Here is a 288,358-nt window from a genome sequence, read left to right as displayed (position 1 = left end):
CTCAACAACTTCCACGAGGCTGACAGTCCCGGGGCCATCTCCCCCAACCAACCTCGCCTGGCCCAGCAGCCCCGAGTCCTGACCAACGGCAGCACCCACCCACCACCCCACTACGCCCAGATTGGGCCACAGCAACGCGTGGCCAGGTACAGCTAGTGTATTAATATAAATGAACTGCTTAATGATCGATAAAGACTTTGTTGTTGTTAGTTGCGAAATCGTGTCCGACCCATTGCGACTCACTGAGCAGTTGAATACATTTGTTCTGGGGTTGTTTTTTTTCCTCTCGGTAGGCCCAAGGAGGACCTTTCTGCCACAAAAGAGAAGAAGGACCGGGATCGAGATCGGCAGAGGGAAAGTCATGGACGAGGCAGAGGGAGGCCAGAAGTTATTCAGTCGCACTCCATCTTTGAGCAAGGCCCAGCGGAAATGATGAGAAAGAAAGGTTTGGGAATGATTAAGTTGGGGCAGTATGGAGGTTGACCATTTGACCTAGGGGTCAGCAACCTTAAATACTCAAAGAGCCATTTGGATCCGTTTTCACAGGAAAAAAAAACACCAGGAGCCACAAAATCTACTGGGGTCAAAAAGCTCAATAAATCGAGTGCCAGTGGGTGTCGCACATTGGCGGTTGTGACACATATTTTCAAAGTTTCAAAGTTTAATAGCATTTGTATGCCCCCCAATCCCGTGGGACTCCGGGCGGCTAACAATACAAATCAAAAAGAATAGAAGGAAAGAAAAGATAGATTTAAAAACACACCATGCACTCCATTCCAAGTGGGGCTGGACCATATTTTGAGGTCAACAGCCCCAGGCCTGCCAGAACAGCCAGGTTTTAATGGCTTTCCGGAAGGCCGAGAGAGTGGGAAGGGTCCGGATCTCTGCGGGGAGATCATTCCACAGGGCCGGAGTAGCTACAGAGAAAGACCTCCCCCGAGTAGTCGCCAACCGTCATTGCCCGGTCGACGGTACCCGGAGGAGGCCCAATCTGTGATCTTATAGGTCGTTGGGAGGTATTTTGAGCGACGGAGCCGCAGCAGAGGGATGAAAGAGCCACATGAAGCTCCAGAGCCACAGGTTGCCGACCCCTGGTTTGGGCTTTTTAATTTTCACTGTGAACTCATCAGACTTTCCTCAAGACTCTTAGCCCGCTGGTTTCCCCCCTACCAGCTTCAGCCATTACAGTATGCAGTGTGGATCCCAGTAGACTTGTGCAATAGGATGGGATAAATTGTGAAATATTTACCATATTTTTCAGAGTATAAGACGCACCAAGTTTTAAGAGGCAATTTTTAAAAAAAAAAAAAAAAATTCCATTCTGCAAACTTCCCAAAAACAGTTTGAAAAAAAATGGCCATGAATAGCCCTTAGGAGGCTTGTAGAGTGTTTGGGGGGGGGGGGACAAAAAGGAGCAAAAAACGGGCCCAGTTTTTGCTAAAAAATGGGCATTAGGAAGCTTATAGAGTGCTCCTGGGGGCTGGGGAGGAGAAATTTGAGCAAAGAACGGCCCGTTTTTTGCTCATTTCTGCCCTCCCCAGCCCCCAGGAGTTCTCTGAAAGCCGCCTACGAGCTATGCACGGCCATTTTGGTGATGGGGCGGGGTTTCAGGAGACAAAAATATGCTGTATTCAGTGTATAAGATGCACCCAGATTTTCAGCCTCTTTTGAGGGAAAAAGATGCGCCTTATACTCCAAAAAATATGGTAGTGCATCTTGAGGGTCGGTTTAGAAATCCTAAAGAGCTGGTTGGGCAAGTCCATCAGAAATGGCAGTATTCAGTGGGGGGTATTTGGGGTGAAGTGGACAAGATTCTCTGTGGCATTAATTTTGACACTTATAGATTGGATTCCTATTTTTCTGGTTGGTAAAAGCTGCCAGAATGTAACAGGATGCTGGGTTAAGCTCGGTACTTAGTTCGTCCTTGGGTGAATGGGTGATGCTCCCCTACCCAAAAACTCTTGGTCAAACCAAATATCATGGAAAATGGTCAATGTGTCTCCAGCTTGTTGCATTAACAGAGCTGTCCCATTGATTATAAATTAATCACAGTGTTCTCCAGAATCCTCTTTTTCCTTATTCCTTCTCTTTGACTTTTCTTCTCTTTCTTTGTTTGCATAAACGCAGATGTATCCACTTGTGATTCTAATAAAGCCTCTCTTTTTTTTTACTTACTTTTAATGAAACGTCTTGGCCATCCAGGATCTTCTCAGCCAGGCACCACAAAGCTGCACGGTGAGATGTGCCACTTGCAGTGATGCTATTTGTGTTTTCTGTGCAGGTACCTGGGATAAGTCTGTGGATATGTCTGACTTTGGCCCATCCCACATCATCAACATAAAGAAAGAGAAGAGGGAGACGGATGAAGAGACTAAGAAGATCCTGCGCATGTTGGAGAAAGATGATGTGAGTTTGGGGATGGCCACATTTGGAAGAACCATCCATAAACCCCCGAAATAATATGGACTTTATCCTCACCGCCTCTAAGGCAGTGGCCTCCAAACTTTTGGATGCTGTGGACCAGTTCTGTGGAGAGTGGTTTTTGCTTGGACTGGTGTGTGTGTGTCTGTGTGTGTGTGATTTCACATGCTGCCTGCATCCCACATGTGCAGGGATGGAGTTTTACTTGCTTGCACAGACCGATTCCTGGCAGGCTGTGGACTGGTGCCAATCCATGGACCAGAGGTTGGGGATCCTTGTTCTAAGTCATTGGTGGGCACTTTTGCTAGCTGAAGTTGAGGGTGTATATATTGAATATGTTCCTTGAAATAGAAAACGTTTCAGTTCATTGTAATCTAATATGATTTTAACACAGGATGCCATTTTTCTGTTAATTTTTTCCCCATCTATAGTTGTTTCTCTATTCCTTTCTGATCTCAGCTGTAAGAATGAAGGGCATGTTTAGGAAGTATGTACTTACGGAAACATTTCTCCACACATTGATACATTGCCAGTTGTTGATGAAATACAGGCTAAACTCTGCAATCAAGATAACCATATGCACTTCCTTTGTTTACATAACATGATATTCCCCGAACAAATGATCTGTTTGGACTTGAAGTAGAAACATGCAAAATGTTTAATCTCAAAACAGTTTGAGCAAAACATTTCATGAAGTGCTTCACTCTTAATCTATATAGATATATAAAAATGGCTGTTTGTGTGTACGTTCTAGCATAACTCTGGAATGCCTCCAGCAATTTCAACCAAACTTGGTACACAGATGACTTACTCTCTGGAAACAAATACTGTGGGGGGTAAGACTTACCCCCGTATTTGTTTCCAGAGAGTAACATCCCTTGGGGTGTGTGTTCTGTTAAGATACAGCCTGTGGTGCCTTAAAATGGCTTCTGCAGTACTTACGTAAAATGGCTTTACTGTACAGCGCAGTAGAGTTGCCATGGTAATGGCTTCACAGTACTCCACAAGGGGACTCCCTCTGGTAAAGGGGAAAATCCAACATTAGAAATTATGTGCCCAGTCTTTCCTTGCACAGCACCTCATTTGGAAAACATTTACATGGCACCTTTCCAAGATAGATAAGGTCTGTGGTCATAAATATTCCTTTGAAAGACTGCCAGGACTTTGCTGAAAGTGAATGGGAGGAATTCACATTCATTTAGTAAAAGGGATTTTTGTCAGGACAGGAATCTGCCTCCTGCTTTTTGGGGAAGCCTAGGTCAGAAGAGGCTTGTTCATTCAATTCAGAAGCTGAAACTGGCCAGCTTTCATTAAAAAAAGTAGGAATGATTAAGAAAAATCACCTATATCATCATTGTCCAGAAAACAGACTCAAGGGATAGCATGCAAAATAGTCTCCAGGAATGGTTCTCTTCTTTTAACCTGCCGTTTTCTCTCTCTCTCTCTCTCTCTCTCTCTCTCTCTCTTTCTTTGGTTCCAGTTCCTGGATGACCCAGGCTTGAAAAATGACATTCGAAACAAGCCAGTTCAGCTGCCGCTGGCGCATTCTGGTTGGCTCTTCAAAGAAGAAGGGGATGACCAGGAGGACAGCAAGCTCTCGAACGTCAGCCATAAAGAGGAGGAGCCGGAAACGGGTGTCTCTTCGGTGAAAGGTAGGTGGCTCAGGTTGACCTGGAACAGATGAGTCAAGCAGATTAAAGGGGGCATTTTACAGCCTTGAAATTGTATAAGAAGAACCTGTTCCCTCTTAATTTCCTTCAAGAAGAGAAGAGGTGGGGGTGGGGGGAGGGGGTTATGATGGCAAGGGACTACTAAGGGAACAGACCATGAGATACGGCTGTCGTCATTTGGTGTTCTCGTCTTCAGAAGCAGCCCTGAGGCTGCTACAAAAAACAGGATACTGAACCAGTTGGACTCATGCTCTTAATTGCTCAAGGCAAAAAGCAGGGGTCTTGCTGCTGCTATGCCAAAGCACAATCAGGGTCGATGACGGTGATGGTGAACTTTTTCGGCACTGAATGCCCAAACCAGAATGTGTGTGCGTGCACCGGAGTGCCAGAAACCTGAAGAGTAGCTGGCTGGCATGCACATTCTTCTTTTTTAGGTGTTTATGGCTGGTTTTGGGGCTGTTTTTCAGGGTGGTTTTGAGGCCATTTTCAGGCCATTTTTTGTTTTTTCCACCAGAGTGCCAAAAAATGCCCAGGAAATGGCCCCAAAAACGCCCTGTTTGGGGGCATTTTTGGCTGTTTTCAGTCCGTTTTCCGGCGGCCGGCACACATGTGCATGCTGCAAATCAGAAGAGCAACTGCTGATGCCACGCGTGCCCATAGAGAGGGACAAACGTGCCACATCTGGCAGCCATACCATAGATTCGCCATCACAGATCTATGACAATTCGCCGTGGCCAACTCACCGTAGCTTACTCTGTGGTGCTTTGCAGAATAAGTTGACCTCCTCCTCTTTGTGACAACCTCTCAAATACTGGAAGGCTGCTATCATGTCCCCACTAGTCCTTCTTTTCCCTAGACTGGCCATACCCAATTCCTGCAACATTCATCGTATGATTTTGTCTCCCCCTCTCATCCTGATTCTTTCTTGCTCGCTTACTCGCTCTCAGTGAAAGAAGAACCCCACGACGAAGAGGAGACGCCATGTGCCCAGGCTCCGGCACCCACCAAAACCCCTCCTCCCTTCCCGCACGATGTCTCCCTGGCGGAGCTGCTGCCGCGATTGAGTCTCTCCAAGGAAGAAGAGCTGCTCTTCCTGCAGCTGCCAGACACGCTCCCGGGACAGCCACCCACACAGGACACGAAGCCGCTGAAGACGGAGGTGCAGAACGAGGATGGGCAGATGATGGTGATAAAGCAGGAGAAAACCCAGGTACTCGTCCTGCTGAAACAAGTAGCAGGAATCTGCAGGTGCTACTGCAACCCATGTGGCGTTTTGTGGCTGCAAACGGAGGCCTGGAAGCCTGTTGGATGGAAGCCAGGAGGTTGGCATTTTGGTAGAGAAACCACGGTGGTCTAACCGTTGGTTACAAAGGCGTATTTTGAAATGGGATGGCAATGTTTGAACGTAGGCAGTTTTCCCACAGTTGGATTTTTTTATCAGCTGAATTATCTTACAATTAGTGGAAATTAAGGAAGCTTCCCCCTATTACAAAAAGAATTTCCCTGTTTTGCTTCTATAGCAGGGGTGTCAAACTGGATCAGCACTGTAGTTCTCCTCCTTGAGCTGGCCAGGTGGGGGTGGGGGAGACTGGACGGATGCCTCCTGCAGCACCCTGACCGCCAAAAGGGGGCACAGGGGAAGGGGGGGCTGTGCATGGCCCTTGCTCACCAGGTTTCAGTTACAAAGGCATATTTTGAGATGGGATGGCAATACTTGAACCTAGATGTTTTCCCCCGTTAGGTTTTTATCAGCTTAATTATCTTATAATTAATGGAAGCTAAGGAAGCTCCCCCCCCCCAATGAATTTTCCTTTTTTGCTTCTACAGCAGGGGGGGTCAAGCTGGATTTATTTGAGGGCCAGATCAACATTGTAGTTCTCCTCCGTGGACCGGCCAGGTTGGGAGGGGCGGGAGACAGGACAGATGCCTCCTGCAGCACTCTGATGGCCAAAGCGGGGCACAGGGTGTCCGTGTAAGGCCCCTGCATGTCAGGTTTTCAGCCAGGATGGCCTCCTGCAGCACTTTGCTAGCCAAAAAGGGGCACGCAAGGGTTTTTGGCTACCCCCATTTTGATTGCCAGAGGCACCGCAGGCAGTCCTTTGCTATTTCCAGGCCAACCCTGCAGGCCAGATTTAAGCACCCCGCAGGCCGGATCCGGCTCTCGGGTCTTGAGTTTGACACCCCTGTTCTATAGGCATCTTGGCATTCAACTTGTCCAGGCACAGAAAATAGGATTGTAATCCAGTATTTACTGTATATTCCGCCGTATAAGGCGACTGGGCGTATAAGACAACCCCCTAATTTCAGGCGCCCGTGAGCCAGCTGAAGGCCTCTGCGCTGCCGGGCTTTTGTAGTTTGAGCTCAGCGCCTTCCTCCTCCAGACCTCCAGCCAGACCTTACTAAGCCATCCCAGCACCCATCCATTCATGTGCCCAGGCGAGGAGCACCGAGGTTATCAATTGAAAGGTGGCATTACTTTTTCTTTTCTTTTGGTTTTTTGGTATGGCCTTTCTTATACCCGGCATACAAAACGACCCCCGATTTTTGAAATAATTTTTGGGGGTTAAAAAGTTGTCATATGCCGGAAAATACGGTAATTTTACACATAATTACAGTGGTGAGGATTGCCTTCGCTCAGAAATGGAAAAATAAATTGATACCAAGCGAAGATGAAATATTAAGAGAGGTTATAGACTATACCGAAATGGACAAATTAACAAAAGAAATCCAGGGAAAAGAAGAAACAGAATATTATCAGATATGGGAAAAATGATACAGGTGGATGGAGGAAAGAAACAAGAAGCAATGAAAGAAGCCAATAAAGGCCAAAAATAGAAGCTAAGGAGAATTAACAGAGTTTAAATTTATTAGAGGTAATCAATATAGCAGATAGATGAGTAAAATAAGAGGGTTAAAAATGGTGAAATGCAAATGAAATATATTAGAAGGGGAAGTAACAAGGAGAATTGTATCGATTTGAAATTGCTGTTAGAAGGAACAGGAAATTCCTGTTTGTACTGTGTTGTGTAAATGTAGTGTACGTCTAAGTTCTGTGTGTGTGTATTTTGTAAAGTTTTTTTAAAAAAGAAAAGAAAATAGGATTGTAATTATGTTTTTAAGGGAGAGCGCAGAAGGAGTTTCCAAATCCTCTAACCTTGGTCTCTTCCCAGCTCCTCAACTTGTCCACTTCTGCTTTTTCAGGAGACCAAGGAAGCAGAGAATACCTGCACCCTGGGGGATCTCTCCGAAGGGCAGGTGGGGAAGTTGCTGATCCGCAAATCAGGAAAGGTGCAACTTGTCCTCGGCCAGGTGACTCTTGATGTAACTACTGGAACACCCTGTTCCTTTCTTCAGGTATGCCTTGCTCTGGTGGGAAGTGGCCTCCCTTCAAACGCCATTTCAAATTAATTTAGTTTAGTTTAGTTTATTGTCATTGCATTGTACAATGAAATTAAATGCCATCTTCAGTGTACATTATAACTATAAAAATAAACATCCTTTGCATGCTGTTATTGAAATTGAAAACCTGATATTGCATTAATATTGCACTACACAGTAGAATTCAATGTATTTACTGTCTTGGAACAGAAGCTGTTTTTCAGCCTTTTTGTTTTTACTGTCCTGTACCGTCTGCCAGATGGTAATAGTTCAAAAAAAGGGTGCCCAGGATGAGATGGATCTTTAAGAATGTTTTGAATTTTCTTAAGGCAGCGGGAACTGTAAAGCTCTTCCAAAGAGGGGAAAGGGCAACCAATGATCCTCTGGGCAATGACGTTGACCCTCTGGAGCACTGTCCTATCTGCCACTGTGCAATTGACAAAGCAGACACAGGTGCAGAAAGTTAAAATACTCTCTATGGTGCAGCGGTAGAAGGTCACCAGCAGTTTTTTCATTCAGTTGTTCTTTTCTGAGAAGTCTCGGGTAGTATAGTCTCTGCTGGGCCCTTTTGACCAGGGCTGCAATGTGAAATCCAAATATAAAGTGTTCAGTGGCTGTGTATCTGGGAACAGCAATTGCAAGAAACAGGCAGCTAGAAAAAGACTGGGGTGACATCCTCATCCCAAGTGCTGTTGATATGATTTGGAAGTATTCATTTCCTAGGGTGTGGTCTAGACTTAGGGACTTAATAGCCATTAAGACTGATGGGAGATCCAAAGGTGTTTTTTCAGGAGGCAACTGGACTTTCTGGTTTTTCTTTGAAGACGTTTCACTTCTCATCCAAGAAGCTTCTTCATCTCTGACTGGGTGGTGGAGAATGGAAGGATTTATACTCCTTGCAGACAGCTGGTCATTTGCATCCTTTCAGAGGGTCATTGAAGCACTTGGAGGTTTATCGGTGTCCTCAGGGTCACCTGAGTTGTGCAAATGGTTCCTGTAGTCTGCAGTTTTTTGGAAATCCGTTTATATTCCCACACCAGTCAAAGGGTGTTCATCTCAAAGGGCATAGCTAAAGATCTATAGAGCTTCCCAGGTCATGGTTATCCCAAAGGATAATCTAACACCTTTGGGAGTACTATGAGCTGGATGACTGGGAATCTCTATAGACTTTTGATTGAGAGGATCTTAATGGATACACCCAATTTGGTCCCATGCTCTCACTTCCAAATGGCACCAGATAGCCCCGAGTTGCCTTCAGGTTTTCCAAAAAGCATCTCTTTAAGTCAGGGGTGTCCAAACTTGGCAACCCTTAAGACCTATGGACAGAGCATAACTGGCTGGGGAATTCTGGGAGTTGAAGTCCACAGGTCTTAAAGTTGCCAAGGTTGGACATCCCTGGTGTAAGTAGAAAGCTAAAAATTATAGAGGAACCGTATACATGCAAATATCCTTAAAAAAAAAAAAGCTATGCATTAGAGGGTGAATAGTGATGACAGCTCCTTGCTCAAAGTCAGAACAATGCCAAAACTGGGTTTGGATCAGCAGGAAAAATTCCAGGAACATCCAGGAATCAAAATAGAATAGAATTAAGATAGAGAAATGATGGTCTAGAACAGTGATGGCGAATCTCTTCAACACCAAGTGCCCAAACTGAAAAATGCATGCATGTGCCGGAACCCAAAGACCAGCTGGCCGATGCGCACATACCAGTTTTTTGGGGCGTTCTCTGGTGCTTCGGCGCCCACCAAGAGCATCTGGCAATGGCATGCGTGCCCACAGAGAGGGCTTTGCATGCCACCTCTGGCACACGTGTCATAGCTTCTCCATCATGGGTTTAGGTTGACAAATAATCAAGTCTTACTGGCACGAGAAAGGAGTGAGGAGTTAAACAAGTATCCTTGTTTATTGTTATTATTTTAAAAAAATACTCTGATATTATCAGTCCCGCGCTTTCAAGATAGAACAGGTTTTAATTTTTTTTCCCATTTTGCTCTGGTCTAATTTAAACAACTGGGAATTGTTTAGATTTCTAAAGGGTTTTTGCAGGTGGGAAATCAGCTGATAGAGCACCTGGCTGAGTCCTCCTACTGAATAGCTTATGCCAGTGTTTTTCAACCACTGTGCCGCGGCACACTAGTGTGCCGTGACATAGTGTAAGGTGTGCCGTGGGAAAAACACTTTATATATAGTCAATATAGGCACAGAGTTAAATTTTTTAAACATTTTCTAATGGTGGTGTGCCTCGTGATTTTTTTCATGAAAAAAGTGTGCCTTTGCACAAAAAAGGTTGAAAAACACTGGCTTATGCTGATGCTCAAAATCTGCTGCTTCCTCAGAACTGCAAAGGTTCCTGGATTACCATATTTTTCGGAGTATAAGACGCACCCCCAAAAAAGGGAGAAAATCTGGGTGCGTCTTATACACTGAATACAGCATTTTTGGCCTCCCAACCCCCCTCCCCTTCACCAAAATGGACATGCAGAGGAGCCTGGAAAGTATTCCCGGGGGCTGGGGAGGTCAAAAACGAGCATAAAATAGGCCATTTTTTTGCTCATTTTTGCCCCCAGCCCAGCCCCCAGGAGCACTCTACAAGCCTCCTAAAGACTTTGCATGCCCTGTTTTTTGCAAAAAAAATGAGGCGTGCAGAGGGTTTGGGAGGGCTGCAGAGTGCAAAAACTTTAAAAATTTTACTTCTTCAAAATCTTGGTGCGTCTTTGTATAATACACTAGGTCTTAACACTTACTTTACTTTTTTACTTTGGAGAAGCTTTGGAGTAATTGTTCTTTTTTTTTTTGGTCTGGCAAAGGAGCTGGTGTCGGTCAGCATCGGAGACAATCGGAGCGGCGAAATAATCGTCCTAGGCCACGTCAAGCACAAGCTGGTTTGCTCTCCAGATTTTGAATCCTTGCTGGCCTACAAGCATCGATAGGGCTGCTGCAAAACTCCTGGCCAGGGTTAGCTGCGTGTCCTGCCTAAAACAGCAATGATTTGGTCTCTCTCCCTGTCCCTGAGTTTGAGTGCCTGTCCCTGAGTTTGAGGAAGATAGGAGCGTCTTCCAGGAAGAACTCTGCCTGAAGAGATTGGCAACTGTCATGGGAACGAGACTATTGACGAACATCTGGTTGTCAGAGATGATCTGGAGCTCTGGAATCTTCCTCTGGAGGAAGGGGAAAGGATCCGATGCCAAGGAGTTGCTGCGTCCTTCCTCCCAGTTCCATACATGATATGGCTTGCCTTACCCTTGTAATGACTTTTTAATAACTTAATTGCACACACTACCTGGTGATACAATCCCAAAGGGGAGAATAGGAAAGACGTGAGCCTTGGAGCCAAGCTTACCTGTTTAGCAGCTGTTTTCCTGCAGATGCTAGAAAAGATGTCGCTGTTCCAAACATCCGTAGGAGATCATACAAGGACGCCTTTTCTCTTTCGCCTTCTGGAGCTTAACTACCACACAGGGCAGTAGGAGAAAAGGGTGCAGCGGGAGAGGTTTGGGAAGACACATTAGACTGTGTCTTCTGTAGTGAGATATCCTGTACATCTCTTGTGGTTCAGACCAGCTCATCAGGCACCTGGTGAGGTTTTTTTCTTAAGGCTACTTTCGTCCTCTCTCTCTCTCTCTCTCTCTCTCTATCTATCTATCTGTCTGTCTGTCTGTCTGTCTATCTAACTATCTATCTATCTATCTATCTATCTATCTATCTATCTATCTATCTATCTATCTATCTATCTCTACCTACCTACCTACCTACCTACCTACCTACCTACCTATCATCTATCTATCCATCCATCCATCCATCCATCCATCCATCCATCCATCCATCCATCCATCCATCCATCCATCCATCCATCCATCCATCCATCTATCTATCTATCTATCTATCTATCTATGGATTCCATTCCCTCTGCTTGAAGCAGCCAAGCATCCCTGTACCTGTGGGCCTCAGTGAAAGATTCCTGCAGGGATAGGAGGGATGGGAAGTGCTGGATGGTAGTTCCTCTGTCTCTGAACAAGAGATTGATTTGTCATCAGAAAAGCATATTTTGACCATTATAACCAAATCTCTTTCCCAACACTTCCATCTGTGTTCTCTCTTTCTCGCTCTCTCTCTCTCTCTCTCTCTCTCTCTCTCTCTCTCTCTCTCTCTCTGTCTATGTCTATGTCTATGTCTATGTCTGTCTCTCTCTCTCTCTCACACACACACATACACACACAAACACACCTATTGAGGAATTCAATGCTCTGATTTAAAATTATTCTATTTTCGCACTCTGCCTTGGACTTCAGATGTGATGGCAAGAAAGTTGTGATTTGCTTACCTTTGTTCTCCATCATGCTTTGCTGAAGAGGAGAATTGAACTGTTTAAAGGTTTTCAGAGAGCAGGAACTAAAGTGTTTATGCTGCTTGGGTTTTTGTTCTTCACAGCAATTGGAAAATCATAAATCCGAGAAAGCGGACAGTAGCATTGACCACAAAGAATTACTTCTCTGTTGGGGCTTTTTTTTTTCCAACTGGGTAGTTTATTTGATCATCTTGGTTAACCAAATTGGAGAGAGCCACAACTCTGTGGTCAAGTTGTTAGCATTTATTTATCATCTGTATATATCTGTAAATAAAAGCGGACTGGAGTGATTCCGTGTGTACGGTCCAAGGAATTTGAATAAGTTTGTACTTTGAAGCTACGAGGTTAGGAAACAGGAAATATATTTTCATCTCACCTGTCAATGGACACCCAGGCAGGACAGTAGTATTTGATATAAGCGCATGGGAAATCAGGAGATTCAAGCGGTTCAAAGGAGTACAAAGGTTTATTGCAAGCTTTAGCGCTCTACAAGATACCGACCAACTAATGGTCATTGGAAATGAGTGAGAGATAACAATAGAAAGAATTCAAGCTGGTCTGGATTTGGATCTCTTGTGAGCACTCAGGGACTCAAGACTTAGGATACATTTGACCCGCTCCCTCAGGCTCACCCAGATTATCTATATATATATATAAAGATGGCTCTGTGTGTGTGTGTGTGTTGCAGCATAACTGGAACACCTCAAGCAATTTCAACCAAACTTGGTACACAGATGACTTATTCTCTGGAAACAAATACTGTGGATGTAAGACACCCCTAACATCCCTCGGTGTGTGTGTATTCTGTTAAGATACAGCCTGTTGTGTCTTAAAATGGCTTATACCGTACTGTCATAAAATGGCTTCTACTGTACAGCGCAGTGCAATTGCCATGGTAACGGCTTCACCGTACTCCACAAGGGGACTCGCTCTGGTAAGGGGGAAAATCCAACATTAGAAATTACATTGCTCCGGGATTATTTTTGAGGACAAATGTATGGATTAGGATAAATACCTGGGCAATGCCGGGTTATCAGCTAGTATTCCTTATAAAGAGAATAACATAAAACAGTAAATTAATCATGTGCAAATATTGATTGAAAATTACAGAGAATGTGACGCTCATAGCAAAAGCAGCTTTTGGACAATGGAGCCACATATACTTTGTGATAATTGGGGGAGGAGGGGAGAGAGAACTAGTGGAGCCAGAAGAAAAAACTGCAGATAAGGAGTAGGAACTCTGAGACTCAAAAGGTGCCTGTCCCTTCTAGCTGCTTATTTAAAAGTACCGTATTTTCACGACCATAAGCCGCACTGAAAATCCTAAAATTTGATCAAAAACCGGCAGTGCGGCTTATAACACGGTGCGCTTTATATATGGAGCAGTTTCCCTCCCCAGCACCCAGGCTTTCTCCTCCGTTCGCGCCTCCCATCCCTTCCACTGTCTGAGCAGTTTCCCTCCCCAGCGCCCAGGCTTTCTTCTCCGTTCGCGCCTCCCGTCCCTTCCACCGTCTGAGCAGTTTCCCTCCCCAGCGCCCAGGCTTTCTTCTCCGTTCGCGCCTCCCGTCCCTTCCACCGTCTGAGCAGTTTCCCTCCCCAGCGCCCAGGCTTTCTTCTCCGTTCGCGCCTCCCATCCCTTCCACCGTCTGAGCAGTTTCCCTCCCCAGCGCCCAGGCTTTCTTCTCCGTTCGCGCCTCCCGTCCCTTCCACCGTCTGAGCAGTTTCCCTCCCCAGCGCCCAGGCTTTCTTCTCCGTTCGCGCCTCCCGTCCCTTCCACCGTCTGAGCAGTTTCCCTCCCCAGCGCCCAGGCTTTCTTCTCCGTTCGCGCCTCCCGTCCCTTCCACCGTCTGAGCAGTTTCCCTCCCCAGCGCCCAGGCTTTCTTCTCCGTTCGCGCCTCCCGTCCCTTCCACCGTCTGAGCAGTTTCCCTCCCCAGCGCCCAGGCTTTCTCCTCCGATTGGTTTTAATGGGGAGGTCCGATGGAATAGCGCTTAATGGGAGAAGGATTAATAGTTTCTCGGGTTCAAGCTGCGGATTCTAACTTTCACAATTCAGTTCGCGGGAGATATTTGGTGCGCTTCTTTGAAAATCTCCCTCCCAATTCTGCCCAACGCCTCCCCGATCTTACTGGATGAACGGTGGGGGGGGGTGTATCATGTAGTGCGGAGTGCGAGGAGTGGCAGGTTGCGATTTCGTTAGTAATTGCAAAAAAAACGTGCGGCTTATAACCCGGTGCGCTTTATATATGGAAAAAGTTTGAAAAATTAACGTTAACTGATACTGCGGCTTATAATCTGGTGCGGCTTATGGTCGTGAAAATACGGTAATAATCTTCTTACATGGATGTTTTTCTTCTCTGCCTTTCAAAATGAGAATTTTCTTTTATCAGCAGATGCTTCATTTAGTTTGATTACAGAAGGCAATATTAACACAATAGGTCACCATGGTTCCTGGAACAGAAAAGGCATTGGAATCTAACAAAGCTGGAGCAAACGAGACTGAGGAAGGCTGCTTCAATGGAAACCACACTTCGCAATTAATTCAGCAATTATCGCTAAGAGAGAAACCAATGTCCTTTATAGGGCTCCTCATCAGGGGTGGGTTTCAGCCGGTTCGCACCAGTTCAGGTAAACCGGATGCTAATTTTGTATCTGCAAGGACCAGCTGGCCCTGCCTCTCCCAGGAGTCTCCATGCGACCCGTTAATCATGCCAGGTAAGTACAGGGCCTGTGTGGAAGGTCTGGGAGGGCGAAAAACGGGCCTACCGGAAGTCTGGAAGTGGGCCTGTTTCCGGTTTCTGGAGGGTCTTTGGAGTCCAAGTGAGGCTGTTTTCACCATCCCGAATGGTCAACAAAACCCTGGGGAGGGCAAAAACGGGCCTACTGGAAGTCTGGAAATGGGCCCATTTCGGGCCTCTGGCGCCCAGGGAAGGCTGTTTTTGCTCCCCCAGAGGTTCATGGAGCACCTACGGAGCCTGGGGAAGATGAAAACAACCCCCCCCCTATCGTGAGGAGGCCGAGTACATCACACACATCCCCGACCATGCCCACTCTCCCCTGCCACGAATTAGGCAGAGAAGCGGTTGCTAAAAATTTTCAATCCCACCCCTGGTTCGTCTACACTTCTGCTGATATTTTCATTAATATTTGGCAGTGAGAACTTTGTCCAAGTTTTCTTGAGTGAAGAGCACTTAAGGGTCAGTGTCCAGCAATTGCTCTTCATTATAAGCCAAGGAGAAACGGTCCAATAAAGAGCCTTCTTGCCAGCAAAGTTGTAGAATTAAGCCGTTTCCCCTTAACAAAGTCCCATTTATTTATTGCATTTTAAATTGCCCATCAGCAATAAGCCTTAGCTGATATCCAGAGTAGAAGTAAACAAATTACAAAGCAAGGTAAAGGTTTCCCTTGCACATATGTGCTAGTCGTTCCCGACTCTAGAGGGCGGTGGTCATCTCCTTTTCAAAGCTTAAGAAAGAGCCAGCGCTGTCTGAAGACGTCTCCGTGGTCATGTGGCCGGCATGACTAAATGCTGAATGCACACGGAACACTGTTCCTTTCCCACCAAAGGTGGCTCCTATTTTTCTACTTGCATTTTTATGTGCTTTCAAACTGCTAGGTTGGCAGGAGCTGAGACAATGGGGGCTCACTCTGTTAGGGATTCAAACAAAGCAAGATAGAAATAAACAAATTGCAAAGTGAGATTATAGGCTGGAAAATAACTGTATTTGGGGGGAATCTCTTTATAAATGTTTTCAGAAAGCCTACATCTGAAATAGAAATGGAAGCAGTCAGGAATGGATGTGAAACGTGTTAGTGTACTGTATATGGGTAGGACTAGAAGATCTGTTGAGTAAATCCAGGGTGGCGTCTAGGAAACAGGATTGCTGAGGATGACAGATGAGCAGATTCAAGACATTTTTGGAAAGACTCAACCGTGAACCAGTCATTAGTAGGACCTATCAGGGATTTGCTACTGCCTCCAGGAGCTGTAGGTGGACGTTTCTTCTGCTCATTCGAAGGTGAAGTTTAAGGTCATCGGGTCTGAAACATCAGTCCCACTGGACTTGGAGGTTCCTAGAAGTTACCAGAATCGACCTCTCCTGCCCGCTCGTCAACGGGATGGAAAAAGAAACGTCATCCTTCGCAAGCTGGACTGGCAAAAGAGGAGCCTGTAGCTGACCATAATGGTAGAAGCTTGTTGTGTGTTTATTGGCGTAAGTGCTCTTCGATGTGCTTGGCTGTCTGGAAGGCTTTCAGATTGAGTGTCCCACCCTGAATCCCATGCATACCGATGAGGATTAGGCAAATTGGATTGACCAGGACCACAGCAATGGCATGGGTGCAGTTGTCCTTCTTGTCCTTGTTGTAGACCTTGGTTCGGAGGTCCATTGTATGCTGCTGGGCATCGGTATACAGATTGTCTCGTATGACCAGGCATTTGTGGCCGCCCAGAGTCAAACCCTGCGTGAGGAGTACGTTTCTGTTCCTACCAAGGAGAGCTTGGATTTCCGGTTTGGTTATTTTGGCCAAGATGCCACCTTGGTGGGCACGTAAGACCTGGTGTTGTGATACAGAGATAACTGCGGCATCACAGCATAGCCCATCTCTCATAAAACTGTTGATACATCCTTGCCAAGAAGTCATTTGGTGGTTTGGGGAGTGTTGCATTTAAAGGCACCTTTGAAAAAACTCAGGTCTCCCTATTAGAATAGGCCAATTTGGCTCTTCTGAAACCTTAAGGTTGGTTGGTTGATTGGTTTGTTGGTTGGTTGATTTGTTGGTTGGTTGAAAATCTTCTCTTTGTCACTCAGTATACCTGGCCTTAAGAAGATGATATATTTGAAGCTAAAACAAGATGATGGCTGCTTGCTGAGTCTACTTCCATTCACTGTTGATGGACCTATCTCAAAAATAACTTTTAGTCAAGTTTTAGGACACAAAACCCTTCAGAAGTTACTTGATCTTTTCCCAGTGTTGCCTTGGATACAACTCTTTAGCATTCTTTCACAGGCTCCAAGCTGTTCATTCTAGAACTCTTCGACAGCACTACATACGTTTCCTGTGATATCATAATGCATCTTTTCCCGGGGGAATCAAAACAGCTCAATTTGTTTTGTGTGGATGGGTGCATATCTCATCATACTTTTAACTAACAATTATGGTCTTTGTTTGCATCTGCATCTGATAGTATACGAGTTACAAAATTCTCCTTTTGAATCAGAAGTCTTAGGATCAAGACTGGGTCCCTCAAAGTACAATACATGGAATCGTGATTACTGCAGTTCCCCCATCAAGGCTATGAGGCATTTGCAGCCTTTTTAGAGTTGTTGAGGCCACCTGGAGGTTTATCTGTGTCCTCAGGGACACCTGAGTGGTGCTTCTGGTTCCTGTAGTAATTTTTCCCCTGGAACTCCATTCCTCCTACTACAACATTCAAATGGTATTCATCCCAAATTGTACAGCTAAAAGTCTAGAGATTTTTAGTTCTCCAGATCATGGTTGTCCCAAAGGTGCTTTTTCAGGAAGCTACTGGACTTACTTGTTTTTTCTTTGAAGATGTTTCACTTCTTATCCAAGAAGCTTCTTCAAAGAAAAAAACCAAGAAAATCCAGTTGCCTCCTGAAAAAGCACGTTTGAGATAACCATGACCTGGAGGACTGAGAATCTCTACAGACTTCCATGATGGTGCATTTAGCTCCTGCTTCCTGTTTCAGTGACTCAAGTAAGACTCTTGTAGGTTTAACAGGATTTGGGCTTAAGCTCCCAGAGGGACTGAGTCTTCTCATCTTGGAAGCCCTAATGTAAGAGTTGCAAGCACATTGGCACAACACTATATTCTGCAGAAATCTGGTATTTGGCAGACTGAATTGCAGGCAAATATAGGCAACAGGTGCTGTAAGGAATTATTTCCCCAATCGTTGAGACCACACTCCACTTACAACATCAGAAGGCCTCTCACCATAAGGTAAAGGTTCCCCTTGCACATATGTGCTAGTCGTTCCTGACTCTAGGGGGCGGTGCTCATCTCCGTTTCAAAGTTGAAGAGCCAGTGCTGTCCGAAGACATCTCCGTGGTCATGTGCCGGCATAACTAAACGCCAAAGGCGCACGGAAGGAACACTGTTACCTTCCTACCAAAGGTGGTTCCTATTTTTCTACTTGCATTTTTACATGGTTTCGAACTGCAAGGTTGATAGAAGCTGGGACAAGTAACGGGAGCTCACTCCGTTACACGGCGCTAGGGATTTAAACTGCCGAACTGCCAACCTTTCTGATTGACAAGCTCAGCGTCTTAGCCACTGAGCTCCCACCTCCCACATTGAGGCCAGACTCCACTTGCAATATCAGAAGCCCTCTGACCATGAGATGGCAGCAAACAACAACAACCAATGAAGCCGAAACCCAGTACTTGGGAAGAGAAAAAAACAGGCTTATGAAGAAGTCAAGTATCATTATCCTTGTATCCACAACTTCTCATTTTCTCCTACTTGAAAACAAGTATGTTTTCCTCAACTTAACCTATTTTCTGGGCTCTCCAAAGCCATCTCTGACCATTCTTTAAGAAAGTGTTTCATGTGGTTTCTTGCATTTTGAAGTGGAAAAATCTTTAAATTCCTTATTGTAAGATGTACTCTCCAAATTCTTTAAAAAACAACAACATTGGCTGTATTAAATTCTGGTTGCAAAAAAAGCAGAAACAGGTGATTGGAACTTTTAACTGAGGATTAGTGGACTGTAAAACTTAAAAGGTATTCTATAAGAAATAAAAACTCTTCATCAGATAATCGTTAAAACCGAAACAAATATATGTGGATGAAGAAGAATATTAATGGTGGAGATATCAATAAACCAGAAAAAAATACTTTTGACCGCAATATATGCTACAAATAATAAGCAGAAAGAATTTTACAAAAGATTACATGGAAAAATAATAGACATGGACTATGAAAATATATGCTTATTAGGAGACTTACAACGCAATTATGGATGTTAAAAAGATTACAGAAGCAGTAAAAGAATTTTTAAAAAATGAAGAACACTACCAAACACATTCTTTGAGATGGCACAGGAATTAGACCTACAGGATGTATGGAGAGAATTAAAATAGCAAGAGCAATATACATTCTATTCAAATACACATCAATTGTGGTCAAGAATAGACATGGTGTGGATGACATCTGGAATGAGAGTAGACATCCAAGAAGTAGACATAACAACAAACACATGGGAAGATCACAACCCCATAAAAGTTATATAGAGGGGACAAAAGAAGAAATGGAGATGGACAATGAGCCAAAATGTTACAAAAGACAAATGATGGAAAAAGAAATGAAATTATTCTTCAAAGAAAATAGAAAAGAAGAAATAAAAACTAAGACCAATTGAAATTATTAACCTTGTACACATACACGAGTACACACAAAGTCACAGGACAAACAAAACTTTAATAAGTAATCAGTTTAAATGTAAAACCTCTATTTTGATGTGAGTTGTAGCAGTCCTTTTTCAATGTTGCACCCAACTACCGATTAAGTTTAAAAAAATAGGTTAGTAATATTTCTATCCTAAATTGTAATGAACATTGAGAGAATATATATGTCTTTTTACCCTCAACATTCTAATCTATTTAATAATTTTACACATGTTATTCAAATATCAGTGTATGGAAACAATACAATGTGCTAAGATTTATACCAGCATAAAAGAGGAGAAAAAATTATGAACTTTCCGAGTGCTTATATATGAAAGAGGCTAAATCGGAAATCACCTCAGGGAAGTAGAATTTATCTGCCCTTATGTGTCTGTTATAGCTGAGCCTTTCAGTGTGGCTGTTTGCCAGTCCATTGCCCAGTTAATTCAGAGTCACCTTGTACGGGACAGATGATATAGTAATTTAATAAATAAAATCTATTTTATGTCTGAAAACGATAAATAAATGTGCTTTGAATGCATGGCCCAGAACTGCCTGAGGTTGGGGCCACCCACTTGAAGTATATTTATTTATTTTTAAAGTGCAGCTTCCGGAAATACAGAACTGAGTATAGAAGCTGCCAAATAAAATTTGGATAAGTAGTACCTTAATACCCATTGTTAATTGGTTGTGGGAAGCATGCTGATTACTATAAACAATGTATACCAAACAATTTTTTCCCTTAAGAAATAATGCAGTGAATCACAAGGCAACCGACACCAACAAGTTCTAGCTTGTGCGTCTAGTACTAAACAAACAATGAGTACCAGGACATAATGTTCAAGTCCAAATGTGCAACAGCGCGCACCCGTGCCTTCACACATAATGCAATGTGTGCGTGACACCATGCACACTCTGTCCCCGTGCATGCACACACTACCTCCCCGTGTGTGCCTCACCCCCTGCGCATGTGTATGCGCCCCCCATACATGCATGTGCAACCCCTAACCATAACACCCATTTGCCCATTATTTGCTTCCAGGTTGGTGCAGGAGGCTTTCTAGACCCAAATGGGGCGTGGGGGGTTCGCATGGTGCTCCCGGATCCCTTTTTTGGGCCTGGAAGGCTTCCTGCACCAACCTGGAAGCCAAGACTGGGCACGGGAGTGCTGCATGAGCCCCCAAAATAGAATGCAAGTGCTCTCTGCACATTTGCCCCACACATGTATGTGTAACCCACGTGCACCTTTCCCCCCACACATGCGTGGCAGAGACTGGAAGACCAGCTGGCTGGCAGGAGGCGCATACGCATGCACGTTGGAGCTGAGCTGGTGTGATGGCACACGTTCCATAGGTTTGCCATCACAAGTATATGGGTTCTCAGCTGTGGGATCTAGGGCAAGAATATTTTTTTCAGGAATGATTTAAAAGCCCTTCACATAACAGATTAAGAAAACATAAAATAACAAATTAAAAAAATGGGATATATTTTCAATTCTTAAATGTTTTACTTATATGTTGGTGCAAAACCTTGAATGGGTGGGTGGGACAGCTGTGAAACATTATTTGCTAGCGCTTTGTTGCATGGCCTTTTGATGGAGGAAAGGCAGAGAAAATGAGGAAGGGATTAGATTAGATTAAAAAACACAGCTAGTTTATTCCCACTTTAACACTACCTTTAGTTAGTAGCTGCACTGCTTCATAAAGAATGCTCATACTTTGTATGAGTGATACATGCTATGGTTTTCCCAGTTGCAATGGATGGCTGTGAAGGTTGGACCATAAGGGTTAGGGTTAGGTGCTGGTGCTGGAGAAGACGCCTGTGAGTCCCTTGGACTGCAAGGCGATCCAACTGGTCAGTCCTAGAGGAGATCAACCCTGACTGCTCTTTAGAAAGCCAGATCCTGAAGAGGAAACTCAAATACTTTGGCCACCTAATGAGAAAGAAGAAGGACTCACTGGAGAAGAGCCTAATGCTGGGAACGATTGAGGGCAAAAGAAGAAGGGGACAATAGAAAAATGAGGTGGCTGGATGGAGTCTGAAGCAGTGGGCGTGAGCTGAAATGGACTCCAGGGGATGTTAGAGTACAGGAAGGCCTGGAGGAACATTGTCCATGGGGTCGCGATGGGTCGGACACGACTTCGCAATGAACAACGAGTGATACTCTTGGCTCTCTTGATTTGTATGACTTTCTTGACAGGGATGTTGGTCAATTTTGCAGCACCCCAATAATTCCCATAATTCTCAGGCAGCATCACCAGATGTTGGAAGTTTCTCTCCCATGCACTTTTGGAGCGCCCTTCAGATGGTGAAAATCTACCCAGCATGCATAATGTTCATTTTTTTCCTTGGTGAATCATCCCACTACTTGCTTTCTTAAGAATGTCTTCATTGCTACCCATTCTGTTTAGCTTTAGTTACAGTAGAGCAGGAGTGTCTAACTTTGGCAACTCTTAAGGCCTGTGGACTTCAACTCCCAGAATTCATGGCTGGCTGGCTTGGAAATTCTGGGAGTTGAAGTCCACAAGTCTTAAAAGTGGCCAAAGCTGGACATCCCTGCAGTAGAGCAATTTCAATGAGGTTAATCTTTGTTCTCCAAGTGAGGAATCCCGTTCACTCAGTCCAAAGGTGGCTCCGTCAGCCTTGCCGAAGAGGCTCCTCTGGACTCCTTCATCTTTTCCAGGGCGAGCAGCAAGTCAAGCTGAGTAAGTGGCCTCAAGGGGTTTTCTTCCAAGTCCCTGGGCATGGAAAAAAAAGGAAAGGAAAGGTTTTCTTGTTAGTTCTTCCCCTCTAGAACACCTTGCTCTTAGCATCCACTGCAATGCCTGAACTCATAACTGCTGAAATGTTTTTACTGCTTACCAAGTTTGCCTGAGTTGGGATGATAAAAACACCAGGCAGTTGCATGAAATTAAGTTTATTTATTCTTCCCCCCAAGAATGACAAGAGTAAGTTGTTAGGTGGATAGATGCAAAGACTTATTCCATCCAGCAATACTACCCCAGTCACCCAATAGCACTAACATTAGCACTTAGACAAGAAAAGAGAGATGGCTTACGTCTCCTCCACACTCCCTCTGCAGTGCAGCAGGTGGGCGATCTGCCTCATTTGTTGTTTTCGGACATAATCACGCACGCGATACGTGGCTGCGTCCCGGCACAATTCCCAGAGGTCGCTGCCCGAGTAACCACATGTCTTCTCTGCCAGCTCCTTCAGGCTCACAGCATTGCTCATCTGAGAAAAAATCCCCAGTTAATGAAAACATGGGTTTTGTTCTGATCAAATCTTCACCAGACTCGTCCCGAAAAAAACCCTTTTTATTTGGCTAATATGAATTCCAAGCATTCACATCCAGCGAAGTCCCAGCAAACAGTCTTTCAAGGGCAAATTTACAACCACCGACCTCATCAGGCTTGGAGAGCTGCCAGACCGATATCTTCCAAATGCTGAACAAGAAAATACTTGGCAAGGACTCTCTGAGAGTCACGAACAAATCTTCACACTAAGTGAAGATATATAGGCAACCTACTTCTTCCCATTACCACCTTATCATCCAAACAGTAGGACATATAAAAGAACATCTAATGCAGTAGTTCCCAACTTGGGGACCAGGCCCCACAGGGGGGCAATTCGAAAATGAGCTATTAACTGAATTTTTGAAAGTCCGCTAATTGCTTTTATATATTTGTGATGAAACAGCTGTGTTTCATTTACCTATTGTTGTCTTTGTTAAAGTGCATTTCCTAGCGGGGGGGAGGGAGCAACTGCCAGTCAACCAGATGTGCTCCCACTAAGGATTGTGGGACTGGCAGAGTCTCTCTCTCTCTCTCTCTCTCTCTCTCTCTCTCTCTCTCTCTCTCTCTCTCTCTCTCTCTCTCCCTCCCTCCCTCTCCCTCTCCCTCTCCCTCTCCCTCTCCCTCTCCCTCTCCCTCTCCCTCTCCCTCTCTCTCTTCCCCCTCTCTTTTTCCTGTGGGTTTTGCTGTTGGGTGGTTGTAGGGAGAGCTGCTCTGTGGGGAGACAGTGTGGATGGCTCCTGGGGGAAGCCCAGCAGTGAGGATACAGAACCAGGGCCCAAGTTTAACTAAGAAATAGTTAGACTTACAGTTATTTTTAGTCTGTGTTTTCCCAGGCTGTGTTTTGCCAGACTTTTCCTCTCAGAGCAATCTGGGGCTGGACCACACATGCATAGGCCTTGCCAGGCCTTTGTGATTCACCTCCACCTACTGAACTTCCAAAGCATTTCCCCACTAAGGTTCGAACCGAGTGGACGAGTAGTGTGGGGGTGGGGGGAGTGTCATAGAATCTACTCTCTTTTGTTCTTTTATTTTTCTCTTTCATGGATGTTCTTTGGAACCTTGTTTAAACCAAGTTACTGGCCTTTTAAGCTTCCTCCATGGGAGTAGGAGTTCACTCTTTGAATAGTAAGAACGATGTGTCACCAGGGGCGGGGGAGCACCAAGGTTTTAGAGATGCTTAGGTGGGGAATGGTCCAAAAATGGTTGGGAACCACTGATTGAATGGGTCTCACCATAGATCCGAATCGAGAACTTTGAATGAGTTTTTAGAATTAAACCCAAGGCAGCCACATACAGCCTGGGGACTACTTGCAAGCATCCATTGTGTTTCGAAGGTTTCGGGTTTTAGTGCGAAAATATGAATAAACTTAACGTGCTGCTCTAGATTGAAACCTATCAGTAACATCAGGGACTTGTAGAAGGAGTTTTTTCACAGCTCTTTCCTTTTTTGTTACAATTTTTCAAGGCAATATCTTTAATCTTCCCACACTGAAGTTGTCAAGTGGAATGCTGACCAACCTTTTGTGGAATGTACCATATTTTTTGGAGTATTTTCGGAGTTTTTTCCCTCAAAAAAGAGGCTGAAAATCTGGGTGTGTCTTATATGCTGAGTACAACAAATTTTTTGCCTCCAGAAACCCCACCCCCTTCACCAAAATGGCCATGAATAGCCTTTAGGAGGCTTTCAGAGTGCTCCTGGGAGTTGGGGAGGGCAGAAATGAGCAAAAAACAGGTCGGTTTTTGCTCAATTTTGCCCCCATTCCCCCCCCCCCCAGGAGCACTCTATAAGCCTCCTAAGGGCTATGGGGGGCGAAAAATGAGCCATTTTTGGGAGGTCTGCAGAGTGCAAAACCCTTTTTTTTTAATTTGCCTCTTCAAAATCTTGGTGCATCTTATACTTTGGTGTGTCTTATACTCCAAAATATACGGTACTTGCCGTGTTTAAACTTCCTTACCCCCCCCCCCTTTCTAATAGTAATTCTTTTTTTCCTTCTTTCTTTCTTCTCTTTCTCTCTCATTAATAGAACAAATGGTATATATACTCAAATTTTAAGTAACTTTCCCCAGGAAAGATAACAATATGTCTGTAACAGAAGCTCATATTCCACGGCATAAAAGGTTTTTAGCAAGATATGTATCACCAACAGATACGATCACAGCTCTTTCCTTTAATAAGATCTAAGTTGAAAAAAATGGGAAGGAAGCAGGAAACTTACATTTTCTCCAGCAAGAATCAGATTCAGGATATCTTGTCTTTGCCTTTGGGTCTGTCGGAGCAGAGAATGGTATTGTAAACACGACACCAAAAATGAGAGGAGAGATAGAGAGAGAAATTTGGTGCCTTTGAATCAGTCTTGACTCTTGCTAACTGTCTGGATAGGTCCCCGCAGGTCTCTTAGCAATATTTCAGAAGTGGTTTGCCATTACCTCCTTCCTAGGGCTGAGACAGAGTGACTGGCTCAAGGTGAGGCTTTGTTGCTTAACCTCCACTATACTAACCTGGCTGACCTCCTGCTTTTTCCAATCTTCCTATCTGTGTTGGAGGCATTTAAATATGAAATATTCTATATATGTTGCTTTCTGTGTTTCTGCAATAATTTCTGAGGCCATCTTGGCCTCCCTGCCACAAACCTTCTGATTTCAGGTACATTCTCTCCGAAGAACCTGACTGGATCTTGCAAAGTCCATATTGGAGGTGAAGTCTTACTATCCAGCAATGTGGGTGGTTGGGGAAGAGGGTTTGTGGGAAGAGAAGTCATATCTACTCACAGGTAGTGCAATGTGAAAAGTCATTGGCATTCTCCTCAGGATGGCTGGGTCCACATCTTGTGGCCTATTGGTGGCTCCCAGCACCATTACCTGAAATAGATAGATAGATAGATAGATAGATAGATAGATAGATAGATAGATAGATAGATAGACAGACAGACAGACAGACATATATAGAGATAGATAGATAGATAGATGATAGATAGATAGATAGATAGATAGATAGATAGAAAGAAAGATAGATAGATAGATAGATAGATAGATAATAGATAGATAGACAGACAGACAGATAGATATAGGATGAGAGAGAGAGAGAGAGAGAGAGAGAGAGAGAGAGAGAGAGAGAGAGAGAGAGAGAGAGAGAGAGAGAGAGAGAGAGAGAGAGAGAGACACCATGTTTCCCCCAAAAGACAGGGTCTTATTTTCTTTTGACCCCCAAAATAAGTGCTTGGCCTTATTTTTGGGGAGATCTTATGATTTTTGAGGTGCAGAAAGTGGTGATCATGGTCACCTCATGGCTGCTGTTGTGTTGCGAGTCACTGGACCTGAGGTTTTCGCCGGTGTTAGTATGTAGGTCTCTAGTTGTTCGGGTTTTCTCCCGCGTAGAATTGGAGATGTCTTAGCGACGTTTCGACGAAGTCACATTCGTCATCTTCAGGCTGCTGCTGACTACTTCAGGTTTGGTGTTTCCAGGAGTAGTGTGGGATCTTGGCTGTTTGTTCCTTATAACTGCTTAATCCCCTACCAGCAGTTATAAGGAACAAACAGCCAAGATCCCACACTACTCCTGGAAACACCAAACCTGAAGTAGTCAGCAGCAGCCTGAAGATGACGAATGTGACTTCGTCGAAACGTCACCAAGACATCTCCAATTCTACGCGGGAGAAAACCCGAACAACTAGAGACCTACATATATATATATATATATATATATATATATATATATATATATATATATATATATATATATATATATATATATATATATATATATATATATATATATATATATATATTTCTGAGGTTTTCGCGGGTGTTAGTATGTAGGTCTCTAGTTGTTCGGGTTTTCTCCCGCGTAGAATTGGAGATGTCTTGGCGACGTTTCGACGAAGTCTCATTCGTCATCTTCAGGCGGCTTCAGACTACTTCAGAGTTTCCTCCTGGAAACACCAAACCTGAAGTAGTCTGAAGCCGCCTGAAGATGACGAATGAGACTTCGTCGAAACGTCGCCAAGACATCTCCAATTCTACGCGGGAGAAAACCCGAACAACTAGAGACCTATGTATATGTATATGTATATGTATATGTATATGTATATGTATATGTATATATATATATATATATATATATATATATATATATGTGTGTGTGTGTGTGTGTGTGTGTGTGTGTGTGTGTGTGTGTGTGTATATATGTATATGTATATGTATGTGTATGTATGTATGTATGTATGTATGTATATATATATATATATATATATATATATATATATATATATATATATATATATATATATATATATATATATATATATATATATATATATATATATATATATGTATGTATGTATGTATATAGCACTACAATCTAGGTCATCCAGTCCAATCCCCCATCCAAGCAGAAGACCCAACACCATTTCTGACAGATGACAGTCCAATCTCTTCTTGAAAGCTTCCAGGGATGAAGCTCCCACAACATCCGAAGGCAACTTCTGTTTCATGGGTTGATTGTTCCCACTGTTAGAAAATTTCTCCTTATTGCCTGGTTGAATCTCTCCTTGTTCAGTTTCCATCCATTATTCCTTGTCTATTTCTATTCTATTCTATTTATTAAATTTATAATAGCCTTCAGGTGCTTTGCCTCTCTGTGGCAGCCCCTCAAATATTGTAAGACTGTTATCATGTCTCCCGTGATCCTTCTTTTCTCTAGACTAGTCATGCACAGTTCCTGCAACCGTTCATCATGTTTTAGCCTCCATTCCCCTAATCATCTTGGTTGCTCTTCTCTGCACTCTTTCTAGAGTCTTCACATCTTTTTTTATAGTATGATGGCTGAAACTGGTCACCACATCACCATGTGTTAACCTTTAAGGGACCACATAGTTTTAATTTATTTGTGATTTTTGAATGTTTTCTTTTTTTTTCAGTATGTTGGTTGAGCAAAATGTGCAAACCAGGGAAATGCACAGAACTATGGCTCTGGTGGAAGAACGAATGGTCCATATTTTTAAAGCTGGGTTGGATTCAATTTGCATTAATGGATTTAAGGGCCAAGCCTCACCTGGCAGTCAGATGCTGTCTGCAGCCCATCCCAGAGACTCATGAATTCTGCTTTCATCATAGCTGTGGCTTCGTGATCAGTTCTGGACCGGTTCCTCAGGAAAGCATCTGCCGGAAATGGGTAGAACATTAAAATAATGGATTGACAAAATTAAATTACTACTTTTCTCCAGATATTGCTCTGTTTTGTTTAGCAGTGTGTCTCATCCTGCGAGGTCCTGTGGACTGCAAGGCGATCCAACCGGTCAGTCCTAGAGGAGAGAAGAACCTAATGCTGGGAACGATGGAGGACAAAAGAAGAAGGGGACGACAGAGAATGAGGTGGCTGGATGGAGTCACTGAAGCAATTGGCATGAGCTTCAATGGACTCCAGAGGATGGTAGAGGACAGAAAGGCCTAGAGGAATGTTGTCCATGGGGTCACAATGGATCAGACATGACTTCGCAACTAACAACAACCATGTGATACATAAGAACCACAGAGTGGGATCTTACCGATCTCATCAATGAAAATTATGCAGGGTTGGATTTTGATTGCCAGAGAAAAAACGGCAGCTGTGAGTTTCTGTGACTCTCCGTACCATTTGTCCATCAAGGTGGGCGCTTGAAGATTGATGAACCTGCAGTTGGAGGCCTGGGCCATTGCTTTGGCAAGGAGAGTCTTGCCACATCCTGGAGGTCCATACAGTAAGACACCTACAAAAAAGGGAAAGTCATAGATGGGCCCATAGTTTTCCTACCATCCACCTCCTAATGAATTCAAGGTAAGAGCCTTTATATTGATTCAGGAAAAGAATGTGACTCTGCCTTTAGATTTTCCTGGTCAGATGAACAATTGTTACCATATTTTTTGGAGTATAAGACGCACCTTTTTCCCACAAAAAAGAGGCTGAAAATCTGGGTGCGTCATATACACTGAATACAGTATTTTTTGCTTCCAAAAACTGCGCCCCCTTCACCAAAATGGCTGTGCATAGCCTTTAGGAAGCTTTTAGAGAGCTCCTGGGGGCTGGGGAGGGCAGAAATGAGCAAAAAAATGGCCCGGTTTTTGCTCAATTTTACCCCCTCCCCAGCCCCCAGGAGCACTCTATAAGCTTCCTAAAGGTTATCCGTGCCTTTTTTGTTAAACTAAAAATGGGCCAGGTTTTTTTTTTCGTTTTTCACACCCCTACCCCCCCCCCCCCCCGGAGCACTGTGCAAGCTCCCTAAGGGCTATTCATTCCTTTGGGGGGGGAGCGGACCCGTTTTTGCAAAAAAGGGCCATTTTGGGGAGGTTTGCGGAGTGCAAAAACTTTTTTTAAATTTTCCTCTTCAAAACCTTGCTGCACCTTATACTCGGGTGTGTCTTATACTCCAAAAATACGGTAACTAATTTAGCAAAGGTTCATCTCCGGTAACATTGTACTGCAAATTAGGGCATACAAAACCTTTGCTAGATCAATTCTCGAATACAGCTCGTCTGCATGAAATCCACACTGTACATCGGACATTAATACAATTGAGCGAGTCCAGAGATATTTCACGAGAAGAATCCTCCATTCCTCTGCTCACAACAGAATCCCTTATGGCTCCAGGTTTCGAAATGTTGGCCTTGGACAATCTAGCACTACGCTGATTAAGATGTGACCTAAGTGTAGTACACAAAATTGTCTGCTACACTTCCAGCTGAAGCGGTCATGGTTTGGCTGTAGGCACTGCCATCTTGTTTTTAAGTTCTGCGCATGTGCAGAATAATTTTAATTGCAATGCACATGCATGCGTAGCACCCATACACGCAAGCAAACCAGCAGTAGTGCCTCCTGAAACCCACCGCTGGGTCGCACGTATGCATGGGGAGATGGAGGGAGCATGGGGGGGTCATGCACACATGTGCAGGGGAGTGGAGTGCATGGCATTATGGGAGTGGCCATGCATGCGCACTCTTGTGCATACATGCGCAATTTCATCATGCGAGAAGAAAAAGGTTAGCCATCACTGCACTAGAAGATCTCCAAGGTCCCTTCCAACTATTATTCTGTTCTGTCACTCAGTATTTGAAATAATCAGATGGATTAACACTTTACATTTAATGTCTTGGGACCAATCGGTCCATATACAAAATGAAATATGGAAGTACTTCCCTACTGCTAGTTGTCAACTTACAGCCATTCGTTTAATCAAAGTTCAAAATTACAACAGCACCGCAAACAGTGACTTATGACCAATTCTCCTACTTATGACCACTGCAGCATTCCCCATAGTCCCATGATCAAACATCAGGTGCTGTCAATCAGCATGTATTTACGATGGTTACAGCCTCCTGAGGTTGGATCAAATTGTGATTTGCAACCTTTCTAGGAGCTTCTGATGAACAAAACCAATGCGGGAAGCCAGATTCGCTCAACGACCACACGATTCACAACTATGGCAAAAGGTCATAAAATGGGGCTAAATTAAGAACTGCCTTGCTTAGCAACTGAAATGTTGGGCTGAATTTGATCCTACATCAAGGACTATGTGTATGTGGGGCCTTCCTTTTTTAATATCGTTTTTATTCAGCATTTTTAAACATTAGAATCACAATTGTGCAATCACAATTACACTTTTACAGCTTCCCACTATCGGTATTCCTTTTTCTAATTCCTACTTTTCCATTCTACGGCCTATTGTCATACATATACCTCCTTGTTTCGTGATTATTATGTTTAAAATATATACAACCTATATCCATTTACATCTTTATTGATTTCTGAATATATATCATCTCCTTTTGTTACATTTTCTATACACTCATTATGCATTAATTTTACATCTCTTTTTGAGCCAATTATACCACCTATTCCATATCTTGTAATACTCTTTCCCCTCTGTCCCTTAGTTTCATCGTTAATTTATCCATTTCTGTGCATTCTAGCAACCTTTTTTGTTATGATCTCTGCATTTGAGAGGATTTTTTGTTTTTGTTTCCAGTTTTGGGCAAATGAGATTCTGGCTGCAGTAACTATATGAAGCATAATATATTGAATTTCTTTGCTTCCTTTTATTATTCCCCAAAGAAACAGCTCAGGCTTCATGTCAATTTTTCATTCTGTTACTTCCTCCAACTATTTTTGAATTTTGGGGGCCTTCCTAAAAGCTTCTGTATATTTGGCTGTCGACATCAATAGAGTACACAACAAAATAAAAATTACATTGGCGTGGGATAAACTGAGACAAGCTGGAGAGCAGGGCCTGAAATGACTTATTTGGATCCCTAAGGGACTCTACAATGAAGACATGCCAAGGGTACCTTTTGGGGGCTGGCAGAGTTTGGAGTGCTCGAACAAGCGTGTCTGTTGCAAAGGTAAGATTACGGTGTCCCGAAGTTCACTGACCAGCTCATCTAAGCCTGCAACATCATTCCAACTGACCTGAAAATAGGACAAGTTTATGGAGGACTGAAACAAGAAAGAGGTCCTGAACCATTTAGTAAGAACAGCTTCATCCCTGAAATGGTGTAGGGCAGTGATGGCTAGCCTTTTTGCCATTGCATGCCAAAAGTGGGGGGAATCGCTGGGGGAGCGCGGGGGGATTGTGTGCACACACCCATAATTCTATGCATCCTCCCCCCATTCATGCACATGCGACCCCACCTGTCTCCCTACGCCCTTGGCGTGTGATGGCACGGTGAACCTGTTTTCACCTTCCCCAGGCTCCAGAGGCTTTCTATGAGCCTGGGGAGGGCAAAAACGCCCCCCAGAAGTCCTCCGGAGGCAGGAAACGGCCCATTTTTTGACTTCTGGGTTGCCATTTTGGGACCATTTTTCGCTCTTTGGAGACTTCAGGAGGCTTCCTTGAAAAGGAAGGGAGAAAAATGGCCGAAAATCAAGGCCAAAATCAGCTGGCCAGTGCACGCCTGCGCGCTACAGCTGACAGGGCAATGCCTTGTGTGCCCTCAGAAATGGTTTCGCCTGCCACCTGTGGCACACGTGCCATAAGTTCGCTATCATGGGTGTAGGATCTCCTGCATAGGCGGGGTGTGGTGGACTAGATCAAGGGTATCAAACTGGATTTCTTCCAAGGCTGGATCAGCATTCTCTTCCGCAGGCTGGCCAGGGAGGGGAGAGACAGGATGGATGCCTCCTGCTGCACCCTACCAGCCAAAACACAGTGTGGGTGACTGTGTGTGACTCTGTTTTTGTCCAGCAGAGTGCTGCAGTTGAAGACTGAAAACAACGTGCAGAGAGGCTGTGTGAGCCCCCCTCCCACACCCCGTATTGCAGGGGTGGGTTTCTCGCCCCGTTCCAACCGGTATGCGCCTGTGCGATGCTCCAGCTGCTCCTGGAGGATCGCACAGATGCTGTATGCGTTCTGCGCATGCGTGGAAGCGCAGAACTCGTCAAAACCGGGTAAGAAATGCGGGCGGGCGGGTGGATCCTTCGGCATTCCCGGAAGTTACTTACTTCCGGGTTCGCCGACCAACCGGTTTGCGGGGACCGCCGCGAACCGCCTGAAACCCACCCCTGCCCTATTGGCTACCAGAGGCACTGTAGACCAGTCCTTTGCTATTTCCAGGTCAGCCCTGTGGGCCAGATATAAGCACCCTGCAGGCCTTGAGTTAGATACCCCTGGACTAGATGACCTACAACAGTGATGGCAAACCTTTTCGGGATCAAGTGCTCAAACCGGAATGTGTGTGCATGTGCATGCGCTAGAGCACCAGAAACCTGAAGACCAGTTGGCCGGCGTGCATATGTCTGCTTTTCCCCCAGTTTGTGGCCCATTTTTAGGGCCATTTTCAGGCCGTTTTCCGGACCGTTTTCAAACTCTTTTCTGGGCTGTTTTCAAGCTGATTTTTGGGGCGTTTTCAACCTGAAAACGACGCAAAAAAGGCCCAGGAACCCACCCACCCCAAACAACCTGGTTTTTGGATATTTTCAAGCTGTTTTCTGGTGCTCCAGCAACCATGAAGACCAGCTGGCTGAAAATCAGAAGACCAGCCGGCAATGGCACGCGTGACCACAGAGTGGGCTCTGCATGCCACCTCTGGCAGTCATGCCATAGGTTTGCCATCATGAATCTACAAAGTCACTTCCAACTCTGTTAATCTTTTAATCTCGTTTAAGCAGACTTTCCATGCTGTTGCCACCACCGTCTCTTTTGAGTTTGCTCAGCAGCCAATCAAGGGCCCAACTGCTCTTTCTAGTTGTCCAGCCAACCGCAGATAGAATCGCACATCACAGTTGATGCTGGGACCAGGGAAGCAGCAGTTCTCCCTCTTCTTACCTTGATGTCCCTGGGAACCACCAAATGAGCAACGATGTTCATCTCGTGCTCCGTCAGCTTCAGCTTTTCTATTCCAATCTGCTTCATCAGGTCTTCCGCCTGTCCGAGGAGATAAAAAAAGGGGGAACTAAATGCAGGCATAATTGCAAGGTTGAAACCTGCTGTTTGGCTTAACGAGGCACTTTCATTTTAATGAGCTTTAATTGCTGACTGGTCCTTATTATATTCAGCACATGTGCCCAGCATGGCCTCGGAAAATGATTGTCGGTCTTTCATAATAATAATAATAATTCTACACGGTCACTGAGAAGCAAGCGGCTTTTTTTCAGCAGCATCAAACAGGCAATGAGAATGGAGCATAATTATTTTGAGAAAGCCCCCACTTATAATGCTTGTAACAGCTGTTAAAAAGATCAGAAGCCTCTTTATAATTTTTCCTTTTCCTATTTTATTTCTTATTTATTCACTGTTACAGAATCTGGAATTTAACCTGCCATGTCTTCAAATATATATATTTATCACAAATATTTATTTTATTTCTTTTAAAAAACACAAATATTTCATCATTCATCAATCATTAAGACATTGAAGTACAATTTTTTGTGTGTGCCCCTCCCTCCCTCCAACCCCCCAACCCCCCTCCTCCTTCCCCCCCCCCGACTTCCCAGAACCCGTACACGGTATGGATTTTTAACTAACACAGTCTAAAATCTATTGAGAAAAAAGAAATAAAGAAATTAATGACATCTCTACATTGATCTTAGCTTCTTCTTGCTGAGCTAACTTTTAACAGTTTAAATCATTTCTGATCTTAAGCATAGGCTAACTGGAATTTCTTGGTCCCGTATTTATTTTGTATATAGTCAATCCATTTTTTCCAGTCTCGTTTATATCTCTCATTTGAGTGATCTTTAAGATATGCCGATATTTTAGCCATCTTGGCTAAGTTTGTGACTTTCAATGTCCATTCTTGGATTGTAGGCAAGTCTTCCTTCTTCCAGTATTGCGCCACCAACAGTCTTGCTGCCGTTATTAGGTGCAGAATCAAATTAGTCTCTACCACTGTAAAGTCAGTACATATACCTAGTAAAAATAACTGAGGAATAAACTTTATCCTTCTTTTAAAAATATTTTGCATGACCCACCATATTTTTATCCAGAATGCCTTAACCTTTTGGCAGGTCCACCATATATGATAATATGTAGCATCGAGAGAACCACACCTCCAACATTTAGGCTGTACATTCGGATACATAGAAGCCAACTTTTTAGGATTTCAAATATATATATTTAGTTGCTGTTAGTTGCAAAGTCATGTCCGACCCATCGTGACCCCATGGACAAAGTTCCTCCAGGCCTTCCTGCCCTCTACCATTCTCGGTAGTCCATTTAAGCTCACGCCTCTTGCTTTGGTGATTCTATTCAGCCACCTCATTCTCTGTCGTCCCCTACTTCCTTTGCCCTCAATCTAGCGAGAATGGTTTTACAGCCCTCTCTAAACGGTTTGCAGAGTCAGCTTCTTGTCCCCAACAGTTTGGGTCCTCATTTTACCCACCACAGAAGGATGGAAGGCTGAGTCAAACTTGAGCCTGGTGAGATTTGAACTGCCAAATTGCAGGCAGCCGGCAGTCAGCAGAAAGTGCCTGAAGTACTGCACTCTAACCACTGCGCCATTGTGGCTCATAAGTAGATTGTTTTATGATTCTAATACCCATCGCAGTGTTTTTGTTTCTGCTTTTTTTAAACGCCACTTAGGACACAGCAAACAAAAAAGAGTTTAAGAAGGACCAGTGATTCTGTTAAAAAGGTAAAGGTAAAGGTTTCCCCATACATGCGTGCTACTCATTCCTGAATCTAGGAGCTGGTGCTCATCTTTGTTTCAAAGCTGAAGAGCCAGCACTGTCCGAAGACATCTCTGTGGTCATGTGGCCGTCATGACTAAATGCCAAAGGTGCCCAGAACACTGTTACCTTCCCACCAAAGGTGATTCCTATTTTTCTACTTTCTATGTGCTTTCGAACTGGTAGGTTGGCAGAAGCTCGGACAAGTAATGGCAGCTCACTCTGTTACACGGCACTAGGAATTCGAATCGTCGAACTGCTGACCTTTCTGATCGACAAGCTCAGTGTCTTAGCCACTGAGCCACTGCATCCCTATGTAGTGATTTTGTTAGAACTTGTCAAAAATATTAGACAAATCAAGATTCAGTAGTGGCTCTAATTTAACCATGGGAACCCAGCTACAAAACATACTTGTCATACATACCCTTTTCTTCAACTGGATTCTTTGCTTCTGGGCTGGGTCTAGGGCATCTGAGACCCACTTTATACTGAAGTAGGTGGTGGCTCCAAAGACGGCCACACGGAGAAGAACAAGACAGGCTTCATTCCGGGTTAGGGGACGAGTCAGGAAGTCCTTCGACACATCCCCCAGCAATATCTCCAAAGTGTTTCTAGCTCCCAAACTGGAACCTAAATTATTATTTTAAAATGGTACGGAGATAGGAGAGGTTAGCATAGAAAGATAAACTCCTGAAGCCATTTCATCAGCATTTAGTACTGCTGTTAAATGATTAAAATTAGACAATAAAAATCTGCCCATTGTAAAATGAGCACAGGTCTCTATCAAGAGAAGGGGTGCCAAACCTGCATCGCCATGGCAGCATCATGTGACATATTGGGAGTTTTTTTTCCCCTTCACTAAACCGGGTATGGTCAGCGTGAGGCGCATCTGGCCTGCAGGCCGGGAGTTTGACAGCCCTCATCTCAGGGGTGGGATTCAGCTGGTTTGGATCAGTTTGGTTGATCCGGATGCTAATTTTGCATCTGATTTGCCAGACCAGTAGTTGGAAGGACTGGCTGGCCCCGCCCACCCTGTCCTTCCCTCCCAGGAGTCTCCACGCAGCCCATTCATCATGCAAGGTAAGGGCCCACACAGAGGCTCTGGGAGAGCAAAAAATGGGCCTTCTAGGTTGCTTTTGCCCTCCCAGAGGCTTGAAGAAAGCCTCTGGAGCCTAGGGAGTGTGAAAATGCCCCCACCGCCACCGCCATGGTGTAGGAGACCAAGTCGACCACATTCATCATAGCCACTCCCACCCAGCAACCAGGCAGAGAACCAGTTGCTAACATTTTTCAATCCCACCCCTGCCTGATCTAGAATATTTTGGATCATGCAATATCAATTTTTCAATTATATTTTTGCCCATTATTCATTTAGTCCCATGCTATAACATCATGGAAATGAATAATCGCTCACCCGTAGAGTGTTTGTGTGTTATCCCAGATTACGCCTCTTAGAACTTCCAAATACAATTTGAATTTCCTGTCTAAAAGCTTTTAGGGTTGTACTCAGTCACTAAAATTGATCTAGATATAGATTGCTCCATGTAAGGCAGTCCCGACTGCTTGGGTTCTCACAATACTCCAAAGTAACAATGTTGGTTTGATATGTAAGATACACTAAGCCACAAAATAGCCAACCATATTTCAGCCTAATATATTGAATCACCTTACATCTCTAATTGTGATTATGTAAAAATTATGCCATATCATCATCATCCAGACTCCTGAATCCTTAAAGACTCTCCGCAGTCTATAGTTGAAATAATATGAGTGAACAAATACAAATAGCAATAGTACTTAAACTTATATACTGCTTCACAGTGTTTTACAGTCCTCTCTAAGAGTCAGCATATTTCCCCCAACAATCTGGGTCTTCATTTTACCCACCTTAGAAAGATTGACGGCTGAGTCAATCTGGAGCTAGCCAGGATCAAACTCTGGGCTGTGGGCAGAGTCAGCCTGCAATACTGCACTTTAACCCTTGCGCCCCCATGGCAAGAATAGCATAGCATAGCAATAGCACTTGTATACTGCTTGACAGTGCTTTATAGCCCTATGTAAGTAGTTTACAGAATCAATATATTGCCCCCAACAATGGAAACATAATGTTAACATATCCAAACCAAATTATAATTGTTAGTTGTGGCATATCCAGTCTATGGGTCCCCATACATCCTGCTTTCCCAGCACGATGCTATGTGGAGATGTTGGTTTATATTACACTACAATAATATAAATATTGTATAAATTATAAATTAATATAAATACTGTATAAAATTGTAAGGATGGATGGATGGATGGATGGATGGATGGATGGATGGATGTAGATGTAGATATAATACATTATATAATTATATATAATTTTTATAATTGCACTTCAAACCTGAGTCAGCCAAGGCTGGACACTTGACAAAGCCCTGTCTTAGGTTGGGATAAGGATGTTACTGATTTTGTAACATTCAGAATAATAACTGAATGCTCCCAACTGTGCTTTTCATCTTGGAATTTATTTTATCAAAAGACCAGCTGGGTGACTCTCTCAGCCCAACCCGCTTCACAGGGTTGTAGTTTTAAGAGGGGGGGGGAGGCAGAGGAAGTAGGTGTGTTGGATATGTTCGCCAGCTTAAGTTATTTGTAAAAAATAATAAAGGCGGAATATAAATAAATAAAAAATATATAGTAAATAAATAAATAAATAAAATAAGTCAATAAATAAGTCAATGTCAATAAGTTAATAAATAAATAAAATACAGTAAGTCAGTCAGTCAATAAAGTCAATAAATAAATAAACAAGTCAATAAATAAGTCAATAAAATACAGTAAGTCAATAAATAGAATACAGTAAGTCAATAAATAAATCAATAAATAAAGTCAATAAATAAATAAGAATAAATAAGTCAATAAATAAATAAGTTCCCATGTCTGCACCACAAATTGGGCTATTCCCTAAGTAAGCCATGTTTTGGCTTGTTCGGTGTTGGTTTATATGTTTTTGCTGGAATGAAATACAGAAGCTTGCAAAATCAGGGCTTACTCTTTTATTTTTCAATAAATAGAGAAGTTGCTTGTGGGTTTATGTTAAAAAATAATTTAAAACACAGACACAGACACAGACACACACACAGACACACACACACAGAGGAGAGAAAGAGAGGGAGGGAGGGAGAGAGAGGGGGGGGAGGTCTAGCATAGAGGGAGAAATCACGTAAGCCATATTACTTGATGCTTCCCCTCAGGACATCCCAGGAGGAGGGTAGGATTGGAAGACGAGGCGCCCTGTTTTAAGTGAGATCTCGTGTCTGTCTGTGTGTGTGTGTGTGTGTGTGTGTGTGTGTGTGTGTGTGTGTGTGTGTGTCTGTGCGCAATCTTGTGGCGTATCGGGAGGGGCAGCTTTAAGGCCGATATCCACGGGGACTTGGTGTTTTGGTCCCCAGGATTATTGGCTTTAATTTGTGCCCCCCACGTCTCCCCGTTCGCAACAGTAGCGTTGCTGACCATGGTGCTGAAAAACGCCGGGACGAGGCCGCAGCGCGCAGCGGCCCAAAAAGGAAGAACGAGACTCACCCATCCGTCGTTCTCGCCGCCTTTCCAGTCGGCTACACAGTACACTCCTCGCGCGGAAACAAGAGCCGGGGGGGGGGGGAATCCTTCCTACTTCACTGCTCCCGACTTCTGGGTATGATGATGGGGCTTGAAATCAAACGCCGCTGGCTGCTGTCTATGAACGGAACAACATAGTTGAGGCTAGAGCTGAGTTTTGCTTTAGTGTTTTTTTTTTTTATAAGAAGCAACCCCGGTTTTAAAAAACAAAACGTCATCTCTTAAAATGGAAATTCAGCCCAGAGATTTAAGCCTCCCTCTCTGGACTGCTTATTTGACTGCCCTTGTTTAGAAAAAGCATGTGCTGGTTTGTATGGAGGATGTATGGGAAGCCCTTAATAAGGCATCTCTGTTATTTATTTATTTATTTATTTTATTGATGATTAAATTTATATTGCCCCGTTTGCCCATGGCTGCTTATTTCATGTTAATTCTGAAAGAAGAAGAACAGAATTCAGCAGGATTTACTCCCAAGTTTTTGGCTAAAGATATCTTAATTGAGGAACATTTCACACTCTGAAGTAACTTTATCAAGTTCAGTGGGACTTCTGTAGTCAGGTATCACAAGAGATATCCTATCTGTGTCGTAGGGATAAGCTGTGAAGGTTGAGATCTTATTTACCTGAGAATATGTATCACTGAACCAAATAGAATTTAAGTGAACACATTATTTCAGTATTTTGCAGATTAATTTGTGATCCCGTAGGGAAGAAACTTATATGCATGGAGAATGCTTTGAAATTAATTATATTTCATCAGAAAGGGACACAGTAGCTCAGTGGCTAAGACACTGAGCTTGTCGATCAGAAAGGTTGGCAGTTAGGTGGTTCAAATCCCCAGTGCCGCCTAACAGAGTGAGCTCCTGTTACTTGTCCCAGTTTCTGCCAACCTAGCTGTTTGAAAAATGCAAGTAGAAAAATAGGAGCCACCTTTGGTGGGAAGGTAACAGCATTCTTTGCACCTTCAGCATTTAATCCGCAGTCAGCCACATGACCAAGGAGACTTCTTCGGAGAGCACTGGCTCTTTGGCTTTGAAACGGAGATAAGCACTGCTCCCTACAGTTGGGAAGGACTAGCACATATGTGCGAGGGGAACCTTTACCTATATTTCTTCAGACACAACCGTTCCTTACCTTCCTTTTTTAGGGCTACCATACATGAGTTGCAAGAATCCAGATGACTAAATGGCAGACATGTGAGAGTATTTTTTTTTTAATGTCTTTGTTGCCACTTAATGATTGCTTGGGTTTTTGCAATCTGGCTTTGCACATTGGTTGCCAGTTTTTGTCTTGTTTTTTAGTTTGCTGTCAGAATTTCTGCTTACAGAGTCATATACATGGCAGTCGAGTAATTCAAATTGAATTACTCTAGGAAAATTGATTCTTGAACTTGGGTGACTTTTTATTTTAATTTTATTTATTTCGTTTGTCAAACATGTACAGGATAGCAGGATATAAGTTTAATATTTATTTGTCATTGTACTTAAATACAACAAAATTGGTTATATAATTATATAAGTATACTTATATAAACTTATATAAATATCAGTACATGGAAATGAACAAAGGAAATGAATACAAATAAATGGGAACAGTAGGACAGGGATGGAAGGCACAATGGTGTGTTTATGCATGCCCCCTTACAGACCTCTTAGGAAAGGGGTGAGGTCCATGCTAGACAGTTTAGGGTTAAAGTTACAGGGGTTTGAGAATGTAACAATGGAGTCAAGTAGAGCATTCCGGACATTGATCACTCTGTTGCTGAAGTTGTATTTTCTACAATTGAGTTTGGAGCGGTTTATCTTGAGTTTGTATCGATTGCCCATGTATTATTGACGTTGAAGCTGAAGTAGTTATTGACAGGTAGGACATTGTAGCAGACAATTATGTGTACTATGCTTAGGTCAGACCATCAGCAGTCTAGTTCCAGGTTGTCCCAACTCAAAATTTCAAGCTTGGTGGCATAAGGGATTCTATTGTTGAGCAGAGGAGTGGGTGACTCTTCTCATGAAATACCTCTGGACCCACTGAATTGTATTAATGTCCGATATACAGTGTGGATTCCAGGAAGATGAGCTGTATTTGAGAATTGGTCTTGCAAAGGTTTTGTATGAACTTTCATACAAAAAGGGCTTCAAAGGACTTTCAGTGAGATAAGTCATTTCCTTGCAATGGCATCCATAGCAAGTGAAAATGATGCCTTCCTGGTGTCACATATGGAATGGCATCATATATTTGCCCCTACATTTTTACTTTGCATCAGATATCTGTTGCCACCACCACTCCTCTACTGGAGGGCGGTCTTCAGTTTCTGGATGTGACTGCTTTGTCACTGGTTTTAAAATGTGTTGGAGTGAAGTCGGAGTTGCTGTCTGCATTTTTAAAAAGTAAAACACAGTCATGCAAACAAACTCCCCACCCCACATGCATTCAGGCATTCATTCATATACATATAAGCCACCATGCTGGTATTACAACTGCCTGTGATAATTGAGCCACATAATATAATACTACAATAGCAGAGTTGGAAGGGACCTTGGAGGACTTCTAGTCCAACCCCTTGCCTAGGCAGGAAACCCTATACCGTTTCAGACAAATGGCTACTCAACATCTTCTTTAAGACTTCCAGTGTTGGGGCATTCACAACTTCTGGAGGCAAGTTGTTCCACTGATTAATTGTTCTAACTATCAGGAAATTTCTCCTCAGTTCTAAGTTGCTTCTCTCCTTGATTAGTTTCCACCCATTGCTTCTTGTTCTACCCTCAGGTCCCTTGGAGAATAGTTTGACTCCCTCTTCTTTGTGGCAGCCCCTGAGATATTGGAACACTGCTATCATGTCTCCCCTAGACCTTCTTTTCATTAAACTAGACATACCCAATTCCCGCAACCATTCTTCATATGTTTTAGCCTCCAGTCCCATAATCATCCTTGTTGCTCTTCTCTGCACTCTTTCTAGAGTCTCCACATCTTTTCTACATTGTGGCAACGAAAACTGAATGCAGTATTCCAAGTGTGGCCTTACCAAGGCCTTATAAAGTGGTATTAACACTTCACGTTATCTTGATTCTATCCCTCTGTTTATGTAGCCTAGAACTGTGTTGGCTTTTTTGGCAGCTGCTACACACGGCTGGCTCCTATTTAATTGGTTGTCCATTAGGACTCCAAGATCCCTCTCACAGTTACTACTAGTTACTACTACTACTATATCCTTAATTCTACCAAGGCTCTTAATTTTCAAAAGCAAATGGTGCTGGTTATTACCTTTAAAGCCTTATATGGCTCAGGATTGGATTACCTGAGGAACTGTGATTTTTTTCAAGAGTCTCTACCTATCCAATTCGATATAGCAGATCCCGCATGCTGCAGACCCCATCAGCAAAGAGTGTTGGCTGGCAGGGACAAAAGAAACCAGCCCTTTTCTGCATCTGCTCTATTTTTAGAGAATTGTCTCACTATATATATAATTTACTATGTGGATACCCATGCTTCGCTATGAAACTATGTGATCAGGCTTGATAAATTGACACTTAAAACTTGAAAATTAATGTAGAATGTGTAACTCCTTAGCATCAGAGCATGTTAATACTGTTTTAGAAATACTAATGATCTGAGTTGTTTCAAAATATCCTTTTCTTAATGAGCACCTGGAAACCAAGAGCAACATATGTGTGAAATTTCACGTTTGTAGGCTTTACAGTTCTGGAGATTTCGTGATGAGTGAGTGGTATTTGGCGCACATACATACATACATACATACATATAATAGATTTCAAACATTCTATTGGATTGTAAATAATTTTTTTTAAAATGAAATGTAGATGTCAGGAAAGATAATAAATAATTGACAATTAGGTTTAACACACATTTATAGGAATGTGAAATGAAATGGAAGCACTGTCCCTTTAAGTATACACAAAGAAGGTTAAAGAAGGATGAGGCCTCCATTGCATGGTCATGGCCACCATATTCACTTTTTTGACAGAAAAAGAGAGAGGTCTGCCTTGATTTCCTGTAACTTTGAGAAATCATTAAATATTTTAACAAATTCCACACAATTGTTCATTTAGCCCATAATGCACTCACCCACAGAGATACTTGTAAGATTCTCTAGAAATATTAAACCTGGGTTCATTGATAGCAGTAAGTCATGGCTTATTTATCCACATTTTATTCCTGAGCGTTCCGCGCTGAGCCAAAAGCAAACAAGCCATGATTGCATGCAAGAGTTAGGGATCCCTGTATAAATTGGCATTGAAACCCTAAATGAACAGAAGCAGATACAAATTCTAGGTATGGCATAGTAAATTTGCAAATCTGAATGTCCACCTGCCATACTTACTTTTTTAAAAAAATTCCCTAAATATTTGCATATAAAAGATAAAATGTTCTGTTCACGTTGTACCATGTGGTGAGGTTGCTTCAGTTTCTGCTCCTGATTGAAGCAGAATTTGAGTGATGCTTACCCTAAATGCTGAAAGTGGATAATTAAAAGAGCAAAATGAATATGAACAAATCTGTGGGGTCTTGGTGCTCTCTTGAGCATGGCTGTTTCTTGCAGACGTTTCATTACCCAACTATGTAACCTCATCAGTGTACCTCTTACAATGTTACAATCTAATTATTTGCAGAAGCCAAAGACATGCATAGCAAAGCAGATCACAGAAACAGCAACAAGGCTGCAAATGATCATCTAATAAAACCCATCATAGCTTGATGAGCAACAGGTACTATCTAGTCAGTAATGCACCGTCTGCAAGCAAACAACCAGGCCCAGAGAGCACCAAGGACTCCATAGTTCAGAGGTCTTCAAACTTGGCAACTTTAAGACTTGTGGACTTCAACTCCCAGAATTCTCCAGCCAGCTGGCTGGAGTATTCTGGGAGTTGAAGTCCACAAGTCTTAAAGTTGCCAAGTTTAGGGACCCCTGCCATAGTTCAATCTCGAGCTACAAATATTATTTTGTATTTGCAACAAAGTCTTTGTTTGCAGAATAAAAAAGTGGTTTAAGTTATTGCTTCTTTAGAAGAATAACAGTGTCACAGTCTTGGTCACATCAAACAACCCAACTACCCCTCAACAAGACGAAGTCAAGCAATAGACTTCAATTCCCCACGCCCCTTCAAACCGAAACTCTGCGCTTGCTCAGAACAGCCACCACGAAAAAAAGCGCCTGTTTGAAAAAAAACGGCCGCACTCCCCGGGCACGCTTCTGCGCTTTCCCTTCCTCTCAGGAATGGACCGTACCATTAAAGAGAGGTTCGGGAGAAGACAGACTTAGTGGGTTAGGATTAGTCGAGCATCCTTACTAAAATAAATTCAAGGAAATAAAAAAAAAGAAATACGTCTTTCTCCCATGGGGGGCCGGCTCAGCCGCTTTGAGTAGGATTATTTCGGCTGCCCCCCCACGCTGTGATTAGACTTGGACGGCTCCAAAAAGGGAGGCAGGCACCGAACGCGAGGTCTCCCCCAATAGCAGGGCAAGGACAGTGGAGTGGCATGTGCCGCACCTAATGAGCTGCCGGAGGAGAGGCGTGAAGGTGCGGCTCGCGCTCGAGGCAGCGTGGCGTGAGCTGGTCGGGAAGGGGCTTCTTCTTCTTCTTCTTCCCTGCCTGAGGGTGAGTTGGGTCTCGTGCCGGGCCGAAGCAGCGGCCTCTGAGGGCTCCAGGCAGGGGCGCCGGTGGGGAGCTTGGCTGGCTTCGTCCGAGGGAGAAGAGAAGGCCTTGGCTCTACTCGGAAGGAAGCCCCTCTGAAGGAGGCAACGCCCGGGTAAGCGGTGGGCGCCTGGCTGGAGGCTTCATTCGGGATCTCGCGACATCCAGATTCAATCACAGTTTTGCTCCATAAGGCATCAACCTTGTGAACCCTCAAGTTTCCTCTTTCCGCCGAGTTATTCAAAATGGCCAGGGATGGATGGACGGATGGATTGATTATGTGTGTGTATATGTCTTTGTGTGTGAGGGTAGAACAAGAAGCAATGGGTGGAAACTAATCAAGGAGAGAAGCAACTTAGAACTGAGGAGAAACAACACACAATCCTCTATACATATATGTGCGTAACATTACATTAAAATATATTGCACCAATATGAACATGTTGCGCCGGCATGTATTATTATATTACATACTTACGATGTTATGTTGCATTCAGGAGTCTGACAGCCCACATATAAATGTTGTTCTTGAACCTGTTTGTACCGCTCACTATGCTTCTGTTTCTCCTCCTGATGGTAGGAGGGTAAAGAAGTGCTGACCAGGGTGTGAGTAGTCCCTGAGGATTTTCCTCACTTTTCTAAGGCAGCGAGTCCTAGCGATGTGTGTATGTATGTTTATATACTGTATGTGTATGTGTATATGTATGTGTATATATGTATGTATATGTTTGTGTGTGTGTATAGCATATGTATATACAGTATGTGATTGGATAGATAATACATTTTCTCTTGAGAGCAGGCAACAGTATTTCATTTTTAACATGGGCTGATGTGCTCACAGTAAAAAAAAAAAAGGACAAAAGTTAAAGGTTAAAGAGATTGGACAGCTATTTAACCGGAATGATAAAGGGCAGGTGTGTCCAACCTTGGCAACTTTTAACACTCGTGGACTTCCAACTCTTGGCTGGGGAATTCTGGGAGTTGAAGTTTACAGGTCCTAAAAGTTGTCAAGGTTGGATATCCCTGGTATAAGGTTGAGCATGGTGCTGGTCTAGATGACCCTCAAGATCACTTCCAATCTTATTAGTCTATGTCAGGTGTGTCAAACTGCAGGACAGATGCCTATGTCCGGTTAACAAAGGGGGGGAAAGTTGTGATGCATCACATTGTGACGGCGTGAGTTTGACATCCCTGGTCTATATTGTATTGGAAACTAATCAATGAGAGAAGCAACTTAGAACTAAGGAGAAATTTCCTGACAGAACAATCAATCAGTGGAACAATTTGCCTCCAAAAATTGTTAATGCTCCAACACTGGAGGTTTTTTAAGAAGAGAGTGGACACCCATTTATTTGAAATGATATATGGTTTCCTGTCTAAGCAGGGGGTTGGAGTAGAGGACCTCCAAGGACCTTTCCAACTCTGCTATTTATGTTCTAGAGTGGACAAGATAGTGTTGGCTAGGGGGTGTTTTCTATAGGATGCTCCTATGCGGCCTTGTTGTAACTTATGTAGTCTGGTTTGCTATATATGCCTTTTGCTTCTGCAAATGGGGCTAACAGATTAACAGAGTTGGAAAGTCCCTTGTAGGTCATCTAGTGGTCCACCCCCCCTCCCAAGAAGGAGAACCTACACCATTTCTGACAAATGGCAGTCTAGTCTCTTGAAAGCCTCCAGTGAGGAAGCTCCCACAACTTCTGCTTGTACTCTATCTTCCTGAAATGTATATTTTCTTCCAAGCAGGACCATGTACCCCTCAAGGCCAGTGTTTCGAGGTGGAGCCATGTTTCAGATGTCTTTGCCTGGGCAAAGGGCAGAATCTCAGCCACAGGCGGGTGAGGCTAGAGCGATTGCAGAAATTTGGGGCAAAACCTTTCCTTCAACAGTCAAGGCAGAAAGAGGATACCCATCACCAAGAGGTGCCCCAAAGGTGAATAGATGATTTACAAGATTTACAGTAGAAATTGATACCACATAAATTTGTGCTAAAAAGGAATTACCGTATTTTCACGACCATAAGCCGCACCGGGTTATAAGCCGCAGTATCAGTTAACGTTAATTTTTCAAACTTTTTTCATATATAAAGCGCACCGGGTTATAAGCCGCACGTTTTTTTTGCAACATTCATCCGCGCGCGCAAACAAACAAATTAACGAAATTGCAACATCTGCCACTCCTCGGTCTCCGCACTACATGATACACCCCCCCCCCCCGCACCGTTCGTCCAGTAAGGTCGGGGAGGGGTTGGGCAGAATTGGGAGGGAGATTTTCAAAGAAGCGCACCAAATATCTCCCGCAAACTGAATCGGCTTTAATAAAGCAATTACCTGCTCAGCTTTAGTTCCCTTTGTGAAAGTTAGAATCCGCAGCTTGAACCCGAGAAACTATTAATCCTTCTCCCATTAAGCGCTATTCCATCGGACCTCCCCATTAAAACCAATCGGAGAAGAAAGCCTGGGCGCTGGGGAGGGAAACTGCTCAGAGGGTGGAAGGAACGGGAGGTAGGAACAGGCAGGAACTGAGGGGAAAGCCTGGGCGCTGGGGAGGGAAACTGCTCAGACGGTGGAAGGAACGGGAGGCAGGAACAGGCAGGAACTGAGGGGAAAGCCTGGGCGCTGGGGAGGGAAACTGCTCAGACGGTGGAAGGAACAGGAGGCAGGAACAGGCAGGAACTGAGGAGAAAGCCTGGGCGCTGGGGAGGGAAACTGCTCAGACGGTGGAAGGAACGGGAGGCAGGAACAGGCAGGAACTGAGGGGAAAGCCTGGGCGCTGGGGAGGGAAACTGCTCAGACGGTGGAAGGAACGGGAGGCAGGAACAGGCAGGAACTGAGGGGAAAGCCTGGGCGCTGGGGAGGGAAACTGCTCAGACGGTGGAAGGAACGGGAGGCAGGAACAGGCAGGAACTGAGGGGAAAGCCTGGGCGCTGGGGAGGGAAACTGCTCAGACGGTGGAAGGAACGGGAGGCAGGAACAGGCAGGAACTGAGGAGAAAGCCTGGGCGCTGGGGAGGGAAACTGCTCAGACGGTGGAAGGAACGGGAGGCAGGAACAGGCAGGAACTGAGGGGAAAGCCTGGGCGCTGGGGAGGGAAACTGCTCAGGTGGTGGAAGGAACGGGAGGCAGGAACTGAGGGGAAAGCCTGGGCGCTGGAGAGGGAAACTGCTCAGATGGTGGAAGGAATGGGAGGCAGGAACAGGCAGGAACTGAGGAGAAAGCCTGGGCGCTGGGGAGGGAAACTGCTCCATATATAAAGCGCACCGGGTTATAAGCCGCACTGCCGGTTTTTGATCAAATTTTAGGATTTTCAGTGCGGCTTATAGTTGTGAAAATACGGTAGATTGAGCCTGAAGCCTATTGAATGATTGGTATTTTACTCATTTGGCTGGAATAGTATATAGGCAGTTGGTTTCGTAAAATGCATGATTTTGCTGAAACTGAAGATACCGTTGAAATTAAATATTTCAGCCGAAAGACATAGTATGCAAGTCTCCTCCTCACCCCCCATTTCCACCAATAAATCATATTCCCTATTTGGGAAGTGGATGGTTTCCCTTGCTCAAAAGATCAGGCTCCTGTAGGAGATAAAGGGGCAGACACTTTTAAAACCATAAATAATTTAAACCTGTTGTGGACTTGGTTGCTAAGAACTGCCTCTTGACTACAAAAACAATTACTGTATTTTTCAGAGTATAAGATGCACTTTTTTCCTTCAAAAAGAGGCTGAAAATCTGGGTGCGTCTTATACACTGAATACAGCATTTTCTTTCCTCCAGAAACCCCACCCCTTCACCAGAATGGCTGTGCATAGCCTTTAGGAGGCTTCCAGAGTGCTTCTTGGGGCTGGGAAGGGCAGAAATGAGTGAAAAATGGGCCGTTTTTTGCTCACTTTCCCTCCCCCCCCCCAATACCCCAGGAGCACTCTTTGCCTCCTAAAGGCTATTCATGCCCCCTTTTTTGAAAAAAACGGGGCAGTTTTGTGAAAAACAGGACATTTTTGGGAAGTCTGCAGAGTGGAAAAACTTTTAATTTGCCTCTTCAAAATCTTGATGTGTCTTATACTCTGGTGTGTCTTATACTCTGAAAAATATTGCAATTTTTGGTCAGTTACTAAATATCATTCAAAAAGTAGATGTACTTAAGGCTATAGTGGAAAAAATAACATGCAACTTCATTTGTCATGTTACCAACCCAGTTGCTCCAGCACATACATATTTATTTACTTATTTAGTTTGTCAAACATATACAAGATAACAGGTATAAGTATAAACATGGAGATCAACACAGGAAACGAGTATGAATAAATAGGGACAGTAGGACAAGGAGGGTAGGCATGCTGGTGTGCTTATGCTCCCTTTATGGATCTCTTAGGAATGGGGTGAGGTCCACGGTAGACAGTTTGAGGTTGAAGCTGTGGAGGTTTGAGGATATAATAAGAGAGTCAGGTAGAGCATTCCAGGCATAGACCACTCTGTTGCTGAAGTCATATTTTCTGCAGTTGAGTTTGGAGAGGTTTATCTTGAGTTTGTATCGATTGTTTGCCCGTATGTTATTGCGTTTGAAGCACAAGACTTCACTAGGTGCAAAATAGATGAGGAGTACAAGTCCCTCTCACAACAGCTTCACCACAGTATCTTCCACCAAATTTACTCAAATCTCTTGGCTTCCTAGATGGAAACATTTTGGGAGAATGTTGGCTTTTAGGCATCTTTAGTTAGAGTGCAGTACTACAGGCTACTTCAGCTGCCTGCTGGCTTCCTGCAATTTGGCAGTTCAAATCTCATCGGGCTCAAGGTTGACTCAACCTTTTATCTTTTCAAGGCTGGTAAAATGAGGACCCAGATTGTTGGGGGCCATATGCTGACTCTAAACTGCTTAGAGAGGGCTGTAAAAGCACTGTAAAGCAGCATATAAGTCTAAGTGCTATTGCTATCTTGCACTCTCTTCAATGATCCTTAAATGCAAACATTTCCAAGGGGATTTCAAAGTACATATAAATATTTTTCACAATAGCAGTGTACGGCCTCTGCTGAATCCTGGGAGCAGAGTCAAGGTCACAAGAGCAGATAGCATAAGCTCCAGAGATTATAACCAGTCAGCAACTATCTGTACAGCAGAATGCTCACGACCTTCCCAATGTCCTTGATCTAATTAAAGGGAAGATACAAGCATCGTCTGATCCCATGGAAGATGAATAAGGCCTAGCTCAGTTGTTCAGCATCCTGTCCATAGAAGACTGACAATCATGCAAACTTGAAGTTAAAGCAGTGTCTGTTGCAAATGACTCTTTCAAAACTTTGCTACCCTCCAGGTGTCTTCCTGTTAAAAATTTGACAGACTTATTTCATAAATGCCTAAAACAAACAAAAAAAAGGCACCCAAAATTCATCCAGGCAAAAGAAGGCAACACCAAAGTGATCAACGCAACCTCTTTATAACCTCCCAGATGCAATCTTTTCTTACAAGTCAAGAACAGACCAGTCAAACTATAGCCCCACTTCTCCAGCCTTCCCCTGCTTGGATCCTTAACGGCAGCAGGGGTCTGTTCTCCATCTTCTTCCTCAGTCTCTAAACTTCTTAGGGCAAGTGTTGTTTTTTGTGATCATTTAGCTAGAGACGGCAGCCTGAGAAAATCGGCCAAATGACAACCACATCCTGCTAATGTTTGTTTGTTTGTTTATTTATAAAATTTATATGCCGCCCAATCCCAAAGGACTCCGGGCGGCTTACAGAAAAGAGAAAAGAAAAAAAAACACATAACGAACACATAACGAAAGTAAACAGTTTAAAATAGCAACACCTCATACATTCATTCTAATCGGGGCTGGACCTCAACGGTGAGGTCAACCACCCCAGACCTGCCGGAACAGCCAAGTTTTAACAGCTTTCCTGAAGGCCATGAGAGTGGTATGGTCCGGATCTCTGGGGGTAGCTGATTCCAAAGAGTCGGAGCAGCCACAGAGAAGGCTCTCCTCCGGGGGCCCGCCAGCCGACACTGTCTGGCTGACGGCATCTGAAGGAGGCCCAATCTGTGGGATCTTAACTGGCCGCTGGGAGGTATGTGGCAGTATGCAGTCTCGAAGGTACTCTGGCCCTAAGTCATGTAGGGCTTTAAAGGTAATAACCAACACCTTGACATGTGGCTTTACGATCTTGTTATATTTCTTAAATCATTGTAGTTAAGTGAGTAACACAGTTGTTAAGCGAATGTGGCTTTCTTCCTGGACTTTGCTTGTCAGAAACAGGCTGGGAAGGTCACAAGAGGTGATCATATGACCCCCGGGACACTGCAACCATCTTAAATATAAGTCAGTTGCCAAGTGTCTGAATTTTGATCACATGACCATGGGGCTGCTGCAGTGGTTGTGAGTCACTTTTTTCAGGGCTGTTGTAATGTCAAATGGTCACTAAATAAACTGTTGTAAGTTGAGGACTATCTGTATTTCCTGTATTATTTGAAAGCTTGTAGGCACGGAAGTACTCACTGCTTTAGAGAGCCGGAGATCCTTTCCCTGCCATGTTTTGTTTCTCTTAATTTTCAAGCTTAATTAAGGCTTTGTGGTGCATAGTAAAAGTCTGTGTGTTCTCTTTTAATTCAGGAGCCTTTTGTGACTGTTCCAACATTGTCGTCCATGGTTCAGGGCCTTAGTCTTGAATCAGCTCCTAGGCCGCCTTCAGGTAAGCTCTCTTGCTATTTAGGATCTGTTCTGACCTAGGCTTCCCCAAAAAACATGAGGCAGAATCCTGGTCCCGACAAAACCCCTTTTATTAAATGAATGTGAATTCCTCTCAGTCACATTCAGCAAGGCCTGGCAAACAGTTTTTCAAGCAAGTAGTTATGACCTTGTCTATCTTGGAAAGCTGCCATGTAAATATTTTCCAAATAAGATGCTGTGCAAGGAAAGACTGGGCACAGAGTCTCACTTAGTCTCACAGAGTCTCAAACGAACGAATGAATTGTTTCCTGCAAAAGCCCACTCTCCTTTTGCTCCTCTTTTATTTCCTGTGGGACGGGCCAATCACCTTCCACCTTACTCCCAAGGCGACCCTGATTTCTTAGCTGTTCTTTTCTTCTGGCAGCTCTGTGCATGAACACAGGCTCCAGCTGTTCCTCTGCCTCACTGCTATCTAGCTTGAAAGGAGCTGAGAACTGTCAGACGGCCCTGGCCCCCCTCTCTGCCTCTGACGCAGAGTCCTTGTCTGAGCCTTTCCCAGCCTCCAGGATTGACCCATGCTCCTACCCAACCTCCTCACTGTCCAACTCTGTTGCCAGCTCTGCTGGCCGCTGGCTGGCCACAACAGGATCTTCCTTCCTTATACCACAGTGATTCTCTTTGGAAGTGTAAGAAGAACTTGTGATTTATCTTGACTTTGTTTTTCAAGCAGTTTGTTCAGGCCGAGGCATTGCAGGGAGAGGAATGGGTGACATGAGCATGAAGCCCAATATAGATGTCCTGGGACCGCAGATGTTTGCAGGCTTGAGAGCAGGACTAGCTGGAGACAGCAAGGTGGAACAGGTGTTTTCTGGCCGTGGCAAGTGAGTTAAGCCATCTTGGGGTCAAGGTGGTTGATAAAAATGGCGAGTTGCATTAAAAACCTTGTAATTTGGTTATTTTGGTTGGTATAGTTTTAAGTTTCAGTGGTAAAAATGGGTGCCTTTATTTTAAGCAGAAACATGTTGTGGCATAGGTAATGACACAGATAATGTGAAAGCAAATGTTCATATTTTGTGCCTTACTACATACCTTCTGAAAAATGGCTGCTTTGGAAAAGAAAACAACAAAATTGTCTTATTTTCTGAGTCGTGAAGATGTATTATTTTAAGTAGTAAAAGTCATGAAGTGATATTAGTGAGATTTATCTAACGTGAACATTGCACACGTATCTGCATTTTTTTGTAATATTTACTGTATTTTTTGTAGTATAAGACGCACCTCCCCCCCAAAAAAAAACATGGAAATGTTGGTGCGTCTGATACATGGAATACAGCCATTTTTGGCCTCCTGAAGCCCCACCCCTGCATCCCATTTTTGGTAAAAACACGCTGCTTTTTGCAAAAAACGGCCTATTTTCTGCCGGTTTTTGCAAAAAGGGGGGCATTTTGCCTTCCCCCAGCCCTGCTGAAGCCTGCATAGTGCTCCTGGGGGCCGGGGAGGACAAAAACCTTTTTTCTTACTTATCTCTTGAAAATCTTGGTGCGTCTTATACACCGGTGTGTCCTATAGTCCGAAAAATACGGTATATGTAATGCCCTTGAAATACTTGTCTCTTCTAGGCTAAGAAAATAAATGGGACAAATCAATTCTGATATGAACTGACTTTTGCTCACACCTTAGCAGTTTCCCTCTGCCCTCCAGATCTGCCTTGGGTGGTTTTCCACTTCCTTAGGAGTGTATAAGGAGTTGGACTGGAAACTGAAAGTCCTCCATTAGACACAGAAGGCAGTTAAGTAACTTCCAGCCAGCCCCTCTCAGTCCAACCCACACACCACAGTGGGGAAAATAGGAGGAGGAAGGAGTATTATGCATGCCACCTTGAAATGTATAAATAAAACTGAGATACAAATCAAAACGTTGCTTTAAAGCTGGTTCAGGAATTCTGGGAGTTGAAGTCCATGAGTCATAAAAGGGCTATTGCCCTCCACCTCTGCTTTAAAAGCATTAAAATGATGCAGAAATTTTTTCTTTGTGCTTTTTAGACATCTTTTTTGTTCCCCTTTTGAATTTTCTCCAGGTATGTGGAAAGTGAAAAGCCATTTTTGGGGCTTGACAAAAGAAACATCTTGGGGCGTGGCCGAGCCTACACAAGCCCCTTCACTTCGCCTGTGGAAGGTCTTCCAGCACCATCAATCAAATCTAGTCCTCCTGCTGTAATTTCGGATGAGCTTGTGGATAAAAAGTAAGTGAGAAATAGTATGAAGAAAGCAACAAAGCCAAACTCCTTTAAGTGTAATAAATGCTGAATGCTGAGATCAGCAAATGAGGTGGGACTGGTTTTTTGATATAGAGTATTTTTTTATTGGCTAAGTGTGTTTGGGTAAATGAGGAATTTGTTTCCAGTGCATAAGCTCTGTGTACATACAAACAACAAAGTGATGTCATGGATACCAATAGGAGTGTGTAATAAGAAAGATGAGAATAATAATGATAATAATCCACTGCTTGGATCTGCACGCATATTACGAAAATATGTTACGACGTCCTAGGCCCCTGGGTGGAGCCCGACTAGTAATCAATGCCAAATCCGGCAAAACAACTGGCTGCTGTGATACAATTCTGTTGTTGCGATTAATGATCCATTGGAATTTGTGCAAAAATTATAATATTAAAACAGCAACAAACTGGTGGGAACATCAGCCTGAAAAAGTCACCGAAAATCAGATGGTCATTTGGGATTTGGGATTTGTGGGATTTCCGTATACAGACGGACAAAATACTGGCGCATAATACACCAGACATCACACTGGTTGAGAAAAATAAGGTCACAATCATAGACATCGCAATACCAGGTGATAGCAGGGTCGCCGAGAAGGAACATGAAAAAATCGCAAAATACCAGGACTTAAAAATTGAAATTCAACTACTATGGCACAAACCAGCAGTGGTAATTCCAGTGGTAATTGGCACACTGGGTGCTATTCCAAAAGCACTGGAATTACATTTAAAACAGTTAAAAATTGACAAAATCACCATCAGTCAAATGCAAAAAGCTGCGCTGTTTGGATCTGCACGCATATTACAAAAATACGTTACAACGTCCTAGGCCCCTGGGTGGGGCCCGACTAGTAACCAATGCCAAATCCGGCGAAACAACTGGCCGCTGTGATACAATTGTATAATAATAATAATAATAATAATAATAATAATAATAATAATAATAATAATAATAATAATAATAATACTATATATTACTATATATGGATGATTTGAAACTCTATGGAAAGTCAGAAATAGAAATCCAATCATTGACAAACACAGTCCGAGTATTCAGCACCGATATTTCAATGCAGTTTGGCATGGAAAAATGCGCCACTGTATCCATAAAAAGGGGCAAAATCACTGCATCTGAGGGAATTGAAATGCCCAATGGCCAACTAAATAAATGCAAAGAAAATGAAGCCTACAAATACTTAGGCATTCTGCAGTTGGATAACATCAAGCATGGAGAAGTAAAAACTATTGTCAGGGGAGAGTACACCAACAGAGTTAGGAAAATTTTGAAATCTAAATTGAATGGTGGAAATACAATCAAGGCCATAAATACCTGGGCAATACCAGTTATAAGATAAACAGCTGGTATAGTTAACTGGACACAAGCTGATTTGGACCTTTTGGACCGAAAAACCAGGAAACTAATGACAATGCACTACAGTTTACATCCACGTGGTGATACTGATAGACTGTATCTGCCCCGAAAATCAGGTGGCAGAGGATTATTACAAGTGAAGCAAACAGTTGAAGAAGAAAAACATGCACTGGCTGATTATTTAAAAGAAAGTCAAGAACATCTATTAATCGAAGTAAAGAACAAAAATCTACTGAAGGCCCAACAGACGAAACAAGAATACAGAAAAGATGTGATAAAATCAAGAATGGAGAGTTGGCAGAACAAAGCACTGCATGGCCAATTTCTGGAAAAAATAAAAGATAAAGTGGACAGTGAACAAACTTGGTTATGGTTAAAAACAGGTACATTAAAGAAAGAAACAGAGTCACTAATCCTGGCTGCGCAAGAACAAGCTATCCGCACAAATGCCATTAAGGCCAAAATCGAAAAATCCTCTGATGATGCCAAATGCAGACTTTGCAAAGAAGCTGATGAAACTGTTGATCACATACTCAGCTGCTGTAAAAAAATCGCGCAGACTGATTATAAATTGCGGCACAATTCAGTAGCACAAATGATCCATTGGAATTTGTGCAAAAATTATAATATCAAAACAGCAAAAAACTGGTGGGAACATCAGCCTGAAAAAGTCACCGAAAATGAGATGGTCAAGATCTTGTGGGATTTCCGTATACAAACCGACAAAATACTGGCGCATAATACACCAGACATCACACTGGTTGAGAAAAATAAGGTCACAATCATAGACATCGCAATACCAGGTGATAGATCAAATGCAAAAAGCCGCACTGCTTGGATCTGCACGCATATTACGAAAATACGTTACGACGTCCTAGGCCCCTGGGTGGGGCCCGACTAGTAACCAATGCCAAATCCGGCGAAACAACTGGCCGCTGTGATACAATTGTACAACAACAACAACAATAATAATAATAACAATAATAATAATAATAATAGAGACCTACTATGTGGTTAAATATCCTTAGGCATAAGACAGTGCTGTGGGGATTAAGTGTTCAGCAGAGTAAGGGCACAAGGGAAAATCACATTTTTTGCAGTGCCATTGTAACTTTGAACGGTTGATGAATTGTTGTAAGTTGAGGACTACCTGTATTCTTTCTTATTATAGAATAAATAACAGAATTTTGAAAGCTCAACAGTTTTTGATGCTACACAAATTTCTTTTGAATGCTTCATCTTCTCAGGATTATGTACCGTATTTTTCAGAGTATAAGATGCTCCAAAGTATAAGACGCACCTAGATTTTGGGGAGGAAAACAAGAGAAAAATATCTGCCTCTGCCTCCCAGCAATTTGCCTCCTTCCAACAAACAGTACAGACAATATACACTGTTTGTTGTGTTATTTTTCAGACTATAATTGTACAGACGCTGTTAAAATGTGCTTTCTGGAAGTATAGTTATTCTCTGCTATTTAAAAGAATAGCACTTTTTAAAACAATAGCACTGGGCCTCTTCAGATAAAGCATTTATTTTAAAAAGCCTCTTTATTTTGTTAAGTTGTCTAGAACGATAATAAAGCAGTCTTTAAAAAATAAGTCTAACAATTTGAACATTTTATAGGCACTTATAGTTGTTGATTTACCTCCTTGCAGCAAACAGCCTGATTAGCACAAGAAAAAAAATCTGCCTCCCAGCAATTTTCCATGTGGAGCAAACAGCTAGTTTCACTTTCAATTTCTCCCGATCATCAGCTGTTAGGGATTGCTATAGCTTATTGAAGTCCCCCCCCCCTTTGCTTCAAAGAGGTAAATTGCTGGGAGGCAGAGGCCAAAGGGTGGGGGGCGGTGAGTGGGTGAGGCTACATTCGGTGTATAAGAGGCACACAAATTTTCACCTTTGGGGGAGGTGCATCTTATACTCTGAAAAATACGGTAATTACTTCTTCAAATCCAATTCCCTCCTGCCCATTGGCTCTTCCTCCCTTCTGGCAGCTCTATATATGTCTTATGTAGTGTGGCACATGAAAGAGATATCCTAGAGTGCTATAAAAGAGGCAGAGGATTGAGGCCTACGTAACCATAAACTCAGACCTGGCAAGCATTTTCAGGGCCAGGAGTAATCTTGTTATTTACAATTTTACTGTAGTTATATAATGTAGCTTTATTATTGGGGATTGTTACTATTACGTTGGCAGTGGTTCTTGCTTTTGCATGTTGCTTATAATAGCCTTGATTACATTAATTTACAAATGCATAAATAAAATAATATTCCTGTACTGGTAAGAAGAGAAGATTAGAGACTGGGGAGTGATTGTTCAGATTCAGAAACCTAATTCAAATTACTAGAAAACAGAAACAATTTTCCTTGACTGATTTCTTTCAAGGTAAGTATAAGTATAATCTTTATTGTCATTGTACTTAAATACAACGAAATTGATTAGGTACTGGAAATATCACCTTTTTAAGGATTTGTAATTCTTCAGCGCATTCTTTGCTGAAATCAGGGTGGATAAAAATCAGTGGTTTTTTTAAAAATGGATTTTTAAAATTTAAATTGGATTTTTTAAAAACTTTTATCACATTTATTTCAATAAAATGCTTTTGGAGTAAAAATCTATCCAAAGATAGTTTTCTATTCAAGATACATTAATAATTTAGTTTATTCAGCATGAAATGGAGCTTAGTGATGTAGCATGAGGCTGCATATTCTGCAACATTGGGACTGATGGTGAGTCAACAATGGGTCAGAGGAGCCGCTGCGGGACAGAGATGACAGTTGCTCTTTAAAAATTATGACTTAAATTGAGTTAATTTAAATCAAGCCTTTTTACTAGTGATTTAAATCATGATTTAAAACGTGATTTAAATCGACCTGATTTAAAACAAATTCACTCTGGCTGAAATGAACTTATTTTTAAGTAATGCTTTAAGTTATTGTGCTGCATTAATTACAAGTATCTCAGATAGCCATAACCCAAAAGCTCTTGGCTATACATGTGCTCTGTTTGGAGTAGATACAAACAGAAAATCAATAGCTTAAGCGAAAGAAATGTTTTTTTTCTTTGAGTTTTCTGAATGTAACAACATCTGATGAACTTCTGATTTGTGCAAATCTTTAGAGAAGATAAGCTATGTTTTTCCCCCCCAGCTTGTCTAGAAAAAAAGTAAGAAATTGGGCCTGGAGTAGGACTGTGGGGTAGAAGTATGTCCAAGGAGCCAAGCATATACAAATTGCTTCTAGAAATATACCCCTGTTTTGGACAAAGGGGTGAGGTGTCAAAATATATCTTATGTTCTGACCTAGGCTTCCTGATACAGTAAAAAGCACAGGCTTAGTCCCCAAAACTCTCTTTTTATTTCAAAGGCTATAAATTATGTTCATTCACAGCCCATAATGAGTCCCAAATAGTTGTAACCTACAGTAGGCTGCCAAAGTCCTTCGGGATAAGGCTGATAGGCACCCACCTTTATCTTCCTGGAAACACTGCCAAAGACTTAATTGGCAATTAGCTTGGCAAGGCCACACTCAAAGGCTCATGTACCTTTGTTCCTCCTTTATGTCCTATGGGAGGGGGCCAATCATCTCCAAGCCTTACTCTCGAGTCACCCCTTCTGTCTTAACTGTTCTTGCCTTCTGGAAGCTCTGTGCATGCGTGTACTGGGAACAGGGGGAGCCGGTTCCTCTGCCTTGCTGCTGTCCGACTCTGGAGGCTCCGGAGGCAGCACATACAGTAACTCCCAGATGGCCCTGGTCCCCTTTCTGCCTCAGAGCCTTCCCCAGACTCCCGGACTGGCCCATGTTCCTCCTCAATCTCCTCGTTGGCCAACTCTGCTGCCAGCTCCGCAGGACACTGGCAGACCACAACAATCTTAAGAATAGATGTTCTTGACAGATGCATCTTTTTTATTGTATACACTGAATTGTATTTGTTTATGTAAAAATATAAATTGCTAATGCCAAATTTTAGCACACCTTTCATCCAAAAATGGTTATTCCCAGTTATTGCTATTCTAATTATTTGAACATTGGAAAGTATGCACTATTGAACCAGATACAGTATTCATGAGGTTCAACTTCATCACTGTCTTTCTCTTAAATGAAGCAGAGAAATTAATATAAGTTACACTTTCATCCTTCCAGAGAACCGCTTAAGAAGCAAGGGTCAAAAGGAGTAGCAATTCCTTTGGCATTGAATCTGATTCAAATACACTGTAAAAATGAAGCTGTGTATCAGTACCATGTGACATTCAGGTAATAGTTCTTAAATCTTAACTCTTTCCTCCACAGTTGAAGGCAGTTGCTTTGGGGTCTGCCATGGCTTCAATAACAATGTGGACAGAAGATCCAATATCTTTTATTCAAATTGTTCTCTTAAGTTGCAGTCCAATTGATGCTTCTTCCCACATCTTATATGCTAAAATTTAAAGGAATATAAATCGTGTTTTCTAGCCTTTGAAGCTATGTGGAAAATCTTTCATACTTTCTAAACCCTGTGACTGTCTTGATATGGTGCTTTCGAAAGTACCAGTTGTCAGCTTTATGAGCTAAGAAGGCACCTGTCCAGATGGTTAGTCTGAACCCAAATATTTATTGCATCCAAGGGCAGCCATTTTATCTAAGTAATTTGACTATGGGTGTTAAAAGTTTTTGGAGGGACCCCCAAATTGTCTGTCCATTGATATATTTCACTAATAATGTAAAGCTGTAGGGAATCTGAACATTTTCTTGTAGAAATGCAGCCGAAAGGCCATGCATCTTCTTTGAAGCCAAGACTGAAAAAGAAAATAGTTACAGCTCTTCCTTGATGCTGTCTTTCAGTGAAATAGCATAGCCAACCAGCATCTAGAGGTTGCCTTTCTACTGACAAAGGAATGAATTGTGACAGTTTTTTTCTGTGTGGATATTTCTGTCTGGAAATACACATTCTTTATTTTTTTCCTGATAAAAATGTACCACCCATTGTTGTTTTTTCTTGATTTTCCTCTTGTCTTCCAGCCCAAACATGGAATGTAAAAGTGTGCGTCTTAGGATGCTGAAGGAGCATCAGTCGGTGATAGGAGACATTTCCGCATTTGATGGCTTTCTTCTCTATTTGCCCATCAAGTTGCCTCAAGTAAGATTGAGGGGGAAAACAGAAGAGTTTGCTGCAATATTATCTGACACTGGCATTTAATTCCAACTCCTTATTTTGTTAGTTGTCCAACCCCCAGTCTATTTGGATGGAGTACCACCTGAATTTTTTTCTGTCTTCTAGGAATAACCAAGCTGATACTGAGCTTGAAATATTTTTAGTTCATGAAGATAAATACTTTTAAAAAAATATGAATTGAAATGGTGATAGTGTGTCCTACGTCCGAATGTTTTCCTAGTCTTCTGTGAGTTTGGAATTGAATTGTGCCCTGTTCATTTATTCTTTTGAATTATACTGCAACTGAAGTGTACCTGATAAGATTGAAATGCTCCTTGTGAAATGAGCCAAAGGACTCAGTTCCTTTCTCCTTTTTCCAGGTTATTTTGTGATTTCTCCAATAGCAGCAGATGACAGTATATCTGAATATCTCAAAGGATTTCACTCTACATTTTAGCTGTGGCTATGACTATTATATTAGTGGATAACTTTGTGCTCAAGATGTTTCTTAATACAATTATGATCTACCTGTCCTGTGATGCCTTGGGTGATGTCCCCTCCTATACCATCCTTCACAAATTATCCAGTGGTTGTGTGGGCATGGTGTGGCTTGGGCATGGCAGGGGAAGGATACTGTAAAATACCCATTCCCTCCCCATCCCACTAACCTGCTTTCCAGCTCATTCTCCTGTGCAAAGCAACAGAAGACCCAACCAATCAGCTGGCACTCTTGGGAGGTGGAGCCAGTCAGAGGTGGTATTTGCTGGTTCTCCGAACTACTCAAAACTTCCACTACTGGTTTGCCAGAACCGGTCAGAACTGGTTGAATGCCATCTCTGAAATTATCCCATAAGATAGTCTATGGAGATTCTCACTCATCCAGATTATGGTTGTTCCAAAGATGCTTTATGAAGAGGCAACTAAAGTTTTTGGTTTTTCTTTGAAGATGTTTTGTTTCTCGTCCAAGGAGCTTCTTCAGAGCTGAAGAGTCTTCTTGGATGAGAAGCGAAACATCTTCAAAGAAAAACCAGAAAAGTCCAGTTGCCTCTTGAAAAATCACTTTTGGGACTCCCGTAAGATAGGTTGAGCTGAGAGAGACTAGTTCAAAGTCATTTAGCTTTCTGTATTTTAAACAGGACTTAAACAAAGGTCTCAACATCTTCATCAATGTAACCTTGAAAATATTAAAGATTTAAAATTGATTTGTTTTCTAACATTTTCTTAAAAGAGAACATGAAAAGAAGGACTAGGGTATGACATGATAGCAGTTGTCCAATATCTAATGGGCTGCCACAAAGAAGGGGGGGGGGTCAACCTATTTCCCAAAGCACCTGAGTGCAGGACAAGAAGCAATGGATGAAAACTAATCAAGGAGAGAAGCAACCTAAAACTAGGGAGAAATTTCCTGTCAATGAGAACAATTAATCAGTGGAGAAACTTGCCTCCAGAGGTTGTAGGTGCTTCATCGCTGAACGTTTTTAAGAAGGGATTGGATAACCATTTGTCTGAAATGGATTTAGGGTCTCCTGCTTGAGGAGGGGGTTGGACTAGACTTCCAAGGTCTCCTACAACTCTGTTATTCTGTTAATATTATATTAAGCATGAGCTTGCTTTCAAGGGTATCTCTTCAAGGCATCTGTACCCATTAAGAAAAAAAGTTGTCCAATCTTCATGCTTCAAGGGGTTTTCATAACAGAAAAGTTGAGAATCAGCAATATGGCAAAAGAATAAGTATATTAATACAATATGCAATTTCAACAGCAACAAAATAAGGCATAGTTATAAACTGGTTTGTTTCACTTTTCATTTATGTTTCATTTTGTCTTTATTTTGTGTGGATAGACTTCCGAAAACAAAGCACTCTGAAATGTTACTCTTAGCTTGAGATGGCTAAGTTATACATAACATCTTTTTACTGCAACATTTACTTACTGGCAGGAATTGGAACTGATTATTTTGTAATTTATTTTGTAAACATAATTGTTTTGGAATTCTTAGGCTGTCTTTTACTGACCTCTATTTGAGTTCTGATAGAATATATTTCTTCTACTTTAGAATATTAACCTGAAGTGTGTAAGAAAGACAGATGGAATGGAAGTCAATTTAAAGATACAGATGACCAAAATTCTGGAACCAAGTTCAGAGTTGTGTATCCCGTTTTACAACGTTATTTTCAGAAAGTGCGTAATTTCTGCTGTTTCACATCTGGACTTGAAGCATCCCATAAGTACAGCCGTTCTTAAAATAAATGAATGTTATACAAAATACCAATGTTAAAATGCTTAGACCTGTTTTCTTTTAATTGAATTTATCAACATTGGCTGAATGTTGACCACTATGGATAACATTTCCAATCTCTGTAATTGAATGAGTGTGAGCATTTTTATTTGATGTGTCAGAACAAAAACTCGATAGACCTAACCTAGAAAAGCTTTGCACAATTAATCGTTCAAATATAACATTCGTGTTTATTTTAAAGCCAGTTCATTTTAATATATAGCAGTGCAACTTTAAACCATCAATTTGTATCTGTTTACTCAGAAGGAAATGTGGACCTTCTGTAATGAATGGGGGCCAAGTGTCCTATATAAGATATTGGGAAAATTTTACAACTGGAGTTTTATACAAATAGACATACTATGCAGAGAAAGGATGGGATTTAGATTTTTGCATTGTGCAACAAGTATGTGATGATTACATGAAATATAAATGGTTGCAAGGCTCTGTTTATTTTTAAATAGATATATGTTGTAGTGACCAGTTGACATGCTTATCATTTCAGTACAGATAAAAGAAGTGATTGTAAATTATTTTGATTGGTTCTTTTTCTTGGTGCTTGAAATTACCTTAATCTCAATTAATCTACATACTTCATGAAAGAGGGTACAGCAGTTTTCTCTGTCAGCAGTACAGATAGTTTCTGTTGCTAAGCGAGACATTTGCTAAGTGAAATTTACCCGATTTTATAACCTTATGTGAATCACTGCAATTGTAAAGTTATTGACATGGTTGTTAAGTGAATCGGGCTTCCCTATTGACTTTGCTCATCAGAAGGTTACAAAAGGTGATTTACATGACCCCTGGACACTGCAACCGTCATAAATATGAGTGAGTTGCCAAGGGTCTGAATTTTGATCAGGTGATCATCCCCATGATGATCATGGGGATGCTGCAACAGTTATAAGTGTGAAATATGGTCATAACTCACTTTTTTCCTGTGCTTTTGTAACTTTAAGTGTTCACTAAATGAACTGTCCATAAGTCAAGGACTACCTATACACTTTACTGCAACCTGATCTAGTCGAGGTGCATTCAGGATCGGAATCAATTTGGGATAACAACTGTGGCCACATAGAAAGTATAGGTAGGATTATATATTGTAATGTAGACTGCAGAGAAAAAACCCCATTGGCCTTTGGATCAATCCCTATTTTAACCAAAGATCCCAGGTAAGGGAAGACTTTTGATTCTTGGCTCTTGCTCATCAGGCTCGAGAAGTAAATGGGAAAGGTCAGCAGTTTGGTGGTTTGAATCCCTAGCTCCGTGTAACGGAGTGAGCTCCCCTTACTTGTCCCAGCTTCTGCCAACCTAGCAGTTCAAAAGCATGCAAAAATGCAAGTAGAAAAATAGGAATCACCTTTGATGGGAAGGTAACAGCGTTTCGTGCGCCTTTGGCGTTTAGTCATGCTGGCCACATGATCACTGAGACGTCTTCAGACAGCCCTGGCTCTTCGACTTTGAAATGGAGATGAGCACCGCCCCCTAGAGTGGGGAACGTCTAGCACATATATATGAGGGGAACCTTTACCATTACTATTATTTAAAACGAGTGTCAAACTCTATTTCATTGAGGGCCATATCAGGGTTGGGCATGCCCATCTCGACATCACTCATGTCGGGGGCGTCTGTGGTGGCCTGAGCACTCTTGCCAGTGAAAACAGAGCTCTTGGCAGCCACATGTGCTCCTCCCCCCTTCAAGCTCTGTTTTTGGCTGTGAAGGCCTCCTGCAACCCTCTGTCGGTGAAAGTGGAGTTGGGGAGGGGGGCGTGTGCTGAGGGTTTGGGAACGTTACTAGCAGAGGGTTGCAGGAGGTCTTCGCAGCCTACAACGGAGCTTGGGTGTGGGGCATGCGTGGCCGTCCCAAGCTCCATTTCCACTGGCAGAGGCACCATGGGCCAGTCCTCTGCTGTTTCCTGGGTGGGCCCGTGAGCCAGATCTGGCCCACGGGCCTTGAGTTTGACACACACACACACACACCGATTTAAAGGAATGGAGCCTGCATTTAGATCCACTCGAGATGAAAAGTAGAATGAGATCGTTTGACATCTGCTGCACTGCTGGATGCTGGAATGCAAGTGGACTTTGGGTTGTGCTTAGTTATTCGTCTTGAAATCCTGAAATGAAAGAAAATCTAGGTTCTTCTGGCCTCCTTTGGTAATGGGACTGGAACAATAGAGATTTTCTGTGCCAAGAGTTCATGCTTTAAACAGCAATCTCATTTCTCGCATGGTGCCATGTGCTTTCATCGGCCATCGTATATGGCAAGTATTAAAGGATGCCATTCACGGAAAGACTCTGTCCTTGCGGCTCAGGAGAGGGGGAGACTGTGGGTCACATGATCCTTACAGGTTCCTTTTATACAGAGATTAGGAAAAAACATATTCTGCCAATAACCGCTAAGTATCATAGCTGTTCCAACACTACCTATCTCCAGTGGCTGCTTAAGGATGAACAGTCTATAACTACAGTGCAGGTGGCCAGTTTCTATGCAGCAGCCCTGGAGATTCGTCGCAAACACATGTCTTCTCCACCATAGCGATGTTATGTAACAATTGTGGCAAACCCTTTGGGCTGCTTAGTCACTTCCCTTTTAGCATTGAACCTACAGTTTAGGGATTGCAACTATCTTATAGTCAGACCATGTATAATTGACACTGGATTTTATTATTATTATGAGGACCCGGATTGTTGTTGGGGGCAATATGCTGACTCTGTAAACCGCTTAGAGAGGGCTGAAAGCCCTATGAAGCGGTATATAAGTCTAACTGCTATTGCTATTGCTATTATAGATTTTAGTTGTTATTTATTATTTTATAGTAGAAGTTTTAACTGAATGTATACTGAGTGCTTTTATTTGTTCTGGTCGCTGGTCTAAGACTGTAATAATAAATTGTTGTTCCCAGTGTCATATTTATCTTGGTGTTTTTTTTTAATGTTATTCTAGAGTGATGAAGATTTTAGATATGAAACTTGTTGGGAGAAATTTCTATGATCCTACCAGTGCTACTGTTCTTCAGCAGTACAGGTTGGTATGTTGCTTTGTGCACTACAGTGTTTTTGTCTTTGATTAATTGAACAATATGTTGTTCAATAGAAATAATATTCTTTTAAAATGTATGATGCTGATATATTTTCACACATTCTATAGCAAAACCTCAATAGGGGCAAATTGATTTACTTTAGCTAATTGCACTGTATACCAAAATTAGCTGCCTTGTGTTTTTGGAAAGACTTAAAATAATACATATTTTGGGTGGATTATTTTATTCATTTATTTGTTCCTCAATCCTAGTGAGTTTTGGATAGTCTATGAACATTAATAATAATAAACTATATAGTAATAAATTGGGCTGCAATTTCATCACGTAATAACTTGTCTTTGTTCTGTGAAAGTATATTTTAATAATCAGTTGCATATTAAAACTTATTGGAATTGTAAACAGTGAAAACAGACAGTAGCAATTATTAACAATGACTGTGTTTATAAAATCAATTTGCATCTTTTAATAAAAGAGTTTCTGTTTGTTACTAAAAATTAGCCTCTGTATTTTTGTCAAAGTTTGCAAATATGGCCTGGCTATGCAACCAGTATCCGAAAGACAGATGGTGGCCTGTTTTTGTTGGTTGATGCTGTTCATAAGGTTATCCGGAATGATTCAGTCCTGAATTTGATGTGAGTAAAAATGATGATATCTTAAATATTTATAGAGAGCTGGTGCCATCATAGAGAATCATAAGATGATGTTGATCCTGTGTGCTTTAGAATGCAGAATTCTCAGAATAAGTTTATATTGAACTATCCAATATGCCAAGTATCTCTCATGCAGTTCATTATTTGGCTGTGTAAGACCATTCCACACCATTCAAAAGAGAATTAAAAAAAACAACCCAGAAGGAAACAAAAAGGCTACATAACCCATCCCCTCCAGCCACCAACATTCAGATAAGCAGCACCAATCGGACCAAAAACAATATTCTAATCAAGGAACAACCAAATAGGAAATTACACTTAATCTCAAGTGTAAAAACCCTGTCACCAAAACTGACAGGGAAAACTACTGAATATAAACAGGCAGCAAACCCTTCCCTCACTTGCATTGGAGGTGTTACCTAGTTGGCTAATGAAACATCTGTAAGCAAACAACCAAGGTCAGAGAGCACCAAGAACTCCAAAGCATTGCTAAGTTAGGGTAAGATGAGTGTATTTGGCAGATGGGATGCTGCCAGTGGGGTAAACAGACTTCTTTGGTAAACTCAAGGTGAGACTACAACTTGTGCCTTCCTGATTTTTAACTTGAAGCATTTCTGTTTTCATAAAGGCATAGAATTTATCAACAGAGTCGGGAAAATTTCCAAGACGAATGTACAAAGCAACTTATTGGCAACATCATAATTACCCGTTACAATAATAAAAATTACCGAATTGATGACATTGATTGGAACAAGACACCACAGAACAGTTTCACCATGTCAGATGGGAAGGAAATCACTTTTCTAGAGTATTACAGGTAAAAGATTACGATTCAGTGTTTCTGCAATGTCGAGATAAGATGGGAAGAAGAAAATAATTAATGGGAGTAAGACATCCAGTATCTTGCTTAGGTTTTGTTAAAAGTGTCAGCCATTATCAGTCATTAAGTACTTTGGCTTAATTAGAATTGTTTTTATTAGGTTTTTAGCTGTTGATATTTAAAATTATCAAGTGAGTTTTGTTTTCTTCCTAGAATTCATATAACATTCTCTTTCCAGTAAAAATTATGGGATCACCATTAGAGAACTTGACCAGCCACTGTTGATTTACCGAGTTGAAAAAAGAAAAAATCCTCCAGAAAAGGTGATAATTTGAGCAGTTGCAATTAGAAGCAACCAATTTGTAATGCAGTCCTCACTAAAATGGCTTGATTTATGTGACTTGTCTTGGGCGAGGTTCCTGGACTAGGAACACTTTTGAGCTATGACAGAGGATTATGGGAATTACTATGGGGCAAATATCATGGTGGGTGTGGCTTTGATTTCTCCCACCATCACCCCACCCCCTCAGATATTCCCCGCAGGTTGTTGGGTTTTTTGTTAATAGATTAGTTAATTTAGAGGGAAGCTTTAGGCTGTGATGCCCCTCACTCTTATAGCTTAAGCCCTTGTATAAATACAAGCATTCAGCTGGCATAATATTGGAAATTGTTGGTCAAGCACTTCAACCTTCCTCTCTTCCAGCAACAAATAGGAAGAGAGGATGGGTCTTAACTATTGAGTCTTTCAAGAAAAGACTGGACAGCCATTCATGTGAAATGGTATAGGGTCTCCTGCTGAAGCTGGGGGTTGAACTAGATGACCTGCAAGGTTCCTTCCAACTCTGTTATTCAATGTTCTGTTTATTACTGCTAAGAAAAGATATCTCTGAGTGTTAGTCATAAGCTATTAGCTCTTGTGTTAACTATGCTAGCCCTGGACTAGTCCGACTATCACTTAATGTTTATTCACAGGGTTTGGAGAGAAAATTGTGATAATTAAAAAACCAAACCCACACCATCTATTTGGTTTTCTGGTCACCATTCCCTTTCCTTCCTTCCTACCTAATCTGTATATGGCATATATCAACCCAGCTGATTTTATTAATGATTTATTTCTGTATATGATGTGTGATAATAGGTTTTGTTTTTAATTTTCCTGCAGCTTCAGGAAGGTGAAATCCTGTTAGTGCCAGAACTTTCCTTCTTGACAGGCATTCCTGAGAAGATGAGAAAAGATTTTAGAATTATGAAGGTGCTTGACTATATACTTTATACAGAATTGGAATTTGTTTATACAATTCTCAACCTCTTACTACATCAAATATTTGGCCTCACCAACTTTTAAGTCAGAGCCCTAATTTTGTTATTTCAATAGCATCTGAAGCTTTCCCGTCACGCTCTGCTTGAAGAAGGATTCCCTTGGCCTCCCACAGATCCCACGTGGCTATGTAGTGACATAATGGTGGCTGACATTTTAAGCTTGTCAAATCAGCCAAAAGTTGTAGTTGCTAATCACTAACAATTTACTCCTCCTACTCAGATCACAAGATAACAATGGTATTTTTCTTGTAAAGAGGTTATTGGACTTCTAATATATATGAAACACATAAGGGAATATCGCTCCTGCTGCCTTGAGTCCAGAAGCAGTTTTACAGGTGGAAGATGTAAACATTTTGTTGAGGTACCGATGTTTAGTACTGTAAGGAGCCCCAGGCCGCTCCTGAGTGAAGGAGTGGAACTGCCAGTTTGAACTGAGGTAACGGAATGTGAGGCAACTGGTAGTCGGAACAGAGTTCTTTTCCGGTGGGGAGGGGGAGTAGAACTCCTTAGTATCAGAGCGTGTTAATTATTGTATAAGAAATTGTGGCTTTACTATAAAAGTAATTTATCACTATTTTTCACACTTACAACTGTTGCAACATTCCCATGGTCACATGATCAAAATCCAGATGTTTGGCAACTGGATCATATTTATGACCGTTGCAGTGTCCCATGGTCACGTGATCCCCATTTGTGACCTTCTGACAAGCAAAGCCAAATGGTGATGCCAGATTCACTTAACAGTAGTGTTACTAACTTCACAACTGCACCGATTCACTTTACAACTGTGGCAAGAAAGGTCATAAAGTGGGATAAAGCCTACTTAATTATCTCATTTAGCAGCAAAAGGTTGGGCTCAATTCTGGTTGTAAGTCAAGGATTCTGTTCAGAGGTGTCTGCAGGATGTGATTAAAAAACCCTCAAGATGGTGACCAATAAGTGTGCACACACACCCCCAAATCTGTTTTTTTATGTGCAACTAGCCGATAATCCGATGTTGCCCGGTTATAGGAGGGAAATGTCCAGACCAAATGTAATTTCTAATGTTGGATTACCAGAGGGAAGCTCCTCCTTCAAACTCTTGCTTTGCTGGTAATTTGTGTATGCTTCCTTTTTTGAATGCAAGCTAAAGTGCCCCCCCTTGCTCCCCCCCCTCTTGTGTCCACTCTGCTCAGGACCTTACGCAGAAAGTCAACATGAGTCCTGAACAGCATCATGCCTCTTTGCTCCAACTCCTGAGCAGAATTGAGAAGAATGAGAATGCCCATAAGGAATTGTCCCGGTGGGGGCTTTTCTTGCATGGAGATGTCTATAGGGTAAGGAAACTTTGTGTTAGCTTTGTCAGATGGGATCCTGCCTATTTTATGAAAAATGATTTTGACAAGAAGAGATTAAGGAAGGTGAAGATTACCTCATTTTGGGAGGAGGATGTGGGCCCCGCAGTGGAAAAGACCTACCTTATGGAGTGCAGTTCCCTGGAGGGGGAACCTGGAGCATGTCTCTCTTGCCAGAGCTGATGGGAGGAGCTGGTGTAGTTGGGGAAATGTGCTTCCTCAAATAAATCAACCCGTGTCATAAAAAGCATTAAAGATCCTAGACAGAAGGTCTGCTGCTGAACCGTGTCAGTTTTTTTTTAAAGGAACAATTCTCTCCCCAGTGTGACTCCCTCAACTTTTAAAACTGAAATTCAACTTTTAAAAAAACAGGTTAACAGAGTTGGAAGGAACCTTGTAGGTCATCTAATCTAACCCACTGCCCAAGCAGACCCTACACTATTTCTGACAGATGGCAGTCCAGTCTTTTCTTGAAAGCTCCCAGGGTTGAAGCTGCCACAACTTCTGAAGGCAACTTCTGTTCCATGGGTTGATTGTTCTCACTATCAGAAAATTCCTCCTTATTTCCATGTTGAATCTCTCCTTGTTCAGTTTCCATCCATTGTACCTTATCTGGCCTTCAGGTGCTTTTGAAAAATAGCTTGACCCCCTCCTCTCACTGGCAGCCTCTCAAATATTAGAAGACTGCTATCTTGTTTCCCCTGGTCCTTCTCTTCACTAGACTAGCCAGGCCCAGTTCCTGCAACCATTCTTCATATGTTTTAGTCACCAGTCCCCTAATTTGTACTGTAGTACAGAACATCTCTATGAAGCCTGCATTTTTCAAGAAGTTAGACATGGAGTGGTTGGTGAATCAAGATGACAGGTGGGGAAAGGAAACAAAAATAAGCTTTACGTTTGAGTAGTCATAGGGGGAAAAAACCTCTTCCTTTTTGTGAGTTGTAACTTTTAAAAGATTTTTAATTCTTCAACTCTGTTGCCTTGAGCTTCTAATAATCAGATTTAAAATGACTGCCAAAGTAGGTCAGGTGCTGTCCACCAGCTCAAGGCAGGAATGAGGTGACAAATTCAGGGATCAATCTTACACAACTTTCTGATCAGGGCCCAACATTTGCTACCTTTGGGTAAATACTCTTAGGACTTTGCAGAAATGGATGACCTATTTATTTTCTGTTATTAACAGTTGTCCTAGATCTGTGATGGCGAACCAATGGCACGCGTGCCGGAAGTGGCGTGCAGCGCCATCTTTCTGGGCACACCATCCGTCACCCATTGCTTTTCCGGGTTCCAGCATGCACATGCGTGCTGGCCAGCTGGTCTTTGTCCGCGTGGGAGCACCGGAAACTAAGAGCAGTTCCCTGGCATACATGTGTGCACTGGGAAGCTGAGCTTCTGTTTCTGGCATGTACATGCACATGGTCACCTGGTCTTCCGGTTTCTGGTGCACATACACACGAGAAGACCAGCTGGCCGGCGTGCATGCATGTGCTGGACACTGAAAGATCACCTTTCTGGCACGCTGGTTTCCAGTGCTTCCCCACCCACATGCGCACTCTCCCATTTTGGCTCTCAGACCTGAAAAAGGTTCGCCAACAGTGTCCTTGCTGCTGAAAAATAATTGCAAAATAAAGAGAAAAGAATACATAGGTTAGCTATTTATTTTCTATAATGTAGTTAACCTAAACCAACAAAAGGAAGTAGGGGATAGTAGGGAGATCATTTTCTGGAAGGTCATAAAGATCTGGCTTTGTCTCAGCCTGAGTGTTTCAGGGGACCAGTGAGATGTTGAAGTGGCTGTTTTTGCTTATACGATGTCCAGAATCACTTCTTGTGAGATGGAGGAGGCAGAGCAACAAATTCTCAGTCTCGCAGTTCTGCCTTGTACAACTTCGTAGAGTTTGAAAATCACAACACGCTTTTGCTGAGCCTCTTTTAAATCTGTGAAATAGCCGCTCATGCGAATGGAGCTTCACACGAAAGTGCAAGCGCCCTCTGTTATGGCACAAAGCTCCATTTGCGTACATGGAGGGCCTGTGTGCCTGATGCTCACACAAATGGAGCTGTGCGTCCACCTGCCACACACACACACACACACACACACACACACACACACACACACACACACACACACACACACTTGCACAGGGCCGCCAAGCTGGAAAGGTTAGGAACAGCTGCTTTAAGACATATTTGGTGCTTAGCTCTGGGATTAAAATGGGCCGAGGGCTGTCACATGTCTAGCCTTGTATACAGCTTGACTGTTTTCTTTTTGTTTGTTTGTTTCAGACCACAGGACGCGTCCTTCCCATGGAAAGAATAAATTTGAAGAAGTCCTCCTTCAATACCTCGGAAGACCTAAACTGGACTAAAGAAATCAGCAGAGACTCCTGCATTTCTGCAGTAAGTTTAACTTTGGGTGTGGGGCACTCTTCTGTAGGGTGTAACAGCATTCTCTTCAATATACACCAGTAGTCCTCGACGTAACAAGAGTTCATTTAGTGACCATTTGAAGTTATAACTGCACTGAAAAATGTGACTTGTGACTGTTTTTCAGGACTGTTATGGCATCTCCATGGTCACATGATCCAAATTCAGATGCTTGGCAACCAACTCATAGTTATGTGTTCTGACCCCCTCCTCCGTCCAGTAACGAAAGCCGAGACAAACTTAACTAGAATGTACTTTTAATAGCAAGAAGCCAAAATCTTGGTGGCTGAAAGCCAAGCAAACAAACAGATAAAGGACCTTGGCAGCAATTCAGACAAACCTTGGCAGCAATCCAGCCTGCCAAGTTAGTTACGTTCTCTTTAGTCAATGCGTTGACTTCTGCAAGAGGGGTGTGTCACAGTCTTTTTTATAGGCTGGAGAGGAGCCTAATGACCACCAGCTGAGCACAATTACCTCCTGTAATTGCGTAATTGTTTCTGACGCCGAGTAGCTCTTCGATGGCGTGCGTCCAGGAACAACTCACTGCTGGCTTCTGGATCACTCTCCCTTGTCTCCTCCCCACTGGTCCAAGGCTCAGGCGCCACCTGGTGGCCAACCAGTCTCTCTGCGCCCTGCTCGGAGTCGGAACCCTGTCCAGGGTCCTCCACATCCTCCAGAGCCGACTCATAGGGCCCCTCGCTGTCAGAGTCTGGTGGCAGCTCCAACAGCTCCTACTGGGCCACAACAGTTATGACAGTTGCATTGTCCTGGAATGATATGATCACCTTTTGCGACCTTCTGACGAGCAAAATCAGTGGGGAAGCCAGTTTTACTTAACAACCTTGTTACTAACTTAACTACAGTGATTCGCTTAAAAACTGTGGCAAGAATTGTCTTCAAATATTGCGGCATCCCCTGGTCATGTGATCCAAATTCAGATGTTTGGCAACTGACTCATATTTATGATGATTGCATGGTCCTGGGGTCATCTGATCACTTTTTGTGACCACCTGACAAGCAATGGGGAAAAGGGGAGCTGGATTGGAAGAAGAAGAGCATGGTTTTAAAAATCAGAGGAAGAAATATCAGTAACTTGTATTACGTTGACAACTGTTTAGTCTGTTAACTGAAAATGCAAAGAGCCTTCAAGCTCTGGTAATGAAAGTCAAAGGGCACAGTGAAAAATATGGCTAAAACATAAAGAAGATTAATAACCAGCTGTAATATTGATACTGAAGAAATTGAAATGGTGGATAGCATTTGCCTTTTGGGATCGTAAACCAGCAGTTACAGTTTTATAGCTTTTAATGTTGTAAGGCACCTGGAGTCGCTCCCAAGGCAAGATATCAATAATACCTAGACTTATGTACTGCTTTACGGTCCTCTAATAGTTTACAGAGTCTGCCTCTTGCTCCCAACAATTTCGGTCTTCATTTTACCCACCTCTGAAGAATGGAAGGCTGAGTCAACCTTGAGACGGTCAGGATGGAACACCTGGAGTGAGCAGTGAGTTAACCTGCTACACTGCATTGTATCCATTGCGCCACCACAGCTCACCGGGAGACGGGCAGTAAACGAACGAACGAACGAATGAATGAGTCATTGCAGTTGTTAAGTGAATCACGACTTTAAGCAAATCCAGCTTCACCAATTATCTTTGCTTATCAGAAGCTGACTGTGAAGGTCACAAATGTTGATCATGTGACCCTGGAACACTACAGCCATCATAAATGAATGCCAGTTGCCAAGACCCTGAATTTTGATCACAGGGCCATGAGGTTACTGGAACAGCTATTAGAGTAAATATATGTCACTTTTTTCAGTGCGATTGCAACTTTGGTCGCTCAACAAATGGTTGTAAGTCGAGGACTCTGTTAGTAAAAAAATATATTATTATCCTCAAATCCCTTGGAAGCCATTACATTTTAGCAGGTGTCTTGTTTCAAGTGTCAAAAGTATGTTGCTTTTTCTTCTATTTCTTAGGTTCCAATTCATTTCTGGGCACTATTTTACCCAAAGCGGGCAATGGAGCAAGCGCACGAACTAGTCAGCATACTGCAAAAAATCTCAGGAGCACTTGAAATCTCATTAGCGGCACCTATTTGGAAAGAATTGAAAGATGACCGAATAGAGACATATGCCAGAGCTATCAAATCATTGCTAAGTAGCGAGGTGTGAGTTTATGGGTTTGTGGTTTTATGACGGTGGTTTCCTGTTATATTCCCCCCCCCCCCTTGCAGCATTTATTGATCTTGCTTTCAAATAAAGTATACTGAGATACAGAATATTAAGACAGGAAGGGAGAAGGAAGAGGAATATATAGTTGGGATGGATAGAGCAAATGTCTAGAATCTGATCTTGGTAAACCTTTCCTGGGAGGAAGCTGCTGAGCCTCAACAGTTTGCCTTCTAATGGATTCATATTTTGTTGAAATATGAACAAACATATACAGTGCTACCTTGATACCAATCATTAATTGGTTTATGAATAACAAAACACAATTTTCCCTTAAGAAATAATGTAGTGAGTCACAAGGCAGTCGACACCAACAAGGTTCTAGCTTGTATGTCCAGTACTAAACAAACAATGAGTACAGGGATGTAATTTTCACATCAAAGTGCGTTGAGTATCAAATTTGATGAGTTTCAAAGCAGTTGAGTAACAAGGTACCACTGTCGTTTGGCATTAAGGTTTGAAATATTTTTGCGACCATAAAGTAATGGCCAAGAGCCAATTTGGTGTAGTGGTTAATGTGCTAGCTGAGAAATCAGGAGACTCTGGGTTGGGAGGCTCTTAACCCACTTATTAGAGTCTTTGTTGTGGGGAAATTGCAAGAAGGGCTAGTGCCCTTCTATCGCTGCACCAGAGAGAGTATTTTAACTTGCTGCACCTTTGTATGCTTTGCCAATTGCACAGTGGCAGATAAGACAGCGCTCCAGAGGGTCAACGTCATTGCCCAGAGGGTCATTGGTTGCCCTCTCCCGTCTTTGGAAGAACTTTATAGCTCCCGCTGCCTTAAGAAAGTTCAAAACATCCTTAAAGATTCATCTCATACTGGGCACCCTTTTTTTGAACTATTACCATCTGGCAGATGGTACAGGATAATAAAAACAAGGAGAAATAGGCTGAAAAACAGCTTCTATCCCAGAGCAGTACCTATATTGAATTCTATTGTATAGTGCAATATCAGGCTTTCAATTTCAATTATATAGAATGTAAAGGATGTATGTTTATGTTTTTATTTTTATAGTTATAATGTACACTGAAGACGGCATTTAATTTCATTGTACCATGTACAATGACAATAGAGTAAACAACTAACTAACTAGTTCACTGTCTTGAGTTGCATGAAATAAAAGCAGGATGTAAATTAATAAATGACATTAGTTCCACCTCCCAGTATGTCTAACCCATAGTGGTATACTGGTATTTAATGGTCTTATTGCAAGCTGGTTACTTACTGTCCTTTCTCTTTATTAAGGGATCAATACAATTAGTCGTTTGCATTATCACAGGAAATAAAGATGATTTGTACAGGGCCATTAAAAGGCTGTGTAATGTACATAATCCGGTTCCTTCCCAGGTACGCCAAATAGTTGTCTCTTGAGCCTGTAAAAATGCTTGAATTACTGATGGTAATATTACTTGTTTGATCACCTGCCTTTTTATGAAGAGCCTCCGAAGTGTCTTTGAGGCCCAACATGAGGTGTAACAGGAAACAGTTTATACTGTTTATATATACATAGTTCGTATATGAGCTTTGGACAGTTTTGTGTTCTAGTGCAATGTTTTTCAACCACTGTGCCGCGGCACACTAGTGTGCCGTGACATAGTGTAAGGTGTGCCGTGGGAAAAACACTTTATATATAGTCAATATAGGCACAGAGTTAAATTTTTTTAACATTTTCTAATGGTGGTGTGCCTCGTGATTTTTTTCATGAAAAAAGTGTGCCTTTGCACAAAAAAGGTTGAAAAACACTGTTCTAGTGATTTAGAGTTTTATGATGTTCAGGTAACGAATGTCAACAATGTTTAGCTTTTCATTGCGAATTGAGAATTCAATAATTTAATAAACGGATCCTTAAAATCAGATTTTTTTAAAAATGTAAATATGGAGAAAACCTGGTTAAACCCTATATTTTTAATAACTTAAAGGTGTTATATTCGGAAATATGTTAAATATTTTTTGTTGAATGGTGGCTTAATTTTTTGTAAGGGGGGGGGAACGGTGCTTACTTTAAGCAATAATAACCTCTTATTGCCTTGTAAATATATTAAAACTCACAGCTTGTAATTAGATGTGAAAAATATGAAATTTTAACAATTTTGATTTTTGAAAGGGCTGTTTCTAACATAAGAAATATTTAAATGCCCTTCTGATTTTAGTGGAAGTGTTTCACGTTTTGAAGTTAGAACCCTTCTGATGAAGTTAGGAAAGGGTACTCCTGATGAAATTAAGCTCGAAGTAGAATGGCTTAAAATATATTTTATGCAATAATCAAACTGAGAATTGTTGAAAGAGAAACATTTGTTTCTTGTCCAGGCATTTATTAATTCCAATCATTAATTGCTACAGGTTATTAATGTTCGAACCATTACAACCCAGTATACTAAACTTAGAAGTATAGCCCAGAAGATTCTGTTGCAAATTAATTGCAAGTTAGGTGGAGAGCTGTGGGGTGTGGACATTCCATTGGTAAGTAATACTGACATTATTTCTCTTCAGTGAAGCTTAATTCAGTAAGAATAATAATTCTCTAAAATAATGTTGCACATTTTATGTATGAATACTTGTGTTCTTTACGTGGCACTATTAATATCCATCTTTCTCAGTTCCTTTCACTTCTCTAGACATCCCCTTTCACTTAATTATAACCTGCTGAAAGTTGGGAGCCTTGAAAAGAATATGTCAGGTAGAGAACAGTGGTCAGGGTCATTTCTGTCCTCTTACAGTTTGCTTGGATAAGATGCTTTTTCAAAAAGAGACAAGTGAAGATGTACAAAACATCCCACCAAAGAATTCAACTGATATGCTTAAAACACATTACCATATTTTTCAGAGTATAAGACACACTTTTCCCCCATAAAAGATGAAAATTTGGCTGCATCTTATACATCGAATGTACCCCACCCAGCCGCCGACCCCCACCCTTCAGCCTTCATGTTTTATACCTGGTCCAGGCTGCAGGGTTTGCCACAGACCATTGCTTCCTTTGTGGCTTCTGTTTTTGGCCTCTGCGCGTTGTGTTTTCAGCCTCTGAACGCTCTGTTTGAGACCTGTTGAAGGCTGCGGGGATCACCAGAGTACATTGCTGCTGATCGCCACCTCCGCGTATCACATTTTCAACCTATCTGTGTTACGTTTTCTAGTGGCGAGGTGCTTTGGCAATCCCTGCAGCTTTGAACAGGTCTCAAATGGAGTGTTTGGAGCTGAAAACGTGGCAACCCAGAACAGCTGCTGCTTTGTCTGACCACATCCGCATTTCTCCTGCTTTACTTACTGGAGTTCCCTGCAACGAGCAGCCCCAATGAAGCCCACATGCGCGAACACAACCTGCAAACTAATGTGCTGAAGCTGACCATGCTATTTGCTAAGGACACTAGCCAGATGAATACCGATAGATGCTGGTAGGTGGAGGGAGATTTTTTTTTCTTATTTTCCTCCCCAAAAATTAAGGTGCGCCTTATACTCTGAAAATACGGTAATATTAGCCTTAATCCTATCATCCACTACTATTTAAGAACAATTATTTACGCATCAAGAATGACCCCCCCAATGGCAACAGTTGCCACATTTCCAATGAGAGCATCAACCAGAAGCAGAGATCCATGCTAGCCAGTTTAAGATTAAAGTTATGGAGGTTTGAGGATGTAACAACAACGAAGTCAGGTAGAGCATTCCAGGCATTGACCATTCTGTTGCTGAAATCATATTTTCTGCAATCAGGTTTGGAGCAAGTTACCTTAAGTTTGTATCTATTGTTTGCCCGTATATTATTGTGTTTGAAGCTGAAGTAGTCATTGACAGGTAGGATGTTGTAGCTGTCAGAGTTTTGGTAACGTGTCTATTATTATGAGATAAACCCAGGAGCAAAACTCAGCACGCAGAACACAGAGCCTTTAGACAATTAATAGTGGTTTATATATACATAAATACAGACAAACACATGGTAGATAAATTCCTTACCATTCAGCTCGGACACAAGGAGAGAAATGAGACACACAATGAGAGAGAGGGATGCCCTGTAATGACAACCTATATATAGACACCTCTTTAAAAAGTAAATGACTTGTGTGGACCCTACCAGAGACTTAAAGAGGCGATACCATATATTGCTGAATCATCCTCATTGCATCAGCTTACAGTTTACAGTGTACAACCTTACATCAGCTGGCAGATATTAAATCCTCATTACCTGACAATAGCAGACAATTTTATGTACTACGCTTAGGTCAGACCTTAGGCGGTGTAGTTCTAGGTTGTCCAAGCCCCAAATTTCAAGACTGGTGACATAAGGTATTCCATTGTGAGCAGAGGAGTGGAGGACTCTTCTGGTGAAATACCTCTGGACTCCCTCAATTGTGTTAATGTCCAATATGCAGTGTGGATTCCAGGCAGATGTCTAAGTCTATTATTGCTATTACAGAAGAGAGCTTTCTCTTGGAATGTGAAAAGTAGAAATGCTACTGTCTTTGGCAGTGTTTGCTGCCTGAAGTGCTTATACTTAAGAAAATGGATAACACATTAATGTATGTGAATAGAGAGAAAGTTATTTATCATGTTTTGTTGTTAAACATACCAAAAATGTCAGCTGTGAAAATATCTTGTCATGGTCCTTTTATGGAAGGTGATAAGAAAAGGGAGACACACTCTTACTGTAGTCATCAGGAGTCAAGATTAACTTGAATTATTGGCTGAGCCACGGGGAAACTCCCATGCTATTAAGACAAGTGCCCAGTATTGTGCAGAGACCAGGGCCCCAAAAGTAGTGAAGTAGGAGAGGGATTGCTGTTTTGCAGGCCTCTATTGAGGTTAGAAATGACAGTCCAGCTTGCTTGCTTACTGTTTTCCCTCCCGTATTCTCAAGTTGGATGCACAAGAGGGAGCTATTATCCAGGTCATGGTTGCCCCAAAGGTGCTTTTTCAAGAGGCAGTTGGACTTTGTTTTTCCCCCCTTGAAAATGTTTCACTTCTCATCCAAGAACTGAAGAATCTTCTTGGATGAGAAGCAAAATCTTTTGAAGGCGGGAGGTGGGGTGTCAAATAAAGTCCAATTGCCTTTTGAAAAAGCACTCTTATGTTTAATGGTTAGAATACCAGACTTAGAGACCAGGAGACTCTTGAGTTCTAATCCTACCTTAGACACAAAAGCCAGCTGGGTGACTTTGGACAGGTCCCTCTGTCTCAGCCCAATTTACATCGCAGGGTTGTTGTGGGGAAAGTAGAAAAAAGGAGAGTGAGTTATGTCCACTGCCTTGAGTTGTTTATAAAAATAAATAAATGAAGGTGTAAATAAAACAAATGGGCAGGAAACCTTTAAGCACACCTGTTTGTCTGCCTATCTAGCTGGATATCCCTTGCAGATGTGCATGTGGGGAGTAACGCCTTGTTCTTCCTTCCAGAAACAGCTGATGGTAATTGGCATAGACGTGTATCATGATCCCAGCAGGGGGAAGCGCTCAGTTGTGGGCTTTGTGGCAAGTATCAATCCGTAAGTGTCCTCTTTAAAAAAACAAAAACAACACCTTTAACACAGAAAAAGAACTACAGGCCTATATCATTATTAAATGTATATAAAATATTTGCACCAATAATAGCAGAAAGATTAAAATGATACTTGAATAAATGTATCTATCCAGGCCAAAATGGATTCTTAACCAAAAGACAAATTAAAAACAATGTTAAGATTTATTCTAGATATGCTGGACTACTATAAAGTGCACTCTGACAACTTTTTGGCATTCAGATCTATGGGTCTGTTCTAGGGCTGGGGCCCTTGCTTGAGTTCACATAGAATGGCTGAATGGCTGTGGAGATTCTCAGTCTTCCAGGTCATGGTTCCCCCAAAGGTGCTTTTTCAGGAGACAACTGGGCTTTCTTGTTCTTCTTTTGAAGATGTTTCGCTTTTCATCCAAGAAGCTTCTTCAGTTCTGACTGGATGGTGGGGAATGGAAGGATTTATTTTCATTACAGGCAGCTGGTCATTTGCATCCTTTTAGAGGGTCCTTGAAGCACTTGGAGGTTTATCTGTGTCCACAAGGTCACCTGAGTGGTGCAAATGGTTCCTGTAGTCTGCAATTTTTTTCTCTGGAAATCCATCCCTACTCCCACACCATTCAAAGGGTGTTCATCCCAAATTGTATGGCTAAAAGTCTGTAGAGATTCTGTCATCCAGAAAGGTGCTTTGTCAGGAGGCAACTGGACCAAAGGTGCTTTTTCAGGAGGCAACTGGACTTTCTGTTTTTTTGGGGAAGATGATTTGCTTCTCATTCCAGAAGCTTCTTCAGCTCTGAAGACTGATTTCCAAGAATTTGATACTTCTGGTCTTGAGGATAAAATATGCCCTGGTGATTTATATATTCAGTTTTTTAAATTTGAAAACAATATCCTTCCTGTCAAAAGTTAGCAGCTTGGCTTATTTCTGAGCTAAGCTTAATTCACAGATTCCCCTGCTCAGCCTTCTCCACCCTTCTTCCTTGTGTTCCACCATCTCTCATCAGCTGACTTCAGAAAGAGAATCCTCAATCTTCCCTCTCTTGTCTTGGATATGGAACCAATTACAGCAGGTCTTAATCCTGATCGTTTCCCAGGAGCCACTAATTTCACGGGGTTGGGGAGAGTTTTCTTCTCCTGTGCGCTGCTTGGGGAATCCAAGCATGGTTAACGTCCATTAGCCTAGAGACTGAGTTACGTAATTGTTGTCCACGCCGCCTCTGACTGGATGGGTCACTTTTTTTAACCCAGTCCAGCCTGAAGAGATGTATATCAATTTCTCTCTAGACTAATCGACATTCTCAAGGATTCCATGGATTTGTTTTCGTTCCCTTAAGTGTGTGAGTAGTTTAGCTAAGGAATTTATGGCACGGAGTGAAAAACGGCAGTTCGCTGCCAGTTGTAGCACTCACCTCGTTGCGATCGCCCTCCGAGGCTCTAGCGACTGAAGATTCGGCAGTGCAGGGACCGCGCCGCTGCTTGCCTTGAGCTTTGATCAGGGGTCAGTTCACCGCTCTTTCAGCTGCCACGCACGTTCGGGGTCGGTTCGCCGCTCCGCGTCGCCTGATTCAGGGAACGATCTGCCCTGACAGGTGTGGTCTAATTTCCCGATTCTTCATCATCATCATTGGAGAACCCTCGGGCCGCTTAGTTCGCCGCATGTCCGCTGCGGTGCTGGCAGGCCCGCCGCACAGCTGGCAGCTGCAGCTATTCAAATGGCACATTTTGAATGTCGGGCCGAAATTGCGGCTGCCATTTTGGGCGCCCTGTTTTCACGCACACGGGACAGCAGCAAGGGGCGTGTCCTCGCTTTCGTGCCAGGCAGCGACGTTACGCCAATGGCTCTCTCCCTCGTTCCCTCTCTTGCTTGGTCATTCGGTGTGAGGAGGTTGCGTGCAGCAGTTCTGAGTCGCATGGTGCAGTTAGCTATCAGAGTGAGATCAACCTTTGGTGTTTCAAACGGTTTGACTCGGTGGAGATTGAGCCTTTTCATTTACTCAATTGTAATAGCATGGTAGATTTACCACTTCCCGGAGGTACTGTAGAGCCTATTAATGCTCCCCAGCCCCCGATTGAGGCTGAAACCACTCAAGGGCTAGCAGGGCCACCACCAGGGCCTCCACCCAAAAGCCCCGGACCTCGTCTTCGGCTCCAGATAGAGCCTATAAACGCAAGGATAAATCCAAACCGTCGGAAAAGCCCTTTGGGCCGGCTAGCGGCTCACCCCCTGTGCTAGTCCCTCAGCGGATTTCTCCCGCTTCCCCCTTGCATATTCCTGGGAACCAAGGTTGGTCTCCTGATCTGCCTTTACCTCCAATTCCAACCTTAGAGGAGGGGGGATTGGGGCCTCAATCCCCTCCAAGTCTATCGGAAGTAAGCCTGGCCTCGGCCCCCACACCCCCACGTTCAGCCACCTTTATACCTACTGCTGCAGGCCTGAGGCCGGCAGAGGCCAGGACCTAGGCCTTCCCCCAGAATTATACCATGTGATTTCTGCAGCAATCTCCAAGGGTTTAGATGCGGAGTTACATTGTAGGGTTCAGGGCCCCAGGTCGTCTGCTGCTGCTGCTGCTGCTGCTGCTGCTGCTGCTGCTGCGCCTGCAGATTTACCTAATCCTCAGGCAGACCCACCTTCGCCTCTTACCTCAATTTATAGTGAGGATTCAGCCTTGGTGGAAGAAGGGGAAATATTAGACATTGATTTTTCAGACAATGAAGGGATGGCTCAGGACCAGTCTACTTCTTCTGGTTTATTCCAACCTACTTTATTTAAATCTCTGTTGTATAAGGCGAAAACTACCACTAACATGGGTGGAGCTGCCATGCAGGCCAGCACTGCAGTTGGTCTGGATGCAACAGAACGTTTATCTGCTGAACAGGTGTCAGAACAGGAGGTCATTCCATTCCCTAAGTTGTTCCTCAATATTGTTCAAAAGCAGTGGGCACAGCCCACTGTAGTTACCCCGCCCAGCAATGGAGATAAGAAATTATACACTTCCACCCCAGAATTGGAGGGTATCCTCCAATTTTCCACAGTGGACCCTCCTATTGCCGCCCTCGCCTCACCAGCCTTGATTCCATTGGAGATTTCTGAAGGGTTGAAAGCGGAGGACCATAAGGCTGAGTTAGTCATTCGGAAAACTCATCAGCCTGCGGCCTGGGCCTTACGTGCTGCTACTGCGGCATCCTTCTTTAATAGAACATCCTTGGTCTAGCTCAAGCAACTGCAGGGTAGGTTAGGCCCTGATGACATGCGCCTTCACCAAGATATTCCCAACCCCATGGCGGCCTTGGAGTTTTCTGTGGACGCTACTCTTAATGCAGCGAAATTCGCATCCTGAGCCGTAGTTTCCAATGTAGCATCCTGGCGATTACTGTGGCTCCGCCATTGGCAAGCTGACATTCACTCCAAATAGTAGCTGGCTTCCACCCCATTCAAGGGCGGGGCATTGTTTGGGCCAGCTCTTGACCCAATTCTCATTGAGACTAGGGATAAGCGCAAGGTGCTCCCATTCACCAGTAGGCGCGCTGACAGGAGGCAATAGCCTTATAATAGACGCCAGCCCTTTCGTGCAGGCGACTCGGGCTTCAACACCGCCCCCTATATTCCCCATTATAACAGACCCTTTACCCAACCTCAGGACAGGGGTCAGGATCGTACCGGAGCCATAGATAGGGGTCGCCAGCAGAACCAGGCACAACCTCGGGCTGGGCTGCCATTTTGTGGAGCCAGCAACTGGTCCTTTCGGAGGTACCGGTGACTCACAGGGGGAGGGGCCTATCAGCGGGCATCTTCTAGACTTCGCTCACCAGTGGGCGGAGACCACATCCAATGCTTGGGCCCTCCAGGTAGTGAGGCTGGGCCTCACTCTAGAGTTTCTCTCCATCTTCCTGAGGCGATTCATCAAGTGCCCTGTACCCAGGTGCCAAGTAAAGAGGCGTCTAATGGATGCCGAGATACAACATCTCTTATCCATCAAGGCCATAGAGCAGGTTCCAAAGGGACAGGAAGGACTAGGCTTCTACTCCATTTTATTCCTAGTGCCCAAGAGCTCGGGGGGATGGCGGGCCATTCTAGATTTGAAAAGGCTCAATCTGTACATAAAGTATCAAAGGTTCAAGATGCAATCCCTCAAAAGCATCTTGGCATCCATCCGCCAGAGCGACATGATGACATCAGTCGATATCAAGGAGGCGTACCTCCATGTGCCCATCCACCCGGCACACCGGAGATTCCTACACTTCCATTTTGCTGGGCGCCATTTCCAGTATCGGGCCCTGCCCTTCGGCCTATCATCGGCCCCCAGGACATTCACCAAACTCCTGGCAGTCATAGCGGCATCACTTCGTTCAGTGCCCATACGAGTGAATTGTTACCTAGACGACATCTTGATCCTATCCTCATCACGGCACCAGGCCCTCCAAGATCTCCACTTCACAATGGACACTGCAAAACCACGGATTCGTCCTGAACCTCCCTAAGAGCCACCTGCAGCTGACCAGGTCTCTGCTCCACCTGGGGACCGTCATCAATTCAGAGACGTGCGAGGTATCTCTGTCTCAGGACAGGCGACAGAGCATTCAACATCTGGTGAGTGAAGTGTTAACTCAGAGACTCTTACCACTGGGAACCCTATCTCAGCTACTCAGGAAAATGATTTCCTGTATAGACATTGTTCCCTGGGCCCGGTTCCATGCCCGCCCACTTCAATGGTTCCTGCTCCCCTTCCAAAGGGCCCACACCAGCTATTCCCAAATCAAGGTTCGACTTCCTCCCAAGCCTCTCAGATCTCTCCGGTGGTGGACCTCCTCCAAACTTCTCAAGGGGAGCCCATTGAAGGAACCGGACCGCATCCAGATCACTATAGATGCCAGCCTCTTCGGGTGGGGAGCCCATGCCTTGGACCGAGTTGCTCAGGGCCGCTGGTCGGATCACAAGCTGAGAAACAGTATCAATTGGCTGGAGCTTCGGGCCATCTGCCTAGCCCTCCACGAAGTCCGGGACATAGTAACAAACAACATACTGTTCCGGACCGACAATGTGGCCTCCAAGGCGCACGTCAACCGCCAAGGGGATACCCACTCCAGATCCCTGATGCTGGAGGTGGAGAAACTGCACCACTGGGCGGAGGGCAGACTGTTATCGATTCGGGCGGAACATATCTCAGGCATTTCCAACACACAGGCAGACTGGCTGAGCTGAGCCACCGTGGACCAGGCGGAGTGGCGTCTCCACCCCGCCCTCTTCCAAGAGCTCTCTCGCCGGTTCGGCCAGCCCGAGGTGGATCTCTTTGCACGGCCTCAAAACTCGCAACTTCCCCGGTTTTACACCAGGTACCAGACCCCCGGGGCGGAGGGCGTGGATGCTCTCCGCAGCCCGTGGCCGGCCTTCTCTATGCGTTTCCGCCTCTTCCGATCCTTTCGCTCGTCATTCAAAAGATCCTGGCGGAACAAGCAGAAGTCCTTCTGGTGGCCCCGATGTGGTCCCGGCGCCCCTGGTACGCCGACCTCATGCATCTCTCAATCTCACGCCCGTGGAGGATTCCGGGCAACCAGATCCAGCTCACCCAGGGAGCTCTCATTCACCCGAACCCCCAGCTGTTGCAGTTAGCCGTGTGGCACGTGAGCGGGCTATTCTAACTGGCCTTCACTACTCTAGCAAGGTAATTGACACTATTCAGGCGGCCCGTCGTCCATCCACGACTCGTATTTACGAGGCCACCTGGCAGGCCTTCTGTAGGTGGTGCCGTCGTGCCGGGGCTGACCCTATTAAATCTTTGGTGCCTCAAGTGTTGGACTTTTTGCAAATGGGACTTGACAAGGGCTTACACCTAACACTTCGTAGACAGGTTGCCCATTGACTCAACACGCACGGGTCAAATCTTTTCTGAAGGGTGCAGCTAACATCAGGCCTCAGACCGTGCACCGTTACCCTACTTGGGACTTGTCGCTGGTACTCAGAGCTCTCACAGCCACACCATTTGAGCCCATCCAATCAATCAGCCTCGTTTGCTTACTCTTAAGACAGTGTTCTTGGTGGCCATTACATCGGCCAGGAGGGTGTCTGAGCTGGTGGCACTTTCCGTTCGCATGGACCTCTGCATATTCCACCCCAATAGAGTCGTCCTCTGCCTGGACCCGGCCTTCCTTCCAAAGATCAACACCTTGTTTCACAGGATGCAGGAGCTCATCCTCCTGGACTTCTGCCCCCGCCCTTCCCATCCGCAGGAACGCCAGTGGCATCACCTGGATGTGCGCAGGACGCCTCGGCGCTATGTGAAATGTACAGCGTCATTCAGGAGGTCGGAAGCACTTTTTGTATCCTTTCAGCCTTCTTCCATGGGGCAAAAGGTGTCTTCCCACACCATCGGCCGATGGCTAAAGGCATGCATCACTCTTGCTTACGACAGCCAGTCCTGGCTGGTCCCCAGGCACATCACTCCTCACTCTACCAGGAGCGCGGCTACCACAGCGGCCTGGGCTATGCAAGCCTCAGTGGAGGAGATTTGCAGGGCGGCTACCTGGTCGTCACCATCATCATTTATTAGACATTACAAGGTTGACATGTATGCCTCACCTGAGGCCTCCTTTGGGCGGCGAGTGTTGCAGAGGGTGCTCTCTTCTCCAGAGGGCCCTGACCAGCCTGGCTCCCGCCCTGGAACTTAATTGCTTTGGCATGTCCCATGCTTGGATTCCCCAAGCAGCGCACAGGAGAACGACTGTTGACTTACCTGAACAGTCCTTTTATGTGTGCTGCAAGGGGAATCCAAACCTGTCCGCGGCTTCGGCTGGCCAGGGCTATTTCAGGACTCTGACTTGATGACTTGACTTTACTCTGGACGTGACTGTTGATACCTCTTTCTTGGCTACTGCCATCAGTGAATTGATACACATCTTTTAACGGCTGACCTTCATACAAAACTGACCAATCCAGTCAGAGGAGGCGTGGTCAACAATTACGTAACTCAGTCTCTAGGCTAATGGACAAAGTTAACCATGCTTGGATTCCTCTCGCAGCGCACATAGAAGGACCGTTCTGGTAAGTCAACAGGTTGTCTGTAGATATTTTCACAGCCCTCTTTTTGGCTTGTGCAGTATACAGGCCCTCAATGGAAAGCAGGTATATATGGACTTGATGATACATAATCAATGAGCAGAAAGGGATTGAGGTTCATATTGGATGAAGGGAGTAAGGGAGATTTTTGCCTAATTTTAAAATGAGCGGCAGAAATATTCAAACCTTTTTTTTTTTTTACTTTTCCATTGTTTTCATTGGGTTTACACCCCAATAGAATTGTTTGAATTCCTTTCGCAGAGTGTTTTTTTTAAAACTTTATTAAAAAATTTGGCTTAATGTTGAATTGAGAGGTTTTATGCTTTGCATTAACATGATTAATATCATATCCTTTTCTGCCACCAGAATTGTGACACAATGGTATTCCAGGGTTTTATTCCAGACGCCTCATCAAGAAATAATAGACAGCCTAAAAGTCTGTTTAGTAGCTGCTTTGCAGAAATTCTATGAGGTGAGAAATGAACTATTATTTACCAATTCTCTGGAATTTATAGAGAAGCATGTCCAGATTAGCTATTTTGCATATTTTTTTTGAGAAGGTACATTTGTTTCATTGTGCTGTCTTTACAAGTAGTCCTCAACTTACGACCACAGTTGAGCCCAGCATTTCTGTTAAGTGAGACATTTGCTAAGCCAGTTTTGCCCCATTTTACGACTTTCCTTGTGACAGTTGTTAAGTGAATCATTGCTGTTGATAAATTAATAATTTGGTTGTTAAGCGAATCTGGCTTCCCCATTAACCTTGCTTGTCAGAAAGTCGCGAAAGGGGATCACAAGACCCCAGGATATAGCAAAGGTCATAACTAAGGCTAAAACATATAAAGAATGGTTGCTGGAACCGGGTATGTCTAGTTTAATGAAAAGAAGGACTAGGGGAGAATATCTCAGGGGCTGCCACAAAGAAGAGGGAGTCAAGCTATTCTCCAAAGCACCTGAAGGCAGGACAAGAAGCAATGGGTGGAAACTAATCAAGGAGAGATTCAGCCTGGAAATGAGGAGAAATTTCTAAGCAGAACTACTTGCTTCCAGAAATTGTGAATTTTCCAATACTGGAAATTGATAAGAAGTGGTTGGACAACCATTTGTTTGAAATGGTATAGGGTTTCTTGCCTAAGCAGTGGGTTAGACTTGAAGACCTCCAAGGTCCCTTCCAACTCTTATTCTATTGTATTCTATTGTATTCTATTCATATGAACCATGGAGATGGTGCAAAGGTTGCAACTATGAAAACCAGTCATAAGTCACATTTTTCAGTGCCGTTGTAACTTTAAACAGTCACTAAATGCACTGTTGTAAGTCGAGGGCTGCCTGTAGATGAAAACAGGAGTGCTTTGTAACAGGAGCTCCACCGGTTTCTTCTCAGTGACTCGCCAGGGACTGTTCTTCTGAATCCTTTTAGAGGAAAGGCTAGGATGGAAACTGGAAAGAGAGAGAGAGCAATTTCTTTATTAAAGCTGGTCCTTTTCCCTCCTGTACAATAGGTCACATCCCAAACTTTGCTTATATCTGAGCAGCTCATCCTAAGTGCAGGTGGACTTTGACTTATAATCATTTATTTAGTGACCATTAAAAGTGATGATGGCATGAGAAAAGTGCTTTGTGACCATTTCCCCCACATCCATTGCAGCATTCCTGTGATCAAAACTTAGCCTGGCAGCTGATTCATATTTATGACAGTTGCCATGTTCTAGGATCACATTATTCCCTTTTGCCACCTTCTGACAAATCAATGCAGACGCCAGATTCACTTCACAGTTGTATAAGTAACTTTGAACTCTTGTGCTGGAGAAGACTCCTGCAAGACCCTTGGACTGCAAGGTGATCCACTGGTCAGTTCTAGAGGAGATCCACCCTGACTGTTCTTTAGAAGGCCAGATCCTGAAGAGAAAACTCAAATCCTTTGGCCACCTAATGAGAAGGAAGGACTCCCTGGAGAAGAGCTTAATGCTGGGAACGATTGAGCGCAAAAGAAGAAGGGGACGGCAGAGAATGAGGTGGATGGATGGAGTCACCGAAGCAGTTGGCGTGAGCTTAAATGGACTCCAGAAGATGATAGGGGACAGGAAGGCCTGGAGGAACATTGTCTATGGAGTCGGGATGGGTCAGACACGACTTTGCAAGTAACAACAACAAAGTAACTTAACTGCAGTGATTCACTTACCAACTTTGGAAAGAAAGATTGTAAATTGGGGTAAAACTCACATAACAACTGTCTCATTTAGCAACAGAAATTTGGCCTTGGTCGTGGCAGTAAGTTGAGGATTCCCTATAGTTTAGATTTTTTTTTCTTTTGCTACAGATCAGGCAGAAGAAAAGAGAGGACCAGTTCCACTTTTAGCAAGAAATCATTGTAATTTCCTGGATCAAATCTAGATATGAGCTGTTAGCTCTTTCTGATTGTTGAATGTTTGTTCTCTCGAAGGTCAACCATCATCTCCCGGAGAAGATCGTGATTTATAGAGATGGAGTTTCAGATGGCCAGCTGAAAATAGTAGAAAGCTATGAAATTCCACAGCTGGAGAAATGCTTTGAAGCTTTTAATAATTACAACCCTAAAATGGTGGTGTTTGTGGTTCAGAAACAAATCAGCACCAACATCTATTCATCAGTTGGTCAACAACTTTCAGCTCCTCCTCCAGGGACAGTATTAGACCATACAGCCACCTCTCGAGACTGGTGAGTGAAAAAGCTTTCACCCAGCACTTCCCCCCACCCCAGATCTCCCAGTGCCTTCTGGAAACCGCTGCTGGGAAGTGGGGAGTTTAAACCCAAAGGTGCTTTTGAGCTGAAGAAGCTTTTCTTGAGAAGCAAAACATCTTCAAAGAAAAAACGCGGTTGCCTGTAGAAAAAAGAAACAAAACCAACCCCTCCCGTCTCACCTTTGGGACAATCATGACTTGAACGACTGAGAATCTCCATAGACTTGAGGAGTTTAAAATGTTTGTATTTTCTCCTTTCCTCTATGATAATTTTTTTCCCCCCTATAGACACAGCTTTGCAGTAAATGCAAACACTGGGTTTTTTATTTGTATTTATTAGTTTGTCAAACATGTACAAGATAGCAGGTATAAATATAAACATGGACATGAACAAAGGAAATGAGTACAAATAAATGGGGACAGGGATGGTAGGCACACTGTGCGCTTATGCACGCCCCCTTTACGGACCTCTTAGGAATGGGGTTTACAGCAAACAGCCTGGTCAACCTCAGCACTGATTTAGTATGAGCAGCTGATTGGCAGTTGGATCTGCTTCCTAGAATATCACCGATCAGCTGTTCCAGGCTGCGGGGGTCGCCTCCACACGCCCCATTTTCGGCCTCTGTGCATCCCGTTTTTGGCCCATTCCGGCAGTGAAAAGTGGCAGCAGTGATCCCGCCACCTGGAACAGGCCAAAAATGGGGTGTGTAGAGGCCGAAAATGGGGAGTGCGGAGATGGTGATGGCCAGTGGTGATCCCCGCAGCCTGTTACAGCTGATTGGCGATATTCCGGGAGGCCAATCCAACCTCCAATCAACTGCTTGTGCTAAATCAGGCTGTGCTGAAGCTGACTAGGCTGTTTGCTGCAAGAAGGCAAATTGCTGGGAGGTAGAGGCCTAAGGGTAGGTGGGGCTTCGGCAACATTCGCTCTATAAGATGCACATACATTTCCACCACTTTTGGGGTGGGAAGAAGTGCGTCTTATCGACCGAAAAATACGGTAATTCTTTCTCTGCTGACAAGTTGATAGAGGTTCAACTCTGTTCTTTTTCCCCTTATTTTTTCCCTGTTAGGGTGGACTTTTACTTGATAGCCCACTACTCGCCACAAGGTTGCGGCATTCCTACTCACTACGTCTGTGTGAGGAATACAGCCAATCTGACTCCTGATCACATGCAGAGGTGAGTGTTATGTTATCCCTCAGTTTCAGATTTTGCTTTCTCATTATACAGGAGGCAGAATAGGACTCTAATGAATACATAAACAAAGCAAGAAGTACTGAATGTAGCAAAAAGATGTTGGAATTGTAATGATGAAAGTTAAGATTTTTCTTCATGGGATTTTAAATATATTTTTAGAAACCACTATGTGTACAGCTTTGTTTCATAGTCAGTGAAGCAACCTGAATGAAAGGAGAGAGAAATTAGGATTTTCTTACTTCTTGGTTTAAAAATCAATTGCCTGGGAAGGGAGCCTCCAGCTGCATTATGCCTTTCTTTGCAACGTGATGGGATGGCCCAAAACTGTATCCTAGTTGCCTAATTGCCTGGGGCTTCCATGCAGCTCTTTAGCCAATATTTTTCTTCTCAAGCTTGAAGCAGGACAAAGGTGTTTAAACACAGGTGAAATGCTACCGGTTCGGGATGGTTCACCCGAACCTGTAGTAAGAAATGCTACCGATTCACCCGAACAGGTAGTAAAAATATTTATATATTTATATTCGCTAGAAATCGCGCGGTATAGCTGATTGTCACACAGCTGATTGTCTGAACTTTTAAAAAACTTTTTAAAGCATTTTTTAACTACCAGTTCAAGTGAACTGGTAGTAAAAAAAATGCTTTAAAAAGTTCCGACGATCAGCTGTGTGACAATCAGCTGTGCCGCCTGAACGTTGGAACTTTGTTTTACATTTTTTTACTACCAGTTCACCTGAAAGCACGAAATCCAGCTTTCTAGTGAATCTAAATTGCGCATCACAGCTGTCCCACCCCCCCACCCCCGCTGTTCTACTTTTGCAGACTCGGAAAAGGCTTCTTAGTGCCTGCGATGTGCATGTGAGCAAAGCGAACCGGTAGCAGACTTCAGAGCATTTCACCCCTGTGTTTATATATCACTTCCTTTCTGGATGGAGTGAGGGATTTCCTTTGCAAAGGGTAAAATGAATCCAAGAAATGATGGGGAATCAACCAGTTTTTTCCTTGCAGCATTTAAGAACATATACTGATTGGAATATATTGGAGTTTAGAGATTTGTCAACCCAAACGAGAAAATACATTATGGATCCAAGTGATAGAAGTAGGCATTCTAATCCGGAGTTTCCTTCTCTCATTCCTGTTTTTTAATAGGCTGACTTTCAAACTTTGCCACCTCTACTGGAATTGGCCAGGAACTATCCGAGTGCCCGCCCCGTGCAAATACGCGCATAAGCTGGCTTTTCTCTCAGGGCACGTTCTCCACCATGAACCATCAATTGAGCTGTGTGACAAACTCTTCTTCCTGTAGCTTCTGCAGTGGGCTGCCTTCCAAGAGAGAGCAGGAACTGAGAATTGCCCTGTTCCAGCCCTTCCCAGTTTCACCACCCACATCAACTGGAGACTCTGTTTTATAATAATGTTTATTTGGTCAAGGACCAGAAAAAAAAGTTTTTAAAAAATTACCACACCATAGTAAAATAGAAAAGGTGAAAGAAACACAAATAAAAATGTGGCTGCTTTACTAGCACACTATGCAGTAAAATAAATACCACCTCATAAACAAGATAAGCCAGTATGTGTTAAATCTAAAATGGTAAATAAAACAAAAATATATATTTCCATAACCAGTTATGCCTTATTTTCATTGCAGCAACACAGAATTTGGCTATTGCATAGGTGATAACGGGTTTCAAATTTTGTAGAACATGGTTCATACAGAAATTGTCTGGTCTTCCTGGAAATTTTTATTTTATTTTTATCTATTAAGTTTATTTACCACTTGTTTCGAAGTGACTCTGGGTGACTTAAAGCATAAATTTGCTTACTAAGGGCAGACTATATGCAGACGTGATGTCTCTTAGAGCAGGGGTGTCAAACCTGATTTAATTGAAGTCTGCATCAGGGTTGTGTTTGACCTCGGGGTTCCAATTTGCTTTCTAACATCCTTAAGTAGTCCTCAAGGTCTATCTGTAAAGTTTCCAAAAGATGACCTAATTAATTTATGAGCCTCGAGACAAAGTTCAAAAGAAATCCATTCATTTATTATGGTCAACATTTTGGCATGTTCTTCTGCGGAGCCGAAACTGACTTTCGCTTAATTGTGTTTGAACTTTACCCCTGTATCCCCTCCTATCTTCTGTGTCATAAATCACATCCACCAATAAGGTGCTGCGGCAGGCTATGAACATGCACATTTCACACGTCAGCTGTAGGAATATGAGACCTGACTGGCCAAAGGTATGCATGGAATTCTCCTCCCTTTTCCTGTGTCAACGATAGTAGTCATGGAAACGCTTTACAAGTTGACACTATCACTTCCTTTCTTCTATCTAACGGCTCCGTCCATTCGCTGCTGGCCCGAGGGAGGGACAGCTTTGTAATATCCGCTCCCCCCTTTTCTTTTGCCACTCTCTCTTTAAAAAGCTTTAACCAGAGGTTGAAAAGTTAATTTACAGGAATGTTGCACTTTGAAGCAGTCTTATTATCTCATCCAGATGCTCACCACCCTGATCTCCCGTGCTTGGTCTGGCCTTCCAGCTGCAGTAGCTCGCGTTGGCTACCTTTCCTGCTTTGGGTCCAGGGGCAAATGCAGGCATTTTAGAGGAGTTGCAGGTTCCCCAACCACACCCATTTGTGCCCCCCCCTCTTCACTGTCTCTCCAGGACAGCTATGGTGGGGTTAAAAAAGCCCTCCCCCGATACAGCAGGAATCTGACGGTTCTTCAGAGAGCCTTCCACAGAACACGTCCTGTTGCTGGGATTCAGGCCACCACCACCACCCCTTTTGCTTGGATTTTAGTTATGATAGCCCTCTGCCAGCGAAAACAGAGTGTGCAGCCATCCCAAGCTCCGTTTTCGCTGGCAGAAGGCTGCAGGATTTTGAGCTCTTTGTGGCCACATTGGCCGGTATGCTCAGTTAATGGGTTTTTGGAGTATCTTGCAGCAGTGCTGATGGTCAGAGATTATGCCTGGCTTTGAAAAATGCCATCTTCAACTTGGGGAAAGTCAGATTTTTGTAGATTTCTTGCTAGTTCCCAAAGGGCTCTCTTTTCTCCCAGGTTGGAATAGCCAGTTGACTTCCATCTGAAATGCCCCATCCCTTATTCCAGTGGTTCTCATTTTTTTCCTCATCATAAATAGCTTTTGTGGCCACAGACCCTCAAGATTTAAATCATAACATTTTAAAAATGTTTTTATTGTACATTTTTCTTCATTTTGCATCAGTTTCATCTTTGCAACAATGATATACTGATTGTATCAGCTATTTTTACAATATACATAGTATTATATCTCCTAGTCCCGACCATTTATCTCTTATTCATACATTCATATTCATACAGTATCATATTTATCACTGTGGTCATGTGACCAGCATGACTCAACACCAAAGGCACCCGGAACACTGTTCCTTTCCCACCAAGATTGTCCCTATTTTTCTACTTGCATTTTTACATGCTTTCAAACTGCTAGGTTGGCAGAAGCTGGGACAAGTAACGAGCTCACCGAACTGCCCACTTTTCTGATCGACAATATCAGCGTCTTAGCCACTGAGCCACCACGTTCCTAACTAGCCTTATACCTATATTTATTTCTGGCTTGTTAATTGTCTTTCATGTTTAATTTTTTAATCTATTATCCAACCAATTATACCATATATCCCATATTAAATATTAAATGTCTGTTTCTTCTTTGTCTTTAATTTCCATTGTTAACCTGTTCATTTCGTCTCAATCTAGTAGTCTCAGAAGCGAGGCTTGGGAGGAGTCACATGTGGGTATTATCATGGCCCATTTGCCCGGAGACTGAGGTAATTTTGAGGCCACTCCCTCTACTTCCTCCTCGTGACTCCCCAGATTAACCTCAGTCTTTGGCCCAGAAGGAGTACTTTATCTGACTGTCCATTGGTTTCGAGGTTCCTTTGGTTCCTCCCACCTCTCTTCCTTGCGTCTCTGTGTTGTTTCACCTTTTTTTGTTTGCACAAGTCGGGCTTGCTGCGCTACTGGGGAGCCTTCAAGCCGCTGGCCGGTTAAATGGGAGGCTCCAGGCCGCGTGTCTGCGCAACCCCTGGTTCCATTGGAGGGGGTTGTGGAGTGCTCAGGAGGTTTCTGAGGGAGCGGCTCGGTTAGAGCCGGTTCACAATCGGACTGCATGGTCGGCAGTCACCATCTTGGACGGCGTCCATCTTGGGATGTACGTGGAGAGGCGCGGAGATTGGCGTGCTTGTTTGCAGCTGCCGCAAGCGCCCAGGACCACCGCCGGGATTGGTGAAGATTCTTCGGGCCTGTGCTCTGCTGGTGATCCTTTGGTTTGGCGGTGGGCTGGCCTCTTCAGGCCGCAGATCGGCGGTGTGGTTGGGGGTAGCGCCGGTCTGAAGGAGTCTGGACTGCATGCAGAAGCTCACGCCGGTTGGCAGCATGAGAGGAAGTAGGAAGGCAACAACCGTGAGTAAAGCGATGGTGGATGCTACGAGGAGTGGGGGGGCGGCTGCCCCTAGGTCAGGGGATTCAGTTCCGGGCGAGGGGACCTCCCGTGGAACTACCCTCGTAACGATGGAGAGGTCTACCTCAATGAAGGCCACCTCTAAATCTGCTAGGAGAAGAACGCCTAGCAAGGAGCCCTGCATCACCAGGGTGGCTGGTAGGAGGATCAAGGAGGAAATCAGCCCTTCCCCATCCAGGTTACGCTCTCCACTCCGGCCTTTACCCTTGCCAGAAGTCCAACTGGGTTCTCCTGGTTCCCCACGTGGCTCTGCGAGGGGAGTTAGCCCCCATCCCCTCCTCTGTCTCCTGCCCAGTCTTCAGGACATCGGGGAGACCCCTTTGGCACAGGGCAGCTGTTTCCTCCAGGCCACGCTTTGCTCCTCAATCTGCAGAGCTCCCTAGCCTCTCGCCAGCTTATCCAGAGCTTTCTGAAGGTTTTCAGAATGTGATTGCCCGTGCCATTGCTCAGGGCATCTCATCGGGCATGCAGCATCAATTTCAAGTCTCTAGATGAAAATCTTCTCATGGGACCCCACGAGGTCATCCAGAGAACCCCAATCTTCTGCAGCTAGAGAGTGTAGATCGGATTCCCCTTCCACGGCTAATGAGGTCTGGATTGAAAGAAGGGGGGCAGAAGGACATAGCCTTCTCTGAGGACGAAGATTCCCAGGTTCCAGAGGCCCCTGCTATTGCTGGCTTGTTTCCTCCCACCTTTTTTGGTTCCCTGCTTCGCGAGGCCAGGGCTACTGCACATCTGGACAGCACCCCAGCCCCTTCTCAAGCAGCTGTTGCCTCCAACTCCAGTGGGGGGACCAAGAAGGGACCCTTTCATAAGCCACACGTTGAAAAGATTCCTACCCCTGATTTATTTATGGAGGTGCTCAAATTTAAATGGGCAAAGCCTGGCACGTTTCCCACTCCAGACAGTAATGATCGCAGGTTTTACAATCTTAATGCAACCTTTGCCCAAGCACTGCAGATTCCAGCTATAGATGTCCCGGTGGCTGGCCTGGCTTCCACTTCCGCGGTGGTGACTGGTGATATTTCCAACTGTCTGAAGGCAGAGGATAAGAAGGCGGAACTGGTGCTGCACAAGACCTTTCAGGCCGCAATGTGGGCAATCAGGGCCGTTGCTGCTGCTGCTTTGTTTTTCAACAGGTCCACTCTGCTTTGGCTGGAACAGCTTTGTGATCGAACCCCCACTTCGGACATGCGACTAATGCAAGACATCAAGAAGCTGATGGCGGCCACTCAGTTTTCAGCTGATGCTACGCTGGATGCGGTCAAGTATTCTTCCAGAGCTCTATCTTCTTTGGTGGCTTCCAGGCGCCTTCTCTGGCTGCGCAATTGGCAAGCAGAGTCCCAGGCAAAATGGTACTTGCCGGGGGCGGAGTACACAGGAGACAAGCTATTCGGAGCCTCTCTTGACCCTATCTTTATCGAGGACAAGAACAAGCGCAAGGTCTTCCCTTCCACGACTAAGCGCTCTGACCAACTCCCTGCGCCCTACCCCAGGAGGTCCTCCTATCGACCCCCTGAGCAGGGCTTCCAACAGCCCAGATATCCCAGACAGGGGGACCGGCATTACTCTAGGGACAGGTAGAGGTACCAACAGTCCAGTAAGCGTCCCTTTCAAGGGTGGGGGGGGGCAGCATCCCTACCACAGGAACAAGTGATTTGGGATCGGATCACCCAATTGGCGGCTGTCGCCTTACCTTGCTTGCGGATCGCTGGAGTTGGATCACCACTGATGCATGGCTTCTTCAGAGGGTTGAGTTTGGTCTGCAGTTAAGAGTTTTGTTCCCATCCCCCGACTAGGTTTTGTCTTTTCCCTTCCTCCAAGAATCCGGCTAAGCGTTCCCTTATGCATAAGGCCATTCGGCATTTGCTAGACATCAGGGCAGTGGAGTTGGTCTCGGAAGAGGAGAGGGGTTTAGGGTTTTATTCCAATCTGTTTGTAGTTCCTAAAAGTTCAGGGAGGTGGAGGGCAATCTTAAACTTCAAATTGTTGAACTCCAGACTGGTTTACCGGAAATTTAAGGTGGCTTCCCTCAAGTCCATCTTGGAGGGTATCAGACAGGGTGACTTCTTAACATCCATTGATCTCACGGAAGCATACCTGCACATCATGATTGCACCGGACCTCCATAAATTCCTTAGGTTTGCATATGGGGGGGGGGGTGTGCATTACCAATACAGGGCCCTTCCCTTTGGGTTGGCATCTGCGCCTAGGATCTTCATCAAGGTGTTAGCTGTAGCTGCAGGTCATCTCCGGTCCTTCCCAGCCGGTTACATTGCTATTTAGATGACATCCTCGTGCTGGCCACTACGCTGGACTGAGCTGAGAGGGAACTGGCTCTCACAATTGCCACCCTGCAGACCCTAGGGTTCTCGATCAATCTCGAGAAGAGTCATCTCACCCCTACCACTAAGCTCCAACATTTGGGAACCATCATTGACTTGGTGGCTTGTGAGGTATTTTTGTCACAGGAGCGTAGGGACAGTATTTTGGAGTTGATCCGGGAGATCCGCAAGACACATTCTGTTCCCGTACTCCTTCTCTCCAGGCTCCTGGGCAACTTCATCTCCTGCATTGGGATAGTGCCTTGGGCTCGCCTCCACGCCAGAGAACTACAGTAGTTCCTGCTACTGCACCAGAGAGAAAGGATGAGCGACGCCCTCTTCAAGGTCCTGGTACCACCCCAGTATTTCTCTCCTGTTGGTGAATGCCCCCGGCACTGTCCAAGGACTCCCTTTTCAGGGAACTAGACAGGTTGACTCTGACTACAGACACGAGCCTATTCAGCTGGGGGGAACATCTTCAGTCTCAGATAGCACAGGGTAGGTGGACACCCACTGATCTACGGAAGAACATCAACTGATTAGAGCTCAGGGTGATTCACTTGGCGCTTCGACACTTCAAGGAGGCCGTGGCCGGTCAACATCTCCTGGTCCTTATGGACAACGTGGCAGCCAAGGCTCATGTGAACAAGCAAGCACTCCTTGGCAGTTTGTGACACAGTTTGACTGGTCAACTGGGCGGAGAGGAACCTCTTGTCGATTCGGGCGGAACACACCTCCAGGGTGGACAACCGACAGGCAGTCTGGCTCAGCAGGGAGACAGTGGACCACAGGGAGTGGCAGTTGCATCTCAGCATCTTCGAGCGGATTTGCCAGAGATTCGATCGGCCGACAATGGATCTCTTTGCTACCCCATCGAACGCCCAAGTTCTGATGTTCATCTCATGGTTCCCGGCCTGAGGAGCATTGGACGTCAATGCCCTTTGGTGCAAATGGCCGTCAGGCTTCCTTTACGCCTTCCCTCTCCTTCCCGGGGTTCTGAGGAAGCTAGTGCTAGAGAAGGCACTAGTGATCCTGATAGCACCCCGCTGGCCCCGGCGTCCCTGGTTTGCAGACCTAGTGGGTCTGTCGGTTCTGCCTCATTGGAGGATTCCCAGGGAGGAGGTAGCTCTGCGCCAGGGGAGTCTGAATCATCTAGATTCAGAGTGTCTCCAATTAACTGCTTGGCGCTTGAGCGGGAGCAGCTGAGGGAGGTCCAGTTCTCAGCCAGGATGATCAGGACCATTGAGGCTTCCAGAAAGAAGTCCACCACATGCATTTACAATGCGACCTGGTGTTCCTTTGTAACACGGTGCAAGACGGTCCGGGTAGATTCGACCTCGGCATCAGCGTCGCAGGTACTGGAGTTCCTCCAGGATGGTGTGTGTGTGTGTTCTAAAACTTATCCCAGCATCCGATCATAAACAGGTTCATCAGAGAGGCTAATAATCTTTGCCCCCCTGGTGATCCATCGGTTTCCCACCTGGGATCTTCCCACAGTGCTCCAAGCCCTTACATAGGCGCTCTTTGAATCTCTGAGGGAGGTAACTTTCCAGCTCCTTATGCTCAAGTTGGTGTTCCTGGTAGCCTTCACCTCAGCTAGGCAGGTGTCTGAGATCAATGCCTTATCTGCCAGGGCAGATTTGTGTACCTTCCACAACAACAGGGTTGTTCTCAGACTCGACCCTGCTTTCCTTCCCAAGGTGAACAGCCCCTTCCATAGGCTCAGGAGGTGGTGCTCCCAGTCTTCTGTCCGGCACCTTCCAGAGAAAGGGAAAGGTCCTGGCACCGCCTGGACGTCCGTAGGGCTCTGCGTATTTACCTCAAACGCACAGCTGCCTTCAGGAGGTTGGAGAGGCTTTTCGTCTCCTTCCAGGCTTCTACCAGAGGGGCAAAGGTATCACCTGCTACCATCAGCAGGTGGATTAGGCTAGCCATCACTAAGGCTGGGGGATCCCGGTTCCAGGGGGCATCACTGCGCACTCCACTATGAGTGCAGCAACCTCTACGGCCTGGGCTACCCAGGCGCCCATTGAAAACAAATGCAGGGCAGCCATTTGCACCTTGCCCTCTCCCTTCATTAGGCATTACCGGCTGGATGCCTCTGCCTCTGCGGAGGCATCATTTGGTAGGAGGGTTCTCCAGGGTGTGTTGGACACTCGTGGGGCTCAGGCCTAATGATTCCTTTCCATGGACATCTAGCTTGGGTATGTCCCACATGTGACTCCTCCCGCGCCTCGCTTCGGAGACTGTCAGTTGGTCTTACCTGAACTTCATGTCTAGAAACGGTCGTGGAAAAAGTCACTTCCCACCTGTTGGTGCACTTCTGCGCATGTGGGGCCTGAGGGAGATTAGTTGTTGGTCAGTCAGGCCTGGTGGGGAGGGAGTTGTTGCCCTTTGTTCTTGTTCCCTTTCTTCCCAGGCTCTTCTTGGACTGGACCATCGGTTAATCTGGGGATTCACGAGGAGGAAGCAGAGGGAGTGGCCTCAACATTACCCCAGTCTCCGGGCAAATGGGCCGTGTTAATACCCACAGGTGACTCCTCCCACGACCGCTTCTAGACATGCAATTCAGGTAAGACCAACTGACATTTTCTTTATTACCATTTCCTCTGTGGGTATGTTTCCATTCTTCCAATTTTATGCATATGTGATTCTGGCCACTGTTATTACATGTAATATTAAGAACTGAATTCTTTTATTATATTTCACTGTTAGTATGCCTAATAGAAATAATTCTGGCTTTTTGATCTGTTTGGTGTTTTACCATTTCCTCTAGCCACTTTTTTGCCCAATATTTTTTCGCCAATGGACAGGTCTGCCTCATGTGGAGATATGTTCCCTGTTGTCTGTGTCATAACATTCTTTCAAGCCTTCGAGCAGAGCCTTTGTGACGACATCGTGGCTACCCAGGGGGACCTGCCTTATTCTCTTTCAGCAATTGTTTTGCTTGGTCGTAGCGTGGAACAAAAAGCTCACATAATGCCAACTTCTGCTCTGTGAACTGTTTCCAGAACGAAGGGAAATGATGGAAACCAAAAGAGTCGGTCCAATTGGAAAGAATTGGATTTTCCACCAATGGTTTATCTTCTTCCCCCAAGCTCTTACCTCTCTGGATTGTGACATTCCTGTTTCAAGCCTTAATTGGATGTTTGCTGTTCCATTGGGTGCAATAATAACTGGTCTCAAAAATTTGGCTTGCACTCTTTCCTGGGCTTTTGCTTCTTGGCATAAATTTCTATCTATCTGCCCTGTAAAGGATTTGGGCCAGTCGGTTTAGCCTGAAAAGGTTTTAGTGCTGCCGGGATTAATTGTGGCTGGCTCTGGAATTCTGGGAGTTGAAGTCCACAAGTCATAAAGGGGCCATGGTTCCCCACCTCTGACCTAAGAGCTAGCTGCACTATGTGATTCGGTTGCCCTTTGTGATGAGGGCTTCAGACATTCAAATGCAGTCACCTATTCTAACTTGTGGCTCCCCTTATTCTCCAGGATTGTTGGATGGGTCTCTTTGCGAGGATCAGATTTTTAAAGGAATCAAAATTAAGAACCAGGGGTTTTTGTCTGCAGTCCCAAAATATTGCTAGTCCATATTCTAGTTTCCTGCTGGTCTTCATCGGCACCGGAGCGCCTAAAAATAACCCGAAAAACAGTCTGAAAACGGCCCCAAAAATGGCCCAAAACAGGCCTTTTTTGGGGCTGTTGTCAGACTGTTTTTCGGGCTGAAAATGGCCTAAAATAGTTGAAAAACAGCCTGAAAAATGATTTTTAAAATGTCCAAAAAACAGGCTGTTTTCAGGCCATTTTCGGGCTGAAAATGACCCAAAAATGGTCCGAAGAACAGCCTGAAAACAGCTTGAAAAATGGCCTGAAGACAGCCAAAAAACTGGCATGTACATGCTGGCCAGCTGGTCTTCAGGTTTCTGGTACTCTGGCGCATGCACGTGAATTCCAGTTTGGGCACTCAGAGCCCAAAAGGTTCGCCATTACTTGATTATGCCCTCTGTCTATCCAGTCCTGGAGCTTGAAATTTAGCATGTCTAGCAATTTGCTGATAACACTAAAAAAGACTGGTAATTGTTCTTATGGGTTTTTTATGAATTGGGATTATTTCCATCAATCTTTTGGGACATCTGTCTGATCTATGAATGAAGATAAGGACACTAGCAGTGGCCACCCGCTCGCCAGCTGGGATTTTTAAAAAATCATTTTAGGCAAAAATTTAGACAAACCGTACACTGGCCTTGTTTACTTTTTAAGAGATGCAATCAGTCGGGTTACCTCTCACTCTGAATAAGCACAGGCAACCTTTGATCAATATGGAAATGTCTCAGACTTTTCCCACAATCACTCAATTGGTATTGGGTCAAAAGCTGACTTAAAAATCAACAAAGGTTGCAAAATGGGAACCATAAGGAGACACAATATTTTTCTGCCAAGTGATGGAGAACCCAATAATGATCCAATATTGATTGTTCCTTTCTAAATTCTGACCTTCAACAACGATATATTTTCATTTTGTGCCCAACCCACTAATTTAAGGTATAAAATCTGGCCTAAAGATTATTTATTGTGTTAGATAAAGTAATAGGCCTATAATTTGCAGAGTCAAATCTGGTTTTGTGTAATAGTTTCGTTATTGCATAACATTCTTTAGACATATCAACAACCTCAGATATGCAGATGATACCACACTAATGGCAGAAAGTGAAAAGGAACTAAAGAGCCTCTTGATACGGGTGAAGAAGGAGAGTGCCAAAGTTGGCATGAAACTCAACATTAAGAAAACTAAGATCATGGCAACTGGTCCTCTCAATTTCTGGCAAATAGATGGGGAGGAAATGGAGGTAGTCACAGATTTTATTTTTATTTGTGGGTGTGGAGATAAGATCATGAAATTTCAACTGGATGGGAATCCTAGGAAGCTATCAGATTTGGGGTTCCCACAGATGTATCAACATGTCTCTCGTATTAAATTGGAACTTTGAGGAAAGCTTTGCCTTAGACTCTGATTTAATTCTGGATGATATTTGGAACGGTTCCACCACAATACTGCGGAGACATAAGCGCGAAGGGCTAATCCGCGCCGTTTGAAGCGCTAAGGAAAAACGTGACCCTACTGCGATGACATAATCGTGGAGGGCAAATCCGCACCTTCCGAAGCACTCAGTACCCTAAACCTAACCCTAAACCTAACCCCTAAACCTAATCCTAACCCTTACCTTAATTTAAATCGGCTTTCTGCCGCGGCGCCGTTTTAAAGCGCCCTTCTGTTGCCGCGCTATTGTCGCGGCGGTGATGACGCGCCGTGATGACGTTGCGGCTTTAGCGACGCGATTTTATCACCGCTATTTTGACAAGCGCGGTTTTGTCGTGCCACGATTTGGAACACTGAGACCTACACAACTTCAGACAAACAACATCTTAAAAACTCCCAGTGTTGGAGCATTTACAACTTGAACAGCTGAGAGTCATCAAGCAGGAAGGTTTCATCTCAGTTCTTTCTTGACACCTGATAGTATCAATTAATTTTGCACAGATTTTAATCCCTTTGCAGGTAGGAGCTCTTTGCTTCAGACAACATTGGCCTCTGAGACTACCAGAGGCGGGTTCCTACTGGTTTGAACCAGTTCGGTCAAGTAGATAGTAACTCAACCTGCCCCCAAACCGGTTCTATCCTGGTGGGCGCCATCTTGATTTTTGGTTTTGTGCATGCACAGAACAATCTTCATTTCAAAAATGTAAAAAAAAAATCCTTTTCTAATGCTGTGCGCATGCGCAGACCATTTTAGGTGCAAATGGGCATGTGTGCCGAATCGGCAATAATGCCGGCAGCAACCCACCCGTAGAAGATTCTGGTTTTGGCACTCTTGTAGCACCCAGACTATCAAAAGGGAAGTCAGTGGACCATTCCTTCCTATCCATCACGAGGAAGCAAATAACCCCTTGTGCAAATTTGCCTACCTGAAGTTAAACCAATATTATCTACACTATATTGCCAAAAGTATTCGCTCACCTGCCTTTACTCGCATATGAACTTACTGTAAGTGACATCCCATTCCTAATCCATAGGGTTCAATATGACTTCGGTCCACCCTTTGCAGCCATACCAGCTTCAACTCTTCTGGGAAAGCTGCCCACAAGGTTCAGGAGTGTGTTTATGGGGATTTTTGACCATTCTTCCAGAAGCGCATTTGTGACATCACACTGATGTTGGACGAGTTTACATGGCCTACCACTTCGTGGCTGAGTTGCTGTCGTTCCCAAACACTTCCACGTTCTTCTAATACAGCTGACAGTTGACTGTGGGATATTTAGGAGCGAGGAAATTTCACAACTGGATTTGTTGCCCACTTGGCATCCTATCACAGTTCCATGCTGGAATTCACTGAGCTCCTGAGAGTGACCCATTCTTTCACAAATGTGTGTAAAAACAGTCTGCATGCCAAGGTACTTGATTTTATACACCTCTGGCCATGGAAGTGAGTGGAACACCTGATTCTGATTATTTGGATGGGTGAGCAAATACTTTTGGCAATATAGTGTATCTATTGTTATGGGCTGGGTGGTGGCTTGAGAACCTAAAAGAAGGAAAGGTTAAAAAAAATACCTGTCAATAAAGGACTTGTTAGTCCTGAAGAATATAATTAAAAGGAGGCGATCAGATTGAGAGGAGATTCTGGGTGTGTATTATTATACTACAGGCGTATTTGTTGATCAGTCAGTTATTCACTGAATAACTTTGACATCCAAACAACACTGGGAAAAAAAGTGATTAATGACCATTATATACACGCATGACTTTGGCAGCATTCCCATGGTTACGTGATCAAAATTTGGTCGCTTATCACCTGGCATACATTTATGCCATGTCCCAAAATCACCTAATCACCATTTGTAACCTTCCCAGCTGGCTTCCGAGAACCAAAGTCAATGGGGGGGAAAGCCAGGTTCGTATAACGACTGCATGATTCACTTAACAAACTGCTTGATGATGTTGGCAAAAAAAGGCTGTAAAACAGGGCCAAACTCACTTAACAACTAACTGCCTTGCTTAGTAATGGGAAATTTTGGCTCAATTGTAGTCGTAAGTTGAGGACTAGCTGTACCATCCTTTTTCCCACTTGATTCCCGATGGTTTTTTTTCTTTCTGTCCATCTAAGACAGGGGTCTCCGGACTTCAACTCCCATAAGCTTTGCTGGCTGGGGAATTCTGGGAGTTGAAGTTCACCAGGCTTAAAGTTGCCAAGGTTGGAGACCTTTGGATCTAACATATATCAATGCTCTTCAGAAAAAATGTGTTTATAGGAACAATAACTTCGAAATTTGTTGTCTACATGATGTTAAACTAAACAAAATAAATACAGAACATGTTATCATGGGCTCCAAGATCACAGCAGATGGGGACTGTAGCCAAGAAATTAAACAACATTTGCTCTTAGGGAGGAAAGCGATGGCAAATCTAGACAGTGTATTAAAAAGCAGAGACATCACCCTGACAACAAAAGTGCATCTAGTCAAGGCTATGGTTTTCCCAGTTGCAATAGATGGCTGTGAAAGTTGGACCATAAGGAAGGCTGAGCACCAAAGAATGGAGGCCTTTGAACTCAGGTGCTGGAGAAAACTCCTGCGAGTCCCTTGGACTGCAAGGCGGTCCTAGAGGAGATCAACCCTGACTGCTCTTTAGAAGGCCTGATCCTGAAGAGGAAACTCAAGTACTTTGGCCACCTGATGAGAAGGAAGGACTCCCTGGAGAAGAGCCTCATGCTGGGAACAATGGAGGGCAAAAGAAGAAGGGGACGACAAAATGAAGTGGCTGGATGAAGTCACTGAAGCAGTCGGTGTGAGCTTAAATGGATTCCAGAGGATGGTAGAACACAGGAAGGCTGGAGGAATGTTGTCCATGGGGTCACGATGGGTCGGACACGACTTGTCACTTAACAACAACAAAATTATTTTCTTGCATAAATGGAAACTGTAGATTACAGTCAATTCAACTGCTGTTGTTCGCTGGGCCAGTCGCTGTGATTCTGTTCTAAATTGAGCACACAAATATGGCCAAGGCAGACGATCAACCCTGAATACATAACCTTTTCTGGATTAGAACATACTTATTTAGTTTCCCTGATATTGGTATCTAGAACTGTAGTTCTTCGTGCTGTTAATGTTTTACCCTTCTCTGCTAGCAGTGAAATCTCCCCATCTGCTCATTCAGCTTTATTACCCAATTCTTCTGCCGTTATCCGTCTGTACTTTGTCCAAGTCTACCGAATGAAGCGTTTGATTATGAAACCAGACTCAGGAAAGGAAAACAGTTGCTTCTTTCTTTTTGGGAAAAAGATTGACTGCGTGTTGTCTGAAAGCTTCCTAGAAAAGCAGTTTCATTGCAGGATTTGAGATGAAGGGAGTATCTGTTGCCTTATAGTTCATGCCTCTTTCTCTTTCCCGGTACTGTACTTGTATACTTCTAAATAAAGTAGATGTTTAAAACCTGAAGTCAATTTCCAGGGTTTTCTCATCCCAGACTCCTTCCCTTAAAAATCTATTGGTTCCCCATTGAATTTCTTGCAGCTTTGGGAATACGCATACCTGCTGAACGTAGATAAATTATTTGTGAATGGAAGTTTTCAAATAGGTAATAGAGGATTTTTATTTATTTACTAACCGATAATCTGCCATTGCCCGGGTATTTATTGATAGGGGGAAAAAGTCTGGACCAAACGTAATTTCTAATGTTGGATTTTCCCCCTTACCCTTGCAGAGTACTGTGAAGCCTGTGTTTACAGTAGGAGCCATTTTAAGGCACAACAGGCTGTATCTTAACACATACCTCGAGGGGTTTTAGGGGTGTCTTACTCCCACAATATTTGTTGGCAGAGAGTAAGTCATCTGTGTACCAAGTTTGGTTGAAATTGCTCAAAGCGTTCCAGAGTTATGCTGGAACACACACACACACACACACACACACACACACACACAAACACAGAGCACCATTTTTATATAGAGTGTAGATTTATTAAGACTTGTATGTTATCCATCACTCTTTTATATATATATATATATATATAAAACTGCATTTGGTTGTTCCCCAAATTCCAGAATCCTTTTTATGATCATGCCAAAAAGATATTTCAGATAATCACACTGAAAAATATTGACTAAATTTAATCCTTAATCCAGAGTCACTTGGTAGAGTGATGGATAACATACAAGTCTTAATAAATTTTGTGTTATATATATATAACACAAAAAACACCACAAAACCATCTTCTATTACAAATTGTAGAAAGTGTGCCAATTGGTTACAAAAAGCTTTTCCTGCATTCCTTCCACAGTCATCACCTACAATTCATATCAAGTTATATATTTTAAATCAAATATTACTATCATCATACCTCAACCTTCATTTGACTATAATTGTCCTTTTGTATAAATTATTCCAAAATTTAAAGAAAAACCTCATAATGACATTCCGTTAACAGTTTCCATTATTATCCGGTAACATTACATCTTTATGACATGTTCTAAATAAAAAATTGATTATATTTAATAAAAAAGTTTCTAGACCTCCTTTCTTAATCACTGTTTACAATTTATATCCAATTTCCTTTTATCAAACCAGTACATACATACATACATACACACACACACACACACACATTATTTTTAATTTTTCTCTCCTTAGATCCATCAAAGTATCGACTGCTATCTCGGAGCTCCGAGATTGCACATCGTGTCATTACGACGTCAGCTCCTGTCTCTCAAATGCAGTTTTTTAATCTCCTTTTTAAACATAAAGCTTCCTAGGCCTGCTGCAGGGGACAGACTGATCTGTTGAGTCGACCTAAAATTGGTTGTGAAATTTTTTGGGGAATGCCCCCAGAAGCTGGCTGGAAGGGACTGTCGTCTCTTGCTCCAAAATACATTGCCTCATCTAGCTAGGTCACCATGCTTTTGGCATCATAATTGAGTGATAAAGCCCATTTTTAATGCAGAAAAAACTGTGCCCAATCTCCAACTAAAGCAAGGCTGTCAAACTCGCATCATCACAGATCTTATAGTCATAATTGGGAAGAGATAGGTAATAGGAAGGAAGAGAAGAAGAATCTTAATACATTCTTGGTAAATTATTGATATTTGTGGGAATTAGTTGTTAAGCAGGGTGATGATGTTTAGGGGAAAAAAAACTCCTTGTGTCTAGTTGTTCTGGTGTGCAGGGCCCTACAGCATCATTTTGAGGGTAGAAGTTGTAACAAGTTATGTCCAGGGTGTGAGGGGTCTACTTATTTTGTAAGTCATCATTTTCAGCACCGTTGTAACTTCAAATGGTGGCTAAATGAATGGTTTTACCAGAAGTGGTATTCTACCAGTTCGTCTCGGTTCAGGCGAACCGGTAGTGACAGCGGCGGGAGGCTCCGCCCACCCACCCAGACGTCATCACGGATGCTCTGCGCATGCACGCTCCCAGTTCCGAACTAAGAGGATTTCATTCCTGGATTTGACGTTGAGGACTATCTGTACTTGTATTTCTCTCTGCTTTTAGAATGTCAGCCACGGAGACATCCATTTCCTTGTCCTTCTCGTAGCTGTCATTTGTAGATCCACTTTCGATGCCATCTCGGTCCTGTCAAATAAAGCATATTCCTCATCCGCCATTTCTTCTTCCACAATCTCTTTTGGACACAGTCTATCCATAGAAACAAACATCACTATTGATAAGAGTGGGTATTAACTTCCGATTCTATTTTTCAGTAGCGCCCTTCAGTGTTTTCATGTTTCTGCTGTTTTTATGTGTCTCAAGCTTGTATATTTTTTTCCCCATTAACTAAAATCTTTAGTTCCCTCTAGTGTTTCAATTTGTCTGTCTTGTCCTTATCCCAATAAATTTAGGGCCGGGGGTTGTTGAGAGTACTTTTGTTCCCAATTTTGGTGAAAGGGTGGCAACTAAGTCAGAAACTCCAAATTTCTTAATTTCTCTAGCACCCTCCAAATGGATTAATTGTGCTTCCACAGCTGGTGATAACACTCTTGGTGAAGATAACACTCTTGGTGAAGATAACACTCTTGGTGAAGGAGGACTCCAAAGTACTTTGCAAGTACATTTTCCCAGGCCAAAGCTTGATTATTTGTCAAATGCATGTTAGCAAAGAAAAATTTCCATCCAGCAAACACTTCTAGGTAGCAAACTTACAGTAAGTACAGATTGTGCTGCAGGTGGGATTGCATTTGATGATAAGCAATTGATTTCTTTTTGGTCAATCAACAGCATAAAGCAAACAAAAGAAAAAGTACAACGCAACAACCCTGACTCGGAAACAGAGAAGGAAGTGAGCAAAATAACATATTGTGGCAGTAGAAGTTGTCTTAATTACAGTTGTCTTAAAAGTAAAAAATAAAAGTCCTCAGGTGCTTCTCCAGAGCCTAATATTTTTAGCATTAAAACTTTAATGTGGAATAAAACAGAATAAAACTTATAACCACAGCAAATGTAGTCCAGAAAAGTCCAAAAAAAGAAAAGAAAAAAAAAAAAGAGGGAAAAAGTATTGCAAAATTTCAAATACTCTAAAAATAGTTTCACAAGGTTGCTTGTCCGGTCTTCCAAAGGGTTCTTGTATAGGTAGTCCTTGACATCTGACCACAGTTGAGCCCCAAAGTTCTGTTGCTAAGTGAGACATTTCTTAAGTTTTGTTCCATTTTACGACCTTTCTTGCCACAGTTGTTAAGTGAATTGCTAGCCATCTGTATTTTGATCACCTGACAATGGGAATGATGTAATGGTCAGAAGTGTGAAAAATGGTCACAAATCACTTTTTTCAGTGCTGTTGTACAGGGATGGGTTGCTGCCATCATTGCTGCCAGTTTGGTGCTTCAGAAATTTAGCACATACCAGATGTATGCTATGCACACATACACATTTGCAAATAAAAAGGTCTGCGCATGCGCACAACTTTAAAAAATAGAGGATTTTTATTTATTTACTAGCCAATAACCCGCCATTGCCCGGGTATTTATTTATAGGGGGAAAATGTCCGGACCAAATGTAATTTCTAATGTTAGATTTTCCCCCTTACCAAAGGGAGCCTCCTTGTGGAGTACTGTGAAGCCTGTGCTGTACAGTAGAAGCCATTTTAAGGCACAACAGGCTGTATCTTAATAGAACACCCCCCCGAAGGGTTTTAGGGGTATCTTACCCCTACAATATTTGTTTCCAGAGAATAAGTCATCTGTGTACCAAGTTTGGTTGAAATTTTAAATAAATACATTTTTCCACTGAAAATTGTTCTGCACATGCACAGAGCCGAAAAACAAGATGGCGGCCCCGTAGGAGAACCGGTTCGGGGTGTGTGGCAAGCATGGGTCGCTGCCAGTTCCAGCAACCCAGGCTGCCAAATTACTACCGATTCGGCTGAACCGGTAGGGACCCACCTCTGCTGTTGTAACTTTGAACAGTCACTAAATGGACTGCTGTGAGTTGAGGACTAGCTGTAATAGGAGATGGTGAGAAAGAGGCACCTGCTTCAGCATTCTTTCTCTGAAGGTTTATTTTCTTATGTTTTTTTATACTGAAGGCCAAAATCAGTAGGAAAGAGCTGCAGCTGAAGGTTTCTCATTCTCTCTCTTGCTTTAGCTTTCTCTCTAAACCAAACAAACTTTCTGTTCCCATCTCACCCCAGTCCTCCAAAAATGCAAGAGATTTTACAAAAATCACGAATGGGTCAACTTCTGCCTTCAGGCTTGCATTCTAACCTGAATCGTGTTTATTAAAAAAAAAGGGTTTCAATGATAAAATCCCCCAAAACATGCAAAGCCAATATTAAAACCACAAAAAATGTCGGGTCTTCTTGGTAGGGATTGGTCAAAATCAGGATTTCCAAGAAGTAGATACAAACAGCTTAACATTCAATGGTGCTGTGTGTTTGGAAAGCAGATTTCATGTGATCTGAATGCATCAACTCATTTGTGGATAGAGGTTTCCACCACCCCCAAAATGCAACTTTAAAACTATTTCAAATAAAATATAGATGCATTTCCCCCTTTAGGTATCAGTGCAAAATGTTGATAAATCTTATCTGCCACCTTACAAATTGATAATGTGTTTGTTAGTTGCAAAGTCATGTCCGATCCATCCTGACTCCATGGACAATGTTCCTCCAGGCCTTCCTGTCCTCTACCATCCTCTGGAGTCCATTTAAGTTCACACCGACTGCTTCAGTGACTCCATCCAGCCACCTCATTCTCTGCCGTCCCCTTCTTCTTTTGTCCTCCATCGTTCCCAGCATTAGGCTCTTCTCCAGGGAGTCCTTCCTTCTCAATAGGTGGCCAGAGTACTTGAGTTTCCTCTTCAGGATCTGGCCTTCTAAAGAGCAGTCAGGGTGGATCTTCTCTAGGACTGATCAGTTGGATCTCCTTGGAGTCTAAGGGACTCGCAGGAGTCTTCTCCAGCACCAGAGTTCAAAGGCCTCCATTCTTTGGCGCTCAGCTTTTCTTATGGTCCAACTTTCACAGCCATCTATTGCAACTGGGAAAACCATAGCCTTGACTAGATGCACTTTTGTTGTCAGGGTGATGTCTCTGCTTTTTAATACACTGTCTAGATTTGCCATCGCTTTCCTCCCTAAGAGCAAATGTTGTTTAATTTCTTGGCTACAGTCCCCATCTGCTGTGATCTTGGAGCCCATGATAACATGTTCTGTATTTATTTTGTTTAGTTTAACATCATGTAGACCAGTGTTTTTCAACCACTGTGCCGCGGCACACTAGTGTGCCGTGACATAGCGTAAGGTGTGCCGTGGGAAAATTACTTCATATATAGTCAATATAGGCACAGAGTTAAAAAATTTTAACATTTTCTAATGGTGGTGTGCCTCGTGATTTTTTTCATGAAAAAAGTGTGCCTTTGCACAAAAAAGGTTGAAAAACACTGATGTAGACAACAAATTTCGAAGTTATTGTTCCTATAAACACATTTTTTCTGAAGAGCATTGATATATCTTAGATCCAAGGGTCTCCAACCTTGTCAACTTTAAACCTGGTGAACTTCAACTCCCAGAATTCCCCAGCCAGCAAAGCTTATGGGAGTTGAAGTCCGGAGACCCCTTTCTTAGATGGGCAGAAAGAAAAAAAACCATTGGGAATCAAGTGGGAAAAAGGATGGTACAGCTAGTCCTCAACTTATGACTACAATTGAGCCAAAAATTTCCATTACTAAGCAAGGCAGTTAGTTGTTAAGTGAGTTTGGCCCTGTTTTACAGCCTTTTTTTGCCAACATCATCAAGCAGTTTGTTAAGTGAATCATGCAGTCGTTATACGAACCTGGCTTTCCCCCCATTGACTTTGGTTCTCGGAAGCCAGCTGGGAAGGTTACAAATGGTGATTAGGTGATTTTGGGACATGGCATAAATGTATGCCAGGTGATAAGCGACCAAATTTTGATCATGTAACCATGGGAATGCTGCCAAAGTCATGCGTGTATATAATGGTCATTAATCACTTTTTTTTCCGGTGTTGTTTGGATGTCAAAGTTATTCAGTGAATAACTGACTGATCAACAAATACGCCTGTAGTATAATAATACACACCCAGAATCTTCTCTCAATCTGATCGCCTCCTTTTAATTATATTCTTCAGGACTAACAAGTCCTTTATTGACAGGTACTTTTTTTAACCTTTCCTTCTTTTAGGTTCTCAAGCCATCACCCAGCCCATAGCAATAGATACACTATATTGCCAAAAGTATTTGCTCACCCATCCAAATAATCAGAATCAGGTGTTCCACTCACTTCCATGGCCAGAGGTGTATAAAATCAAGTACCTAGGCATGCAGACTGTTTTTACACACATTTGTGAAAGAAAGGATCGCTCTCAGGGCTCAGTGAATTCCAGCATGGAACTGTGATAGGATGCCACCTGGGCAACAAATCCATTCGTGAAATTTCCTCGCTCCTAAATATTCCACAGTCAACTGTCAGCTGTATTAGAAGAATGTGGAAGTATTTGGGAATGACAGCAACTCAGTCACAAAGTGGTAGGCCATGTAAACTCGTCCAACATCAGTGTGATGTCACAAATGCGCTTCTGGAAGAATGGTCAAAAATTCCCATAAACACACTCCTGAACCTTGTGGACAGCCTTCCCAGAAGAGTTGAAGCTGTTATAGCTGCAAAGGGTGGACCGACGTCATATTGAACCCTATGGATTAGGAATGGGAGGTCACTTACAGTAAGTTCATATGCGAGTAAAGGCAGGTGAGCGAATACTTTTGGCAATATAGTGTAGATAATATTGGTTTAACTTCAGGTAGGCAAATTTGTACAAGGAGTTATTTGCTTCCTCGTGATGGATAGGAAGGAATGGTCCACTGACTTCCCTTTTGATAGTCTGGGTGCTACAAGAGTGCCAAAACCAGAATCTTCTACGGGTGGATTGCTGCCGGCATTATTGCCAGTTCGGCGCACATGCCCATTTGCACCTAAAATGGTCTGCGCATGCACACAACATTAGAAAAGGAATTTTTTTTACATTTTTGCAATGAAGATTGTTCTGTGCATGCACAGAACCGAAAATCAAGATGGCGCCCACGAGGATAGAACCGGTTTGGGGGCAGGTTGAGTTACTACCTACTTGGCCGAACCGGTTCAAACCAGTAGGAACCCGCCTCTGGTAGTCTCGGAGGCCAATGTTGTCTGAAGCAAAGAGCTCCTACCTGCAAAGGGATTAAAATCTGTGCAAAATTAATTGATACTATCAGGTGTCAAGAAAGAACTGAGATGAAACCTTCCTGCTTGATGACTCTCAGCTGTTCAAGTTGTAAATGCTCCAACACTGGGAGATTTTAAGATGTTGGATAGCCATTTGTCTGAGGTTGTGTAGGTGTCAGCGTTCCAAATATCATCCAGAATTAAATCAGAGTCTAAGGCAAGGCTTTCCTCAAAGTTCCAATTTAATAAGAGAGACATGTTGATACATCTGTGGGAAACCCGAATCTGATAGTCTCCTGGAGTTCCCATCCAGTTGAAATTTCATGATCTTGTCCCCACACCCACAAGTCCATCACATGGTCCAATCTTCCACTGCCACGCTGGCATTTTCCACCCATCTACTGTAGTTCTGGTCAGGTGCAGAGGTGCCGAGACAAAGAATGACCTTGGGCTTCTAGAAAGGAATGATTTATTTTGACAACAACCCATTCTATAATTCTACTCCTTACTATTCCCCCTCCCAATTACCCCACTAATGAAACAGCAGAGTAAAGTAAGAGAGAGTGTGGCAGGCCAAAGATCCTAAAAGGAATATGGCTGCAGGCCTGACAGTAGGGTTTTCTGCCTAAGCAGGGGGTTGGATTAGAAGACCTCCAAGGTCCCTTCCGTTATTCTATACTTTCTATAGGTTGACTCAACCTTCCATCCTTCCGAGGTGAGTAATATGAGGACCCAGATTGTTGGAGGCAATATGCTGACTCTGTAAACCGCTTAGAAAGGGCTGTGAAGCATCATGAAGCACTATATAAGTCTAAGTGCTATTGCTATGTATTCATTAATGATTTATAATCTCTTCATAGTCATCGCCTGGACATAGATAGAATGATATAAAACCTGTCTTTGTTATGGTTGCTTTGGTGTAATGATTGGGTAGATCAGGGCAGGGGTGAAATTCAGCAGGTTCCGACAGGTTCTGGAGAACCATTAGTGAGTAGTTTGGAGAACCGGTAGTGGAAATTTTGAGTACTTCGGAGAACCGGCAAATACCATCTCTGGCTGGCCCCAGAGTGGAACGGGAGTGGAGATTTTGCAATATCCTCCCTCCAGGAGTGGGGAGGGAATGGGGATTTTACAGTATCCTTCCCCTGACACGCCCACAAAGCCACACCCACAAAGCCACACCATGCCCACACGGCCACGCCCACAGAATTGGTAGTAAAAAAAAAAATTTGAATCCCACCACTGGACCGAGCCAAAGACCAGGTGATGGGAAGATCCAAGGCACCAAGTGGACCTTCAGTGTCCGTTGAATTCACTTTTTATGCCCTGAAAGTTCTTTCTCATCCTGCATGGAAGGAAGCATCCCTTTGATCTTCCAGATGGCCAGCAGAAGGAAGATGCCTAGCTCCTTCTGACATGTCAAATTAACTAGGAAATAAAAAAATCCTCCAGTCAAAATCTGGTATCTTGTCCAAATGTGAAAAAGAGAGTGTTTACTCTGCTTTACTCCTCTATTCTTTCTATTTTGTCGTTGGAATAAGGTTATCACCTTAACCTACTAATCTGATCAAAGAGTCCTCCAAAAGGAACTATCTAGCAAACCCATCATCTTTTCAGATCTTCTGCAATTTCCATAATTGCCACCACTTTGCTGGCTATGAAAATTACAGCCACCAAGACAACAGGATGGATTGTCGTGTTTGGTTTGAAGACAAATGGTGTCTATGGCTCCTTTCATGGGGCAGGGTCCCATGAAGGCTCTGGGGGTTTACTTGGTTCTCAAGAGAGTTGGCATCAATGCTAAGCTATTTACGGGTGGGTGGGCAAGCATTAGATTGCAGAAGTTCTCCATATTGTGTAGGAGAGACAAAGAAGCATCTGTGTTTCCTTGCAGGTAAAAGAATGACAGAGTTGGAAGGGACCTTAGAGATCTAGTCCAACCCAAAGAGTCCCTTTACCATGTCAGACAAATGGTTGTCCAATCTCTTCTTAAAAACTTCTTCCAGTGCTGGAGAACTCACAACTTCTGGAGGCAAGTTGTTCCATTGATTAATTGTTCTAACTGTCAGGAAATTTCTCCTCAGTTCTAAGTTGCTTCTCTCCCTGATTAGTTTCCACCCATTGCTTCTTGTTCTGCCCTCAGGTGCTTTGGAGAATAGTTTGACTCCCTCTTCTTTGTGGCAACCCCTGAGATATTGGAAGACTGCTATCATGTCTCCCTGGCTCCTTCTTTTCATTAAACTAAACATACTCAATTCCTGCAGCTGTTCTTCATATAAGAGCCGTGGTGATGTAGTGGTTGGAATGCAGTACTGCAGTTATGTCAGCTGATTGCTGGCTGCCAACATTTCGACAGTTCGACCCGACCAGCTGAAGGTTGAATGAGCCATCCTTCTGAGTTTGGTAAAATGGGGACCCAGATTGTTAGGAGGCAGGAGGCTGACTGTCGCTTAGAAAGGGCTGTAAAGCACTGTGAAGCAGTATATAAGTCTTAAGTGCTATTGCTATTGTCTGTCCCTTCCCTCCCTCCTTCCTTCCTTCCTTCCTCCCTCCCTCCTTCCCCTCTGCCCACTATCAGCAGTTCAATCTTGACTGGCCCAAGGTTGACTCAGCCTTCCATCCTTCCAAGGTGGGTGAAATGGGGGCCCGGATTGTTGGGGGCAAGAGGCTGACTCTGTAAACCTCTTAGAGAGGGCTGGAAAACACTTTGAAGTGGTATATAAGTCTAAGTGCTATTGCTATTGTCCTTCCTTCCTTCCTTCCTTCCTTCCTTCCTTCCTTCCTTCTTTCCTTCCTCCTTCCCTCCCTCCCCCTCTCCCTCCCTCCCTCCCTCCCTTCCTTCCTTCCTTCCTCCCCTCTGCCCACTATCAGTAGTTCAATCTTGACTGGCCCAAGGTTGACTCAGCCTTCCATCCTTCCAAGGTGGGTGAAATAAGGACCCAGATTGTTGGGGGCAAGAGGCTGACTCTGTAAACAGCTTAGAGAGGGCTGGAAAGCACTTTGAAGCGGTATATGAGTCTAAGTGCTATTGCTATAAGTTTTAGCTTCCGGTCCCCTAATCATCTTTGTTGCTCTGCAAAATCCTAAAGGTCCTTGACTTGATTGCGCATCTTACACCTTAAGCTGGGTAAGATTAATAGTTAAACTGATGTTGAAAAGCTGAATTTCCCCACACAGTCTGCAGTCCAGTGCTTCTTATTTGAAGAGTCCTGAAATGCCTTGCAAAGAGCCATGCCGAGGGCAAGGGTCAATCTTATACATTTATTCTTGATGCCAACAGGGAAAAAAACAAAACTTGTTACCTATTGATACATACACATACCAGTCCTGGCCTTAGATTGTGGTGGAGTTTAATGTATTCCTTTGCACACTGAACTGCAATGATTTACAACAGTTCATTTAGTGCAGTGTTTCTCAACCTTGGCGACTTTAAGTCCTGTGGACTTCAACTCCCAGAATCCCCCATCCAGCTCTCGCTGGCTGGGGAATTCTGGGAGTTGAAGTCCACAGGACTTAAAGTCGCCAAGGTTGAGAAACACTGATTTAGTGACACTTTGAGGATACTGTCAACACCTCTCCATTAATTAATTAGGAAAGAAAGACCACGAGACTCCATGTGTGGAAATCAAGTGTACTTTTACTAATTAAGAATGATTAAAGGCATAGCGAAGCGAAGTCTGATTATTTAGGTGCGAAAGCGATTGATATATAGAATAGCCCATTCCCCACCCCTTGGCATCACAGTTCCAGTCCAATCATAATTCTTCCAAGTGTCAGGTGTGAGATAACTTCAAAAGGCATCACGAAGATGGAATGTCGGTGCCGTTAGTCCTGGCGGGAACACCCACGCATGCGTAGTCCAATCAGCCAGTAAACTCCAGAACCTTCCTCCAGCACAATGAGTAACCCCTCCCAAATACCATGCCCTCCCTCCCCGTTTCATGGCAACCGAAGCGATAGCAAAACAGAGGCTGACAGATACAATGACACTGAAAAAAATGTAACTTACGTTGGTGTTCACACTTATGCTCATTGCAGTATCTCCAATGGTCACATGATCCAAATTCAGATGCTCGGTAACTGACTCATATTTGTGACGTGTCCTGGAATTATGTGATCAACTTTTGAGACCTCCTGACAAGAAAAGTCAATGGAGAAACCAGAATCACTTAACAGCCGTGTTACTCAGCAACTGCAGTGATTCATTTAACAACTGTGGCAAGAAAGATTGTAAAAGTTTCTGACAGTGAGAGCAATTGACTAATGGAACAGAAGTTGTCCTTGGAAGTCGTGGGAGCTTCATCCCTTTCAAGAACAGACTGGGCTGCCATCTGTCAGAAATGGTGTAGGATCTCCTGCTTGGGCAGGGGGGGTTGGACTAGATGGCCTACAAGGTCCCTTCCAACTCTGTGAATCTGATCTGAAAATGGGACAAAAGTCAGTTAACGGTTTCACTTAGCAACAGAAATTTTGGACTCCAATTGTGCTCGTTAAATGTACACGAATATATAGTGAATTGCACAGATGTCAATTCTCTGCAGCTCCAAAACTGGACTGCAATCGAAATGCATGCATCAGAAGAAAAAAACCCCTCTTTTTCAGTTTTGATAATCTGGGTTGTTCCTTGACTACGGCTGATGGGGAATAAACATCAAGGCTTTTTGTAGCCTCTAAATTCTCCTGCAGGGCTGAATGAATGGGAGCCACACAACCACAATATTGTATGGCTTTAGTTTGGCCAGAAAATGGACTACTTGGGCAAAGGCCAGGATCTTTCAGAGCTGCTACTGGTGATGGTATAGTAGTTTAATGGAATGGTGATGGAAAATGTGCATGGTAGAATAGAATAGGGTAGGGTAGGGTAGAATAGAATATAATTCTTTATCGGCCAAGGAATTTGTCTTAGGTGCATATGCTCTCAGTGTACTTAAGGAGAATAAAATGTGTTTGTGTTTGTGTTTCCTTTATTTGTATGCCGCCCTTTTCCCTGGGGGGACTCAGGGCGGCTCACAATTCAAAAAAGGGGGGGGAGACAAACAGTAGACAATACAACATGTTAAAAAAAGAGCACAACAGTCACACAGTTCGGGTGGGGGTGGGGCTACAATCTTAACCCCAGGCCAGCCGGGACAGCCAGATCTTTAAAGCGGCGCGGAAGGACTGGAGGGTGGTGAGGGTCCGAATCTCCACGGGGAGTTCGTTCCAAAGGGTCGGAGCAGCCACCGAGAAGGCTCTCCTCCGGGTAGTTGCCAGTCTGCACTGGCTGGAAGATGGAATTCGGAGGAGGCCTAATCGATGTGATCGTATCGGTCTAGTGGAGGTACACTAGACCGATACGATCGCATAAAATACATTCATCAAGAATAAAAAGATACAATAGTGATAGTCAAGGTTACTAATAAGCTATCAAATTGTACTAGGAAACTAATAAAAACAATATAAATTGAAAAATACAAGCAACATGGTTATAGTCATAAGTGGGAAGAGAGAGATACTAGGAAGGAAAAGTAGAAGAATAGTAATACATTCTTGGTAAATTATTGACAGTGTTATGGAAATTAGTTGTTAAGTAGAGTGATGGCATTTGGGAAAAACTCCTTGTTTCTAGTTGTTCTGGTGTGCAGTGCTCTATAGCGTCGTTTTGAGGGTAGGAGTTGAAACAATTGATGTTCAGGATGCGAGGGGTCTGTAGATATTTTCACAGCCTTCTTTTTGACTTGTACACTATACAGGTCCTCAATGGAAGGCAGGTTGGTAGCCATTGTTTTTTCTGCAGTTCTAATTATCCTCTGAAGTCTGTGTCTGTCTTGTTGGGTTGCAGAACCAAATCAGACAGTTATAGAGGTGCAGATGACCGACTCAATCATTCCTCTGTAGAACTGAATCAGCAACTCCTTGGGCAGTTTGAACTTTCTGAGTTGGCGCAGAAAGAACATTCTTTCCTGTGCTTTTTTGATGATTTTTTTAACGCTAGGAGTCCATTTTAAGTCTTGAGATATGGTAGAAACTTGGTAAGCGGGGTAGCAAGAAAGCCTTGGCAAGTGCGTATCGTTTTTGGTCTACATGCCAACACCTCCATTTGATTAAGTTCTGCTTCTTCATTGTGCAATGTTTTTAGTAGAATCATATCAGCAAGTCAAGCGGGTAGATTTTGCTCTTGGCCCCCTTCCTAGGAAGCCATTGACAACTGCAAAAGGAAGCTGGCTCGAAATTCATGCCAGGTTTGAAATGAAGCACCAGAAACTGGCATTGCTTTAACGTTGCCACTCCACTGGAGGACAGCTAAGGAGGGTACCAAGGCACATGACCTAGCTCAGGGCTGTCAAACACCCGGCCCGTGGGATGTGTCACGTGCTGGCCATGCCCAGGCTCAGTTTAGCGAAGGGGGGAAAAAAATCCCGATATGTCATGTGACATCACCATGGTGACGTGAGTGTGACATCTGCCATGCCCACCTGGTTGGCTGTTAAATGACTCCATTGTTTTTTCAACTCAGAAGATGGCTTGAATACCTCCCCTAAAAATCTATTCCCCTCTCAAATATTATGAACATGTTTTTGTTTTTAGACCTAGTGAAAATTAGATGGCTTCTAACTCAGAACTACAATGACGTGGTGGCTCAGTGGCTAAGACCGCTGAGCTTGTCGATCAGAAAGGTCAGCAGTTCGGTGGTTCGAATCCCCAGCGCCACTTACTTATCCCAGCTTCTGCCAACCTAACAGTTTGAAAGCATGTAAAAATGGAAATAAAAAAAATAGGGACCACCTTTGGTGGGAAGGTAACAGCGTTCTATGCGCTTTTGGCGTTTAGTCACGCCGGCCACATGACCACGGAGACGTCTTTGGGTAGTGCTGGCTCTTAACTTTGAAAAGGAGATGAGCACCGCCCCCGAGAGTTAGGAACGATTAGCACATATGTACAAGGGGCACCTTTAACTCAGAACTTGCCTTGCACCCAAATAAAGAGAAAACCTTACATAATTGGTAAACTTAGAAGGAATTTCCCAAGTCACCTAAGCAAATTAGTTTTTCCAAAGAGCTCCAAAAATTAAATACATCTCAGTTACAAACCTTTGTACCAGTGAGTAGGAACTAAACATACTAGTTACAGGACTGTTATTTTAAAAATCTAGAGGAGGCTAAAATTCAAAAATGTGGAGCAGTGATTATTTCAATAGTCTCCTGTATGAATTCTATATTTATTTTTGTTATGTTTGGATCTATGAAGCAGCAGAATTAGGCAGTTGAATAGCTGAGTTGAATAGATATGGAGGGAGAATGTAAATGGCTGCGCTGACCCACCATAATTAAAATCAGGGATGTCCAACTTTGGCAACTTTAAGACTTGTGGACTTCAACTCCCAGAATTCCCAGTAATCTGGCTGGAGAATTCTGGGAGTTGAAGTCCACAAATTTTAAAGTTGCCAAGGTTGAGAAACATTGCCCTAAATCAACCTTGATTTCTGGTTGCCAAGGTTTTTTTGGCAGCATCACCAAAGCAATATGGCATTACCTTCATCCAATTCCTCTTTTCCTCTTCCTCCTCTTTGCAGTTATGAATTCCTGGTGGTTTTCCATCCAAATTCTGTCCCTGATTACCTTTCAGCCAAAAGAGATGCTACTGCCATTCATCTGTAGCCAAGGATGACTTATCCATCAATTAAAAATAGAAATTAATTGCACCTTCTGTCTGCAAAGATACAACACAGAAGAAAGGGGAAACCATTTAGGAATGCTGGATCCCAAGGTTGGATCACTCTTAGAGCAACCTGTTGTAAAATGCAGCCAAGGTTACAATCTGGTGGTGATTTCTCAAATGAATTGACAGATTGTTTGCTTGACTTTGCATTTGGCTGATGAAAGAGGACCAGATCACCTAGTAGAGGGGTCTGCAACCCTAAAAAAGAGCCATTTCGACACCACAGAAAACACTGGGAGCCACAAAACCTGGGTAGGTGTGGCCAACTCGATGTCACTCACACCCACCCAATCACATGACACACACACACACACACAGCCATGCCTGCCCAGGTTTTGTGGCTCCCAGTGTTTTCTGTGGGAAATATGCATCTCTCTGTGTGCATCTCTCTCTCTCTCTTTCTGTCCCTTTCTCGCTCTCTCTCCCCTTCTCTCTCTCTTTCTGACTCTCTGTCTCTTCCCCCCTTTCTCTCTCTCTCTCTCTTTCTCCCTTTCTCTCTCTCTCCCCAGGCATGGAGTGACTGGAAGGGGAGGGCGAGGGGCGGTGCCAGCCAGTGATGAGTTCAGCTGACAGGGAGCCACAGCAGGGAGATGAAACAGCTGCATGCGGCTCCGGAGCCACAGGTTGCTGACACCTGACCTAGTAGATGATCATGGAAAATCAAAGCAACTTTTGTCAATAACATATACGGTGTTTCTTTCCAGTCCTAATAACCTGGAAGAAAAATGGGCCATTCCCCTTTGCGGGTAAAGTCAGCAAACTAAATAGGAAAATAAGTGTGAGCCCTGACAGGCTTGATTGTGCACGTCGGTGTACTTTTTAATTTTTTTTTAAAACTACTACAGTAACTTGCTTGTTTTGGAAAGTCGTTTCCTCACATGCAAAGGGAGCTGGTTGGAAAGTGTGTTTAGTTTAGCCAGTTGAAGGCAAAAAAAAAGGAGCCATATTCTCTTGACAGGCGACAATTGGGCTGGGTGGGTTTAAATATCACAATTTATTTAACCATGTTTTGTTGAATGACTATTGTCATGCACATTCTTAAATCTTGAATCGTGATTTGCAAACTGCACAATTGCAAGGTGAAAACTAAGCAAAACACATTAGTGTGATGTGTGAACCCAGACTGAGATAGTTCAATGAAATCTTCATGTATCATCATCATCATCACCATCATTTTGCTTCAGAGGTGAAGAGAAGGTTCCCGAGAATGCCTCATCACCTTGTGATGGCTTCAAATGTTTTGTTAATTTTGTAAGGCAGTTTGTTTCTTTTTGTGCTGTGAATTTGTGGTGCTGTGAACACTTGTTTATTGTGCCTGAAGTTTTTGGATAATGATTTTGAAACTTGGGAGCTTTTGAGAGGGGTGGGCTTCCACTCTTAGAATTCCCCAGCCACAATGCGTGTTGAGGAATTCTAAGAGCAGAAGTCCACCCGTTTTAAAAGTTCCCAAGTTGGAAATTTCCAACATTGCTATGTGCGAATCCACCAGTTACACCTATCGGTATTACAAGTCAGACAATTAATAGAACAGAATAGAAATAGAATAGAAATAAAATAGAAATAGAACAGAGTAGAAACAGAATAGGAATAGAAATAGAATAAGAATAGAAAAGAAATAAATACATATAGAATGGAAATAAAATAGAAATAGAATAGAACAGGAATAGAGATAGAATAGAAATAAAATAGAAAAGAAATAGAATACAAATAGAATAGGAATAGAAATAGAATACGTATACAAATAAAATAGAAATAGAATACAATAGGAATAGAGATAGAATAGAAATAAAAGAAATAGAAAAGAAATAGAATACAAATAGAAATAGAATAGGAATAGAAATAGAATAGAAGATGGAATAGAATGAAATGGAATGGAGTAGAATAGAATTCTTTATTGGCCAAGTGTGATTGGACACACAAGGAATTTGTCTTTGGTGGATATGCTCTCAGTGTACATAAAAAGACAAGATACATTTAATCACGAATCATAAGGTACAACACTTAATGATAGCCACAGGGTACAAATAAGCAATCAAATGCACCGTAGAATAAAAAAGAAAGAAACGAGAAAGGCGAGAAAGCAAAATCAGTTTCCACTGTTCTCAATTTCAGGTTTTAAATCAAGGGGAATTTAGAGGAGATTACAGAAGGCAAGTTGGAAGGACAAGACGGGGGGCTGCAATTCTTACGGCGATCGGCAGAGGGCAGCAAAAGCGCAAGGACGTTTGACTCTCGGCTGCGATCTGGCGGTCGTCATCCCTTTGCAGCCCCCTTTCTGCAAATGCAGGGGGGGTTAATCAGAAGGCCTGCAAGCCCCCCAACCCTATTTCGCCCCTATCAACCGCGTTATAAAAGGGGAGGGGAGAAGCCCGCACCCAAAAAACCCATCGCCCTTCCGCGTAAGCGACCCAATTGCGCCCCCCCGCCCCTGCATCCCTGATGCGCCACGCGGACCGGCTCCTCCGAAGGGAGCGGAGCTAGGCTAGTTTCCAGCGAATCCCCCGCGCGAGAGGCGGGGCGACGTTGCCGGGCGGGCCAATGGGAACACAGGGGCGGGCGCGTCCAATGACGGCCTGGAGGCGGGGCGGCCGCTCTCTTGATAATGAGCATGCGCGGTGGCGGCCGCCTGTCAATCCCTGCGCTTGAGTTGCGGGGCCTTCAGCGAAGCGAAGCGGCGTTGTGAGGTGAGGCGGTCGGGAGCCTGGAGCGGAGGGGATGCTTGGCCGCCGAGCGGGGCCCGCCCGGGGTGGAAGGTGTAGGGAAGGGGTCGGAGGGAGGAGAGAGAGGTAAGGGAGGGAGAAAGGACGGGATGGAAGGGCAGGGAGAGGAAGAGGGAGGGAAGAAGGAAAGGGAGGGAAAGGGAAGGAGAGGGAGGGAAAGGGAAGGAAAGGGAAAGAAGAAGGAGGGAAGGAAAGAAAGAAAGGGGGAGGGAGGGAAAGGAAGGAGAGAAAGAAGAAGGGATAGAAAGGAAGGAAGGCTAGAAGGAGAAGAAGGGATAGAAAGGAAGGAAGGAGAAGAAGGGATAGGAAGGAAGGAGAGAAGGAGAAGAAGGGAGAAAGGAAGGAAGAAGAAGAAGGGATAGAAAGGAAGGAAAGGAGGAGGAGGGAAGGAAGAAGAAGGGAGAGGAAGTAAAGGGAGAAGAAGAGGGAGGGAGGAAAGAGGCAGGAGGAAAAGAGAGAGGGAGGGAAGGAAAGGGAGAAGAAGACGGAGGGAGGGAGAGGGAAAGAAGGACTGAAGAAAGAAAAGAAAGGGAGAAGAAGAGAAAGGAAGGAAAGAAAGGGAGAAGAAGAGGGAGGGAGGAAGGAGGGAGGAAAGGAAAGGAAAGGGATGGAGAAGGAAAGAGGAAGGAAAGAAAGAAAGGGAGAAGAAGGAAGGAAAGGGAGAAGGGAAGAAGAAGGAGGGAAGGAAAGAGAGACAAAGAAGAGGGAAGGAAGGAGAAGAAGAAGGGAGAGAAAAGGAGGAGGGAAGGAAGAAAAGAGGGAAGAAAGGAAAGAGGGAAAAGTAAAGAAGAAGGAGTAGGGAAAGGAGGAAGAAAAGGGAGGGAGAAGGAAAGAATGAGGGAAGGTAGGAAAGAAAGGGAGAAGAAGAGGGAGGGAGGAAGGAAGCAAGCAAGCAAGCTGGAGGGAAATGAGAGGGCAGGTGTGGGGTTCAAACTGCCCTTCTAGGCTGCTCCTGCTACCTGTCACTCCTCCCACTGCGCTCTAGAGTAGTTGGATTACAACTCCCATCATTCCCCACCAGCCTCCTTGTTTCTTGACACTAATGGCATTGATGGGAGTTGTAGTCCAGTTCTGGAAGGAAGTGGGGGAAATTGATACATATCCCTCTATGGTGTATGTCTTCACCCCCCCTTCCAGATTCTTGCTTCCTGCGCAAGGAGGGAGCTCTCCCCCAATCGCACCCCCATACCAGAGGTGCCCCTGTAGGGCAAGGTTCCTGAACCATAACACTTTAGGAGATCTAGACTTCAATTCCCAGTATTCCCCAGGAAGCCCTGGCTGGGGGGATTCTGGGAGTTGCGGTCCAGACCCCCTAAAGGTGCTTAGGTTGACAAGCACTCAATAGGGGTTGACTACTTCTTCCTTTAATTGATTGCAAGCCAAGGAGGATATCCGTTATGTTGAGGTTGGCCAGGAAAAGTGGGTTATGGATCCAAGGACAGGAAGATCATTCGTCTGCTGTCGGCTGGGCTGGCTTCCTAGTGCTAAAGATGCTTAACAGAATAAGCATGGAAACATGGACAAGACCAGGTTATCTAGTCCAACCCCCAGCCCAAGTAGGAGACCCTACACCATTTCTGACCGATGGCAGTCCACTCTCTTCTTGAAAGCTTCCAGTGATAAAGCTCCCACAACTTCTGTTCCATGGGTTGATGGTTCTCACTTTCAGAAAATTCCTCCTTATTTTTAGGTTGAATCTCTCCTTGTTCAGTTTTCATCCATTGTTCCTTGTCTGGGTGCTTCAGAAAATAGCTTGAGCCCCTCCTCTCTGTGGCAGCCCCTCAAGTATTGGAAGACTGCTCTCATGTCTCCCCTGGTCCTTCTCTTCACTAGACTGGCCATGCTGAGTACTTGCAAACGTTCATTGCATGTTTTAGCATTTAAAGAGTTGGAACAGATTGACAGAGTTGGAAGGGACCTTGTAGGTCATCTCCTACAACCCCCCACCCAAGCAGGAGATCCTTCACCATTTCTGAGTCTCTTCTTGAAAGCTTCCAGGGATGAAGCTCCCACAACTTCCAAAGGCAACTTCTGTTCCATTGATAGATTGTTCTCACTGACCGAAAATTCTTCCTTATTTCTAGGTTGAATCTCTCCTTGTTCAGTTTTCATCCATGGTTCTTTGTCTGGGTGCTTTAGAAAATAGCTTGAGCCCCTCCTCTCTCTGGTAACCCCTCAAATATTGGAGGACTATCATAGCTGCATGCTGTCCATCTTACACTCTGTATGTATCAGCTTGGATTTTTTAAAATCTCCAAATCACTCTTAGTTTCACATTATTTTCCTTCTTCCAGGCTGATCCAGTTCTTTCTTCTCAAAGTCTGAGGTGGAAACCAGTCTGTCTTGCTTTTCTGTAAACTTCCCAGTATAACTTCCCGATACAGATGTTCTTCCCTTCAAGCATGAGGGGCTTCATGTGTCCCATTGTGCAGGATGTTTCTGGGTAGCCTCCAGATGTGTGCACGTCACTTTCCAGCATTCTCAGTGATGGCTGAACTCGCTTTGAATTTAGGACACTGAAGTTCCTATGTAGAGTGGGGGTGTCCAGGATGGTTACATTGATTTTTACTGTTCAGAAATTGCTACAGAGGTTTCCTCGATTGTTTATTGAATAGCTTGTTGCCTTTTGCTAAAAGCAATCAACCCATCACGCACATAACATAATAGAATATATCAGGGGTGAAATCCAGCAGGTTCTCACAGGTCCTAGAGAACTGGTAGCGGAAATTTTGAGTAGTTTGGAAAACCGGCAAATGCCACCTCTGGTTGGCCCAGGAGGGGGGTGGCAGTGGAGATTCTACAGTATCCTTCCCCTGCCACATCCACCAACCCACGCCCACAGAACCTGTAGTAAACAAAATTGAATTTCACCACTGGGATATATGCAGCCCGGGGTTGAACTCTGGAGACCTCTGTGCGCTCTGAGTTTGCTTCGAACAGCCAAGGTCAGAGACAACCAAGGACTCCTCATAACACAATCTCGGGTTTATCTAGTTCTCTCTTTGCATTTTTCCAAATGGGTTTGATGCCAGAATATACTACCGTATTTTTCAGACTGTAAGACGCACCAGGCTATAAGAAGCACCTAAATTTACAGGAGGAAAACAAGAAAAAAATAGTTTTTGGCTTCCCCGTGCCAGACTTTTATCCTTCCAGGCCCCAGAAACACTCTGCAATGCTTCGCACAGCCTGTTTCCCCACCCCCAAAATGGACTTGTTTTTGCCAAAAACACGCTCATTTTTGGCCTGCAGAGTGCTGCTGGGGGCTGAGGAGGGCGAGAACCCGATGCGCAGAGGACTTGGAAGCCCCAAAACAGCCCCATTTCTGGTGAAAACGGGCCATGCAGAGCACTGCAGAGTGGTTCTGGGGGGTGGGGAGGGCGAAAACGTGATGTGCAGAGGGTTCTGGAGGCCAAAAATGCCCCTATTCGGTTTATAAGACGCACCTAAATTTTCACCCACTTTTAGGGGGGGAAAGGTCCGTCTTATACTCCGATTAATATGGTATATTTCTCTTCCCCTCTTCAGTTTCACTGAGCACTCTAACCCATCTGAACCAAAGTTCTCGTTGCATTTGAACCTTGTACGTATTTTAATTTTACTTGGTCGTAGCATACAGTCTAATAAACTGTTTCTGTCTGGGAATTCCCCCCCCCCCCCGCTTCAGTAGTATTCCCTGAATTTGTGATGTAAGATTGTAAGCTGCTGTTTGTAAGCTGAAGGCAAGGCTGATGAAATGAGGCTGATTCATTGCAGCTATTGTGTAACCCTTTTAAGACTGGTGGGGTCCACACAAGTCATTTACTGTTTTAAGAGAGTCTATATATAGGTGGTCATTAGAGAGGGTGTTTCTCTCTCTCTCTCAGCATGTATTCAGTTCTCTCCTTGTGTCTGTCGTGAATGGTAAGGGAATTTATCTCCTGCATGTATATGTCTGTATATATTTGTAGATAAACCACGGTTAATTGTATAAAGCTCTGTGTGCCGTGTTTTTGCTCCTGGTTTATCTCATAATATTACGCTGCCAAAACTCTTGACAGTCATATTCTGGTCCCCTCCTAGGGGGACTCAACACAATATGATAGACTTTACAGGATATCATCACTTATTCTTTCTATCTCATGGTGAGTCAGCCAGGTAAAGCGAGAGGCTCTTGTTGAAGAGAAGTGTAGAGAGAGGAGATTCTGAAAGTCCTGGCTACTAAACCTGGCACAAGAAGTAGTTAGGTTTGCAGTATGGTGCGTGTGGGTCTCTCATTGGTAGACATGTGATGGACTCTGGAGGGGTTGGTAGAATATTTTACTACAGCAAGGAATAGAACAGAATAACAGAGTTGAAAGGAACCTTGGAGGTCTTCTAGTCCAACTCCCTGCCTAGGCAGGAAATCCTATACTATTTCAGACAAATGGTTGTCCAGTCTCTTCTTAAAGACTTCCAGTGTTGGAGCATTCACAATTTCTGGAGGGAAGCTGTTCCACTGATTAATTGTTCTCACTGTCAGGAAAGTTCTCCTTAGTTCTAAGTTGCTTTTCTCCTTGATTAGTTTCCACCCGTTGCTTCTTGTCCTGCCTTCAGGTGCTTTGGAGAATAGTTTGACTTCCTCTTCTTTGTGGCTTTTTTCTTCTGAGATATTGGAACACTACTATCATGTCTCCCCTCATCCTTCTTTTCATTAAACTAGACATACCCAGTTTCTGCAACCGTTCTTCCTATGTTTTATCCTTCAGTCCCCTAATCCTCTTTGTTGCTCTTCTCTGCACTCTTTCTAGAGTCTCCACATCTTTTTTACATCGTGGCGACCAAAACTGAATACAGTATTCCAAGTGTGGCCTTACTAAGGCCTTATAATGTGGTATTAACACTTCATATGATCTTGATTCTCTCCCTCTGTTGATGCAGCCTAGAACTGAATGGATATCAGGGTCACCAGCAGGCAGAAGCTGCATAGGTGCCACGCACACTGGACAAAGCCAAAAAGAGTTTGTGGTGTATCTTACCATCACCTTAACTTGAATTGTTTATCTGGGGTTCTCATGTGAAGTGACTACAACCACTGCGTTTTATTAGGCTGTGTAAATGTAGCCAATTTTCTTAGCTGTTTTTTGGGGGATACTAGTGATATGTGTCTAAGGGGCTTAAGGGGCAGTGATATCATGAGTATTTGGACTTTGTAAGAGGAGGAATAAAGATCCTACGAAAGAAATGTTGGGTGTGCTTTTGATGCTCGGTACAGAGTATGATGAGGTGGAACTAAATATGAGGAATTTGGGAGAAGGATATTTGTGGGGTCCCTCAAGTGTGGGGTCCTTTGAGCTTGGTTGTTTGTTTGCAGACATTTCATTACCCAACTAGATAATGTCATCAGTGCAAGTGAGTGTGGGGTATGTTGCCTGTTTATACCTCTTGTGCTAAGAGGTGGAGGAGTGTGAATTATCCTTAGTAGTTCTTGATTATGGTATTGTTTTCTGCTTGATTCTTTGTAAGGTGTTAATCCCTGCTTATCTGGGTTTGCGGAGAGGATGTGCCCTAGTTGTTTTATTTCCTTAGCTTTCTTTATTGTCTCTTTTGAGTGGTATTTAAAGACAAACAGACTCCACAGTTCAACTCTGAACTACCTATATTCTCTTCTAGAAGAATATTTAAGTTCCTGTTAAATGTAGACATTTCTTGGAAGTAGAGGCATATCTTTGAGAAATTTGGTCAGCTATTATGGGCCACCAATAAAACAGGGCATGGGGAAATTATTTTGGAGCACTGGCATTTTGGAAGAAGTATTGCAGATGTATTAAGATAGAGACTGAGGAAGCGGAGGATAATCAAATACCGTATTTTTCGGAGTACAAGACGCACCAAGATTTTGAAGAGGTAAATTAAAAAAAAAGGTTTTGCACTCCGCAGGCCTCCCAAACCCTCTGCACATCTAATTTTTTGTGAAAAACGGGGCATGCAGAGAGTTTGAGAGGCCTACAAAGTGCTCCTGGGGTCTGGGGGGGAGGGGCAAAAACAAACAAAAATATCCCATTTTTTGGCAAAAACAATGCATGCATAGGCTTTGGGAGGGTTGTAGAGTGCTCTTGAGGACTGGGGGGCACAAATGAGCAAAAAAGGCCCATTTTTCACTCGTTTTTGCCCTCTTCAGCCCCCAGAAGCACTTTGCAGGCCTCCCAAATCCTCTGCATGTCCATTTTTGTGAAGGGGGTGGGGTTTCAGGAGGCCAAATGCTGTATTCAATGTATAAGATGCACCCAAATTTTCACCCACTTTTTTGGGGGGGAAAGGTGCATCTTATACTCCAAAAATACAGTAGTTGCAGGAATTTTGTGTGTGTGTGTGTGCATGCGGCTACTTTTCTAATTTCTGCCGCATGCATGGTTCTGGTTTCTGGTGTGTATGTGTGCACAAAGACCAGCTGAATGGTGCACATGCATGGCCGGAAAACTGCCTGATGTGCATGCCTATACCAGGAAGATGATCTTCTGGTTTCCAGCGTGTGCATACGCATCGCAACTGGTCTTTGTGTCTGTGTGTGCACGAGAAATTGGAAGAACAGGTGGCCGGTACGCATGCCTGACCAGAAACCGGAAGAGCATCCGCCCAACGTGTGCATGTGGTGCACGCATGCAGCTGCACTTCTGGTTCCTGGAGCTCCCGCGCACATGAAGACCACATGGCTGGTGCACCAAAACCTAGAAGAGCGACAGGCGACGGCTCGCGTGCCCAGAGAGATGGCTCTGTATGCCAGTTCCGGCACACGTGCCATAGGTTCCCCACAGTGGTGTGTTACAACTGGTATGCCCCGGTATGGGCGTACTGGTGCCTGCTGGGAGAACCAGCTACCATTCTGGTATGGTGCTCGGGAGGACCCGCCCCTGTTCCTTACAGGTATTTGAGGTTTTCGGGGCTTTTGCGCACAGAGCATACAGCACCCGCGCAATGTTCCGCCGAGCAGCTGGAGCGTTGCAGTGGCATTGCAGAACATCACGGACAGTAAGTATGCATGCACGCGCGCTGCTTGCGTTCATGTAGTGGACGCCCGGTTCCGTTGCACCGTACCGGTTGCACTGGGATCCGGAACCCACCACTGGTTCCCCCTCTAGCTAGAAGATACCAGACCTGGATTATTTGTTGCTTCCTGTCCTGATAATCATTGACTCTTCCTTGCTCCAGGTAATCCTAGGAGGGGGGGACTTTACTCAGGCAGTAGAACTATCACGAAAGTTGTGAAAAAGGTTGCATCCTGGAGTTGAGTGATGGAGTTTGGCCTTGTGGAAGGGAGTCTGTTTATTCTATAGGTAGGGAGGCTGTTTAGAAGCTGTTTCTGAATCTGCTCCCCACAATTTCCCTCTTTTGAGTTTTCAAAAACATCTGCAGCAGAGAGTTCTCTTGGAATTTCCTAAGGGGAAAGAAAAGTAAAAGAGAAAAGAGAGAATTGAGGGCTATTTCTGTCATAATTTTTTTTTTTTGACACGAAGTTCTGTTTTGGCTGTCCCTGCCCACAACCGTGCTGTAATTTTGAAATTGCAAAAAGTGCACATTGCTTACAATAAAAGCCAAGAAAATATGAAGTTGTGGGCCAGCGAATTGATGAAATTTCCTGATTAATCAACTCATCAATTGTGGCAAGAAAGGTCGTAAACCTCACCTAGCAGTCTCACCTAGCAATTTTGAGGTCAGTTGTGGCCGTAAGTGCACCATGAGCCGCGGTGGTTAGCGTGCAGTACTGCAGGCTACTTCTGCTGACTGCCAGCTGCCTGCAATTTGGCAGTTCAAATCTCACCAGGTTCATGGTTGACTCAGACTTCCATCCTCCTGAGGTTGGTAAAAGGAGGATCCAGATTGTTGGTGGGCAAGATGCTGACTCTGTAAACTGCTAAGAGAGGGCTGTAAAGCACTATAGTTACATAACTGAATTGCAAACATTTTAGCCTGTATAACGTAGATTTTGTGCCACATGATACTGCATGTAAATAGTCTCATTTTATATCTCACAAGTATCAGCATTATGTTGAATACTTTGCAGAACTTGGTAGGGGTGGGATTGAAAATTTTTAGCAACCCGTTCTCTGCCTGGTTGCTGGGTGGGCATGGCCACTGGGTGGGTGTGGCCTACTTGGCCTCCAGGACCATGAAGGGGGAATGTCGTTTTCTCCCTCCCCAGGCTTTGGAGGCTTTCCTCGAGCCTCCAAGAGGACGAAAACGGCCTCCCCCCCCCCCCCCGGCTCTGGAGGCCAAAAACAGGCTTATTTCTGGACTTCCGGAGGGTTTGTTTTTTGTCCTCCCAGGGCTTCCATACAGACCCTGCACTTACTTGGCATGATGAATGGGCCCTGTGGAGACTTTTGGGACTGGTGGAGTAGGGTGGGTGGGGCCAGCCAGTCCTTCCAACAACCAGTTCGGCGAACCCAATGCAAAATTAGCATATGGTTCACTCAAAGTGGTTCGAACCAGCTGAATCCCATCCCCGGAGTTTGGGTATTGAAGGAGAGGCCTAAAGATGAATAATGCTGCAACATGTTTTATGAAACGAACGTCTTCTGGAACTTGATTGTGGTAGGGCTTAAACTGAACTCTCACTCTGGTAAATGTCTTTGTGTCATGCCATGCTGAAGGAATGCCCCGAAGGTTATGGGGCGAGATGGAATACAGAAGGAAGAGTGTGTGACTTGCTATCGGCTGGCATTGATCTAGTGATGGCAGTTTCTTGGCAGATCAGGAGGTGTGAGGGAGCATTGCTCATTAAGGCCTTGCCCTTAATCTTTTGAGAGACGATTGGGCAGAAGCGTAAGCTGTAATGCAGTTGTTTTCCAAACCTGGCAACTTTAAGATATGTGGACTTCGACTCCCATAATTCCATGGCTGGTTGGGGAATTCTGGGAGTTGAAGTCCAGAGGTCTTAAAACTGCCACAGTTGGATATCCCTATTATAGACAGATCCATACAGAGTTTATTTTTTCTCGCCAAAAGTAAAGTAAATTCTTGTCGTCTTATAGGAGATATTTTTGAGAGAGGGAGGAAGGGAGGGAGAGAGAGGTGTATGTGTGTGTATGCGTGCATACGAACCATATTTTTTGGACTATAAGACACACTGGTGTATAAGACGCACCAAGATTTCAAAGAGGTAAGTTAGGAAAAAAAAGTTTTTGCCCTCCCCGGCCCCCAGGAGCACTCCGTAGGCTTCAGCGGGGGTCGGGAAAGGCAAAAATGCCCCATTTTTCACCAAAACGGGCATTTTCCCCTTCCGCCAGCCCTGCTGAAGCCTGCAGAGTGGTTCTGGGAGGTAGGGGAAGGCAAAAATGCCCTTCTTGTGGCGAAAAATGGCCGGTTTTTCGCCCGTTTTTCACAAAAATGGGATGCAGGGGTGGGGCTTTGGGAGGCTAAGGTGTATAAGACACACCAACATTTCCACGCTCTTTTGGGGGGGGGAAGATGTGTCTTATATGCTGAAATATATGGTATGTATGTAAGTATCTATGCATGTCTGTCTGTCTATCTTAAGGCTGATGAAAAGAATGTGATACTACTTATATTATTTATTACTTATCTTAAAAACGAAATAAAAATCCAACTGATGCAAATTATAGCCAAGGACGAGTTGAGGATCCGTTATTAAACATCTTGGCTTCATCCATTGCAATTTAGGTTTCTTTTTCTGCTGATTGTTTCAGGATTAGAGAATCCTGTAACTCATTACATTATTAGGATACTTACTCATAGTTAAGTATCCTAATAATATAACTCATGGGAGCGGGTGGGGTGGGGGACTTTGAAAATCATTTAATTTAGCTGGACTTCTCTGGAGCCGAGAGCTGCAAAGTTGATTTCTCTAGTGGAGGACTGATTGTCTAAACCACCACGCAAAAAAAATAAAAATATTTCCAAAGCAGTGAACCGAAGGAGTCCTCCAAGGTCAATACCAGAAGTGCCTCCATGTTTCTATATTTCCAGAGGACTTGAATAAATTGCATACAGACAAAACTATTCTCCTTGATATTGGCGCTTATTGAAACACTTCTGACATATTGGCTATCATTCATAGCCAGTAGATGTACATGGTCTATAACCGTGATGACGACGGAGCTATGGCACGCGTGCCACAGGTGACATACGGAGCCATATCTGAGGGAACGTGAGGCGTTGCCCTATGTCAGCTCCAGTGTGCATGTGCGCACTGGCCAGGTGATTTCTGGTTTCCGGAGGGTGAGGGAGGCCATTTTCACCCTCCCCCAGGCTCCAAGAAAGGCTATGGAGCTTGGGGGGGGGGGCGAAAAACGGGCCTACCAGGCCCACCAGAAGTCAGAAAATGAGCCTCTGGGGGGCCCGGGGGAGGCTCTTCTTGCCCTCCCCAGGCTCTAAGAAAGCTATGGGCGTATGTGTGTGGGCAGCAGAGGGGTTGTGCACGAATGCACAGGTGGGCACAATGGGGGGGGCATTCAATTACGGGTGTGGGCACAGATGCATCTGCTTTCAGCACCTGAGGACAAAAAAGGTTCACCATCACTGGTCTATATCTTACATGCAGTCCTTGACTTACAACCATTCATTTACTGACCTTTTGAAGTTAACAACAGCATTGGAAAAAATGACTTATGGCGATTTTATACACTCGTTGGAAGAAATATCCATCTGGGTTCAGTTCCAAGTGGGGAGAAAGACACTGGAAACATGGAGGCTGATTAGAAAGATGGTTTAATAATGAAGCAGCCCATGGGTCCTGGTGCAGCTGACGACATGGAGTTGAGAATCAGTTGCTCTGCTAAACAATTATAGTTAATGATGGGTTTATTGAACAATATGAAGCTATAAGGGTTGGGTTCATCCAAACCAAAATCCCCCAAAACACCACAGATTTTCCTAAATACAACTTTGCTGCATGAGAAGACCTTCTCCATAGAATCGATGCATTGGTTTTTCCCCTCTTTTTTTCCTGTTTTCCTTCCCTTTTCGCTGTTTCACTTTCTTTGGGTTGATTGAATAAATAGGGATGGGCTGACTCACATATTTAAAGCTAAAACCACAATTTAGGCACTCCAATGTACACAAAGCCTTTCCGTGACATTAATCCACTGCTCTCTGAAAAGATGAAGGGTTTTCTAGACTTAGCTTACGACCATAACCGAGTCCAAAATTTCTGTTGTTAAGCAGTTCAACCGGTTGCCAAGTGTCCGAATTTAGATCCTATGACCACAGGGATTCTGCAATGGACAAGTGTGTAGAAAGCTAGTGTGTAGCACCCATCCCTCTTCTAGAAGAATAAATATTTTGAGAAATACTAAAAAGGGAAAATATTATTATTTTCCTGGTTGAGAAATGGAGAAACATTCTCTTGGAAAGCAGCTCCCACCTTTCTTAATAGCCCTCTGCAGATGTCAGCACTTAAGAAATAAAGAGATAGATGGCTCTATTCATAAGCAAATTCCGTGCAGCAATGTCTGAACAAAGGTAGGATTAGCCCTCAGCCACAGTAAGAATTGCCCAACAAGCCCCTTCAATGCATCAGCAAAACTTAGCTCAGTCAACTAAGTCAACAAAACTTAGCTCAGACAAACTCCTAGGATTTGTACATGGCCCCATGGGAGTCTGACAACAGCTAATAGAATACATGTTCTTGCACAAGAACGAGAAGCTCAAGTGCAAAGCCCAAGAGAAGGTATAAAACCCCCTCATTCTCTACAACTAAAAACTAAAGAGGTAGAGAAATTATGTCCTGATCCAGCCTAGTGTTAAAGACTCTGGATTGGCTTTTACCTGTGTTAGTAGATACCATATTTTTCAGATGTATAAGACGCACCTCCCCGCTCCCAAAAAAAGGGTGTGAAAATCTGGCTGCGTCTTATACACTGAATATAGCATTGCATACTGCAAAGTGCATTTCCCCACCCCAGCCCCCAGGAACAATCTACAAGCCTCCCAAAGATAGATTCTACAAGCCTATGCATGCCCTGTTTTTTTGCAAACAAATGGGCCCGTTTTCATGAAAAATGGACCATTTTTTGCTCATCCCCCCCCCCCACAGCCCCCAGGAGCACTTTGGAGGCCTTTCACACACTCTGCATGCCCTGTTTTTCACAAAGAACAAGGTGTGCAGAGGGCTTGGGAGACCTGCAGAGGGCAAAACCTTTAAAAAAAAATTAATTTACCTCTTCAAAATCTTATGCTCCAGTATGTCTTATAGTCTGAAAAATACGGTACCTTATAAAGGTAAAGGTTCCCCTCGCACAGCCGAAGAGCCAGCCCTGTCCAAAGACGTCTCTGTGGTCATGTCGCCGGCATGACTAAACACCAAAGGTGCACGGAACGCTATTACCTTCCCACCAAAGGTGGTGCCTATTTTTCTACTTGCATTTTTACATGCTTTTGAACTGCTAGGTTGGCAGAAGCTGGGACAAGTAACAGGAGCTCACTCCATTAAAAGGCAATAGGGATTCGAACCGCTGAACCGCCAAGCTTTGTGATGACAAGCTCAGTGTCTTAGCCACTGAGCCACCGCGTCCTAGATACCTTATACCTCTTTCGTAAAATGCTGAATAGTGTTTAAAGCATCTCTGCTCTTTGTCTTTTGCCTATGCATTCCATGGAGGTGTGTCTCCTTTGCCACATAACACTCGAGTTGGAATTGGCTAGAAATGAAATGCTGGCAAGGCTATAAGATCTTTTTATAGCTTGCCCTTGATTTCTTGCTGCCGTCCTTCCTTTTTCCTTTGCTGTTAATTTTCCCACAGGAACCTTCCTTCTCCTGCCTTCTGAATTCCCAACGGAAAAATGTATGCTAAGTCCTCAACTTACAACAGGTGACAGGTCCATTTATGGATATTTTCCGTCATCAAGGTTGTTGCAAAGGTGCTTTTTCAAGAGGCAACTGGACTTGATGGTTTTTCTCTGAAGATGTTCTCTTCCCATCCAAGAAGCTCTGACCGGAGGGTGGGGAATGGAAGGATTTATATTGCAGAATGCAAATGACCAGCAGTTCGGCAGTTTGAATACCTAGCGCCACATAACGGAGTGAGCTCCCGTTCCACGTCTCAGTTTCTGCAACCTAGCAGTTCGAAAGCACATAAAAAATGCAAGTAGAAAAATAGGAGCCACCTTTGGTGGGAAGGTAACAGCATTCCGTGCACCTTCAGCATTTAGTCATACTGGCCACATGACCACGGAGACGTCTTTGGGCAGCACTGGCTCTTCGGCTTTGAAACGGAGATGAACTTGAGTCAGGAACGACTAGCACATATGTGTGAGGGGAATGCCATTTGGGGGAGGGGACAGGAATTATAACTTGCTGTTGAACAGGATGATACATCCCCCTCTCAAAGTGCTACAGTCCCTAAACTTAAGTTTGGTTTACTTTAATTTAAATTAAATTACAATTAAGCCTGTTCCCTAAATTCACAGTTCATTCAGTGGAAAACAGTTGGATGCTGTTGAGGCGCCTGTTTTTACACAAAGGTCTCGATTTCTTTCTAAACGGTTCGCTAACAATTGCAGCCATTATCTCTTTCTTTTTTTTTAACAAGTTTGCCCCGGAGTAATCTTAAGAAAATAGTAATTTAAATTCATCTGCCATTCTATCCAAGGCTGTGTTTGTGCAAACCCTTGTGTTAACGTCTCTCCACCTTGTAAAACAACGGTGTTTTAAAGCATTCCTGATTGCAAAGTCCCAAAATGGGCCTTAAGCTCTTAAGACGACGGGAATGCCCGATCCCTTTTTAATAAGATTACTGCAATGCACTGTATGTGGGGCTGCGCCTGAAGAGCATTTGGGAGCTTCGACAGGGTGCAGAAAGAATGCAGAAAGTCATAAATGGTGCTGGATATACGGCACATGTAATCCCACTAACTGCGTGAGTGGCTACTGGTATGTTTCTGGCTGCAATTCTGGGTGCTGGTTGTCACTTTTAAAGCCCACTGTGGCTTGGGACGAGGTTACCTGAGGGACCATCCAGTCAAAGCAAATATCTTTACTATGGTCTTAAACCAAACTTTACAATCAAATAATGCAGTAAAAGGAGAGATATTTATAACAGCTATTAGGGTAGGGAAATAATAATAATGGACAATAAAATAGCATATGTAATTAAAACTTTTTGCGCAGTTGTGCCACTTGGTAAAAATATTTGACCTCTCCTGGTATGTGGCACAGTGGTTAGAGTGCATTACTGCAGGCTGCTTCTGATGACTGCCGGCTGCCTGCAGTTTGGCAGTTCGAATCTCACCAGGCTCAAGGTTGACTCAGCCTTCCATCCTTTTGAGGTGGGTAAAATGAGGGCCCAGATTGTTGGGGGCAAGAGGCTGACTCTGTAAACCGCTTAGAAAGGGCTGTAAAAGCACTATGAAGCAGTATGTAAGTCTGTGCTATTGCTATTTTCCTCCCTCCCTCCCTTCTCTCCCTCCCTCCCTCCCTTCTCTCCCTCCCTCCCTCCTTCCCTCCCAGTGGTTAGAATGTAGTATTGCAGGCTAATTCTGCCCACTGCCAAATCTCACCAGGCTCAAGGTTGACTCAGTCTTCCATCCTTCCGAGGTGGGTAAAATGAGGACCCAGATTGTTGGGGGCAAGATGCTGACTCTGTAAACCTGAAAAGGCTGTAAAGCCCTGTGAAGTGGTATTGCTATGTGTGCGTAAGTTTAACAGCCCTTAAAAACAATCAGCATAAAATTAATCTGTGTGGCCCTTGTATTTGGAAGTGATTGGGGCAATCGGTGCACATTTTGGGGCATCTCGGGGCATTGAATGGGGACATGGGGTAGGGCTTCTTCCTTCTGGGATCCACAAGGACTAAGTCTGTATCAGTAAAGAGTCCCATGAAATCCTCCCTCCAGAATTGCTGATGGGGAAGACCTCAAATCGGATTTGAGACAAAAGGCCCATCTATATTTGCTTCATGTTAAGTTCTGTAAGTACCCCACAATAGAGGACTTGAGACCGTCTGATAATTGGCGATAGAATTCAGAGACACTGGTGGTAATGGAAGGACCTGTTGTGGCCCGCCAGTGGCCATTGGAGCTAACAGCAGATTCGGACAGTGAGGAGGTTGGGGAGGAACATGGGCCAGTCCTGGAGTCTGGGGAAGGCTCTGATGAGGCTCTGCGTCGGAGGCAGAGATGGGGCCAGGGCCGTCTGACAGTTATCAGCTGCCTTCGGAGTCAGACATCAGTGAGGCAGATGAACAGCTGGAGCCTCTTCCCAGTGTGCGGATGCTCAGAGCTGCCAGATGAAGGAAACAGTTAAAGAACAGGGGTCGACTTGGGAGTAAAGTCACAGGTGGACAGTGAATGGTCCCTCCCAGAGGGAATAAACGAGGAGCTAAAGGGGAGTGGAGTTTGCAGGAGACAATTGGTTTATTCCTGAAAGATATCAGCCTGTCCATTCTCCAAGCCTGATAAAGGTCGGTAATTGTGAACTATCTTGAAAGACTGTGGGAGAGGAAGGATTTTGCTGGAGAGGAATTCACTGTAAATTAAATAAAAGGGGTTTATTGGGATGAAGACTTGGCTTCATGCTGCTGGGGAAGCCTACAGTAGGTCATAACAGGTCCATCTTTTCCCAAGAATCTGCAGATCCCATTGTCCACAGAGTGTTGGTTTCCAGAAACCAGAAGATGGACCTTCTCTGCGGTAGTGCCTGCTTTGCATAATATCCTCCCCTGCAACATTAGAATGGCCTCAATCCTGCTGTCCTTTTATAATTCTTTAAAATATTTGGCTCTGTACGAAGCCCGCAGCGTCTCTTAAAATATGCTAAGGGCAACGGCTCTCGATTTTACTGTTAATTGGTTAGTTATTTCTGTTGCGGCATATGTTTATTTTGAATGTTTATTGTTTTAATATTTTTTTTACTGTTTTTATAGTTTTGGAATTACAAGACACTATGAATGATTGATTTAGATGGGCAGCTATAGAAATTGATTGGAAATGTCATGGAAATACGGGAGCAGCTAGTTTAATTGGTTTGGATTCATTAGACAGGTATATTAGGGCTGGGAATGGCAACTTCCATCTCAATTGCAATTTATTCCATCTCAATTTGCAAATTCCATCTCTGGGAATTTCTATGGGAACTGCAACGAGATTATTATTATTATTATTTTTAATTTCCAGTCTTTCCCATTAAATGCTTCCTTCCGGGCTGTGATCCAACGCTCCCTCTGGGTCATACTCAAGAAATGATTAAAGTTTGCAACCTGTCAGCAGAAATCTCTATTGATTCTGGCTATGAGCCTGCCAAATGTGGTCTACAAATGCAGAACTTTTGTAGGTCACAGCAGGGGGATTGGCACAGAGAACCCATCTGCCAACAGATGTTTGTGCTTCCTATTTACTTAAGGAGCAAAACCCAGTTTCAGCACAATTCAGCTGACCTTCTGTTTCCCTGAATTGATCCGATGCTTAGGACAGGCCGTTGGCTTCATTAGCCAGAGCAGCAATTCTCAACCTTGGCAAATGCAGGATGTATGGACTTCAAGTCCCAGAATTCCCAGTGCTGGCTGAGGAATTCTGGAAGTTGAAGTCCACCGTGGCACGACAAAACCGCGGTCCACTAAAGTGCGCCCGATTAAAGCGCGTACCTGACGTCATCAGCAGCGTGACAAATACGACCGCGGAGAAAAAAGGGCGCTTTAAAAAGCGCTTTTAAAGCAAGCCGTTTCACGTAAAGGTAAGGGTTAGGTTTAGGGTTAGGGTTAGGTTTAGGGTTACGTTAAGCGTTAGGGTTAGGTTTAGGGTTAGGTTAAGGGTTAGCGTTAGGTTTAGCGTTAGGTTAAGGGTTAGGTTTAGGGTTAGGTTAAGGGTTAGGGTTAGGGTTAGGTTTAGGGTTAGGTTTGGGGGGGTTAGGGTAAGGTTTTTGCGTTAATTTTAACTTTACCGCTCACAGCGTGATGTTTTCGTCACGCTGTGATGACGTCAGGTACGCGGTTTCGTCGAGCGTGCTTTAGTCTACCGCGGTTTTGTGGTGGAACCGAAGTCCACACATCTGAGAGTTGCCAAATCTGAGAACACTCTGGGTTAGGACCTATTTTGAAAAACGAAGCAGTCTTGCACCTTTTTAATACTTGGATAGGAAACAATTTGAAAATTCATGGGTTTAGACTAGAGTGGTAATTTGTATAAAAAAACCAAAAAAAAAACCTCCAGCCTAAAGACAGTTTGAGGAAACAATAATTGATCTTGACTATAGAAGAGATTTCCCTTTCTGAGTTTTAAAGTATTTCTATGTAATTTATCAGGGACGCAGTGGCTCAGTGGCTAAGACACTGAGCTTGTTGATCAGAAAGTCAGCAGTTCGGCGGTTCGAATCCCTAGCGCCGCATAACAGAGTGAGCTCCCATTACTTCTCCCAGCTTCAGCCAACCTAGCAGTTTGAAAGCACGTGAAAATGCAAGTAGAAAAATAGGGACCACCTTTGGTGGGAAGGTAATAAGCATTTAGTCATGCCGGCCACATGACCACGGAGACATCTTCAGACAGCACTGGCTCTTCGGCTTTGAAACGGAGAGGAACACTGCCCCCTAGAGTCAGGAACGACTAGCACATATGTGCGAGGGGAACCTTTACCTTATGGAATGGATAGGTATAGTATTTATAGCTGACTCCCAAGGGACAGCATTAATTATATACATCTCTCTATCTCTTTATCTATCTACATACAAACACACACACACACACACACACACACACACAAACACATACATATGTGTCGTATCTGTCTGCCCATCCATCCATCCATCCATCCATCCAACCAACCAACCAACCAACCAACCAACCAACCGTCCATCCATCTACGGTGTTTTCTCAAAAATAAGACAGGGTCTTATTTTCTTTTGACCCCCGAAATAAGCGCTTGGCCTTACTTTCAGGAGGTCTTACTATTTTTGAGGTGCAGGAGGCAGCCAGCGTGGTCACCTCCTGGCTGCTGTTGAGTTGCAATATTTTCAGGGAGGGCTTATTTTCAGGGAAACAGGATATCTATCTAGAGACAAACAGGCAAACAGTGTTTGTATGTGCTGAAAATGACTGCAGAGATGAATACATTTGATGGACAAACTGGACAACAAACAGCTCTCTATATTTGTTATGACTTGACTTATAAAGTTATTATAAACTGAGTAAATAATCATTGTGCTTCTCATACAGAAATTCCCTGGTTTGGGTCTAATGACATGGATCTTAATTATAACTTTTATCCCAGCATCATATGGTTCTAGTTAGAGAGCAAGAATTTTTCCAACACATTTTTTCAGCTTGATTTGCATAAGGCAGGGTGTCCAAACTTGGGAACATTAAGACTTGTCTTAATGAGATACTGAGATAATGAGCTGGGGAATTCTGGGAGTTGAAGTCCACAAGTCTTCAAGTTCCTAAGTTTGGACACCCCTGGCATAAGGAAAGTCTTGTGTTATTTTTTGTTTGGGTTGGTGTCTTCCTGAATCACCCAGGTATCTGTTTCAAGATCATTTCATTTCATTTCATTTATTGAATTTATAGGCCGCCCAATCCCGGAGGACTCCGGGCGGCTTACAGAAATGAAAAATATTAAAAAAGGATTAAAACAATAAGATACAACAAGATGCAAGTGGAACGATGCAGGGCAAAAATCCATAAAATATAATCCAAGCCAACAAAAATGGTTTAAAAAAGCAAAACTTTAATAAGACTCTGGGGCAATACGGGTAGTCCTCGCCTTAGAACCGTTCATTTAGTGACCATTTGAAGTTACAACAGCACTGAAAAATGTGACTTAGGACCATTGTTCACAGTTATGATCTTTGAAGCATCCCCACAATCGTGTGATCAAAATTAACATGCAGATCAACAGATTGGAAGGGACCTTACAGGTCATCTACCAGTCCAACCTCACTTTGGAAAATAGGTTGTCCCCCTCCTCTCTGTGGCAGCCCCTCAAATATTGGAAGATTGCTTTCATGCCTCCCCTGGTCCTTCTCTTCACTAGACTAGCCATGCCCAGTTCCTGCAACCGTTCATCATATGTTTTGGCCTCCAGTCTCCTAATAATGCTTGGCAGCTGGTTCTTACTTATGACCGTTGCTATGACCCAAGGTCATGTGACCTCCTTTTGCAACCTTCTGACAAGCAAAGTCAATGGAAGACCCAGATTCACTTAATAAACGGGTTACCAACTTATCAACCACAGTGATTTACTTAATAACTGTGGCCAAGAATGGTCCTAAAATGGGGCAAAACTCAATCAATGTTTCGCTTAACGAAAGAAACGTGGGGCTCAATTGTGGTCGTAAGTGGAGGACTATCTGTATGTGTTTTCAGTCTTCTGTAGCTTTGTTCGGAATGACAAGGTACCAATGCAGTTGGTCAATGCATCTCAAACAGTTGGATTAGTTTGGACGTTGGTTATCTTTAAGGTTAAAGCCCATGTTGATTTAAGGTCCTGGTCTCATGGTGATCAACATGGGTTGCTTCATCAATAGAGGACAAGGACTGCTTACCCTGGGGGGAGGAGGAACTAACCAAGAGAGGTCAACAAGCCCTGTGTGCTCGGAATATTACCTTGGAAAATTGAGAAACACAAATCCAGAACCATGTTTGAAGACACAGGTTTATTTTATTTATTTCATTTTATTTATTTCATCAAGCATGAATTGGATAACAGATACAAGTATAAACATGATTTTGAAGACATGAAATGGACACGAATAAAAAGGAATATTAGGACAGGGAAGGTAGGCGCATTGGTGCGCTTACTCACACTCCCTTACAGACCTCTTAGGAATGGGGTGAAGTCAACAGTAGACAGTCTAAGGTTAAAGTTTTGGGGGTTTGGGGAAGAAACCACAGACTCAGGTAGTGCATTCCAGGCGTTGACGACTCCGTTACTGAAGTCGTATTTTCTGCAATCGAGTTTGGAGCGGTTTACCTTGAGTTTGTATCTATTGTTTGCTTGTGTATTATTGCGGTTGAAGCTGAAGTAGTCATTGACAGGTAGCAGATAATTTTATGTACTACGCTTAGGTTGGATTTGTCTAAGCCCAAAATGTCAAATCTGGTGGCATAAGGGATTCTGTTGCGAGCAGAGGAGCAGAGGAATCTTCTTGTGATTAATGTCTGATATGCAGTGTGGGTTCCAGGCAGATGAGATGTATTCGAGAATTGGTTTAAAAATTGGTTCTTCTTTTAACTTCCGATTCAGGCTGAACTGGCAGCAACCCACCTCTGCCTGCCTCCTACATATCCGTTGGGCAACTCAATCCATCTTCACATTGTCTATGGAGGGATTCTCAATCATCCAGGTCATGGTTGTCCCCAAGATTTTTTAGTTTTTCAGTTAGAACTGAAGAAGTTGCTTGGATGAGAAACGAAATGTTTTCAAAGAACACCCCCCCCCCAAAAAAAAAGTCCACTTGTCTTTTGGAAAAGCACCTTTGGGATATCTTCACTTTGATTTCCTTCTTTATGTTAAGGGGATGATGCTCTGCTCATTTTGTCTTCTAGGAGAATTACGAGGTATAACTTGGCAGAACGGTTTCAACTTAATGAATGCAATCTGTGGTTCTAATCTAATCTTTGGCTTAAGCAGGCATGATGGCAACTTGTGTCCACCTCCTGCAGTTTCACTTATCTTTCTTAAAGCTTCTTGCACACCCTTGTAGACAGAAGCAAAGTTTCTGTTTGAACAATGGTTTCCGGAGCAGAGAATTCAATTTTTGTTCCATGTTGCATATTGTTGTTCCAAATTTCAGTTTGCATGGCACTTTCCTTCTGCCTGCTGCTTTCTGGAGTGTCCAACATTGTTGAAGAGTCTTGGAGAACGTTTCTTCAGGGTTTTTGCTTCTTTTTGTTTTCTTTTTCTTTAAAAAAAAACAGCTTTATTAAGTTTCAAAGAAAGATAGAATACCAAATATTAAAATATCAATATAAAATCTAAAAAATTGGAAAATGAAAGGAGAATCAAACTTATTGTTGTTAGTGAGAAGTCGTGTCCAACCCATTGCGACCCCATGGATAACGTTCCTCCAGGCCTTCCTGTCCTCTACCATCCTCTGGAGTCCATTTATGTCACGTCAACTGCTTCGGTGACTCCATCCAGCCACCTCATTCTCTGTCATCCCCTTCTTCTTTTGCCCTCAATCGTTCCCAGCACGAGGCTCTTCTCCAGGGAGTCCTTCCTTCTCAGGTGGCCAAAGTACTTGAGTTTCCTCTTCTGGATCTGGCCTTCTAAAGAGCAGTCAGGGTTGATCTCTTCTAGGACTGACCGATTTGATCACCTTGCAATCCAAGGGACTCACAGGAGTCTTCTCCGGCAACTTCGTTCAAAGACCTCCATTCTTTGGCGCTCAGCCTTCCTTATGGTCCAACCTTCACAGCCATCCATTGCAACTGGGAAAACCATAGCCTTGAGTAGACACACTTTTGTTGGCAGGGTGATGTCTCTGCTTTTTAGTCTGCTGTCTAGATTTGCCATCACTTTCCTCCCCAGGAGCAAGCCTCTTTTAATTTCTTGGCTGCAGTCCTCATCTGCAGTGATCTTGGAGCCCAGGAAAATAAAATCTGTGACTACCTCCATTTCTTCCCCATCTATTTTCCAGGAATTGAGAGGGCCGGATGCCATGTTCTTATTTTTCTCTATGTTGAGTTTGAAGCCAACTTTTGCACTCTCCTCCTTCACCCGCATCAATAGGCTCTTTAGTTCCTCTTCACTTTCTGCCATTAGAGTGGCATCCTCTGCATATCTGAGGTTGTTGATATTTCTCAGGCATCTTAATTCCATCTTTTGATTCGTCAAGCCCCACCTTTCTCATGATGTGCTCAAAAAGTGACAAAAAGAAAAAAAAAGGGATACCTGACCTGACATTCTTCAGTTTGGATATATAATAATAATTCTTCAGTGTTGTATTTTATATACTACTTTATTACTCAATAAAAACGTTAAGCAGGAAGACTTCTTCATTGTTTTTCGATATTGATAAGCTCTTTTGAGAAGTGGCTACAGCAAAAAAATCAGCCTGCACCTGTTTAGTGATAATGAAAGCCGTTCAGGGTCAGCTATTCTGTTTTTCTTTGTCTTTCGTTTGCTATTGCTCTTGTTGTGGGAAAGTGTTGCATGTTTTGTAACCTGCGAAAATCTATAAACCAAGAAGCCTTCTGATTCAGGTGTTGTTTTGACTCTGTTAACCAAGCAAAAGTGTTTGGAAAAGCTGGAAGGTCAAAATAGGAGTTCGGGAGCCTTTGGAATTAGGATAGTTTTTATTGGCCAGGTGTGATTGGACACTCAAAGAATTTGTCTCAGCACACAAGTTCTCGGCGTTCATATGAACAAAGTGATAAGTCATAGATCATAAAATCAAAAGATACAATCATAATTCATAGAAGTGATGAGATACTAATAGGAGGGGATGCTGTGGCTCAGTGGCTGAGTTTGTCGATCAGAAAAGTCGGCAGTTGAATGGTTCAAATCCCTAGCGCCGGGTAACGGAGTGAGCTCCCGTGACTTGTCCCAGCTTCTGTCAAACTAGCAGTTCGAAAGCACATTAAAAAAAATGCAAATAGAAAAATAGGAACCACCTTTGGTGGGAAGGTAACAGTGTTCTGTGCACCTTCAGTGTTTAGTCATGCCGGCCACATAACCACGGAGACGTCTTTGGACAGCCCTGGCTCTTTGGCTTTGAAACAGAGATGAGCACTGCCCCCTAGAGTTGGGAACGACTGGCACACATGTGCGAAGGGAACCTTTACCTTTACTAATAGAGAAAATAGTAGAAACATTGAGAAGATGAAAAGGATATTAGCAATGTAGCCCTACTACATAAATCAATATCTTTAGGCCTAAGACAGCGCTATGGGAATTAAGTGTTTTAACAGAACAATAGCATAGGGTATGTGTGGGGAGGACTTTGTGTCTATCTATTGTTTTGGGCTGCATTGCCCTATAGCAGCATCCTAAGGGGAGAAGTTGAAGCAGTTTATGTCCAGGATGTGAGGGGTCTGTAGATCTTTTCTCAGCCCCCTTTCTGGCTCGTTCAAGTACACCGGTCCTCAATGGAAGCCATTCCATTTGCTGGAATGAGAATGGAGGAAGGGCTTTTGTCTTCCTCATAGACCAGAGTTATCCAGCCTTGGCAACTTAAGACTTGTGAACTTCAACTCCCAAAATTCCTCAGCCAGATTTGTTTAACCTTAAACACTCAAAGAGCCACAAAGGTCCCAATCGGAAGCCCCCCATTCAATTCTGAAGCCAACCGGAAGTCTGGTTCCCCCACCATAGTCTCCTCCTAGTGTGACGTCCTTTTTCCTCTACCTGTCCTAGCCAAAAGCCCTACCAATTCTGAAGTCGACCCGAAGTCCAATTCCCCCACCATAGAATCTCTTCCTAGCACCGCATCTTTTTTCCTCTACCTGTCCTAACCGAAAGCCCTATCAATGTGGAGCTGACCAGAAAACCCTCCCCTTGCCATAAAGTCTCCTCCTGGCGTGCCCTGATTCCCCCGCCCCCCAACTGGAAGCTCCTCTCAAAATTGTGGTGCTGACTGGTGACAGGGAGCCGCAGCTGAGGGATGAAAGAGCCACATGCAGCTCCAGAGCCGCGGGTTGCTGATCCCTGGGCTAGGAGCAGAACAAGGGTTTCAAGGACCGATGCTAATCTGAGGACCTGGGTCTGTCTTTTCAGCTTTGAAACCATGTTTTGGAATGGAGGGTTTTGGAGATGGACTTTGGGGCTGCAACTGTACCTCCTACTTCTGACTTCGCGGACACAGGCTGGCACAGAAGCCTCAGCTCCACCTCCCATCACAGCAGCCTCCTTTCTGCAGGACCTTTTCCTCCGTTATGGTGAAGAGGACAAGCTCAGCCTGCAGCAGTTGAAATCTCTGTTGAGACACCTGCATGTGGGCGTCGAACGGCAGAATGTCAGTCACACGCGGCGGAGGCAGCCCCACCATCGAAATATCTCCTGGGTAATCACCTCTGCTTTCCTATTATGACTCTGCCCTCCTTTTGATTTCAGAGAGAGGTCCGTGGAGAATCTTCATCACCCCCCACACCCCAATTATTACATTTTAATGTAACATCCAGAGAACCTTTGCACATGTGTAGATTGACATGGAATACAGGATTTATGCTGCTTTTATAAGAATTTAAGCCTTAACCAGAGAGGGAGGGGGTAAGGAGGGATGGGTGGATGGATGGATGGATGGATGGATGGGTGGGTGGGTGGGTGGAAGGAAGGAAGGAAGGAAGGAAGGAAGGAGGAAGGAAAATAGCAATAGCACTTAGACTTACATACCGCTTCATAGTGCTTTTACAGCCTTTTCTAAGCGGTTTACAGAGTCAGCCTCTTGCCCCCAACAATGTGGGTCCTCATTTTACCCACCTCGGAAGAATGGAAGACTGAGTCAACCTTGAGCCAGTCAGGATCGAACTCCTGGCAGTGAGCAGAGTTATCCTGCAATTCTCTATTCTAACCACTGGGCCAAGAGGGAGGGAGGGAGAGAGGGAGGAAGGAAGGAAGGAAGGAAAAAAAATAGCAATAGCACTTACACTTACATACCGTTTCATAGTGCTTTTACAGCCCTTTCTAAGCGGTTTACAGAGTCAGCCTCTTGCCCCCAACAATCTGGGTCCTCATAGCTATTGCTATTGCGCTCTTCCTCCCTCCCTCTCTCTCTTATCTCTCTTTCTCTTCTGTCTGGTCTATCTATCTATCTATCTATCTATCTATCTATCTATCTATCTATCTATCTATCTATCTATCTATCTATCTATCTATCTCAGGTCAACTCAGCCTTCCATCCTTCCAAGGTGGGTAAAATGAGGACCCAGATTGTTGGGGGCTATTTGCTGACATTGTAAACCCCTTAGAGAGGGCTGTAAAAGCACTGTGAAGTGTTATAAAAGTCTAAGTGTTAGTGCTGTTGCTATCAGTCTGATGAAAGTAGTGCCATACTCCCAAGTCCAACATTGTCAGGAAGGAAACCCTGCTCCTTTTGTGCATGAGTTGTGATGCAGCACTCATGTCCCAAAGTGACAGAGCCAATGGCTTGAAGCTGCTTTCAGCAAAACAACAAAAGGAGTCAATGTCTGTCTGAAAAGCATTGGGCATAAAAGAAAGGAAGGAGCCAGAAGGGGAGTTAGCCCTGGCTCAGGTCTTAAAAGTACAGGCTTTTTTATAAAAGCCATCAAAAACAGTTCACAGAGGCAGGCGTTTTCTCTTCCCTCCATTGTTGCATCCTGACAGAAGGAACTTTACGCGGGTTCAAAATGGGGAGAGTTATAATCCTATAGTTTTTGCTCTTTTGGGGGTTCATCTAGACCAGGGGTGTCAAACTCCCGCCCATGGGGCTATCCTGGAAAATGTAAGGGGCCGATCGCATTGTTTCAGCCTGGTCTACCCAATGCAGCTGTTCCAACCTAAGCATTTCCCAAAAGCACGAAGCAGATTTCTGGTCCCAACAAAACCCTTTTAATTAAACGAATGTGAATTCCTCTCCATCACATTCAGCAAAGGCCTGGCAAACAGTCTTTCAAAGGAATATTTATGACCACAGCTTGGAAAGCTGCCTTGTAAATATTTTCCAAACGCAGTGCTGTGCAAGGAAAGACTTGGCACAGAGTCTCTGAGATTCACGGACAGTTCTTCACACTCCTGAAATGAACGAATGAATGAATTGTTTCCTGCAAAAGCCCACTCCCCTTTTGCTCCTTTTTTATTTCCTATGGGAGGGCCATTCACCGTCCACCTATGGCTTTACTCCCAAGTCGACCCTGATTTCTTAGCTGTTCTTTTCTTCTGGCAACTCTGCGCATGCGCACATGGGAACAGGCTCCCGCTGTTCCTCTGCCTCACTGCTGCCTAGGGCAGCTGAGAACTGCCAGACAGCCTTGGCCCCATCTCTGCCTCCAACACAGAGCCCTCATCAGAGCCTTCCCCAGCCTCTAGGACTGGCCCATGCTCTTCCCCAACCTCCTCACTGGCTAACTTTGCTGCCAGCTCTGCTGGCCACTGGTGGGCCGCAACAGCAGCCTTGGCCCGGTCTACCCAATGCAAAGAGGAAACATGCCAGCATTTGGAGAGTGGTGTCAACTGGTCAGCCACACCCACCCAGCCCCTCGAAGTCAACCACAGCCTTGATGCAGCCCTCAATGAAATTGAGTTTGACACCCCTGACCTAGACAATCTTTGGAAAAAGGAGGGAGTGTGGAGTGAAAGTTCACATGAATTTGTAGAATGTCAAAAACTGGATGTAGGCCTTGCTTCCGAATGCCTGAGAGGGAGGGAGAAGAAGATGCTGTGGCTGAGAAGTTAAGGAAAGGAGATGAGAGGCATGCATCACCGGCGTGTCTGAAGGAGCACAAGACCAGGGGTGGGCTGCTGGGGGTTCGCAGGAGTTTGAGAGAACCTCTAACTAAGATTCTGTGCACTTCAGAGAACCCTCAAATCCCATTCATGTCTGGCCCCGCCCCTCCCCTCCCAGGAGTTCCCATGCGACCTATTCTGGATGCAGGTAGGTGCAAGGCGTGCACGGAGGCTCATGGAGGGCGAAAAATGGGCCTACTGGAAGTTCAAGAAGGCTGGAAACAGGCTTTTGGAGTCTGGGGGAGGACATTTTCACCCTCCTGGAGACTTGAGGAGCCCGGGGAGAGTAAAAAGCCCCCCCCCATGATACAGGAGGCTGACTAGGCCACCCCCACCATGGCCACCCCCACCCAGCAACCATGCAGAGAACCCCTTGCTAAAATCTTTGAAGCCCACCCCTGGATAAGACCGTCTCTGGACATCTCAACCTTTTTGCCTTGCAGTGCTTCAGTTCCTCGGAGCTCTTCGCCACCCACAATCTGAGTGAATCGTCCCCTCTGGGGCAGAGTGAATTCAAGGAATTCTGCCCAACTATCTTGCAGCAGCTGGAGTCAAGGGCCTGCCTGCCGGAGAACCTGGAGAAAGAAGAAGAGGAATGGATGAAGGAAGGGAAACCGAGCTCTACAGAAGGTGCGTGCACTCGGCCCGTTTTATCTTGGCCCTTCATGGCATTGAAGTCTAAATCTTCCGAATCGCCTTCTTAAGGTGTGGAAGGAAGAACAGGTGTCCTTCTAATCGGTTTTCCCTTTCTACCTGCCGCTGTGCCAAAAAGGTTAGTCTTGTAGTACAGAAGCTGCGAGAAACAGAGGACTAAGTGCGGACGTACAAAGCTTTGTTCTCTTTTAATTTTTTAAAAAAGTGTATATTGCTTTCCAAAACTGGTTTTCAGGAAGCTTCTGAGTCTACCTGCTGCAAAGATGGCTTTATGACCACTTAATTTCAAGTAAGTATCTACTTCGGAGAGTCAATTTGGTGTAGGGGTTATGATGCTGGCCCAGAAACCAGGAGTTGTTTAGTTGTAGTCCCGCCTGGTTGGGTAACTTTGGGCCAGTCACCAGGAGACTGTGAGTTCTAGTTTCCCCTTAGGCAAGAAAGCTAGCTGGGTGGCCTCAGCCCAGTCACAAGAAGACTATGAGTTCTAGTTCCACCTTAGGTGTAAAAACTGGCTGGGTAACTTTGGGTCAGTCACCAGGAGACGATGAATTCTAGTTCCTCCTTAGGCAAAAAAGCTAGCTGGGTGACATTGGCCCAATCATCAGGAGATGGTGAGTTCTAGTTCCACCTTAGGCGTGAAAACTGGCTGGGTAACTTTGGGCCAGTCACCAGTAGACGGTGAGTTCATGCAAAAGCCATGTGTGCCTCTTTTGGTCCCTTAAATTCCATTTTATCTAATTTAGGGGGTTTTAATTTATTTTTTCTAATTTAGGGGCTTTAATGGATATTGTAGGTTTCTTACAGCCTTGCAGGCTTAAGGCACCCATTTAATCCCTCCAATCCCCCCAAATATTTTTTTTTAAAAAGCAACAAGAGGATGTACAGAAAGGTTAACCCCATCCTTTTGGTGGATTCGGAGGGGAGAGGGGGGCTCTGTAAATAGAATGCTGAAGAAGTTATATACAAGATCTGAAATGATCTGAGTGCTATTCCTATCTTTCAGAGATGTCTGTCAGCAAGACAATTACGTCCCTCATTAACAAACACAATTTTGGCGTATTTTATCCATGTTTCTCTTTAAAAAATAATTAACCCATATTGCTTTTTTTGGCTGGTCACAGTACCACAGTGCGTTTGCTTTGGCCATAAGCCGAGCAATTCCAAGCCAAACTTTTACTGATTGACTTAACTTGGATGACATGTGTGGCGAGCACTTTCAGTCTCTCAAAATACACGTTTCAACTTTTCCATTCGCACTTTGTTTTTCAACACCCAGCTTTGGCCTCGTCAAGTTACATGTCAGCTCCCCTGCCTGTGTCTGATCTTTTGACACTGTTCATGGACTGGGTTTGAGTAGAAGGTTGAACAGCTTCCTCCACCCCCACCCCCATCCCTGGGGAAAAAATGGCAGGAATTAGCCAACTGGTTGGAAGAGTTGCTCATCAAAAGCTTCCGTACCAACTTGCCAAAGAACTTTTCTGGCATTAGCTTAGACCAGAGGTGTCAAACTCAAGGCCCGCGGGCTGGATGCAGCCCATGGGATGCTTAGATCTGGCCCGCAAAGCCACTCTGGAAACAGTGAAGGATCGGCCCACGGACGGCCCTCCCAAGCTCCATTTTCGCTGGCAGAGGGTTGCAGGAGGCCTTCCCAGTCGAAAATGGAGCTTGAGAGCCTGTTTTCACTGGCAGAGCACTCGGGACACCACAGGTGTCCCAGACACGAGCGACATCAAGCTGGTCACGCCCACCCCAGCCCCCTGAGGTCAAACACAACCCTGATGCGGCTCTCAGTTAAATTGAGTTTGACACCCCTGCCTTAGACCTTTTGTCAAGGTTCCAACAGATGCCCTAATTAACTCATGAATCTCAAGAGAAAACCAGTTATTTATTAGGAGCAGCATGTCGGGGCATTGCTCGAGTGCGGGCAACTTTGCTGCATGTCATTTATGGCTCGTTTTGACCCAGTTTCCCCCCTCCTCTCAGTCTGTGTCATAAATCCCATTCTTCAACAAGGCCCTACTTTGGTAATCTGAGATCCGACCCTGGAAGAAGGTATGAGTAGAATATACTCCCCCCTTGCTGCCCATGGCAACTCGAGAGCAGACTAGAAAGGCTTTTGCGAGTTGACACCTTTCTCTTAAACACCTCTCCTGTGTTTAAAGGCCCAGTCCCAGTTTTCAATTATTTGGGTAAACTTGCCCTTCTCTCTTCTTGTTTACAGTCTGGGGTTTTGGTTTCTTCAGTGTCACACTGATCAACTTCGCCTCCCTCCTTGGAGTCTTCATCGTGCCCTGTACTGAGAAGGTCTTTTTCACACGAATCCTAACTTATTTCATCGCACTCTCCATCGGGACCCTGTTCTCTAACGCCCTGTTCCAGCTCATCCCAGAGGTGCAGTAAGAACAAACCCCGCCTGCTCACAGATCCCCGTCGCCCATCACATCCACCCATTTATCTTCTGGTACCCGATCGGCTGCTTGATTCTCAGTGGCTTTTGAAATTGGATTTTTTGTCATCACTCGGGGCCCAGGGAGATTCCCTAAAAATAAAGGGAGTAGAATAGAGATTCTCCTTCATGTGATATGTCCAGGCGTGTGCATGGTTTCTGTGCCTGCACATGGGATATGTTGGCCGCTTCACACGACAAAAATGTAGAAGGCAATAACTCAAGTCCCCTCCATGGTTAGATAGCAATAGCACTTAGACTTACATACCGCTTCATAATGCTTTTACAGCCCACTCTAAGAGGTTTACAGATTCAGCCTATTGCTCCCAACAATCTGGGTCCTCATTTTACCCACCTTGGAAGGAGGGAAGGCTGAGTCAACCTTGAGCCAGTCAGGATCGAACTACTGGCAGTGGGCAGAGGGAAGGAAGGAAGATAGCAATAGCACAGACTTATATACTGCTTCACAGTGCTTTTACAACCCTCTCTAAGTGGTTTACAGAGTCAGCCTGTTGCCCCCAACAATCTGGGTCCTCATTTTACTGACCTTGGAAAGATGGAAGGCTGAGTCAGGATCGAACTGCTAGCAGTGGGCAGAGGGAAGGAAGGAAGGACGGACGACAGCAATAGCATGATGATAAATGAGAGGCATACAGACTTAACCCCGGGTTTTCTAGCACTTCAGTGTCTTTTTGGCCTGTGAAACAATGTAGGTAGGAAAGAGCTATGGTTGAGCACCATAAAGGTCATTTTTTTTTTGTAAAAGGAAGAAACGAACGAACACCATATTGGCACCGGTATATGGGAGGACGTCCCATCTTTTATCTTGACTTCTCAGATTCCTTTATTGGTTCCTCTTTCAGTAATTGGTTTATTTTCATTAATGAAGGAGGTTTCTTGGAGATCTAATCTTTTGTAAATTGTGGTTTTTTAATTGTACGTTTTGGGGATGTCTTAAATATAGCCATGAACTCTAGTTGCAGGTTTTAAAGTCTTAATTGTCTTCCGGCATAACATTCTGTCTCAACTTTGGTGGCCTAGATAACCCTGTTTCTCAGGCAAAGGTGAGAAGCAGAATGAGCATTCATTTGGCCTTTTATGGGAAAGGCTACCCTGTTTTCCTGAAAATAAGACCTCCCCGGATAATAAGCCCAATTGGGCTTTTGAGCGTATGCGCTAAAATAAGCCCACCCTAGAAAATAAGCCCTCCTTGGAAATATTGCAACACAGCAGCAGCCATGAAGTGACTATGCTCGCTGCCTCCAGCACCTCAAAAATAATAAGACCTCTCCGAAAATAAGGCCAAGCGCTTATTTCGGGGGTCAAAAGAAAATAAGACCCTGCCTTATTTTCAGGAAACACACTATTTTTATAGTCTCTACATTAGACTTCCTACTGATTGGCTTCTCTCATTGGGAGAAAAAAGAAAGTAATAAAAAGAAATCAGTACCTTTCCTTAGGAATCCTTTCAACTTTTGTTTTATTTGGATAATGCCAACCTGCCTATAGCATTGTTTTGGGTAATCCTTTTTTCATAGACTTCATGGATATTTTCGTTCCCAAACCGTCAACGTAATGTTTTGTTGCTTGAGAACTAAAATATGTCTTTATGATCCAACAGGAGGAGAAGTAATTGTCAATGTGCCATCTCCATTGTCAAATTGTCTTGTAACCACTGTTGAAATATGATGGTGCCAATCAGTTGTTCAGAATCTCTATGCCTCGCGCAACAAATATTTCAGTACTGTGTTTGTCCTATAACAAGCGTATAGGACACACACAGAAGATAGAAGCGTATACGCAGGCAAGGGATGGCTTGTGTTTTGCCTGTATCACTCTTGGGCTCTGGCACTTCATCTCCTTCTTGAGTCTATGTGCTGAACAGATTTGGAAAAAAATGTCCTACTGGTGGAGTAGAGACAACTTGGAAGTCTACCTGGCTGGAGACTTAGAGCTTTAGTATCGATCTGAACACTGTGAGTTGGATTGCGGTGAGCAGACCCTCGCCATAAAATTAGAAAAACTTCCAATCTGGTGCAAAATATTGGATTAATACTAGAGACCTTTATAGCGAGGTTATATTTATTGATCATTGCCCGCGGAGGGTCTCTTCTCCACCCTTGTGTTTTTATTAATTATTAGCCAATAACCCCATGTTGCCCAGGTATTTATCTATAGGGGGGAAATGTCCAGACCAAACGTAATTTCTAATGCTGGATTTTCCCCCTTACCAGAGGGAGCCCCCTTGTGGAGTACTGTGAAGCCATTACCATGGCAACTCCACTGCACTGTACAGTAGAAGCCATTTTATGGTAGTACAGTAGAAGTCATTTTAAGGCGCAACAGGCTGTATCTTAACAGAACACACACCCTCCTAGGGGTTTTAGAGGTGTCTTACTCCACAGTATTTGTTTCCAGAGAGCAAGTAACTGTGTACCAGGTTTGGTTGAAATTGCTCAAGGCGTTCCAGGGTTATGCTGGAACATTCACACACTCACACACAGCGATGGATGGATGGATGGATGGATGGATGGATGGATGGATGGATGGATGGATGGATGGATAGATAGATACTTTATTTGATTAATTAATTAATTTGACACCCCTCTCATATCAAAACAACTCTGGGCAGCGTACAGCCCTAAAAACATTCGCATCCTGACAGTTGAATGTTTCTAAAATGAGAAAAATGAAAATCCCAATCAAAATAAAATTCTAGGGAAAAAAACGAGGAGAGGGGGAACAGGGTGCACAGCAAGGAGATGGGATTGCCTCTTCATTCATCAACCATCTCCAGGGTGATGATTGCTCCCTCATGGGGAACCCAGGTCATCTGGCAGAGATAGGTCTTCAGGTCTTTGTAAAGCTCAGAAGGATGGGAGCCATTCTCACCTCTGGGTGTGTCTGTGTGTAATATGTGCCAAAGGGCAGGAGCCACGGTAGAGAAGGCCCTTCTCCTGGACCATGTTGGACTTCCCATCAAGAAGGAGTTTTCCATAGTGCTACAGTGCCCAAGAGTGCTTCAAGCATGACTGAATCAATCTTTATTTGTGTATCAATCATTAATAAATCTCTCTCTCTCCCTCTCTCTCTCTCTGTCTCTCTCTCTCTGTCTCTCTCTCTCTGTCTCTCTCTCTCTGTCTCTCTCTGTCTCTGTCTCTGTCTCCCCCTTTCATCCCTCGGTGTGAATTCTTTTTTTTGTACATTCTGGTTCTTTTCCCCTCCTGTGTCTTTCTCCCTCCTGTGATTTCATCGGGGCGGGATTGACTCTCTCACACCTGCAGTCTGGGGTTACGGTTTCCTCTGTGTGACCATCATTTCCCTCTGCTCCCTGATCGGGGCCAGCGTGGTTCCTTTCATGAAGAAGACCTTTTACAAGCGGCTGCTCCTCTACTTCATAGCTCTGGCCATTGGCACTCTTTATTCCAACGCCCTCTTCCAGCTCATTCCCGAGGTAGGACAAGGGCCTCTGGGCCTGGGTTATGCTATTGTCGATGATTGTGTGGTGTCTGCAGTGTGACCTACTTTGTGGTAGCTGTTCATCGCTTTCAGGAGAAGCTCCCTTCATTTGTAGTTAGGGTGGAAATGTGTAAGATATCCAAATATCAGGTTGTGGAGCTGTTAACACAAGGAAATAATGGGCCATTAATTTAGGCATTTGCCTTTCGGAAAGGGATTTTTTAAGTAAATTAACTCAATCCGGAATCTGGCATCTTCAGAACAAATGTCAATTAAGATAAGGAACACAGACTAAACGTTCTCTGCCAATCTAACAGGGAAGGAATCCCATATCAACAGTAAAACCACAGGTCAATTGTGCTGGTTTAAGCCAAAGTGTCATTAATCTAATTTCCTGCGAAATGCTCTGGCAGAAGATATGTTGACCATGGTAATTTCCCAAGAAAAGGATTAGGAGAAGATCAATAGGCTGTGGGAAAATTGCAGTGGTGAAATTCGAATTGTTTTACTACCGGTTCTGTGGGGGCGGGGTGGCTTGGTGGGGATGGCAGGGGAAGGATACTGCAAATTCTCCATTCCCTCCCCACTCCTGGGGGAAGGATACTGCAAATTCTCCATTCCCTCCTCACTCCTGGAGGAAGGATACTTCAAAATCCCCATTCCCACCCCTCTCTGGGGCCAGCCAAAGATGGTATTTGCTGGTTCGCTGAACTACTCAAAATTTCTGCTACCGGTTCTCCAGAACCTGTTAGAACCTGCTTTATTTCACCCCTGGAAAATTGTCTCCACATTCTACAGCACAGGGGTCCCCAACGCCCGGGCTGTTGGCTCACTATTGGGCTGTGATCCATTCAGAACTGAGTTGCAGAAGTGGCGGCCGAGCATGTGTGCGTGCGCATCCCCATTTGTGTGAGCAGCAAATGTGTGTGTGTGTGTGTGTTCCATTTGCATGAGTGGCCGGTGTGCATGGCTGTTGCTTGTGCAAATGGAGCTGTGTGTGTACACTTGCTGGCCACTCGTGCGGGACCATCCCCTCTTTTCCTTGCCTCCCCCCTCCCCATTGGTCTGCCAAGCTGGAAAGATTGGGGAACTTGCAGATTCTTTTATGGAGGGAGACTTGGGGAGGTGTGAAATGCTACTGATTTTGGTCGGTTCGCCCGAACTGGTAGTAAAAAGTATTAAAAAAAGTTTTTTTTAAAAACCCGTTCTGACGATCACACATTGCACAGCTCATCTTTGGAACTTAAAAAAAAACTTTTAAAGTATTTTTTAACTACAGGTTCTCTGGAAGCATGGGGGTGGGGTGTGGGATGTGGGAGGTCCGTTTTTGCTCCCAGCAGGCTTTTCTGAAGCCTGCTAGGCCAAAAAGAGGGGGTGGGGGTGCTGAGAAAGAAAGAAAGGAAAAAAAGAAAGAGATAGAAAGAAAGACAGAAAGAAAGACAGACAGACGGAAAGAAAGACAGAAAAAGATAGAAAGAAAGACAGAAAAAGACAGAAAGACAGAGAGCAGGGAGAAAGGAAAAGAAAGAAAGAAGGGAGAAAGAAAGAGAAAGAAAGAGAGGGGGGTAGAGAGAGGGAAAAAGGAGAAGAAGGAAGGACTACAAACCTGGCACTAGACACAGCTTCAGAAGATAATCCAGGGCTGGAAGGTACCTGGAGGTCATCTAGTCCAACCCTGCTCCAGCATTGTTAAAGTGAGTTTCTGTCTTTTGATCCCCCAGTTATATGACTACAAAGCCATGTCCACCCAGTCACATGACCCTCCCAACAAGCCACGCCCACAGAACCAGTAGTAAAAAAAATAGATTTCACCATTAGGCTTGGGGCCTGAAAGGCATTGGCCCTTTTCATCCTGCTTTTGTGATGAAGTTTTTTCAGCACAGAGTACGAGATACCCTGTTTTCCCCAAAATAAGACCCAACTGGAAAATAAGCCCTAGCATGATTTCCCCCAAAAGCTCATAAAATAAGCCCTACCTCCAAAATAAGCCCTGGTTAAGATTGTCAGCCAGATAAGACACATTTAGCACCATATTTCCCTGAAAATAAGCCCTAATGCATCTTTTGCAGCAAAAAATAATATAAGATCCGGTTTTATTTTTGGGGAAACGTGGGTAGTTCCAAATCTTTTCCATACGCCCGTATTCCTCGTGAAAGCATGCAAGGCCCACAGTGTTTCTGATCTAAAATGAATAGGAAACATACCTTCCACATGCTAATATTGCATATGACGCATCAGCTGGTTCATCATGGAACTGAAATGTCAAATGATGATTTTTGTGCTCTCAAAGCAAAGCTAAGAGGCCAAAAAGAATCAACTTTGGTCTTTCTGAATCTGCTATTTGATACAGTCCTGTCTCTTAGCTGAATTTTTAACCGTGCAACTTCAGTTTGCAAATGAACTCACCAGCTAAATTATTGGATGTATTAGCTTGCTTCTTTTACCTTCTACGTATAATGCCAGAATTCAACACCAGCTTTCTCTTGGACATGGTCTCCATGTGGAAGGGATGTATTCCTATGGAAGAGTGTGTGACTGTATTGTTGAATGTGTTTTAGAATTGTGCACAAGGCCAGAGCATTAGAAACAAGACGTGTTAAATGCGCGCATCAAAAGCAGAAACTTCAACACATCAAACTTAGAGATAGCTAAACATTCATTTGTTAGTTGCTTAGTAAAATGAGATGATATCTGATGTGGGCTAACTGAGAGACTCATGACCAGGAAACACATTTCTCGAGTAGATTCTCAAGCTCTGGAGCTTTTTAACTCCTCTTTGGCCTACCCTTAGAGGTGAGATGCGTGGCTCAGTGGCTAAGACGCTGAGCTTGTCAATCAGAAAGGTTGGCAGGTTCGAATCCCTAGCGTCGCATAACAGAGTGAGCTCCCGTTACTTGTCCCAGCTTCTGCCAACCCAGCAGTTCGAAAGCATTTAAAAAATGCAAGTAGAAAAATAGGAACCACCTTTGGTGGGAAGGTAACAGCGTTCCATGCGCCTTCAGCATTTCTGACTCCGGAGACGTCTTCGGACAGCGCTGGCTCCTTTGAAACGGAGATGAGCACCGCCCCCTAGAGTCGGGAACAACTAGCACATATGTGCAAGGGGAACTTTACCTTACCTTTACCTAGAGGTGAGAAGAAAAGAAGAGAGAGCTTTAGATAGAAAGGAGGGTAATATTTATTTATTTATTTATTTATTTATTTATTTATTTATTTATTTATTTATTTATTTATTTATTTATTTATTTATTTATTTATTTATTTATTTATACTTTTGATAGCTAACTCCTTATCTCCCCATCTCCTCCAGGCCTTTGGCTTCAATCCACAGAAAGATGATTATGTCTCTAAATCTGCGGTTGTCTTTGGGGGATTTTACCTCTTTTTTTTCACTGAGAAAATACTGAAGATGCTCCTCAAACAGAAGGATCAGGTAAGCCTCAATTGTTCCTGATGCAATCTTTAGTTCCTTTTCTTTTTGAACTTAATTGCATTTTCAATCAATCAATCAGAATAGAGCTAGAAGAGACCTTGGAGGTCTTCTACTCCAACCCCCTGCTCAAGCTGGAAAACCTATACCATTTCAGAAAAGTGACTCTCCCGTCTCTTCTTAAAAACCTCCAGTGATGAAGCACTCATGATTTCTGGTGGCAAGCTGTTCCACTGGTGAATTGTCCTCACTGATAGGAAGTTGTTTCTTGATTCCAGGTTGTTTCTCTCCTTGATTAGTTTCCATCCATTGTTTCTTGTCCTGCCCTCTGGTGCTTTGGATAATAAATTGACCCCCTCCTCTTTGTCGCAACCTCTTAAATACTATCATGCCCCCCTAGTCCCACCTACCCCCTTTCACAAGCATCAGATATAACCAAGTAATAAGGAACTAAAGATTTGCAATTTCTTCCAAATATATTAGGAGCAGAAATTCTGCCAGATTATCAAAGATGGTTTGCAAACTTTTTAAAAAAAATTGTCTGATAAAATGTCCATGGGGGAGATCCCTGTTTGTTATAGTGTGTTCTGGAGTTTTTGTGTAGGACAACAACCGGTTCTCTTTTGGCTTTGCTGCTATAGCATTTATCCTAGGATAGTTTCACTCTTTCCTTGATTACATGTTTTATTTAGGATCTATCACAGGGTTTCTCAAACTTGGCAACTTTAAGATGGGTGGACTTCATCCCCCAGAATTCCCCAGCCAACCTGGTTAAATGGCCGATTGGGGAATTCTGGGAATTGAAGTCCATCCTGTCTTAAAGGTCCCAAGCTTGAAAAACATTGATTAAGTATGCAGTCAACTTTTTTTTCAGAGAAGGTATCTGTTCGGACTTAGGCTTCCCAAAAGCACAAAGCCGACGCCTCGTCCCGATAAAACCCCTTTTATTTGGGTTAAAGGGAATTCCTCTACAGCAAAGTCCTGGGCAACAGTCTTTCATGAGATTTCACAGCTACAGACCTTTATCAGGCTTGGAGAGCTGCCAGGCCAATATCTTCCAAACACCACGCTGTAGCAGCAAGTACTTGGCAAGAAGTCAGGAACAGATCTTCACCCTAATGAATTGAACTAATTGTCTCCTGCAAACTCCACTTCCCTTTCGCTCCTCTTTTATGCCCTATGAGAAGAGCCATTCACCGTCCACCTGTGGCCTTACTCCCAAGTCGACCCCTGTTCTTTAGTTGTTCCCTTCGTCTGGCAACTCTGTGCATTCGCACACTGGGAACAGACTCCAGCTGTTCGTCTGCCCCACTGATATCTGACTCTGAAGGCAGCTGAGAACTGCCAGACGGCCTCAGCCCCCCATCTGCCTCCGACACAGAGCCCTCATCAGAGCCTTCCCCAGAATCCAGGACTGGCCCATGTTCCTCCCCAACCTCCTCACTGTCCGAATCTGCTGCCAGCTCTGCTGGCTGCTGGCGGGCCACAAATAGTACCTGCTCTGGCGTATTTTCTGGAAAGGTTGTAATAAACATTTGAAGAAACCAATGAGCCTGCCTACCATTAATTTTCATGGAAGTTTTTGTAATTGTATTTTGATTACACCCTCAAAAAATTTCTGAAAGTTTAATCCCATTATCTTAATACCCATTACAAGAGAACAATAGTAAAAATACATCTGGAGTTTCCTTTCCAGTTTTAATATGGGATATATTTTGTGCAGAATATGAAATAGATTCTGCCTGCTTGTTAGAATTCCCTGTTTCTCCCCTTTTCAAAGTTTTCATTACTGATCACAGGTAAAACAACAAGGGTAGAACAGGTCAGAATTAAAACAGCTGAGCAAATGATGGAGTAGATATTGGAAGGAACAGTCAATAAAGAAGGACAAAGGAAAATCATATCTGAGAAAAGAATTGTTGCCTGTTCCAATGTACACATAGGTTCAGAAAGTGCCCAATAGGATTGCTTACATGAACTTTCGGAAAGACGTTTTTGGACAAGATTCCTTTTAACAAATGAATCGGAGCACTTAATGATTATGACCTTTTGCGGATTGTCAGGCACTATGCATTACGTTGCATAGCCTGGAAATGTTGCGAAACATCTGCGGTACAGCAGTTTTTGAACTGAGGTATACAAATATGGCAATAGCTGTGAAGCTAAAAAAAAAACCTATAGTAATGGAAAGATTATAATAATGGGTAAAATGTGGTGTCCCGTAATGAATAGCAAGTCACTTTTATCTGGTTGAAACTTGTCTAATAGACCTAATAATGAATGATATGGGATGGAGATTTTTTTGATCGACCTCCTGATAGGCAAGAGCTTAGTGAGAAGAAGACTTTGGAACTCGTGGTGATTTTGGATGCCATCAGCTGATCTATGATCTTGGACTGCTGGGATGGGATTCAATACCAGTAATTCAGATCCATTCTGGTGGATTGTATCTAGAAAGATGACACTCAAGGGGATGTTGTATCCTAAGACTTTTAACCTATAATATCATGATAGCTTTCTCCCGTTTCTTGTTTTTTTTAACAGCAATAGCATATAGACTTAGATACTGCTTCGCAGTGCTTTACAGCCCTCTCTAAGCAGTTTACAGAGTCAGCTTATTGCCCCCAACAATCTGGGTCCTCATTTTCTGACCTCGGAAGGCTGAAAGGCTGAGTCAACCTTGAGCCTGGTGAGATTCGAACTGCCAAATTGCAAGCTGCCGGTAGTCAGCAGACGTAGCAATAGCACTTTAGACATATGCTTCACAGTGATTTGCAGCCCTCTCTAAGCAGTTTAAAGAGTCGGCATATTGCCCCCACCCAACAATCTGGGTCCTCATTTTACCCACCTCGGAAGGATGGAAGGCTGAGTCAACCTTGAGCCTGGCAAGATTTAAAATGCCAAATTGCAGGCAGCTGGCAGTCAGCAAAAGTAGCCTGCAGTACTGCACTCTAACCATTGGGCCCCTGCAGCTAATATCTACAGTATATGAATCTTCTGAGAGAGGTCATCACTCGGCTTTACATTTGCTGGTTAAAAACATTCAATTATTCTTAGGTGCAATAGTGAGCTGGAGATGGAGATGAACCTACTGGGGTTCAATGCAAATTAGATGGCAGTATCCTTTGTAGAATGCTCAATCCAAGAGATTAAAATCATACCTTAGACGCGCACCTGGAGTGCTCCTCTCCGGGAATTTCATGCGTTGTTGTTTGCAAGTTGTTGCAATTCCTGTCACACCAACCTGGCCAAAGTTCTTTTGGTTGTACTACATCGCCATTACTGCAATGTCCTTCCTGTAGCCTTACCTTGGAAGAACTTTTGGAAGCATTCGTTGGAATCTGGCAGCTAACTTGTCATGATACGATCACGGTGTCATGATCTTGTCACCCTAATGCAGTATTAAAAAGACCAGCACATGTTTTCTAGGTACAACTCAACGGCCTGGTGTTGGGGTTCCAAATAGCATCCGAAATAAAATCAGAGTCCGAGGCAAGAGATTCCTCAAAGTTCCAGTTGATTAAGAGAGCCATGTTGGCACATCTGGGAAAACCCGAATCTGAAAGCTTTCCGGTTTCCCCACCCAGTTGAAAGTTCAAGATCTTGCCCCCACACCTACAAGTCCATCACATGGTCCAATCTTCCACTGCCACGAAGACATCCGGCCAGGTGCAGAGACAAAGTCAGCCTTGGCTTTCTAAGAAGAATGTTGTTATGGCTACACATCACCCAACTCCATATAATCCACCCTCCCAGTTTCCCATTATATACAGTGTGGCAGGCCTGAAGTCCAAAAAGAAAAGATGGCTTGCAGGCATGACACCTGGTTAATGTTAAGAACTCCTATATACTGCATTTTTCAGAGTATAAGACGCACTGAAGTATAAGATGCACCTAGCTTTTGGGGAGGAAAACAAGGGGGAAAAATCTGCCTCTACATCCCAGCAATTTGCCTCCTTGCACCAAACAGCAAACAGTACAAACGATATACACTGTTTGTGGTGTTATATTTCAGACTATACTTGTACAGATGCTGTTAAAATTGATGTGGCTTTCTGGAAATATAGTTATTCTCTGCAATTTAAAAGAAGATACAATTGCACTGGGCCTCTTCAGATCAAGCGTTTATTTTAAAAAGATTTTTCATTTTGTTAAGTTGTCTAGAACAATAAAGCAGTCTTTAAAAAATAAGTCTAATAATTTGAACATTCTATAGGCATTTACAGTTATTGACTTACCTCTTTGCAGAAAACAGCCAACAGCCTGACTAGCACAAGAAAAAAAGGAAGCTGCAGGGAGCTGCTTTGTTTTTAAAACATGTTTCTCCTTTTCTCATCCAGGGAAATATAATATTCCACCTTTTTAATATTTCCTAAATATTTTACTTTCTAGGAGAGAGGTGGGTGCTAACTTCTTACACCACATTGTTTAAATATAAATTTTCCAAGTGTTTTGAGTGGTCCTTCAAATCGCCTTCCATAGATATTATTACATTCATTCATATATTTAATGATCATTGAAATAATCCTTAGGTTGACACAGAAAGGCAGGACAAAAGTATACCAGATAAAAACATGGGTCTGGTGGTTTCTTTGGTGAAGTTGTCTCTTTTATTTCCCCAGCACCTTCATGGACACAGCCACTACAGCAGCGAGTCCCTCCCTTCTAAAAAGGACCAGGAAGAAGGCGTGACTGAAAAACTGCAGAATGGGGACCTGGATCACATGATCCCTAATAAGAGCAGCGATTTGGAATGCAAGAATCCCGCTGCTGATCAGAAGGTGGTTAGCACCTTGTCTGTTCAGGTCAGTGAATAATTACACTAGGATTGCCCAACCTTTGGGGTCCTTTGAGAGTCAGTGAGTCTTTCTCTGCCCCCCCCCATCCCCCTCATCTATCTCTGTCACTTCCCTCTCCTCCCCTCTCTGTCTCTCCCCCTTCCTCTCTTTCTCTCTCTCTCTGTCTCTCTATCTATCTCTCCCCCTCCCTCTCTTTATCTCTGTCTCTCTTTGTCTGTTTCTCTCTTCCCCCTCCCTCTCTGTCTGTCTGTCTGTCTGTGTGTGTGTCTTTCTGCCTCTTTGTCTCTTTCCCTCACTTTCTGTGTCTTTCTGTGTGTTCTGTCTCTCTCCCTCTGTCACTTTCTGTCTGTCTGTCTCTGTCTCTCCCCCTTCCTCTTCCTCTCTCTATCTCTGTCTCCGGTGTCTGTCTATCTATCTCTCTGTCTGTCTCTTTCCCTCTCTCTGTGTCTCTCTGTGTGTGTATGTGTGTGTCTTTCTGTCTCTCTGTCTCACTTTCTGTGTCTCTCTGTGTGTTCTGTCTCTCTCCTTCTGTCTCTTTCTATCTGTCTGTCTCTGTCACTCTCCCACCTTCCTCTCCCCCCTCTGTCTATCTCTCTGTCTGTGTGTCTCTTTGTCTGTGTGTGTGTGTGTGTGTGTCTGTCTCTCTGTCTCTGTGTGTCTCTCTCTCCCTCTGTGTCTGTATCTGTCTCTCTCCCCACTCCCCCTCCCTCCCTCCTCCCTCTCTCCCTTTCATACACACACACACACACTCTCTCTCTCATTGCCAGAGGCTCTAGATGGCAAACAACATCAGCACAAAATAAATACTAATCCCCCCCCCACGCCCTACATACATACAAAAATACAGGGTCTTTGGTGCTCTCTGAACTTGGTTATTCGCTTGCAGATGTTCATTCCGCAACTAAGATTCAATCGAGAAACTGTGAGCAGGACAGCGAGATGGGTGGCAAATAAATTTAATACGTATATGAATAAAATCCTAGACCAAGCTAAATCCAGAAATGCTAGGGAATTCCAGCATGCTAAATTAGCCATCAACAGACATAGAGAAGTGAATCACATTTACACACCATTCAAAAGAGAGTATAAAAAAGCTAAGAGGGAAAGACTAGAATATGTCCCCTCCAGTAGCCGGTAGCTACATAAGCAGGGATTAATTTTTGACATTTAACAGGCAAAAAATAATATTCTAATTAAGAAACTACCAGGGAGAAAAATCCCCCTATATTTTTTAAAAAGGAGAGCAAATCCCATATTCAATTGATGATGTTACTTGATTAGACAATGAAATGTCTTTCCCCCCAAAAAACCCAGGCTCAGAGAGCCCCAAAGATCCACAGTTTAACCTTGAGCCATAGATACAGATGCTCTTCTGTTGCGATGTATTTTTCTTTTTAACAGTCCTGTGATCTCTTGCATTGGGGTGGAGTCAGGCTGACTGAGCTGAGCATTTACTGACTGGATGCCCTTCCTGACCCCCATGGAGAATTTGCAGCAGATAATTTCCCTTTGCCCCCAGAGAGAGAAATATCTGCTGCTATCTAGGATTGAACGCACAGCCTCTTGATTGCGAGGTGAGAGCTCCACCTCTAGGCCACCATGCTGCTCCTTCTGTTACAATGTTATGGAATGGAATATAGAATATAGTAGAATAGAATATAGAATATAGAATATAGAATATAGAATATAGAAGAATATAGAATATAGAATATAGAATATAGAATATAGAATATAGAATATAGAATATAGAATATAGAATATAGAATATAGAATATAGAATATAGAATATAGAATATAGAATATAGAATATAGAATGGAATGGAATATAGAATAGAATAGAGAATATAGAATGGAATGGAATATAGAATGGAATGGAATATAGAATGGAATGGAATATAGAATAGAATAGAATAGAATAGAATAGAATAGAATAACAGAGTTGGAAGGGACCTTGGAGGTTTTCTAGTCCAACCCCCTGCCTAGACAGAAAACTCTACACCATTTCAGACAAACTTCCAGTGTGGGAGCATTCACAACTTCTGGAGGCAAGCTGTTCCACAGATTAATTGTTCTAAGTGTCAGGAAATTTCTCCTCAGTTCTAGGTTGCTTCTCTCCTTGATTAATTTCCATCCATTGCTTCTTGTTCTGCTTAACTCCCTCCCTCCTCTCTGTGGCAGCCCCTGAGATATTGGAAGACTGCTATCATGTCTCCCCTGGTCCTTCTTTCTATTAAACTAGACATACCCAGTTCCTGCAACCGTTCCTCACATGTTTTAGCCTCCAGTCCCCGAATCATCTTTGTTGCTCTTCTCTACACTGACATCTCAACATCCTTTTTACATCGAGGCCACCAAAACTGACTGCTATATTCCAAGTGTGGCCTTGCTCTTATAAGCAAAATAAAAAAAGAAATAGAAAAAGAAATGACAGGATCCTATTAGGGCACTCTCACAAAATGTCTAGCATTGTGCCCTTGATCAGTTATAAAAGATCCATTTCCCAAAAGTCTGTTTCTCACCCCTTCCTCTGCTGTTCCAAATTACTGTTTCATTTTAACCTCTTTTGTTCTGGATAGGTGGGGACACATTTAAATACGGTCCAGCTCCCCATCATTATTCTTAGAAGAATAACCTGCAGTGCCTATCAGGCTTAGAAGTTGTCTGGGAAATAAATACCATCCTGTGCTTTTGCGTTCCAGCATGCTAAATTCCCATTTTTAATTTCGCTTAGTTAAATCAAATTCAAATTATTAAGCTATAATTTAACAAGTAGGCTCGTGTCATCTAAGTTAGCATATTGCTCTAGAGGGAGGTTAAAATATTTCAATCATAGCATAACATATCTGGTCTGCAGTTACGTTCTCCCAAAACTTGAAGAACAGCAATCGCACTTAGACTTATATATCAATTCACGGTGCTTTAACAGCTTTCTCTAAGCGGTTTACAGAGTCAGCCTCTTGCCCCCAACAATCTGGGTCCTCATTTTACCAACCTGGGAAGGATGGAAGACTGAGTCAACCTTGAGCCGGTCAGGATCAAACTCCTGGCAGTGGGCAGAGTTAGCATGCAATACAGCACTTTAACCACTGCACCAAAAATGGCTTGCTTGCTTCCTTCCTTCTCGTTTTCCTTCCTTCCTTCTTTCCGGTTTGGGCACTTGATGCCAAAAAGGTTTGCCATCACTGTGATAAGGGATTTTCAGCTTTTATTTAATATCATGCTTCTTTTTTCCAGGACCTCCAAGCATCTCAAAGCATGTGCTATTGGTTGAAAGGGGTGCGTTACTCGGACATTGGCACTCTGGCTTGGATGATAACCTTGAGTGACGGCCTTCACAATTTCATTGACGGGCTGGCTATTGGCGCCTCCTTCACCGTCTCAGTCTTCCAAGGCATCAGCACCTCGGTGGCCATTCTTTGCGAGGAATTCCCGCATGAGCTAGGTGTGTGCACTACTTCATTTCTGCTTCACAGCTGGAAAAAAAATGCATAGGAATTCCTTGTAGGGATGCACTTAGAGGAATTCTTATTAAGGAACAATCAAAAGTAGGAACTTCTCCCTTGCAAAGAAAAGTCCAATGGATTTGAGGGTTGTTAGTTTAGATGAAAAAACTACAAACAACAGAAAACAGAGCAGAGATTTCTAAAATTTCTATGCATTGTACCAAAATGTAGAAGAAAATTTCTCATCGTATTATCGATGGTTTTTTCAGTGATACGCATTCATCTGTATAAACACATTGTGAAACTACCATGTTACCCCCAAAATAAGACCTAGCCTGATTTTACACATGCGCCCAATATAAGCCCTACCCCACCCAAAATAAGCCCCGATTAAGACCCGGCACACTTCGTTTCACCTGAATACACAAGGTGGGGTGAGGTGCACGGGGAAAAACCAAGCTTGGGGCAACTGCCTCACGTGCCCCGCACTCGATTACCTTAGGGCAGTTTTAGCCAAGTCCCCCCCCCCCACCTCAATAGCTGACTCACCTTGCCAGTCCATTTCTTCTACGGCCACTTACCACCACTTGTGCGCATTGCCCCCCAACCTCCATTTCACTGTCCAGAGGTCCAGAGGCCTTCAGGAAAGGTCTCTGCAGCTGAAAAACGAGCTCTGGATTGATGCATGTGGCTCCCCCCCCTTCCTTCCCCCCTTCCCCCCTTTCTTCCCTTCCTCCCTCCCTCCCTCCCTCCCTCTCTACTTCCCTCCCACCCTCCTTCCTTCCCATTTTCCTTCCTTCTTTCCCCTTCCCTCCCTCCCTGCCTTCCTTTCCCTCCTTTCCTCCTTCCTTCTTTCTTTCCTTCCTTCCTTCCCGCTCTACCTCCCTCCCACTGTCCTTCCTTATTTTCCTTCCTTCTTTCTCTTTCCCTCCCTCCCTGCCCTCCTTTCCCTCCCCCTTCCCTCTTTCCTTCCTTCCTTCCCTCTCTACCTCCATCCCACCCTCTTTCCTTCTCATTTTCCTTCCTTCTTTCTCCTTCCCTCCCTCCTTCTTACCTTCCTTCATTCCTGCCCAATAGCATTTAGACATATACTGCTTCACAGTGCTTTACAGCCCTCTCTAAGCAGTTGACAGAGTCAGCCCGCAACATTTGCCCCCAACAATCTGGGTCCTCATTTTACCCACTTTGGAAGGATGGAAGGCTGAGTCAACCTTGATCCTGGTTAGATTCAAACTGCCAAATTTTAGTTAGCCCCCCCTCCCCCCGCCTCCATTTTGCCATCAGAGACCTTTGAGGTCGGGGGGCACTATGCGCAAGTGGTGGCAAGCGGCCACAGAAGAAGACAGTCGGTAGCACCCACACGGGCTCCTACTGGGCAGTACTGTCGGTACGGTGGCAACGCGGTGAGACAGTGAAAAAGGCATCCCCTGAAAATAAGAGCTCATGCCTCTTTTGGAGGAAGAAAATGTCTTTGTATAAATATCGGTTTTGGGGATTCAGGGACACAGAGGAAACCAATGTTGGCATGGATGGTTTGGTTATTTAGGTTATGAGTTCTTTCGGGATCAGCAAGTGAATTAGAGATCCCGTATCAGTAGCTGCTAAGCCATGATGACGCTTTGAATATTCACTCCAAACTCCAAGGCTGTGCTGCAGTGGTGGGTTCTGGATCCCGTTCCAACCGGTACAGTTGGAACGGGCCCAGCGGCGCTCACATGGACGCGTGCACAGTTGTGCAGCGTGCGAATGTGTTGTACCTACCAGCGATGCCTCTGCAATGTTCCAGCTGCTCGGTGGAGTGCAGCGCAGGGGCTGTATATGGCATGTGCATGCACGGAAGCGCCAAAGACTTTAAAGGACAGGTAAGGAATTTGGGCGAGCGAGTGGGCCTCCGGAGCACCTTACCGGAACGGTACTCGGTGCTCCAGGCAGGCTCCGGTACGCCCATACCAGAGTGTACCTCCTGCAACCCACCACTGCTGCGCTGAGACAAGCTTGTTGAATATACAAACATTTTGCAAAACATTTTTATAAATGAGTGGTTGGAATGACACAAGGTTCTAAAACTAACAGACCACAAGATAGCTTAATCCACAGGTAGTCCTCGACTTACGATCACAATTGAGCCCAAAACTTTTGTTAAGTGAATTTTGCCCCATGTCCGACTTTTCTTGTCACCGTTGTTAAGTGAATCACTGCAGTTGTAAAGTTAGTGACATGGTTGTTAAGTGAATCCGGCTTCTCCATTGACTTGGCTTGTCAGAAGGTTGCAAAAGGGGATCACATGACCCATCCATCCCTTGGACATTGCAACTGTCATAAATATGAATCACTTGTGAAGCAGCCGAATTTTGTCCATGTGGCTGTGGGAATGCAGCAACGGTCATAAGTGTGAAAAGTCATCAGTCACATTTTTCGATGCTGTTGTAATTTCTGACGGTCACTAAATGAACTGTTGTAAGTTGAGGACTACCTGTAGTTGCATCTTGGGATGGTGGTGGATGTTGAGGATTTATATAAAAGAATATATATATATAATATTCAAAACATTATTGCTTAGACGAAGATATTGGTCGTTTTGTCAAAGCAGAAGAAATATAGTGTGATCCACCAGGGGCCAGTGGAGCTGGCAGCAGATTCAGACAGTGAGGAGGTCGGGGAGGAACATGAGCCAATCCTGGAGACTACGGAAGGCTCTGATGAGGGCTCTGCATCAGAGGCAGAGAGTGGGCCAGAGCCATATGCCAGTTATCAGCTGCCTTCAGAGTCAAACATCAATGAGGCAGACGAACAGCTGGAGCCTGTTCCCAGTGTGCGCATGCGCAGAGTTGCCAGACGAAGGGAGCAGCTAAAGAAGAGGGGTCGACTTGGGAGTAAGGGCACAGGTGGACAATGAATGCCCCCCCCCCCCCAGAAGAAATAAAAGAGGAGCAAAAGGGGAGTGGAGTTTGCAGGAGACAATTAGTTCACTTAATTGGTTCATGACTCTCCCAGACTCCTTGCCAAGTTTTGCAGAGATCAGCCTGTCAGCTATCCAAGCCAGATAAGGTCTGTGACTGTAAATCCTCCCTTGAAAGACTTTGCTGGATGTGAATGAGCAGAATTCACAGGAAATTAATAAAAAGGGGTTTTGCCGGGACAAGGAGTTTGCTTCAGGCTCTGGGGAAGACTCAGTCAGAACATATATCAGTAGCAGAAACGTATGTTGATAATATGGGAGAAGCTGATTTGAAAAACGCAAAACGCTTCTGGCTCAGTGCATTGGGCATCAGCTCTTCAAAGCTTTGCATTTCCAATGCAACCCCTTCCTTCTAAACTTCTTTGGAATTGTGGTTCGTCTTTGCAGGAGACTTCGTCATTCTGCTGAATGCTGGGATGACAATCCAGCAAGCCCTTTTCTTCAACTTCCTCTCGGCTTGCTGTTGCTACCTGGGCCTGGGCTTTGGTATATTGGCCGGCAGCCACTTCTCAGCCAACTGGATCTTCGCTCTAGCAGGCGGGATGTTCCTGTACATTGCGTTGGCCGACATGGTAAGTGGTTGGCAGGGAAGTTGATAGGTTGGAGCAGGGGTGAAATCTATTTACGGTATTTTTTGGAGTATAAGACGCACCTTTTGCCCCACTGGTGGGTTCCGCATCCCGTTGCAACCGGTATGGTGCAACGGGGCTGGGCGTCTACCACATGCATGCGCACAGCACGCGCATGTGTACTTACCATCTGCGATGCTCCATGATGCTCCAGCTGCTCGGCGGAGCATCGTACAGGCACCGTTCGCTCTATGCACGTGCGAGGAAGCCCCGATCGGCTGAAATACCGGTAAGGAGGACGGACGGGCAGGTGGGCCCTCCGGAGCACCATACCGGAATGGTACTTGGTACTCCCAGCGTACCAGGGCATACCGGTCGTATTCCCACCACTGTTTTGCCCCCCCAAAAGAGGGGGGAAATCTGGGTGTGTCTTATATATTGAACACAGTATTTTTGGCCTCCTGAAACCCTGCTCCCTTCATCAAAATGGATGTGCAGAATGTTTGGGTGTCCTGCAAAGTGCGTCTGGGGGCTGAAGAGGGCAAAAACGAGCAAAAAATCAATTTTTACTTGTCCCCCCCCATCCCCCGAGGACCACTCTAGTCTCCCAAAGCCTATGTATGCCCTTTTTTGGCAAATAATAGGCCCGTTTTCATGAAAAATAGGCCGGTTTTTTGCTTGTTTTTGCACACACACCCCAGCCCCAAGGAGCACTTTGCAGGCCTCTCAAACTCATTGCATGCCCCATTTTTCACAAAAAATGAGATGTACAGAGGGTTTGGGAGATCTGCAGAGTGCAAAAACTTTTTTAAAAAAATTACTTCTTCAAAATCTTGGTGCGTCTTATACTCTGGTGCATCTTAGACTCCAAAAATATACCTTTGCTGCGGGTTTACAAATGTGAGCTCAAATGTGCCACCTCCACGCATGCGCAGGACCTTCCGTGATGACATCTGGATGGGTGGGAGTAGCCTGCTACCGAGCGCGCCTACAAAGGTAAGTAGAACAGCAAGAGAGGAAGAATCCGCTGTGCCACACGATTTAGATTAACTAGAAAGTAGGAAATTCTGCTTTCGAGCTAGTATTAATCCCGCGAAACAGCTGATCGTCAGAAATACCGGTTGGCCCGAACCGGTAGCATTTTTTTCCCTCCTGGTTTGGGCGAACCGGTAGTCAACAAGTCTTAAAGCTGTCAAGTTTGAACACCCCTGGGTTTTTTTTCCTAAAGGTTTAGGGGTGCAAGTGTCTTGTACTTGATAGCTTTAAGACTTGCGTGCTTCAAATGCCAGAGTTTCTGAGCCAACATTTTGGTTGCTAAGTAAGATAGTTGTTAAGTGAGTTTTACCACATTTTACAGGTTGGCCATGCCGACCCAGTCACATGGCCAGCCAACCACTCCCACCTGGTCACATGGCCAGCAAGCCACTCCCACAAAGCTGGCCACACCTACGGAAGAGCTACCACACCTACCTTTGCTCGGTAGCAGGCTCCACCCCCCCCCGGATGTCATCACATCGTTTTTGATGTTCTACGCATGCGTAGAAGGTCCTGCGCATGCACAGAGGTGCCACATGAGAGTGCATACGTGGGCACTCCCATTTGCGAACCGGTAGCGAAGGTAAGTAGATTTTGCCCCTGATTCAACCGCTCTAATTGATTTTCTCGATCTATAAGTTCCCAGAGATGAATGAAGTCAGCAAAGAAGACGAAAGGAGCGGAAGTGCTTTGATTGCATTTGCAATTCAGAACGCCGGACTCCTGACGGGATTCACGATCATGGTGTTGCTGACTATGTTCTCGGGACAAATCCAGCTCGGATAGAGGCCGTTGCCCTTTTGGAAAATTGTAGATCTGTGGACTCTGCTAAGGGCAGTTTTTGTTTTCGTCAAGGATTTCAGGAAGGGGCATGTTTATTCAACCTGCTTCTTAGATTTCGTATTGGACTGACAACCTGCACAGGCTGACAACTTTTCTCTCTAGCATTAAATGATGGGGGGAATCATTTCTTAAGGTAACAACAGCATTCATCTCTCTCCCTCCTACCCTTTTCTCTTCTTTCCCCCCCCCCCCCCATTTGGATGGAATCAGTGAAGAAAGGCTTCTCATTTCCTGATGTTGTGTTATTCTTCCTTCCTTCCTGGGCATGAGTAGCTTGGTGTATATCCCTTTAAGCTACAAAAAATACCAGCAAATTGGCTAGTACGGTGCCTTTCTCCCCCCTCCCCCCTTGCACCCCAATTACTAAAGACAGCAATGTTTTCAATTTTAAACTCTGCATCAGTTTTGAGTCAGTTAATTGGTTGCTTGGAGTTACTCCAAATTTTAGAAAATTAGTCTGCTGCACCCGGGGTGGTGGGGGGATCAGAATGAAAAATGGCAGCAAATTAGAGAACTGTAACTCTTTGGGGATGTGGTGGCTCAGTGGCTAAGATGCTGAACTTATCGATCAAAAAGGCCAGCAGTTTGGCGGTTTGAATCCCTAGCGCCGCATAACGGAGCGAGCGCCCGTTACTTGTCCCAGCTTCTGCCAACCTAGCAGTTCAAAAGCATATAGAAAGTAGAAAAATAGAGACCCCCCTTTGGTGGGAAGGTAACAGCGTTCTGTGCGCCTTTGGTGTTTAGTCATGCTGGCCACATGACCACAGAGATGTCTTCGGACAGCGCTGGCTCTTCGGCTTTGAAATGGAGATGAGCACCTTCCCTCTAGAGTCGGGAACGACTAGTACATATGTGCGAGGAGAACCTTTTCCTTTATGTTTAACCCTTTGGGGGAAATTGGCCTTAAGCATGGATTGGACTAGAAGACCTTTGAGGTCTCTTTTATGATTCTGTGTTCTAAATAACACTCCTGTGTGAGAAAGGCAAAAGTGCTTTTTGTGGCATGTGTGCACCATCTAAACACAAAAGAACATGTTCTATTGAAAACTCATACCAATGGATGCAGAGGGCTCATATGTAGGAATACGTATGTGGGGACAAATTTTGACTTGAAATTCCTTTATTCAAATGGCATACATACATACATACATACATACATACATACATACATACATACATACATACATACATACATACATACTATTTAGGACTCCAAGAAAAGAAATCATCCTGGAAAGACAGGGTTTGAAGTCCTTTTAGTGCCCTCTTCCCCTCTTTGTTTTCAAAAGTGATATCTTTTTCAGCCTTTCCTTTCACCATCTCCTTTTTTAATTTCCTTCAAAAGATTCGCACGCAGGCTGGCCCACACAGCTGCTACTTTGCAAGTTGATTTTGTGTAGGATAAATCTGGCCAGTGCGGAGTCTATTTATATCTGGAAAGAAATGATGTTATGAAGTTGTTGAATTGCATCCTGTGGCTGGTGTGAAGGCCTTGGCGGTGTTTAAGGGAAAGGAAGGCTAGATTTGGAGAATTTGCTGGAGAGATTTATTGCAGGATTAAATTTCTCAGAGTCACTAGGTGAACTGATATATTATCATATTGATAAGATCAAGCCTGTCAGCTTAAGTGTGTAGCACATTATTCACATCACAGACCCTCTTTTAAACATTTAAAACCGTTAACGCTTGTATCAGCAAAAGGAAACTCAGTTCTTTTCAGTACAGCTAGGAAAAAATACCTTTTTTAAACCAAGCTTTGCGACATCTCTATGTAGCTGAATGATTCTGTTCTATATAATGGAAACATTGTACAGATTCCCCTTTTCTCTGGACCACCGGTGGAGCATCCTCTGCCTGGTTGCTGGGTGGGTGTGGTCATGGGGGGCATAACTTACTTGGCCTTCTCATGGTGGGGGGGAGGGCGTTTTTACCCTCCCCAGGCTCCAGAGGCTTTCCTTGAGCCTCTGGGAGGGCGAAAACAGTCTCCCCCGGGCCATTCTAATAATAATAATAATAATAATAATACCCCTAAAGGCTGCATTTCAACTAGCTGAAAGTAAGGCTATATTATTTTCTATATTTGTTACTCACTAGTCTGAAGGTGCTTGGTAGATGATAATAAAGAAGATATAGCAATAAAATATCTACAGTAAAAAAAAATGTAAAGGGGGGGTAGGTCTTTGAGAGAAACCAAACCTTATGTTAGAATAATAAATAAATCTTATAAGCTAGTAAATGGTGCAACTAAAATCCCTAAAACTGATGGCCCTGAGAGCAAGACATTCAGATGACAAAGAGGAGGTTAGCGTTCCCTAACAAAGTATGAAGATCATTTGATGAGAATAATAATCTATTAATATTTATTATTTTGTTAATAACAGAAGTATGGAAAGGAAGTCTCTCTATAAAAATATAGAAATTGTGGAGGTGTCAGTATAAGCTTACATTGAAGAAGGCTGAAATGGGTCCGTTTCTGGACTTCCGGAACTTCCGGTAGATCTGTTCTTCGCCCTCCCAGAGCCTCCCTGCAGACCCTGTACCTAACTGGCATGATGAACAGGCCATGAGGAGACTCCTGGGAGGTGAGGGGTGGGTGGGGCCAGCTGGTCCTTGCAACAACTGATTCGGCGAACCAGATGCAAAATTAGCATCTGGTTCGCCCAAACCGGCTGAATCCCACCCCGATTGGCAGCTATGATTGAGTTAACAGTGTATGGCAGATCTGTCTTTTTCTCATTGGTTCAAGATAAGGACCAAGTGGAAAACTGCCCTGAGAAATCTAATTTATACCTTCTAAGCCAATTGAAAATTCAGCTGGTGGTTCTCACGGTCTTCGTGTTGCTTCTGAAGGGCCGTGCTTAGAGATGCCATACATGTAATTTCAAATTGGACGCAAGTCTTCTTAAAAAGAAGAGGTGAAGGAAGTCCATTGGAGCAACAGTGGAGGACAACGCTAAACTTAACTGCAGGTCACCAGCTCATCCAGATCCCTTGCTCACCACATTGTAAAAGTCTATATGTGCCACTGTGAATCACTGGAAGGGTGTTTTGCTTCATTGGGGCTCTTAAATGGTTGGTTGCAGTGGAAATGGGACCACTTACCACAGCCAACTCAACATGGCCAACTCGCCACTGGGTAAGTCACTGTGGGACAATTTACAAATTCAATTTAATTCTCTAACAAATAAAAATTATTTTAATTTTTGCCACTCACATTTCATTCTGCCCCTCCTTTTGCATCCTTTCTTTAACAATTCTATTCCCCCATTTCTTTGATATTAGTGTAACTCTTGTCCCGCAGCGAGTTGTCTTGTGGTGAGTTGACCATAGCAAGGTGGCTGTGGTGAATTGTCATAGACCCAATTTCAATAGCCTGCTCAGATAAGAGGACTCAATCCCTCTGAGATGCTTGCAATGCAAACCCCTATGAAATATAATGAGAACAGCAAACTTCTAGCCTCCAGTTTAATGAAACTGATGTTTCAAAATGCAGTCCATTCAAATGGCTGTGCAGGCTCCCCGCCCCCATATAACCTTCTGATAAAATCTACTGTTTAGCCTGTCCTGTAAAAAAAAAAAACATCTTTAATCAGGCCTAGAAATTTGAGGTCCTTAGGTGAGATGCATAAAAGTGAAATGCCCCTAAAGAGGCATTGTTTCCTCATTAAACTATATTATAAAGCTCTATGTTTACCTTTAGAGAAACCCCTAGTAGCATTTGATCTAATATGGCTGTGATAGCAGAAACTGCCATGTTTACTACTCTGCATGACCCATTTTGAATAGAGAGGTTGAATATGCTGCTTGATCATCTGTCAGAAATGGTGTAGGGTCTCCAGCTTGGGTGAGGTGGGGGATTGGACTAGATAACCTACAAGGTCCCTTCCAACTCTGTTAATCAAATCATCACTGTTACCTTGAACCAGTCCACGTTGTTGAGAGGCACATGCTTCACTTTGTCCAATAATTACCTTAGGTTTTCTCCATATTGCCATATTATCATCCCTAAAGCATCTTATCTATATTCTGGTAGGACACCTCCAGTTAACAGGATGCACTGATTCCCAGTTTGTCCAATTCAAGGTGCTAGTGTTGACCTCCCTACATGGCATAGATGGGACCACCTCTTCTCAATTACATTTGTCTATCCCACCAGATGTAGCCGAGAGAGCATTTACAAGTTTTGTCGTCTTGGGAGAGGTACATTGGGCAGGCCAGGGACAACTTTAGGACCTGGAGACTTCAACTCCCAGAATTCCCCAGCCACCCCTTGGCTTGGAGCTGAAGTCCACAAGTCTTAAAGTTGCCAAGGTGGAACACCCTTGCCCTAAGCCCGTGATGGTGAACCTATGGCACGCATGTCACAGGTGGCATTTCTTAGGGCACACGAGGCGTTGGCGAGCTGATTTCAGCCTTCATTTTTGACCGTTTTTTGCCCTCCGGAGGCTTCCCTGAACCCAACACGCAAACTGGAAGTTTGGAAGCAGACTTCCGGTTTGCATGTTGGGCCATTTTTCTCCCTTTGGAAGCTTCAGGAGGCTTCCCTGAAGTCTCCAGAGGGTGAAAAACGGCCCAACATGCAAACCGGAAATTGGAAAACGGGCAGTTTCCAGCCTACGGAGGGCTGGGGGCAGGCGGGGAGGCCGTTTTCACCCTCCCCAGGCTCCTAGAAAGCCTCTAGACTGGTCAGCTAATGAGACAACTCCGTTATTATTAATATCACTTAACCTACTCCTTCTTTTCTTAGCTTTGTTGTTAGAACTTTTTATGATGATAGTTGTTTTAGGCATTTAGTTTTTTTGTACATCTCGCAGTCACTTGTTTCGTGACACGAGCAGCTATGTGAATTAACAGTCCATATAGAAAGAAGATTTTAAACATCAGATAACTGGGACTGAATTCGCCTGAGTTGGAGATACCTCATTTCGTTCTTCTAATGGTGTTACTTTAGCTAGTTTCATCCTCTGCACGTTACTAATATATAAAAATAATTCTTCTTTGATCCTAAAAAGGCCAAAACGGAATACTGTAGTCTTGTGCAGTGGGATTTTGTTTTTCACCTGAAAGTAGATTGATGTAATGTGATGTGGTTCTTGCAGCATCACTTCCTAACTTCTGCGTAGGAATTAGCTGCTTTGAATACATCCGTCTTCCCAGAATCATAAGGAGGAGGCAAATCTTTGGCCAAGGGGAACATTGCAGCAGCTGCTCTAAATTCGGACATAGCCAGATCAATGTCTACATGTCAAAATTGTTTGAAGATAAAATCCAGTATTTAAATAAATTTCCATTACCTTCACTAGCAGTATACGAATTCCTGTTCTAAGTAGTATCTAGCCACAGGGGTGTCAAACTCGATTTCACTGAGGGCCATACCAGGGTTGTGCTTGACCTTGTGGGGTGGGAGTCATGGCCAGCTCGATGTCACTCCTGTCGGTGGCGCTTGTGGTTGCCTGAGCGCTCTGCCAGCGAATATGGGCTCCGGAGCTCTGTTTTCGGCCACGATGGCCTCCTGATATCCTATGCCAGTAAACGGAGCTTGACGGGCCTCCCATGGCCCTCTCGAGTGCTGTTTCCGGCTGCGATGGCCTCCTGCAACCCTCTGCCAATGAAAACTGAGCTTGGGGGGGGGGGCTGCACACAGCCCTCCCAAGCTCTATTTTCGCTGGCAGAGGCACCGTGGGCCGGTCCTTCGCTGTTTCCAGGGTTGGCCCCGCGGGCCAGATTTAAGAACTTCACGGGCCTCCAGGCCTTGAGTTTGACACCCCTGATCTAACTATTCAATACAATTACTTAAATATTTTATGAGAGTTTCCTTTTGGTGTACAGCTAAGGTCACTTAGAGACAAAGGAGCATCAGTTTAGTTTGACAGTTCAGATGGTTATCTGAAAATGGTATCCGAAATGGTATGTGGCAGACTGGATTTGCAGTTAAGTTCTACTGAGTTCAGTAGGCAAAGCTTGTAGACTTCATATTCATTAAAGGCTCTGAGGAGGCTGGGGACTACATTGTGTGCCACTGCAATATGGACATTTGTAAGGTTGCGCAAAGAAGGTACCATTTCTCTGGTTTGTGCCAGAAATGCTCACCCAGTGAGAGGGGAAAAGCAAAACTGACCGATGGTGAGCAAATATTGCTTTGAATTTTAATGTATGACTCTTAGAAAATTGGGGCTTCCCCCCCTCTCAGTATTTAAATAACTCAGGTGTTGTAAGAAAACTTGTCAAAACGAAGAACATAAATGATGTTATGTGTTTTGTTGTTTGTAAAAATAAACTTCTATAATGATAAGCGAATTGTATTTTTTTACTCCCAGCATGAACCTGGAAGGAAATATCCTTCATGTTTGACCCCTTTAAAAAAGATTTATTAGAAAGGTAAAACATGCTGTAGTAATAAATCTATTTTGAGAGAGCAAAGCAGGGACATTTGACACCTTCTGTAAGAAATTGTATTTTTTGATTTGCTTTTAGTATAGGAGATGTTATGAAGGTTAGACGTGTAATTAAACAGGCAATTATTCAGTTAAAAAAAGCAAAAGCCAACAAGTGAAATGCATTTTAATAAGTAGCTTTTAACTTGGTGTCGTGTCATGCAAATGCTTCTTCTAAGTCTCCACCCAGTGCCCTCTATTCGCTGTGGAAGACATGGACTAGAATCACAAATGGTGGCCTCGTTTAATCGGTGGGTGATGATGCCATACAGATAATATAATTATGCATACAGCAGTTGCAAGGTCATTGATACAGTTTTTTGCATCTCCAGATTTGCTTGTTTTTTTGTAAAATATTGCTAGGTGACAGACAGGTAATGTGGGAAGAGAGCTGGAAAGGCAGTTTACTACACAAACATGGAGCTAGGAGAACAACGATCAAGGCGCAAGCTGGTACCACTAGCCCTTTGAACTCGGGCACTGACCAAGGACAAGCAACCCTGGTGTAAACAATTGAACAATATAGTGGGGGGTTTAATTATATCTATTTCTTAGTCCAACATTGACTTTTCAACTTTAGATGTAATTTTACTTTTAAAACAGAAGATGGCAGCCATGTGTATTATTTAAAACTTGTGGTTGTTTTTTTTTAAAGGACATCAGTTGCCATTTGTACCCCTGTAAAAAAAAATAATGAATCAAACGGATTAAAATATTGCACATCGAATGCCAACTTGTTCTAAGTGATTTTTTAAAATTTCTCTCAGTGAACTTCATGTCCTTTTAAAATTATACAAAAGTAACATGATAGAAGGCTTACAAAGCAATGTGCAAAATTTTTCAAGGAGTCTTCATTGGAAAATATGGAGAAAAATCCAGTAAGCTTGTGAGAAGTACGGTACCTGTTTTATGCATCTTCATACAGGAGATTTTACCTTTTGCTCCTTTATGCCTTTCAACTGCTAGATAAAACTTTTTTAAAAAACTAGCTGTTAACAAAATATTAAATTATTTATTTCTTTATTTCTTTATATAAAAAGATACTTTCTGTTTCCCACTTTCAAGTATTGTGAGTTTTGCCTTGAGGATGATATAGTTGAACGTATTTTATTTTTGCCAAAGTAGAATTAAACCTTCCAAACCTGAAGATCTTTCTGATTCCTGACACTTTTCATCTGAAAAAAACATACGTTGTGACTTCAACATTAAGAGCATCCTCCTTTTTTGTTCAACTGAGTCTTGGAAAAACTGAAAGTGTCACTTTTGAGTCAAGCTTGATTCTTCCAATAGAAGAAACTTGCCTTGGTTGTTGGGCAACAATACTGGAGTGGTTTGCCACTGTTTTCTTCCATTTCCCTCTCCCCACCCCAAACTGCCTATCTAGAACATGGGTCCCCAACCTTTTGGACCTCAGGGACTACTAAATTCATAATTTTAAATCCCGTGGACCACTAATATGATCTGTCTAATGACAGGCTGGGTGGGTGTGGCTAAGTGGTAATGTGGGTGGTGGGCGTGGACAACTCAATGTCACTCAGTCGAGGGGTGCCTCGCTGGCCTCTACTCACCCCTCTCCTCCCAGCCACTCCTCCTCCCCACCCCGAGCTCCTTAGGGCCCCAACAAGAAGCAGTTGTTGGAGCTAAGCAGCCACCATGAGAAAGAGTTGGCAAAAGAGCTCAGTTCAAATTGGATCTGACCAAGAAGGAGGCTCAGCAGAAGCACCTCACTGAGGACTATGAGCATAGGCTTTCCAAGCAGAGGGAAGACCTGCGGGAGTGCAAGGCCAGGTACCGGCGCCTGGAGGCTCAGCAGGCTGAGTTGGTCAGCCACTTCCAGGCCATGATGCACTCCCACTGGAGTGAGGCCCTCTGGCTCTTTGCCACCAGCGGCTCTTCCCTCCAGCCTTTGCCCAAAGCCCCGTACCAAGAGGCTGAAGCAGACCCCAACTCGGAATTTCTTCCCCCCCCTCTGATCCTCATAGAAAGACCCCAAAGGGGAGACTCTCTGCAGCAACACAAGTGTTCATTGCACGTATCCATCCCAGGGTCCATAGTTTGAAGACCCCTGATTTAGTGCAATATAAAAAATGGAAATAAATTTTCTGCGGACCACCATTTTCTAATGGACCACCAGTTGGTGACCACTGATCTAGACTACAGTCCCGGGATACAGTATTTTCACGTTCAAGTACTAACCCAGATAATACTGTTTAGCTTGTTGATACGATCCAAGTTTGGCTAAATGTTGCTGCTTGCTGAAATGTAGGATGTTGAACTTGCAGACTTACCAGAATGTCTCCAAATATTGTAGTTACAAGAGAATTATTAATCAATTCATCATGTGAAAGTGCACCACCTAATATATCAAACACTTTGCTGGATTTTTCCTCTTTATGCTGTTCTTGGTTACTGTCTCTGACCACATTCCCGATGAGCGTAATGAAACCGTTTACTTTGTTACAAGAATCAATAATCTGTGAACAAAACGATGTGTCAGTTTTAAAAGCCTCAGGTTTGTGTTGCCAATCAAACTGCAAATTGGCAATTTTCAACTAATTCCCCACTGCTTTTTAATTTTTTTATTCCTCCCTTAATATTTTTATATATAATTCAAGGTAGCGAATGTACACCCCTTCCTTCTCTTTTCAATGATATATGAGGCTATTCTGTTTAATCACCCCCACTTTCAGCATCTAAACATCCGAACATTTTTGCTTATGCTCCTGATGCCATACAACATCGCCTACATCTGGAACGCCGAACCCCTCACTTAAAAAGTGCAGCATCCAGGTGTAAAAGGAATAACTCCCTAAGCAATGGATTATATATGATTAATGGAATAAACTGCTGGTTTGCTGGTTTTATACAATATAGTAATCCACAAACTAGTTAATATAAATGGCTGCCTTTTTACAATATACATAAACATACACCTATGCTGTGTGTTTAGCATGCTACACAATATTTTCTATATTTTCTGGATTTGAGACTTAAAGCAACACGTATGTATGTATGTATATGTATACATGTGGGTAGGTGTGTGTGTTTGTATAGGTCTGTAAGTGTGTGTATAGTCTTAAAATAAACTTTGCTTCCCCCAGCATATGACATGACAATCAACTTGACAGGTTGTTAGTTTTCTGTAGACATACAACGCATGAAAGATGCTTACTATAGATTTTTCTCCAAACATTTCGCTTCTTGTAAAATAAAAGTAGATTGCTTTCCTTAAATTTAAACATGAATCCCCCTCCTTCTTTGACAAAGAAAAAAAATCTGATTTGAAGCAGATGTGTGTGGTTTCTGCATTTAACTTTTGTTACGTTTATCAAGCCAATAGTCTTCCAAAGCGTTGGTACAGCAAAGTCTAAAAAGATGTTCAGTCCTAGGTTATAAAAAAAAATCAAAATGATAACTCACAAGAGGGGGTAAATGGTAAAAAGTGGCCGCTTCCATTTTCATCCTTCCTTGTTAAAATGTTTTTATTTTCCATTTTTCATTTTCATAGTCACATATATACTGTACATAACCGGGGCCATACATTAAACAATAATCACAGCAGTTCCTCATCAGCAATACCCCCAGAAATATAAATAAAATAATTTCCATTTTCATCCTTGTAACCATGGGCAACCTTAGTTTCTACACAGAAAGCATGGAGGAAATTGGAAAGGTTAAGGAGATTGCATCAGAAATAATATCAGAAGCTAGAATTAGAATTCTTTATTGGCCAAGTGTGATTTGACACACAAGGAATTTGTCTCCGGTGCATAAGCTCACACTGAACATACAATGATAGATCATTATCATTTTGTCGCAAAGTCGTGCCCGACCTTTCGCGACCCCATGGACGACGTTTCTCCAGGCCTTCCTGTCCTCTACCATCCTCTGGAGTCCATTTATGCTCACGTCAACTGCTTCGGTGACTCCATCCAGCCACCTCATTCTCTGTTGTCCCCTTCTTCTTTTGCCCTCCCATTTTTCCCAGCATGAGGCTCTTCTCCAGGGAGTCCTTCCTTCTCATCAGGTGGTCAAAGTATTTGAGTTTCCTCTTCAGGAACTGGCCTTCTAAAGAGCAGTCAGGGGTCATCTCCTCTAGGATTGATCAGTTTGATCGCCTTGCAGTCCAAGGGACTCACAGGAGTCTTCTCCAGCACCAGAGTTCAAAGGCCTCCATTCTTTGGCGCTCAGCCTATCGTTATCATAGTCATTGTAAAATATATCATAAAACATTACATACAACACTTAGTCATAGTCATGGATACTAAAGAAGCAATCAACATAAATCATACTAAGATATTAAATAAACAGTTTAACAGTATGGGAGGAGGTTTCGAAGTATTTCTAGCAGGACTACCAGATTCTAACAGCTTTGTTCCTTATGCTGGTAAACTTGCAAGATTCGTTTTCCTCGCCATGTACCACCTGGACTAGACTGTGTTGTTTCTGTGTCATATATTTTGGTATATGCATAACTTTAAAGGGACATGGTGGCTCAGTGGCTAAGACGCTGAGCTTGTCAATCAGAAAGGTCAGCAGTTTGGTGGTTCAAATCCCTAGCACTGTGTAACGGAGTGAGCTCCTGTTACATGTCCCAGCTTCTGCCAACCTAGCAGTTTGAAAGCACGTAAAAATGCAAGTAGAAAAATAGGGACCTTTGGTGGGAAGACAACAGCCTTCCATGCGCCTTTGTTTAGTCATGCCGGCCACATGAGCATGGAGATGTCTTTGGACAGCACTGGCTCTTCAGCTTTGAAACAGAGATGAGCACTGCCCATTAGAGTCAGGAACAACTAGTGCATATGCACAAGGGGAACCTTTACCTTTACTTATGCATAATTTTGTATTTATTTTGTGATGTTTCTGTAGTGTATATTGGAGGCGGTAACCCCTTGAGAGCTGTATGCAACGAAATTTCATTTTGATGTATGCCGATTAGTGTACATTCAAAGGGAGAGTAAAGTTATTCTTCTCTCAATCATACGATAAAAGCAACAAAGTTATAGTCATTATAGATAACGTTCTAGACAACCATAAAGGTTAGGGTTAGAGTTAGATAACTATAGTATATAGAAGATAAAGGCATAGGGAAGATGAGATGATGGCAATACTGCCTTTCTAGAAGCAGTGGCTCCAGTGGATGGTTTCTGAAAGAGAAAATAATGGCCTGGCCAAGGGGGTGAAAAGGCAGCAACTGCGGCCTCAAAGCCTTGGCATAGGCTCCAAGCGCCAAAGCTTCTGTTAAGCCAGAGTCCGCTTTGGCAGATGCCACGTCCGTGGGGTTGCTAGGAATTATTACCTGGCAGCCAGCAAAGAACAGATGGGGATGGGGGGGGGCAGGGGGAGAGCAGGGTAGACAAGAAATGATTTGTTTTTTAAAAATCAGATTTTTTAAAATTTAAATCGGATGGTTTTTTTTAACTTTTACATTTATTTTAATATAATGCTTTTGCAGTAAAAACTGTCAGACAGTTTGCTATTCAAGATAGGGTCATAATTTAGTTTATTCAGCATGAAATGGAGCTTAGTTAGGTGGCATGAGACTGTGCATTCTGCAAATATTTACATTTTTGGTAAACTCATTCAATGAATCTAAGCTCTGCAAGTTGAGATGAAAGGCACTGCATGGATGCATTGACACAATTTCGCAGCAGAAATGAACAGTTTTTTTTAAAAAAAGGATTTAAATTGAGTTCAAGCCTTTTTGCTAATGATTTAAATCGTGGATTTAAATCACTAGGTTGATTTAAATTTATAGGATGGATTTGATTTAAACTTAAGCGACTTGATTTAAATCAAATCCACTCGGGGGGGGGGAGCTATTATTGCCGTTATTGCAAAAGCCCCCCCCAAGGGGGAGCTGTCTTAAGCCGATGCCAGGCCCACAGCCGGACCCCGAAGCACACAGGGTCCGCTACCCCTCCGATGGCAAGGCCCCCGTGACATAGAGGGAGCTCTGGATCCGTCTATTCACGGGAGGGAAGCCGGGAGAGGGGGGCATCCAGAGCACACACACCCCGGGAGGCGATTCGGTTCCGTGGCTTTCGGGGCGAGGGCAGGACCCCCTCGAGGCCGCAAAGGGAGGGAGGCGAAGAAGAGGCTCCTTCTGGCCGCGGCCTTCTTTCCTTCTCACCGGCCCGTCCCCAGCATTACCTGCCCGTCTCCTAGCAACCGTCCTTTCCCCTCCCCCATCAAAATGGCGGCGGGGAAAGAGGAGACGGGGAACCCCCGTTGCCCGCAGATGGAGCACGTGACTCGAAGAGGGAAGGCGGCCGTCGCCTGGGGCTCGTCTTTTCCACGGCGCACGCAGGCGTGGCGAGGGGGGAGCCAATCGGAAAGCGCGAGGGGGCCTCGTAAAGGCGGGCTTTTAAGCCAGCTCCGCCAAGGCGAAAGGGGAGTGAGTGGGTGGAGACACCGTGTCAGTCGGGCAAAGGCAGCCATTGCGCCTGCGCCGCGGAAGCCCAGAGACGGCGGCCTTGACAGCTTGCGCCTTGGGTGCCGTAGAAAGGAAGGAGGGAGGGGGGGAGGAGAAGTGCGGACGGACGCCTGCGCAGGCGCGGTAGCGTGCAGGCGCGTGGGGGGGCGGGCGCGCGCGCGCGCTCGGGTGGAGAGAGCCGCCGTCGCCGCCTCCCGGGCTGCGTGAGAGGATTTCCCCGGTGGTTGCGCCTCCGTCGCGGGCCGTCACCATCCCCGCCGCCCGGGCCTGCTCGGCCCCTGCCGCCGTTGGAGCCCCGGCAGGGAAGTCCCGGGAGCCGCCGGGACAGCCGGATCATGTCCAGCCGCAGCCAGAGCACCAAACTGTCCACGACGGAGCGCCTCGTGAAAGGTGAGGGGAAGCGAGGAGGAGGAGGAGCGGCCCACGCGGGCCTCGCTTTTCAGGCGGCGGGCCTCCCCCGACAGCGGCTGCTGGGAACCGCCTGGCCCTCCCTCGGCGGCTGAAGCGTCTCCTTGGGCCGGGCTGGGGCCGTGGGAGCGGGGTGGGGCGGGGAGGAAGGCAAACGGCTTACCTGTCTTTCCCTCTTCTTCTCCCCCCCCCCCCCAGCAGGGATGGGGATGATGGGCTCTGGAATCCCATGCGGCCTCGCTTTTTGTGGCAGGCAGGCGGGATCATCATCCCTTCAGCGGTGGGGGGGGGCTTTGCAGAAGCTTGCAGCTGGGTGGAGGTGGGGGCTATTGGAAAGCTATTTCTGGCCTCCCCCCCCCGTGGTCGGAGGAAAAAATGCTTGTTGGGCCGGGGGGGGATCAGTCCCCCCTCCAACCCACCCACCCACCCAAGAAGGGGAGGGGGCAAAGGGGGAGGTATTTTGACTGGAGGAGTGGGTAGGTGGAAGATGCTTCTCCTGGAAGGAAAGAAAGAAAGCAGCTCCCCACCCCACAAGAAGGAAGGATGTGCAAGGAGAGAGAGAGAAGGTGTCCCTGGAGCGGATTATAAAAGGGTTCTTAGCCGGGCTGAGATTCTGGTGCTTTGCTAAGAGGTGGGGGTGGGGTGGGGGATTTGAGAGGCCTGCCTGCTTTAGGGAAGCCCTTTGCCTTGGGTTTTATTGTGGGTGGCACAAGGGAGACGCTTCCTTGGGAAAAGGGTCTGTGATTCAAGTGCAGGTAGTCCTCGGTTTATGACTGCAATTGAAGATGTCTGTTGCTAATGTTGTGCACCAGAGACAAATTCCTTGTGGGTCTAATCACACGGCCAATAAAGAATTTTCTCTTCTCTTCCTTATTCTATTCCCTATTCTATTCTATTCCTTATCCTATCCTATTCCATATTCTATTTCTATTCCATTGTATTCTATTCCCTATTCTATTCCTTATCCTATTCCTTATTCTATTCCTTGTCATATTCTATTTCTTATCCAATCGTATCCTATTCCTTATTCCATTCCTTATACTATCCTATTCCTTATCCAATCCTATCCTATTCCTTATTCTATTCCTTATCCTATCCTATTCTATATCCTATTCCCTATTCTATTCCTTATTCTATGCTATTCTATTCCTTGTCCTATTCTTCCTTATTCTTTTCTGTTCTATTTTATTCCTTATTCTACTCTACTCTATGAAGTGATTCAGTTAATTGTCCCTCATTTAGGGCTTTTCTTGCCGCGGTGGTTGAGGGAATCGCTGCAGCTGTTCCTAACACAGTTGTGAAGCGAATCTGGCTTCCCTGTTGACTTGGCTTGTCAGGAGGTTGCCAAAGGGGGATCACGTGACCCCTGGGACACAGCAGCTGACATAAATATGAGTCAGTTGTCAAGCGGTTGAATTTTGACCACGCGAGCATTGGGAGCATGGTTGCAAGTCACTTTTTTCAGTGGTATAACTTTGAATGGTCACTAAAGGAACAGTTTTAAGTCAAGGACTACCTGTAGAAATCCTTGGATGACAGAAGTAGTTTGGAATGGCAGGTCACTGACAGGTGATATTGGTCCTGACCTTCTCTTGTGATTGGTCCCTTGGAACTGTTCCGAGATTGTATGCAAAGATTACCTTTAGGAAGTCAGTTAATCATCTATTGATACCTGCTAAATTTGACCACTTTTTTTTAAAAAAAGTGCTATAGGAAGGTAGGGCAGCACTAAGCCAAGCATGAATTTTGAAAGGGAGAAACATATACCCAATGATGGGGAAATTAGGTGCGAGTTATTGTGGTTGTAGGCTATCTGGCATCCTTCCTCCCGTCCTGAAGTGAAATTAACCAGGTGATTAATATTGGAGGATGGTGTCATCAGACCCCTCAATCCTAAAAGACTTTACTATGGCATAAAGTTATGCTGCAACTAAGTCTTGGCAGATTCCGGATTTAGTTGTCTGGGTTTATATATTTAATGATTGAGGGGGAGAAACCCCTCCCCAATCATGTTATGGACCTGAAAGGACACACACACCTTTTTTTAAAAAACCAAACAAACCTGGAGATAGTAAAAATAATAAGAATATGGAAAAGTGAATTGAGAAGAAGGAATGGATGGAAACTAATCAAGGAGAGAAGCAACCTAGAACTAAGGAGAAATTTCTTGACAGAATAATAAGCCTTTGAAATGGCTTGCTTTCGAAGTTATGAGTGCTCCATCACTGGAGACTTTTAAAAAGAGACCGGGCAGCCATTTGTCTGAAATGGTATGCTTGAGCAAGGTGTTTGACTAGAAGAGCTCCAAAGTCCCTTCCAACTTTATTGTTCAGAGACTATTTTAGCTTAAGGAGAGGATTTTGCAGTCATTTATCTTATTTGATACAATGTGATTCAGTTAACGAGACTGGAAAAAATGGATTGACTATATACAAAATAAATACGGGACCAAGAAATTCCAGTTAGCCTATGCTTAAGATCAGAAATGATTTAAACTGTTAAAAGTTAGTTCAGTAAGAAGAAGCTAAGGTCAATGTAGAATGTCATTAATTTCTTTATTTCTTTTTTCTCAATAGATTTTAGACTGTGTTAGTTAAAAATCCATACCGTGTACGGGTTCTGGGAAGTCGGGGGGGGGGAAGGAGGAGGGGGGTTGGGGGTGGAGGGAGGGAGGGGCACACACAAAAAAATTGTACTTCAATGTCTTAATGATTGACAAATGATGAAATATTTGTGTTTTTTTTTAAAAGAAATAAAATAAATATTTGACATGAAAAAGATACAATGTGTAGCCCCCTATGATCTCATCCTCCCCCCCCCTCCCAGGTCAAACACAATCCTGATGCGACCCTCAATGAAATCGAGTTTGACACCCCTGACCTAAAGGACTTCCTCAGTATCTGGAAGTATTGAACTTATCAGACCTAAACACTATAATTTTACAAAAGAACCTCATTCTTAGATGCTACCTGAAATAATTCTTAGATTCTTAATTGGGACTTGAATTATTGAGTTTCTTCCAATCTTGGACTGTGAATGAAATTGTAGATTACCTAAACACAATAATATTTTCTTTAAATAATAAGCACCTAGTTAAATTCCAGAAATTCAGAGTTAGGATGGATTCATATATTATGACCAATCGGTTATTTCATTTTATTCTGCTGCAGGCAGTTATTAGACATGTGCCAACTTATCTTGTGAGATCTGTTCTCCATTTTTTTCTTATTCTACAGTATTTCCAATCTGAACAGTTGCATTGTTATCGTGTACTTTGCAGCTTGATGTGGATTTGTCTTCAGAATGGCATATTGAAAGATTCCGCTGTTCTCATATTGTGATGCACTGTAGTTTGCTTTTACCATGCTTTGTTAAGTAGTCTCCAGCGACTGGATTTACATATTGTGCTAAATCAAATCATAATTTATAAATAATAATTGGATTGCAATGTGTTCTGAGCCAATGGTAAACAAACATTATGATTTAGCTTGTTTATGTGAACCCATTCACTGGTTCCATGGCCTTGAGATTTTCTTAAGTCACAGAAGACATCCAAAGCTTTATTTTTATTTTCCATTCTCCCATTCCTCTAATTGAAACATTTTCTTTCGCTTTTGGATTTCCCATCATCAATGTGTGCTTATTTGGAGAATTGTGTTTGTGGTCTCTGAGTAATAGTTATTAAAGGTTAATAATTTTCTTAATGTTATTAATGCTCAGAGTAGATGTGGGAGAAAAATACCTGCTTTGAACTTGCTTTTTATTTTAATTATGTAAAGAGAGATAGTTAAAGCATAATTAAAAAGCTGACTAAATCATTTCAGAGACTTCTTGGTATAGTTTATAAAGTATGTTTGGGTCAATTAAATGCATTTATGTACTCAGCCAGTTGTAGATTATTCAGTTAACCATTGTTAAACAAGTTATAGCTTAGTAATATATGAAGCTTTGGAAACCCTTGTGTGTCTAAACATTACAATGGATAATACTGTGCTGGAGTACTTATTGCTATGTTCATTGTTTTCGGAAGAGTTTACATGCAAAGATTTGAGCTTCAATATATCCACTATAGTGGAGTTATCCATTAACCAGGAAGCCCTAATTAACTCCCAAAAAGTATTCATTGGGTGATTTTGGGCAGTCCCCAACTTGCCACCAAATCAACTTCTGAAAATTCACAAGGTGCTTGTGGGAAAGGTACCTTATTCATTGCTCCAGATTCTTCAAAAGAAAAATGAAAAAAAAAATCCTAAATTGTGAAATATATTAATTCAATGCCTATAGGTAATTCATAGATTCTTTATTTACTTAATCTGTGCTATTAAATATTTTAAAAATGTATTTTTTCAATATTTCTGTTACAGTGATGTGTCTGGAAACATTACAACTTTTAATTGTGTTATTCATAATCTTTATTGAAACTGCTCATTCACATCCATCCAGTATTCCTAGAATCCATCATTCGTGCCAACCGTTGCATTTACTTACTGAGAAGTAGTAATTTGTTTTGTTGGCATCATTTTTAAAGCAATGAATTACCTTAAAGAGCATCTTTAAGGGAATTCTTAGCAAGTAACTCTTAAACAGTTTTGCTTCCACATCGTTCATATAATTCTTATAAAATTGGCACTAAAATATCTGGCATTTCAAATATTAGGTAGAAGGCAGTATTTCGGTGCTGCCTTCTACCTAATATTTCCTAAGCGGAAAAATTCAGGAACAGATCAGACTTATTTCTAAAGTTGAATATAATTTTAACATAAATGCCGAAAGCACTAATCAGATGAGTACACCCAGTTGCAATGGAAATTGACAAAGCTACTGTATTTCTTTTTCAACTGTGAGGTTTATTTTTCATTTTATATACAAAGAAAAATAAAGAAAGGAATAAGCATAACAGTCTAATTTTACTAAATATGCATACAAAATTAAATTATTTAAATCACTTTAAGAAACATTTTTCTATATACTCTTCAAGACGTCTAATGATGTAAAGTCCACCAAACTGTTGCATAATTAATTGAGTATCTTTCTAACCTTGCATCATTTTAAATAATTTTTGCTAATTATAAAATTGCCCTCCATCTTTTTAATTTCCAAATTGTAGAATATAATCCAGAGTAACATGAGCACCTATAGAAACCCAGAAACCTTCCAGAAAAAAAAAAAAGTCTGGTGGAAAGAGAGTCCCAGCAGCACATCATGTGACCCAAACTGTAGACCTTAAGAATTGAATAACCAATCATATAACTCCTTCCCTATTAACACCTGACTCGTTTAGATGATGAAGCAGTTGGATCTCAGGTCATAGCAATCATCATTTTTATTCTGAAATCTCCTACTTTAGCCTAGGATGCTCACTCCTGTATACCCAGATTGAATTTAAATAAGTATAAGTATAATCTTTATTGTCATTGTACTTAAATACAACGAAATTGGTTTTAACCTCACTGGTGCAAAATTATAACAGAAACGAAAAAAGAAAGAAATTAAAAAAACTAGCGTGTGCATGGAGTGATTGTGGTTGTATTTAAAAGTCTCACAGCCCAAGGATAGAAATGTGCCTTTGCAGGTTTCCTAGACTTTGATGTCTGAAAATCTGGGACAACTGTAGGAGGACACTGTAACTGATGAGATAGGGAATGATGCCAATCAATAAGTCTAAGCCTTAACCTACTTCAGAGGATTTGCTGGTAAAATAAAGTCAGTCCTATGTATGTCTCCTTGTTGTAAAAGAGTGGGATTTACGCATGACAGTGAATTAGTTAATAGGTTTTGGAATGCTTATTGATTGTATAAAAGACATTAGAGCTTCCAGCTCTAATGTGGCTTCAGGCATTAATGTAGCATATATGAAGTCATAGACCCCATAGCTCAGGGGTGTCAAACCCGTGGCCCGCGGGCCAGATGCATCACAAACTGGCCCCGTCTGGTTTAGCGGGGGGGGGGGAGTCCCAGTAGGTCACGTGATGTCACCATGACAATGTGAGTTTGACACCCCTGCGCATAGCTGGCATCCACCAAAGGAGTTGTATCAGCAGTTCCCAGATTCAGTGATGGTGTTTATTGAGAATTCTGGAAATTTTCATATGAATTCCTACTCATCAGCTTTGGAAAGGCTTCATGTTAAAAAAATGAATTGCAACAGTGGGCAGATTGCTAAAAGCTCTAATTTAGCACTGTCCATATTTATCAGCATAGAGCAAATTTGTGGGAAGCTATGTTTTATTTTGAATATAATTCTGATATTAATGTTTTGAAGGCATTTGTCTAACTTTTTTCAGTGATAGGGGAGGAATTGCAAAAAGAATGTTAAGCATAAATGCAAATCCTCGGGTTTGGAAAATTATAGTTCTCTTGGTTAGGTTGGTAGATGCTTCCTAGTTTGATGATCTGCAGATGCATTGGAAGTATTCCTTAATTTTTTTCATTCAACAACTGGCTTGCTACATAGACATTTTAATAGTATGTCCTAACACATCTGTAGGGCATCAGGTGGGAAATAATGTATGCACAGGATGTAAGACATTGGAAATTTAAAACTCTGTCATTTGTCTGGTTTATGGCAAGGAAATTGTTAGTCTTTTATTTATGCTCTGTTCCACTGCAGGTGCTGTAAAGTGGTCTCATTTTAAAATGACTTTTTATATGACCAGTTATGTTTATAAGACATGGAATACTATATTATGATTTATTAGTTGATTCACGGTTCAGTTTTTGCACAGGAGATAAGATTGTACAAATGATTTCAATTACCTATAGAAAATAGTCTAGATGGGGAGCTATGTATTGAAAAAAAAACACAAAAGATTCTTTGTCATTAGAATATTTTCTCTTTAACCACTCACTTCCTGTGTGTGACTGTAATTTGGTTTTAGAGACCTGACTGTTGTACATTAGTGCAATGTCATAAATTAGTGTTTGTAGGATTTTCCTTTTTTTTAGGTGACATGTCAGGTGCTGCTGTCTGATTATTACAGAAGAAACTAATTACTAATTTGAAGGACTTTCAGGGAGCCTGCATTGTGCTGGATATAATGCAAGTAGTTTATAGACACCGTATCTGGAATGCTGCATAATATAGTATGGCTTATAAATTGCTGATCTACTGGTAGGTTCTATCAATCAGCTGCTTCAAGCTTCCCTCTATTATTATTATTTCAAATAACCAGCAAGGGATTCTTTTTACCCATTGTTTATGACTAAGTCAGGAGGCTGGTGGTTGTGCTAGGCACATCCAAGATGCTAGGAAAGCAAAGAAAATGTTTGTTTTTCATAATTTAGAAAGTTCACAGAACATAGAATCACAGGGCTGGAAGGGACCTTGGGAGATCTTCTAGTCCAACCCCCTGCCTCAAAACAGGAGCCCTATACTATCCTGGACAAATTATTATCCAATCTCTTCTTGAAAACCTTTGTCTTAATACTCTTTCTCGTTCTATTGTGATGTTCAACTTCTTTGCAATATAACTTTGGACAAAACCTCTGGCCTTTTCTTGCACTTGACTGGAGTTCGGTGTTTAAGTAAATCTTCTTCCTCTTTTCTCTTTTGATATTTGCTTCATCTATTTTCAGTACCTTAACAGAGAGCAATTATATCTTGCTCTTTTTTATTTTTCCTTATTTGTTTTCCTTTTTAAATGTGTGACACATATCTCATCTTGGAGTTCTTCAGTCACTGTGTCAAATCTAACGCATTAGAATTAGAATGAATGAGCTGGAACAGACCTTGGAGGTCTTCTAGTCCAGGGGTCATCAAACTTAAGTTGTGGCATAGGAAAGTCCTGAAAACTCCCTACATGAGTATCCCATAACAGAATGAAGATTTTTTTTTTAAAGTCTAGAGGAAGTATGTAAGGAAAATGATCAAGACGTGCAGTCATGAGACATTTTCAAGCATAGAGCTACAGATCCCTAGTGCTACATTGCAGAGTAAGTTTAGTGCAGTTTCTAGGTTTTTCGGAGAATGATTTGGTTTGATAGATTATCTGCCTTCAAGTTGTTGTTGGCTCTTAGTGACCACATAGATAGATTTTCCCCATGAATGATTTGGTTTAGAGAACAGTAAAATCGGGAAGATTTGAGTTCAAATCTCTGCTGAGGTGTAAAAGCCACATGTCCTTGGGCTACTCACTGGCTTATTAATTCCATCACAGTGGAACTAATGTGGCAAGAGGGAAAGTCTCATCGGAGAAACTCAGCGCGTGGGAGGAGATATTTTATGGTTCAGTGCTGTGGTTTCTGCACTGCTGTGTTTTCTGTCTTATGCCAATGGTTAAAACTAGGTATTTTTTTTTCCTAAAAGAGAAATAGGGGAATGACCAGGAATCTGCAAGGATAAAAGCCAAACCTTCTTGCATGCTGATTTTCTCTTTAAATTTCTTGTTCTGCTCCTGGCATATGTTAGCCTGGCAAATGCTGATTTAGGAATATACAGTTGCCAAGATAATATCTAGCTCCATTACAATCCTAATGTCCTCAACAAGAAATCCTTGGAAGAAGCCTACAATAAATTAATATACAGAGCCCGGAATACAGATTTTTGGAATTTGTCCATAGTATCTTAGAAGGAATCCCAATGAGTCATGCCCACTGAGGTTCTTCGAAGTAAGGTACCTCTTTTCTTGCCTATCTTGTGGCAGTAAATTCAAATAGATAGCCAGAGCCCGTAAATGAAGAACTGTGAAGTCATCGAGCCACGGAAAGAGGTTCAAGAGGAAGAATTTTTTTCAGAACAATGATGAAATGTTTTTTTCAAAGAGATTTCAAAGGAAATATTGCAATGGCTTATTGTTCCTGCTGTTGACATACATGGTTCACATTTTCTAAAAGTGCTTATTTTCCTTTGATATGCAAATGCTAAATTTACTGGCCAAAATTCAACCAGACATTCTAATCCAAAGTGCCAAGAATTAAGAAAATAATAGCAAACTTTTCTCAGTTACAATGACTGACAGCATAAAAGAAACTCCTTTTAAAAATCTCTTTAAAAGTTGTTTGTCATGGGGAAGACTTACTTGATTATGTAGACTTCTGTAAATTTGAGGGATTTAGGATGTTTCTCAGCCCAAATAATAGGAAATATATTATGTGTGTGTATCATACATAAGCTCAATTGGCCTGTTTTCCAGTTGATAAAAACATATTACAGTTTACATCTATATCTCTAACACACTGTGTAATGATAATTAACTAAACTTTAAAAGACATTTAGCTTTCATAAATAAAATTGTACTAATATAATATACACAGAATCTTTGGTTAGATTTGTTAGGATTCTAGTATTCATATATTGAAGGGGAGAAAGTTCTCCCGTCTGATTACAAAATATCCGAGGGGGATTATTTTTAAATGCAGTGTACAGAAGCTTCCTACACTTAGCACAACTCACCTCTGATCTCAGGAAATTCCTTTCAGTGCATTTTAATTGTGATCTTGAGAGGCTTGGGCCCGAAAACAGATTCTCTGCTTGTACTGAGAAATCATCTAGGAAATATTGTCTATGGGGATTCTCCGTCATTGGACTTTATGGTTTTTCTTTGGTTTCGCTTCTCATCTAAGGAGCTTCTTCAGCTGTGGAATAGGAAATATTGTTTCCCATTTAGCTTTGCCTCCCCAAAAGCATCAGCAGAAGCTCCTAGGACTATATAGTGAAGTATAATGATGCAAGAAGAAAATGGCAAAAGGCAAAGAACCTTTTTTTTAAAAGGGCCCTGTAGTCTGTTTAATCCTAACCTTCATTTTTTAAGAAGGGAAGAAAATACAAGGATTAGAAATCCTCCATAAAGAAACCTAGACATAATGTCCTTTGGGGGGGGGGGATTTTACAGATAAATTGGTTTTAGGAGTCCATAAAACACTATTTACAAAACCTAAGAAATGCTGTTAGCCTTGATTTTTGTTTACCCAATATCCTTACTCTCTTTACTCAGTGGCAGGTAGACTGACAATTCTAAAAGAATACTAAGATTCTGTCGCTGTTGAAACACGGATGTTGTCTAAATATTTTATATAAAAATTATGGATGAGGACAATCTTGGAGGAAAATAACTATAAGGAATGGATAAAAACAGTTCCAGGACTATTGCAGGTAGTCCTTGACTTACAACAGTTCATTTAGTGATTGTTGAAAGTTGCAACGGCACTGAAAAAAGTGATTTATGATCATTTTTCACACTTACAACCGTTGCAGCATCCCCAGCACAAGTCTAACTGCTATTACTACTGCTGTTGTATGAAAAGATTGTGTGAACTGGTGATGGAAGATGGACTTACTTGACTTAAAAAGTATCAGCATCACTCTGAAAGCAATATTTTGAATTCTGTTTTCCTTAAATTATTTGTTTGGTCTGTTAACTAAGCCGTTGCCATGTGCATCATGTTCTCTAGAGCATATTTTTAGGGTGGTGCCAGGCAAAGTGCCAATCAACATCATGAAAGTAGCCACATCTTTCACAAAGCCAGCATCTTAGTACCATTATTGGAAAAAGAACAAAGCATAGGAAGGCTGCATCAGTTGTTCCACCAGACTGGTATTTCTCATTGATAAGACACAAAAGTAATTTAGGTGGCACATGACGTGGCTCCTTTATTCAAGGAAAAGGAGTGGGGAAGGAAGGGCGGTGTAGCCAGTTTAAGTATGTTGAGGCAAAGGAAACCATACACTTCAAGAGAATGTTTCTTGAAGCCAAGGACAGGAGTGGCGTATGGACAGTGGGCTTTGGAGTCAAAATGGAATAAGGTTCCACACTACTTAGCTCTCTTTCTCTCGTTATTTAGTTCAGGGGTGTCAAACCTGATTTCTTTGAGGGACACATCAGGGTTGTATTTGTCCTTGGGGTGGATGAGGCCATAGGGGGCATGGCCTGCTCAATGTCACTCATATCGAGGACGCTTGTGGCAGCCCGCAGTGCCTCTCCAGTGAAAATGGGCTCCCGAGGTCCGTTTCCGGCTGTGACAGGCTCTTGCAACCCACTGCCAGTGAAAACAGAGCCTGGGAGGGCCGTGCACGGCTCTCCTGAGCTCTGTTTTCACTGACAGAGGGTTGCAGGAGGCCGTCACAGCCGGAAACAGACCGTGGGAACCTGTTTCTGCTGGCAGAAGCACTGTGTGCCGATCCCTCACTGTTTTCAGGGTGGTCCCATGGGCCAGATCTGCACACCCCATGGGCCCGATCCAGCCTGCGGGCCTTGAGTTTGACACCCCTGATTTAGTTGTGTAGTCTGGTTTGGCCTTGGTGGATGTGATGAAACATCTGACAGATCCGGGAACATGCGGGATGAAAGCTGGCTAGGTGACTTTGGGTCAGTCACTCACTCTCAGCCCAACCAACCTCACAGGATTATTGCAGTGAGGAAAATAGGAGCAGGAAGATGTGTTGGATATGTTGGCAGCCTTAGCTTGCTTGTAGAAATAATAAAGATGGGATACAAGTCCTTATATCAGTACTGTTACAGTCAACAACAGGAAGGAGGTGGGCCATTACAGAAAAGATTCCTTGCTCCTGAGAAGTGAGAAAACCTGAAAAAAGAGAATGGGAGTAACTTTGCCTTAATGCTACGTAGCTATATCAGTTGACCTGGAGAAATAGTTCCAAAGGTTTTCAAGGTTCTCTTCCGCTAGTTTACCAGCAGTAAAGATCTTTCTAGAAAACTAAATGATTATTTCCTGTTGGTTCAGCCTTGCTGGGCTTGAGAGGAGAAAACTGCTGTTTACAGTAGCAAATGCCTCTTCAATCCAATTAGTTCTCATTATTTAAAATGTCCCCTTTGCTTAGTTACTCAGGCTTACAGGCTACTTCAGTTGTGAATCGAGTCTAAGGCACCCAACATTGCCACTTAGGGTAAATAATTAAAAACATTAAAGCTTAACATGAAATAATTCTAATTGTTTTCCTTACAATGTACCACACTGTATACCTGCATTATAATGATCAAATATTTTTTGTTCTCTCAAAATGGGTGCTCTTGACAGGATTTAAGATTCAAAATCTGTAATTCATTTTACTAGGTAGCATGAATATAAATTATTTGTTGATAATTTCTCCTCTTGCCAGATCTTTCAAAGCTTAAAAAGAGCCCCTGAAGACCCCTCAAACTGGGTTAGCACCTTATATGCCCTCACTCCACATTCCAAGTAAATAACTTTAGAAAAGCATAAGAGAGAAAAAGCTGTTAACTTTTTCCCACTGCTACAGCCCCTAAAAAAGTTTGTTTTTTCCTGCGGTTGCTTTTAAGGATTAAAAAACAAACAAATCTAGAAATGCAGTAATTGGATCTTCTTCTATCATATCTTTTGTGGCTTTAATTATAGCAACTTCAGTAAAAGAAAATACCCAAGCTATTTTACAAAAACACCATGTCTAAAATAAAAGTAAATATATAGTAGATTTAATCCTCATAAATTCACTTACCAAAGGACATACTTTCCTATACTGGGCTGAGAAAGATTAGAGTGACATTCAGCTCTATACTACTGTAGAATATAAAGTTACATTTATCAAAACTATTTTGCCATAAGTGCAATTCAGTCTTGTTTGCACCTCTGTGATATAAATTCTATGGTTAGCTCTAGATGTTAATTGAAATTACTATGCTTAGCTTAAAATTGATTTAGACTGTACTAATATTGGAAACACTCAATTTGATCTCTTTTTAATGTATACCATGCATATATAGTAGCTCTCATTAATTCGTTAAATTATTTGGTTACAATTTTGAGCCACACCTAGATACATGGGTTTCGCCCTTCCCCAAAACTAGAGCCCTAGTTATCTATAGTCATGATTATAGATAGAAATGCAAACTTTTTTTTGTAGTTCTAAAGAGCCAAAACTTTTAGTACTATTACATCTTACCAGAAGACTGAGTAGCTCAGCTTACATTTTTAAGCACACTTGATTAAGGTCCTTTAAACCAGGCATACAACAAAATTCTTTGAAAACCAACTAATTAGTTAAAACATACACAGGAAAATTTACTGGGATCAAACTATCTGAAAGACTGCTGGAGGAGATACTGTGGCAGAGAATTCATCAACTCAAATAGAAGAAAAATTAAAATGTACATCAGAAGAATAAGACAAGCAATCAAATGCTGAGTTATATAGTATAACTAGCAAAGTAGAGCTAAGAATGTGTTTGCATAGGACATAGTACAGGAGTGTCAAACCCGATTTCATTGAGGGCTGCATCAAGGTTGTGTTTGACCTGGGGGGGGGGAGTGGGCGTGGCTGGGGTGGCCAGCTCAGTGTCCTTCAGCTCCCTGTTCAGCAAAAATGGAGCCTGGGAGGGTTGACATAGCCCTTTGGACCAGCCCACTGTTTCCAGGAAGGCTTCACGGGACAGCTCTAAGCACCCCGCGGACTGGATCCAGCCCATGGGCTTTGAGTTTCACACCTCTGACATAGTAAAAGCAATGATTATTAGGCTTTGATTAGGACTTCTGGAAGAAAAATCCATCCGGTTCAGTTCCAAGCTGGGAGAAAGGCATTGGAAATAAAATGGAGGCTTATTGGAAAGAAGGATTCTGTTTTTTGATGAGCAGAACCCACCAACAGCATGTGGTTTTGGGGCAGCTGACCAAATGGCTGAATGAGTGGATGGATCTTTATAGGTTCTGGGTTTTTGTGTTTGAAATGCTAATCTAATGTGGGTGGGTTAATCCCTTTATGTCCTAAAGTCCTTAGAATTTGGGTGGGGAGAATGCAATTTGGAATCCCATTATTTGGAGGTAAATGTGCTTTGTTTGTGAATAGGCTGGCCCAGTCTTTCTTAATGGGCACAAAAATCTGCTAGAGGCTATTTTACTATGCAGGAAATTGGGGCTGCTTTCTGCCTCTTAAGAGCATGTTTCTCCATTTTTCCTTTGGGGAAATACAATATTCTTCTTTAATATGTCCCCAAAATATTTCATTCTCTACAAGGTGGGGAGTGGCTTCCCACAGGACAACCAGCAATTTCAGTAAAAGAGACTGGCTTCATTTACACTGAGGTGTTAGGGTGCCTTTTTTTTTACAAAGGGGTGTCAGGGAGAAAATGCAGAAATCAGAGTTTCTCAAACAGCTATGGATGGTGCTTGGCCACGAAAGAGAAACAAGAGTTGACAGAACCAGGACAGATCACAGAAAATTGTTTTGCTGTTCTGCGCCTGCCGTTTATACGATGGCCTACCTTTGGGGCAGTGGATGAGTGGTATTGCAAACCAAAGCATAAAGAGGGCCAGCCAGTAGCATATTCTAGTGTTTCTTGTATAAGGTAAGGTAAAGGTTCCCTTTGCACATACGTCCTAGTCGGACTCTAGGGGATGGTGCTCATCTCCGTTTCAAAGCTGAAGAGCCAGCGCTGTCTGAAGATGTCTCTGTGGTCATGTGGCTGGCATGACGAAATGTCGAAGGTGCACGGAATGCTATTCCCTTCCTACCTTGCGTGCTTTTTAACTGCTAGGTTGGCAGAAGCTGGGACAAGTAACGGAGCTCACTCCATTACGCATGCTAGGGATTTGAACTGTCGAACTGCTTGCCATTCTGATCGACAAGCTCAGCGTCTTAGCCACTGAGCCACAATGTCCCTATGTTCCTTGTATATGGAGGTACAATCAAGCAAAGCTGAAGTGGTTTCTCTCATTGAATAAAAATAAAGGTTTCTTTCTCAGACAAATTCTGTCTGAAGCACCAATCTTTGGTTCTCCCCCCCCCCCTCCAAAACCCTTTCCCTGGATCAACCTCAGACCTGGCTAGACTGCAGTGAATTTAATAGCTTTAGGGTAAACTTTGGAGAGTATGCACAAATGGGCGTGTGGAAGGATAATTTACAATTCCATTCAAAATCTAGAATCATTTTGTATAGGATCCCAAGCTTTAAAAAAAAATTTGGGGGAAATATTAGGGTTTTATGGTTAAATAAATGTGTTAACCTTTTTTGTAAGCCACCTAAAGTCAATGAAAGTGAGTGGGCAGCCATATGAGTTCTCTAAATAAATAAATAAACTTGATTGATTTCTCCTTCCTAATGTAGCTTTGGTCATGTGCAGAGGTGGGCTTCAAAAATTGTAGCAACGGGTTTGCTGCCCTGTTGCTAGGTGGGCATGGCCATGGTGGGCATGGCCTAGTTGGGCTCCTGCACCATGCCGGGCGGGGGGGAGGCATTTTTCATCTTCCAGGTTCTGGAGGCTTTACTTGAGCCTCCCAGAGGGCAAGAACTGCTTGCCCCTGGGCTCCGGAGGCCGGAAACAGACCCGTTTCCGGACTTCCGGTAGGCCTGGAGTGTCACTCCATTACGTGGCACTAGGGATTCAAACCTCCGAACTGCCAACCTTTCAGATCGACAAGCTCAGTGTCTTTTCCACTGAGCCACCAAATCCCTATCCAATTAAATCTAGACCTGCAGAATGTAGTTTATTCCATCAAATGCTGAGTCCTGATTATTTTTGGTCTCAGATTGTTTTCTAGATTGTGTTCCAAGCTCAGTTCATAAAAATATTTCAGAAGTTCTGAAATAAGCGTCGCAACTTTTTTTTTTTAAATGGTAAACAAAGTGACCTAAAATGAATGAGACAAGTATCTGTTAACATTCCTGGCATCTTTCTTGCAAGGATGTACATCGTTGTCTTTGAGAGGAAACAACAAATACTCTCACCTTTATTTTTGCTCAGTAAAACTACAGATGTGTTTTAAGCAATGCTGGATCATAACTCTGAACCCGCTAAGTTCTTATTTAAAAATTGATGGAAAAGCAGGAAAGATTAATCTTGAGCGACTCTTGTGTAGGCAAACTCTGTTGAATGAGTAGTACTAAAGAAGAATGCCTGTGTTTCTGTCCTGTCAGTGAACTTGCCAGGTCAATGTTTCTCAATCTTAGCAACTTTAAGACCTGAGGACTTCAACTCCCAGAATTCCCCAGCCAGCCATGCTGGCTGGGGAATTCTGGAAGTTGAAGTCCACAGGTCTTAAAGTTGCCAAGGTTGAGAAACACTATGTTAGATAGTTACCCTACTTTCCTAAATGTAAGGTGAACCTCACTTTGCGATCTCACCGTGGGACACCGGGACAATTCAACACTGTATTAGTAATTTTATTCAGCTACTTTTATTAATGACAACCACATTTTTGTTGACATTGTAACTGTCAACAAAATTGGATTGACTTTATTTTATTATTATTGGCCACGGTTCCATTGAAATTAACATTTGTATTTGTTGAATTGTCCGGTAGCAGGTTTTCCCGTGGTAAGTTGGTTTGGCAACTTGTCCTATTCCGCTCTCTTTGGGAAGTGGAGACAGCCCAAGGGAGATGTGAAAAGCTTTTCATTGTACATTGTTACAATCCACCTTACCCGTATTTTCATTGTATTGTTTTTATTGCTCATTTGTGTTCATTTCAATGTTTGCATTTTTAGGGGAGGTGTGTAAATTAGGATTACACAAAGGGGTGTGATGGCAAAAAGTTTTAAAAACCCTGTTATTAATTCTAATTTAAAAAAAACACAGGGCAGGAAATGATGTGTAAGTGGAGCGCTGCATTCCTATCTGTTGGTGAACTAGAGGTTACGTGATGGATAGACTTAAAATGAGCTATAGAATAGAACAGAATTCTATATTGGCCAAGTCTAATTGGGCACACAAGGAATTGTCTCCAGTGTACATACAAGCAACAAGTGATAAATAGTGATCATAATAATAATTTAAGATGATCATAATCATCATAAATCAAAAGATACAAACTCAGTGATGGTCATAGGATACCAAATAAGCAAACAACATAAATCATGATATACAACAAAGTTATAATCATAAGAAGCTAAGGAAATAGGTAATAGGAGCTTTTTTAAACATAAACTTTAACATTAACATTTAATATTGAGAGTCTATTTTTTTAATAATGATGCCACCATGAAATGTGTTCCAAGGTAGTGTAACGTTAGTAAAGCTTGGTTAGGAAAACTTGAAATTAAAATCTTATTTCTGATGTGTTTTTCATGCATCCCACTTCCACGCTGCCACCGCCCACCCACTCCCACCAGTGTTTAGTGGGAAAAGCAACAGAGAACAAAAAGTTGCGTGGAATAATTTTTTCCGCTCATGTAACTTCTTACATTCTGAGCAAGAAGGAAGACTCCTACCTGATCCTTTGGGAATTAGGGCAGAGTACTCACTTAAAGTAGACATAAAAAACAGAATACCAGAATTAGAAGGGACCTTGAAGGTCTTCTAGTCCAACCCCCCTGCTCAATCAGGAGACCCTATACCATTTCAAACAGGTAGCAGTCTCTTCTTAAAAGCCTCTACTTCTGAAGGCCAGCTGTTCCACTGGTTAATTGTTCTCACTGTCAGGAAATTTGTCCTTGGTTCTGGGTTGGATCTCTGATTAGTTTCCATCCATTATTTCTTACCTTGCCCTCTAGTGGTTTGGAAAATACAATACAATACAATACAATACAATAGCAGAGTTGGAAGGGACCTTGGAGGTCTTCTAGTCCAACCCCCTGCCTAGGCAGGAAACCCTATACCGTTTCAGACAAATTATCCAACATCTTCCTAAAGACTTCTAGTTTGGGGCATTCACAACTTCTGGAGGCAAGTTGTTCCACTGATTAATTGTTCTAACTGTCAGGAAATCTCTCCTCAGTTCTAAGTTGCTTCTCTCCTTGATTAGTTTCCACCCATTGCTTCTTGTTCTACACTCAGGTGCCTTGGAGAATAGCTTCGCTCCCTCTTCTTTGTAGCAGCAACTGAGATATTGGAACACTGCTATCATATCTCCCCTAGCCCTTCTTTTCATTAAACTAGCCATACCCAGTTCCTGCAACCCTTCTTCATATGTTTTAGTCTCCAGTCCCCTAATCAACTGTGTTGTTCTTCTCTGCACTCTTTCTAGAGTTTTCACATCTTTTCTATATCGTGGCAACCAAAATTGAATGCAGTATTCCAAGTGTGGCCTTACAAATAGGCTGCTTCCCTCTTCTTTGTGGCAGCCCTTCAAATATTGGAATACTGCTGGTGGACCTAAAGACTGCTTTTGATAAATTGAACTACTTAGGTAAATCATGGTAGATCTAAACTGGTCTAAAGATACTAGCTGTTAGTACAGGAAGTCCTCGACTTACAACAGTTTGCTTAGTGACCATTCAAAGTTACAACAGCATTGAAAAAAGTAACTTATGGCCATTTTTCACACTTGGGACCATTGCAGCTTCCCCATGTTTATGTGATTTACATTCCGATGGTTGGCAACTGGCTCACATTTATGACAGTTTGCAATGCCCCGGGTCACGTGATCACCTTTTGCGATCTTCTGACAAAGTCATTGGGGAAACCAGATTCACATAACAACTGTGTTATTAATTTAACAACTGCGGTTGAACTCTGGATTCCTTGATGCTCTCTGAGCTTGGTTGCTTGCTTGCCGGAGAGTTTCGTTACTTGACAAGGTAACTTCGTTGGTACTAGTGAGTGTGCCTTGCTCTTTATTTATAGGCAGCAATTTATCTCAGTTTTCCATCTTGTTAAGAGCATGAGTTATATGATGTGTGCTGCTGTGAATAAAGGCATGGGAAAGAACATTGCTAGGAATCTGGAGTGAGCTTTGCGTTCCTTAGCAGCAGTGGAGGACTTTAGCAAGCAAGTTGAAGCTTAGTAGGACGATTTGATGAAAAGCAGGGATGGGAGGGAATTTAATGTAGGCAGAAATGCTGAAGGATGTGGCAGAAGTTGGGGCAGGGAGGATAAAATGCTCCTTTGCTGTTCTTAAATTCTGTAACAACCAAGGGGTGGGAGTGTCTCTTGGGCTGTCTAGATGGGTTTTCTGCTTTTCAGTCACTGAAGGGTAATAATTCCCCGACGTGATCTAATAACGTTTTTAGCTTGCTGCTGGGAAAGCTAAACTGGATCTCGGTGTACCACTCCCAGTTCCAGCAAAGAATTAGTCATCTTAAATGTTGGCTTAATTACTCGATTGCTTTGAATGAAGCCTCTCAACTCAGTCCCTACCTTTCTATTCATGTGTGCTCAAATGAAGAATCCTTCTATAATCCAGAGCTTGTTCCCCTCGTCAAGTTTATTGCATATCTTTCAAATAATCATAATCATTTTCAGAATGTGGTGTGCCATTATGCATTCCTTTGGAAATAAAGTCTGTGCCCCTGATGGCGAACCTATGGCACACAGAGGCCTCTCTGCCAGCAGGCGAGCCGTTGCCGCTGCTGAGCTCCACCGCACATGCATGTGCGCTTCCTGCCGGCCAGCTGGTTTTCGGGTCTCTACAGTGCATGCTGTTTAATCAAAATGCAGTTAAAACATTATACAAGCTATCGAGAATATAACTATATACATCCAACAGGAACAGGACTCCTCATAAGAGCAGATAGAGGTAAATCCTAGAGAGGCAGGAAATGTATCACTGAACAATGGAGATGAATGCTAGAGAGGAATAAAGCTGCATACAAGGTCTACATAACACCTGTAACAGGGTGCATATGCATGGGGGGGGGGCAGTGCGGAGGAAGGGGTGGCATGCGAGGACAAAAAGGTTAGCCATCACTGGTCTATACTGGGCAAGGATTGAGGAGGGTTCAAAGTCCAACCTCAGAGTAGGCAGAGTAATCAGAATATTTTAAAATATTTCAACGTTCAAGAATATCACAGGAGGCCTTCGACAGGGATCATCCAGAAGACCCCAAGCAGAAGGCACCTCTTCATCTTTATACTTGGTTCAACCTCTAGCAATTAGGATGAATGACAACTGCCATTGAACCTGGAATGAGTCTTTGGCTTCTTCCCCATGAATTAAGATCTTCTTTGGCCATTCATTACTGGCTATCATTGCATCTTGTTATGCAGCAAGTATAGTAAGACATGAATTAGTAATAGATTGAAGCCAGACAGAAAACACGGGGGGGGGGGGAAGAATAAGAAATAATATGTAGGTGAAAACACCTAGTGCAGGGGTGTCAAACTCAAGGCCCAGGGATCCAGCCCACAGTGTGCTTAGATCTGGCCCATTGGGCTGCCCTTGAAACAGCGAAGGAGTGGCCTACGGTGCCTCTGCCAGTGAAACCTCAGCTCAGGGGGCTGCACGTAGCGATCCCGAGCTTTATTTTTTCTGGCAAAGGGTTGCAGGAGGCCGTCACAGCTTAAAATGGACCTCGGGAGCCCGTTTTCTCTAGCAGAGAGCTCGGGCCACCACAGTCGCCCCCAACATGAGTGATATTGAGCTGGTCACACCAACCCAGCACCCAAGGATAAACACAACCTTGATGCGGCCCCCAATGAAATTGAGTTTGACACCCCTGACCTAGTATGTTCTTTTTCTGGCCCCATCTCTCGTACATTTCTCTGTAGAAGAAATGTTTTCTATCTCCCCCCCCCCCCGTAGTTTACTGCTAGCCAATCCTATTGGAGTTCTAATCTTTTGTATATGTGGTTCCTATAAGCGAGTATTATTTAGTCAGTGCAAAATAAGCATTGGCTGTGCTTATTCTTACAATCAGCTCATTACATTGGCTGTTTCTCTTGTGAACTCCTGGAACTACATTTTGGTTAAGTTTGAAGTATCAAATCAGATCTGAATTACCTGGTTTATTTTGATGTTTTGACTCAACCGCCATTTTATTTGGAGTTGCACATTCTATTAAGGAGTGTGGTTTTTAAAAAGTTGAATTAGCATTTGGAATCAAAACATAATAAACCAGACAATTCAGATCTGATTTGATGTTTCAAATCAATCCAGTGTTTAAAAACAATAGTGATTAAATTTCAGTCAAAGCACCTTACTAATGCCAGAACAGCCCAAGCAAGTATACCCATGATGGTGAACATATAGCACTCATGCCACAGGTGGCATGTGGCGCTGTATTTGCTGGCATGCCAGCTGTCAGCTCCAGTGCACCAGCCAGCTGATTTTCGCCCTTCCAAAGGGCCAGGGGAAGCCATTTTCGCCCTTCCCAGGCTTCAGGAAAGTCTCCGGAGGCTGGGGAGGAGTTGTACGCAGGTGGACAGGAGGTGATTGAATTGATGTGGGCATGTGTGCACGATAGCGCACAGGGGGACAATTTTGCCTCACCATAAGAAAAAGGTTTGCCATCATTGGAGTATACCTTCTAGATTAAGTTCTGATCTTTATTCTTATATTTCGGCTATGCAAATACTATTATGATTAGCTATTAATCCACTAAATCGGTTCTTAAGCACATGGCTAAAATATATTTAGAAAAAATATTTTACTTCCTGCACTTTGATTTGCAATAAGGAACCAACTTATTGTAATGCACTAATTAAGAAGTGAACAAAATAAACAAAATATATCAGTTTTACCAAAGCATTTAATATGATATTCTTGTTATGAAGAAAGTAAAAAATATCAAGGGTTTTCAATTCAATTGTATAGAATGTGAAGGATGTGTGTTTGTGTTTTATTTTTATAGCTACAGTGTACACTGAAGATGGCATTTAATTTTGTTGTATGAGGTGCAGTGATAATAAAGTAAACTAAACAATTTAAATGCTCCAACACTGGACATTTTAAAAAAGATGTTGGATTTCCATTTGTCTGAAGTGGTGTAGCATTTCCTGCCTAAGCAGGGGATTGGACGTGTGAACACAGAAGATCTTCAAGGTCCCTTCCAACTATTCTATTCTATTCTATTCAGATTCAGCACCCTCCCAATCTCTGTTACCAAAGGAAGATACCAAAAAATCCCCTTCAACAAAGACTGTGTCCATGCAGTGGTGGAATAATGGAATTTATGGGACATGTTGTTCTCTATTATCCTGTCTGTGCAAGTGTTTGCCAACAGTTTCCATTGTCTACTAAATATCCCAGTCGTTCTGATTTGTTTTATCTCAAAATAATATTATCAGATCAATCTGATTTTATTTCTTTCACCATAGCCAAGTACTGTTTCATAGTCTGCACAGTATGCCATAGTATTCCTTCTGCAGTGGAGGTCCAGCATTTAGCAGCCATTGAACTAAAATAGACCTGCAAAGTCCCTTATCTCTGCAGTTCAATGGCGAATCTCATTTTCTGTACAGTTGCAAACTTTAATTATAATTGCTACGTCATATTATTTTGTTGTGACTATGTTTCTCCTTGAGGAGATGAGTGGGTTGTTTTTTTTAAATAATCTTGTGTGAAAAAGAAAGGTTATAGTGCTTAAATCTGAAGGGGTGAATTTGGAAGCCACTAATCCTGATCTTACTCTGCTGTGATGTGATTAGTTTGCCACAGGCAAGTCACAGCCTCTCAACGTCAGCTCCTTATCTGATTTGCCTTAAGGACTGTGACAAGAAAATATATAGGGAGCATTATATTAACACACTGTTATTGATGAAATAATATCTCTCTCTGTCATAGAGATGCCTTTAATATCAACAGAGGTTTGTGCTAGCAATATCTTGTCTATTTGGATTCCATATGTTTGTTGTAGTAATTACCAGAGGTGGTATTTAGCTGGTTTGGACCAGTTCAGATGAACCGGTAGCGGAAATTTTGAGTAGTTAGGAGAACCAGCAATTACCACCTGTGATTGGCCCTGCCCTCCTGCCCCCATCGTTCCCTGTCCTATATTCCCTTGTTTTTTAGCTCAGCTGATTCGCGCAGCAGAGCGGATTGCCACGTCTCAACTGAGCTAAAACACAGCTCAGCTCACCAGCGCTAACACCAAGGGCAATCTTTGAGTGTTGCACGCGCGCTCAAAGCATGGTCTCATAGAAACAGGAGGAAAAGATTTGGAATCCCACCACTAAGTAATACCATAGATACAGGATTGTCAGGTAGGAACATATACTGTATTTTGATCTGATAACCATGGCATGAGTAAGGTAGATACTTCACCCTCTAGTTGTGCAGACAGGGTGGATAAAAATAGATGATTTAAAATTTTAAAAAAATCAGAATTTTAAAATTTAAATTGGATTTTTTTTTACTTTTATCCAATTTATTTTAATAAGATGATTTTGAAGTAAAAATCTATCTAAAGATAGTTTTCTATTTAAGTTACATTAATTTAGTTTATTCAGCATGAAAATTGAGCTTAGTTATGTAGCATGAGGCTGTGTATTTTGCAATATTTACATTTTTGGTAAACACATTCAGTGAATCCAAGCTTCTCCATAGTGGGGGAGATAGCATCCAGACTGGGTTGACCTCATCCGCTCACTGATAGGACTGAGTCTGATGAAGCTGTTAAGCCGTGCCCTTGTCACTAGGCAAACCCAGCTTTCAACTCAGTCCCTCAGTGAGGATGGAAGGAAACCTTCGGGTTTTTTCAAATTATAATATTAAAGATTCTAACTAACAGCAAGAATGAGTCTTTATATTTAAAGAGCACCTGTCATTTCAGATGCATCATGGCAGCGGGCATCCACTCACCTGATGCTTGCCACATCCCTCATCTTGTTGTGTTATTGTTGCATCACCAGCCGTCCCATTAAAGTGATTAGGACTGTCGCTGAGTCAACAGCAAGTCAGAGGAAGAGCCACTGCAGGACAGAGATGACAGTTGCTCTTTAAAAATTATGATTTAAATCGAGTTGATTTAAATCAAGCCTTTTTACTCATGGTTTAAATCATGGTTTAAATCAAGGTTTAAATAGACTTGATTTAAATCAAATCCACCCTGTATGCAGAACAGTGGAAATTTTGGAGCTGACTTGGTGCTGGATTGCTTAAGGATAACACACTTTTCATCCATCAGTGGATGAAGGTCCACTGGAAATTTTGTCTTTCTTCCCAGAATAAAATCAGGACAATCTGGCCCTACTTATCGGCCAAACAAGAAGCAGCTGCAAGAAGGAACATGGTTTCTTTCATATTTCTTTCTGGTCCCAGGTGAACAATTGCCCTGGGACCAGAAAGCTAAAGATTAATATTTTTCCAGCCTTATCCATCAAGCCAGTGGGCAAAAGGACAGCCGTTTACTGTTTGTATAAGAACTTCATCAAGGGAAAAATCACCCTATCCGTCATTAGATTAAAAAGCATTCGTTTTTAGTTCACCACTTTGTTCTGGCCTTGAACAACTTTTATGTACCTTGGTTTTCACTGTTTGAAAAATCTAAGACGGGACATATCTTATTTAATCTGATGTGAGTTCTTTTGAGAAACAGCAGTTAAAGAAAAAATAAATATTATGAAAATACAAATATAAAGTATTTCTCTAGCTCAGTGTGATGATTTGGGAAAAATGATTTGATGAATGTAAATAGGAAATGGCCACTAGCAGAAACCAAAACGTCATGTCATACAACAGTGACAGAATTTTCTGTTTGGTTTGAAATCATCTAAAAATAAGATTAATGAGAAATATTCCATCATAAACTATGACTACACCGTAGAAATACTGATTTATTTATCAGGAATCTGGTAGTAGCTTTCCTAATTAAAAGACATAAGCTTTTAAAGGCTGCATCTTTCTGCCCTTCCTTTTTCTCTCCATCCCTCTCAATTTAAATCCTATGACAGTCTAGCTACCTACATTTAGTGAAATGAGCTGTAACTCACAAAATTTCTGCTTCTGAATAAAAAATTGTTAATCATAAAAACTCTATAAAGCTGCCAGGCTCCTGCTTTTTCCCCCCCAAGGAAAATGGCTCTCCTCTTACAGTGGTTAATTTATAAAACTGCTTGTCATTAAACATTAATTTAACAACAAGCTGTCCTGATTGTTCACTGCTTTTTGTACTGATTTGTACAAGACAAGTCAGTGGCATGAATAATATAACCCTTGAACTGAAGATGGTTTTTGTGTAATGTAATTGTTTTCTTCTTTTGCTAAAAGATGTTCCAAAATATTATTCTGCTAAAATATCGGGTGTCCTGCTTGAGCAGGGGGTTGGACTAGAAGACCTCCAAGGACCCTTCCAACCTTATTATTTCTATGTACTATGTTCTAAATAAGAGAACAAACCAGATTTGGGCAGATACTGCAGCCGTCTTTTAAAAAATATATAATTAAGCTAATAGATATGAAGGCAATTTTCTTCTTCCCGTCTGGCACTTGCAGGATCGCCTGTTGGTTTCAGGCCCTCTCCTGAATACCTTAGATCGATTTGCTCTGCTTAATGTTTACACATCATCTGTAATTTGTCAATTTTGTGGAATGAGTCCTAAGAAGCAGGCCTTCTCTGTCACTCTAGAACAGGGGTGTCAAACACAAGACTTGTAGGCTGGATGCAGCCCACGTGATGATTGGATTTGGCTGGAAGGGCCATCCTGGAAAATGTAAGGGGTTGGTCGCTTCGGCCCAGTCTACCCAATGCGAAGAGGAAAGATCAGGCCAACGTAGCTTTGGTCCGGTCTACTCAATGTGAAGAGGAAACATGCCAGATGTTTGGGGAGCAGCATCAAGCTGGCCATGCCCACCCAGTTTGCCACACCCATCCAGTCGGCCATGCAGACCCAACCCCCCGAGTTCTACCGCAGCCCTCAATGAAATTGAGTTTGCCACCTCTTCTCTAGAACAACATCCCAAATGTGATTCAAATGGTTCCAATTCTAATCTGATCAACATATTAAAGATTTGTCTCTTTCACTGCTCTCTTTCTTTGGACATCTTTTTTTGGGAGGAGGGGGTTGGTTGTGATGTTTTTGTTTTTAATATTATATGCCTCCCATCATTCATGGAATTGGGTGGCTTTAAAAATTTGTCAACCAACCAACAACAGGAGCTATTAAGTTGTGGTCAGTTAAAATAGGGCTGAAAGTGCAGCCGCTGAAGCAGAATTGAAACAAGCATCCAACCTGTCACTTGTTAATACAGTACTAAATTCTTCTCCAAGAATTTCAAGCTTTCACCAAATTTGATGTGTGGAAATTAGACAAAGCACAGTTAAGGTAAAGGTAAAGGTTCCCCTCGCATATATGTGCTAGTCGTTCCCGACTCTAGGGGGCAGTGCTCATCTCCGTTTCTAAGCCAAAGAGTGAGCACTGTCCGAAGAAGTCTCTGTGGTCATGTGGCCAGCATGACTAAACGCCGAAGATGCCCGGAACGCTGTTACTGTCAAGGCAACCTCCCTCAGTAACCAAGAAAGAAACCATTCAACTCCTTTTTGCAGAATTAAGAATACTTTTACTGGTCATGAGTAGATAGCAGCTAAGCAAAGCAAGATCTAAGGCAAAACCGCGCGTAATCATAGATATCAATATATGACCCAACCCCTCCCCCTGGTAACCCCATCCTGTGGTCCAATCCGCACATCCCACAGGTGTCATGTGGGAGACATCTTCAAAAAGTATCATCAGGTTGGTATGCCAGACAGTTGGCCTTGGTGGCAAATCCTCTATCTGCAGCATGCGGAGTAGATGGTGAGAACAACTCCCTTTTTACAATCACTCCTGTACTGAATACTTCCCCACCCAAATACCATGCCCCCCCTCCCCGTTTTAATGGCAGCCGAAAGCAAGCAGCAAAGCAGAGGCTGACTGTTACCTTCCCACCAAAGGTGGTCCCTATTTTTTCTACTTGCATTTTTACAGGCTTTCAAATTGCTAGGTTGGCAGAAGCTGGGACAAGTAACGGGAACTCACTCCATTATGGGGTGCTACGGATTCGAACCGCCGACCTTTCTGATCAACAAGCTCAGCATCTTAGCCACTGAGCCACCATGTCTCTAAGGCACAATTAGCTGGTTCTAAATTGGGAAAAGAGAGCCAGCTTGGTGTAGTGGCTAAGGCATCGGCTACAAATTGTGGGATCAGTAAGTACTGTAGATCTAGTCCCGATTTAGGCACAAAGCCAACTGAATGAAAATGGCATTGCTCAAATGAGAACATTTTTTTTGCAGATTTAGCCACTGTTTAGACCTGAATAGATTTATTTATATGTTTGTTAATTACTACAGTACTCTGGAAAGTTGCTTAAATGTTCTCATTAGGTTAGGTTTAGGTTAGGTTTATTGGTTTTGTATGCCGCCCACTCCCGAAGGACTCAGGGCGACTCACAATAAACAGGGGAGGGAATAAATAAGACAATACAAACAATTTTAAAATCCACAACAGACAATTAAAACGGGGCTGGGTGCTTTAACAGCCTCCAGCCTGCCGGAACAGCCAGGACTTAGTAGTTTTACGGAAGGCCGGGAGGGTAGTAAGGGTCCGGATCTCCACGGGGAGCTCGTTCCAGAGAGCCGGAGCAGCAACAGAGAAGGCTCTCTCCTGGGGGGTCGCCAGCCGGTATTGGCTGGCAGATGGAACCCAGAGAAGGCCAAGCCTGTGCGATCGAATTGGTCTTTGGGAGGTAATTGGCAGGAGGCGGTCTCTCAGGTACCCAGGTCCAATGCCATGTAGGGCTTTATAAGTAACAACTAGCACCTTGAAGCGAGTCCGGAGACCAATGGGCAGCCAGTGCAGCTCGCGGAGGATAGGTGTAACGTGGGTGTACCTAGGTGCACCCACAATTGCTCGCACGGCTGCATTCTGGACTAGCTGAAGTCTTCGAACACTTTTCAAGGGTAGCCCCATGTAAAGCACATTACAGTAGTCCAGTTTTGAGGTCATGAGGGCGTGAGTGACTATCTGAAGTGCCTCCCAGTCCAGATAGGGTCGCAATTGGTGCACCAGGCGAACCTGGGCAAAGACCCCCCTGGTCACAGCCGATAACTGGTGATCTAAAGTCAGCTGTGGATCCCTGAGGACTCCCAAATTGCGAACCCTCTCTGAGGGGCGTATAATTTCACCCCCCAGACTGAGAGATGGAATAACTAGCCAATCTTTGGGAGGGAACATCAATAGCCATTCGGTCTTGTTGGGATTGAGTGCAAGCTTGTTCGTTCCAGACCCTGACAGCCTCCAGGCACTGGCCCATCACTTCTACTTCTTCACTGAGTTGGCACGGGGCGGACAGATACAATTTTGTATCGTCCGCGTAAAGTTTATCATCTGCTATGCTAGATAGTATACAGTACTAATGGTACTCTTAGTTTAGCATGTACCCTGTACCCTCCTCGGATAATAAGCCCAGTCGGGCTTTTGAGTGCATGCACTAAAATAAGCCCTACCCCAAAAATATTTAACTACATGCGGAGCCAGTCCCCGCCATTTCCTCAGGTTGCTTGCCGCACAAACAACATGAGGTGAGGAGGCGAGGCCGAAGTGGGGGGAAGGGAGAGGGAAACATGCCCCACATGCCTTTACCTAACAGCCGCTCCCACATCCCTAGTCACCGTGTCCCTTCTGTCATATTAATGGCCGCCGCAGACCCAGCGACGCAGCTCATTGGTGCAACAGCACAATATAGCAGCAGCCATGAGGTGACCACGCTCTCCGCCTCCTGCCTCCCAAAAATAATAGGACCTCCCAAAAAATAAGGGCAAGCGCTTATTTTGAGGGTCAAAAGAAAATAAGATCCTGACTTATTTTCTGGGAAACACGGTAGTTATAATATTAGTGTATGTTTGAAGCATGCCCACTGACTTTCTACGCTGGAAGTCCTTTTGACATAGAGAAGGAACTGTATGAGACAGGTGATTTTCCCTCCCTCTCTTCCTTGTGCTAGTATGCATTATGGCATTAAACAATACACACAAACTTTAATTTGTTATGCTCCTGGGGGTGGAAAGCAGATTAGTGAAGGGATGTGGCTGCCTTGGGGGTGTGCGTCTCTCTTTCCCTCCCACCCTCTCTCTGGAGGCCAAAACGGGCCCATTTTGGCGTCCTTGGCCTCCACAACCACTCTGCCACCCCAAAAAAGGCCCATTTGTGGCCTCCCTGGCTTCTAGAGGAGGTTGGGGACCAGTGGGTGAGTGGGGCAGCCTCGCGGGCTGGATTAATAGCTTTGACGGGCTGTATTCGGCCCCCCAGGCTGTAGTTTGAGGACCCCTGCATTATGGCAAGGAAAGGAATCCGTTTAGTTTGTGAAAGGGACGTGGCTGGATAATCTCAGGGCACATTTTAAAGAAACTAGGCAATACTGTACCTGCAAAATGATTTTTAAACAGCCAACCTAGATTATCACTCATGCCTAAGATGTTCAAGGGATGCGGAGCTTGATGTCATCTTTTTTAATATAGCAAGTCTTTCAAGGACTCCTGGCTATCTCATTCACACCCAATCAACATTAAAAAGAAAAATGGAGTTATTGGTGTTATGCAATATATATGTCCTCTCTTCCCCTCCCCACCCCCTTGGAAACCAAGTTTGTTGGTTGCTCTACATAACGCTGGCTTAAAATTTGCTGGTCGGTTGTCTTAACAATTGGCACATTCTCTGAAGTGTGTGCGCGCCAGTGATCATTACTTTGTTTAGGTGCTTTGTACTGAACAGGTCGGCTTAAGCTTCTGAACTGCCTTGGGTTTTATGACAAGTACACTATGTGCAAAATTAACTTCACTCAAAGTTTATATATAAATATAGAGAGCATATATATATATATAAGCTCTCTCCTTCCCACTCCACAACCCAGCTGCTCTAAGGACCAGACTTACATTTGCTAGCAGGTGGGAAAACTCACGTATGGCAAACAAAAGACTCTTGCCTGTTTTTGTCTGCACACATTCTATTATTGGGTAGCTGTCAGCTTGCTAACCTTAGGGAAGCAGGTGGTAAGTTTCCCTGCCTGCTGACATCTAGGAATCCCTTTTTTTTTTGTGATTTTTTTTTTTTTTGTGATTTTATTGAAAATTTATATGCCGCCCTTTTCCCTGAGGGGACTCAGGGCGGCTTACAACAATGAAGGGAAGGGAGTGCAAGACAAGACTTAAAAGGAAAGAATCGTGGTTTAAAGAAAAATTAGTCATAAAACACAACATTCACTCAACATTCGGGCGGGGTGAGAGTAATCCTATCCCCAGGCCTGACGGGATAGCCAGTTCTTAAGTGCTATGCGGAAGGCCTGGACTGTGGTGAGGGTACGGATCTCCACGGGGAGGTTGTTCCATAATGTCGGAGCGGCAACTGAGAAGGCTCTCCTCCGCGTAGTCGCCAGTCGGCACTGACTGGCGGATGGAATTCGGAGGAGGCCTACTCTGTGCGATCTGATGGGACGCAGGGAGGTGATTGGCAGGAGGCGGTCTCTCAAATAGTCAGATCCACTACCATGGAGCGCTTTATAGGTGGTAAGTAAGACCTTGAAGTGCACCCGACGATCAACAGGTAGCCAGCGCAGCTCACGGAGGATTGGTGTTATATGGGCGAACCGAGGTGCGCCCATGATCACTCGCGCGGCCGCGTTCTGGACTAGCTGAAGTCGCCGGATGCTCTTCAAGGGCAGCCCCATGTAGAGCACATTGCAGTATTCCAGCCTAGAGATCACAAGGGCTCGAGTGACTGTTGTGAGAGCCTCCCGGTTCAGGTAGGGCCGCAACTGGCGCACCAGGCGAACCTGGGCAAATGCCCCCCTGGTCACAGCCGACAAATGGTGGTCAAAACTCAGCTGTGGATCCAGGAGGACTCCCAAGTTGCGGACCCTGTCTGAGGGGAATAAATTTTGCCCCCCCAGCCTGATTGGTGGAACATTAACCAAATTTTTGGGAGGGAAACACACCAGCCACTCGGTCTTTTCCGGGTTGAGTACCAGTTTGTTAGCTCTCATCCAGTCTTTAACAGCCTCAAGGCCCCGGTTCATCACGTCCACCGCTTCATTGAGTTGGCACGGGGCGGACAGATACAACTGAGTATCGTCCGCATACTGGTGGTATTTTATCCCGTGCCTTCGAATGATCTCACCCAGCGGTTTCATGTATATGTTAAATAGCAGGGGGGACAGAACCGAACCCTGCGGCACCCCATAGGTTAGGGGCCTCGGGGACGATCTCTCCCTCCCCACCAACACCGACTGCGACCTGTCCGAGAGGTAGGAGGAGAACCACTGTAAGACAGTGCCGCCCACCCCCACCTCCCGCAGTCGTCGCAGAAGGATACCATGGTCGATGGTATCGAAAGCCGCTGAGAGGTCAAGGAGAACCAGGATGGACGTATAGCCTCCATCTCTGGCTCTCCAGAGATCATCGGTCAATGCGACCAAAGCGGTTTCAGTGCTGTAACCGGGCCTGAAGCCAGACTGGAAGGGGTCAAGATAGTTAGCTTCCTCCAAGGTACGCTGAAGCTGTAAGGCCACCACCTTCTCAACGACCTTCCCCAGAAAGGGGAGGTTGGAGACTGGACGATAGTTGTTAAGAACTGCCCTTCTTGCCTGCTTTAGTTAGCCCCCATTTATAATGCAGTGGCAGCTGTTCACTGTAGACATTGGAGATGGTGTCTCTAGCCCTGCCTCTTCGCCATAGTTAGAAAAGTTAACCGGGGCAAACATCCAGTCTGATCAACCCGATGAAAGGAAAATGGCTGATCTGAACTTTGTTGGCACGGAGTCCTTTTGTTTTAGAGTAACCCGTGTATTTTTAACTGCGAAAAGGTATGAGGACTTGTGCCGTCTCAAGAATTGTTTTTAAGCTGTGTTTCAGGTTTCTTTTGGCTGTTCATTTGGGGCAGGTGGCATTTGAAGATCTCTGCCAAGGCTTTTGTGGCAATACATGTCATCACAGGCAGAGACCCACACGTTTTTGTTTTTTTTACAAAATACAGAATAATAGAGTTGGAAGGGACCCTGGAGGTCTTCTAGTCCAACCCCCTGCTTAGGCAGGAAACCCTACACTATTTCATACAAATGGTTGTCCAATCTCTTCTTAAAAACTTCCAGTGTTGCAGCATTCACAACTTCTGGAAGCAAGTTGTTCCATGATTAATTCTTCTAACTGTCAGAAAATTTCTCCTTAGTTCTAAGTTGCTTCTCTCCTTGATTAGTTTCCACCCATTGCTTCTTGTCCTGCCCTCAGGTGCTTTGGAGAATAGCTTGACTGCCTCTTCTTTGGGGCAGTCCCTGAGATATTGGAAAACTACTATCATGTCATCCCGGGTCCTTCTTTTCATTGAACTAGATGTTCCTGCAACCGTTCTTCATATGTTTTAGGCTCCAGTCCCCTAATCATCTTTGTTGCTCTTCTCTGCATTCTTTCTAGAGTCTCAACATGTTGTGGCGACCAAAACTGAATGCAGTATTCCAAGTGTGGCCTTACCAAAGCATTATAAAGTGGTATTAACACTTCACGTGATCTTGATTCTATCCCTCTGTTAATGCAGCCTAGAACTGTCTTGGCTTTTTTGGCAGCTGCTGCACATGGCTGACTCCTATTTAAATGGTTGTCCACTAGGACTCCAAGATCCCTCTCACAGTTACTGTTATTGAGCCAGGTACCACCTATACTGTACCTGTGCATTTTGTTTTTCTGGCCTTTTAAAGAAGGCTTTGTCCCAAAGTTCAAAATAGAAGCTGGAAAAATATAGGAAATAAGGCAAAGAGGGAAATATGCAGTAGTTAGTGGAAAAGGAAGGTGCACTTTAGTAGACTGAAGAGACGCTGTACCTGAGAGAAAAGTCCATTTCCCTTCAAATGCTGTGGATAGTTTCATAGGCTGCTGTACCAGCAGGGCAGGCTAGCTCAGTAGGCAGATGATAAAGCATCTCTGTTCCAAGTAACATCAGACCGACCAGCACAATTTTATAAGTGCTGGATGGGATTTTCCGGTTAATTATGTCATCCAGTGACTTCTTAATGGAAAATAGGGAAGCACACATTTTTATTATGGATTAAGACATCAGTCCTACTTTTCTAGATTTTAAAAAGAATAACTTTGGTTTTAAAGAGTTTTAAAAGACATCTGTTTGATTATACTTGTTCAGTTTTGTTGTAGAACATAGTGGGAAATAATTTGAATCCAAATGATGGAAAATAGGAGGCATGTGCTTGCTGAAAGACCATACATGGATAAACAGTTGCTGTAATTTGACCTCTATATCATGTTTAATCTGTAGAATTTCTGGACACTGAATGCAAGCCTATTTTCCTTATTTTCTTATTCTTCCCTCATAAACTGCTCTACTAGATAGTTGCACACCTTTAAGAATGATCACAATACAGTATTGTGAGCTCAGAGCAAACCAAGCAGATTATAACAGAAGAGCAACAGCCGATAGTAAAAGACAGATCCTCCGCACTGATGAAGAGTAAGGAACAGTATAAATATTATGGCATATGGCAAAAAAATTCTTGACATTAAGGCCGTTAATGAATGGAACAACTTACCTCTGGAAATTGTGGGTGCTCCATCACTGCAGGTTTCCAAGATGAGATTGGAGAGCTGTTTGTCTGGAATGATGTAGAGCAGGGGTGTCAAACTCTATTTCATTGAGGCATCAGGGTTGTGTGTTGACCTGGGGGTGGGCATGGCCAGCTTGACATAACGCCCTGTGGTGGCCTGAGTGCTCTGCCAGCGAAAATGGGCTCCCGAGCTCCAACGACCCCCTGCAACCCTCTCCCAGTGAAAATGGAGTTGGGACAGCTGCCTGTGGCCCTCATGAGCTCAATTTTCAGCTGCGTCGGCCTCCTGCAACCAGCCCTCCTGAGCCCTGTTTTCACTGGCAGAGGCACCGCCGGCCAGTCAGAGGTGGTATTTGCCAGTTCTCTGAACTACTCAAAATTTCTGCTACCAGTTCCCTAGAACTGGTCAGAACCTGCTGAATACCACCTCTGCTCCAAGGTCCTTTCCAACCCTGTTTTCCTATGTCCTAGATAAGGGGGAAATGGTCTGTATTAGAGGTTCTTTTTATGTCATTTAGACTTTTATCCTTATATGAGAAGCCTGCTTTTTGCTCCTTAGATTATGATTCTAATTTTTGTTTTTCTGATTGCCTTTTAAATTTATTTTCCTTTTGAAGATCTTTTAAAATTTATTTTCTTTCTAGGAAAGCACACATGGACTTTTCTCCATATATCAAGATATATACCACAAGCTAGGACAGTGATGGCTAAACATTTTTTCCTTGGGTGCCAAAATCGTGTACTCCCACGCTGTCACATGGACTTGCGTGCCCACACCCATAATGCAATGCTCCTACGTGCCCCCCCTGCACGTGCATGCAATCCCCCTCACGCGCTCACCCTTTGGATGCACGCATCCCCCCCTTTTTACCTCCTATCCCAAAACCACACTGAGAGGGGGGGAAGCCTCCCATCGAAAACAATGCCAAGTGGGGTGGGGAATCCTCCCTTTTCCTCTCAGCGATCTTTTGCGAAGGGAGGCTTCTAAAAATGGGATGTCCCCATCTCTTTGCTCCCCTCAGTCCGTCTCTCTCCCCCTCTGCCCTCCGCCAATGGCTCAGCGTGAAGAACTGGGGGGAACCGTGTAGAGGTAAAGGAGGAGGAAGGAAAGGGGGGAGAGAAATGGGGGAGAAAGAGAGGGACAGAAAGAGAAAGAGTGACACACAAAGGGGGGGGGAGTTAGGAGACGCTCCCTCTAAATACTGACTCTCTCTGCTTTTGGGGGGAAAGTGGGTGATCCCAGGAGGGGAAAGGAGAGGAGGGTCCTTGGTGAAGCTCTACCCCCTATTCCCCCCATCTCAGTTAAGCCAGCTCGATTTGGGACCCAGCCTTTCTAACTTCATTTGGGATCTTCTAACTTAGGATCTTCCTTTACTCTCCTCGCCCCTTTGCTGTGCCTTGCTGGCACTTTTGGAACTTCTCTTTGTTGGGCGGGCGATTGGGGGTGGGGGACATACGACAACCTAAAGACCCCCTCCCCAAAACCAAGAAAAACATAGAGGAAGAAAAGTAGCAGATCACCCAGCAGAGAGCCAGACATTTTCCTGCCTCCCACACGCAAACACTGCGACCCACAGCCCTGCAGTGGGATGAAACATTTTCTTGAAATCTGCTTCTCATTTTCCACGGGAATTGACATTCTCTACCTCCCCGTCCCCAACTCTCTCTGCCATTTTATTTAACCCTTGGATCTATTGAATCACCAAGTCCAAGCCCCCAAGCCTTTTTCTTAAAAGCAAGCCCTTCAGGCTCAGTATCTTCTCTGTTGCATTTCTCTGTTTCTCTTTCTCCCTCTATTTCTCCCCAGTTTCTCCCCCCACTTTCTTTTTTCCTCCTTTTGAACTGCGAGGTTCCTCCCAGTTCATGCTGAGCCATTGGGGCACAGAGAGAGAGAGAGACGAATTGGGGAACCTCGGCCAAGCATGCCAGGGAGCAAAGAGACGGGGACATCCTGTTTCGCAGCCACAGCAGCTGCAGATGTTTCGGCGTGTCTTTTTATTTGCTCACCCTTGGAGAGTTCCCCCCCTCTTTTCTCCTCCTTTCCTGCCTGGCTTTGCAGGCACCCGTAGCTGCGGGCTGTGAAGAAGGAGCCCTGAGCCCTGTATTGATGGGGAAGGGGGAGAGAGAGAAAGAAGGAGGAAGGCATTTTGGCAAAATCTTTTATGCCTCTCTCCTTTCATTGGATTTATATTAATACAATACAATGCAATAGCAGAGTTGGAAGGAACCTTGGAACCTTCTAGTCCAACCCCCTGCCTAGGCAGGAAACTCTATACCATTTCAGACAAATGGCTATCCAACATCTTCTTAAAGACTTCCAGTGTTGGGGTATTCACAACTTCTGGAGGCAAGTTGTTCCACTGGTTAATTGTTCTATCTGTCAGGAAATTTCTCCTTAGTTCTGCTTTTCTCCTTCATTAGTTTCCACCCATTGCTTCTTGTCCTGCCCTCAGGTGCCTTGGGGAATAGTTTGATTCCCTCTTCTTTGTGGCAGCCCCTGAGATATTGGAACACTGCTATCATGTTTCCCCTAGTTCTTCTTTTCATTAAACTAGACATACCCAGTTCCTGCAACCGTTCTTCATATGTTTTAGTCTCCAGTCCCCTAATCATCTTTGTTGCTCTTCTCTGCACTCTTTCTAGAGTCTCCACATCCTTTTTACATCGTAGTGACCAAAACTGAATGCAGGATTCCAAGTGTGGCCTTACCAAGGCCTTATAAAGTGGAATTAACACTCTCTGTGATCTGGATTCTATTCCTCTGTTGATGCAGCCTAGAATTGTGTTGGCTTTTTTGGCAGCTGCTGGACACTGCTGGCTCCTATTTAAATGGTTGTCCACTAGGACTCCAAGATCCCTCTCACAATTACTACTATTGAGCAAGGTACCACCTATACTGGACCTGTACATTTTGTTTTTCTTGCCTAATTAATTGTCCTTTGTGGTCCTAGACCCCGTCCCGAAGCCTCCAGAGAAAAAGGTCCCAATGTGCAAACCGGAACTTCCTGAACTGTTCCTGAACTTCCGGTTTGCGTGTTGGGTTTTTTTTTCGCCCTCCGGAGGCTTCAGGAAAGCCTCCGGAGGGCAAAAAATGGCCAAAAATGAAGGCCAAAATCATCTGGGCAGCGCACACATGCGCATTGGAGCTGACAGGGCAACACCTCATGTGCTCTAAGAAATGGCTCCACATGTCACCTGTGGCAAGCGTGCCATAGGTTCACCATCACGAGGCTAGGATATATTGGATCTACTAATATTGGATTCAGATCTAACTTTTTTGGAAATGTACATCCTGTGCTTGCCTGAAGCTGTATAATATTAATTGAAGGATAATATATTCACTATAGGTGCATATTTTTAAGCACACTAACATGGTTAGTGGACAATTTTCCTGTTTTTTTTTGTGTTTTTAGTTTTATTTTTAATTTGGGAATGACTGCAAAATAAAACACTGTTCTCGGGAAAATAAGAACGTAGATTTTCAGGTAAGAATTTAGCACAGTGCATAAATTAGGCAAAACCTTAATTCATTTTTCACTTTCCCCAAAAGATAGTAGAGCTCCTTATTAGGCGCCAGGGCTGTTGCGGGCTTCAAAAAAAGATTTGGAAGAACTGCTTTGGATTTCATGCACAGCACCCATCTGCAATTTATTAAAGCAACTTTTTTTCCTATGTGTAAAACAAAACCCTTGGCTAGTTTGAACTGTCTCCTTAAAGAGAAGCTGCAACTTTTGAATTAGGCCTGAAGTGTTTCTTCCAAATCATTTTTTAAAGTATATGCAATTTAAGTATATGTATCTCAGGCATTAGCAGTTGCTTCATAAGGTAAAGATTATGCTTAGGATAGGGGGGTCTGGCTATAAATACAGCAGCAAAATAAATACAAGTTTGAATCTGATCTGCTTAAATGTGAAGGGTCAGACTGGGTTCAACTTATTCTTTTGTTCAGTCTGGCACTAGTAAAGAACTTAGCATGGTTTCAAGTTCTGCATTAGCTTCTCTCCCTCCCTCCCTCCCTCCCTCCCTCCCTCCCTCTCTCTCTCTTCCTCCCCCCTCTCTCTCACTCTCAATATTATGACAATTATTATTTGATGCACCTGCTGTTCACAAAGCATATTATTGCAGGTTCTTTTTCTATATCTGCAAATCTGAACAATTAGGCTATAATCCTAATTTACTGGGAGTCATTTCTATCAAATTCAGTGGAGTTTTATTTTTGAGTCTGCACATTCCTTTGTTTCTCCTTTATACATATGACCTCTTTTATAAAGGTAAAGGTTCCCCTCGTACATATGTGCTAGTCATTCCTAACTCTAGGGGGCAGTGCTCATCTCCGTTTCAAAACTCAAGAGCCAGCACTGTCCAAAGACATCTCCGTGGTGATGCGGCTGGCATGACAAAATGGTGAAGGTGCATGGAGCGCTGTTACCTTCCCAGCAAAGGTGGTCCCTATTTTTCTACTTGAATTTTTAATTGCTTTCGAACTGCTAGATTGGCAGAAGCTGGGACAAGTAACGGGAGCTCACTCCCTTACAAGGCACTAAAGATTCGAACCGCCGACCTTTCTGATCGACAAGCTCAGTGTCTTAGCCACTGAGCCACCCTTTTTATACACAGTGTTTAATATATAAACAAATGAAGATAGATCCAATTTATGTAGTGACAAAATAAGTAAATTGAGGTGTAAATTTTAACTAAAATGCAAGGATTTTGTTAGTTGCAGAAAGAGAACAATGGCACAAAAACACTTTCTTGTTCACCCAGAGACCTAACTTTGAAATGTTTGAAGAACAAACAAGCCAAAAATGGATTCCAGAGGATGGTAGACAACAGGAAGGCCTGGAGGAGCGATGGGTTGGACATGACTTCGCAACTAACAACAACAATATATTTTTTCCTATCAGTTCTAGTCTTGTATCATCAACATCGTGACTACTGACTTGCTGGTATTCCTCTGATAGCAATAGCAGACTTATATACTGCTTCATAGGGCTTTCAGCCCTCTCTAAGCGGTTTACAGAGTCAGCATATCGCCCCCACAGTCCGGGTCCTCATTTCACCCACCTCGGAAGGATGGAAGGCTGAATCAACCTTGAGCCGGTGAGATTAGAACCGCTGAACTGCAGATAACAGTCAGCTGAAGTGGCCTGCAGTACTGCACCCTAACCACTGCGCCACCTCGGCCACTAAAGGCCACTAAAGGAAGCAAGGCTTCTGCAGCATTCTTTCACCAAATAGCCAAATCCCTGTTTAACTTTCATTGCTGTTCCAAATCTCCCCTAGAGCATTTCCTCTTAAATTATTGAAATGGGAGGGAAATTGCCTCAGGGAAAGAGGAACAATCTGAATCAGCAAAAATTGTTTTGCTTACCTATGGTAGCTAATCAAGTACTTTTAAGAAGCCAAACCGTTGATCAATGTGTAAAGTGCTGTTTCAGAACATAAATCTGGCCTGTTAATAATGGTTCCTCTCTGTTTTACAGACTAATCATTGTAAAGCAAGGTAGAGGATTATAAAGCATTATAAAGCAAGGCAGAAGTCTGAGCCAGGCGGTTGGACTAGAACAGTGTTTTTCAACCACTGTGCCGCGGCACACTAGTGTGCCGTGGGAAAAACACCCTGCCTATAGTCAATATAGGCACAGAGTTAAATTTTTTTAACATTTTCTAATGGTGGTGTGCCTCGTGGTTTTTTTCATGAAAAAAGTGTGCCTTTGCACAAAAAGGTTGAAAAACACTGGACTAGAAGACCTCCAAGGTCCCTTCCAACTTTGTTATCCTGTTATTTTAGGTCTTCCATCTTTCAATTGTTGGAGCTTTAGGCTTTCTAAAGTTCTGGCAAATGGCAAAACGTAAGCTGGAATGTCAATCAGAGGAATCGGGCTCAGAATACAGTTCTTATTGGGTTGTATGACAAAAAGGGAGCATGTGCATGCTCATCTGGGTCGCAACCCGGAAGAAGAGCTGCCCAGGGGGCATGTGCGCTCCAGAAAATGCATTTCTGGTGGGCGTATGTACAGCGGCCAGCTAGACTTCTAGTTACTGGCATGCATGCACGCACGATGATCAGCTGTCCAGCGTGCATGCTCACATTGGAAAACGGAAGACCAGCTCTTCCAGTTTCCGGCAGTGCACGCACGAAGGCCAGTTGATCATCGCACATGCATGCACGCCAGAAACCTGGAAGAGAAACGGGTGACACCATGCGTGCCAGGCAACATGGCTCCGTGTACCACTTCGGGCACGCATGCCATAGGTTCGCCATCATGGTTCTATGTAATGATTTGCACATTTTTTTAAAAAAAACTTTTTTCTAATATCAGCCAACTGTAGTTGCTTCTCTTGAATATTTAAGAATGGTTTTCAAAAAAAGAAAGCTTGTTGTTGCACATTGTGCAAACAAAAATATTTGACAAATTCATATGTTTTATGTGAAAAAGTACCTTTGCAGATTTAGTCACCAGTGAGCCACGAGGGAAACTTGACAGGAGTTTGACATCTACACAAGTTTCGATAGAACTGCAGCCTACATTACAAAAATTCATCCTAAGAATATGATGTAGGCAAAGTCTGCTGCTCAGAGCAAAACCTGTCAAAGTTTGTCATTGCGGGTAGTCCTCGACTTAACAACCACAATTGAGCCCAAAATTTCTGTTGCTAAGCAAGACCTTTGCTCAGTGAAGTTTGCCCCAGTTTACGACCTTTTTGCCACTGCTGTTAAGTGAATCACTGCAGTTTTTCTTAAAAGCACAGGTGTTAAGTGAATCTGGCTTCCCCATTGACTTTGCTTGTCGGTAAGTTGTGGCCCCAGTGGACTGCAGACGTCATAAATAGGAGTCAGTTGCCAAGCGTCTGAATTTTGATCACGTGGCCAGGGAGATGCTGCAGTGGTCATAAGTGAAAAATTCTGAGAAGTCCATTTTTCAGGGCTTTTGTAACTTTGGTCACTAAATGAGCGGTTGTAATTGGAGGACTACCTGTATTGGCCAGCCACATCTTTTGAGAAGTACATAAATAGGATAGAAGAGCAAATTCCCTAGCTCCGTAATGGCGAACCTATGGCACGGGTGCCAGAGGCAACATGCCAAGCCCACTCTGGGCACGCATGTCATTGCCAGCTGCTCTTCTGGTTTCCGACCAGCTGGTCTTCATGGGCATCAGAGCGCCAGAAAACATCTTGAAAACGGTCTGGTTTTGGGGGGTTTTCTGGGCCTATTTTGGGTTGATTTCAGGTTGAAAATGCCCCCCAAATCAGCCTGAAACAGCCCAGAAAACGGTTTGAAACAGCCCAGAAAACGATCCGGAAACAGGGGAAAAAGCATGCATACATGTACCAGCCAGCTGGTCTTCTGGTGTTCCGGCACACACACATACACACATGCACACACGTTCCGGTTTGGGCACTTGAACCCGAAAAAGTTCGCCATCACTGCTCTAGCCATTGTTGTTTGGGCTAGTCTAATATTATGCAGTCATTGATAGCTATTGATTATTCTTCGTTCATTCTTCTTATCCTGTTTAAAGCCTTCCTATTTGGATAATGTGACATCACAAGGAAACAGATTCCTGATTTAGCTATATACTGTATTGTGTAAAAAGATATTTCCTTTGGTTTGTCTTGATTCTTTTTCTATTCCTTTTTATTGAAATAAATCTTTTGGGATTTAGTGCTTCTATGATAACTTTATGTTATACACAGTTGTTTTTTAAAAAAAATTCCACTTTTTTTCCTTTTTACACTTTGTACTAGTTTGGTTACGTACATACAGAAATGTAATACAGCATACACAATACAACTAACACTTTTTCCTCTGAACTTTTTTTTCAGTTCATTTAGTTCCTCCCAAGCTGTTCCTTTTTGTATTTTTTCCAGATAGTTTTCTTGTAGATAAGAAAAACCCGAACTAAATGTAATATAACAGTTTAAATGTTTTTTGAACAGAACAGAATAGAATATTCTTTATTGGACACACACAAAAATTGTCTCTGGTGCAGAAGCTCTCAGTGTATGTACAAACAACCAAGTGATATAATCATAAGATAGCAATAGGATAAGGTAATAGGAAAGATGAGAAGGATAAGTAACACAGCCCTACTACATGGGTAAATATCCTTGGGCATAAGACAGTCCCACAGCACTGTCTTTTTTTAATTATTATTAGCTGCTACCTGCCATAAATTTCCATGGTCATCAAAATACCTTAGCAAGAAAAACAGTGGCAGTCCTTCGCATAACATTTAAATTCCACAATAAAAGAATATATTTGTTAGCCTAAATCAGGGATCACCAAATCTATCTGTATTTTTAAAGTACAGTCTAATCCAAATGTCATCTATTTTTAGGGAAAGGATAGCCAAAATAGTGTTATAATAGCAAACAAATTATTTAAACTAAACCTCAATCAGTTATTTGAAGATTATATAGAGAAGGAACATGAATTAGAGTTTTATTCATTGCAAAAAAGTGTGCATTTTCAGAGTGAGATATTTTATTTTGTTTTATTAATAAATTTCCAAGGAAATAAGGAATATATAAACATTTTGCTCAATCTTGCTATAAGGGTTTCATGTCTTCAAATTATAACATGCAAGAAAAAGGAATGATTCTTGATTGCTATACTTATTGAGAAAAAATGAAAGGTTGAGTATTTTATAAAGGGGGGAGCAGTGGTGGGATTCAGTTTTTTTTTTACTACCGGTTCTGTGGGCAAGGCATGGCTTGGTGGGCGTGGCGTGGCTTGGTGGGCGTGGCAGGGAAAGGATACTGCAAAATCCCCATTCCCTCCCCACTCCAGGGGAAGGTTACTGCAAAATCCCCATTTCCTCCCGATCAGCTGGGACTCTGGAGGCAGAGAATAGATGAGGGCGGGGCCAGTCAGAAATGGTATTTACCAGTTCTCTGAACTACTCAAAATTTCCGCTACTGCTTCTCCAGAATATCACCTCGGGGGGGGGGGGGGGCGCGGAGTCACAAAAATTATTCAGACCCCTTGAAATAATCAAAGTAAAATAAATATATGAAGGCTGAGTCAACCTTGAGCTGGTTAGGATCGAACTCCTAGTTGTGGGCAGAGTTTGCCTACAATACTGCATCCTAAAATGCAATGTTAAAGATATTGTAGACATTCTGGAAGAGTCATAAAATGTTTGATCATTGAGCAAAGAGAAATGTAAACTGCAAAATAAAATTTTTTGATCCGTATTATAAAACCAAAAATTAAAACAAAATACAAATACAATTGTTGTTGTTTTTAATTGGATTTCTCCAATCAAATACTCAACTTTTCTCTAAGCACATTTAATTTTTTTTAATGTAGGCATTTCTTTTTAATTAAAGAATTTAAAAGACACTTGTTAAAATTAGAACAACTTTTGTGTTAAAAAGGAATATCTCTGGAATCTTCACTTCTATCTCTCGATAACATCATTGCCAAATGATTGTGTTACCCAATTTTTGTATATCAGTCCATATTTTTTTTGAGACCTGAATTATGGGTGTTCTAATAGGAACCATTTCAATGTGGAAGGGCAAATGGCTCTGTTGATTTTCACAGTTTTAGTTTTAGTTTTAGTTTTATTGCAAATTTATATGCCGCCCTTTTCCCTGAGGGGACTCAGGGCGGCTTACAACAATAAAGGGAAGGGAGTGCAAGACAAGACTTAAAAAGAAAGGAAACGTGATTGAAAGGAAATTGGTCATAAAAACACAACATTCACTCAACATTCGGGCGGGGTGAGAGTAATCCTATCCCCAGGCCTGACGGGATAGCCAGTTCTTAAGGGCTGTGCGGAAGGCCTGGACTGTGGTGAGGGTACGGATCTCCACGGGGAGGTTGTTCCATAATGTCGGAGCTGCAACTGAGAAGGCTCTCCTCCGCGTAGTCGCCAGTCGGCACTGACTGGCGGATGGAATTCGGAGGAGGCCTACTCTGTGCGATCTGATGGGACGCAGGGAGGTAATTGGCAGGAGGCGGTCTCTCAAATAGTCAGATCCACTACCATGGAGCGCTTTATAGGTGGTGAGTAAGACCTTGAAGTGCACCCGACGATCAACAGGTAGCCAGCGCAGCTCACGGAGGATTGGTGTTATATGGGCGAACCGTGGTGCGCCCATGATCACTCGCGCGGCCGCGTTCTGGACTAGCTGAAGTCGCCGGATGCTCTTCAAGGGCAGCCCCATGTAGAGCACAGTTCTCCTTGCAAGACCTCTGCTAATCCTTGTATTGTTTACACTTGAGAAAATAGTGACCGGTTCCCTACTAAAAAAAACATAAATTCACTAAAAACTAGTATGTGCTTGGGGGGTGGGGGCATTAGTTTCTAAATTTATCTTAATTTCCACTTGTCCCAATTTAGTGGAGAAATTATTATTTTAAAAGTATTACTCTTGTTCTAGTAAACTCTGTTAATGTTCTTTATTTGTTTCTCTTTCCAGCTGTTCCTTTCCCCCCAACTCAGCGGCTAACCCTGAAAGAAGTTTTTGACGATGGGAAGCCCCGGTTAGAGATCTTAAAAAACCATTTGGTGAAAGAAGGGCGCCTGGAAGAAGACGCAGCACTGAAGATAATCAATGATGGAGCTGCCATCTTGAAACACGAGAAGACAATGATTGAAGTGGAAGCTCCAATCACAGGTTAGAAGGCAGTTCCTGAGTCATGTAGCTCAGGGGTCCCCACTGGGCTGCGTGAGGGACCGGCCAGTATGCGTGCACTCATGGCCCCACTCGTGCAAGCTTCATCACAGGTGCTCGCGGCTCCATTCACGCTCATTTCACCACAAACGTCACAGGCATTTGTGCACACATACACACGCACATATCCACTTCCCCCTCCCACAAAATCATCCCCTCTTTCTCTCCCCCCCCCCCCAGCTCTGGGCTGCCAATCTGGGAAGGTTGGGGAACTCTGATCTAGCTGACTCCTAAAATTGAAATGTTTTCTGATGTGCCTTGTTATGATGAAGTGTGTTTGATATTGGAAAACTTGGCAACTTTTGGAAGAGAGGAACAGTTATGGGCTGCTGCGTGGTTGGATGAACCCTTAGCTTTGATTGCTGTCTGGGCCTGCCCACACACCCTTGTGCTAAGCTATCCATTTATAACTAACTTTCTGGCTCGTTCCCTCCACCCTCGCTGCCCTGCTGAGTTTTGCGCCACCCCTGCCTTACTCATCAGATCTGCCTGAGTTGATTACCTGCTTCTTTGAAGCTCTGTTTCACTCCCAAAGGGGTGCGTGCAAGTGAAGCTAGCGCGCATGCTCACAACCATTGAACCACTTGTGAACGTAAATGCAGCCCACCTCTGGAGAGGAAGTGTTTCCATACCATGAAAACAAAAATGTAGGACGGGTGGAATTCAAGAATTTAGAGCAAAGCTATGTTCCCAGCTGGTTTTGTGATTTCCCCCCCTACTCAGTGTGTAAATTTGTTTTTGCTATTATTCCTCCCTTAGTGTGTGGTGACATTCATGGGCAGTACTTTGACCTGATGAAATTGTTTGAAGTCGGTGGATCACCCAATAACACACGCTACCTCTTCCTGGGAGACTACGTGGACAGAGGCTACTTCAGTATAGAGGTGAACAATTCAACTGAGCCTTTGGGGGTTCACACTTTAAAGTCTGAATTAAGCACTGTTTTTTCTTTTTCTTCTTGTACTCTGCTTCTGGGACTGCTCAATCTTGACATCCTTCAAGACTTCCCTTCTAATTAATCCTCTCAAATGTAAGCCAGTAAGAAAAATAGTGACGAAGTCCTTTGATTGCAGTGCAAGACATCAGGGGCTCAGCAAAACAGTCTCATTCCAAATGAAAGCATTTTTTCATTCTCTCCTTTTGCAGCTACAGCTAGGCAATTGGTTTTTCAAATAACAGGGATAGATAAATTGACCCCAACAGCTTTGTTGTATTTGTTTTACAAAGATCATTGTATTTTTCGGAGTATAAGACTCACCTTTTTCCCAAAAAAAGAGGGTGAAAATCTAGTTGCATCTTATACACCGAATACAGCATTTTTGGCTTCCGGAAACCCCACCCCCTTCACAAAAATGGACGTGCAGAGGGTTTGGGAGGCCTGTAAACTGCTCCTGGGAGGGCCGGGGAGGACAAAAATGAGCGAAAAACGGGCTGTTCTTTTGCTCGTTTTTCCCCCAGCTCCCAGTAGCACTCTACAAGCCTCCTAAAGGTTACGCGTGCCCTTTTTTTGGGGAAAAAACGGGCTCGTTTTTATGAAAAACAGGCTGTTTTTTTATCATTCCCCCCCCCCAGCCCTCAGGAGCACTTCTTTGGGTTTCTGCTGTGCATGTGCAGGGACCGGTGCGCATACAGGGGATGCACGTGCACATGAATGGGGGATGGAAATGCATCCGTAGGGGCGCTTGCATTGCAATTTGGGGCCTTATGTGGTACCCCTGCGCCCTGTTTTGGACCTGGAAAGCCTCCTGCACCAACCTGGAAGCAAAAAATGAGCAAGGGGGGCGGGGAGCATGCGCGGGGGATGGGAGCACGGACGGGTCATAGGCGCAAGCACAGAGGGAGGGGCACATGCGGGAGGGGCATGTGCATAGCATGGGTGCGGGCATGCTGTTGCGGGCGCGTGGGCATACTGGCGTGCTTATGGCATGTGACGACATTTTTTGCATCCTTTTTTCGCCGTCCCCAGATTCCAGAGGCTTTATAGGAGCCTGGGGAGGGTGAAAAAAGCCTTCCCCCCGGAGGCCCTCTGGAGGCTTCAGGGACCTTCAGGAGGCTTCCCTAAAGCATCTGGAGGGCAAAAAAAGACTCTACGAGCAAACCGACTCGGGGGTTGTTTTGAGTGCTCCGGAAGCTTCAGGGACCTTCAGGAGACTTCGCTGAAGCCTCTGGAGCACTTAAACGACTCTCTGAGCAAACCGGAAGTCCGTTCCCGAACTTTCGGTTTGCCCATAGGAACGTTCCTTTGCGCTCCGGAGGCTTCAGGGAAGCTCATGAAGCCTCCAGAGGGCCTCTGGGGCGGGCTCTTTTTGCCCTCCCCAGGCTCTTATAAAGCCTCTGGAGCCTGGGGAGGGCGAAAAATGGCTTTAAAAAAGGGTGAACTCAGCTAACAAATGGCTCTGCGTGCTACCTGTAGCATGCGTGCTATAGGTTCACCATCCTGGGATTAGTAGATGAAATTGTTCTTCTCTAAAAAGTATATTACAGTGGTACCTCAATACTCAGCATTAATTGATTCTGGGAGGTGCAACGGGTACTAAAAAGGACAAGTCCCAAACAAAACACATGACTTACCATGTAACTCTTTGTTTTGGCCAGGAAGAACTTTCTGGCGGTCCCTTTTCCTATTCAGTGTCCTTCCCAGCATGGGCGACTTCCTGTCCATTCCCCACAGCTGTCCCCAGTCTTCCTGTAGCAGGGCATTGAGTAACAAACAAAGGCCGAGTACTGGGACAACATTTTGACATCAAAATGCATACCAAATTTGTGGAGTTTTGAAGCAGTCGAGTATCGAAGTACCACTGTGTTTCTGTAAGGAATAATGGATGGAAATTGAACAAGGAGAGATTCAACTTAGAAATAAGGAGGAACTTTCTGACAAAGATAACAACCAGTGGAACAGAAGTTGCCTTCGGAAGTTGCGGGAGCTTCATCACTTGGGACTTTCAAGAAAGGATTGGACTGCCATTTGTCAGAAATCGTGTAGGGTCCCCTGCTTGAGCGGGGGTGGTGGTATTGGACTAGATGATCTATAAGGTCCCTTCCAACTCTGTTAATCTGTCTTCCCTGTTGCTGTTCTAATTGTGTCTCTCCACCTTGCTGCTGGTGTCTTCTTTCTTTATTTCCCCCCCCCCCAAAGTATAATAATCTGGATTAATCTGTGAATCATTTGGTTGCTTTCTTGGCTATCCAAGGTATACTTTTGAGCGTTCAAAAACATCCATTCTCTTATTCCTTCTTAGCTATCCAAGATATACTTTTGAGAGTTCAAAAGCATCCATTCTCTTATTCCTTCTTCAGAGTCCAATTCTCACACCCATAAAGCTCATAGGGAAAACCACAGTCTGCCTGATTCTAATCTTTATAGGTTCAGGAATTCTATCTGAATTCCAAATAGTGATGTGTGCCATCAATCCTAAAAGGAAAAAGCTATCTATTACTTCATATCTTCATTGTCATTAGCTTTCCAAAGGATTTTTAAAAAAAATCTATGTAACGTGCTAATATTCACAGATTGTCTCATTATAAACTGGCAGATACGTCAGTTAAAATTACTGAAGGAGTCAGGACGACCTCAGAGTTTATTAAAAAGGTAGTGGAGACAAATATGAAAAGACTCACAACAATTGCCTTATTTATTTAATTTTTCAAAATGTGTATCTTGCTTGATTGTCTATGAAATTCTCAAATCATCCAGGTTGTCCCAAAGGTGCTTTTCAAAAAACAACTGGACTTTCTTGTTTTTTTCCTTGAGCTGGTTTCTTATCCAAGAAGCTTTTTTCAGTTCTGAAAAAGTCCAGTTGACTGCGTAGTCATCTTACTTGACTGCTTAGATTTTAATATTTTGATAGGTTCCTGTTGTAACATAGTTGAAACATCACATTTCATAATGTTTGGATGCAATCTATGAACATTCCTTTAGGATGGAAATCTTTCTCCTTTTTTTTATTTACTTGACTGAAGAAGAGGATTTCCCTTGAAAGCCCAGAATAGGGATTGCACTGAATTTTTGGGTGGGTGCGGGGGAGGGGGCAGATCCATCTTCAAAGAAGATGGGTTTAGTCTGCCCCTTTGCTTATTTTCAAACATGCTGTATATTAAAAAGCAGGTATTGAAAAGCCTCCTGAGAACAGTTGGTTTTTTTTTTACAAAGCTCTTTTTTGCTTTGTTAAAATCACTTAAATGCTTTACTGGAGGAAGTACCAAATTAAATTTTAATTTTACTTGAGACAAAAATCCCATGTCAGTCTCTGCATGAGTCATGCCTTTCTTTTAAAATTCTCCCATGGTGGTTCTTGAAAAAGAATGCTGAAATTTTGCTTCAAATTCTCCTCTAGGCAGTACTTTCAGTGGTGGCATTAATTGTGATATCTGGATTTTTTTTGTGGGGGAGACGGAGTTAAAAGCTGGAATTCTTAACTTTCAAGAAAAATGTAGGTTTTCACAAAGGTGCTCTGTTGGTGATCCCACATCTTGTCTGCCTCTGCACTACTTCAGTGAGTGTAGACATATTTGAAAAGAAACCGTTGGGAAAAGGTGGAGGAAATTGTGCTGATCTGAAGAGATGAGGAGGAAGGTGGCATAAATGCTGCTGAGATGATTGTTGGAAGTTCTGCTTAGAAAAAAATATGATATGCAATGTGCTACCAGGAAACCCATCCAAAATATTACAGGGGATCTGCTGTAAAAACCTGGCATTTGCAAAACTTGGGCGTTGCTTGGAATTAGCATCTTTTGTATGGGGCAGCATGGAGCCCCTTTCATATTAGTCTTGATTCCTTTCTCAGAATCTACGGTGGGAAGGGACCCATGATACATTTGTTACTTTTCTACAAAGCCAGGTATTCATCCTTCAAAAAACAGGGGGCCGTATATGTGTGGGCGGCTGCAAATGCCACTTGATCATACGAAATTGAGAAGCTTTGCTAAGGTGCATGAGCAGAGGCATTCCCGGTTCCTCCCAGTAAAATGATGTTTTCTGTCTTCGACGTTTGCCTGTTTTGGGAGTGGACAACAAGGAGAGTTACAAGAAGAGGGAAGCCAGGATGGGGACTCTAGAGAACCAATAACAAGAGATAAGTGTTGTGGCACGACAGCGGAGCTGGTGGCAGACTCAGACAGTGAGGAGGTTGGGGAGGAACATGGGCCAGTCATGGAGTCTAGGAAAGGCTCTGATGAGGGCTCTGCGTCACAGGCAGAGATGTGGTCAGGGCCGTCCGACAGTTATCATCTGTCTTCAGAGTCGGATATCAGGGGGACAGAAGAACAGTTTGAGCCTGTTCCCAGTGTGCGCATGCGCAGAGCTGCCAGGAGAAGGGAACAGCTAAGGAAAAAGGGTCGACTTGGGAGTAAAGGCACAGGTGGACGATGAATGGCCCCTCCCATAGGGAATAAAGAGGAGTGGGGCTTGCAGGAGACAATTAGTTCAATTCATTAGAGTGAAGATCTGTTTCCAACTTCTTGGCAAGTAATTGCTGCTGCAGCAGCGTGGTGTTTGGAACATATTGGCCTGGCAGCTCTCCAAGCCTGATAAAGGTCTGTAGTTGTGAAATCTCTTGAAAGACTGTTGACCGGCACTTTGCTAGAGGGGAATTCCCTTTAACCTAAATAAAAGGGGTTTATTGGGATGAGGAATTGGCTTTGTGCTTTTGGGAAGCCTATGTCAGAGCAACAGATGAAATACTAATATCAAATAAATCTGATGTAAGGAGTTACAAGATCCTGAGGGAGAAGCATGAAAGACTTACCAAAAAGCCAATAAGAGGTGAAATTCTAAAAAAGGCAAGAGATGGATACTTCCGAATAGGGTGACTATTCTACTAAAAGTTAGAAAAAAGAGGTAGAAGTTAGGAATTGGAAAAATAGCATTATATATGCTGAAATAGAATAGAATACATTATAACCACTAAGTATACACAAATGTTATAAATTGAAAGATTATGACTATTTTTATGTATAGCTAAACTATATTACTATTATTATTACTGTGTGTAAAATATATTGACCCAGACAATTCTTTGTCCACCAAGCACCTATGGATGGTAAAGAAAAAAACTATAACTAAAATTATAATACAACACACACACACACACACACACACACACACACACACACACACACACACAGAGAGGAGAGGGAAGCCAGACATTGGATTTGGAACAGAGAAAGTGAATTGGCAAAGATAAAGGAACGTAGCTCAAATATGTATGAGTTTTGTCAAAGCTCACAACAGCAGGTTGTTATTTGGACGTTGAAGAGAAATATCCCATGCAGAAGAATCTCGCTCCTCAATGTCCAGGAACTGCTTTCGTTTTTAGCTTTTCCAGCTGCCACTTTCCTTTTTCAAGGACGGGAAGAAACCAAGAAATTAAAGCATTAGTTTCTTCAATTGAGGTGGGGAGGATTAGGGAGATCCGCCAGATCCGTTTCTGTTAATGTCCTTTTAACAAAATAGAAGAGGAGGTAATTTTTATAATTGTATCTTGGTGCAGGAAACAGGCTCAAAAGCTTTGGGGAGGCAAGGCCAGTGTTAACATTGTTAGAGCAGAGGCCAGTGACTTGCATGGATGATGAAACAGGAAATCATCAGCTGGCCAGGGAGACTAAAATTTACAATCCTGTAACCTTAGTATGAAGCACTCAGGTGAACTTCATCACAAACGTGGCACAGACATGGAGCTAAGCAATATTCAGTTGTGTATGATTTGTAAACCATGTTTTAAAGATTGCCATGGCTAACGAATTCAAGTTTTAGCCTGTGTATGCCAGCCAGTATATGTTGAACATATTAGCTTAGCTCATGTGACTTATCTTAGCTCATGTATACTATCTTGAACTCCTTAGAAAGATTGAATACAAGAAATGAAGAAATAGGTGCTACGTCTGTGTAATTGTGTTAATGAATTCAAAGTGTCCCTTTATAACATTAGTGTCATCCTCCCCTTTGTTTTTGCAGTTAACTTTCTTTTTGATACTGCAATCAATGCTATCAGAAGTATGAATTGCTCTTAATATATAAAGTTACCTATATCTATTTGGTCTAAATAGTGTAGGGCATATCATTTTTTAAAAACTAGTCAAAGAGAATATTTGTAGCTTGGGGTACAATTTTGGAGTCCTTGGTGTTCTCTGAGCTTGGGTGTTTTCTTGCATTTCATTACCCAACTGGATAAAATTATCAGTGCATAAATATGTCTGCAAGAAAACAACCTCAAAGAACACATGGGATTCAATACATTTATTGTTCTAACGTAGGTTTAAGCTGCTTAAAACTCTTCGCCTTTTCCTTCCCCTTTGAAATAGCTAATAGAGCAGAAGCTGGCATTATATGGACTTTCTTACCATTTCTGATAGAACTGAACCAAACATTTGTTCACCCAAAGGTTCATAAGGACACTTGAGAACCACTGTTCCCTCTAAGGTGCGCGGCCGCGCGGCCGCGCACATGGCAAGAAACCCCCGCGCAGAGGTTTCTAACTCCCGCGCAGAGGTTTCTTTCAAAGCAAACGTGGGGAAGTCCTTTGCAGGCGGCTAGAACTGGCTGCCTGCAAAGGACCTCCCCAAACTTGTTTCAGCGGCAGGCAGCTCTCAGCCTGGGCGGCAGCGTCATACAGGCTGTGGAACGAGGGGGAGGAGGAGGGAACCAAAGAGAGGCTTTTGCCGAGTCTGCGCCCCACAGCCATGACCGCCCTTGCGCCTCAAGCCGCGTTTCTTCCTGCAAAGCCCTTCTGGCGTCAAGCGGAACTCTCGGGTTGCCCGAAGGGCTTTGCCTTTGCAGGAAGAAACGCGGCTTGAGGTGCAAGGACGGTCCTGGCTGTGGGGCGCAGACCCGGTAAAAGCCTCTCTTTGGTTCCCTCCTCCTCCTCCTCCTCCTCCTCCTCCTCCTCCTCCTCCTCCTCCTCCTCCTCCTTTCTGGAGCCCCTTCCTCAAAGATTTGGTACCAAAGCAATGGCGGTGAGGAAGTTGTGTCTTTTGGATTTTGCACTGTTGTCTTTTCAATGGTTCTCAGACTGGTTGAACCTTTAGCAGCTGGGGTGATATTCTTTACTGTTAAGGTTACAATTGGATGTGTTGGACGAATCTTAAAAGATGAAACTTTTATTAAAACGTTGACTTAACTAAAAACGTCTTCCTTTTTCTTCTTCTTAAATATGATTTATTTATTTTTACTTCAGAAGTTTGATGACCGTTGTACAAACTAATCCAACCTAAATGTAGAGGAGGAGAAGAAGGGGGGGGATTTAAAAAGAGCAGAGGAAAAAGAAAAGAAAGCATGAAGAAAACATAAAGAAAGGGATGGGAGAGAGGGAAGGAAGGAAGGCACTTAATGTTGAAACAGAAAATATTATATAAGGAAGAAAATGGAAATAACTTAGGAAGGAAGGAAGGAAGGAAGGAAGGAAGGAAGGAAGGAAGGAAGGAAGGAATGAATTGCACTTAATATTGAAGGAAAAGAGAATGAAGGAAAAAGTATTGGAAGGATTGAAAGAAGGAAGGAGGAACAAAGAATTACACTTAATATTGAAATGGAAAAGAAAATATAATGAATGAAAGAAGAAGTATAGGAAGGAAGGAAGGAAGAAAGAAAGAAACAAAGACTGTTGAAACAGAAAAGATAATATAAGGAAGAAAATGGAAAGACGTATAGGAAGGAAGGAAGGAAAAAAGGAAGGCAATGTTGAAATGGAAAAGAATATAAGGAAGAAAATGGGAAAAAGTATAGGAAGAAAGGAAGAAATGTACTTAATATTGAAACAGACAAGGGAATGAAGGAAAAAATATTGGAAGGATTGAAAGAAGGAAGGAAGAATGGAAGGAACAAAGACAATGTTGAAATGGAAAAGAATATAAGGAAAAAAATGGAAAAATGTTAGGAAGGAAGAATTACACTTAATATTGAAACAATTGAATATAATGAAGGAAAAGGAAACAGGAATAAGGGAGGGATGGAGGACTTCAGCTCCCAAGGCTGGGAAAAGAATCTGCACTAGGGACAATGCAAGCTATGCTTCACCCCGTCAGCAATGTTCCCTCTAATTTTTTTTCAGTGTGAGCGGAAAAGTATTCTGGGAGTTGAAGTCCACAAGGCTTAAGGCTGTCAGGTTTGAAGATCCTTGGGGGTTTTTTCCTAAAGGGTTAGGGGTGCGAGGCTCTTGTAACTTGACAGCTTTAAGACTTGCACGCTTCAATGCCAGAGTTTCTGAGCCAACATTTTGGTTGCTAAGCAGGACCGTTGTTAAGTGATACTGATATTATATAACACTTTTAATTAAGCGGGTATCTTGAATAAACATAACTTTGAGTTTCAAATAATACTGATTTCGTTGTTGTCTTAGGTGACATCTGTGAAAAAAATTAAGGTGCTCAGGCATGAAAATGTGCCGCTCAAACACTATACTTTTCCGCTCACACTGAAAAAAAATTAGAGGGAACATTGTTGAGAACTAGCAAGGTATCTGACTTTCCCCAAGCTGAGAATAGATTTTTTTTCAAAGCCCAGGCATAATATCTGACCATCCACACAGCTGCAAGATAGAAGCTCCAAAATTGCATGAACTGAGCTTATCTACCCATGTGGCGAATACCGTGACCCGTCAAAAGCGCGGACGACAAAAGCGCGATCGACAAAATCGCGCCTTTGACGTCATCACAGCGCGACGAAAAAGATCGAAAAATTCAAATAAAAATTAATAAAAATTAAATTAAAGCAAGCCGATTCACATAAAGGTAAGGGTTAGGTTTAGGGTTAGGGTTAGGTTAAGGGTTAGGGTTAGCTTTAGAGCGTTAGCGTTAGCGTTAGGGTTAGGTTAAGGGTTAGCGTTAGGTTTTTCGTTACTTTAACGGTTAGGTTTAGGGTTAGGTTTAGGGTTAGGTTAAGAGTTAGGTTTAGGGTTAGGTTTAGGGTTAGGTTTAGGGTTAGGTTTGGGGGGCTTAGGGTAAGGTTTTCGCTTTATTTTTACATTTTTCTAACTTTTTCGTCGCGCTGTGATGACGTCACAGCGCGCTTTTGTCGAGCGCGCTTTTGTCCTACACGCTTTTGTGGTGGAACCGCGAATGCCATTCCACGTATATGGTATTACTAGCTGGATACCCGTGCTCTGCTACAAAACTATGTGATCGGGCTCCTTTCTCTCTCCTTCTCTCCCTCAGGCTTGTCCCCTATCCTCTTCTCTCCCTCAGACTTGCCCCACAGAGGCCTCTCCTATCTTATCCCCTTCTCCCCCTCAATCTAACTCCTTGCCATCAGGGTGTTTTTCAGGTGGGGAGAGGGAGTAGAATGTCTAAACTGCCAGCTCACAGGCCGGATGAGTCACGCGCTGGCCACTCCCACATCCAAGTGGCAGTTGGAACAGAATTCTTTTTGGGTGGGGAGAGGGAGTAGAACATCTAACTCCTTAGCATCAGAACGTGTTAATAATAATATAATAAATACTAATGATCTGATGGTCATTTTGAAAAATCCTTTCTTAGTGAGCACCTAGAAGCCAAGAGGAACATAAGTGCCAAATTTCAGGTTTGTAGGCTTTATGGTTCTGGAGATTTCAAGATGCTGCATGAGTGGTATTTTGCTTTTATATATATAGATGACATTGGGAATTCTACGGGCATAGAAGGCCTCTTTAAATTCTGCCCATAATATGTAAATTTTCAGAAAGACAATTTCTATGTTAACTGTATTCTGGAAGATTCACCATCCTTTTTCACTAGTCAAAATCTATATGGCCACAATGAAAATAAGGCATAACTGATCACCGAAAACACCACTTTTGTTTCATTTATCACTTTAAGTTTAGTACATCCTAAGCTGTTTTGTTTTATGTCATATTTATTTTACTTCACGGATTGCAATATTTTAGATCTAGAGTGGCACCGGTATTTATAGTAATGTACAATGTGTTACATTTTCATTTGTTTTATCTTTGTTGTATTCGTATTTTATCTCATCTACTTGGTTTTAATACGGTGGTATATTTTTTTCAAAAGTTGGTAGTCACTGACCAATAACCCATATTTCCTATGATTTGGGCTCTTTCGTTGGTTATTTTTATTTTATATATTCCCTTTGCCTTCAGGTACATACATTTATATTCATTCGTTCATTCATTGGAACAAACAAAATAACAATACACATAGACCTTATGACCACAATTGAGCCCAAAATTTCTGTTGCTAAGTGAAACATTTGTTAAGTGAATTTTGACCCATTTACAACCTTTCTTGCAACACTTGCAACTGCAAGTTGTTAGGTTAGTAATCTGCTTGTTAAGCGAAACTAATTTCCCCGTTGACTTTGCTTGTCAGAAGATCATAAGAGGGGTTCACATGGCCCCAAGGCACTACAACGGTCATAAATGAATCAGTGGCCGAGCATGTGAATTTGGATCCCATGATTGGGGATGCCAATCAACAGCATGAGTGTGCACAATGGTCGTAACTTTGAACGTTCACTAAATGAACTATTGTAAATTGAGAATTACCTGTAAAGATTCACCAACATAATTAAGTGAATTGAGTCACCATTGGGAAATATTGACCCTAATATATATCTACCAGGGACGCAGTGGCTCGGTGATTAAGATGCTGAGCTTGTTGGTCAGAAAGGTCGGCAGTTCGGTGGTTCGAATCCCTAGTGCCGTGTGAGTGAGCTCCCATTACTTGTCCCAGCTTCTGCCAACCTAGCTGTTTGAAAGCACGTAAAAATGCTAGTAGAAAAATAGGGACCACCTTTGGTGGGAAGGCAACAGCGTTCCATTCGCATTCAGCATTTAGTAATGCCAGCCACATGGCCACGGAGACGTCTTCGGACAGCGCTGGCTCTTTGGCTTTAAAAAACGGAGATGAACACCACCCCCTAGAGTCAGTAATGACTAACACATACTGCTTGTGCAAGGGGAATTTTTACCTTTATATTGGAAATTTATATGCCGCCCTTTTCCCTGAGGGGACTCAGGGCGGCTTACAACAATAAGGGAAGGGAGTGCGAGACAAGACTTAAAAAGAAAAGAATCGTGATTAAAAGAAAATTAATCGTAAAAACACAACATTCACTCAACATTCGGGCGGGGTTAGAGTAATCCTATCCCCAGGCCTGACGGGATAGCCAGTTCTTGAGGGCTGTGCGGAAGGCCTGGACTGTGGTATAAAGTATTTAGCATTTAACTGACATACCTTTCCCTGTTCCAATTCCATGTGACATTTTAAGACTAATGTTGGATGCAGGTTATGCAAAACGATTCTAAATGTTTTATTTAACAGTTCAAGGGTCTCCTTTTGTGGGCTCTTAAAAAAATACAAAGAGTGGCCAATTTGAAGAAATATAATTAGCACAAAACAACAGTCATTTGTGGACAAGATGGAGTAGAGCAGGGCTCTCCAACCTTGGCAACTTTAAGACTTGTGGACTTCAACTCCCAGAAGCTGGCTGAGGAATTCTGGGAGTTGAAGTCCCCAAGTCTTAAAATTCCCAAAGTTGGAGACCCCTATGGTAGAGGACCCCTTGCATTTGGTACTCTGTCCTGTTTTTCACACCTGTGCTTCATTACTTTATCTACCTAAAGGTACTTTAGACCAGTGGCCACCAACAGGTGATCTGTGGACCACTGGTGGTCTGTGAGAAAATTTTGGTGGTCCTCAGGAAAATTATTTGCATTTTTTATATTGCACTAAATCAGGGTCCTCACGTGCAATGAACACTTGCGTTGTAGAGCAGTGTTTTTCAACCTTTTTTGTGCAAAGGCACACTTTTTTCATGAAAAAAATCACGAGGCATGCCACCATTAGAAAATGTTAAAATTTTTTTAACTCTGTGCCTATATTGACTATATATAAAGTAATTTTCCCACGGCACACCTTACACTATGTCACGGCACACTAGTGTGCCACGGCACAGTGGTTGAAAAACACTGTTGTAGAGAGTCTCCCCGTTTGGGGTCTTTTTGTGCAGGTCGGAGTGGGGGGGGCAGAAATTCTGACTTGGGGTCTGCTTCGGCCTCCTGCTGTGGGGCTTTGGGTGAAGGCTGGATGGAAGCGACAGTGGTGGCAAAGAGCTGGAGGGCCTCGTTCCAGTGGGACTGCATTATGGTCTGGAACTGGCTGATCCTCTCAGCCCACTGAGCCTCCAGGTGCTGGTACCTGGCCTTGTACTCCCGCAGGTCTTCCCTCTGCTTGGAAAGCCTATGCTTGTAGTCCTCAGTGAGGTGCTTCAGCTGAGCCTCCTTCTCAGCCAGATCCAATTTGAACTGAGCTGTTTTGCCAACTCTTTCTGGTGGTGGCTGCTTAGCTCCAGCTACTGCTTCCTGTTGGGGCCCTAAGGAGTCTGGGTGGGCAGGCAAGGAGTGGCTGGGAGGGGAGGGGCGAGTAGAGGCAGGCGAGGTGCCCCTCAATGTGATTGACATCAAGTTGGCCACGCCCATCCAGTCACATGACCATCTAGCCATGCCCACCCACCCAGTAATTAGGCAGATCGGATTAGTGATCCGCAGGATTTAAAATTATGAATGTAGTGGTCCCTGAGGTCTGAAAGGTTGGTGACCCCTGATATAGACCAAAACAATGAGTTTCTTGAATCAGACTGTTACCTTGGGCATTCAGTTTGAACCTCTTTAGCAGAATCACAATATTTATGCCAAAGGTTCCAGGTTCAATCTTTGATTTCTCAGTTAAATATCAAGTTATGGAAACTTATCCCTTTCTCCCAGAACCCCAGTGAGTCATTGTTTACTGCTGGACTCGATGATTAAACTGATGTGGTATGAAACACTTCCCAGTATTCCTACTCTTAAGTCCTGTTACGTTTGATTGGGGTATTTTTTGGAACCAGCTTTGTCTATGTAACTTCCAAAAGTTTCAAAGTCAAGTTCCCAGAAAAAAACATACATATATTTCACCTGCTTCCTTCCATGTCTCTTTTTTGCAGTGTGTGCTGTATTTATGGAGTTTAAAGATAAACTTCCCCAAAACCCTTTTCCTGATCCGAGGGAACCACGAGTGCAGGCATCTCACAGAATATTTCACCTTCAAACAAGAGTGTAAGTAAAAGAGGTTGGATGGGCTGTGTGTGACAAAAGAAGGTCATGAATGTTGATGAAGCTGCATAAATGCTGCAGCTTCCTCCTCGTCCTCGTCTTCCTCCTCCTCCCCCTCCTCCTCCCCCTCCCCCCCTCCTCCTCCTATAGAAGGGGCGTTTCAACAGAGACCAAGAGAACAGCTCCTGACTTACTGTTTTCCTGACAGTCTGACTCCATGCAAGCTCTCCCCTCCCACTCCCATCGCTTTAGGGACCCTGCAACCTATAATTATTGCCAAAAGCTTTCAGTTCCAGATCGTGCAGCTGGTATCCGAATTAGGGGAAAATGGAGGACTTCCCCTTTAATACAGATACTTGACTGATTATCTATCTATCTATCTATCTATCTATCTATCTATCTATCTATCTATCTATCTATCTATCTATCTATCTAATCTATCCATCCATCCATCCATCCATCCATCTGATGGAAATAAAAAAGAAATGAGGTGAATAAAAGGGAAGGAAACCCAGTTCAGTTCTCTTTTTGATCAGTTTCAAAATCCTGCAGATAAAATTGGTTTAACTCCCCTCCTTCCCTCCCTCCTTCCTTGGCTGCAGTTCTCTCCTTGCATATTTAAATATTATTTCCCTGGCTTAGCATATTAGCTTAACCCCCACCCCACCCTCACCCCTCCACCCCAAGTGTTTCCTTGTGTCCCAGCCTCCCTCCAATACAACTCCCTCTCTCTTTCTGCTTTGTCTAAAAAACTCCTTGGTGCTGAAGAATTTGTGAATGTTCTTGTTTTCCTGCTTGGTGTTATTAAAACTGTGGAATTGGAATTCAATCTAGCTTTGCCTTGGAACGCAAGCCCCCCCCCCCTCCCGATTGTTTTAAATTTCTCTATTCTGTTTGGTTCCAGCAACCTAGAGGTGGAGCTCTTGCTTCACAATCAGGTGGCTGTGAGTTCAATCCTAGGTAGAGGCAGATATTTCTCTCTCTGGGCACAATAGCACTGGCAACAACACTGACTTATATAACGCTTCATGGTGCTTTACCGCCCTCTCTAAGTGGTTTACAGAGTCAGCCTCTTGCCCCCAACAATCTGGGTCCTCCTTTTCTGACCTCGGAAGGATGGAAGGCTGAGTCAACCTTGAGTCTGGTGAGATTTGAACTGCCAAATTGCAGGCAGCCAGCAGTCAGCAAAAGTAGCCTGCAGTACTGCACTCTAACCACTGTGCTACCGTGGCTCATGAGAATATATCTGCTGAACAAAGCTCCTCATTGGCGACAAGAAGGGCATCCATTCAGTTGGCCAGACTCCAACCCGCAAAGGATTATGGGGTCATTAAACAATGATGATGATCCCATAAATCCCTATAAGAAGGAAAGGAAGGAGACTGCTGAAATGCTAATCATTAGTTATTGTCAATCTTGTCCTGGCTTATAAGACCCTAATGGTTGCCTGCTTGTTTTTCACTTTCCCTGAATTCACACATATCCCACTAGAAATAAATAAAATGCAGGCGCCATGCATCTAGTAGTTAAGGCGCCAGGCTAGAAAGTGGAAGAGTTCTAGTTCCACTTCAACCATCAAAGCCAGCTAGGTGAGCCAGTCACTCTCAGCCCAACCCCACCTCACTGGGTTCTTGCTGTTGTAGGGAAAATATGAGGAGGAAGGTGCATCGGGTGTGTTGGCCATCTTGAGTTATTTTAAAAAAACAATAAAGTCAGGATATAAATAAATAAACTTAATGAATAATATGTGCACGAAATCCATTCACATTCTGGAAATGAAGATGGTGAATCATTTTTGTCCTCCTTTCTTTTACTTGCTATTGAAAAGAGCAATGCAATTTTTAAGACAGCAACATGGTAGGTAGAAGATGCAAGATTATAGGTACCTGGATAGATACTCTTCATTATTTTTCAACTGCGAGAACAAACCTATCAGTCCTGCCAGTAATTATATGGCATACGGATTAACCAGGTTCTTGGTGATAAATTCGTTTCGCTTTCCTGGTTCTCGCAACTTGGCAACGACAGGACCCATGTTCCTTTTAGTAAAACTTTAATATGTGGCTTTGGTCTTGGCAAATTTTAATTTTGAATTTAGAAAATATTCACACTGTACTTTAACAATTCTGAAAAGGTAAAGCAATTATCAGTACTAGATTTTTATCCTGCCATTTTAGTATATACTGTATTTTTCGGAGTATAAGATGCTCCGAAGTACGACGCACCTAGCTTTTGGGAGGAAAACAGGGGTGGGGGGGGGAATCTGCTTCTGCTTCTCAGCAATTTGCCTTCTTGCAACAAACAGCAAACAGTACAGACAATATACACTGTTTGTAGTGTTACATTTGAGACTATACTTGTACAGATGCTGTTAAAAATGATGTGGCTTTCTGGAAGTACAGTTATTCTCTGCTATTTAAAAGAAGATACAATAGCAGTGGGCCTCTTCAGATCAAGCATTTATTTTAAAAAGCTTCTTCATTTTGTTAAGCTGTCTAGAACAAAAGTAAAGCAGTCTTTAAAAAATAAGTCTAATAATTTGAACATTCTATAGGCATTTATAGGTATTGACTTACCTCCTTGCAACAAACAGCAAACAGCCTGATTAGCACAAGAAAAAAAATGTGCTTCTTCCTCCCAGCAATTTTCTGGTGGAGCAAACAGCAAGTTTCAGTTTAAATGCGCCTCCTGATCATCAGCTGTTTCAGGCTGCAGGGATTGCTATAGCCTATTACAACCTCCGCAAGCCCCATTTTCTCTGTTTGCTGCAAATGGCTGGGAGGCAGAGGCCAAAGGGTGGGAGATGGTGGGTGGGTGCGGCGACATTCAGTGTATAAGACGCACCCAAATTTTCACTCTCTTTTAGGGGGAAAAGGTGCATCATATACTCTGAAAAATACGGTAACTCAAGACGGCAAACACAGCTAATACTCCTTCCTCCTCCTCTTTTCCCCAAATGACAGCTCTGTGAGGTGAGGTTGGGCTAAGAGAGAGTGACTGGCCCAAAGCAACCCAGCTGGCTTTGATGCTTAAGGCAGAGCTAGAACTCACAGGCTCTTGGTTTCCAGACCAACCAGCACCTAAATGCTACCCAGAATGGATGTGCAAATGGTGCTTCCACATCCAATGGAAGGGAGATTTATAAATCTGCCTCCACAGGCCTCATCCTAAATGAACAAATGAATGGTTTTAAATGAAAAAGCTGCTACCAGTGGCATTCAGACTCTTACATAGAGGATTATCAGTCCCTCCTCAGTGAGGAAATCAGCATGGGCTGAAAATGAAAATGTTCATTTTATGGCTCCAATTTCCTCCAAAGTGCCACTGCAAGGAACTCTGGAGTTCGTTTCTCTACATCAGGGTGTCAAACTTGATTTCATTGACAGCTGCATTAGGGTTGTGTTTATCCTCAGGGGGCGAGGGGTGTGTGGCCAGGGTGGGCATGGCAAGCTCAACTTCACTCGTGTCAGGGGCATCTGTGGTGGCCCAAGTGTTCCCCAGTGGTGGGTTCCAGATCCTGGTGCAACCGGTAGGGTGCAACGGGGCCAGGCATCCACCACATGCATGCATGCAGCATGCGCACAGTGCACACATGCATACTTACTGCCTGTGACACTCCAGCTGCTCAGCAGAGCATTGTGCAGGCGCTATACGTGTGCAGAAGCCCCGATTGGCTCAAATACAGGTGAGGGCGGGTGGGCCCTCCAGAGCACCATACCAGAAGGGTACCTGGTGCTCCCAGCAGGCACCGGTACGCCTGTACTGGGGCATACCAGTCGTATCCCACCACTGCTGCTCTCCCAGTGAAAACGGGCTCCCAAGCTGCGACAGCTTCCTGCAATCCTCTTCCAGTGAAAACGGAGCTCTGGAGGGCCCTCCTGAGCTCCATTTTTGCTGGCAGAAGCACCTCGTGCTGGTCCTTCACTGTTTCCAGGGCAACCCCCTGGGCCAGATCTAAGTACCCTGTGGGCTGGATCCAGCCCCCGGGCCTTCAGTTTGACACCCCTGCTCTACATCACTTAGGATGAAGTGGTATATCTCAGCTTGCTTGCCCACCACCCTGCATGATCTGTGTATACTTCTTTAAAAAAAATGACTGAGAATCTTCTGAAACACGCAACAGGTCTGTGAGAGATTTCTAGGATTTATTGTTAGGCGAGCTGAGGTTAAAAATCTCCCAAGTGTCGTAAGTGTGAAAGCTGGTTCCTGAGAGAAATGAAAGAGTAGGCAGTCACCGTTCTTATTCTGACCCAGCTCCCCAAACACGACAAAAGCTCTGAAATGAACTCGGAAATTCCTTTAATTAGGCCAACAGCCCAGCAAAAAAGTTTGTCTCTCACTGCAGACTAACAAGTCCATCCGACAGGGGGATAAATAGTTGTCTGCCACATCTATTCATTCCCGCCCCCTGCCTTTTATCCCCAGAGCTAGGGTGGGGCTTTGCTAGCAGCAATGGCTCTTCTGTCCCAAAGACCGGCCCATAGATTTCCATTGCTTTGCTCTCCTCTGCCTTCTGCAAATCTGCTTTTCAGGCACTGGGCCCAGCTGTTCTTCCTCTTCCTCATCAGCCACCTCAAGACCTGGGGGCTGTTGACTCTCCATCTGAGGGCTGACTAACGGCCCAGGCCCAGAGCCTCTGTCTTTCTCTGCTAGCTCCACTCCCTCTTCCCTTTCGGAGCTCTCAGGTTGCTTTGATGTTTATCCTGACTCCCACACCACCTCCTCCTCCTCCTCCTCCTCCTCCTTTGATTCAGTCCTGTTTCCAGCTTTAGCCCCTTAGAAGCCTTTTGGTCTGTAGATCAGCTGTTGCCTGTGCCAAAACTTTGCAAACCTGCAGCCTTTATAACAGCTGCAATTTTTCCCCCTTCTCACTTCTTTCTTGCTGCAGGTCGAATCAAGTACTCAGAGCGGGTATATGATGCGTGCATGGATACATTTGACTGTCTTCCTCTCGCAGCCCTCTTGAATCAACAGTTTCTGTGTGTGCACGGAGGGCTCTCTCCTGAAATCACATGTCTAGACGACATTAGGAGAGTAAGTGGTCTTTCTTCTCTCCTTCTGCCCCCCCCCAAAAAAATTTAAATGGGTATTTTACAACCTACGACTGGGTTTTACTCAAAATTACCAGTCCAGGAATTCAAAACTTTTCTTTTGAAGTTCCCTAAAACTTGTATGCAAGATTATATAACAATTCAGCAAGTAATCCGTGCAGGTGTGGGCTTCAAAAAATGTCAGCAATGGGTTCTCTGCCCTGTTGCTAGGTGGGCGTGGCCATGGTGGGCGTGGCCTAGTCAGCCTCCTGCACCATGGCAGGGGGAGGGGGCGTTTTTACCTTCCCCAGGCTCCGGAGGCTTTCCCCCCACCCTGAGCCTTCGCACAGGCCCTGTACATCCAAAACAGGCCACATGGAGACTCTTGGGAGGGGAGGGGCATGGTGGGAGGGGAGGGGAAGGGCGTGGTGGGAGGGTCCAGCCAGGGGTGGGATTTGGAGGTTCTCCAAACCGGCCATAATGTTAGCTATGGGTTCGGGAGTTGGCTTCTCCCTCAATACTGAAGTGAGCATTTTGAAAAGAAATTGATTTGTAACCCTTTCAGAGAAACTATGAAATGGAACAGTTGTTCTCTTGATTTTATTTAAAGTGGCTTTCCATTGCTTAAGCCTACTTTTTTTCATGGGGTAGATATTCCTCCCATGGAAATCAATATTGATAACAGATATTTTTCCCCAAAACTTCTCAGAATGCAGGGGTCCCTAACCGTTGAGCCAAAGTCTACTACTGGACTGTGAGCTATTTTAAAACCAGGCTGCCCAAAGCCAGGGCAGCGCATGCATCCCCCCCCCCTGCACGGGCAGCAGGCAAGCATGTGTACGTGTGTGCCATCCTAATCCACAAACCCAGAAAGGTTGGGGAACTCTCATAATGGACTGTACTATTTTACAGATACTTTTTCTGCACCTGACCTGTTCTGCATGTCTTAATAATATGTTCTTATTGTCTTATAGAGATTTGCATTCACAATTGTCTTTTTTTTGGTCCGTATTTGTCTTTCAGTTAGACAGGTTTAAGGAGCCTCCAGCCTTTGGTCCAATGTGTGACCTACTGTGGTCTGATCCATCAGAAGATTATGGCAATGAGAAGACCTTGGAACACTTCACTCACAACACTGTTCGAGGTTGCTCCTATTTCTACAGGTGAGGCAGTGTTCAAACAACGTTTCTAAACTGAAACAGCATGAGGCTGCAGGGCTCAATGGGGTTTCGGAACTCAGCCACAATCAAGGACCATAGGGGTTGGCAACACTCAAAGAGCCACAAATGTCCTTAAACGGAAGCCCCCCATTCAATTCTGGAGCTGACCAGAAGTTTGGTTCCCCCACCATAGAGTCTCCGCCTAGAAAAAGGCATCCTTTTTCCTCTACCTGTCCTAACTGAAAGCCCTATCCATTGTGGAGCCGACTGGCGACAGGGAGCTGCAGCAGAGGGATGAAAGAGCCACAGGTGGCTCCAGAGCCACAGGTTGCCAACCCCTGCCCTATCCAGTCAGCCTTTAGGTTCATTCAATATTTTTGTGAGGAATATCCCTTTCCTGGATGTTTGAGGAATGGCAGCCTGGTCATAACCATCAATTCTTGTCAGTCATTATATTATAATCAACTAGAATGCAGCATTTGGCACAACTCTATTGTTCTCCACACATTCTAAATTCTTTGCTTCTGGATAAAGTTAATAATCCATATGTAAATCAGAGAAAATAGTGAAGAACTGGTTGCTTACCTTCTTATAAGTTATCATTCACAAACAGGCCTACTCTTATATCTAGAATTTGAGAATAATACAAGTGCTTGACTTGTGTGTTTCTTTTGCGGTGGCCTTTTTCCCCTTCTTAACTTTCCCAGAATCTGTTTGACCTTTCACCCAGGAACATTTTGATCTGAAGTGCTGTGTGATAAAGCCCATATGTGTCAATTCACAGGTAGCTTCTCATGAAAGATCATTGGTTGCTTTGGCACACACTAACGCTTCTCTAAACCCTTTATCTTTCAGTTACCCTGCAATTTGTGAATTTTTGCAAAACAATAATTTGTTATCCGTGATTCGAGCACACGAAGCCCAGGATGCCGGGTAGGTTCATAACAAGTTATGGATTAAAGACTTCTTTGGTGAAGGTTTTTTATAACAGCAGCTTGCTCAGCCTTTCCCTGTTTTCCCAGGTACCGAATGTACAGAAAGAGCCAAACCACAGGTTTCCCATCGCTCATCACCATCTTTTCCGCACCAAATTACCTAGACGTCTATAATAACAAGGGTAAGCTGTTGAATGTATGCGAGGGGTGCCTAAATTGGATTATGGTAGATTTCTTTAAAAGGTACACTATCTTTGCTTATTTTTTTGTTTGGCTGGGAATGTTGTGAACATGTGTTCATTCTATATTAAAAACAGTAAAGGTTCCCCTACACATGTGTGCTAATCATTTCTGGCTCTAGGAAACATTCCAGTCTAGGAAAAGTGCTAGTTGTTTCCAGCTCATCTCCGTTTCAAAGCCAAAGAGCCAGCGCTATCCGGAGATATCTCTGTGGTCATGTGGCCAGCATGACTGATCGCCAAAGGCACACAGAAAGCTGTTACTTTCCCACCTTCTCAAAAATTGGTAGTTCCGATTTTTCTACTTGCATTTTACATGGTTTCGCACTGCTAGGTTGGCAGAAGCTGGGACAAGTAACAGGAGCTCACTCCATTAGGCGGCGCTAAGGATTCGAACTGGCGAACTTTCTGATTGACAAACTCAGCATCTTAGCCACTGAGCCACCGCGTCCCTTTCATTCTATATTAGGAAAGTATAAAAGGGACCACTCATTTGGTTTGTTTCTTCTTCCCCTTTTCCCATTGTTGGAATTCTCTCCGGTCTGAAGACTATCATGAAAGAGGAGAAAGGAATAATGAAAGTCTTTCACTTACAACACTTCATTTAGTGACTGTTCCAAGTTACAATGGCTCTGAAAAAAGTGACATGACAGTTTTTCACACTTATGGCCGTTAGCAGCACCTCCGTGGCCCTGTGGCCAAAATTCAGCCGCTTGGCCACTGACTCATTTATGACGGTTGCAATGGGTCATGCGATCCCCTTCTGCGACCTTCTGATAAGTCAAAGTCAAAGCCAGATTCACTTAACAATCATGTTACTAACTTTACAACTGCGGTGATTCATTTAACAACCATGCCAAGAACTGTCATAAAAATGGGGAGAACTCATTTAACAAATGTCTTGCTTAGCAGCAGAAATGTTGGCCTCAATGGTGGTTGCATGCCGAGGACCATCTGTAGTTATGAAGAAGCTGCCTTTTTCTCTTGTCATTTGGAATCAGAAAGAAATGTTCCTCTTAAATCAAGGGCCAACCTTCGGCACAGTTAAAGCTTGTGGACTTCAACTCCCAGAATTCCTCAGCCAGCAAAGTGAAGCTGGCTGAGGAACTCTGGGACTTTAAGTCCACAAGTCTTAAAGTTGCCAAGGTTGGAGATCCCTGTCATAAATAGTTTCAGTTTTCACTCGGGTGTTGTTTGTTCCAACTAGACAGCATCTTCTCTGATCCTGAGCTTGGTCCACAATATTTGTGAACTTGCGACATTGTGCTGGCCCGGTTTGACTTTCCTGTCATGCTGAATGAACCAAATTTGATGTTTTGGGATGGGGTTTCGTTCCTAGTTCTCCTGGCCATATGCAGAATTTATGTAACCACGGGAAGACTGTGGAAGAGGGAGTTGTTTGTTCACATTCGGCCGACATTATACAAGTAGCCTCATTTCACAAGGTTGATGTGAGGATAGTTCAAAGAAAAAAAACAACCTCTGAATTCTTTGGAACAGGTGGAAAGCAAATCTGATTAACAAATATTAACTGAATGTCAGAATCAGTTTGATGCTCTTCCTGTGGAAGTCTGTGCCTTATCCAAATGCAGTTTTAAATTTGGGGTTAATGGTTTTGATATTTCTGCACCCTATCCTCTAATGGGTCAGAAAGAGATAGAAATCAGTTCTTTTGCTGTTCAACTACTTGTGTCTTATTGTGTCTGAACTAGGAATTAGTTGGTAATTTTTTTGTTGTTAGTTGCGAAGTCACGTCCGACCCATCGCAAACCCATGGACAACATTTCTCCAGGCCTTCCTGTCCTCTCTCATCCCCTGGAGTCCATTTAAGCTCACGCCAACTGCTTCAGTGATTCCATCCAGCCACCTCATTCTCTGCCGTCCCCTTCTTCTTTTGCCCTCAGTCTTTCCCAGCATTAGATTCTTCTCCAGGGAGTCCTTCCTTCTCAATAGGTGGCCAAAGTATTTGAGTTTCCTCTTCAGGATCTGGCCTTCTAAAGAGCAGTCAGGGTTGATCTCCTCTAGGACTGACCAGTTGGATCGCCTTGCAGTCCAAGGGACTCGCGGAGTCTTCTCCAACACCATAGTTCAAAGGAGCTCATAGTTCTTTGGCGCTCAGCCTTCTTTATGGTCATTCTTATTATAGTTGGTAATACATTCAGTTTATCTCAACAACCAGTCTTATAAAACTATGATTGGAAACTGGCTTGTTAGGACAAACCATCGTTCATGCTACTTCTGTTATTTCTACTTCAGATATAACAGTCTAGGTAGTCTTTGACTTACGACCACAATTGAACCCAACATTTATGTTGCTAAGTGAAATGTGTGTTAATCAAACTTTGGTCCTTTTTTTTTGAGAATTTTTTTTTATTGTTTTAGTTAAACAAAAAGAAAAAAGAAAAAATCATCTTTTGTTACATCTTGTTGAAAGCATATCGATTGGTTACAAATATATTCCGTGCGTTTCTTCCACAGTCCTTACATATACTTCATTCAAATCATGTTGTACATTTTAAGTCAAGAAAGAAAAGTTATGTATTTTACTATCCCTGTACCATAATTCTCATTTGGTTACCATTGTTTAAACATGTTTTTATCTAGAATCATTTATATTAGAAGACAAAACCACCTACTGGTGTTCATTTGCAATTTCAATAGATCTCCAATACCATGACACCTTTATGACATGTTCTAAAATTAATTCGGTTAAGTAAGATATCTAAGCATTCCAACCCCCAACACACCTGTATGTATCATTAAATATTGTCCATTAACATTTCATTGTTATTATTGTAGTTAACTAAAGGTTATTTACTGATTATCTCACCTCTCCTCTCTAGGCCCACACAATATTATAACTTTATAACCATCTTTAAACAATGATTTATTAATAAGATTTATAGGACTTTTCCCTCAATCCCAAATTAGTTAATTACGTGCTAAGAAAATAAACATTAGACATCTAAGACAATCTAAAAAGTATTAACATTTCTACTTGACAATCACCCAGAATGTACATTAGCATTTCTGTGGCCTGGTTATTTATCCTAACTAGGGTTATTATTTCTCTATTAGTATCATAATAAATTTATGTTAATGGATAAGCATTCAATAGTAATCTAAAACAGTCTATAAGGTAATAAAATCTCTACTTAATAATCATCAAAAATTGACTAGCTTTTTTCCATCAATTGGCATTATTAACCAGTATCTTTCCAGTAACAAAATGGTCTTTCATCTCTCGCCAGTTGTTGTGTCAATTCTATAGCCAGAATCTTTCCAGGGTTTAAGACTTCTCTCCGCACATTGAAACGTAAACAATCTCTCATGTTTTGTTGCCCTTGAGTAATGTAAGCTTAACTTTGGTTGTCAGGTTTGTTTCTGAATAGATTTGTCTTATTAACTCCATCTTTTTCTCTCTTTCTTTTTCTCCTACATCTTGGGGTTTGGGGTGGAACACCAAATTATCAAAGTCACTTTTCCAGTTTCCCTTCTTTCCACTTTCACTCACGTTTACTCCATTTATAAGTTCATCTGAGTTCTTATCTTTGTTTTCTGTATTTTCATTCACCACTTTAATTTCTGGGGCTATTACCCCATCATCTTTTTTTGTAATATCCCATAGTCTGTCCCATTTCTTGTCAAATCTCTCAAGTCCTTCTGAGATGTTTTGAAGTCCAGCCAAAATGTTTTCAATTAACAAGTTTTCTTCATCTGAGTATTGCTCCATTTTTAGAGTAAGGAAAAATATAGAGAAAGAGCAAGAAGAAGAATTTGGTACTATCTGCCACTCTAGCCTGTCACAGATTTTGAAGAATATATCTATTTTTATTATAGACAAATGTTCTTTTATGGTTTTTAAAGAAGAAGGGTTCTAAAGTTTTTCTTTCCTTTTCCAATTCTTGTCAAAATATTTTCCACACACCACTGTTTGTGACCTTGTGTCTTTATCAAGTTTTAAAGAGACGTTCCAAACCCTTTTGTTGTGCAGTCAGTATAGTTAGATAAGAGTGAACAAAGAAAACATTGTTACAACATCAAAGGAAAAAAAGCTTCAGACTTGGGCTTCCAAGTGGCAGATTCAATTCTTTTAAAACCTCTTTCCTTAAGTGTCTCCAATGTAATATTGCAACAAGTAGAAGAAGAAATTTATTAAAGTAAAAAGAGTTTTAATTTAAGCCAAAAAAGTTAAAGTAGTAAAGAGAAATAGGGGAAAAAAATCCCTTCACCTCAAGCGGAAAAAACGGAAGCGTTGCAATCATTCAATCCACAAAATATTACAAGCAAGAGCAAAAAACTTTCGAAGGCAGTCCAATGGGGATTAAATATGCCGCTTTGTACTTCCTTAATGGTCTAATTAAGCTTAAGAAAAGAGTTTCTTAGGGCAATCTTCTAAAAGAAAAAAAAAACCCTCACCAGATAGAAACACTTTCATTCTCTCTTCCTGGAGCCGTCCAACTATGTCAACCGAGGGGGGGGGGGTGCCTGTTTGCCGCCGGTTGGAAGCACTCCCCTTGAGTCGATAAGGGACTTTGCGATGTCCCTGTGACCAGCAAGGTCTTCTCTTCCTAGTCACCGTCTCTTCGGGATGGTTTAGGTCCTGCTGGACCATCCAGGGGCAAAAGTGTCATCAGCGGATTCGGATAGTCGAATCCGCACAATGTATCATTGCGACGCTGGCTCCTCCTCTGAACTTTGATCCTTTTTATGACCTTTCCTGCCACAATTGTTAGGTGAATCTCTGTTAGTTCGTTAAGTGAATCTGGCTTGCTCCATTGACTTTGCTTGTCAGAAGGTCGCTAAAGAGGATTATGCAACCCCAGGGCACTGCAACCATCGTAAATATGAGTCGGTTGCCAAGCAGCTGAATTTTGATCACGTGACCATGATCGCAAGAGTGAAAAACGCTGTCAGAATAATGACGATTTAATAGCTGACCAGCTGCTGTAAGGCTGTAAACCAAGATGATGACATGGGGATGAGTCAGCAGGGTCATAAGTCACATTTTCAGCACTGTTGCAATTTCAAACTGTCACTAAATGAACTGTTGTAAGTCAAGGGCCACTGAAAAATGAAGCTAATGTTTCTTTGCAGTTAGGTTAGAACTGGGGTGTCCAACTGGTGACCCACAGGCCGGATGCATCATAAGCAGGCCACGCCCACCCCAGCTCCACCAATGGGGAAAACATCACGAATCGTCACGTGACAGTAACGATTGGACACCCGTGGATTAGAAGAGAGCATGTAAGGCTAGGGTTCGTAACAAAGAGCACTAGAATATGTTTGGACATGGCATTACTCTTCTTCTTTTCAGTTTTTAGCAGTTGGCCTCTAGCAAAAAAATTTTTTTAATGTTTTTGTCTGAGGTGAGATGTTTCCTTTTGTTTAATAGACGTCTTAACCTAACAACAGGACTGTATTTTTGGAGCCCTTGTAAATCTTGGGAGGGAGGTACAAATCAGCACTCATCCCGTTTTCTTTTCCTTCCAGCTGCTGTTTTAAAATATGAAAACAATGTCATGAATATCAGACAGTTCAACTGCTCGCCGCACCCATACTGGCTTCCGAATTTCATGGATGTTTTCACATGGTCTCTGCCTTTTGTAGGAGAAAAGGGTAAGGGATGAACACTTGCCAGTAGTCAAAAGGTTAACCAAGAAGTGAAGGAAAAAGTCCTCTGGAACAGTAGGATTTGTTAGCCTGGGCTAGATGTAGACCCTGAGCCTTCGGTTTACTAACTAAGGCACTCTATTTTGATGAAACTCTGCAAAATCTTGTTTTTAGAGCAACTGTTAAACTTTAAGAAAAATAACCAGACTACTGACTAGTATTACTGTAGTGAACAGTTTGAAAAAAACTATTGAACAAAATCAGCATTTTTCTGTTAGTACTGGGAAATGGATGATGGCAGTTGTGATTAAATATCTCTGTCTTGAGAAAGTAGGCACAACCATTAGGGGCCTCCGTTCTTCAAGCATCAAAGCTTATTTGTTTAAATTATCTTTTTCTTGCTGGTTTTTCCCTAAAATACCCTTTCTTCTGGAGCTAATTTAGTCTTCATTCCATAGACTTGACTCTGATTCCTAAAAGTTGTATTGTAGTCCTAACAGATATTAATAGTATTACTACATCCTATCCTTAGTCCCTCATCTGTGTGTGTGAGAGAGCGAGAATGCACTTCCCTGGGGATTATGAGACTTGAAAAAGTAATAACCGTTGCAAAGCCTTATGCCAGTCTTTAAAGGCTCTATATTTGGCTGCCACTTTCAATATTCTTAAAACTCTCCAGTTCCAAAACTTACAGAATTTCTTTAATTGCCAGTTCAACATAAGGCCACATGTAGTTCAAAAGCCCACAACCCGTGAGAAACACAAGGAAGACCATACTTCAAGAATAACATCACCTAACACAGATCCTTGAGCATCTTATGTTCAAGGTGTGCTCCCAAGCACCATACTGGAGTTGTCCAATTGCATCTTTTGATAGATAAGATTAAAGGAAAATCAAATTTTGTAGTGTGTCAGTCCAACTTAAAAATAACTAATGTCCCTGATTGCAACCAGCTGCTCAGTGTTGTGGCCTGTCGGCCAATCCAGCAGCCAATCAGATGAGATAATCAGGGTCAGCATCAAGGTTACCTGAGAGCTCTTAGCGGGAAGATGGAATGGAGCTGGCAGAGAGAGAGAGAGAAAGGCAGAGCCTGGGCCGTCCATCAGTCCTCAGGTGGAGAGTCAACAGCCCCCAGGTCTGAGGAAGAGGAGGAACAGCTGGGTCCAGTGCCTGACACAGGGATGTGCAGAAGGCAGAGGAGAGGAGAGCAGTGGAAACCTATGGGCCGGTCCTTGAGACCGAAGAGCCACCGCTGCTAGCAAAGCCCCACCCTACCTCTGGGGAGAAAAGGCAGGGGGCGGGGATGAATAGATGTGGCAGACAACTATTCACTTTCCGGATGGACGGACTTGTTAGCCTGCAGTGAAAGAGAAACTTTTTTGTCGGGGTTGCCAGCACTCCTAATAAAGGAATCTTTGAGTTAATTTCAGAGGGTTTTGTTGTGTCTGGGGAGCTGGGTCAGAACACTCAGCAACTCAATCAAAGTTAGGACGGTGCTGAATGAGGAGAGCTTGGGGCTGTTCCTCAGAGCTATATTCAAATGATCATTAGATCATGATCCAAGAGCTTAGTGCAGATGGCTTCTGCCTCTGAAATAACAGATTATATCGCTTGCTTCCGTGAATGCAATTCAATTTTGAACAGTTATTTCATTTGTTCAGAAAGAGCACAGCTTCAGTCTTCTACCCTTGTTATTCAATTATGTATCCCCATGACGAAAACATTCCTGGTGGTTTGTGACCATAATAATATGTAAAAAAAAAACCAGTATGAGATAAAAGCATAATAAATCTATAACTTTTAAAAAGTTAAAACTGATGTAATCATTGTTCAGTCGGCCATTAACATCATCCACAGGAGACAATATCTGCTTTGAAAGGCCTTATGGAATAACTCCATTTGGATGGCTTTTTGAAATATCAGAACTGTTGCTGATCTCACTCCCAGTAGAAGGCTGCTCCATGAGAAGGGAGGGGGCTTCATCTAAAAGTCCCCTCTCGTATGGGTCCCACTGACCTCCCCTTGGGTGGACTGATTGTGCATACTGTTCTGACCTAGGCTTCCCAAGAGCATGTCCTGGTCCCGACAGACCCCCTTTTATGAAGTTACTGTGAATTCTGCTCCTTCACATCCAGCAGAGTCTTTCAAGGGAGGATTTACAGTCACAGACTTTATCTGGCTTGGAGAACTGCCAGGCTAATATCTGCAAAACTTGGCAAGGAGTCTCAGAGAGTCACAAACCAATTAAGCGAACTAATGGTCTCCTGCAAACTCCACTCCCCTTTCGCTCCTCTTTTATTTCCTTTGGGAGAGGCCATTCATCGTCCATCTGTGGCCTTACTCCCAAGTCGGCTCTTGTTCGTTAGCTGTTCCCTTCTCTGGCAACTCTGCGCATGCGCACACTGGGAACAGGCTCCATCTGTTCTTCTGCCTCATTGACGTCTGACTCTGAAGGCAGCTGATAACTGACATACGGCTGTGGCCCCCTCTCTGCCTCTAACGCAGAGCCCTCATCAGAGCCTTCCCCAGGCTCCAGGACTGGCCCATGTTCCTCCCCAACCTCCTCACTGTCTGAATCTGCTGCCAGATTAAAGCTACTTTAGAATTATTTATATTGTTTACTTAGTATCCTAGTATGATTTGCGTAGATTGCTTCTTTAATATCCATGACTATCACTTAAGTGTTGTATCTTATGATTCATGATGAAGGCATTTTTACAACGACTGTGATAATGATCTGTCATTATTGTTGTATGTCTGTTGGGAGCTTACACACTGGAGACGAATTCCTTGTCTGTCTCATCACACTTGGCCCTCAAGAATTCTATACTTTAGTAGGCAAGCAAAGAACTTTGGAACCTAGAACCAGCCAACCGTTTGACATTGCCGCTTCATCACTTTTTCTCCCTATTTCCTGCAGTTACGGAGATGCTGGTGAACATTCTCAACATCTGCTCCGATGATGAGCTGATTTCAGATGGAGAAGAAATATTGGATGGTAATGCCCCTTTTGTAATATTTTCAGGGTCTTGGGTGGTTTCACGTAAATCCCGAGAGAGAGGGGTTCTAACATTGAAATACACAACCTTTTTCTTAGCACTATTTTGTTGCCATCTTTTCCATTCCTAAGTTAAGCTTGTTATATCTATCTTCAGCTGGTTTACAGACCGTTATTTCTTTGGGCATAAAGAAGTACTAACCCCTCTCCCCATCCACCACTCTACTATCGTGGCTTTATCTTTGACCTCTCAGCTTGCTCTTTGTATGAACATTGTGAAAACGGAAAGGGAGACTTAAACAGAAGAAGCTGGATTAAAGTAGAAAGCTTGCTCACTGCTCTTCCCATGTATTACTCCCAATTCTCTTCCTAGGAGAAGTTGACGGAGTTGTGAATGAAATTGACTCGATCAGATAGTCATCAACATCTGGTCCAGTCAATGTCATCTTTAAGGTAAAGGGCGCTTATCACCTACAGCCAATTTTTCTGTGCTTTTCTTTTTTTTAAAGAAAAACTCAACTTGACTCCAGAAGTATCCTGGGCAGGATGGGACCATGATGTTTTTTACAGTTAATGAAGACTATCCTATCCATGCCTAAAACAATTTAAGTGAAATAATGTGCGTTAGGTTGCAAGAATATGTGTGTTAAGTTGCATGCCTGGCAATATTGTGGGTTGTTCTGGGAACTTGTTTTGGCTCTTTCTTTACATTTGGGAGCACCTGATAGCCTCGTGTAACCTGAAAATATTTGATTGGGAACATAAACACCGTCTGCCGTCTAGTTTGAATGCTATGAACAGATGAAAAAGATTGTGGAAGCAATGCTTTTTTAGTTATTGATCACGAGAGAGATTTGATCTGCCATTTCTGCGTACTCTTCAAGACTAAAATCAACCTCATTTGTTTGCCCCTTAGTCATACTTACAGTAGTGGCCAAAATTGTGGAAACCTTTTGGGAAGTGTATAGTATTTTTGAGGTTTGATGGCTAATAATACCACTTTCTTTAAAGTAGTACTATAAAATTATATATCCTCTGTCCAGGTAACATGGGTTTTAGCCCAGTTTAGTTTTTGCAACCTTTGTTTAAGAGATAAAAGTGGCTTTTTTTCCCCTTGGAATTCTAGATTCTAGGCCAAATTCCCGCAATCTGTGCTGAACAGTCCTTCGATGGGACTTCACGTTACATTGCACCATCTTGTATACACCCAGATAATTTTATTCTGTCATGTAGGCACAGTCTCTTAATTCTTCTATCATCACTTGCTGTTGTGCACCTTTTCCTGCCTTTACCAGTGTGTTTTTGTAGTGACCTAGTCACCTTGTACCTCTTCAAAAACTTAGAAATGCCACCTTTGGTTAAGTTTCCAGGAATTGTTCTTCTAATTTCTTTTGTAGCCTTGTTCACTTAATAATACTATTTTACATCACTTTCTGGGAGACCAGTCAACTCTTTGCACCATTACTTTAATGTTTTACAAGCTCGCTAAATGAAAGAACACAAAAAAACCCCAACCAACTTGATATCGATCACACAACACACTGACAAATGTCCTCCTCTCAGTTTCAATACATGACATCAGTAACTGAATCTAACTGTGATCTGATTGGCTCATTGCCCAAACAAGATGGCACCTGATTGGCTCTCTAAACACTCATTGGCTACAATCAGATGAAGGAAAGCTACCTGATATCAATCTAAGCAAGTTGTGATTCCTTTTTGGTTATTTGGCTATAACTTTTCATAAAATACAGATAATTGAACAAAGTTTGTCGCATTACATTCTTGATTAAATTATCTTTTTACTGGCATATAATTTTATGGCACTACTCCCAAAAAAAGTAGTGTTGTTAGCCATCAAACCCTCAAAAATACACTTTTCTCAAAAGGCTTCCACAATTTTGTACTACTGTAACTTGATAACGTGTGGAAAGCAGAAGTCAAGATGATTGCCATCCAGAGTTTGGTGAATGAGGTTTTTAGTAAAAGAGAGGAAAACTTAACCAGATGAGCTCTTGGCAGAAGCGCAAAAGAAAATGGCTTCCTTTCCCCATTGCGTTATTTTTTTAAAAAATGTTCTTCGCTCCCTCCCATGGAAATTAAATTTGTTTCTTCTATCTCTATCTCCATCTCCTTGTATACTTGGTGTCTCCTCTCCCTGAAGATAACTACATTTCAAGCTATCCGAAAGGTACCCAGCTAGAATTTGCTAAAAGCTTAATTCTCACTGCCTGTGCCACGAGATTTCCTCGGAGTGGATTTTTTGAATAGCTGACTAGTTGGACAGTCTCGCCATTTTCCCCTTTCCCTCGTCCCTCCTTCAGTTTTAACAGTTTTAACAGTTTTAACGTGGTGCGTTTGTTTTGTTGTTTCTTCTTTTCTTTTTAACCCTGTTTTGTTCCTTAAGGAACATTGAACGGTGTGTGATGGGGTCACATTTCTCTTGACTTTTGAATGCAGCCACCTGATGCATGGCTGGGTCTATTGGTGCATGTCAGAACTCCAGTTTGGCTTGTCCTTGTTCTTAATGCCTAGTTGGGTCATAACCAACAAAGCAAAATAAGATCTTGGTTCAGAGGAGATGTAATTGCCGTTCAGTTTGTAGTCTAAACCTGTCTCCTCTCTCCTCCCACCCAAGTCTCCATTCTTTTTGATCCATGTTTGGTCTGTGTAGTAAAAGGGAGTGGGCTTAACCCTAACATGCTGCGTTAAACAAGGGCTTGAACAAGGCCGCAAAAAGTTCTAGCCGTCCCTTTTCTGCATCTGAAGAGAGCGCTTGTATGACCGGTCTCCCTTCGGCAAGCACAGCCCAGAATCCTTTTTCACCTTCACTCGGTCTTGTCGTTGTGTCCTCGCATTTTGCCAAGCTGTGTCCCTGTGGCTGAGTCATTCATGTTACTTCCCTGGTGTTGTGTGGTCCGACCCGCTGGTGGGAAGCAAGAGAGGTCTGCTGCTCTGAATAACACTTGGCATATTTCTTCTTGTGGTCATTTCTCTTCCCATGTTGGACTTTTCCTGTATGTTGCCTTGTCCGTCACTCGCTATCCTTTTTCCATTCTGATCATGACTTTTCCGTAACCGACTAAATGCAATTTTAGCTGTAAAGTTGTAATCTGGTTTCTCTTTCCTAGAATCAAGTAGATGCTGCATACTGGCATCAACTGAGCCTGTAAAGCATGATTTGCACCTCATCCTTTTTTTTTTTTTTAATAATTTTTGATTCTTCTTTCCTAAGGAGGTACAACTGCCCGTAAAGAGATCATCCGGAATAAGATCAGAGCCATTGGGAAGATGGCACGAGTGTTTTCAGTTCTTCGGTAAGCTGGCTCTTTTCTTGGGAATCTTGGTCAGAAAGGCTGCTTAATGGTTTTGCCAGACTGCTCCTGTTGTATCAGTACAGCTCAAAAGATGCTTGCCAGGAGCCCCATTTGGGAAAAGTACAAAAGGGTTTTGAAGGATTGAAAATCCTCAAGCACAAAGGTCAGTCACATACATCAACTGTGCAGGTCCTTCTTTCTGGAACCAGAGTTTTAGCAAGACATATCTTATTGAGGTTTTGTTTTTTTTTAAATCATTTGAATAGTTTGAATCAAGATCACATGAAGTGTTAATACCACTTTAGAATGCCTTGGTAAGGCCACACTTGGAATGCATCTCCCATAATTAAGGATATAGAAGCATAAAATGATATAGCTATCTTTAGTAAGGTGGGTAACGTGAAATGGCTGAGCAAATGCACTTTTCAAGTAGACAGCTATTTGAAATTACAACTGCCAAAACATCTTAGGGTGTTTACGTGAAACATTTACGTGAGCGAGATTCAAGCAGCTTTACACAATGGTCAGATATGGGAGATTCCGTTCTATACCCTACAATGAGCATCTCTGGCTCACATCCTGTTTGATTGTTGCTTGTACAAGGGGGTGAGAGATAGGTACCTTGGTCCATATACCAAACGAAGGACCCATTGGGATCCCCCTATCAAAACAACTTACCTTATGTGTAGCCAGAACCTAAAAATAACATTTAACACAGCACAGGACTTAAGCAAAATGGTTCAGTTGAGATCTGCATACATGGGACTGATTGGAGTAGATTGTAAGGGCTACACCAAAATATAATTTTATGTTAATTTATTCTATTTAATATACTTATGTATTAAATTATATTGTATCTTATCCTATAACTATTCTATTTTACCCTATTCTTACTATAAATTGTTTGTAGATTTTATTGGTGATATGCGTTTGAACCTTGTGCTTTGATATGGCCTGAGGGCTAATCAATAAAGCTATAATAATCTCCCCATAATGAAGCTTTTAAGGAGTATCAGCTGTTTCTTTATCCCATATGTCCCACCTTCTTTTTTCCTTGGAATCCTTGGAATCAAAAGCAGGCTGGATGTGAATCCTACGCAGTCTTGCATCTAGGTAGAAGCCAAGAAGGCGTCATTGCTTAATTCCACACACGGATTAAAGCAGAGGTTGGCAACATGGTGCCATAATAACATTTGATGATACCCACTGGCCACCTTCTGATCAAATGTAATTGATCTACATCAGGGGGTCTCTGTTTGGCTGGGCATTTAGGTATTCTCTCTATAGAGATGTTTCCCAAGCCTAGCTAGTTTGTTAGTTCGTTTTATCTTTCTGTCTCCCTCAAAGAAAGGCTGTTCTACTACCCTCATCTACTTGAGATGGTTGGACAACAGTTCTCCAAATTTTCAAGCCAGCATGGCTGCCGCTAATACAGAGATCTTCAACCTTGGCAACTTAAGACTTGTAGACTTCAATCCCCAGAGTTCCTCGGCCAGCTTTGCTGGCTGAGAAACTCTGGGAGTTGGTCCACAAGTCTTAAAGTTGCCAAGGTTGGCAACTTTGCTGGCTGAGGATCTCTGGGAGTTGAAGTCCACAAGTCTTAAAGTTGCCAAGGTTAGCAACTTTGCTGGCTGAGGAACACTGGAAGTTGAAGTCCACAAGTCTTAAAGTTGCCAAGGTTAGCAACTTTGCTGGCTGAGGAACACTGGAAGTTGAGGTCCACAAGTCTTAAGGTTGCCAAGGTTGGAGACCCCTGCGCTAATAGCAATAGCACTTAGACTTACATACCACTTCATACTGCTTTTACAGCCCCCTCTAAGTGGTTTACAGAGTCAGCCTCTTGCCCCCAACAATCTGGGTCCTCATTTTTACCCACCTCGGAAGGATGGAAGGCTGAGTCAACCTTGAGCCTGGTAAGGTTTGAAGTGCCAAATTGCAGGCAGCCGGCAGGCAGCAGAAGTATCCTGCAATACTGCACTCTAACCACGGTGCCACCGTGGCTAAGAATTACAAGAAGTCAAAATCTAGGCACCTCAAAAGTTGCTGAGGTTGGGAAACCCCCTTCTACAGAATTTCAAGTACCAGAGTCCTAAAGAGCTGATGTGCTTCTATCTGTTTGCTCATGTATAAATTGGTCTCGTTGCTTCTGTTTTCAGAGAGGAGAGTGAGAGTGTGCTGACGCTCAAAGGCCTGACCCCCACAGGTACTCTGCCAATGGGAGTCCTCTCAGGGGGGAAGCAGACTCTACAGACAGGTAAGTATGCCAGAAGTGAGGTCCTTCCATTGTGGGATACGAAGGATAGCAATGGAAATTTAGCTTCTGAACATGCCTTAAGGAAACTACTGGATATTGCAGGAGGAGGTTAAATTGAGGCTGCTTTTCCCTTCCCATCACAGGGTCTAGGTTTTTGTCATAAAAAAGATGAATTGCAAGGGTCCCCTTGGATGGTCTGGCCATACTCTTTTAAGTTTCCAAATCTGGCGTTCCAAGGTAGCGTATGAATAAAACTTAGAAGATACAATAAACTACTTTTACTTGGTAGAAAAGTAAGGTTGAAGCCCCTCACTTTAGTTTAATAAAAACCCAGCAAAAAAGCTGAAAAGATCATCTCCAAGACATGCATATAACATCATTGCTGAACCCAGAAACTTAAAGCATGTGCAGATATGTTCTTTGGGACAACTATCTAGAGCTTCCCACCAATAAACAATTAGGCTTCTGCTGATGGGAAAAGAGCATACATCACTGCCATTGGTCTGCCCTTGACCCATCTGTTCTTAGTGATCACATTGAAAATGATTGGTGGAGATTTCAGATTTCCTCCCCAGTTTTGCATCATTTACCCTGTTGATGCTAAACTGAAACCAGCCAGAAGCTTTTGTGTGACACTCTGTGAGTTTCAGACTAGTTAAGTTAGTATAACTAGTTAAGTTATACAGAACAATGTTTTGAGTAGGAAATGGAAGATATTTGGATGCCTAGTTGAATTTCCAATTCAGCCATCTATCTGAAACTCAGGGGTTGACAAAGCAAGTAGATAAATAGGTACTACTTTGGTGAGAAGGTAACAGTGCACCCTGTGATGTCATGCTGGCCACATCCAAGGAAATGTCTTCGGACAGTGTGGGCTCAATGGCCTCGAAATAGAGATGAACATCACTCCCTAAAGTCGGTCATGACTAGTGGAGTAAAATCTGCAGGGCCTTTTTTTCCAATTCATCCCAAAAGGGGACTCAGGATGGCTTGCATAAAATAATGAATGTGATCACAAATTAAATTAACCTGTGGTCCTCCAGATCACGTTGTTCTTCTATCAGCTACAGCTAATATAGGCAGTAAGGAAGGATGATGGAAGTTGCTACATATCAACATGTGGAGGGTGTCAGACTTCTCAGGTAGAACCTGGCCAGGAAACAGACATCCCATGAAATCTTGGGACTCTGCTGTTTGTTAAAGCTAAAATAACAGAATCTTGAAACTCTGGCAAAGATTCTTTCTTTCCCTTCTTATTCTAAAGAGGACCAAGGCAGAGCAGTTTTTATTTCTTACCCACTCCTTTTCATCAGGGCTTCGCTGAAATTTATATGACAGCTGTTGAATTTCTTCTTCAAGGCCATCTCTGTACTTCACACCAAACCAGATGTTGCTCACCCTGGTAGCTTGGATCAGTCAGTAAAACCACAAAAATTGCCTTCATTTCCCCCTCCTTGATCTAAAGAAGGTTTCCTTTGAGGAGCATGTAGTATTTATAAACCAATCAAGGTGTTCCAGTCAATCAAATTGCTTGTGTTATCTGAAATTCAAGAAAAAATTGACATTTTGGCAAATTGTTTTCCTTAACAACAAAGCTGAGATTCGCTGTACGAGGTCCAATTTCTCTCTAGTCCAACATTACATTCTCACTGTAACTGAACAAATGTCACCTGGAATGTGTACAAAAGAACATAAGAGCAGTATTTTCCTCCTAGCCATTTAATAGTGATAATCTAAAAGTGCACATTTTGATGTCTGCTGGATGTATTGAAAGAGCAGCTATATGTACATGATACTTACTAGTCCTGAATCTACCAACTTTCTGCTTTGTTGGAAAAAGTGAGAGTGAAAAAACCTTCTGAATCTAAATTTCCACTTCACATATAATATTGCAAACTTCTTTTTTGTCTCCTCATAGAGACTGTGTACAAATATTGACTGATGCTGTCATCCTGACTATGGAATCTATCATCTCGCTCTCTCCCTCCCTCCCTTCCTCCCCCCCCCTCTCTCTCTCACACACACATACACACAAACAATGTGTTCTATAATAGTTACATATTGTAAAAATATCAACTTATTGAAACATGTTGCATTGCATTTAATTTGTTACTGAAATCACTACATGATCTCACAATGCGATATTACAGATTCCTTTATTTTTTAATAGTTTTTATTTAACTTTTTCAAATTTAAAAAACCACAAGTATAAAAGGAAAAAAGAAAAGGGGAAAAATACAAAACCAAATACAAACAGATAAAAATACAAAGAACATGAACAATATAATATAATTTTACATCTGTAAAATTATAATTTTATATCTGTAAAATTATAATTTTATATCTGTAGTGCAGTGTGTTAATCTTTTTCTACTGCCAGCATTTGAACTCAGTTTCAAATCAGCTTGATCTCCTTCCTGTTAACATCAGATGACTTCTTAGTTATACCGTGAAGAATGATTTCCTCTCTTGCGGTTTGCTTTGATTACGTTCTCATTGTATGTGAAGAAAGCATGTTATAGGAAAGAGTGTCACATGGACCAAAAGAGTGCCAAATTGCTCTTAAGATTTGGTACTCCTTTTGGCCAAGAAAGCCCAGGAAAAGACCGTGCTTTTTTAAGGAACCATGGTGGAGGCTGCCCACCATGGATGGTGCTTCTTTTGTTTCTGGAGCCATTTTGAAGGATATCAGACAGGTAGATTGTCAGATAGGCCCCCGGCAAAGAAGCAAACCGCACTCTGGAAAATGAAGAAAATAGCTTCAGAATGCTTTTGCTGGCATGAAGCCATAAAGAAGTGGTGCATACTTAGGATTGGCAAAAGTCGAGAATCATTACAGGCAGTCCTTGGGTGAAGAACATCCAAATTACGAGCCACTCATATTTACAGACAGGCTGCCCGTTACTAAAAATGGCGGACAGCATTCTTCCTCAAGCAGACAAACCGCTGAAGCTGGACAATGTTTTCATGAAGCTTTTTTAACATACCACTTGTTTTCAGAGGCTTATGAGAAGATTGCATGGCTTTGGTAGTTCACCAGTTTGAAGTAGAAGAATGCCAGTTTTAATAATAGGCAGCCTGTTTTTCAAGTATTTGAGTTCTGACTTACTCTATTTTTTGGAGTATAAGATGCACCTTTTTCCCTCAAAAAAAAAAAAGGCTGAAAATCTGGCTGCGTCTTACACACTGAATACAGTATTTTGTGCCTCCTGAAACCCTGCCCCTTTCACCCAAATGGCCATGCATAGCCTTTAGGAGGCTTTCAGAGTGCTCCTGGGGGGTGAGGAGGGCAGAAATGAGCAAAAAACGCACCATTTTTTGCTCAATTTTGCTCTCCCCCCAGCCCTATAAGCCTCCTAAAGGCTGTGCATGTCCTTTTTTTGACAAAAAAAAATGGGCCGTTTTTTGCTCATTTTTGGCCTCCCCCAAGAGCATTCTACAAGGGTCCTAAAGGCTATTCATGCCCTTTTTTTAAAAAAAAAAATCCCCCAATTTTTTTTTTTTTAAATTGCCTCTTCAAAATCTTGGTGCGGCTTATACTCCGGTGCATCTTATACTCCGAAAAATACAGTACATCCCAAAGGTGCTTTTTGAAAAGGCAACTGGACTTTTTGGTTTTTCTTTGACGATGTTTCGCTTCTCATCTAAGAAGCTTCTTCAGCTCTGGCTTCTCCGATGAGAAACGAAACATCTTCAAAGAAAAAACAGAGATTTCAGTTGCCCCTTGAAAAAGCATCTTTGGGGCAACCATGACCTGGATGATGGAGAATCTCTATAGACATTCCCACTTGCACACAATTTTTTAGTTAAAAGATGGGAATGGATCTTATTCTTACCTCAAGACTGTCTCTTTCACACTCATGATTACTGCTCAGTACATCCATTTTGTCAATCAGATAGACCCATGTTAACATTTTCTGTCCGAAGTGGGTTGTAAGGAGTGAAATAAGCAACAGCCCGGAGTCCCCTTTAATTGTAGAAAAATGCTTCAGGTTTAACTGCTGCTGTCCATCGTCACCTTCCCTTTGGAACATCCTGTCAGGATTCCAAGTAATATACCCACAGCAGGGGTGGGTTTCTCACCCCGTTCCAACCGGTTCGCATGCGTACTAGCATCTGCGCGACGCTCCAGCTGCTCCTGGACGATCGCGCAGGCGCTGTATGCATCCTGCGCATGCGTGGAAGCGCAGAACTCGTCAAAACCGGGTAAGGACCGCGGGCGGGCGGGCGCGCCCTTCGCCGTTCCCGGAAGTTACTTACTTCTGGGTTCGGCGACCAACCGGTTCGCAGGGACCGCCGCGAACCGGTTGAAACCCACCCCTGACCCACAGCAAACAAAACTCTGAGGCAGGTAAACTCCTCAAAGAATAGTTTTATTGGATATATCATATTGACACAGTTCTAGTGAAAACCAACTCTGAAGGTTTCCATGCTACCAGATTTTTTGGAGTATAAGATGCCCCAAAGTGTAAGATGCACCTAGCTTTTGGGGAGGAAAACAAGGGGGGGAAATCTGCTTCTATCTCCCAGCTATTTGCCTTCTTGCAACAAACAGTAAACAGTACACACAATATACACTGTTTGTAGTGTTACATTTGAGACGATACTTGTACAGATGCTGTTAAAATTGATGTGGCTTTCTGGAAGTATAGTTATTCTCCACTATTTAAAAGAAGATACAATAGCAGTATTTTAAGAGCAGGGCCTCTTTAGATCAAACATGTATTTTAAAAAGCTTCTTCATTTTGTTAAGCTGTCTAGAACAAAAGTAAAGTAGTCTTTAAAAAATAAGTCTAATAATTTGAACATTCTATAGTCATTTATAGGTATTGACTTACCTCCTTGCAGCAAACAGCCTGATTAGCACAAGAAAAAAAAATGTGCTTCTTCCTCCCAGCAATTTGTCTCGTGGGGCAAACAGCAAATTTCACTTTCAATTTCTCCCGATGCCCCCGTTTGCAAGGAGGTAAATTGCTGGGAGGCAGAGGCCAAAGAGTTGGGGCCAGTGGGTGAGTGGGGCTACATTCAGTGTATAAGACGCACCCAAATTTTTACCCTCTTTTAGGGAGGGAAGGTGCGTCTTATACTCCAAAAAATACGGTAATTAAAAGTAAAAGTTTTTCCCCTTCACCAAACAATCAGTCACATGGTCCAATTAGGGTGCCGTCTGGTTGCTTGCTGACGTCATTTCTCCTCTCTCTCTGACCAGGTGTGAGAATGTCCTTGGTTCTCAGGGGAAAGTGTTTTGTTTTGGCTACAAAATCCCAGCTATCTCTATTCCCCCCCTCCCTCTCCCTCAGCTCCAGTGTGGCAACACTGAAGCCTCAAAATGGCCGCGATCAGGTCAGCTTCATGGTTGACACATCCTTTTCCTAATAATAATCAGCCATCTAAAACAAGCACCCCTTTCATGTAGAAACTTTTTCAAAAGTGGTTGCTTAGCTTCAGTACCGTGATGTGCAGGGGTTATCTGTGAAATGCTGTAGTGCGAATGATTTGGGCGCGTGTTAGCACCCATCCAACCACTCACAGAAAAGTTGATTCCAAGCCAATGGTTAGATTCCACTCTCCTGGAAACTCAGCAGAGCCATTTCCCAATCTGTCGACACCTCGACATTTAACCTCCAATGCACTTTCACCTCTTGCCCTCTTGGCCATCCTGTTCTGCTGCTCAGCCATCATCACCCTCCTCCTCTCGTTGGGTTATCGGGCGGGTTCTAAGTCTCTTAAGCAACCATAGTGATGTTAAAGTTCACTCACGCTTTTCTGTCTTTATTTTTGCATGCCACTGTTCCTTCTGTATTACAGCCACAGTAGAAGCAGTAGAGGCACGGGAAGGTATGGCTAGAATCTTGCAAGATGGTTTGTGTGTTTGCTAATCTTTTTTTTTTTAACCCCTCATCCAAGACTTTTATTGTCAGCATTACAAAAAAAAATCCATATTCTTGCATCACCAGAAGCAGAGAGCAGCTGAAGGAGAAAAGCACCTGCTTGGCACATCCTCCACCCTCATTGTCCACCTCAGTAAGAGCCCAAATGCATTCTGTTGTCTCTGCCTTACGGCTACTTCAACTGGCCGATTTTCCTTGTTGTTCTGAGAAACAGAAGGTGCTGAGTTTCAATAGCTGCAGAGATGTAATAGTCAGTGGTGAGATTCAAAAAGTTTTGCTACCGGTTCTGTGGGCGTGGCTTGGTGGGCATGGCAGGGGAAGGATACTGCAAAATCCCCATTCCCTCCCCAGCCCACTAACCTGTTTTCCAGCTCTGTTCTCCTGTTCAGGGCAACAAAAGAAGGTCGCCTGGGAGGCAGCAGGGGCGGGGCCAGCCTATTTGCTGGTTCTCCGAACTACTCAAAATTTAACGCTACCGGTTCTCCAGAACCTGTCAGAACTGGCTGAATACTACTTCTGGAATAGTCCATACAGCAGAACCTCCAGTCACAACCATAATCCATTCCAGGACTTCGGCCGCAATCTGATTTGGTCGTGATTGGAAACAAGGCTGACTGTGCATGCGCATATAAAAAAATGGCGCGGCAGGAAAAATTGCCGCAGGAGGGAAAATCACCGCGGCTGTGTTTGATCACCACCCGAGCATTTGTTCGCGACCAGATGCAAAAATATTTCAAAATTTTGGGTTGGCTGTTTTATATATACTTTTTGCCACCAAAAGAGACACCAGGTCTTATTTTGGGGGGATGTCATCCGCTTACTAGCCCCACTTGCGTGTGTCACCATCAGCCTCCTTTTTGCTGTCAGAGGCCTTCAGGAACTTCTTCTGCAGCTGGCAAATCTTTCCCGAAGGCCTCTGCAACCAGTAACAGAGCTCTGGATCAATCCGGAGCTTTATTATCAGCTACAGAGGCCTTCAGGAAAGCCTTGCTGGCTGCAGAAGAAATGCGCCGGCAAGGCAGATGTGGTGTGTGAGGCCTGGCTGCAACTGTCCAAAGGTAAGTAGTAGGGCAGCTCCACACACCCCCATTCCCCCCCCCCAGCTTAATTTTTACCCCTGCACTCTGGAGTGGGCGGGATCTTAACTAGGGATTATTTGGGGGTGTAGGGTTTATATTGGGCACACATGTAAAAATCAAGCTAGGACTTACTTTCAGGGTAGGTTGTATTTTCAGGGAAACGGTATTGCAGAATTATTTATGCTCAGCCCTGGGTTGGATAGAAAGTGTTAAAGCTGTGCCAAGTGGGTGAAGAGGCTTTGGCCATACATACCTGAAGCTTTTCTCTGCACCCAGTTCATGGTCATGCAAGACTTTTTCATTCAAAGATTGGCTCCTTTTCCCCTTTTTGTGGTGTGATGTTTTTTTAAAAAAAATCTGTGTTTTTGTGTGTGTGTGGTATTCTGCTGTGCTGAAGACTATGACTTTGATTTAGTACTCGGTGATTTTGATGTTATGTTTCCCAGCTTTGAAAAGAATGTTGTTATTTTCACCGCACCTTTGCTTCCCTCGCTGAGCATCTGTCTGACTTCCTAATTTGTTTTTCCCCAGATTAGGTTTGAAGTTCTATGAAGTGAAAAAAAAAATGCCTTCATTAACAGTTTTGCCTAAAAATTATTTAGGCTACAGACAAACAGATATGTTTTTTAAACAGATTTAAAAAGTTGGAGAGAAATCTCTTGAAACATGTTTATTTGTTTTTTCTTACTGATTTTTCACCCTGATCATAACCTACAGGGTTTTTGAAGCATTAAAGATTTAAAAATGAGTCAATTGATTCGGACTCTGTAAACCGCTTAGAGAGGGCTGTAAAGCACTACGAAGCGGTATATAAGTGCTATTGCTATTGGAAGCCAAAATGTGGAAACATCGCCTATCGCAACCAGAAATAATAAATCTTTTAAAAATATTTTGGGGGAAAGTATCTCACATGGCTCCTAGATTTCCGGAAACATGGTCGTAGAGTGAATGAAGAAGTCAGACGCATGCTCTACGCACACAACCTCTGCTTGACAGCAGAGGAGCAAGTATTTACAAGTCAACGGGCCTTCTTTGCAAACGCCTCCAATTGCCCCTTTTCCCTCCCTGTAGCCATCCGTGGATTTTCGCCGCAACACAAGATCCGCAGCTTTGAAGAAGCCAGAGGTCTGGATCGCGTCAACGAGCGTATGCCGCCACGCAAGGATTCAAAGCATCCTGACGGTCCAGTGAATTTAACCTCAACAAACACTGCGGACAAGAATGGGACAGGGAAGAAAGCCCAGTAACAGTTCCATATCACTAAAGCATCCAAAACTTAATGAATTCTATTTATTTATTATGAAAGTGGGGTAGGGGGGGTGCGGGGTGAGGGTGGGGGGGAAGAAACCAACTTAGCCTGGAGGCACATCCATAATCCAGTTTGCATCCATTCTGTAAGAGAGGTGACCATTTTGTAAGTTTTTTAAATTTTATGTTCAATATATAAAGTCATCTTTTTTGTTTTTAAATTTAGGATGGGTTCTAAAAACTAGTACATCTATAAAGTGTTCTGTACAGATAGATATCCCTGTGAAGAGGGGGAAGGACCCTGTGTTGGTGAGGTTGGGAGGGAAGGGAAGCCAAATCAGCCTAGTTCAACTACTGTTATCTGATTTATTGGAACCGTTTTAAGTTAGCATTTTTTTTAAAAGCGACATTTTCAATTTGAACACATTTTCTTTCCCACATTTACTCTTTTTTAAAAATTCTCCTTCTGTTTCTCACCCCATCTGATGGTCCAGCACTTGACTCCCATTAAAAGGCATGCTGCTTAGGGGCAATTGGTCAACTTTTTCCTTTGTGGAAGTCTTTGTCAGAGATAAATTCAGGACAGGACAAGTTGCTAGATATTTGTAAGGGAATCCCCCTTTTTCCAGGCCTACGACAACTTGCCGTGGATAGCTCGCCCCAGGACAATTCAACAATTCAATTTAATTATTTAAAATAGTTTTTTTTAAATATATTTTTGTCATTCACATTTCATTTGTGTCTCCTTTGGCAATCCTTTCTTTAATGATTCTATTCAACTATTTCTTCAATATTAACTCTTGTCCTCTGACAAGTTGCCCATGGTGAATTGTCACATGGTGACTTCTTGTTCCATTCCGCCCTTTTCCTCCCCCATCTCCTCAAACGTATGTCCCATCACTTTTCCTTCAAAAATCCCAATTCTAGTAGAGATAATTTCTTGGAATAAACCATTATTAGGTCAGTTTTGATGAATGTGATTCAGGGTTTCCATTCATCCGATTTCCATTCATCCATTCACTCTTGGGAGCTAATCTAGCTGGCTGCTACTATTTTCTATGCGTTTAACCCCGTTTGACTTGCATCAGCATCACACACTTAAGGGATTCATATGGTTTCTCTGCGCTACAAACAACCTCGCAAGATTGTTTAGCAGTCGCGATCTTAATGTAAATGGAGAAGGGAAATATATTGCTCTTCATACCACCTCCATAATGAGCCCCAGCAATATTGCAGGTTCAGTATGAATGAATGGACACTGTACATCTAGGGAGAATAACGTGTAAAGTTCTGCGTCCAAAACCGAGCGTTTCTCCTCTCGTTCAGATGTACCCAAGTATATGCCTCTTCGTGACAGACAGGTGGGAAACTCCAGCAGGCCCGTGTAGGGATACTGGTTGAGGAATCATCTTTGGGCTTAAGGAGCAGAAAAAGGCTCCATTCTTTTTTCCACCCTATATATAACTGACAAAATGCGCTCTGCTTTCATCTAAAAAGCTTCTCCATAATTTCAAGAGTGAAAGTGTGATTCTCCAGCCCTTATAACTAGAAAAACGGTCATTAACGTGGAATCAGAATTTGCACACAACATATGTAGGCTGAATGTTAATACCCTCAATCAACATTGCCCCATCAAATTGCAACCTTCCATCATCTGCTCAATTGTCTTTGTTCAGATTTGCTTCTGGAAGCAACACAGCTTTTTATTCCCCTAACGAGGGCTACCCCAGTTATGAAAAAAAGTGTTTGTAGCTGTTCTGTTAGGTCTATACCCTAGGATTCTTTTAGGGTTGGTGCACATCTGTATTTTGGGATGTTTTTCTATATAGGAAATGCATGGCTGAGACAAATGCAGGTACTGACAAATTGTGCATGGGCTCCAAGTTTCTGGAGTTCTCTTTCCACAAAACAGAGTAGCTATTTCACTTTTCACATTTCTCCAACTATATAGTTAGTGGACTATCTCAACTCTCTTCTTTGTAAAAAGTTCCAAAACCCCAACAAGCACCAGGGCATGGGGGGGGATGCTTCCTCCTTGCCCTTGAAGGGTTTATGGATGGTAGTGAAGGCCTGCTTATCTTACAAGGGAAGAAATACAATTTTCCCCACAATGGGTGGTGTTGGCAAGGGAAGGGAAAAAAGAGAAGGATGAAAATTCTGTTAAGGATGCATAGCTAAAGGTGTCCTAAGAACAACATTTCTTAGAGGAAACATTTTAGTTTGGAACAGAATTGGAGGTTTTTGTGTTATAACGTGCCAAAGAGGAACAACTAAACTACGCGTGTCCAAACTTGGGAATTTTCCCAAGTTTGGACACCCCTGAGCTAAACCATTGAAGTTTTAATTTGGAAATGGGATCGTTTGTTGAGTATATTCTTAGCTTGGTCTATTGTGGAAACCAAGCCTTGGTCGTGGTTTCTTCTGTAAAAACGGCAGCTTTGATCATTCATTGAGAAAAGAAGAAAAGGGGGGAAAAGATAAGAGGGGAAGGAAGGGGGGGAAAAGTATTGAAAGTACCCAGTTACCTCTTGCTCCCTCCTGGCTCTTTCGCAATACGTTTTTGAGTCAGTGTTCCTCAGGCGACTCTTCTTAATATTAGTGGCTTAAACAAACGGTACAATCAGCCACCATAGGTCTATCTATCCTTTTTTTAAAAAAAAAATATATATATACCTCTTATTTGCTCTGTGATGGACTCCTCGCTCCAGGTTACAGCCATACAGCCGTTTCTTAAATCTTCATCTTAAGAATCAAGACATTGGGGGGGGGGGGCATTTTTAGAACCGATGTAATCGAGGACATTTGCATTTTCATCGCTGTCCCCCTTTTCCACCAACGTCCACCTAAATCGTGTGACGGATCCTCCTGTAGACGGGGAGCTTCGCACCCACTTGGGCCTCATACAGCATTTGTTTAGGTTGACTATGGCACCTCATTTTTACAGACTGCCGCTCCAAATTCCTTCCTTCGTGAACTAACCCTTTACCACTGGTAGGATATGAGACAGCCTTGGTTAGAATATTTCTAATCCAAAAGGTACTCGATTTTTGCAGGCCACTCAGAAAGGGCTTCATTTAATCGCATACATCTTGAGTGGCTTGGTTCAGTCTTTGCCATGTCACCCATTTGTGTGTTTCCATCCAGCTGTTTCCTTTTTTTTTTCTTCTGAGCGTCGGATAAGATTCAAATGGTGAGCCTCCTACGGATGGGGGGGAGGCGCTATTCATTTGCTAATTTCAGCCATATGGATGAAAATATATATACATATTCCAAGGAATCAATGTGAAAAGGCACCATTTAGACTACGACGGCCTGAACCACATATATTTGGATCTTCTCGTGCAACAGTAATAATGTTTATAAAATAAAGCTGGTCTTTAAAAAAAAATCTTAGTGTCTGAAATGTAGTGCCAACTTCGTTCTCTCACCTTGCAGAGATTATAATTCTTGGCAACAGTGTCTACGCTCCCTTCCTTTTTTTTTGCCTACTAGAGATCATTATAACATGGGGTACTGATTTAGGAAATGGTGAAAACATTTCAGTCCTAAATTTCTGATCTTTTGAGCGGCTAGGTCCTGCTCTAGTTCTCCCTCGCCCCACCCCCAAGCTTCCTTTTCCTCCTCCATTTTATGAAGTTAAAGCCAATGAAGCTTGCTTGCAGTATTTTGTCCAATTGGTTTAAAGTGTTGCATCTACTGAACCCCCCCCCCCACCTTCCCCCAATTCTGTTATGAAAGAGAAGCCTTGGAGTCTTAATAGGATGGCTGTTCAGAGGGAGGGGTAGGTTTGAGGCAAGAGTGGCCTTAATCTCCACCAGCTAGAGCTGTTACTCTTCTCCTTTCACCTTCAAGGTGTGAAAGAGAGACCACTTTAGACTCCTTGGAATTCGACATAGTGTTTGGTGGTGGCAGTATGGTTTGGGGCAAAAAGATTTGGTTTTCGGACTCTCTAGTTCAGAGGTGGGGAATCATGTCCCTTTATGACTTGTAGATCTTGGCTCAGGATTCCGGGAGTCATAAAATGACCACCATTCCCCCCCCCCCCCCGCTCTAGTTAGGCAACGTACTTGTGGTTGCATGCTACCTGTTGGCTTTGTCTTCTTCCATTGACAGTGTGTTAAATTCCTAATGCTGTGAAAACAAGGGCGTGTGTGGTAGAAGACAAAGAGTGTGAGCGTTAAAGAGACAAGCCCTGAAGACCTTCCCCTTCTTTCTCCTTTCTCCTCCCACCATTTTAGCGCAAGGGGTAAGAAAAGCAGTATTGAAACCTATACTCCGTTTCTCAAGCCTCCCCTTGCCCTGTTTTCCCTGTGAAAGAGAGGGCCACCTGCAGTGCTCCTTTCCTGGCATGGCATGTTGCTGGACCAACAGCTCCTTAAGTTTTAGCGCTACCAGATACTTCCTGATCTCTTTGACCCAAATTTTGAAGCTGGTCAAAGTTTAAAAAGTCAGCTCCTCTCAAACTCCAAAAGGGAGCATGTATTGCAGATTTGCTTCTGGGGGCAAAAGGGGGAGGGCCTGGTTGGTTTCTGTTTGTGGAGGAAAAGTGCAATGCCCTGGGAGAGATTTCTGGTCAAAGAAGGAACAATCTGGGTGTTCCAAAAAGAATGGTCATTAGTTGCTTCAGATTACATGCCAGATTAGCACGTGGCTCTTCTCTACTTTAAAGATGAAATGTGGAATGTTTTATTTAGAGAATTGTTGGATTGGGATCCTTTCCTATCACATAGTCTTATTTCCCAACCCAGATGAACGATGGGGAGTTGCACTTGGGATGCCTGCCCAATCCCACTTTCTTGGAAAAACAAGCAAACAAACCAGTCATTAATTTATCTTGAATCTGTGAATGACCTCTGTTTCTTTCTCCGCCTGTTCTTTTCTAATTTCTGTCGCGCACGCGAGTGTGTGTATGTGTGTATATTTCCCCCCTCCCCCTAATTCCAGGGACAATCTTGATCTACATCTTGAGCAACAAAAGCAGCAAAATCAATTTTGAAATGGTGAGAAGCTAAGAAAAACAGCCCTCCAGCCCAGGGGTTTCCAGAGAATCAGAGACTCTGCGCACTGCCCCTTCCCCCGCCCCTTTGCCTGTGAGGCTGCCTGGTCCCAGCCCTTTTTAAAAAAAATTTATTTTTATCTTGCATGATTAAAAAAAAAAAAAGCAAGGTGCATGTACTAAGGAGGGGAGTCCACAATGGGTCTTCCAAACTTCAGGAACAAAGGTGCTTTCACCTCCTACAAGCGTCTGCTGTGGGGTGGCAGCCCACTCACCTCTCCCTGATTTAGCTAATCTGCTGCTTCACGGAAGCGCCTTGCCGGTTTTTTTCTCATCCCAAACAATCACAAACCCTGGGAATGTGTGGCAAGGACTGGGATTCCTGGTTCTGAAGTGATGTTTGCCCATTGCCTGGAGACTGCCTCCTTTCTTGCTCTCTTTTTAGCTATGTTTAAAGAAGAATGGTGACAAATGTTATTTATTGGCAGAAATTATTTAATATAATTTCTTTCTCTCTTTTTTTGTGAAAAAGGAATGACTTTGTTAGAACTGTCTTAATGTAAATTGGAAAGTCATCTTTAAGAAGAAGAAAAAAAATCTTAAAAATTAAATGACAGTTGTTTGGCTCCGGTGTCATTTTTCAGAGTGCTTGAGCAATAGCTCAGAATTAAAACATTTGGTGGTTGAATTCCTTTACTTTGGCCACCTGATAAGGAAGGACTCATTGGAGAAGAGCCTCATGCTGGGAGTGATTGAGGGCAAAAGAAGAAGGGGACAACAGAGAATGAGGTGGCTGGATGGAGTCACTGAAGCAGTAGGTATGAGCTTAAATGGACTCCGGGGGATGGTAGAGGACAGGAAGGCCTGGAGGAACATTGTCCACGAGGTCCCGATGGGTGAGACACGACTTAGCAACTAACAACAACATTCCTGACTTTTCCAGGTCAACAGGAAAAAGCCTTAAATATCTCACCTATTTGTTTGGGAGTCAAGTGATTAAAAAAAATTGTGATGCAGCTCAAAAATAAGTGGTTCCTAAAATAGCCAAGTGCTACATTCAGTTTTTTAAATTGTTATTATTTCAATTGGGAAGACTTGCTCAATAAAACACTCTATAAAAGTGAGGTTAGGGTCGTTTTGCATGCAGAATGCAAGAATTTGTGATGACAAAACACGAACCTTGGAATAAGAAAGTGGCTAGACATGGTTGAGAACTCCATACAGAAAATGCAGCATGAATGCCACCAAATCGGGGAACAGCTAAGGAACAAGGGCCGACTTGGAGGTAAAGCCACAGGTGGACGTTGAATGCCCCCTCCCATGGGGAATAAAGAGGAGCGAAAAGAGAGGGTGCAGACTCAGACAGTGAGGAGGTTGGGGAAGAACATGGGCCAGTCATGGAGTCTAGGAAAGGCTCTGATGAGGGCTCTGTGTTGAGACAGATGGGGCCAAGACCGTCCGACTGTTATAATCTGTTTTCAGAGTCGGATATCAGTGGGGCAGAAGAACAGCTGGAACCTGTTCCCAGTGTGCGCATGCACAGAGCTGCCAGGAGAAGGGAACAGCTAAGGAACAAGGGTCGACTCGGTAGTAAAGGCACAGGTGGACTGTGAATGGCCCCTCCCATAGGGAGGAATGGAGTTTGCAGGAGACAAATTAGTTCAATTCATTGAAGATCTGTTCCTGACTTCTTGCCAAGTAATTGCTGCTACAGTGTGGCGTTTTGAAGATATCGGCCTGGCAACTTTCCAAGCCTGATAAAGGTCTGTAGTTGTGAAATCTCTTGGAAGACTGTTGGCTGGCACTTTGCTGAAGAGGAATTCCCTTTAACCAAAATAAAGGTTTTATTGGGACAAGGACTCTGCTTCGTGATCTTGGGAGGTCTAGGTCTGAACAGCAGCCAATTCACCACAGCCATCTTGCCTTGGCCAATCTGGCATAGAGATCTTGGTGCAACCAACTCACCACACAAGAATTCCATGTGGGATAACTCAATGTGATAAATATCTGCCACCATTTCCTTGACATTATTTCCATTGACAAAAAAATGGAAGTCATATAGAGAAATAGTGGTGGATAATACCACGTTGAGTTAACCCACATGGATTGTCCTTCATCTAGTTGGCCATGCCAAGTTGTCCTAGAACCAACACCCCCCCCCCCCAATCCAACAGAAACGCCAGGTTTTTGGAGTGGACATGGCAAGAAAAGAATGGTAATACTGAAAGGATCATTTTGGGGTGGCCATTGGTCACTCTTAGCACTGGATTCGTTTTTAAAAATTCTGATAAACTGAGCCACCTCAGGATCACTATATGTAAGCTGATGGAGTAGATTATATCAGAAAATTCTACATTATTAATAATTGGCCACAGTTAAGTCTTCAGAAAATACAGATTTGACAGCTGTCAAAGCTTGGGGAGTTCTCTCACTAGTAAATTTCGGAGAGAGTTTTAGACAGTTTCATTGAAGGAGATTTTTTTGGAACTGGTTGCGATTCTCTGAAAAAGTCATCCTGAATCCAGTGGCTGAAACTGAGGGTGGAGCCGGGAAAGAAGAAATGCAAAAATTTGCTGATGGACAAAAGTGCATTTAAAATTTGGCTGTTTCTTTAATAAATCTAAAAACCGTAAGGTACGGTATGGTCAGCCTTGCACACCATTTAAAACTGAGAAAGTGCTGAGTCATGTTGGATTTATTTCTTGCCTCTTTTTCAGCCCAGTCTATTTCACAGGATTATTGTGAGGAGAAGAGGAAGCACTGCAAGCCCTCTGTTGGCTTGCTAAACAAAAGGCTGGATATAAAACCAACACTCCACTGTGTTGCAGCCTAGAAATAAGGGCATTGTCGGCAGGTGGGCTCCCCCCCCCACCTCCTTAAACTGAGGAATGACACCTTCAAGGCTCAGATAAAATTGTCACACCTCTGCAAAGAAAAACAGGCAATCCTTAGGCCTAAATACAGAGAGTTGAGGGTTGGGGCAAAAGGCCTGTAGCTGGAGCCTTTGCTGGGAAGGTTGGACCAATTCAGGCCAAAGTTGTGACTGAGGTAAAAGATGAAAATTGACCAGGCCTAGAAGTTCTTAAAAGGAAAGCAACCCAACATTTAGTGAGGTTCCCTTCTGTAATTTAGTTCTATAATTTATAGTTTCTATAATTTAGTTGAGAACCTTGCTTCCATATTTTAGATAGAAATCTCTTTTGCCTGTGTGGTAGAAGGCTACAGTCCTGAAATTTTAAAGGCTGGTGATTTCTTGAAGATAGGAAAGTCACATTGCAAAGAGCATCCCAATTGCTTTGGATGGTGAGATGCAGAGCCTATAAATTTAGCCTTTTTGAGGGATGCAGACTTTCCACAGTTACACCGCTAGCACCTTCACTAAAATAAGGCCACTTTAAAGAGTTTTTAATTTTCTCCTATTTTCACTAATATTTGTGTAGCAGTTAATTGGTTTTGGCTTCGCTGTTGTGTGAAGCTAGCCATTATTTATCAACTGAGATTTACAGCTTAGTTGGTTTACAAGTTAACAATGAAAGGTTAACCCATTTCCTATCTTTCCTATCTTCAAGAAATCACCAGCCTTTAAAATTTCAGGACTGTAGCCTTCTACCATACAGGCAAAAGAGATTTCTATCTAAAATATGGAAGCAAGGTTCTCAGCTAAATTATAGAACCTAGAAATGATAGAACTAAATTATAGAAGGGAACCTCATTAAATGAATAGATGTGAATCCAGTTCTTGCCATTTTGGGGGAATCCAGCAACTACCTGAGGTAAATTAGCCTTAGAAAGCAAGGCTGCTTTGTGGCCACTCAAGAAGAGGGAACAGCCCAGCTGCCTTCAGCCCATGCCCAAACTTTAATGCCATTAATCCTGGTTGACTTTAGTATCTTTTAGTCATCAATAGTATATATGCAAGTTAACCAAAGACACATAGGATAATCCTGGTAATTTTAGAATAGAATAGAATAGAATAGAATAGAATAGAATAACAGAGTTGGAAGGGACCTTGAAGCTCTTCTAGTCCAGCCTCCTGCTTAGGCAGGAAACCCTACACCACTTCAGACAAATGGATATCCAACGTCTTCTTAAAAACGTCCAGTGTTGGAACATTCACAACTTCTGGAGGCAAGTTGTTCCACTAATTAATTAATTGTCAGGAAATTTCTCTTTAGTTCTAGGTTGCTTCTCTCTTTGATTAGTTTCCACCCATTGCTTCTCCTACCCTAAGGTGCTTTGGAAAATAGCTTGTCTCCCTTTCTGACAACCCCTGAGATATTGGAAGACTGCTATCATGTCCCCCCTAGTCTTTCTTTTCATCAGACTAGACATAGCCAGTTCCTGCAACTGTTCTTCATATGTTTTAGTCTCCAGTCCCCTAATCATCCTTGTTGCTCTTCTCTGCACTCTTTCTAGAGTCTCCACATCTTTTCTACATCATGGCAACCAAAACTGGATGCAGGATTCCAAGTGTGGCCTTATCAAGGCCTTATAAAGTGGTATTTAGAGAGGACTTGGAAGATTTTAAATTGGGTTTGCTATATGCAGAAACACCTCTGTCGTCTCATTCCAGAACTGGAAGTGGGAAGTGGAGAGATGGGGCCTTTTAGTTTATTTTCAGCTGTCTTCTTTACTGCTAACAAAGCATACATGTTCATAAAGACACAGAAAAGGCAAAGTGCCCTGCTTATTTCTCATCCAGGGCAATGATGGGTGTGTGACAGTTCAGCCACCTTATCGAAGGGCATGGGACGTGGTTATCCATCTGAGGGCTTGGTTTCCTTAGCAGTGGAAATGGTTTCCTATCACCCTTTACATTTTTTTTTCCAATTGAGCAGCCATGGCTTATCATGGTGAATGATGGTCTATCACAGGAGTCAGCAACCTTAAACACTCAAAGATCCACAAAGGTCCTAACCCAAACCTGTTCAATTCTGGAGCCAACTGGAAGTCCAATTCCCCCATCATAGAGTCGTCTCCTAGTGCTGCATTCTTTTTCCTTTGCTGACTGAAAATCCGGTTCCCTCACCATAGAGTCTCCTCCCTGCATGGCGTCCTTTTTCCTCTACCTGTCCTAACTTAAAGCCCTATTAACTGGAACCAACGGTGACAGGAAGCCACAGCAGAGGGATGAAGGAGCCACAGGCTGCTCCAGTGCCACAATTTGCCAACCCCTGGTCTTATCATTTATATCCAAGTAGGCTTGACTTTGCATAGATTCTGTGCCCCATTGTTCATTGAGAAATTGCTCGTGTGGCTTCTCTACAAACCCAGGACTGGTTTTTGTCCCCCGGCACAAAACCGGTGGTCCAAGTGATTGATTGATTAATTGATTATGTACCACCAAGTTGTCAACTCCTAGCAACCACATACAGATTTCTCTGTGACAATCTTAATGTGGTCTTTCAGGTCTTTTGATGGTATCCCCATCGCCACTGAAACCGAGTTCCACCTTGTTCCTGGTTCATCCTTTGTTCCACCTTTCCCCATGTGGCAGGCTTCTCTAGAGAGCTAGAGCTTCGCATAACAGATTGAAAGTAGGATAAATTGAGCCTGGGGCCTTGAGGTAAGTGAAATCAGTGAATAGATTACATCTGTCTAATATATTGATTTACTATCCAGAGGTCTGGCAAACCAGTAGTGGTGGCGGCGGGAGGCTCCGCCCACCCGGCCGGACGCTTCTGCGCATGCGAACACTCATACACAAGTTAACCAGTAGCAAAATTAATTGAAACCCAACACTGTTACTATCTACGTCGTAGTGCCCGGGAAGATGCAAGGATGGCTGCTGAAAACTTTTTTCAGGAACAGGTTTTGGCAGGTTAAGAAGATGACCTCCTTCAGATGGAAGGAATTTTTTTAGTCTCAAAACAAGCAGAAGAAAGCGAGAAGGAGACCCCCCAGAGATCATTTCCAGGCAGGCAGGTGATCCCAGAGAGATCACTTCCAGGCATCTGGCTGATTACCAGAATTATCACAATTGGTCCTTCTTTCTCACTATTAATTCATAGGTAGCTAAAGTTACGCAACCTCATTGGAGCTTACACAGCTATTCTTCTATTTTACCAGCAGGGGGTACTGCAGCTTTGTAGATGAAGTCTGATTATGGTTTTAACTAGATACTGTAAAGCAGCCGTTCCCAACCATTCTGGGATCAGGGACCAATTTCATGGGAGACAGTATTTCCATATATGGGGAGGGGGATGACTCTACATGCAGCCTAGATCCTGGCGTATGTGCAGAGGAAAGCTTCATTTGATCATGGGCCACTGATCTGCAGCCTGAGGGTTGGGCACTCTTGCTGTAAGGCTACTAGGATGGATTGAGGTGGTTTATTTGCATTGATTATACATGGCACTGAAATTATTAAGTAGGATAGGTTGAATTATCCCTGGTACAGGCAGAAGAAGAACATCATGGCTTCAAAATCTAAGGGACCAGTTTGGACAAAACTCAGCAGCACTTTTTTGTGCAGCTGTGGATAAAAATAGGATCACCAACATGATCGCTGACATCCTATGATGGATATGGCACAAGAAGAAGTGAGTTGGTTCTCCCAACTTCCAGTATTCGCAGCCATTTTACCTGGGAGTCAAAGTCCCATCTCACCCACAGAGCTGAACCTTCAATATATATATAATAATAATAAAAAAAACGAGACAAACATCCCTGGGGGTCTTTGGTCTTTTGCTTGAAAATGTGCATCTTTGTGATAAACCAGACAAATACTGTAACCCATGTTAAAGAATGTGCTTTTAAAAGACAGGTATATACAGCCTGTGTACAATCAAAACTGCTTTCTTGTTTTCAATACAAGAGCAAAAGGAAATAAGGGAAACCTTGCCACAGATAGTCAATAGTTAATAATGTAACCCTCCAGACGTCATAGAATCCATAACTTCTGCAAAGTCACAACTTCCTAGTTTGAAACTTTCCTGCTTCTTTTCAATTGTTTTCATTGTTCTGGTCTAAACTGTCTACTTCTTTCCTCATTTTGCTTTTCCACTCAGTTCAATCATGGTTTGTCATGCATTTTCTAAAACCACTGCAATTGCATGTACTGAAACAGGATTCAATTACTATATGTTATAACCGCTAGGCCTGTGATGGCGAACCTATGACATGCGCCTTATAGTCTGAAAAATACGGTAAGTATGACCCCAATATGCAAAGAATGGTGCAGTGGTGGCAGAACAATCAAGGAAGTTATAAAGGGCTATGTTTCAGACTTTTTCTGTTCTTGCAAACTTTTCACTGGGCAACTTTTACTTCCTAAGGCCTCCACAGAAAGTTCCAAGTCAGAGAATAAATGTCTCATTCATTCTTCATAGCCAGACATCTCCTGACGGCACAGATTCTCCTGTGTCCTTCCTCTGTGGGAATCTTAACAACAGCCCTGTAAAACTTGACACTTAGAGCCCTTTGCCAGCTAAGCAGCCCCTGGGTCTTGCTTTCTTGTCTGTTCAGCAGTTCTTGGCTCAGTCTCATTCAGCTGGTGCTGCTTGCAGTTTGCACCAAGGCTAAAGTCCAAATGATTCGCATTACCAGTTTTGGGGCAGAAGCAGGAAACAAAAAGTTGTCCTACCAGGGAAAACACAAAGGCGTGTTTCAGATGCATCTTGGGATCGCTGCTTACCGAAGCAAATTTGCAAAGCAGTTGAAATGGGTATTTTTACAGAAAGAAAATTAAAGGTTTCCTCTCCCTGATCGCCATTCCAAAATGCTTTCTGTGTTCTGGGTTCTAATCCCCTCTAACTGAAGCTTTATTTTTATTCTGCGTTTATTTTTTTCCCTAAAATCAAAACTCTGTAGCAAGAGTGGCGACGTATTTATGTTTGTTTTAACCTCTTGAGGGCTGCATTTTCTCTTCAGCACACACTTGCCGAGACAACAGATTGTATGTCAGGCTATGCTCCTTTATAATTGATGGGTTTAGCCTGTGATCCTGGCCATTGTCATAAAGGTAAAGATTCCCCTTGGACATATGTGCTAGTTGTTCCTGACTCTAGGGGGTGGTGCTCATCTCTGTTTCAAAGAAAAAGCCAGTGCTGTCCGAAGATGTCCCCATGGTCATGTGGCTGGCATGACTAAATGCTGAAGGCGCACGGAGCACCGTTACCTTCAAAGGTGTTTCCTATTTTTCTACTTGCATTTTTACCTGCTTTCAAACTGCTAGGTTGGCAGAAGCTGGGACAAGTAACGGGAGATCATTCTGTTACACGGCGCTAGGGATTCAAACCACCGAACTACCTTTCTGATCAACAAGCTCAGCATCTTAGCCGCTGAGCCACTGCGTCCCCTTGTCATAGTCATAAACGAAATCCATTGCAGTTTTTAAATGTATTGCTGATAGATCAAGAAGGAAGTTACTGGGCAGATAGAAACCATGGTCTGCAGGTGGATATCCAATTCCCTGCATTTTGCATAGGCACGGCTACCTTTTTTCTCTTTTTAAAAAAAAAATTCTGGAGAAGCAGAGAAGGGATAAGGAAAGGCCCATCAAAGTTTTAACAACAGGTAGTCCTCGACTTAAGACTACAACTGAGCCCAACATTACTGTTGCTAAGTGAGAAATTTGTTAAGTGAGTTTTGCCCCATTTTATGACTTTTTTCGCCAGGGTTGTTAGGTGAATCATTGCAGTTGTTATGTTAGTACAGTGGTTGTTAAGTGAATCTGGCTTCCCCATTGATTTTGCTTGTCAGAAAAAAAATGATCTCCCGGACGTTACAACCGTCATAAATATGAACCAGTTGCCAAGCATATGTATGCAAGTCACATGACCACGGGGAATGCTGCAACAGTCATAAGTGTGAAAAATGGTCATAAGTCACTTTTTTTAGTGCTGTTGTGACATTGAACAGTCACTAAACGAACATGTTGTAAATCAAGGACTACCTGTTGTGGGAAACTGAGACTTGGCAATTCTAGGTCAACTCACAAGCCAACTGAGAAGGTGAACAGGTCAAGATTTCTCAACATACTGAGATGCTTTCAAAACAGTTGAAGTGCAGGGGGTTGGACTAGAAGACCTCCAAGGTCCCTGCCAACTCTGCTATTCTGTTTTCTGTTTCAGTTGGCTTTTGTCCCCATGAAACTTAAAACATGCTGCATATGTTCAGAAGGGGGGGAAATGGTCCAAAGTGCTTGGCACATGCTTAAGGATACTAGAGCTTTCATAGATAAAAACTGGTTGCAGCCTCATGACAGAAGGTCAATCAGGAAAGATTTGGACTTAGACTGTATGCCTTCTGAGCAAAACAAATATCACCTTGTACAGAGATTTCCTTTGTTCTCCAACTTGCTTCTATCCCATTTCCCAACCTGCTGCAGGTCTTTTAGCATAAAAGTTTAAGCAAACACCCAGCGGTTTTGTTGATCTATTCTAGATCATGGCCAGGAGGCCTCAGAGATCTCCCTTCTCATCTTACCCTCCAGTGCAAACAACTTGTTAACTAAAGGAGGACGCATCAGTCCTCATTTGCTCTTCTGAGTCCCTTTCAGTAGCTCGCACAAAGGAAACATAATTCGTCCATCTGGCTTTAGCACACTGTCTTGTCACTTGGTAACTGGTGTGTGTATGTGGGTAGCTAGGATGACACAAGAGCAAAGGAACTGAGTTCTTAGATCACTTGGCAGCCATGAAAAACCCTTTTTCCCACAGACTGGGGAATACCCGTTTTCCTTATTTATCAGTTGTGCATAATCTAATCTCTCTGAAAGCTGAAATTCCCAGGGAATAAAGCTTGCTTTTAAAAATAGGGAA

General features: G+C 43.3%; 5 protein-coding genes across 14 annotated transcripts in view; 4 read left to right on the top strand and 1 right to left on the bottom strand.

Moving 5' to 3' along the window:
- The window catches only part of POLR3D (RNA polymerase III subunit D), a 16,819-nt gene extending 5,699 nt beyond the window's left edge, over window positions 1-11,120 (top strand). Inside the window, exons 4-9 of the mRNA XM_087706148.1 lie at window positions 294-445; window positions 2,282-2,406; window positions 3,902-4,073; window positions 5,039-5,301; window positions 7,293-7,445; window positions 10,277-11,120. Coding sequence (XP_087562274.1) covers window positions 294-445; window positions 2,282-2,406; window positions 3,902-4,073; window positions 5,039-5,301; window positions 7,293-7,445; window positions 10,277-10,399 — 988 coding nt within the window. The 3' untranslated portion in view covers window positions 10,400-11,120. The remainder of the gene's footprint in view (window positions 1-293; window positions 446-2,281; window positions 2,407-3,901; window positions 4,074-5,038; window positions 5,302-7,292; window positions 7,446-10,276) is intronic.
- Window positions 11,121-21,725: 10,605 nt separating this feature from the next.
- Window positions 21,726-38,247, bottom strand: LOC106542563 (ATPase family AAA domain containing 1). 3 transcript variants are annotated; one of them, XM_087706145.1, is made up of 10 exons: window positions 38,216-38,247; window positions 35,076-35,281; window positions 32,811-32,909; window positions 30,835-30,955; window positions 28,062-28,262; window positions 27,569-27,675; window positions 25,288-25,377; window positions 24,735-24,785; window positions 22,281-22,456; window positions 21,726-21,960 (listed from the first exon to the last, which is right to left on the bottom strand). In XM_087706145.1, exons 1-10 carry the CDS (start codon window positions 38,217-38,219, stop codon window positions 21,840-21,842), a joined length of 1,176 nt encoding a protein of 391 aa, XP_087562271.1. In that variant the 5' UTR covers window positions 38,220-38,247; the 3' UTR covers window positions 21,726-21,839. The 3 variants fall into 3 exon arrangements, with proteins under 3 accessions (XP_087562271.1, XP_087562272.1, XP_087562273.1); XM_087706146.1 differs by lacking the exon at window positions 30,835-30,955 and having other exon boundaries at window positions 35,063-35,281; XM_087706147.1 differs by lacking the exon at window positions 38,216-38,247 and having other exon boundaries at window positions 35,063-35,148.
- A 5,675-nt stretch (window positions 38,248-43,922) lies between these two features.
- Window positions 43,923-91,508, top strand: PIWIL2 (piwi like RNA-mediated gene silencing 2). 4 transcript variants are annotated; one of them, XM_087706140.1, is made up of 23 exons: window positions 43,923-44,016; window positions 45,644-45,830; window positions 50,495-50,573; window positions 51,282-51,432; window positions 52,629-52,793; window positions 58,345-58,455; window positions 59,200-59,317; window positions 61,388-61,512; window positions 64,557-64,637; window positions 65,172-65,285; window positions 65,932-66,120; window positions 66,362-66,446; window positions 67,286-67,375; window positions 68,619-68,759; window positions 71,064-71,177; window positions 73,188-73,376; window positions 74,686-74,787; window positions 75,781-75,900; window positions 78,828-78,916; window positions 86,339-86,444; window positions 88,416-88,669; window positions 89,766-89,873; window positions 91,038-91,508. In XM_087706140.1, the coding sequence occupies exons 2-23, from the start codon at window positions 45,648-45,650 to the stop codon at window positions 91,192-91,194; spliced, it is 2,871 nt and encodes a 956-aa protein (XP_087562266.1). In that variant the 5' UTR covers window positions 43,923-44,016; window positions 45,644-45,647; the 3' UTR covers window positions 91,195-91,508. The 4 variants fall into 4 exon arrangements, with proteins under 4 accessions (XP_087562266.1, XP_087562267.1, XP_087562270.1 ...); XM_087706141.1 differs by lacking the exon at window positions 74,686-74,787 and having other exon boundaries at window positions 43,924-44,016; XM_087706144.1 differs by lacking the exons at window positions 86,339-86,444; window positions 88,416-88,669 and having other exon boundaries at window positions 43,926-44,016; window positions 91,038-91,507.
- Window positions 91,509-122,703: 31,195 nt separating this feature from the next.
- SLC39A14 (solute carrier family 39 member 14) lies at window positions 122,704-173,903 on the top strand. Of its 2 annotated transcripts, none has more exons than XM_087706138.1 (9): window positions 122,704-122,782; window positions 146,442-146,727; window positions 149,570-149,756; window positions 155,511-155,680; window positions 158,996-159,118; window positions 163,738-163,920; window positions 167,149-167,356; window positions 170,704-170,888; window positions 172,560-173,903. In XM_087706138.1, exons 2-9 carry the CDS (start codon window positions 146,452-146,454, stop codon window positions 172,704-172,706), a joined length of 1,479 nt encoding a protein of 492 aa, XP_087562264.1. In that variant the 5' UTR covers window positions 122,704-122,782; window positions 146,442-146,451; the 3' UTR covers window positions 172,707-173,903. The 2 variants fall into 2 exon arrangements, with proteins under 2 accessions (XP_087562264.1, XP_087562265.1); XM_087706139.1 differs by lacking the exon at window positions 155,511-155,680 and adding an exon at window positions 152,002-152,171.
- An 11,882-nt stretch (window positions 173,904-185,785) lies between these two features.
- Window positions 185,786-273,630, top strand: PPP3CC (protein phosphatase 3 catalytic subunit gamma). Of its 4 annotated transcripts, XM_087706134.1 has the most exons (15): window positions 185,787-186,023; window positions 229,558-229,755; window positions 230,572-230,696; window positions 243,725-243,836; window positions 248,722-248,867; window positions 249,887-250,026; window positions 250,879-250,956; window positions 251,046-251,140; window positions 256,691-256,816; window positions 259,732-259,809; window positions 261,974-262,000; window positions 263,045-263,126; window positions 265,283-265,380; window positions 271,189-271,218; window positions 273,422-273,630. In XM_087706134.1, the coding sequence occupies exons 1-15, from the start codon at window positions 185,969-185,971 to the stop codon at window positions 273,595-273,597; spliced, it is 1,566 nt and encodes a 521-aa protein (XP_087562260.1). In that variant the 5' UTR covers window positions 185,787-185,968; the 3' UTR covers window positions 273,598-273,630. The 4 variants fall into 4 exon arrangements, with proteins under 4 accessions (XP_087562262.1, XP_087562260.1, XP_087562263.1 ...); XM_087706136.1 differs by lacking the exon at window positions 271,189-271,218 and having other exon boundaries at window positions 185,786-186,023; XM_087706135.1 differs by lacking the exon at window positions 261,974-262,000 and having other exon boundaries at window positions 185,790-186,023.
- Window positions 273,631-288,358: the final 14,728 nt, after the last annotated feature.

Source organism: Thamnophis sirtalis, unplaced genomic scaffold, assembly GCF_051295495.1.
Source record: "Thamnophis sirtalis isolate CommonGarterSnake01/CBP01778 unplaced genomic scaffold, rThaSir2_p1.2 scaffold_2, whole genome shotgun sequence".
Lineage (NCBI taxonomy): Eukaryota > Metazoa > Chordata > Lepidosauria > Squamata > Natricidae > Thamnophis > Thamnophis sirtalis.
Note: the sequence above shows the minus strand (reverse complement) of the source record. Positions and strands in the feature narration are given on the sequence as shown.

Coding starts and splice junctions, on each gene's coding strand:
- PPP3CC (XM_087706134.1), top strand. CDS start 185,969: ATGTCCAGCCGCAGCCAGAGCACCAAACTGTCCACGACGGAGCGCCTC. Junction 186,024..229,557: donor GACGGAGCGCCTCGTGAAAG/GTGAGGGGAAGC, acceptor TTCTCTTTCCAG/CTGTTCCTTTCCCCCCAACT. Junction 263,127..265,282: donor CGAGTGTTTTCAGTTCTTCG/GTAAGCTGGCTC, acceptor TTCTGTTTTCAG/AGAGGAGAGTGAGAGTGTGC.
- LOC106542563 (XM_087706145.1), bottom strand. Junction 27,676..28,061: donor AATTTTCATTGATGAGATCG/GTAAGATCCCAC, acceptor CATTTCCGGCAG/ATGCTTTCCTGAGGAACCGG. Junction 25,378..27,568: donor AGACAGCATCTGACTGCCAG/GTGAGGCTTGGC, acceptor TATCTATTTCAG/GTAATGGTGCTGGGAGCCAC.
- SLC39A14 (XM_087706138.1), top strand. CDS start 146,452: ATGTTTTGGAATGGAGGGTTTTGGAGATGGACTTTGGGGCTGCAACTG. Junction 163,921..167,148: donor TTAGCACCTTGTCTGTTCAG/GTCAGTGAATAA, acceptor TCTTTTTTCCAG/GACCTCCAAGCATCTCAAAG. Junction 170,889..172,559: donor ACATTGCGTTGGCCGACATG/GTAAGTGGTTGG, acceptor TCGATCTATAAG/TTCCCAGAGATGAATGAAGT.
- PIWIL2 (XM_087706140.1), top strand. CDS start 45,648: ATGTACCCCTCAAGGCCAGTGTTTCGAGGTGGAGCCATGTTTCAGATG. Junction 65,286..65,931: donor GATTCAGTCCTGAATTTGAT/GTGAGTAAAAAT, acceptor GTTTTCATAAAG/GCATAGAATTTATCAACAGA. Junction 78,917..86,338: donor TTTGTGGCAAGTATCAATCC/GTAAGTGTCCTC, acceptor TTCTGCCACCAG/AATTGTGACACAATGGTATT.